The 288,358-nt window shown below is 45.9% G+C and overlaps 5 protein-coding genes across 11 annotated transcripts in view; 4 read left to right on the forward strand and 1 right to left on the reverse strand.

Moving 5' to 3' along the window:
* The first annotated feature begins 6,320 nt into the window (after window positions 1-6,320).
* On the forward strand, window positions 6,321-55,811 carry Rpp30 (ribonuclease P protein subunit Rpp30). 7 transcript variants are annotated; one of them, XM_075889734.1, is made up of 11 exons: window positions 6,321-7,009; window positions 8,859-8,991; window positions 11,482-11,546; window positions 13,682-13,810; window positions 16,179-16,247; window positions 20,736-20,825; window positions 22,749-22,865; window positions 33,588-33,617; window positions 40,454-40,491; window positions 50,545-50,624; window positions 52,160-52,746. In XM_075889734.1, the coding sequence occupies exons 2-11, from the start codon at window positions 8,907-8,909 to the stop codon at window positions 52,447-52,449; spliced, it is 993 nt and encodes a 330-aa protein (XP_075745849.1). In that variant the 5' UTR covers window positions 6,321-7,009; window positions 8,859-8,906; the 3' UTR covers window positions 52,450-52,746. The 7 variants fall into 7 exon arrangements, with proteins under 7 accessions (XP_075745849.1, XP_075745855.1, XP_075745865.1 ...); XM_037412519.2 differs by lacking the exons at window positions 6,321-7,009; window positions 52,160-52,746 and adding exons at window positions 8,333-8,470; window positions 55,564-55,811; XM_075889728.1 differs by lacking the exon at window positions 6,321-7,009 and adding an exon at window positions 8,333-8,470.
* A 28,143-nt stretch (window positions 55,812-83,954) lies between these two features.
* On the forward strand, window positions 83,955-144,873 carry LOC142766640 (microtubule-associated serine/threonine-protein kinase 3-like). Its single transcript, XM_075868010.1, has 12 exons — window positions 83,955-84,002; window positions 87,312-87,515; window positions 88,621-88,782; window positions 94,536-94,678; window positions 96,657-96,822; window positions 97,663-97,835; window positions 125,667-125,737; window positions 128,228-128,344; window positions 131,342-131,820; window positions 138,047-138,173; window positions 144,621-144,760; window positions 144,802-144,873. Exons 1-12 carry the CDS (start codon window positions 83,955-83,957, stop codon window positions 144,871-144,873), a joined length of 1,902 nt encoding a protein of 633 aa, XP_075724125.1.
* Window positions 144,874-146,493: 1,620 nt separating this feature from the next.
* LOC142769154 (uncharacterized) lies at window positions 146,494-148,838 on the forward strand. The gene is made up of 2 exons (XM_075872112.1): window positions 146,494-146,835; window positions 147,902-148,838. Exons 1-2 carry the CDS (start codon window positions 146,515-146,517, stop codon window positions 148,157-148,159), a joined length of 579 nt encoding a protein of 192 aa, XP_075728227.1. The 5' UTR covers window positions 146,494-146,514; the 3' UTR covers window positions 148,160-148,838.
* Window positions 148,839-157,099: 8,261 nt separating this feature from the next.
* Window positions 157,100-204,825, forward strand: LOC119167122 (uncharacterized). Its single transcript, XM_075868011.1, has 17 exons — window positions 157,100-157,325; window positions 162,106-162,312; window positions 162,538-162,653; window positions 167,639-167,868; window positions 170,046-170,162; window positions 174,364-174,498; window positions 175,459-175,531; window positions 179,111-179,241; window positions 179,643-179,755; window positions 180,948-181,001; window positions 182,453-182,587; window positions 187,314-187,523; window positions 194,591-194,706; window positions 196,111-196,343; window positions 202,269-202,385; window positions 204,378-204,506; window positions 204,715-204,825. Exons 1-17 carry the CDS (start codon window positions 157,200-157,202, stop codon window positions 204,798-204,800), a joined length of 2,328 nt encoding a protein of 775 aa, XP_075724126.1. The 5' UTR covers window positions 157,100-157,199; the 3' UTR covers window positions 204,801-204,825.
* A 30,816-nt stretch (window positions 204,826-235,641) lies between these two features.
* The window catches only part of nolo (ADAMTS-like no long nerve cord), a 285,907-nt gene continuing 233,190 nt past the window's right edge, over window positions 235,642-288,358 (reverse strand). Inside the window, exons 3-23 of the mRNA XM_075889771.1 lie at window positions 278,966-279,109; window positions 273,698-273,928; window positions 270,952-271,096; window positions 269,521-269,650; window positions 268,746-268,953; window positions 266,673-266,817; window positions 262,075-262,168; window positions 258,504-258,634; window positions 257,210-257,407; window positions 255,946-256,075; window positions 254,795-255,005; window positions 252,425-252,616; window positions 251,376-251,473; window positions 250,879-251,072; window positions 246,707-246,831; window positions 245,564-245,714; window positions 244,042-244,202; window positions 241,048-241,200; window positions 239,253-239,435; window positions 236,611-236,761; window positions 235,642-236,019 (exon numbers count right to left, since the gene is read on the reverse strand). Of these exons, the coding sequence (XP_075745886.1) occupies window positions 235,910-236,019; window positions 236,611-236,761; window positions 239,253-239,435; window positions 241,048-241,200; window positions 244,042-244,202; window positions 245,564-245,714; window positions 246,707-246,831; window positions 250,879-251,072; window positions 251,376-251,473; window positions 252,425-252,616; window positions 254,795-255,005; window positions 255,946-256,075; window positions 257,210-257,407; window positions 258,504-258,634; window positions 262,075-262,168; window positions 266,673-266,817; window positions 268,746-268,953; window positions 269,521-269,650; window positions 270,952-271,096; window positions 273,698-273,928; window positions 278,966-279,109 (3,285 nt within the window). The 3' untranslated portion in view covers window positions 235,642-235,909. The remainder of the gene's footprint in view (window positions 236,020-236,610; window positions 236,762-239,252; window positions 239,436-241,047; window positions 241,201-244,041; window positions 244,203-245,563; window positions 245,715-246,706; window positions 246,832-250,878; window positions 251,073-251,375; window positions 251,474-252,424; window positions 252,617-254,794; window positions 255,006-255,945; window positions 256,076-257,209; window positions 257,408-258,503; window positions 258,635-262,074; window positions 262,169-266,672; window positions 266,818-268,745; window positions 268,954-269,520; window positions 269,651-270,951; window positions 271,097-273,697; window positions 273,929-278,965; window positions 279,110-288,358) is intronic.

The following is a 288,358-nucleotide window of genomic DNA, read 5'->3' on the forward strand; positions in this document are numbered from 1 at the left end:
ACGCCAGACGGTCTATTTGAATTTAATGTTATGCCGTTCGGCTTGTGTAATGCTCCGGCAACATTTGAACGCTATATGGATACCGTCTTGAGAGGCCTTAAATGGGAAATTTGTTTATGTTACCTGGACGATGTGGTTATTTTTGGACGAACTTTTGAAGAACATAATCATCGCCTTGACGTTGTTCTAACATGTTTGGAGAAAGCCGCCTTGACACTGAACTCAAAAAAATGTCGTTTCGGTGAACGGCAAACACTGGTTTTAGGACACCTTGTGGACAAAGCTGGTGTTAGGCCGGACCCGCAGAAAGTGGACGCCGTCAGCAAGTTTAAGCAGCCACAGTCTATCCGCGAGCTACGAAGCTTTCTGGGCCTATGCTCTTATTTTCGCCGCTTTGTACCTAATTTTGCTGAAAAGGCCCAGCCACTGACTGACTTGCTGCGCAAGGACGTCCCTTTCCACTGGACACCAAATTGTGAGTCAGCGTTTAAGCAACTAAAGTTCGCTCTCACTTCCGGGCCAATACTATGCCACTTCGATCCCTCTGCTTCCACGGAAATCCACACCGATGCCAGTGGAGTTGGTCTCGGCGCGGTGCTTATTCAACGACACAACAATGCTGAACACGTCGTCGCCTATGCAAGCCGGTCCCTGAGCAAGGCAGAGCGTAATTATACGGTTACCGAATTGGAGTGCCTCGCCGTCGTTTTCGCCGTACACAAGTTTCGCCCCTACATCTACGGTCGTCGTTTCTCAGTCATCACCGATCATCACTCTCTTTGCTGGTTGGTGAGCCTACGTGATCCATCTGGTCGACTTGCGCGATGGGCCATACGGTTACAAGAATTTGACTTCACGGTCCGCTACAAGAGCGGTAATCGCCACGCAGACGCTGACTGCCTGTCACGGCTTCCTCTACCAACGACCGAGTGTGAAGCTGATAATTTTGACGATTTTATCACAGCTATTGACTCTCATTTTCCTGACATCGCGGCTTTCCGGACAGCACAGCACGAGGATCATTGCTTAGATCACCTGTTTGCCTCCGCGAATGACCCGGCCAGTTCAAGCTCTTTTGTAGTCCATGACGCCGTCCTTTACAAGAAGAATTATTCTGGCCAAGGCGCCCGTCTGCTTCTGGTAGTTCCACGCGCTCTACGTCCCCAAATTTTTCGGTTCTGCCATGACAACGCAACCAGTGGGCACATGGGCTTCGCCAGAACGTTTCATCGCATCCAGCAAAGGTTTTACTGGCCCAAGATGCGACGCGACACAGAAAAATACGTAGCGGGTTGCGAACAATGTCAACGTCACAAGCGTCCCACGACTACATCACCCGGACCTCTCCATCCCGTACCACCTCCTAGCTCTCCCTTCGAGATTGTTGGTGTCGACCTTCTAGGTCCGTTTCCGCGGTCAGCCAGTGCCAATCGATGGGTCATCGTGTGCGTCGACCACCTGACGCGCTACGCAGAAACTGCGGCTATACCTACTGCAACAGCCTTTCACGTGTCGCAGTTTATGCTTCGGCATATCATTCTCCGTCATGGCCCTCCACGAGTCGTCATTAGCGACCGGGGACGTCAGTTCGTCGCTGACGTCGTTGAAGAGATCCTACGCCTGTCTGCCAGCCAATTCCGCCACGCAACCCCGTATCACCCCCAGACGAATGGCCTCGTAGAGCGGACCAACAGGACGCTAACGAACATGTTGTCAATTTATGTTGATGCCAAGCACAAAAACTGGGACGAAGTACTGCCCTATATCACATACGCCTACAACACCGCGAAACACGAGACAACAGGGTACGCGCCCTTTTTCCTGCTCTACGCCCGCTCCCCTCGCAGTTGCCTCGACACCATTCTGCCTTTTACGTTAGATGTGGAAACATCGGTTGCCGAGTCACTATGCCGCGCTGAAGAAGCCCGTCGCGTCGCACGCCTTCGAACCATTGCATCTCAACAGCGCTCCAAGACCCGGTACGACGCCCACCATCACTCCGTTGCCTACACAAAGGGTGACCTGGTGTGGTTGTGGACACCTGTCCGCAAACGTGGTTTATGCCAAAAGTTTCTGGCCCACTACTCCGGACCATTTGTAGTCATTGACCGTCTCAGTGACGTCACATACGTCATCTCCGGCGTCACAAGCAATGGTCGGCGCTCTAGCAAGACACAGCTGACACACGTCGCGCGCCTCAAGCCATATCACCACCAACCTTCCTATTGACTCGCCCAGTGGGCATCGTCTGCGAACGGGGGAAATGACACACCTCGATGGGCGCATGAAGAGGAAGAGGTAGAAGCTGTCTGGCTCACGAGCAGCTCGGTCGCCGGTTTCTGGCTCTGAGCTGTACCGATCTCAACCATTTTCCTGTAAATAAACGCGTTCCTTCGTCACAATATATATATATATATATATATATATATTGCTGCTGTACCTTCACACACGCACGTCAATGTTTATTACGTGTCACCATTGGATGCTTTATTATGTATCTGTACTTCTGTTATGTTCAACTCAGTGTTAATGGACTGTCGCCTTTCTGTATTTCGAAATAGTTATCTCCCCCCTACACTAATGCCCCTCGCGGGCGCTGTAGGTACTGTAAATAAAATAAATAAATAAATAAATAAATACTATCATGTTTGGATATGTCACTTTTCTTCGTCGTCTACTCATGACACCTGATAGCAAATTTAATTTATGTGGAGCTAGTGAAACGGCTGCGAGCATGCTCTGAGCGTAGCATGTAATCATGTTTCACATGACACGCATATTAAGATTATCATGTTTGGACGTGTCACTTACCTTCGTCGTCCATTCTCGTCAGCTGATACCAAATTTGATATATGTGAAGCTAGTGAAACGGCCGCGAGCACGCTATGAGCGTAGCATGCAATCATGTTTCACATGACACGCATATCAAAGTATCATGTTTGGACATGTCATTTTATCTTCGTCCTCCATGCACGTCACGTAATGCCAAATTTCATGTATGTGGAGCAAGCGAAAAGGGCCACGAGCACGCTACGAGCGTAGCATGTAGTCATGTTGTTACATGTCACGCATCTCATGATTATCATGTTTGCACCAGTCACATACCTTCGTCTTCCATTCACGAACTGTAATACCAAATTTGGTATATGTGACGCTAGCGAAACGGCCGCGAGTGCATCATAAGCGTGGCATGTAGTCATGTTGTTACATGACACGCATCTCATGATTTTCATGTTAGGGTCTTTCCCTTGCGTTCGCCATGCAATCATGCCGTACCATACCAGTTTTGTAACATGCCATGTGAACGAAACCACCTCAAGAGCTGCAGGACCAAGAATGTAAAAATATAAATCATGACATTCATGACATACATATCATGGTTTTCATGTTATGACTGGTCAATTATGTTCTTCACACAGCCATGGTATGCCATACCAATTTTGGTATCGATGCAGTTATCGAGACGGCCAGGAGAGCTAAAAATTGTACGTGGCTAGATAGATAGATAGATAGATAGATAGATAGATAGATAGATAGATAGATAGATAGATAGATAGATAGATAGATAGATAGATAGATAGATAGATAGATAGATAGATAGATAGATAGATAGATAGATAGATAGATAGACAGACAGACAGATAGATAGATAGATACGTTCAATGTCGCCGAAGTTCACTACGAAATGCTTCACATTAAAAAAATTCCTTTGGAGGTCGGTGACGCCCTCCACTTTAGAGTTACTGCACTGGTTCTTTCTGCACCTCACGTCGAGGTGCACTATCTACTTCTAGGATCGGCCCACGGAACAGTAATGTAAATTAAGGACTGCACGAACTTCAATGACTTGTGACGTCACTATTACTACTGCTCGCTCAGAAAAAATCGCGTGTTTTTTTTTTCTTTTTTTAAATGTAGCCCGTGCGGACGCCGGATGTTCAAAGAGGAGGGTCATTCACAGCTCCACTGTAAAAATTCCGTCGATGCTAGGTGCTTATTATTATTGTCACACTTAGAATAAACAACACATACACACGCACACATACACGCACGCACACACGCACGCACACACACACGCACACGCTTGACAAAATTTAAAAACGAAACCAAACGTAATCCAGTCAGCGTCTTCTGCACCGAGCGGTGCAGCAGCCATCACCACACAGAAGTGGCTTCTGCGCCGCACGAAAGTGACGTCAATTTAAAAAATTATACCTAAAGCTAGTTAAAGGTGTAAATTATTCATGTGTAATGTGTTAAAACTACAAATATTTTACTAAACAGGTGTTTAACGAGTCAATCAACCTAGGTTTGTTAACTAAACACATATTACAAGTACTTTAAATACTGGGGGCGCCATGAGCGCTTCGGCTGCGAAAGAGCGGCTGTTAGGACATCACCCGGAGAGGAGTGCATGAGTACCTGGGAGGAATACCTCTGCCTCAAAAGAGAGATGCAGATCCTCGTACAAAGCAAAATAGCTCAGTACAATAGCAAACAATTGCGAGCTATTACAGAGGCAGGGCGTAACGGTGCAAACAAATTTTGGAAATATGTGTCTTCGTTAGATCGCCAAACTCCGGCACCTGAAATTCGACGCCACTCTAGCAACCTACCGGTCACCGACCTCGCAGCGTACCTCACGACCCACATGCAAGAGCTCTTCAATCTCATACATGACGAATCGACTTCAGCAGTAAACGGCGACCCGGATGAGCCTCACCAGCCAAGTGAAGAGGACCATTGGCAGATAACGAGGATCGCTCTTGAGCGTGCACTCCAGCGTATCAGTGCAAGCACTGCTACCGGACTGGACGGCATACCGGCGGGCCTTGTGAAATGCTTGGGGAAGTCTGCTCGAGAACACTTCGCGGAAATTTTCAATACCATCCTCAAGAACGGCCCAATCCCACCTGACTGGCAATGCGGCAGAGTAAGCCTCGTGTGCAAGAGAGGAGGCGACGCTGGACTGCTGGGCGACTATAGACCAATCACGGTGACGAGCGTCCTATATAGACTCTTCGCTCAAGTCTTGAAGGTGTGGATGAGCGGCTGGGCGGAGAAGAGGGGCATACTGTCGGAACTCCAGAATGGCTTCCGATGGAACCGACGCTTAGAAGACAATCTTTTCGTGTTCACTCAGACTATCGAGGTGGCACGGAGAGAAACCAGAGGTCTGCTTGGATGCTTTCTGGATGTCGCCAAGGCTTATGATAGTGTGCCACACGAGGAGTTTTTCCACCAGTTAGACCAATGACAAATGCCGAGCGTGTGGACAGACTTTCTCCGGCGGCTCTATGCAGATAGCTCGGTGGTAGCATGCTTCAGAGGCACCAGAACACAGCCTGTGAGAGTGACAAGAGGACTCAGGCAGGGCTGCCCTTTGTCTCCGCTGCTATACATGCTATATGTGGCGGGACTCGAGCAGGCACTCGTGGAATCGGGAGTTGGCTTCGCGTTCCGCCTCATGATTGGTGGGGTGGCGCAGACATGGACGCTGCCCGGCTTGGTGTTCGCGGATGATATAGTATTACTGGCTGAGCGCAGCAGTGACCTTCAGAGGTTGGTAACACTGGCGGCCGACCACCTGAAGAGTCTGGGCCTTCACTTCAATGCCAAAAAATCGGCCATATTGCAGTTTTCAGGCGTGGAGACCATTGATGTGCAGCTTCCCGACGGAGGAAGCATTCCGGTATCAAACCAGTACCGGTATCTCGGTGTCAACCTTTGCACCTCCGCAGATATCTATGACAAGCAAGAGGAGCACGTTCGACAGGCTTCTGAGAGGGCCGCCAACGTGCTGCGACGGCGGAGTCTGTGGGGGTGCAACCGGTTTGTACTGGTGCGCGAACTGTGAAAGGCAGTACATGTGCCAGTGCTGACATTCGCCAACGCCGTCATCTGCCTGTCTGCAGCAACACGCCAGTGGTTGGAAAGAGGTCAACGTGAGGTCGGGCGACTGGCGCTGGCGTGTCATGGACGTGTGGCCGTCGAAGCTATACAGGGCGACCTCGGATGGTCAAGTTACGAAGCACGCGAGGCAAGGAGCAAGGCGGCCTAAGAAGGACGTCTTCGCCTCATGAACGACCAGCGGTGGGCCTGTCGTGCATTTAGATACACAGCTATCAAGGGCATGAACACACCATGGCGCAGGCGTCTCCACAATCTGTGCCGCAAGTACTCCCTTTTTACTGACCCTGTCCAGGAGGACAGTGAGAGGAAATGGGCAGTAGGAGTACGGAATAGAGTGCAGGAAGCTGAGACGTCGATGTGGCAGGCGGCTATGGAGAAGAAACCCAGCCTGGCCCTATACAGAGTTCACAAGACCACCATCTCCGCCGAACGATTATACGACAATAATGTCGGCAGTGCGCTTCTGTTTGAGGCCCGTGCTGAAGCGCTCCGTACTTAGGTGTATCGCCGTCACTTCGACCCGTCGTTGGCCGACGGCACTGTGCAGTGCAGGACATGCGGGAAAGACGAGGAGAACATTGAACACCTGGTGCTTCATTGCGAACGCCTGTGTCCCCGTCAGACAGATGGCGCCACACTACCGGAGGCACTCGGCTTTGTGAAAGACTGTGGCGCACCGGGAGGCGACAGCCGCGATACCAACGTGCACCCCCTGGCAGCGACAGCAATAACCAAAGCAAGGCTTCTACAGTGGTGGTCAAGGAGACAGTGAACAATTGTGATGTTCATGGACCTGGTGTGATTTTTCTTTCTTTTTTCTTCTCGTTCCGGTCAGGACACTAAGAGGTGCCCCCCCGGTATAAAGGGGAAGACCACAGAGATCATCATCATCATTATCAAACATTGCGAGATGGTAGCTGACTGCGATGTGTGTAGGTGGTGAAAAACTCCGATGAAATCGTGGCCATAGCCTAGGCCGCCCCCAAGAAGGACCGGAGGCCCTGTGTCGTCGCTGCTTCATGAGATTGCTCGATGCCCAGTTGAACCTGGTGGTTGGAGCTAGCGCGGCCGTCCACCGCACCGCAGCTTCATCTGAGTATGTGCGCCATAAGTTTCTCAGTATGAAGTGCGGATTATAGTTGTTGGACGTACTGCATTTTCTAGATTGCAATGCAAAGCGTGGTGTTGTCAAAGGTGAAAGTGTTCTTGCTGTCGAGTTTTGCTTCTCGCGAAGGGCATGGTCGACAATGAAATAAATGCTTTCGCACAGTTCACGTGTGACTGACCGGACACACATGCATTAAACCCCAGTGCGTCGGCGAAGTGTTCATACGATGGATGGAAACAACTTTATTGTAGTGTTCTTACGAAGCCTGTGATCTCCGAAGGCCAGAGCTACTGCATTGCCGGCTGTTTTGTCAAGTGCGAACACGTACGGCCGTTCTCATCCGTTGCTACGTAAATGCTCCCATGCTGTCACATGCCGTGCATGTTATTCAGCAAGGCGGACAAGCTGTTTTGTAGTTAGATGGGCTAACGCCGTCGGCACTTGCCCTTGGGCGTTGTTTATCAAGTGCTGATCGCCTAGAACATTGCAGTGGCACGTCAGTATTTTGAAGCAACCTGCCGGTTACCTCGCCAGGTGATGGTACGCTGAGCGACATAAAAAAACGTTGCCCAAGTCTACGTTGCAGTGCACCTTTCTGTCATCAAAACTTTGATAAACCGTGTAAATCAACATTCCTGACACCTGTGGCGAAGAAACCAATGCAGCCAGCTGCATTTGCGTTTTTCGTGTCTTTTTGCGTCACGCCGATTAAGAGCACTAATTCGCAAAACACTTTATTATGCGAGAGTCATCAAAGAGCCAATATTAAAGAGTCTGTAGACAGGACCACCAGCAGCAGCAGCAGCAAGTCAGGCTGATGAGGAGGCACAAATCTTATAACAATACATGCGTGAACAAAAAGAGAGAGAGAGAGAAAGTAACGCGGACTGCAATGTAAGTTGAACCACCGACCTCACCAGCTTTTGATATGCTGCTTTAATCAACTACGCCACGGCTGTTAATTGATTTCAGGTAGCAAACAAGCCGGTTTTGTATTGTCACGCTGGACCTAACTAACATGTTTTGTTTCGTAAGTTTAACGACTTTTATCGTAACTTCTAGACGTACTGCTAGACACTCCCGACTATTCAAACGAAGCGCCCAACCGGAAAATGCATGGCGTCACTTTCGTGTGGCGCAGCAGTCGTTTTTGTGTGGGGGTGGCTCGTGCGCCGCGTGACGCAGCAGTTTTTGTCATAGTTTTATTATTTTTAGGTAATACTTTTAGCCTAAAAAGTAATGATCATTGTACGATAGTTGTTTTTTGATATTTTACATTTATTTTCTAAGTGTTGACAAGTCTCTTCAACTAGCACGTCTTTTAGCGTAAAATGGTGTAAAATTGTATTGCATTGGCAACATTGATGTCAACAAACGGCGTTTTTCTGCGGCGTGCTCGACCGGCACGTACAAAAGCATGTGCTTGGTGTGAAAGTACCGCTCTTAAAGGTATTTACTGTTTTGTTTGTTACTATACTCCTCCTAAAGCCGTGATTACTTCGCAGTCAAGGCCGTATGACTGACTCTTTTTTCAATTTCTTGCTGTACAACCTGTTGCTGACGTGAAGGAAGGGAAATGTAGCGATTCCTGTTCCCATTTTTCCAGCAGTACAAGCAGTCACTACTTCACGTCAGTCGCTGCAAGTGCACTCTGATTATCTGAGCGAGCAAAGTGTTAAAGTCACGTGAAAGGCTTTACCATCGCACTTTTCTGCGTAATCTTGGCGGCCTGATTCGTATGAGAAATGCTTGACGTGTATTTTTTTTAACCTATTGTGTATGTACGTGTTTTGCCAGACAAAAGGGCTTACTATGATACTGTTTCCATACTTTACAGTGCCCATAGTGCGCAAGTTACCAAACTCAAGGACAAGAAACAGTCAAGATGGACTTGAACCTTATCGTTCAGCGAGAATCGGAGAAATTGGATAAAGCGAATGTGATCAAAAAGATAAAAACAGCTTTTCAGCGTAAGTGTGCTGTGTTTCTTACCTAAGGGGAATTCCTGTCTTTAAAGCTGGTGCGCCAGCGAAAGCACAGTGCCTGTGTGCCCAGGCCGCTCTAGCTGTTTAGTAATGGAGAACGTGTGGCAAAATTTACCTTATGACGCCGTTTCCAGTAGTGGTGGATAGCTTCAGAGCGTTCGCTAAGACTTTACGTAACAGCCTATCGTCCTTACAGTGATTCACTACGTGAAAGTTCAACGAAAAAAGTAGTAAGCCCCACATCACTTTCATTCAACCAGGCTAGCTTTCTCCAGTTGTTTTTTGTTTTTCTAGTGTTTCCTCCAGTGCAAACGTGGAACTAGAAATTTTCGCGCACACTCTGTTAAACGATGTTCTTCTTTTTTCATTCAATTTTACAGCTACTATCACTGCACAAGTACTTTTTAGCTATCCTTTCTTGTGTTCAAAAAAATATATCTTAGCAGTCTATCTCACAGTGTGTGATAGTTTGCCAAATAAGCCTGTCATTTACTCAGGTTTGATGCACTAGGTAGCATGCGAAGGTTTGTTCGCCAGCTTATACAACATCATGTGCAGCATGATGTCACATGGTAAAAAGAAGAAAAAAAAATGCAGGGCCTGCGCAGGAGGCGCAGCACAGTGATAGGGAAACCTAGAAGAGTGGCCTTTCAGAGCTTTTCAAAACACTCAATGGGTAATGCAAACACAATTGCTTGATACCCACTGCAGCATTAATAAAGTTTTTTGGGTAGTAGGCTGGCATTCACTATGCTATTTTTCACCATTCTTCTGAGGAGTGTGGTATCTGCTAAACACTTGCAAGCAATTTTATACAGTGGCTGACGACAATGATGAAATATGGCTGAAAGGGATATGCACCACAGTTAATAGGACAACAAGAACAAGCTTTTGTAATAGGTTGGAGCATTGGACGACCCACTCGTTAGGCTATTCGCATCGTGGGACAACTAGTTGTTCTTTCGCTGTTTTGAAACGCTTTATATGTAGTAATAATACGCTTGCTTTCCCGACATAAAGCCTGCCTAAAGCAAGTTTGCCAACAAATCCTAAGCATCGGTGTGGCTTAGTGGTAGAATACTGGGCTGGTACCCAGCAGTTCGAGCACCACTGTGTCATTAGTGCTAGGTTTTTTTTTTTTTTTTTTTCCAATTTCGCGCGATGTGGTTACGGACAACGGTGGCGGCGGACAACTGCACGTGATTCGTGTTGTGATCTCGTAGCTTTCGCTGTAAAAATCACATTCACCTCCATGACTATGGCTTCTGCTGGCCAACACATACAGAAATTCCCATGAAAGTTGACAGTGGAAGATCAAATCCTGTAGCTCGGATTGTTAAGAGCATTGCACATGTAATGGAAATGTTGTAGGCCCGCTTTTCACGTGCTGCAAGCTGTTTTTTCATTTGCTTTAATATTCCTTTCTCTTGTTTTTGTAAGCATGACACTTAAGTAAAATATCACAAATAACTCTTCCCTTATGTGTTCTGTGATTACCTTGTATGTTGGCTTCAGGTGGCTGTGCCTCACAAAAAGGGAGGAGTTTACACCAGCTGCGTAAAGATCTTGTGTGTTTAACGTACTTGTCTTAGCTGATGCGGGGTCTTTCATTGGCTTAAACAGACCAGAGTTGAACTACAGAACTACAGCCTCTTACAAACCATGCGAGAGTGTCAGTGCAAAACTTGAGCAGCAGAAACTTATGTGAAAGCTTGACGGTGGCATTCCTAGTAGAAGTGTTAGTCTTTCGTAGCTTGTACTCGGCACGTGCCATGTCGAACAAACTTGACGTGGTGACGGCACGAACTGTCTCCAGTTGTGGGCATGGCTTCGTGGTGGCTGCTCCTTGGTGCATGCGCAGCGTTAAGCTGGGCTTCTGGGGTGTGCTGCTGTTGCTTGGTTGTTGATAAGCAACGGTGCAGAGGGTTTCCGCGGACACCTGGTATTTTCAACTCCAGTTTTTACAACTTCACTTTCAAGAAAGGAGCACCTCAATCTGTTCATGTTCTTAACATGGCACAGTTAAGGTGATTTGGGAAAAATAATTCGCAGTCAGTTGTGAGATTGCATGCTATATAGTGATGAAACTTCTCCTCTTAAAATTGCTTTTAGAGTATGTTGACTGAAAGTCCTGTTCAGGGTGCCTGGAACCACAAGCCAGCATGTAATTAAATAAACACCATATTGTATTTAGCTTAGAAACGCTATGCCGCACAGCATAGAAATGAAATAAGAAAAAGAAAAACTTGGAACTTTCATAGCCCTAATATTATCATCGGCTGTCAGGCCAAGTGATTACAGTGAAAGTAATATGTGTATTACGACCTAGTTGCTTCTATTTTTAGTACAGCAGTAGTACCTGTGTTTACTTATTTATGCTGTATTGTTTTTTGCATAGTGTATGCAAAAAGCAGGGGAAATTACTGCTGTACAACTGGACATTTTTGAACAGTTGCATTTCTTTTTCTTTATCAGTGGGATTTGACGTCGTTGCTCTCAATGTGGTCATAGGAGCAGAACATCTAGCGGCAAAAAACAAGGCAAGTGGCTGTATTGTCTCTGAATTCATTTATAAAAGGAAGTTGTAACTTGCATGTCGAGTTAAAGAGGGGGTAGTAAACAGTTACGGTGTTAGAGGGCAACAGAGCATTGTCTTTGCCCAAGCCGTGTGACTCTTACTCTAAAAAGCCATTGGCTGATGCCACCACCCATGCCTGGTCCACGTGACATCACTTATCCTTAGTGGTTTGTGCCATAACAGGCCAACAGGGGCGGTTGGGGGGGTTCAACCCCCTCCTGAAACTTTTCAATTTTGCTTGGTATATACACATTCACGCATACAAACACACGCACAATCATACATGAAGTATGATTGAACCCTTCTCTCCCGAAAACAATTCATTGCCTCCTACATTTTTTGATTGCCTGGAGCAGCTCTGAAGCTTCACCTTAATTTTTTATTTATTTTTTTTTTCAAAATGTGTGTTGTGTATAAACTGTTACAGATGAGTTTTAGTGCTGCCATATTCAGCTGCTTATTTTTGTGCTTAGCATCTTTACCAGCAAAACAAACAGCGTTGCAGCAGATGCATACATATGAAAATGGTTGCATTGTTGCGTACAATGCTTGATTGCCTTATTAGTTCACATCGCGACATACAAAACCAAGAAAACATGGGCCTAATTGCCCAAGTTGGTGGTGCCCATATGTCTCATGGAGGACAACATCTTGTGTCTGAGGGTGTTGATGCATAGCCAGATCAGCAAAAGTGTGAAAAGTTTTGGGAGGTGAGTTGTTGCATCACATTTCCGTACGCATATCTATTCCGAGAAGTGTAGTGGGTCCTCCCCTGCTTATTTTTACAGGTCTTAGTGAATATTGTCTTTCTGGTGGGCTGTGTTACGATACTACGCTATTGCTAGTGGTAATGTTCTTCATCTTTGTCTCAGGGAAAAAGAAAGAATTGAAATTAAAAAGTGTCTAGCATTCAGGACAGGTTGATTAAGCTCAAATATTTTAGAAATTTCTATCCTAAGGAAACTTCATAAAATATGAGCCTTTTAAGAAAGCTGCTGCCTTTACGAAAACAGGTGAGAACGTGGTGTATAGTTTGACGTCTTTAGTGCCAGTGGATGCTCGAATTGACAATGCCTTAGCCTACACGCGAGCTTAAATGGGGTAATAATAATAAAAAACGTTCATATCAGAGCATGGAGTGAAATAGGAGAGTCATGGGTACTGATTCTGATCAGGTAAACAGAACCAAAATGCTGCAAAGCTCCTTTTACATTATGCCATACCACAAAGTACCCTGAAAGGTTTCTGGACCACTTAGGCATAGTGAAAAATCTCGTATAGTAGAGAGCAGATGCTTTTGTGAACAGATCAGCCAAATCTTGCAGTAAAACATGGTAAAGAGAGTTCACTAGCGGAGCATGAAGTTTCTACTTCCTCATGCCTTCTCATCGTGCAGAGGCCCATCCTTCTCTGTGGAGCTGCTGGAACTTGCTGTATGTTGGGATACGGCAGATTTCTGCTATCGGCCGATAGCTGACATAAACCAAGAACGGTGTTTGAATCAGGCATGCTTCATCCCACCAGGTTGTGCCATGAACTGGCACCGTGCTCTATAATAGTATGCTAATATGACATAGTAGTCGCTCTAATGGTGGTCGCATGTCATGATGCAAAGGGCTTGATGCACAATGATGTAGCTTCTTTCCTCTTTTGTTGTCTACCTCTTTGCAGCTTCCAGGGCATGTGAAATCTCTGTAGCTCCGCTCGTTCTTGACAAACTCAAGAAGTTTTGCGGTCATCAATTCATGAGATAAGCTCTCATGCCGAAGTCATTTGGTCATTAATTACCTGAGTGGTTCAGGGCCCCTTTAATATAATGGCATCTTGTACAAATGTGTTTTGGAATGATTGCCACTTAATCGTTTCAGCAATTAGCATTTTCATTCTCCCCTGTCCTTATCATTACTGTCTTGGGTACTCACCTGTGAATTGAAAAACAGCTAATAGTACCGCAGTTATTTACTGCAGTGTTAAACTTGGTCTGCAAATGCCTTTAGACAACTTAAAAAAAAAAACATGCAAAGTCAGTCAGGAATGTAACAGCCACATGAAATGCTCACACTTTTCTATTTCAACTTATTCTTACTTCCATTGCAGATTCCAGAACCTCCACAGTACTCATTGGCGCACCCAGATCTTCAACCATTGACACCACGAAATCGGAGGCTTAAAATTCTCACGCGGTTGACTGCTAATTTGACGGACAGTGCCGAGTCACATAGGCTGGTGAGTGTTGTCTGTTGTAGATTCTGGCGTATATATTTCATTCTTCTGAATCACTGAAAGCATATACAGCCTCCACCAACCACCACAGTTCCATTTGATTGTCCTGGCAATGCTAGATAAACGTAGTCTAAGGCACATGCTTTAGTCAAATTGCAGTTATACATATATTGTGGCTTTGCTACGAGGGCACCAGTTTGATTATCATCCAGGGGAGCCACATTTTAATTGCAGCAGAATGTAACAACTGTGTAGTGTTACCTAGGTTCAGGTGCATAAGCCTCAGGTGATCAAAAGGAATCCAGAGTCTCCCAATATTGTATGCCTCATAATAGTTTTGTAGTTTCTTCACATAAAGCTTCAGCAGTTTATTTAAAGTTTCTTCTTTCAGCATTTAATAGCAGCTAAACTAGCAAGTAGGCAGTGGTGCCTTGGGTAGGTATGTGGCTTTGCAGTCTAATACGTAATTTTTTCTTGATGTATGAATCGCCCATTTTCGTATTCAGACTTGGAAACAGCAGCAATAACGTCCTTAATATTAAGATGGGCTGGCTGTTGTATAAGTTAACACACAGTGTGCATGTGAAACACTGGCATGCTTTACAACTACCTGCAGTAGAGAGCAAAATCCTGCAAAAACTGTAGCTTCATAATTATGCATGCTGAGTGGCCATTCGGTGTGTCATACTATTCTTTTCAAATCACTGGAAGTGCTTAGGGGGGCTATTGCAGAGTGATGCCTTATGCTGTGCTTTCTTATTGCCCACCACTGGCTGATCGCGTTGATAAGCCGGGACGAACCCTCGCTCTGACCACTGGCCAAGCGCGAAAAGCATTGACATCAGAAAATGAATCTTTCCACGATAGTACCCCAGCATTGGGTTCATTCAATGGTCCAAGTGTAAAAAACGTAATGAAAGTAGTGATTTGGGCAAGTTGGTTGAGCTTTATCATAAAACAGTGCACATGCACAAAGATGAGAAAAGGCAGAAATTAATTACTTGAGTGCTGGCTATCAACTCAATAGTCAGTATTCATATTGTCAGTTTTTTCTTTTGTTCTCTCTCTATGTGTGTGTGCACTGTTCTATGAAAGGGGAATACCTGCAACCTCTTGAAGCTCTGTCTGTCTGCTGGTGTGGCATAGTTGGCTCCAATTCGATTGGCGTGATCAGTACAGAGAATATAGCCTCGCCGCGGTGGTCTAGTGGCTAAGGTACTCGGCTGCTGACCCGCAGGGCGCGGGTTCGAATCCCGGCTGCGGCGGCTGCATTTCCGATGGAGGCGGAAATGTTGTAGGCCCGTGTACTCAGATTTGGATGCACGTAAAGAACCCCAGGTGGTCTAAATTTCCGGAGCCCTCCACTACAACGTCTCTCATAATCATATAGTGGTTTTGGGACGTTAAACCCCACATATCAATCAATCAATCAGTACAGAGACTATAGGTTTACTGCGTTACAGTAGACATCTTTGGGACAGGCATTCAGTAGCACTATAAAATTTTACAGCACAAAATGCATCCTTTTATTTTGTCTCTCCAGTGCTCTTTATTTTTATTTTTAACCCAGCGCTTGACTTCAATTTTCATGTTTAAATAATTTGTGCTTGTGATCACGGCAGAAGTGACCTCGTATGACAACTGTCATATAGGTATGGTAACTGCTCTGGGTAGACAAGTGCTGTGATGCTCTGTGATTGTTTCAATTGCTATTGCAAACAAATGGCGCAAACGATGTGTCTTAATAACCTTGTTCGCACATTGTAATGCGTGGTTCTAACCAAGCATAGAATGATTGCAAGTCATTTACTGGCAATAATGATAGAAACTACCAGTCGTGTAAGGTGTGGCAGTATTTCATGCGAGGACTTGATGAACACCGCACCAAAGCTCTGATTTGCGCACGAGTTCAACTGCTGAGCCAAGATCGCGTAGACTTCAGCCAAGCTGAAGCTTTTATAGTAAGGTGTTGATGACTTGAGCACTAATATATCGTAAGAGGGCCTTGTAATAAATGCACTAAAGGAGGACTAGGTGCATACAGACCCACCGACAGCAATCCCTATTTGTAACTCGTGTGCAGTTATTGCCAACACGGCAATGAGACGGAAGTGCTACTCAATGTTTTCACGAGGACGGGGAACAGTTGATCTCGTCCATCTTGTCTGGTAACTAGCTCAAGTTAACTAAAACAGCTTACAAAACTTAGTCAAGTTGTTCCTTTGCCATACCATTCAATGACATATGAAACTTGCAATAATTATCTGTTGCATCACTATTTTAGGTTTTAAGTATTTCATGTCGTGTATACAAATGCCTGTTAAGTAATGTTTGTGTTTCCTTGGCATTGCTAAGAAAAATACCTGTTCAGTTTCAGTCTCCTGTTGCCAAGAAGTATGACATCCTTGCCATCTCGGTTACCCAAGAAAAGATGTTCCAGGTGGGTTTCATGATCCTTAGAGCTGTACTTGTTCCAAAGGGCACCCTGCAACAGTTTTCCAAGTAGCCACAAAATGGATTGGCTAAGGGAGCTGATTGCCTCACGAGTTCATCATCGCAAGACTTTTTAAAATCCGTCTGGTACGAGCAGAGTTGCAAAGATTTGTTGCACTATGCTATTGAACTCTCCTTTCTCTCGTCTTAGCAAAAGCACTGGAAGCTGAGCAGGGAGGGATGGCACATGGAAAGAAGATGCGTCATGCACGCCTCGTGACCTTGAGCACTTGTTTTCTTCTTTTGTTTCTTTAAGTGCACATCTTTTCAGTGCAATCACGCATGCGACGTACCATACAAGTCGAAGGCTCTCACGGTTGCCCCAGTAACGACCGAGTGCATCATGCTCAAATTGGCCAATGGCCTATACAAGGCCTGGGAAGTGGTGATTTTCAGCTTGTAACGTCACTTTTCAAGAGAAGAAAAAGCGATATTTAGCTAACTTTGAAAATTTATTGTAAATTCCAGGCCCCCTGCTGCGCTATAATACTTGGCAAGCGCGTTTGCATGAGCCACGAGTACCAATTGACAGTGTTTTCTGACTACACCAAAAAAAGTTTGGGAGGGCCCCTTTAAAACTATTGTGGATTGAACTATAGAAGGTTTGTCATAGAAAAGCTGAATTCAAACAGTGCATTAAAGACCTCACATATGTTGAGACTTCGGTAAAGATGACTAAATGGTACATTCCTGGTTGTAGATGCAACAGTTCATACTGCTGTTTTTGCAAAGTGCTAGCAGCCAGACGTTATGAAGCACGCATGTAGATCCATGATTTCATGCAATTTGTTAGATGAGAGTGAAATAGTAAAACTAGATTGTGTGGATTACATGCGAGTTGAAATATATTTGAGCCTTCAATAACTTGAAGCATTCAAAGCTTAGCTTGTGGCACGAATTATCAATATAGAATGCCCAGTAGAATGGAGTCCAGACTAACGCCTTGGCAAGTACAATATATTTGTTTACCTTCTCAATACGGGTTTTTCCAATGTACGCACCATGTGTTTCAGGTACTATTGCTTGTTGTTTACAGATTAAAAAAACAATGCACATAGTTTTTTCATTTACATAGTCATAAAGTGCTTGATTTAAACTGTTCAGAAGTTATAATACAGCACTTGTTAACTTGGAACTCTGTAGCATGTTACTCACCTGTATATTTTTACATTTTTTTATTAATGTTGTTGGCCCAAAAATAGTTACAGAAGCGGTAGTGAGTACTGTATTAGACGAGCACCATATGAAAAGCAAGTAAGGAAAAGGATGAAAGCCTCTGCAGAACAGCATCTACACTCAAGATGGGATATGCTGAACCAACAATAAGTAGCAGCAGTCATGAAAAAGTTATATTTGGTAATTAGACAAACAGTTAAAACAATACATTGTCAACTATACCTGTTGCCAAAAGTCAATTTTCAAGGCAAGCATTTGGGTTACTTATCAGCAACCCATGCAATAAGCCCTTTTTGTTTAAGCATCACATATAGCTTAAAAGATTACAGAAGCTGGTTTTCAACTGAAGTCTTCATAATTTGGCAGGAACAGAAGGTGTAAATATTGAAGGAGTTAGATAGATCAGTCATGTAAATAAATAAATAAAAAAATGCCAGGCCTGCACGGAAGGCGCAGTACAGTCACAACGAAAACGAAAACCTTTCAGAGCCTGTTCTAAACACTCTCTGGGTAAATGCTAAAAGCACACTTGCCGGGTACCCACTGCGCCATAACCATTCATAATTTCTGTATAATAGGCCGGCATTCACTATGGTATTCTTCGTCATTCTTCGGGGAAGTGTGGTATCCGCTAGACACTTGTAACTAATTTTGTGTTTCATTCAGTGCGTGGCGACGATGAAGAATTATGCCTGAAGTGGGTATGTGCCACATTTAATCTGTGATGAAGAACAAGCTTTTGTAATGTGTTGGAAAATCGGACAATTTAATCATTATGCAATTTGCATTGTGTGACACCTGGCTGTTCCTTTGCTGTTATAAAACACTTCATTACTCATATTAACGCGATTCCTTTCCCGACATCAAGCCTGCCTAAGGCAAATTTGCAAACGAGTCTTAAGCACAGGCAAGGCTCAGCGGTAGAATTTTAGGCTTACACGCAGTGGATTTGGGTTTGAATATCACTATATCAGCACATGACCTTGGTGTCCTTGGTGTTTCTTATTTGAGTGTTTTTTATTTCATGCAATAGTGGTTGCAGACACCGGTGGCGGCGGCAGAAAACTGCGGCCCTGCGTGTGACCAGTGTTGTGATCTCGTAATAGCTTTCACAGTAATAAATGTCACAGAAAGAGGCAAAAAACGTTCTTGCCTATCTTTGTTACTTTGAATGCTGCTAAACAACAGATTATTTCGAATATGCCGAGTTACCTATTTCACTGTGTTTTCTCAAGACAGTGGCAGTTGTTGAGGCTCTCATGACTTTTAAACATCCTACAAGTTATCTTGCCATCAGAATTTTGTGTCAGTACATCCTTAACCCTTTCACTGTCACTGACATACCGATACGTTTTTGCATCCTCCCCACCCCACGCATTATCACTGATCTATAGCACATTCTCCATTGTGAGCGTCTCTCATAATCATATGGTGGTTTTGGGACGTTAAACCCCACATATCAATCAATCATTCTCCATTGTGAATTTTGATACTTACATTGAAACACAAGACCACTGTGTTTCGTCTAATTGCACAGTTTTTCAAATTTTTCTAGAAGCTCATATTTTCGCCGCAAGCTGAGTTGTTATGTACAGTGAAACCTCGCTAATACGTATCTGCTGGGGACAGCTGCATAACTATGCACTGAACGTACTACGCATTAACCACCAGCTACAAATCTGCATCTCCTGGCATGAGCCATCGCTGCCAACAAAGGAATAAATGCAATCCAACAGAAAATATTGCCTAAAGTATCCACCACAAAGCCATTTCTTTCTTTTTTCCGCAGTGTCGAAAAAATTTTGTCACTCCGACCCAACCATGCGATAGCACACAGTGACGATGCCAAAGTGCATCTCAAAACTACTGCGAGGTCCGGGATATGCAGCGTGGTACAGCGATGGAACAGACGTAATCGGCTGTCCACGATACGTGTTCCGTGATCTGCTTCTAACAGCTTTTTTTTTTTAATAAATTATGGCCGCAGAGAATCAAATCATTTGCTGGCTAGTTGCGTGCAGGGCTTCGCCTAGTCAGTGCACGCCGTGTCTACCGATCCGCTTGCTGTAAAAAAGACCCACTCCGTTTCACTGTGGCAGGTAGCCTGTATGGCCAGCGCGGTGTTGAGATGAGCAATGCTTTAGGAATCCTGACGGCGCATGAAGGTGCTTTTGGGCTGTCGCGTAACATAAATGTGCACTATAGCTAAAATGTACGTGCTTTATTGTCAATGCATCAAGGTTTCTCGGTGTGCGTGACCGGCAACGCTAAACTCTGCAACAGCGGAGTGTTTGCGTTGCATTTCTGCAAAGCATTGCGTGCTTGAACGTGGTCTCGCATAACGAGGCGGCAGCGATCAACGCGTTCAGGTAGCCACCTATTAAAAGCTCGCAGTAGGCTTAAATGTCACTACGCCACACGCGTTTCCTAGCAGATAGCTGGGGATGCTTACTGTGATAAGGATTTTTGTCGGTGATAAGTCATGCCGGCGCATTTGCCGTTGGTAGCCACCTTACCTTCTTTTCTTCCTCTATGATCTCCCACAAAGGCACTGCCGCAGTCGTGCGGAAGCCGCAATAGTTGATCCCCCGATCTTCGAACTTCTCTAAACGACGGAAAACCGCTTGCAGCACATTGTGGCGTCTGCAAGTTCAGCGGGGCTGTAAATTTTTATGGCGCAAAATGTTATCCTGGTACACAGTTATAGTTCGCCCTAACTGGCCAGCATAAGACGAACTACTCCAACTTAAGCGGTCTGCAAACGCATTGGTCTCTATAAGACTTGGTCAGGGATTCATCGCTACTATGTTTTGACCATTATTAGTATGTTTAAAGTGCCTACGTACTAACGATGTTTCAGTGTATATTGAAGAATACAAAGTGACTGTGTGGAAGTATGGTCGCTCTACGTCCAGTACTCTCATGCTGAGCAACCATGAAGCAAACGTGATTATGGGTACAAGAGGGCAGCTATGGACGTGCTGCTTCCTTTTGATTGGTCACGTTCTAAACTATTCACGTGTGCAGCTCTTTAACCGTTTGCATGAGAAGTTAATTATTTCAAGTTTCCTTAATATTCCTGAAACCAAGCTGACACTAGGGATGTGTCACAGCCAGCCTCACTCAACAGTGAAAGGTTTAATTAGTTGATGTGTTTCATATTTTGCTACATATTTTATTGCAGCCACTTTAAAAGGACACACTTATTACGTTTCGCTTGTGCCTGTGCTGTATCTATGTTGTCACTTCTTGCCTTCAGGGTTTGTGCAGCCAGGGAGAGTTTGACATAATCAGCCTCCCACTAGATAGCCGGCTCCCATTTGTGGTGAAGAGAACTCAGTACGGAGCTGTAAGTGATTATTTTTATCTGTCCCCTGAATGCATGCCACTGTCACTGTCATCAACTCACTTTCTTAGAAACCATAATTTTGTGAAATGTGAATAAATCAAGGATGGGATAAGCTGTCCGTATAAGTGAAAAAACTGCAACATCCTACTATTCTGCAAAAATCGTAATTTTCAGCACTTTGTTTATTTTCAGCACACATGTCACAAAGTTGCAGTCAAATATAAGTTACAAACAATTATTCCATTTAATGCCAAAACTGTTATTTCAGCCTTCAGTAGGAAGATACAAGGAAAAGGGGAGGGGGTTCACATCATGCCAGGGTTCGCATAATACTGCTCTGTAGGCCGTCGATTGCTGACCCTTGTTTTAAAACGTTTTCTGAGTAAAGAAGCCTGTATTTGAGCCTATATGGACGTTGTTAAGTAAGTGTACAACTTAAAGACAAATACTTTCAGTTGAAAATGTTTTCTGAGTAACTGCTCCAAGAAGTTGTGCTGCTCTAAGTGCAGGTTTTAGCTGCTCGAAAAACTGTCCAAAAGTGGCTTCAGTTGATCACATCTATGTTAAATAAACAACTGAGATGCTCAAGTGAAGCAATAGTTGGAGTGTAGCCTCCCCCTCCCATTCATTGAAAGGAGGCACCAATTCAGACCTATAGCGTCACTCAGAAAGACATATTTCATCATTGTTCTAATGTGTTTGGGCCATGGAAGTTTTTTGATTATAATTGGGACAGACGACCACTGATGTTACATCTCACAACTGTTTACTTTGCTCCTGTAACCCAGAAAAGCCTGGAACCAAGGACAGATTGTTGTGAGCGGCGCATCATCAACTTATTTTTATCTTTCAATGCATTGTGGAGTTGTTCTTTCGAATTAGACCAAAGCTAGGGTTGGCGAGAGTCGCTGCGTTTTTTATGCAACACGCGTAAAATTGCCCTGCCAATTTTTATGTGTGTTGGTAAACGGAACTCGACAACTTATTTAGTTCCAACAAATAGGAATGTATGGGAGACGCATTGTGGTGCATTGTGTTGTCCACTCCGTTACGGCCCTGTTTGTTAGCGCTCAATATATTTTTAAGCCTTCAGCCTCCCCGCCGCTAATGAAAACCCTGTACAAGCCTATAGCTGTGCTATAGTATTTACCATTTGCAATTCATTCCCACCTGTATGGTGCTTGCTGGCCACATCTGGCTTCTAAACAGTATGGTTAAAGCTTTGGCTGAGAACTTCAAACTTTTCTTGCTATTCATTCTTTACAGTTATATTACCACATATTGCAATAATATCTGCTGTCGGGCTACTGGTCCATAGCTGGGCAGGAAATTGTCGTCGTAGAACAAAAACTGAGGACGAAGAAGGGGAACGGACAAGGGCACACTCGCTACTGACTTTTATTATATAAACAATGCTTAGCTTGTGAAAGCCCCACGCATGCGTACACTTGCAAAACAAAAAAATGCACCATACCTATTGTCACAACCTATCAGCTAACAAAGTGAACTCATTTTGAAACAAAAACAAAGACAAGACGCTAATGCATTGTTGTCCAGCTCGCTTAGTAGTGGAGGCAATGTATATTAGGCGAACTGGAGGCCTTTGCATCAGCGTCCAGTCCTTGTCTCCATTTTAAAATCAGTTTCCTTGCTTAGCTGATAGGTTGTGCCAATAGGTCTAGGTGCACACATGTGTGAGGGTTTCGAAAGGTAGGCATCCTTCTAATCAAAGTCAGTTGCAAAGTGTGCAAGTGCGTGCTTGTCCCTGTCCCTTTTTCATTCTTCGTCTTCCTTCTGCGCCTATGATTTCCTTCCCAGTTACCACATATCTGATGCCGTGTGTAGTGTACAACACATTATCTGTAGCATTCAGACAAGTCCGCTGAGAACTTTAGAGATTTCTGGCTCTCTTTCTTTGTGCAGGCCACAGGTCGTGGGCTGTTCTTTGAAATTCAGTATGCTCCTTGTATCCGGGATGAGAACTCACTGCTGAACACAATTGCCAACTGCCAGACTCTCACGCATGCAGGAAAAGGCAAAGTAAGTTTTTTTTGTTTTCAGTTTAAATTTTAAAGAAACTTTTCACCCTTCACTGCCATATTAAGTTCGGAAAGATCTATTAAACTTGCAATTTTTTTATAGTAGTCATAAGTCCTTTCACGCAATTCGGATTCTGAAAATATATTGAGTCATCGATTTTTGTTTCGAATTAACACAGAAACGAAACAAGAAAAAAAACGGCTGTGGAGGGTGGCTTTCCCTCATTGCATGCTGTGGTAAAAAGTCGGAACGTATTGAAAGTCAAAGCATTTATTTGATGGTGTACACGGTAACACATTGAAAATTGGTGGCTTAAATGGTGGCGGGTTTTTAGTGTTCACGTGCGTGCACTTCTCACACACGTGCACTTCTCAGTGTGTCACAGTCATTGTCGTCATTACCGCCTTTCTCGTCGTTATCTCGACCAATATTCAGGGTATCGGACATAAATTTTATGTCAACAATAATGCAGCTTTCTGTACTGCTCTAAGAGCCACCTCTTTTTCTTGAAGCATCGCTGCCACTGGCATTCTTTGCACAATGCGGCATGATGAAGTGACTGTGGGCAGGCTCAAAACACCTGCGAAGAGCAATAAAAGCAATTTTTTTGTCACTTAGGGTTAAAAGTTGCAAGCAAAGCATTATGCGACAGTGATATGCCTGATGAGGTAGAAGGAGTGGAAAATTAGCCCAGCCGAGGGTGACTGATCGTTGGTTAAATTGGTACAAACTTGTGTGGCACGTACAGCTTCAGGATGCCAGTTAAAGGGTTGAAAGTGAGCAGTCTGAGCAAGCACTGGGGTGCGTCTGCTGGCTTGCGAGTGCATAGTAAAAAGCAACTGAAACAGGCACAGTTTATAATGCCTGACTACAGTCGAACTCCGCTACAAGGAATGCCGCTCGAACGAAATTTCCTCTACAACGAAAAATTCACAGTTTCCCGTCAGCAGTCCATAAGAGTCAATGCATAAATATTGTTGCCGCAACGAACACTTTTTCTTTGATCGTCGCGCTTCAACGAAATTTTGCGATGCGAGTCGAGGCTCAGATACTTATTGCTATGCAATAAACCGAATTTCTAACATTTCGATGCATTTTCAGAGCCTGAAAATGCATCAAGGAAGTCTAAAACACGCGTTAGCACCGCCAGAAACCACCGCACTTCAGCAAAACATGGGCACCGCCACCATTGCTCGATAGTGATGGCAATGAAACTGCCCTGGCCCTGCTTTTGCCGCTGGCTTGCTTTTGAGTCGCAGAACATCCGAAGCTGAAGCTCAGTCGCTTAGCAGTTGATGGTTTCCTTCACACAGCTGTCGGGTGCAACCGCGGAACAATGCCTTTCCCGATTCCGATGCTTATCATTATGTTCACGCTTGGCCAGTGTGGTAACTAATCAAAGCGGCTGTTCGTCTGTATTATCAACAAAATCAGCTAGCCGCGAGTGATGGATGATAAGAATCGCATAGAATAATGCAAAAGTCGCCGCTCCAGGATACCCTGCCTCCATGTCTGCGTTGTCAGATACTTTTGACGGCGGACAGCTGCTGGTGTTAACGTGTTAATGCAACTGTTTGGTTCGTTCACAAAGGTGGTTTTTGGCGTTGTTTCAGTGTGCTTTTCACCATGGCCTGGCTATGCGTGAGTGAAAATGTCGTGACGCTGCTGAGAAAGAATAGGAAGCAGCGGAAATTTTTTTAATTTTGAGAATAAACATTCCTTTGTTTTGCGAGCTCAGATCAGCTATATTTTTTCGATTTCACTGCAATGAAATGTTCGCTTCAACGAAATTTTTCCCGTGCCCTGTCAGTTTCGTTGTAGCGGGGTTCGACTGTTCTTAGCGGCGTCTAGAAAAAACTGCTCACGGAACAAGTGAACACAGTAGGGTACATACCACTGTACAACGAACATCTGGACATTTAATAAAGGAGTACTGACATCAAATTTCAAAATCGAGATGTGCCCTTCCTGTGATGGCTTGGTGTGCATAGGTCGTCTTGGCCAAATTTAAATGATATCCGTCGTGTGGAAGTTATTTTGTTTCGGCAGCAAATAGCGCTCAAGAGTTTAATGGAAATTGGAATGCCCTGCGACATCGACACTAGTGCTACGTGTTCGGTGTGATACATTCCACAAATACCATCCTGAGTGATGATATGCTTGTAGCGATGACGTGTACGATCCGAGTGTGATTATCGTGGCGCCGACTGGGGCTGAAGCCTGGAAATGCACTCACTCGTGCCGTCTGATCTTCGGTTCGGCACCGCTTTGACTGATTTCATGAAATTTATCACGATGAAAACCACCTTAAAAAAACGGTGAAAGAAAAGAGCATGATTAAACGTGTGCTTGTCGGTCAGCATGTCAAGAATCGTTGTGAGTTGCAGGTGAGTAGCAGTCATTTTATTCAAAGCCTGGAAAAAGCGCAATGAGGGTTTCTTTTCATATCATGTATGTGTTACTCGCCAACACGACCATAGGCTATCAAAGTGGAACAGTGTATAGTAAGATATCATCACTAACAAGTAACACGCAGGTATCGTTGAATTTTAGTTCATCGTAGACTTTGCGTTCGCGGAGTACCGTGTTACTACCGCCGCAACCGCAAGAGGCTGGATATGTGGGGTCATCTGGAGGGGCAAAGAAAAACCTGGCAAGCAGGGAACGTATTCTATTTCTCCGCTGATGTTCGTTCCCAATAGCGATATTCTATTGACCCATCTGCGTACAAATGAATGCTGTGCACACCAAAACACACCAATATAGCTAACTAGGACACACTAGCGAACACGGCTGAAGCGTGCATCCTCGGGCCCCTCTGCAGTGTCTTGGAACGGCGTTTATTTTAGAATAGCTGTACTGTAAAAGGTCGATCAAAACAAAAATAATTCGCAATGTCGCGAATCGCGGGGATTCTAAGCTCCAGACTATCTTATTCAAGCCGAGTCGACACTTTGTACAGCGAGGAGGGCAATGCAGGTGAGAAGGCATGACTGAATGTGTTCGCCAAGCAGACGAAATGTTTGCGGAGCAGCTGAGCCTGGTGTCACTCTTTTCTGTGGAGAAGTGGTCAGCTGTGGCGCGATCTGGAGGTGACCGCAAGGTACCGTCACTGCTGGGGCTCCCAGCGCTAAAAATGGCGGGATAGCCAGCCGTTTTGAATCGTGCTAGATACCAGTGATATTAATCAATAAAAGTGATAGTTATTCAACCCTCAGTTGTGTTTTAGATCGCGAATCACTGCTACAGTGTCTATAGCTACTCGCTGATGCAAAAATCTTGGCATAAGTAAATTTTATGTCAGTGCTCCTTTAACAGCTTTTACACAATGGCGAGCTCACCAGTTGAATCTAACAAATAACCAAAGTACAGTAGCTGACATATTTTTCGAACTCCCAAAAGTTCAGACTTGTTGGATATTTTAGACTTGACTAATGCACCATCAAGGTGCCCATAGCACTAATTCATTTTCGCGGCTAATTTTTCGAACGAATTCATGCCCTGAAGTTTGATTTTCTAGACTAAATTGCTCGTTTTCTGCTATGCTACTCTATTTTGAAAGCTGCCATGTTGAATTTTTCATGGTCTTAGTCTAGTTTTGTTTCTAATGGCTAGTTGTGTGGCCTCCGAGAATGGAAGCATGCACAATCTTCCAGTTTGTGTTGCAACAGTTGTAACAAGTTTGTTACAACTGTGTTCTTAGATTGTGTTCAGGATTCTCTCCAGAAAGAAAGATCCCCGTTAAACGCGATTGTCTTGTCAGGCAGAGCCTTATAGGACAGCGCTGTCTCATCAGCGTTAAAAATGTTGCACGGCTCGTACGTAGAAAGGCGTGCGGATAGTCCAGACCGCCAGTCCTGCACAACACTTTTGTCAACCGCACCTCTTTAACCACACACGTTGCGGAACACCAGCCCGTGTCGCTTCTTCAAGCAGTCGAACCAGCCTTCCTACGCACTGAAGGAGTCAATGTTAATGGTCTCCATGAACTCTGCTTGTGCGCAGATAAGGGGGCTGCTAAGGGCAAACGCGCATCGCGCGAAACGGTAATCCAGCGCTTCTAGCTTAAGATGCATAACTGTTCGAAGGCTCTTCCTTTGGTCGGCAAACATGTCCCCATCATACATAATCTGTTCTTCGTTCTTCACGTAAGTGCTCAGCGTACTTTACTTCACATTGAACTTTTCCATCACTTCTTTTGGAGATGCTCCCGCTTGCAATGCCTTCAATATTCTCACCTTCACAGCCAAATCCTTTGCTTCGTACTTCGCCTTCTTCGCTGCGGGAGTTGGGGCAGTTGGGGTCGCAGGAGACGGAGGGGAAGCCATCCCGGCATCACTCGCGCGGGGGTCACGCACGTGTGCTTCAAGTATACAACACAAGCACACACACACACACACACAACACACAACACACAACACACACACACAAAAATGCACGGTGATAAAAATGAAATGAAAACCGGCGAACTTTTCAAAAAACAGCACACAGTAGGACTGCAGATGGCACTGATCACGTACAGTTAAATAATTTAAACCAAACTAGAGATGAGCAATTCAACTCAACCTTCACGCAAACGTGTTCGACGCGCTAGAAATAAGGAAAGGCAAATCTGAGGGTTGCCCTTTGCTGATGACAGTAGCGATGCACTGCCTTCCACTTTGGTTGTTTGAACCACCATGTGTTTTTTTTTTTTTTTCTTTTTGGTGCCGCTGAGATGTACTACTCATGGCCATAGTTTTGAATCTCAGAGGCTGCAATCTTATCCCAAAGTTGTTTAGGTGCGCCGTCGATTTGGCCGACAGGATCCGCTGCTGCTTCCCCGTCATGACTCGACCGCAGTCGGGCGTTCGAATTAACCGAAGCAGGGCCGAATTTTTCCAAAATAATGAAAGTTTTCAGTCATAGAACAATGGGCAGTTTTGACGGGACCAGACGCCGTGGCCGAAACAACCGAAATTTCAAATTAACGGGGGTCCAATTAACGAGATTTTACTGTATGAGTCATTCTCGGTATGCTGCGTTATGTGCAACAGCAGCACTCCTGCAGTGTGGTCTCTTCGATTTGTTCCGGGAACAACACCTCATGGGCTAGTCACGGAGGCCGTGGTCGAAGATAAAAAAGAACACTTGCTCCGGGCCAGAGAAAATGAAGATGACGTCTGTTTTGTGGGGTCTCGAATTGGAAAGCGCCACCACGCTCTTGGAGTGAACGGAGACAGCAGACACGGTCGGAACAAACCAAACAACAAGATACATTTAACTTATTTTAGAACGTCGATATTGTCCGCCGAATTATTATAACATAAATCCTGATCAACACGCTAGGACATCCTTACAAACTATTACCATACACTCCAAAACATGACAAACACAATAACGTACCTAAGGCGGCGGCGCCAATGCTTGACTTACCGCGAGGGCCCCCCGACGCGCAACCCGTGGCACCGGGGACCCACGCTAGAGACAACCGTTCGCGGTAACCACCATGCGCAGAAGAGACCAGCTTATCTTTCGCTCGCCGCTACCAAGGCTTGTCGCCGCCGGCGCTATACCATGATGATGATAATAGTGCTGTAGTGTAGTAGTGATCACGATGGATAAATGGATTGATTGATATGGCTGTACCCTTTAAAATCGGGCGACGGCTAACACCACCTAGCCTTAATGCTTAGTTAACCAAAAACTAGATTTACCTTTTTTCTTTTTCTTTAAATAGTGAAGTTGAGGACTGGTACTTTGCAGTGAAGGGTTTAATTTTCACTCGTGCCTTGACTTTCGCCACTAGTTGGATAACCCCCTTCTAGTTAATTCTACCCGCTTAAAGTCTATTTTGCCCTCCTTGTCCCTAAACCCCAGTGCTTTGAAAAACTCTGCGCCATCATCCTGAACTATAGGGTGAAGCCCTTTACAGAACATTATCAAGTGTTCGACAGTTTCATCCTCCTCTCCACATGCACTGCATACCGTGTCTACCCCTTCGTATTTGACCTGATATGTCTTGATTCGCAATACTCCCGTCCTTGCCTCAAACAGTAGAGAACTACCCCGAGTATTATCATAGATCCTTTCCTTGGCAATTTCCTGCTTAAAAGATCGATAAATCTCTATTGCGGACTTCTTAATCGTGCCGATTCTCCACATATCGGTCTCCATTTCTTGCACCTTCTTCTTAACCGATAGCTTTTTGGTTTGGCCCCCTGCTGTTTTCTAAGTACTTACCCGTCAATTTTCTGGTTTGCTTCCTCCATTTTGTATCGACATTCTTCATGTACAAGTAGCTGAAAACCTTCCTAGCCCAACGCTCCTCCCCCATTTCTCTCATTCGCTTCTCAAATTTTATCTTGCTGCTAGCTTCCCTGGCCTCAAATGATGTCCATCCCATATCACCTTGTACTTCCTGATTTGGTGTATTCTCGTGTGCCCCTAAGGCAAACCTACCTATTCCACGTTGCTTAATTTCTAATCTTGCTTGAACCTCTGATCTCATGCACAAGACCACATCGCCGAACGTCAGACCAGGAATCATGACCCCTTTCCATATTCCTCTCACAACATCATACCTGTTGTAATTCCTTCCACAGTGCCCTATTTTTCATGGCTGCTGCATTCCTGTTACCTTTAGTCGTTACGTATGTTTCGTGTTCCCTTAAGTACTTGATCCCATTGCTTATCCATATGCCCAGATATTTGTATTTATCTGTTATCTCTAGCGTGACCTCCTGTATCCTAAGCTCACTACGTTCATTATCATTAAAAATAATGACTGCTGATTTTTCCTTACTGAATCTGAAATCTAACCTATCTCCCTCATTACCGCAAGTATCCATCAATTTCTGCAAATCTTCCTTGTTGTCAGCCATTAGCCCTATATCAACTGCGTACATCAATGCTGGTAGTGCCTGTTCAATGAGTTTTTCCTGTTTGACGAAAGAGAGCTTGAAGCCCAGTCCACTTCCCTCTGATTTGGCCCCTAATCCTTATAGGTACATCATGAATAACAAGGGTGACAGAGGACACCCCTACCTTAGCCCCCGTTATACCTCTGTGGGCTTGGATACTTGTTTTTCCCATTTTATAACTATCTTGTTACCTTTATAGGTATCCTTTAAAAGATTAGTGACTCCATCTTCCACACCTAGGTTGTCCAGTATTCCCCCCCAAGTCCTCTTGAACTACGCTATCGTGCGCTCCCTTGATATCCTAAAATGCTAGCCACAGGGGCCTGTGTTCCTATTCTGCTATTTCGATGAACTGCGTCAGTGAGAACAGATTGTCTTCCAACCTCCGAAACCCATTTTGCAGTTCCCCCAGCACCCCCTCATCCTCTATCCACGCCTGCAGTCTTTCCTTTATAATCTGCATCGCCAGCCTGTAGACCACAGATGTGACTGTTATAGGACGGTAGTTGATTATATCACCTTTGTCCCCCTTTCCTTTATAGATCATGCTTATCCTGCTAAGTTTCCATCCATCGGGAAATTCACCATCGCTTATTGTTTTGCTCACTGCCTCTCTCAAAGCGTGCTTAGACTTCCGACCTAATGTGTTTATCAGCATAATTGGAATGTAATCTTGGCGTGTTGATGTACTACTAGGAACCCTCTTCTCACCCCTTTCCCACTCTTGAACACCGCTTGCAAACACAACGCCACCTATCGCTCAATAGCCGTGACACCAAAATACGGCATCTGCGCGAGACACGTGCACCACGCGGCGCAAACAACTTCACAGGGGGTGTCAGCAGCCTCACATTCCCTCAACCTTAATTCAAACCATATCCCGAAAAACACAGTATTCAGGTGCATAAGCTCAAACAGAAATTACAACACATGTCCTTTCATAATGTCCGTACACCACGACACCATCGTTGGTCAACTCGGCTGCACTGTCCGGCTCGACTTCACCTCAATACCGGTCCCGCAACAGCAACGTTGTCGTCGACGTGACAAACCGTCACAAGCGCCGACACGTCTGCCGGTTGCGACGAGCACTCACGAGAGCGCCGGACTGCAGGCAGTTGCGCAGGTCCTAGGCATCTCCATCGCCCGACCTCACGACCGCATTGCTGGCCAGCGGCGCTGACGATGTGCGGAAGACAGCCAGCCGTGGGTTGCATCACTCCCGCTGCGTACATTCCAAACACTCAAAAGAACAATGCAGTAGGCCAAAGGGAAGGGAGCTTCGGGCTTCTCGTCCACGTGGTACAATGGTCAGTAATATGCTAATACATCGGCGGGGGCCAAGACGCCCAGCTAAACAATAAAACAAAGGTCACTTTTTCTAATTCGTGCATTGCAAGATAAAAAGCGAGGGAAGCAGAGTGTAACACCTCAACGCCACGATCCACCTAGTTGTGCCACGTGCGACAGGCGGCTGCGCAGAGCCTTAGGCCTGATGAGTCGCTCGACAACAACCGGCATCCACCCAGCACCCAGCCTAGGCGCAGAAGAGGCAGCCGCAAGAAGACATCCACCCTGTAAAGTGGCCCTATCGCTCGCCGTACACAGCAGCTTACCGAGAGATCGGCGTCCACCGCCCCGGATAGTGTCACGACGCCCCGTCGTAGAGCCGCAATAGCAGACAGCAACGATGCCCGACTCGCTGAGCCCAAGAGATTAAAAAAGCTATTTACAGAAAATCAGACCACCCACAAAGGTCCCGTACTCACTCCCTTCGGGCTTGGCCGACAATCTACGTACTCTAAGCCTTGCTCACCCCAGGATGCAGACCACATGGCTCTCATCCCAACTGAACAGCGTTCTTGAAAACAAAAACCACTTGCGAGCAGAGAAAAAATCAAAACTCAACCTGCCGACAAGTTCAAACATTTCACAAATACCGGTCTCCTCGCTCTCAACAAAGCACACAGCCAACGCTAGCAATGAGAAGTCCCCCCAGGCCTACTCTACCTCGGCTCTAACAAAAGATTGTACCGAACTGCGAAAACTGTCGTCCGGTGCTCTAAGAGCCCCACGTTAGGCGCCAGTGTGGGGTCTCAAATCGGCAAGTGCCACCACGCTCTTGGAGTGAAGGGAGACAGCATACACGGTCGGAACAAACCAAACAACAACATACATTTATTTAACTAATTTTAAAACGTCGATATTGTCCGCTGAATTAGTATAACATAAAACATGATCAACATGGTAGGACATCCTTACACAGTATTACCATACACTCGAAAACATGACAAACACAATAACACACCAAAGGTGGCGTCACCAACACTTGACTTACCATGAAGGCCCCCGACGTGCAACCCGTGGCTCCGGGGACCCACGCAAGGGACAACCGTTCGCGGCAACCACCACGCGCTGAAGAGACCAGCTTATCTTTCGCTCGCCGCTACCAAGGCTTGTCGCCGCTGGCGCTATACTATGATGATGATATATAATAGCGGTATGGTATAGTGGGGATCACTGCTCGCGAACACAACGCCACCTACCCCTCAATAGCCGTGACCCCGAAATACAGCTTGTGCGCAAGACACGTGCGCCGCGAGGCACAAACAACTTTACTGGGGGTGTTAGCACCTTCACAGTTTCTGTGCCCACAATTTCTGCTACAACCGTGAAAACAATTATGACATCGTCAACAACAATGTCAGTCCTTCCTAAACACGAACTTTGATTGAATTCTAAAATCCCTTCAGCTTCCCTTTAATGCAAGACAATAGGAGCTGGCACAATGTGTGAGGAGCTTCACATAAAGGCCAGCCGCCACACTGTATATAAAGCAAGAGCCAGAGTACAAGCCTGGTTAAGTAGGGCATGATCATAAGGAATCTGGTGTGGCTTTTTGGGAAGATGGCTGATTGTGAGCTACTGTACAAGTGCTATCGTAAATGAAGGATGCGGTTCATGATGAATCATAGTGTCACAATGTTGAAGGGCTGAAGTGGGCCACCACCGAGCAGTAAAGTAGCCGTTTGTTTCGTCACATGATGAAGGCAATGGGAAGTGTGTGTAAATATACATCTTTAGTAACTTGAAATTACGTACTTTACATCACTGTTATATGCTTTCAGTAAACTGTCAATTTTAATCCAATGCTCCTTTTGTGAGTTGTAACATTATCTAATTGTTTGAGGTACGTGCAACCGGTAGGTAGCTGGGTTGCCAGCGTCAGCAACAAGAAAAAAAAACAGCAATAGTGCCAAGGTGCTGCAATCTGTTTTTGTACCTTGTGCTCACTGTACTCAAGAGTGCAAATTCTTGGGCAAGTTGGTGGTCCATTATACTGACAACACAAGAAGGGACTAGGAAGAAACACAAACAAGCGCTCGTCCATGTTTCTTCGTAGTCCCTTGTCCCGTCTTGACTGTCGTCTCTATATCAGTGCACACATATGTTTGGTAGTTCTACGGTTGTGGTTTAGGGTATACAGCTGTCTCTTTACACCACTCTACTCCCAATAGCTATGATTATTTTCTTGCCTGCTGCGGTGGTCTAGTGGCTACGGTACTCGGCTGGTGACCCTTAGGTCGCGGGATCAAATCCCGGCTGCGACAACTGCATTTCTGATGGAGGCGGAAATGTTGTAGGCCCGTGTGCTCAGATTTGAGTGCACGTTAAAGAACCCCAGGTGGTCAAAATTTCCGGAGCCCTCCACTACGGCGTCTCTCATAATCATATGGTGGTTTTGAGACGTTAAACCCCACATATTAATCACTGATTATTTTCTTGATATGTAAACTCATAGCAACTCTTACTTCCACAGGGTGTCATCATAACAAGTGGAGCATGGATGGTAAGCATTCAGGGCTGCATCATGTGGACTGTGTGAACCCATTAGGTTTAGTGCAAGTGCCGACTTACCTTGTGTTGAGCTCAACATCAATGGTGAGATTAAAGGATTGTAAGTGCATGGACGACATCATTATTGTTATCAGCTACAGAACTTTCACGAGACTACCATGTATGTGCAAGTGACAGTTTTGTTTCTGAAGATAAATATAAAGTGTGGATGGAACGAATTGCAAACAGTGCAGCATCCTCATTCTCTGCTGTTTTGCACTCTTTTTCTTTGCTTAAGTGTTTGTTGCTGGATCGTGGTAATGAAAGGTGACTCACCTCATCTTGATACAGTCAGGAACCGCACTAGCACCTTTTTGTTGCTACTTTGGTTAGAGCGTGATGATAATGACATGCAGCACTGGTTGCATTTCTTTCCATCTGCCTGTACATTGCAACAAGTGCAATCAAATGAATGAATCTAAGCATTATTTAAACAATCAATGATTGGCCTGCTGTAGAAGCAGAATGCATTTCTTGGGGCCTGAGATAGTGCGTTTTGTATCAGATTTTCTCAAAGCTGATGTTCATGTACATAATGTCATTTTCTAAATAAAGTAAATATTTTAAAAGTTACAAAATATGCTACATGTGTTTTCATTTTGCATATCTCATTTTGAATTAAAAGTAATTAGAGAGTTTCTGTACACTGCAATTTTGCATGTTTTCTAAGCATGTGTGTCTGGCCACACTAGTATTATTAGTTATGAGTTGGCTAACTAGCTTTACCGTGAGACCTGTATCTAGTAGCCAGTAATCACATGGCTCTATTCATTTGTGATGCATTATTCTCACCATTATGGTTTATCCAAAGCCACCTTCAACACCCTGATGAGCAGGGTTGGTGACAGTATCTAATGCAGATCAGCAGGCTACGATTTGCTTAGTGGAGGAGCCCCTTTATGCTCTTTATTTGACTTTTATAAAGTTTTGCACTTTGTCTTTTCATTGCCTCATAAATTTGTGAATGGTAAAGCTTGCCAATTGTACGGTTTTGTACTTATAACTTTTTATTCACTACACATGCACTAGGACAAAAACACACTCTTACATTGTAAGAGTGCTTATTATATACCTGTGCTCTTGCCCTGCTTCACAAAGCACAAATTGGTACAGCTGCTGACACAGCCAATTATATATGTACTACCATATATTCTTTGTTTGCTCATTGTTTATGTTTTTGTTCCTGTCTGCTCCTGTGCAATATCATTGCTATCACACTTTGGCATATTTACGACAAAATATCGAAATACACTCAAACCTGATTATAACGAAGTTGCATCTTACATGAAAATAAGTTTGTTATATGCAAAAACTTGTTATAAAAGTACATTCCTGACACCCTATCTATTGCAAGATGATCCTTCATTTATTTTATTCTAACTGATTATTCAGTATATCCGAGTTCGTTATATCGAGATTCAAGCATCAATATGTGGCTGTAAATATTAGTATTATAAGATCCTGATTTAGTACATGTGTGCTATAACCGACTTAGTAGCCTTGGCAACATAGTTGGTGCAAATGTTGGCAATATGTATGTATGATACACAGAAATCTGTTTTTACAGAAATGTATGATGCGGCAGAAGCTTGCTCGTACGTGTTTAAAAAATGTTCAATTAATGTACTGTACAGGGAAACGTACCGTCTATTAATCACTAAATCATTGGCGCAGGAAAATTGTGCAGAACGAGAATGGGTAAGCGAGGTTCTATTGTATTCCTGCCAATCAGCCTGCTAAGGGGGGACGCGGCACTTCGGGACCGAAAATCAGCCAAAAAATCGAGTTTTCGCGGACCTTCTTTTCGCGTTCCCGACATCATTGCGCACCTATTTACAAAATTTCATAGCCGAATACCATCAACTTTTATCGTTATTCAACTTTAAAAAACCGAAAACGGGCGTCCTGCCCTTTAAATTGAGGGCGAATAGCGCAGGTTTCGGCTCTACGATACGCGGGAACTACGCGCTCGATCGGCGCCATTTTGGTCTTGTTTGAAAGAACGCGTTTTCAGCTGTTTTTTTTTTATTCAGTAAGCAACATTGAGCGTTTCCCCGGCTCGAAAAACGGGGCCTCAAAGATGAAGAGCCGCGCTCACTGCCATTGGCTAAACGGCGCACGTGACTGAAATGGCGCTTTCCGGTTGGCTGGAAGCTCGCGGCTTGCGCCTGCATACGCGACCCGACGCCATTTTGAAAGGGTTACCGCTGTGACGCCTCGAAATCGGCAGAGCACTCTGAAGCTTCTGATCGTATCGCCATGCCTGGAAACGCAAAAAAGTATCGGACCGTGCACGCATTTGGTCGCAGGAAACGCAAAGGTCGTGGGAGAAAGTCTACGAAGTCATCAGAGCCCTTGGTTGACTCCGACGAACGATGTGTCGACGCTCCGCGGCCGTTCAGCGATGGTGCGACCGAGCGCGTTGCCTCCGACGACGATGACGGTGAAGCGAACTCCGGACGACTACGAATCGACGCCAAGGTGGTGACAAACGCCGAAGTTGAAGAAAATCATGCCCGGGAGAAAGCGACGCTCGACCGGCTTTCATCGGCGCCAGCAACTGCACGGAAAATTGACTTTTTCACCGCGAGTTGTAGCGAGGCAACCGCACAGGACTCGGACCACGCTGCTCCTTATCTGCTTATGCATCTAGATATCCTAAACGCGATAATGGGTGCCTTGTGTTGCAAAGCCTGCCACGGACCGGCTACGATCGTCAGAGGGGATCGGGACTACGGACTTGCCGTGAAAGTGCTAGTGCAGTGTGAAAGGTGCGGCGAGATCGCGAATGAATGGACTTCGCCCCGCGCGAACGGCACGAAAACGTGCAATCCGTTTGAAGTAAATCTTCTCGCTTCGAGGGCGATGGTGGCTACCGGCAACGGCCAAACGAAAATGAACGATATTTTCGCAACAATGGGCATCTCACACCGCGGTATGCACCACAAGACGTTTCAGCGGCATTTGAAGAACACGCTGGCACCCGCTGCAACGCGAGCGGCTGAGTCCGCTATGAGCGAATGTGCGGAAAAGGTTAGAACAATTTATGATTACTTGTGCTTCGGCCACCGGGGCAATATTGCCGTTAGCTACGACGGCACGTGGAAGACGCGAGGCCATTCTTCCCACATCGGCGTGGGCACAGTTATCGAATTATTTAGTGGCTACGTGTTGGACTACGTCGTTCTTTCCAACTTTTGCCTAGGCTGCGAGGTGGGCCCAAAGCCTAGTAGTGAGGGCTATCAAGAATGGAAGGCTAACCACAAATGCCAAAAAAATACGAACAGCAAAGCGGGGCAAATGGAAGTGGAGGCGGCTCTAATTCTATTTCAGAGGTCGCTTGAACGCCATGGCCTGCGCTACACAACTATGCTGTCTGATGGAGACTCTAGGACATTTTGCGCCATACAAGACGCCAAGGTCTATGGTTACATTGACGTGCAGAAGGAAGACTGTATTAATCATGTACAGAAACGGATGGGCACCGCATTGAGAAACCTGGTGCAGAAACAAAAGTGCGATGGGAAAAGAGGCCTTGGTGGGAAAGGCAGGCTCACAGGTGAGCTGATCACCAGGCTGAGCACATATTATGGCCGGGCTCTGAAATCGCATGAAGGTGACGTGGGCGAGATGCAAAAGGCTGTGATGGCCACATACCGCCACGTCACCTCCACTGATGAATGCTCGGACCACAGTCTGTGCCCAGCTGGTGAAACTTCATGGTGTCGGCACAATGCCGCAAAAGCAAAGGGTGAGCCCGACCCCAGGCATGCCTACAATCTACCGAAAGACGTGGCAGAGGCATTACTACCGGTTTATACCCGGCTTTCGGAAAGAGCCCTGCTTCAGAGGTGCGAACGCGGCAAAACGCAGAACTCCAACGAGAGCCTACATTCGGTAATCTGGAGTTTGGCCCCCAAGGAGCACCATGCGTCCCTGTTCGCTGTTGAAGCAGCTGTTGCAGAAGCAGTGCTGCGCTTCAACACGGGCAATTCGAATTCTGCAACGGCAATCTTAGGTGAAATGGACATGAATGCGACAAGTACTGGTGCCAGGAGAGCGAGAGAAAAAGACCACCGTCGCAGCATTGTCTCCAACAAGAAAAGAACAGCCTCATTGGAACTCCGGAAGCTAGTGAAGAGGAGGCATGAGCACAGAATGCATTCAGACTATGCTTCTGGTGCGTTTTGAGGTTGTCTTGTTGCATCTTCTGCAATAAAAATGTGTGCCCACGTTTTTTCTCGATTTCTCAAAACGACAATTTTCATGTGCTTCCCATTATGCCGGAGCAATATCTCTTGTTCTATCTGGGTTATCATTACGATTTCTTTTTTGTTTCGAAGATAAATGCAGGGGATGTGTCGTAAAGTAAGTTTTATTGTAATAATTTTTGGAGAAAATTCTCTAAATGGATCTTTTGTTTCAAGTGTAGATGGGGAAATTTTTCATGTCATATTCAACATCCCACAACTTTGCTTCGAAATAGCCCAGAACAATGATTTATACTTTATTGCACACTGTGAACATACCGAATTGGTTCTATAGGTTGCACATCAATATCCAAGTTACAGTTAATTAGCTAATTAGGCCTTAATTGAAAAAGTCGCAGTTCATTATATCTTTAAAACTAATTGTCACAGCAAAAAAAGAATTAGATTTTTGAAATCAGCAGTAAAATCTACATAGGCTCTCCAAATTTGACTGAGGTACTTGCAAAAATAAAAGAGTTTTTGGAAGGTGTAGCATCCCCCCTTAATTAAACAGGTTTAGTCTATATGCCAGGTCAAGTGCAGACCTTACATTGAATAGAAACCATGGTATTCGGTTGGCCGCAAAAGCTTGTGGAATCTGCAGTGCATGGCGGAGTGATAAAAAACTGCAATGCTGCGTAACATGCAATGGTGTAGCGCAGTGCTTCTCGGCCATGAATGTGTCAGGGACCCCTTGGGGACAGGTGGAAGTGATGGAGGACCCCTTGCAGCGGAGCGTACGGCGGAGGTGGGGGGGGGGGGGGGGGGGTGCATAGGTAAATTAACACAACTGGAGCGTGAAACAGGTGCTTTTTATTAAGCTTGTGCGAATGGTGAATTTTAGGTTCGAAACGAATTTGAAGCGAATACTGATTTTGGTCTAATAATTTTGAATCAAATTTTAATAGTATATGTGACATACAATAAAATGGGCATATTTATCATGACCTAACTAACCAGCACAATATATTTTTATATTGAAATAAGGCCTTATGCAAATGCCATTTTTATTTTCGTTCACAGGAATTCGAAACAACTTTGAGTAGTAGCGGGATATCAGTTTCGGTAGGATGCGAGTGATAACCTGCAAAATAGGTAACATTTCAAATTTTATTATACTTAGAGCATATAAGTTGTCATAACAAGCTTTTAAGCTTAATAAATGGATGAATTGATTTGAGTTTAACATGTTCATTGAAAGGGGCCCTGAAACACTTTTTCAAGTAGCCATGGAGCCAGTAAAGAAGGTCGTTGCCTCGCAAATTTATCGGCGCAAAATTTTTAGAAACAGTCCAGTATGAGCGGCGGAGTTCTGAAAATTAGTCGCACCCTGCAGTTTAATTCTCTCTTTTCGTCCCATCGAAATAACTGGAAGCTAAGCAGGGAGGAATGGCACGGCGAAAGAAAATACGTCACATGCACCTCGTGACCTTGAGCACCTCTCTTTTTCTTTTTTCTTAAAATACGCGGCTTTTCAGTGTGATCGCGTCGGCATGCCTTCAAACGTCGCGGCCTCCCGCTGCGGCCCCAGTGACGACCGAGCACGCCATGTTAAATCAGCCAATGGGTGATGCAATAGCTGTGACAAGTGATTTTCGAGCTCATGGTGTTATTTGCCGAGAGAAGAGAGCAATTTTCAGCTGGCTTTGAGAATTTACTGTGAATCGCAGGTCGCGTGCTGCGCCATATATTTGGCTCGCATATTCTCGGAAACCTGGACTACCGATCGGGAGTGTTTTCTGACTATGCCAAAAAATTGTTGCAGGGCCCCTTTAAATTTGCAAGGGGGCTTCAAGGCATAGCGGATTTTTTTTTGATGGGTTCTTTCACGGCTTAGTACTCCAACACTGCAGCAAAAACACTTTTACAAGACGTTACATGCGGATTAATATACACCTATTCGTTCATTGCGAATACTTCAAAATTTTCAATAATTGAAATTTGAATTGAAGTGATATTCTACTATTTGTTTGAATATTATTATTTGAATATGCACACAAGGCTACCTTTTATTGCTACCAAAAAAACATCAAATAAACTTGCCACATCACTTCATTTTGGACAGTTCATCAATACGTGGCATAGTCACGCTTAAAGAAAAATGCGGGTGAGGGTTTCGCGTATCATAGAAATGGCTTCGTGGACTGCGGACCCCCATTTGAGAACCACTGACGTAGCGGGTGGTGAGGCTGTCAGTCTTAGTGATTGGTGACAACACGTTTCGACAATGCCCCTTGATCGGATCTAATCGCGGAGGCCACAGCCAATATCCTCAACACGCGCCATGCCACAGTAGGTGCCGCCGTGACAGTTTTTCTCCACTCCGCCATACGCTGCAGATCCTACAAACTTTTGCGGCCGACAATACGTAATAGGTAATCAAATAATTATGTTGTTGGTTTCACCAACATTGCAGTTTGTATGCATCTGTAGCAGCTGCGTGTATTTTTTGTACTTCATCTAGTAAGTTGTTTTGATCTCTGTTCTCACCTCGCTTGTTCCCATTCTTTTATTGTGTTGTCATATTTTTTTTCTTCAGCCTCAAGAATTGAGAGGACCAAAGGATGCAGCCAACCTGTATCCTTCTATCGCTTATTGGATGACGAACAAGCCTGTTGCTTGTCTCTTTTTACTGTCATGGTTCAGCTGTTTGCTAGACTTCATTCTGTTGTACTTTTGTTTATACATGGATACTGTTTGCACTCTCATGTTCAAAGAAACCGCACTGTCATAATGAGCACAGACAAAACAAGGCAGCTCGAGACATTTCCCACCAGAGTTAATAACTGGGCAACCTGGAACAGATTTGCTGCGATAGTCACTCACTCCTTCTGCTCTCTCTTTCTCTCTTGAAACTCGGGTACCTATTGCCATTTTTACTGTGGGACTTTGATAGTCACTCACTCCTTCTGCTCTCTCTTTCTCTCTTGAAACTCGGGTACCTATTGCCATTTTTACTGTGGGACTTTGTTCTAGCAATCTCAAGAGAAAACTTTTTAAGCTTTCGGCATCCTAATAGTTCCACTTTGGGATTGTTGTAATTGAACACCTGTTGTCCCCCTCCATAGCAGGGCAACAGCACCTACATTTAAGTGCCTTTAATCACCGCAGTCACGAAGGCCTGTTTTTATTTTTAAATAAATGCCTGTCTACTCCTTACTCTTGGGCTGTCAACAAACTTACTTCTAGCCTTTGCTAAACCGAGCTGCCACAAGATGCATTATGATTTCACGTAAAAACAACTGGTACAAAACAAAACATTTTGTGTCTACTTTTTCATTATCTCTATTGGTTTCACACTGAATTGTTTGCAGCACTTTCAGCCAGTAGCATCAGCGTGTAATGAATATCAACCCGTTCTTGGTATTGATTGTTGTACATAATGAAGATACGGTAAAGTCTATTGAAATGGAATGTAGAGGGACCAGGTACTGTGTATGTGTGAAATTTAATGGGACTTCTATTTGCTTGGAGAGAGATGTATAGGAGTGCAGCAGCGAAATACAGAACTAAGCAAATTCAACAGGCACATCTTAACACACATAGTGCACTCATATGCCATGTCTGTGCTTGTGATACACGTGTGGTCCCAATTAATCTGGAATTGTGTATGTGCTGCTAACTTTCTAATTAACACTTGTGCAATAATTTTTAGGTACCACAGTTGTTTCCTTTATAGCATTATGGTCTAAAATGTAGTTTCGAAGCGCAACTCTTTGGCGTCCACTCCTGCTTGCAGCAGTGTCGCCTTGTCTAGCTGATGTCGGCATAACTGTTAGAGCTAATGAAGATGAAAGAGAGCAAATGCAGAATCTGCCCGTGAGCTGCTCGCGCCTCTAACCTCATTTTATTCTTTCATCTGCCCGCTGACTCAACAGTCGGAGCTCATACGCACACATAGCCGGCACATGCACTTCGGCTGCCTTCTTATAATTGGGCTATCGGCATTTCATTTGAGTTACAACACCTTCAATGCACAAAGTTGTGTGCATAACACTCGAGTGCTTTTGGTGTTTCGCTTGGTTCACAATGTTTACAATGCACAGAGTGGTGTATGCAAGACTCTAATGCTGGAAGTTTCTGTGGCATTGTTACAACTACAGAAAGCCAAACTTTGAACACAGTCGGCATTGCCCCAACACGTAGCTGCACTCAGAATTAGCATTAGGCAGTATTGTAATACTAGACAGTTATTGCGATAGCAATTTTATGGACACACGCGACTGAATTTTGCCACCGGTGTCATTCACCGTATATGTATATGTATGTATATATATATATATTCTGCCCACGGCAAGTTATCTTTTCACCCACTTTTCTTTCTTCTTATTTACATTATAATTGGCCTAATAATTTCCCCTATACCTTCCTTGGCATTATTGTCTGTTAGGTCTCATTAATATTGTGTAAAAACACGAAAAACGAGCCCTTAAGTATACACTTGTTTCCCTTATATATATATATATATATATATATATATATATATATATATATATATATATATATATATATATATATATATATATATATATATAGGATATGGCAGAATGGGAGCGTTGTCAACAAGGATAAATATATTTATTTCCCAACAGTTTCGGGGGGGGTCCTCCCTTCATCAGGGGATGAGTTATACTGACATGAATTTCCAAACTTCGTTGCTGCCGCGTCCCTCTCGCCTTGAAACATGTTTGCGAGAGTGAGAGGGAACTAAAAGAAGAAAAAAAAAGGGGGGAGAAAAAGAAAAAGAAAGAAAAGAAAGAAAGTAAAAAAGAGAAAGAACCACCGTCAACACTGAGAACGAAACCAACTGTCCGTGTACGTCCACATATGTTTCTTATCACGTGCTGTTCAGTTCTCGACGTGTGTCGGGCCACCCAAGATTGTCGCCGCGGTGCCGGGAGGGTCCGTGACGGCGTGCGTAAAGAAAGGGTTTCCCCGTAATGGGTCGGTCGGCGTGCGGCGTGTGTAAAGGAAGGGTTTCCCGTTAATGGGTCGGTCGGCTCTTTTTACCTTTAATCTTCATCCGTTTCCCTTCAATGGTCATCAAGTGGTAGGCGAACGAAAACACTTTGTATGTGCATGTGGAAAAAAAGAAAAAAAGGAAGAAAAGAAAAAAGGAAGAAAAAAAAACGAAAAACAAAAATAAGAAAGGACAGTGTACACGTACGAGTCAGTCAGAAAAAAGCATGGTCTCCAGCTATCAATCTTTGTCACCAATTTCCTCCTGGCTTACTTCTCGGAGGCAGATGAATTTTCCGGGGTCCTCGTTGATGCCGGCTACTAATGTTCGAAATTTGAAAATAAAATATGCCTCACGCTGTTCGCGCTCGCGTCTGTTTGAGAAACCGGACTGCAAAAGAGTTACGCTGATATTTTCAAAACTGTGGTTTGGCAGGCGCAGATGTCTAGATAAAGGTAGCTTCGGCAGTGAAGTGGCGTGGTACCGGTGATTATTGAACCGCAGCCAAAATGCCGTGTCTGTTTGGCCGATATATTCTTGTCCGCAGATGTTGCAATGTAGCATGTATATTACGTTACTGGAGTCACAATTAAGGCTTTCAGTTATGCAGACTGAAATCCGAGAAGTTCGCTTTGGATTCACGTGTTGTGACCATCTGTGGGCATACCTTGCATCGAGCTTTTCCGCAGGGATAGCACCCTGATTGAAATTTGGGGGTGGTTGTTTTTGCTCTGACAAGAATGTCCTAAAGATTTTTATCCTGGCGGTACACCACGTGAGGTGGCTTCGCGAATATAGAAGTTTGTCGTTTGCTTTGCCTGATTATGTTGAAATGGCGGGACGGTATGTTGTTGATTCGTGGCGCTGATGATGAGTAAGTTAGTACAAGGTTCGTTTGGGAAGTCGTTTTAGATACTCTGTTTGGTCCCTTAATAATATCATTCCTGTTCACGTTGCGAGCACGTAGTATGGCATCGTCAATAATGTCTTCCGGATAATTTTGTTTCAATAAGGAATGCTTTAGGTGTTCCGCGTGTCTGTCAAATTCCCGCATATCGGTGCATATTCTTCGGTACCGGTAGGCCTGAGAATATGGAATACCCGTTTTGCAATGCTTTGGGTGGCTGCTGTTGAAATGTAGGTACATTTGTTGGTCTGTAGGCTTTTTGTAAAGGTTTGTTGACAAGCGGTCATTTTCGACCGTGACAGTGACATCCAAAAAGTTAATGCTAGTTTTGGAAATTTTGTGCGTGAATTTTATTGACGGGTGGCACTTGTTAAAATCCTTTATGAAGCGGAAAAGACTTCCCTCATCATGGTTCCGTATCATAAAAATATCGTCTAAGTATCTTCTGTAGTAGAAAGGTTTCAAGGTGCGTCCCTCAATGAATGGGATTTCAAGTGAAGCCATAAAGGTGCTCGCGAAGTTTGGGGCCATTTTCGTGCCCATTATATATATATATATATATATATATATATATATATATATATATATATATATATATATTGTGGGCATTTATTATACCAATCCTCTTCATCTGTACATTATCATCATTATCACGTGTTGTTCATGCATCCTCATCGTTGTCACGTAGCATCATCATCTTGGTTCGTTCATCTCAGCTGTCGGCTGCCGGTTCCTCGGGCCTAATAAAGGTCTTCCAAACCAAGACTTCATACGTGGTGGAGCGTGCAGTTAGTTCCCCCGTCATCCTCTCGACCACTCTACCCCCTGGAGCTACGTTCAGGTCGCCGCTTGGGCCAGGTGTCCGGAAATATGTCGCACCAAGAAGAGGTCGGTGCTGCAGCCGTTCCCACTCCGCCACCGCGTGCCGGGCCTTTTCACGTCATTAACAGCCTCCAGCGTGAGCTCCATCCCTTCGCTGGTATGCGCGGGGAAGATGTGGAGGAATGGCTGGACGATTTCGAACGTGTCGACGCTGCTAACCGGTGGGATAACACCTACAAACTCGCTCACGTGTCATTCTACCTCACGGGTGTCGCGAAGACGTGTTTCCTCAGCCACTTCATCGACATCCCCGACTGGTCAGCCTTCAAAGATCAGCTTCGCCATGTCTTTGGCACACCGGCTGTTCATTCAGCTCTCGCAAAGAACGCTCTCGCGTCTCGGAAACAGCACATCGGGGAGTCGTATACATCCTACATCGAGGATGTCCTTTCACTTTGCCTCCGGGTTGACACCCCAATGATAGAGTCAGACAAGGTACGCCAGCTTCTTAAGGGGATTGCACCCGTCGCATTCAATGCCCTTGCAATCCAGAATCCGGCTACCGTTGCTGACGTTGTGACAACCTGTCAGCGCCTCGAAGAACTTGAGTCTATGCGCCGACAACCGGACAGTGACGCGGCCCGTATTACGGCGGATCCAAACCTACGAGACACAATAAGGGTGATTATACGCGAAGAATTAGAATCAATGGGATTCACACTACCTTCAGTGTGTCCCATTCAGTCTTCTTCAACGTCATTGCGGGATGTCATCAGGAAGGAGCTCACGTCCATGACCCACATGGCCCACCTGCAGCCCACTGTCGCTCGTACTCTCCCATCGTTCTCGCATGCCGTCGCCGCACCATCATGCATCGTCAGCTCGATGTCGCCGCCACGAACGTACTCGTCGGTTGCTGCCGCACCTCGCAGAAGCTCTCCCATGAGCTTTCCATCACCACCGCCTGAGCCATCATCTGTCCCTCTCACTGCTCTCTCTCCTGGTGCATCTAACACAAGCTACTACTCTCCTTATCGATCGACTCGCCCTACGTGCTATTATTGCAGCTATCGTAGTCACATTTCACGCTTTTGCCGCAAGCGCCAGCAAGATGAGCGCCGAGGGTACGACATACGCGAACGAGACTATACCGCAGGAGCCTTGTACCAGGGCCGTCGTTATTCGTCACCGCCGCGTCGGTCTCCATCTCCGCCAGCATCCGGTGAACTGCGCAGTAGTCATCGATCAACCCGACGCCGTTCACCATAGCCCTACCGTCGCTCCTCTTCTCCTCTTCAGCCTGCTTCCCTCGCTTCTGATCGGCATCCAAAAAACTAAGCGATGCAGTTTTTGGAGGACAAACTGCATTCCAACACAGTACTCCAACTCCTCCAGCGCGCCCTTACAATATGACTGCAGTCACAGTTGAGGGAGTGGACGTTGATGCTTTGGTGGACACTGGGGCTGGGTTTTCTATTATTCGTGCTGATTTGTGTACCCGTCTTCGAAAAGTCACGACGCCTTATGATGGACCAACACTGGTTACAGCCCAGGGAACAATGATTCGCCCTTCCGCTCTCTGTACTGCCCGTGTGCTAATCGACGACATTCTTCATCATATACAATTCGCTGTGCTATCCCCGTGCTCCCACGAACTCATTTTAGGCTGGGACTTTCTTTCATCTGCTTCCGCGGCTATTTGTTGTGCACAACGTGTCGTCGATCTTACTGACACAGACCACTTGCTTAGTGACAAAACCTACAGGCCACTTCGACTCATCGCTAATGTAGACATCGAGTTACCCCCAAACGAACATCAATTAGTCACAGTTTTGTCCAACGACGTCGACTCTGGTGACATTTTGGTCACTCCATCGCCCCGTTGCCTTAATAAAGGCATAGCTCTCGCATCAGGTGTGGCTCGCTTCAACAATGGATCAGCTGTCCTCGCTGCTACGAACACCACACCAGATAAAATTTTACTGCCGCGGGGCACTACTGTCGCCTGCGTTGCCGATCTGGAGCCTGTGTGCGTCGTGCCTCTTACCCCTGCCTCCTCTAAAGGCCATCCTGGAGATCATGCTGCTTCCTCGGTCTTTACAGCAGCCATCAATAAGGACCTGACAGACTCGCAGAAGCAGCAGCTGCTTGATTTGTTGCAAAAGCATGCAAACTCTTTTGACGTTCATTCATCCAGCCTGGGTCAGACAACTGCTTCAGCACATCGTATTCAGACCGACGGAACATCCATTGTGCATCATCGTCCGTACCGCGTCTCCCTAGCCGAACGAAAAATCATTGAGGAAAACGTAGACGATATGCTGCAACGGGAGATAATCCGACCCTCAACCAGTCCTTGGTCGTCTCCAGTGGTTCTGGTGCGTAAAAAAGACGGTTCCGTACGATTTTGCGCCGATTACCGAGCACTCAATAAGATCACTAGGAAGCACGTATAGCCCATGCCACGTATCGACGACGCCCTCGATTCCTTACAAGGTGCTGAATTCTTTTCAAGCCTCGACTTGCGTTCCGGCTATTGGCAAATCCCCATGCACGAAGATGACAAAGAAAAAACTGCGTTTGCGACCCCGGATGGCCTATACGAATTCAATGTTATGCCGTTTGGTCTATGCAATGCACTTGGAACTTTTGAGCGCTTGATTGACACCGTGCTGCGTGGCCTGAAATGGAAGACTTGCCTATGTTACCTCGATGACATTGTTGTCGTTTCATCGACGTTTCTTCAACATCTGCAATGTTTGGACGAGGTCCTGACTTGCCTTGCGGGCGCTGGTCTTAAATTAACACCAAGAAGTGCCATTTCGCCAGCATATCTATCAAGGTCCTCGGTCATGTTGTGAGCAAGGACGGAATTCGTCCAGACCCTGAGAAAACTGCTGCGGTGCTTCGCTTCCCTCGCCCTGACAAGCCGAAAGATTTGCGAATTTTTTTTGGTCTCGCCTCTTCCTTTCGGCGATTCATACAAAACTTTGCCTTCATAGCCACACCACTCCATAAGCTACTTGCTTCTGGTACGCCCTTTCAGTTGTCTCAGGAATGTGAATCGGCTTTCGACAGGTTGAAGAGTGCCCACGACCGATCCTGTACTTTATCATTTTCACGATGGTGCACCGACCTTCCTCCATACAGACACTAGCGCCCACGGTTTAGGAGCCGTGCTTCTCCAGCGCGACAACTCTTCGCGAGAGCGAGTCATTGCGTACACCAGCCGCATCCTCTCCGCAGCCGAGAGGAACTACACGATCACCGAGAAGGAGTGCCTCGCCATCGTTTGGTCAATGCAGAAATTTCGTCCCTATCTTCACGGCCGCCATTTCATCATTGTGACCGACCACCACGCTTTATGTTGGCTTTCGACACTCAAGAACTTGTCGGAACGCCTCGGCCGCTGGATTCTACGCCTACAAGAGTATGATTTTGACATCGTATACAAGTGTGACAGAAAGCATAGGAACACCGATGCTCTTTCTCGCTGCCCACTACCAGCGGCTCCCCTCAGCGTTTCCGCAATCACTTTGCACAACACACCCTCGCAGTCCACGTCCACGGCGGTTTCCTCTCTCGCCTCTATGGACCAGCTGCCTTCGGACGACCGGCACGATTTTTCTTCTCGACAGCTGGCTGACCCATACTGTCGACATATTATAGGCTACCTCACTGGCAGTTCCCGTCCACCTAATGCGAGGCTCCGTCGCCAACTCTCGCAGTTTAAGCTAGACAACTCGGTGCTGTACCGCAAAATTTACCATCCTGACGGTCAGTGCTGGGTTCCCGTTCTACCCCGATCGCTTCGGTCCGAAGTCCTCAGAGCACTTCATGACCATCCGACGGCTGGTCACCTTGGTTACCACAAAACCTACGATCGCCTTCGAAGTCGGTTTTATTGGCCAGGTATTACCACTAGTGTAGCTCGGTACGTTGGGTCCTGCACTACCTGCCAATGTAGAAAACTACCCACATCTGCTCCAGCCGGTACACTACAGCCTCTCCCGTGCCCAGCCACACCATTCGAAGTTGTAGGCATCAATCTTTATGGCCCCCTTCCAGTCAGTGCTGCTGGAAACCGATGGATAGTAACAGCCGTTGACCATTTGACGCGCTACGCTGAGACAACATCTGTCACTACCGGTTCAGCTTCTGAAATTGCCGGTTTCATCCTCCGAGCCATTATACTGCGTCATGGTGCTCCACGTGTATTGCTCAGTGACCGTGGAAGGGCCTTCCTTTCACAACTAGTGAACGAACTTCTTCGCGCCTCTGGCACAACTCACAAGACTGCCTCAAGTTATCATCCCCAAACTAACGGCCTCACTGAGCGATTCCACCGCACTCTTGCTGACATGATCACCGCCTACATTCAACCAGACCACAAGAACTGGGATGTAGTTCTATCATTCTTCACTTTCGCCTACAATACGGCTATTCAGCGGACAACCGGCTACTCACCATTTTATCTAGTTTATGGATGCTCCCCTACTTCTTTCCTGGATGTCTCTTTCTTTACCTGCCAGTGGATTGATCTCCATCCTCTTCAGAGGAATGCGTTTTACGGCTCGCAGAGAGCAGCCAACGTGCTCGTATAAACACTGAAGCCCGACAGCAAGACAGAAAGCTGGTTTATGATGAATCGCATCGTGCTGTATTCCTTCAACCTGGAGACGAAGTGCTCCTTTTAACGCCTATTCGCACACCTGGTTTGTGCGACAAATTCCAGCCACGGTTTATCGGGCCGTACACAGTTCTTGAAGAAACTTCACCAGTGAATTATCGCGTGACGTCACTTGTAGCCCCAGCAGATCGCCGTTATCGAACTACTGAGGTCGTCCATGTCTCCCGTATGAAGCCCTTCATGCGACGTTCTTTGTCCCCTTAACTTGCCGCGGCCAGGCTGGCCGCTTTCACGTGGGGGGAATTAGTGTGGGCATTTAGTATACCAATCCTCTTCATCTGTACATTATCATCATTATCATGTGTTGCTCATACATCCTCATCGTTGTCACGTAGCATCATCATCTTGGTTCGTTCATCTCAGCTGTCGGCTGCGGTTCCTCGGGCCTAATAAAGGTCTTCCAAACCAAGACTTCATAATATATATGAAAATGCAAAAAAGAAAATTAGTTCAGAAAAATACCTCTTGCTTGTGAGTGCGTGGCATTAGCCACTGAGCCACAAAGGAGCACCTCCTTCAACATTGAAATGGCAAGCTATTTATATCTACCACTTACTGCTGGCGATGCCGATCTCAGGGGAACTATCGTGTTTTCAGCATTACCAGCAAGATGTTGCAATGAGCGCGTGTCCCCAGATCGCCATAACGTGGAGACACGCGCTCATGCATTTATTTCCCATGCTTGCTTTGCCCCACGGAGGGGAGGTGTGGTAGACATTCATGCGTGGTGCGCTTATTTCGGGGGGGGGGGGGGGGGATTCTTTTTTGTAGTCACTGGGTGCACACTGGACTCACTGCACATTCTCCATTTGCAAAAAGAGTCCACTTTTCAGACTCAGCAAAGTAAGAACTGAGACGCTTATTCCCGTTCATCTGTACCTGTGAGTACGTTTCGTGCGTCATTTGTTCGTGAACAATGCGGGGCACGTTTCGATCTGCTTGCCATTCTACGAGTGACATTCCAATTTGTTGCTATTGCATTCATTGCTTCGCCTTTGCAGCAAAGCTGTGATTTTTTTTTGCTTCTTATGCTCTAATCAAAACCTGCTTTGTCTTCTGAGAAATTCGAAAGTAGTAATAATGTCAATTATGGCTTATATATAGTCTCTTGCTCACAACCTTGCATTCAGTCGTCATGGCACCAATGACTATCATTATACACAAGTGTTCCACGTAATCTTGAATTTCTTAAGAGCAGTGGTTGCAGCTCTTGCTGTGGTTGCAGATGTCTGACCTTGACATTGTTCTCAGTGGTTTCCTGTTTGGACTTTCTGAATGCACAACACAAGAGGCTGTCTTTGGCAACTGCAAAGGCGTCATCAAACATGCAGGTAAATTATGTTGTAATTAACTCATTTAGCTTGTACTCTTTCATGTAGAATCACATGTCTACACCTGGAACCTTAGTCATAGAGTAATATAAAAGGCCAAGAGAGGATGCTTCCATAGGCCCCTGCAGCTGATTTGGGTTCGCAGCGCACCAAACGGGTGTGGTGAAACTTTGTTGCCTCAGAGATGGCAGACCGCAGAAAATACCGTCTCAAAGGCCATTTTGTAGTAACTAAGAGTTTTATACAGCCTACAAGACCACATCTACGTGCGTGCTCATCTCTGAGGCAATACTTTATTTTCTTTTAACGAGTCCTTTGCATGCATTGATGAGCTTTGTGTAAGCTGCACAGCTAGAGCGGCAAGCACACGATGTCAATGTGTGTCTATGCACACAATTTAATTAAAACATGAGAATCATTGGAGGAGCGAAAGGTTTTATTTTCAAGTGATATTCTTGGTAAACACACGCCCTCTTCGTTAATGTTTGATAAATGCAAGCACAAAGACAGGTTCATTGCACTGCGAAACACGAATATACAGCTGCCATATCATGATTATAAATTACACACAAAAAATAATATAGGTAACAATATAACAAGAACTGCAGCAGAATAAAACTGCAATAAACACACACAGCTAGACATACATTGCACAACGTGACACGGCAGTAGTTGCCTCAGCACTTGACTCCGGCATAAACCGAAAAAAAGAAAAAAAAAATGTTGCCTACGCTTTCTTTTCCATGTGCGCACTAATGTTCTGCTGCACACTTTAAATCACTTTTCGTGAAAAACAGCCTCAAGCAGTTGCCGCAGCAAAAACAAAGCAATTTTAGGTGTCATGCAAGCCGTCAACGAGGCAGGAGTGTTTGCTCAAAGATTACGTTCTAGCTTTAGCTAGCAAACATTTTTCTAGATTCACCACTTCTCTTATAGTGCTCGTTCGAGTGTCAACCGATTTGCGAACGGCACGGATGACGATACTGAGTATAGCTGCACTTTTCACAAAATTTCACTCATGCAGTGAATTTGAATACATGTGAATGAATGAAACCATGTTTATTCCACTTTGTTCGCGCCGAAGGCGCTGCGGTGGACAGTCAGGGCACTATAGCAGGGGGGGGGGGGTAGAGCTGCCTCCGTTTTATTACCGGACGTCATGGAGGCAGCTAAGTGGGGGCCGCTTGAATGGCTTGAATCTTGTGGCTGTCGCGGAGCCGGTCGCCAACCGGTGGCGCGGCCGGGTCCTGGAGGAACATGATGATGTAACAGCACAAAGAAAACCTAACAACGCGAGCGGCGACTCAATTTCTTAAGCCAAGAAAGAATTTTCTTGCAAACGTGCTGCGAAGCATTCCAGAGAGTTTTTTTTTTTTTTTTTCATGTGAAGTGATCTATGAAGACAGTATGCGAGGTAAAGAGCACAAAAAGGATTTCTGCCCCTAACAGCTTAATGCTGAACATGCTAGGTTAAGGCTTCAATCACAAATGCAATAAGCACTTAACATATCATTGTTGGCGTTTGTACCTACTAGCAGCCAGGCTGAGAGGCAGCCGAAACAAGCGAAGACCACGACGCATGCCAGGCATGTTATCGCACATCTTTCATTGCATCTCCCTGCGGCTACCCGTACTTTTTCATTGCCACAAATGCTCATCAACACGGACAGGGACAGCGTTGCCATCGTGTCGACGCCATGTGCACTTCTCTCGTGTCCAATTCATGCCTGATTCGACCCCGACGTCATCGCACCGCACAATCGCAGACGCAAAAGACGGATTCAGGCCACTACCAAGCCACTATCACATACGCATAAACACGTAGACGTATATTGCACTAGAAAAGGTACTGTAGTAAATAACTAATATGCATGTTTTCTTGAAGCAGTAAGTGATGTGTTGCCATCTTACGGCTGTGTAAAGCTGCGTAGCTCAGCCGGTTTTTGGCCCGAGTGACCAGTCATGTCATTTTTATGTTACTCTATGCCTTAGTTGTGGTGCAGTGTATTTACGTGTCATGTTATGAGATGTAGTTGGAATTTATATATACTCTCTTCATTCCTTAATTCCCAATTCTTAATGTATAAAATTATGTATGGTCAAAAAATATATATTTAAATCATGCATGTCTTTTGTAATCACCCATTTAAGGTAGAGTTGAACCAAAGAAGGAGAATGAATCAAGGGGTTTATTTGTTTTTTAGGCACAACCTAATGTAACCAAGCATAGGCCACATTTTTTGGTGTTAATTGAAGAAAAGTGATTATTACATGCATAAAATATAGTTTAAGTGGTTAAAAATGGAGCTCTCCACTTGTGGAAACTGAACTGACGAACTTAAAATTGCACGGATTATTGAGAAAATACAATGCTTTCATTCAGTTCCTTTCTTGTCTATTTTTATTGCCATGTGATCACGATTTGTCGTTGAATGTGGGAGGCCTCGTTTGAAATAAATTCATTGTATTGTCACCAAGTGTACTAGTTGGAAGTTATTTGTATCAATCGTATTACACTAGATAGGATTGTGGTGTCGTTGCCATACAAATTTTCATTTACGGCGACGTTAAAAAAAGAATGGTACAGTGGTTATTATGTCCTGAAATGAGGCCAGACCTCTGCCATCTTACTATTATAGGTGAGATGAAATGTTAGCTTACATGGAAGAAAAAGTTGCATTTTTCTTCCATGTTCTACAAGTTTAAGTTGGCCGATTGTTGCAGACAGATTCTTTTCAACATCTCCCTTTGTGCTATTGCTCTCCATAAGAAGCTTGAATGTCTTGGATAATTTCACGAGAGATCATGTCACAAACAACTGGATGTACTGCGTTTGTCATGAAAAAATATCTTACTGAATAATATCTTCTTTGATATACTGCACACTTTCCTCACAATGCGGAAGAAAGGTCTGTGTGAGCAGTGTCATACAAAAAAGATTCAGTTGGTGATTTCTGATAGCGCCCTACAACTGTGGAATCGTTATTTGTGTCTTCACTCAATGATTAGAAATATTTAAAATAGCATAATGAATTAGTTAATTATGTAAAAATAGAGCATAGTTTGAGTAACTGTAGGCTAGTGCAAGTAGTGTGGGCTCGGTTCAATTCACTTTCAATGTGCCTTCCAATTTTGAAGTTTTGACTGAAGTGATGGGGGACAGTCTGTATACACACACAAACATGTTTAGGTTGATTAACTTGGAAAAATCAGCATGAAAGGACCAGGATGGAGAAGCTGCAGAACACCGGATGAGATCTGAGGCCTTGGTTGACATGCGAGGCCCTCCCTGTAAAAAATGTCTGGCTATGTTATTAATGGCAATAGATAACTGTTTTAGTATGCATTGTGGCGTTGTTGAGGTTGTTTATGTGAAAATTGCATTTGATTGATATGGGGGGTTTAACGTCCCAAAACCACCATATGATTATGAGAGACGCCGTAGTGGAGGGCTCCGGAAATTTCGACCATCTGGGGTTCTCTAACGTGCACCCAAATCTGAGCACACGGGCCTACAACATTTCCCCCTCCATCGGAAATGCAGCCGCCGCAGCCGTGATTCGAACCTGCGACCTGCGGGTCAGCATCTGAGTACCTTAGCCTCCAGACCACCGCAGCGGGGCATGTGAAAATTGCATTGTACTGCTAATAAACTGAATGCTTAGAGGCCATGAGTTGATCTTCCGATGGCCTTTTAGCTTACTTGCACAGCAGGAGTGCATACAAATGAACTTGTGAAAGAAAATTTTATTTAATGTGTTGTGTAGCAAAGGCATCAATACATCTGAAGAATCTGTGATATTGTGCATCAGAGGCCGCACAGTAACATATTCCCCAAAAATGGTGGGTGCACATAGTTTTATTTGCATTGGTTTACTGTGTGAGTAAGGATATTCTAAGTGTGCAGCACTGCAGGTGTCTGGCCGCTCCCCCATCACAGTCTCGCATTGCATGGTCTTCTGGTGGTCAATATAACCTATAACAAGGCTAACGATGCTAAAGACCAGTTCAGCTATCAAGGTCTAAAATAAGTGCAGAAATAAGCTAGAGTTAATAACAATAACTTATGTGAAATTGTGAAAAATGCTTCTGAAACATGGGGCTTATGTCTGCACCGCTCATGAGAAGGCACCACTGCCTAAACATGCGTGCGATGCCCAATGCGGTGGCGAGGTCAGAGGTTGCCTGTGCTACACACTTTCTCAGGTTTCACGGCTGAGGAGCTGCATCAAAGGGACCCTGAAAGGTTTCTGGTGATTTTTACAAACACATTGGGCCGGTAGACCAAGTCATAAGGGTCGTTTATATACTGATTTCAGCTCTCTGCGTAAACTGTGTAATTTATTACAACACTCTAAAGCTGCGAATCGCTGCAGATAGCTGTGACTCGGCCAAATGCATTTACAACCACCCATTCACAAAACGACATGCTCTGTTAAAGTGATGTCATCCTGGCTGCTTATCTGATTAGCTGTGAAATACACGAAAGTAAGATGGGCTTGTAGGGTGGAGGCACCTGTCAGAGCAGGTATCAACCACGCGACGACCTTCGTCTCTGATGCCAGACTGGGCCTCTGAGATTCAGGGCAACCTGTTGGCATGCAATCTCGGAGATGTGGACTGGGCGAAGCTGAAATTGTCGAGTGAACTCATCATGAGAGCTTTGTGATCGCCAGCGTGCCTCACAAGTTGACCCAAAGCAGAGGCGAGAAGAAGGTTATGGTATAATTGTGTGTAGTGGCTTTTTTACGTGGTGTGTCGCTAAATATGTGATGCAAATGGTTTGATGATGCTCTAGCCTAAACGTTAAAAAACTTGAAAAAAACTTTTCAGAGTCCCTTCAAGTATGGGCTCTCAGACCTACACAATTAGTGCTGGATTAGAGCACAATTAGAGCTAAAGAAATTTTTAGTAACTTCCATTTTTGCTCATTGTACAGAAACCAGGCGAAAGGTGGATCGTGCCATCATATTCTCAAAGACTGAGGCTGAGTTGCCTGAGAAAGACAAGTGGCTCGTGGATGCCTGCAAGGCACCTGGTGTTGAAGAGGTAGCAAGCAAGCCTGCTGGCTCTGGTGATTCTCAGAAGGGAGAAGGGCCTCCACCAAAGAAGAAGAAAAAGAAGGGAAACTGTTGAACACTAATATTTTCATTAAAATAACAATGCATTTTTAAAGATGCACAGAAAGGCTCTGACTGTAATTCTTTTTGTGTGTGTGTGTGTGTGTTTTGTGTGAAAGAAAAAACGAAAAAGCAAACTAAAAAAGGACAAGGTACTGACAGCTCATGTAAGCCATTTGAAGACAAAAAGAAAATGAATAAAATTAAGCATGAACATATTGCCACGTGCGTTTCGTGTTTTCACTTTTCTTTCATTCGGTTTTCACCCACAAATCCTGGGTCAGGAATGCTCAGCGGAAACTGTGCGTCATTTTTCGAGAAGGTTCTCGATCATTGTAGACTGTTCTGTTAAAATTTTTCGCAAGACGCGAACACGCGAGATTATTTCAGAGCTTGTGCGAAGACCAGTGATAAGGCTGGGATATCCGACGGCACATCATATGTGTAAATTCCGCCACGCGTCGCCGCTTGTTGATCGACGACTAACGAACGCTCTGTTCGCCGCTGTCAGTGCCAGTGCTTTGCTGTAATCTGACTTTCCTTTTACATGGCCGCATGGTCGGCCTACTAAACAGTTTAATACCCTGACACACGGGCACCCTGAAGTCCTTTAGACAAGGGGACATCTTTCGGAAAGGCGTTTGGGCGCATTGACACACGACAAAGGAGTAACTTCTTTCCGGCAAAGATCCTTTTCGCAAAAGCAGATCCCGCATCTACTTTTCTGGCAGGAAGGGAGTACTCTCGCATACAGTGTGCATAATTTATCAATAGAAGAAAACGTGTTGCAACACTGCGGTGCCCTGTCAGTACTTTTTTGCGCTGAGAAAATGTTTTCATTTTCAGCAGCAGTGCGATTTGTTCAAAAGTGAAGGCATATAGTCTGCCCATACTCTCAAACGCCTGCATTACGTCACTAGCGCGTTCATGTTAGGGTTGGCAGCGGCGGTTGCTGTGTCGATGACGTAGTATCTTGTAACAGTGGAGTCGGCTCAGTCAGTGAAGAAAAAGCCGCGCGTCCAGTGGACTGAAAAGGAGACCTGGGCGCTGATAAAGCTATGGGAGGACCATTTGGACGCCTTGCAAGGGCAAAAGCACAGTGGTGGAGTGTACCAGGCGATTGCCGAGAGCCTCGCCGACGCCGGTATTCCCCGTACACGGGCGCAAATTCACAGCAAAATTGCCTTCGCAGCGTTTAGCTCATCTTCGATGGAGCCGAGGGCGACAAGAGTCAGGCCCTCCACAACTGTTGCTTTATCTCTGTCTCTGCGCTGAGACATCGCAGGACCACGATGAAACGCGGCACGCCGACACTGACCCAGCTGGACGCAGCCTTGTAAAAAGCACGACAATAAACAAAAACAGCAACACACCGACTGTTCATAGTTGCCAGACGAACTTAAGTTGCTGCTAAAACCGCAAAAAAGCGAAAGAAAATTACAGGTATGCGCATTACAAGCCACCAGACAATAAAAAAAATGGTTTTATGCTCCGGCGTCGCTGAATGTTATGTACATGCGCAGGTTTTTTTTAATATTTCTAATCTTGCTGCTTCCACAAACAGCGCCATTTTGTCTGCAGCGTTCTTCTGAGGCACCGCCTAAAGCAGTAGTCCGGTGCCGTGTGTCATCAGCGCCACTCCTTTCTGCAAATGGTCCCCTTAGGCGACAAAAGGGGTTTACTTCAAAGTACTTTACTTTTGCCCGTGTGTCACGAGTAAAGAATAACGCACCACAGGCACAGGTGTGGTGTGTTAGGGGCGCGTTTCAAACTTGAAAATTTTGTTCACTAAAAACTAAAGCCCACTAAAAAACAGACGGACAGAGGAGGCTGTTAAGCCAATTTACCATTTCGAGAGTTAACTTTACTTTTATTTATTTTTACTCATGAATACTGCCAATCTCGTGAGGGGTTATAGCAGGAAGGGCAAGAACAATGACAAAACAGCGAGTAAATAGATTACAAACCTATTCATATATATATATATATATATATATATATATATATATTAAGGAAAGAAGTGTATACTTAAGGGCTCGTTTTTCTGTGTTTTACACAATATTAATGAGATCTAACAGACAATAATGCCAAGGAAAGTATAAGGGAAGACATTAGACCGAATTGTAATGTAAATATGAAGAAAAGTGGGTGAAAAGATAACTTGCCGTGGGCAGGATCCTGCTCACGGCAAGTTATCTTTTCACCCACTTTTCTTCATTTTACGTTGCAATTCGGTCTAATGTCTTCCCCTATACTTTCCTTGACATTAATGTCTGTTAGATCTCATTAATATTGTGTATATATATATATATATATATATATATATATATATATATATATATATATATATAATTATATATATATATATATATATATATATATATATATATATATATATATATATATATATATATATATAATTATATATATGTTTATATATGAGAGGGAGAGTTAGTCCAAAATATAACTACAAAAGGTATGTACATGGTATGACATTCAAAATGTAGCCACTAGTTACAAATAACCTCTTTTCAAAACTTAAAGCTTGGTCACACGGGCATACGCTTTCAATCGCGATCAAGCCTGATGTGTTTGACTCCCTTACGCCAACTGCAGAAAAGTGCCAATCACTGTTGAGACACTCGATCGGAATTAATTGCGATCACCAGTGCACCGGGTGCAATGTATACACGTTCATTTGCATGCTGTGTGCATGCGTATTTAACTCGTTAATTTTGGATAGCACAAAACGCGTTGTTCTTAATCGCTTCTTGTACACAAGCTGCAATTGCGCGAAGATGTGCGCCTACGTTGTGCGTTTGTTGCTGCCGGCGCCTTCAACTATTCCTTTTAGGGGCAAAACCCTTTAAGCCGTGGGTCGTACGTCCCGTTTCGTCCCCATTGAAAAAATGTCCACCATCCACCATTTTGGTGGATTATGGTGCTGGAAGCGTTTGTGGCACATGGTGTATGGTGGAACAGGTGGTGGATGGCGCGCTCCAGCCGGCAAAGCTGGAGCGCGAAGCAGCGTCAGAACGACCGTGACGAGCTGCCAATAAAGTAATATTAAAAACAATTGTATAAAAACGATGTAGACAGCACCCGTAAAAAAATGAAAAAGGTACGACAGCACGAATTAAACCAGCCGCCTTCGGATTTCCTACTGAGTACACTAACTACTGCACCACGCCGACAGGTTAATAGAAACGGTGTCACAGCATATCAGTTAAGTTTTCCTTTTTTGTTCGTTGATCTCCTTGATGTGGATTGAAGTCCCGTCAAGGAGATGATCGGCGTCGATGAAGCAGGAGGCAGGTTGGAGGTAATGAAAACTTGAAGGTATATTACAGCGAAATATTTACAGTCATATGTACATCTTGCCGAAGCACACTTATGATAACACAGACATCAACAGCGTCTTACTCTTCTACTTAACTTTTCTTAAGTTAGAGCCTAGAACACTCTTACTACATACAACGTACTTAGTCTCACTGTTCGACCACCAAGTGGTTACGGCCCAGACAAAAGTTGCATCGTACGGAGTCGTACTGATCTATCAGTTAAGTGATTGCAGCCTCGACTGAAGAGAAACGGATTCCCTCCAGTCTTAAGCATCTTGCGGTAACAAAGAAAAAGGGGAGTGGGCCACTGCTGGTCCGCCTCAACATTCTCTCATCCAATCTGTTTCCACTAAGATTAAGTCACTCCCTACTGGGCTGACCTTACTCTCGACAGCAGCGCTTCTACAGTTTAAACAGGCGTTTTGGTACTCTTTCCCATCATGTCTCTCTCTCTCCACCTCCCACGCGCTCAGGAATTCTAACGCTCGGGAGATATCGGCATTGTAGACCCGGTACATTCATGCCCTTTCCCACACCCAGCGAGCCGAGACGAACCTCCAAAGCCGGAAATTGAATGATTGCGCGCGGAACGTAATAGACCGATCCCACAGGCCAGTTTCGCGACGCCACCGCTGCCGCGGCAGCCGCGGTGCATGCCGGTACTTGTAGTCGTCCGGGCGCACCAGCCAGCCGAAGTGCCTGAGCGTTCCTTCCCTTTTCGATAGATTTTTCGGTCGTGTGGAGCCGTCTTACGATGGGAGGATTTACGTGCTGTGTTCCTGGATGCTACAACAACAGCACAAGGGATAAAGGCTTGGGTTTCTACGTCTTTCCTAAAGAGCAAAAGCTTCGGGAGACGTGGATTCAGCGTATCAACAGGGCTGGACGGGGCGGCAGGTAAGACATCTTATTAAATGTATAGTGCCGCTTTGAAACTAAATAAGCGTATTGCGGTGGTTTTTTTTTATGTGAATGTTTAATCATGAAGCTTAGCATACCAAAGAATATGATCTTTGCTCACTCTGCCTGCGTATACTCTTACCGGATAGCTCAGCCGCGGTTCGCGGTTGTGCATGCCGGTCATTTTTTAGCGCATCTTCCTTATTCTAGCGTTTTTTGTTACCGCCGCGTACTAATATTATTATTATTACGAGTTGTAGTGCTGAGGTCTTTTAGTTTTCCATGTTGCGCAAGTGCAGCACCGCGTACGCGGCTTGCGTTTTTTTTTTTTTTTTTTTACAACGCAAGTGGCAAGCATGCAGGCATAAGGGGAAGGCAAGCTCATTGACGAGGCTCTCCTAATAGCTCTACCGTACATCGAGACCTTACTTTTTAGAAACGACGTAACGTACTTCACGGCACGCTTGCAACAACGTACCCAGAACTCGTTGTGCCAAACGGCGATTAGCTTTCGCGGATCACCCTCGATGCAAACGGTGCCTCTGTAATCTCGTCCTTTCCGTAAAATAGTTATCTGGTGCATGCACGCGGCCGATTTCGCTGCACCTATGCAGATGAGTGGCACAAACAGCTGTATAATTTACCTGTGTGTGGCGTTGTCGAGTGAGGCTGAAAATTAAAATTACATTTGTCATTTGCCCTTGACTGATATGGAACTTTTTGTACGTTAATCAAGAGAAAGTGATACTGTTGTCTTGCAGTGGTAGCATGCAGACTGGACATTTAAAAGGAACCTGAAAACGCAGTAGGTGATGTTCAGTGTCATATGAAATAATGCTGGAACTTTTTGTGCTCAGGTTCTCCATGTTTACGCCTACCACGGGACACCGAGTATGCGGTGCCCACTTCGAAGGAGGAAAAAAGACTTACATGAACAGAGTGCCCACAATCTTCCCGCTGAGACCGCAAAAGGTGGAAAGGAGGCGAATGACTGATGAATGCGTATCACAGCTGCTAATGGAGAGCGGCGCGTTTGCATATTCACGTGCGCGAAACATGGGACGCTACAATGTCAAGAGTTTTCAAAATATAGCGACCGCGTCGTTCGGTGGACTAAAATCAGAACGCCACCCAAATTAAGAATTTCAAATATTATTACTACCAAATGCTGTATGTTGAACGCGACACTCGTGCACGTAAGTGCCGTAAGACACGAAAGGTTCGGCGCCGCATATAAAGCCTGTCCCCAACAGCACGTCACTGTGCAAACAAACGTTGCAATCCCCGAGATGCACATGCGAAAAAAACAGTCGCGCAGAACAACCGCTTACATACATCACTCAAATGAAAACGGGACTCAACAGGCAATGAACAGGTGGCTGTCCTAAGTCCCGCCGAAACGAAGGAGTAGCAGGCACTTATGACCGAAATTCGCGCCGCCTGCTCCCATTAACAGACAATGTAGGTATTGAAAATACTCACATGACGACTTTTTCTTGCTGGTGAAATCGGAGAGACGTCCGCGAAGCTCCGGCGCAGTACTGAAAAAGCGGCGGCCACTGCGTAGTCGCTGTAGTCTGGTTGACCGATTGACTACAACTAAGATGGCGGCGGGGCAACTCCGGAAAACCGGCGCATGCGCTGATCGGCTGGTGGGATCGGTGTATTGCCCCCGCAGGTAGCAAGCGGCCTTTGACTTTCTCCGCTTACCTTGTGCTCGGGTCGTGCATCGCTGCGAATTTGAGCCGATCGCCAGAACAGAGCGTGTCGCCTACTCCCACTGAGCTCGCGCCCGGCAGCCGAGGCAGGACGGGGTCACTTAATCCCATTGTGCGTTTGCCCCCGGCAGCGGCGACTTGTCTCTAAACCACAAACATTCCAAGCCGGTTGGCAAAGCGGGTTCGTTTCACATTGTGTGTTTGTCCCCGGCAGCGGTGGAGACGGACGTAGTTTGCATTCCAGAGGATAAGTGGTGTATAGTTACACGGGCATACCGAGAGAGAGTCGAGAAAGAAGCCTTGTATAACGTAGCTTCCCGCGCTGTCGTCCCATGCTCACAGGAAGCAATTTGCGACCTTGCCGAGAGAGGTCCGAGAAAGAAGCTTTGAATAACGTAGCTTCTGGTGCTGTCCCATCCGCACGATCAACTTATAAGCGGCAAAACATAACAATATCCATGGAGTGAATGATAATGAGTGGGGCGAAGCATGTGTCAGTCCTTCCGTGCGTGGGTTCGTCGTTGCGTCCGTCTGTGCGTTCGTCCCTCCGTGCGTTTGTCTGTTCGTCCGTCCCCGCGTTCGTCCGTGCGTCTGTCCGTCCGTGTACCCGTTGTGTGCTTGTATGCGTCAGCCAGACTTTTTTTTTTTTTTTGCGCATGCCGGTGAACTCTAGTTATGAAAAAGATGACTCACAGTACCCGGTTGACATGATTTCCCAAGGAAAAATAGAGTGTCATTGAGATGCTGAAGATGAAATTGATTATGAAAAATAATTTTCATTAAAGCCTTGACTTCAATAAAGTGCTGCATTTTGCACCATATACGTGGATTTCTTGTGAAATGAATATCTTGAAGAAAACGGACTGTGGGCAGTGCATGGCTGCAATGAAAGGCTCGGCGAGCCATGAGCACGCATATTTAACTGCTCTGAAGGAGTATTATCGGAATGATGAGAACTTGTGTTATCCGAGCGGTGAGGTTATGAGCTCGCTCCTCATATCTTGTGAAGAGACCTTTAAAGGAATCACATCCTGGACAGACAACCTGTTCACCCCGAAGTCCCCTCTCATAGGTGTAACTGAATATTTAATCGAAAGGGCAAAGTTAAGCTTGCAGGGATACCAGCAACACAAGGGTTTTCTGGAAAAAATGTTCATATCAAGTTATGCGCGAGTAATGCTGCCCATACACCTGTGCCAGCTCAAAAAAACGAGAACAAGTTGAAGTGGAAGCAAGACACGCGCTGTTCTTGCAGTGAGTTATAGCGCTTGTTTTTGAAGTATATTAAAGTTATCGTCCAAATAAAGCTGTGGCATCCGAAATTGTCGCTTATTAAATGCAATTTGCTTGCCCATTGCTGTAAAGCTGTGTGGTCGCTTCATTTTAACGATATCAATGAGCTATTTATAAAAATTGCTAATTTACAATGTATTCCTATAGGAAGCAGGCCAAACCTGGTTTGATAGTCAATGTCTGCGTGCGAGCCATGATTGATTGCCATAAAAGCCACATGTAGATCACCAAATACTATGATATATTTTCAACATTTCTTTGCCAAACTGCTGTTTGCAGTAAGGTAAAAGAGATGAAAACAAAATACAATATACTGTGCGTGGCAGGGCGTGGTCTGTAAATGAAGTAGCTAATAAATAATTCAAAAACATGATATGAAAATGTGGTACGCAATCACAGTTTTAGAAGAGATGCTTTTGAAGCCGTGAGTTCATCCATATATGTCTGTTACCGGTTCCTAACGACCTAGTTGTATGACTCACTCAGCATGTGGTGCTAGTGTGACAGACAGACAAACGGATGAACAGGCAGATGCATGGACGGATGGATGGATGGAAGCGAGAACAAACAGACGGATGGAAGCACAGATGGACGTTCGCTTCGCCCCACTCATCATCATGAATGATGAGTGGGGGGAAGCGTTCGTCCGTCCGTGCTATACTGTGCTCCGTAGATGTACTGGACGGACGGATGCATGAATGGACGCACAGATGGACGGACGGATGGACGTACGGACAAACGAATGGAAGTATGGATGGACGAAAGCGTGGACGGATGCTTCACCCCCACATCATTCACTCCGCGGATATCCTGTGATTTTTCTCACGACAGCACGTTTCCCAGCCAGCTGGCAAATGGCAAACTATTTTTACGCTTTTGTGGAAAGCACACAACCCACAGACACATTGAAAGATCGCGTGTGACTTAGGTGCGTGTGTTTCACATCTTTAACCTATATAAATGAAGTCAACGAGTGTTGAAGATGGGGCGAGTTGGTTCGTCGTACTTGAACTGGTATAGCGCATTACGGGGAAGAAGAAACGGCCGAGCAGACCGACACAAGAGGACAGAGCGCTAACTTCCAACTGAGCTTTATTGTCAAACTGCATCAAATATGTAGACCGGCGCAAGCATACAAAACCACCCAACGCAACGACAAGATTACACACAACATCGCACCGTCACATATCACAGATTCATAGGTGGTTATGCTGATTAAGGAAGGCCACTTTATGTTCAGATAAAACCAAAGACGGGGCGCTAATACACGTGCTGCCAGCTCTTGCTATACAATGCGCTTCTATAATTTCCCGAGTTAATTGTGACGGGTGCTTTTTAACCACTTCACATTGATCAAACAAGGGGGAACATCCACAATCGCGACAGTGAATCCCAATGTGGCTCTGGATTGCTTTGTGAACATTATAATGGTGCTCTTTTAGCCTTTCATTAAGGCAGCACCCCGTTTGGCCGAAATACCACATACCACATGAGCATGGAATCGCGTAAACAACCCCCGCTACACACGGCACAAACCGAATATTGTGCTTGGTTGAGCAACCAGTGGCACGTGATTTGAGAGGATTTACTGCTTTGCAAAGCCGCTGTAACTTATCCGGCGCTGAAAACACCACTTTGACGCTGCATTTCTCCCCTATCTGTTTTATCCGGTGGGAAATGTCATGCACGTAGGGTAAAACTACGGGTCTTTTTCGGTCGTTAGATTCCGGCTGAGCCTCGGAGTTGCAGCCTTTCTTTATCTGTTTTAATAGCTTTTCAGCTATAAATGCCAGTAAGATAGCTGGGTACCGAGCATTCAAAAGCCTTTCAGCTTGAGCTGCAAAGCTGCGCTGCATGACATGATGACATGACTTCCTAAGAGGATTGATGAGACAAAGATTTGTGATGCTTCGCTTAACTAGCTTGGAATGGGAAGAGTCATAGGGTAAAAGAGGTTTTCCAGTTCAAGGTTCAAATATCCAGCACACATGGTCAGATGAAAGAATTAAATTCAAATCTAAAAAGCGTAAGCTGTTGTCAACTGGCATCTCATGAGTCAATAAAAGCGGTTTAAAACATTCTTTAAAACTCATTACAATACCGTTGGTTAAGTGCTGGCAGGCACTTAACCACTTGTCGTTGCGTTGGGTGGTTTTGTATGCTTGCGCCGGTCTACATATTTGATGCAGTTTGACAATAAAGCTCAGTTGGAAGTTAGCGCTCTGTCCTCTTGTGTCGGTCTGCTCGGCCGTTTCTTCTTCCCCGTAATGCGCTATACCAGTTCAAGTAACCTATATAAAGTTGCCGACTAGTCCAAAAAGATGCCAATAGAAGGTGTTAACGCGGCTGGAGTCAACTGTATTTTTCTGCTGCGAGCAACTGCAGCTGCTTATGTCGCTGTAAAAATGAAGACCATAGACTAGAAATCTAAGACCTTCCCACTCCCGATGCGAAAACTTTGTATTTCTCTCATGTTGTTTGAGTACCACACGTTTTGATGCAACAAACTCGGCATAGACGGTTTCGCCACAGCCTGCCGGTCTCTGGCAACATTGTACGTTCACCAGAAAACCACCCCAGAAAACATCCGGTTAAGCTTGTTCTTGCGCGTTTTTACCGTTTGTTGTTGGCCGCGGCTGCTTGTGTTCCGATGTTTTGTGTGGATAAAATTATTCTGATGAAGCGCTCGCAACTCGGGCACAGCTTTATCATGCCAGGATGCAGTCTGCAAGCCTGAACTAATTTTATATGCTAGTCAAAACGTTCTTTTTTGATCACGAGAGAAAACTGGATTTCCGTTAAGAGCGCGTAGGCTTGTTCTTCCCACTTCATCAAAGGCAATGTAAAACTCAGCACACGCTAATGGAACAGAGACGATACTCAGACTTTAGATTAGTCGAAGGTCCCGGTTACCGGGAACACATCAGTCGCTGTCGTATCCCACTCGTGGCTGATACGGATACTGACGCGTGCAATGAGCAACAAAACGTGATAGCGAACACTGAAAATGTATCGCAAAGGTGTTTCTCGTATAGTTTAAACGATAATAACGATGCGTACTGTTTGAATACACATCTGGCACAAAGTAGCCATGTTCTACATGAATCGCCGCACAGTGTACTTCTTGGCGTCCCCGTTTAGTTGTCGTTGCATTTGATTTTTTTTTTTGAAAGCGACGCCGGCGAGTGGGCACTCATCTGTGCGAGCAAATGACGCATCGCCTGCCTTTCTGCCCCTAGTTAATATCGCTGCATTCTAGCTCATTTAGCTTTCGGTGTGAACATGCTTAAATGGGTTCAACTTGAAAAATAGCTTACTCGTGAGTAAACCATAATAGTTCGCGTGACCAAGCCCCAGTGGATGTCATCACATAACCAGTACAATTTATATTTTCTCGGTCACATGCACGAATACTTCGGATCCCGAGAAATTCTAAATTCTGGATTTAACAGGAGGAAGATTTTTAGTTCTAGTCGAAAAGCTGAATTAACTCTTCACCTGCATGTCGACGATGTGGGTGCATCCACATCGACATGCAGAACCAACTGGCCCAATTAGGCCCGCTGACAAGCTTCTCTTGCAGGCGCGGCTACTGCCAGAGGTAACACAGAGGAGGAGGGGGCTGCGCTCATCGGAACACCATGGCGGATATTTTGTGCGGCGCCCGTCCGCCACACAAGCCATGTTACCTGCAGCAGTAGCCGCATCTGCACCAGCCGTGCACTTCATCGAGCCCCTTCTTGTGGCCACTAAACGTGGCACCAAATACATCCTATAGAATGCGCCAGAAATAATAGAGCAGCAAACACGAAAACACCGCCGGGACCATTGAAGAAGCATTACCGGAAGTGGCACACCAGAAGTCTGCTGGGGTACGCAGTTTCAACGTTTCTAGACTAGGTAAGTTGCAAAACTCCCCGCGTCAGACTACTCGTCACACGGCGCCGGGACAGCTTCCGGTTTGGTGGCACTGGCGGCGCAACAAGCTTCTGCTAGCAGACGAAAACGCGTAGTCATCGTGGCAAGACGCCGTGGCGGTCCTTCTGAAAGAGCTTTGCCAACAGTGTATTATCGAGATTTGTTGTGCAGCCTCAGAAACTTGATGCTGCGCAATATTTAGCGGCATAAGGCAAATACAGTATAATTATGGTTTTCTGAACTGCACACAATAAACAATGCTTGATATATATAGCATAACATACGAGTCTGTCGGTTAGTTGCTAGTTGGTGTACGTTCGCAATCAATTTTTAGATGCAAAAAACCCAATTACAATGTCTTGCATCCTCTTTTGTGGCTGTGTTTTTCGTGCTTGAAAATTAATTACAACTATGTGGCGCAATCTCGCGGCTTTTGTCTGGTTATGTAGTCATATTTTTTTTTTCATGTGAGTCACATTATTTAGCAACTTAGACCGTCGAAAAGCTGGGCGTGCGGCCATTTTCTTGAGCATGTCTTCCCTCTGCTTCTGCTGTAGTTCCTCTAACGAAACCTGTTAACACAGCTGCAGCCAAAGCTTCGAGCAGAGACCGCACTTTGGGGTATCGGTGAGCACTTCGTAGTCATTACTCACGAGTCTGCCTGCTGACGCACAGGGACAACATGAACACACTTTGAGCTTTTCTATGTCCTCCAGAAGTTTGGCTAATCGGATGATGGTATCTGCATTGCCGGGCGACTTGGCCAAGCGATGGTGACAGCTGCTAATGGTGACTGTCATGCCTTCTGCGACTAAACGCATTTCTCCTCAAATGACGCTCTTTGTTTTTTGAGCCCTAGAAACACCACAAGACGTCTTGTCTCGCCATTCTCAACAACTTTCCGCCAGCATGCAAACAAACGTTTTCTATGTCTTGAAGCAAAATGACGCCACTAGTTGACGGCATGTCGGGACTTATTTCACTGTCTTCGAGCTCAGTGCTCGGAGATAGTCTATTTTTTTCGCCGATGATATTCTGGAAAATACCCCACTCCCATAGGGCAGCTTTCGCTTTTTTGTCGTGGGCCCCGCGACAAAGGTAAGTGGGCAAATTCGGAAATATTCGTGGAACGCATCCTTCGACGAGGTTCCCACTTTCATCTTGAGATGTGTACCTTCTTACCATATGACGTGCGTGAAAGTCTTCAGGATGTCCTTCTGATGGAAGTGCATATCACACACACGTGAGGTGCGGGACAGTTTCTTATCCGTGCGAAGAATAGCGTGGTCCCATACCTCTCGCTGCTCAGGTACACGTGGGCACAAAAGAAATGTCGTGGCGTCTCTCATTTCCTGTAGCTACTCTACAGCCGGGAACGCAACATCTGGACATGATGGAAACACGCAACACATACAAAGCAGAGCAGGGCACGCTGAAGCACAAAACTGTTCATGCAGAAAGAAGCCTCCACAGATATCGACGCACTGCAACATGCACAGGCGATGGAGGTTACGGTAGTGACACGAGCGAGCATGCAGTGAGTGTATCCGGATGCGACAGCAGCGCCACATTTGTCTCTGGCAGCGGCGGCGCCGCGCAACATCGCTCAGTTTTGCAACTTACCTAGTTCTAGAAACGTTGGGCCGTTCTACGTGAGCCCGTTTGTTTACAAACACCGAAGCCGTCTATACAGCCGCGCAATACTCGTTGGCTAGTTATCGTGGCGAAAAAGGCATCGTAATGGCGGACTTCGTAGCAGACGACGTGGTTGTCTCCACCCTCCAAGGCGGTTGAAGGGGGTCCCCTCATCGAGGAACCCTAGCCCTCTGAAGACCGAAGCGCCACTAGGTGAGGAGGGGAACAACAGCCAAAACTAAAAATTCAATATAATTTTTTCATCAAATATTCGTAACTTTATGTATGTCAAGGTATAATTTAAACTCCCTTTTCGGTGTATCTCACACCCTGAATAATGGTTCATTGCCTCAACCTCTCGTCGAGTGCCATAAATGGGGAGGGCATATCTAGGCGATCTGCTATCAGAGCTTGCGTTTAGTTCGGCATGTTCTTTAGGTCAACGAAGCATCGCTCACTTTTCTCTGGTGGTTTCGTGCGCGGAATCGCTACCGCTTAAGATTGTGACGTCATAGTTTATATTTTATTTGGTGTTAGTTGTCCCCTCCTCACGTAGATGGCGACGTTGGCGATGAGCCGCCGACTACTTGATCCATGGACTTCTATGGAATTTACGCCAACAGTTTACATATGCCTTTTCAGGACCCCGATAGACCCCAGAAACTCAGAGGTAGTTTTGGTTTCAAAGAACATTCACGCTCGTAGCGGTTGGGCATCTTAAGATCCTAATAAACGGAGTGAGGTAGATGTGAATGTTCGCATTTATTGGCTTTCTTAACTTTTTACAACAAAAAAATTGATACCCCTTTAAAAAACTTCTCTCTTGTTTATATGTGTTTTTTACTACTTATCTTGTTTCGCGAATTTTATATCAGAGGAAGCGCGGGAAGTGATTCACTTGCGTTCGTAGCGCTTGCTTCTGCTCCTACTCGCCCTTCGCTGGGCGATATTAGAAATTGGATCGTGCTCAGTTATCTCGCTGCACTACGGCAAAGATAAAGACAGCAAGTTGTGGCACGCAGAGAACGGAAGCCTCATTGGGCTACGCCGAACAAATCAACCATGCATTTGTCGAAGATGACCTAATCAGTCAACACGTGTTTTCCGGGGCTCTGTGGTGTGCTAACCCGGGAATTCTTGGTTCCGTGAAGGTTTTTCAGCGTTTCCTATAAAGGCAATGGGTGAGCACAAGTATTTGGATCGATTATTTGAGCAGGTATTGAGTTTGCATGAGTAAATATGAGTGAACCCAGTTCTCTGCAAGCCTGACCACACTGACAGAAATGCAGTGTTGATTGGCTGACTGGTGAAAACGGATGCCAAGCTCCTGTCGGGAAAATGCGTTTATTGGAGGCTTGAATTGAAGTTGGCTCGGCTAGATAGTTTTAGTTTCTTTGACTTTGGGCGTGTGGTTCAAATGATGACAAGTAATTATAGGCTGCTTCCTGCTCACGAAAGTCTTGTGGCCCTGGTTTCGAAATTTGTGAGTCTTTACTTCTAATAGTGTCGATCAAATACACGTGATAAGCTAAATGCTTCTAAAACTATCACAGAGAATGTCGATGGGGCCAACGTTTTGACAAGTGAACTTTTCTTCGTCAAGGCAACACTGCTGCCCTAACGAAGACTAGTCAACTTGCCGAAACACTGTTTCCAGAGACGTTCTTTCTCGAAAAACTTCTCATCGCTTCAAGCCTCATCGTGCCTCTGAACTTTAGTCTCGTTTGGTACTCAAGGTCTCTTAAAAAAAAAAAACACGCACGCCGTCATAACAAACGTGATTGAGTCGAATACGACGTCTCCTACTCGGGTACTTGATTATTTTCGCATCACTTCGGATATTCTGGGTTCAACGTTTGGCAGGAGTGAAAGTGCTGCGCCGATTGCGCCGTGATGCGCTAATCTGGCCTGCTTCACCAAGCCACCCTTAAATGGTAAATTGAGCGTGCAACGCCAAATTCAGTCGAGAGCTTTATTATTGACCAAGCAACACGCGATGGCTGCACAAAGGACGCAATCGCGTCCATATAAAATTCCGCCTGCATATGAAACATTGCATTTCGGACCACGCAAGAAACTTGTACCACGTGAACACAAAGCATAGTTCTTGTTAAGTTGGTGTTTGTGCGCATACCTCATTATGTCACTCTTATGTATGGTTTAACACCAAAGCTATTAGGCAAATTATGAAGACGGCACTGCTGTTGCAAAAAACTTCATTGCCGAGTAACCGCCGAGCCCGTGCTGTGCTCAGCGGTTGCTCGGCAACGGTGCGGCGAGCTTTTGCGATAAATTAAAAGCAAATTAAGAATCTATGTCACCGGTGTAGCGATGACTGCGATAGCAACAACTTGTAATGTTGTAATGGTGATGCCGCAACGCGCTCTTTTCTTTCTATTTCTGTTACCTCACCATCACGCCTGTGACGCTGCCTTGCGTGAACCGCGCCCGAACGACTGGGGACTATCTGGATAATATTAGAACCCTCCGATGAGATTACGTGCACAACGCGTACAGTACAGTTTCTTCTGTAACTTAAGCGGCCGCTAGCGATAACGCTGGAATCTTCGGTAGCACATGCATAAATGCCACCGCACTTCGCTGCGTGACAGCTTATCGACGGCCGACGCTCAAGGCCTGCTGCTATCAATCTACACCGTGCATTGCTTGTAGAGTGACGTTTCGTTTTTAGGGCACTGTTTAGCCCAAAACAGCGACTGCTGCCTTTGTCGGCTTTATACGATCCCGAGACAATACGAAGGCTGACAGCTAACTATTGGAGCGGGGTCAGCCATTCGGCGGCACGCTCGGCAGAAACGCGCCTGTATGCTGCCGATCTTCTTGTTGGCATGTGTGACCACACGGTTTCGAAGGAAGGTTTTTTTTTGTTCGCGTTTGTTTAATATTATTCCATCGATGAAGGTGATATCAAATTGCTGAGAGGTTCCCGCAATGGGTAGAACGGGTTTTGTACTGAACTGCCGTTCTGGCTATCCGACTTGTGCAGAGCGCGTGCTTCTCTTCGAAGTGCCATCTGACCGTTGACATATATGTGTAACTTGTAGCCATGAACAACCGTATTACTTTAGTGTGTTGTTTATCATATACTTGCGTGGCTCAAATATTTATATCGTAGAACAAATTCATTGCTCTTGCGTGTTTGATATGGAAAAAAAAATGCGTGTTTCCAAAAATTTATATCGCGTTCACATGGAACAAATGCAACTATGATTCCACGAATTCTCGTGTAAATAGAGCATGCAGCGCTGACCTGACGAATGCAAAGCATATATGTTGAGGTCTCAGCAGGAATCGAACCCAAGCATTCTGCGTGGCAATCAGATATTCTACCACAGAGCCAGGCCAGTTCTCGGAATTTCTTAGGAAAAAGACCCCGTGCTGGTGGAATGTTGGGGAAACGTTAATGCTGGTTCCAACGCGGCCCATCTAATTTCCTAAACATGAAATACCTATTCCAACGATACAGGCGTCACATCAGCTTAGCCTCGATTGTAGTTAAGCGCAGCGCACTGAGGTTGGTCTCAGTGGCGTATAAACATGATGACCACAAGGGGGGGGGGGCACAGCTCTTGGAATGGTGGCTATTTTGTTTTTGCCCGTATGCTTATTTTAATAATGAATTTAAAATTCGAATAATAATAATAATAATAATAATAATAATAATAATAATAATAATAATAATAATAATAATAATAATAATAATAATAATAATAATAATAATAATAATAGGCATGAATATTGGCATTTTGTCAGAAGAAATAGTGCCGACTATCCAACAGCTTATGAGCCACATCACATTACCTCTATTTGTTTTATTTCTAATCCATCGTTTACAGATCTGTTCTTTGTTTAAACATGCCTATCTAAGTATTCCGGCTGCTAAAACAATTCGATCTCAAAATGAGGTCCGTTTTATGGCCGATCCCCCGTGGTGGGTCGCTCAAGGGCTCTGAGGAACAACCAACCAACCAACATCACATGCCGAAGTTGGTTTCTAATAGTAACTCATAGGCAGGCGCTAGCATTTTCGCAGCTGCATCATTCGGATTAAAGCATGCAAGAACAATCGAAGCATGCCCCGCCGCAGTGGTCTAGTGGCTAAGGTACTCGGCTGCTGACCCGCAGGTCGCGGGTTCGATTCCCGGCTGCGGCGGCTGCATTTCCGATGGAGGCGGAAATGTTGTAGGCCCGTGTGCTCAGATTTGGGTGCACGTTAAAGAACCCCAGGTGGTCGAAATTTCCGGAGCCCTCCACTACGGCGTCTCTCATTATCATATGGTGGTTTTAATTGGGACGTTAAACCCCACAGATCAATCAACAATCGAAGCACTTTTTGTGCTAATGCATAAAGATATCGCCCATTTTGTGTACCGGCTAGATGTAGAAGCACTTCGTTTCTGTTCAATGAAAGCACTTCAGATTTCCGGGTTTATGTTATGAAAAGTGCATTATCCTTTACTGTCGAGAAATTTGGGGGGGGGGGGGAGGTTCTGATTTTCACGACTCATGCCCCTGCTTGGCGGAAGTCTGATCTTTTTTTTTCAGGGCGGATTGAGCGGGAGCGACCCAATTTCATTCGTTGCTGCGTCGTTGATATGCGCTGCATCGCCCAGATATAGAGTGGGTGGCTCAAGGAAAGCAATGAAAGCAATATATACTGGTGGACCAGCCTTTGTCGAAGTCTGACAAAGTCTGGTCCATTAACGACCGAAACGTCAGCAAATATACCGTGCATACACTATTTTTTTATTATTCTACCCGGGCCAGCGTTACTTCCTTGCTCCTACATTATATATGTTTGAAATTTTCGATCTTTACTGTATTTATGAACACTTTACAAGGCATTAACGGTAATGCGGTAATGCGCAGCACTTCATTTGCATTTCAGACTGTCATGCATTTCTTTACGATATATGATTACGGAGGTGCCGGTGATTTATTATTGCGCCGGTCACACCAGTTTGAAGATAAGACTATAACTATTAAATATATATTTATAATAATGCTTACTTACTATAGCAAACGATTGGGGCTGAGCCATGTTTTCTTCGTCTTTTCTTTCTTCTTGGAGAATGTTGTGAGCATCTCGAGAACGATTAATCAATTGTTTGATTCTATTTGAGGTTGCTTTTTTATTTATTCATTTTTAATCAATTTATTTATTTATTTGTCTTGAAATGTCACTTGACAGTTTACCAGTCCGAAGGTTTGCCTGTTTATACCCGTTGTGGATACGTTGCGTATAACTTATAATGATATAATGATCACCTGAAGCAGCGGCATCCACGTGCGCAGGGAGTGTGGCTGTTCGCTCAAAGGAGAAGAAGATTGAGCTCATCTCGCGCCACCGCGTCGCGACACTGCTTCTAGAAACGACGGCGACTTCCCTGCATCGAGGCCAGAGTTCGTGTAGAACACGCCGTCGTCTCACCTGCTGCCACCACTTGCTCAAGGACCGTGAACGCGCAGAAGAAGCGACATGGCCAATGCTGCTCCGACAACCGACAAGCCTGGTAAATGTTCTATGTTATAGTGAAGCACGCTGAGAGACTAATTCCATGCAGTTAGTTAAATTGGTTCCAGATAATATAGCAGAGCTGAACCACGCCACGTAAGTGACTATAGTCGATTCAATTTTAAAAGTCCGTGGCATTTCCTTCTCAAAAGCTGATGCACCCGATGCCAGCACCAATGGGCGCACACACCAGATTGACGTCATGATCCGGACAGCCGGTGATTCCGCCTTCGGAGAACACTGCCGATCTAGTGCATGAGGGGGACTATTTCTTTAGTCGATGAGATGATGGACTGCCACGCATCAGTCGTCTGGGTAGGACCTTTCCAGGCTTACGTTGTAATAGACTATAGGAGCAGAGGGAGGAGCGCAGTTGGCAAGCATTCGCAAGTCATTGATCCTATCTTGACCCTATTCCTCAAGAGAAATATATTTAGCTGCTATGTATTCCTTGTACTTACGACGTAGAAACCCTGGAGGCTTACACACAATGTTCATCCTAAATTCAGGACTACACGTCGAACCATTTGATGTAAGGAATGGGTGTAATATTGAGGGACAATAGAAGAGAACACAACAAAAGGGGTGTTAAGAACGTATTACAGTTGAAATCGAGACTGAATGGGCATAGTCAGGTATACGTAGCACGTGTAGGCAAGATAACCGCTAGTCTTTGAAGGTGAGAGGCATGGATTCCAAGAGAAAGACAAGTACCCGAAGCTAGGGAAGGCAGAAAGTTTGGCAGGCAGATGGTACTGAACACTGCGCGGATATAACGTGGCTGCACTAAGCACAGGACGACGTCGATTGACGGAACATGCACGGGAAACGCTGGTGCCCTGCAGACCTTTACCATACAGTGGGCGCATTCAAGCTGGCGATAAACTGACGATGCTCTAAGGACGTGCGCGCAACACTTGCAGCGCCCGTGTTACGTGCTCCTTTTGTGTCTGGTCTTCGCGATAATCTTTTTTTTCCCCTTCAACTTGATTAACTTGCGACCAGTTTTATGCGCGTGTGGCTAGCGTTTCATCTCCCGTCGTGACATCGCCGATTCTTACACCAATTCTGCGCTCGCTATTGAAAATTATATAGTGTCACAAACAGAATAACTTGATTGATTGATAGATTGATTTATTGATTTGTGGGGTTTAACGTCCCAAAACCACGATATGATTATGAGAGACGCCGTAGTGGAGGGCTCCGAAAATTTCGACTAGCTGGGGTTCTTTAACGTGTACCCACATCTGAGTACACGGGCCTACAACATTTCCGCCTCCATCGGAAATGCAGCCGCCGCAGCCGGGATTTCATCCCGCGACCTGCGGGTCAGCAGCCGAGTATCTTAGCCACTAGACCACCGCGGCGGGGCACAAACAAAATAACTACTTAGTCCAATTGTAAGGAACAGCGGAACGAAGTATACGTCAACGGGGCTTTTACAAGGTGTGGACGTTCAAAAAAGTGGTGGCAATAATGATGTGGAAATAGGATATGAACCTGGCTTGAAAAAAAAAAAGCTGGAATTTCAGACTGTGCGCATATGTAGAAAAGCCATATTAGTGAAAAGCATTAGCGCAATGGTTGGGGAGATCTAAAATTGTTAGAAGCGAGGCAGTATGATGGTGCAAGCATTCTAGTTTATCTGAATAGAAAACCTTTGCTACTGGTGTGTGACACAGCTATACTCAGCGCGCTACAGCTTCTGCTATCCATGGTGTCCCATGCAGCTAACACAATCCAAAGTTTAAAAATATGCCAACACGATGACGACCTGAGCAAATTACGTTGTTATCACACGGATTTTGCGTGCGTGTGCGTACGTGTGCGTACGTTCTGCCTAACTGCTGCATCAGTGGAGGATAATTACCCAGCTTTTGAGTCAGAGAAGTGTTGCTGAAAGTTGCGATCAGAAAGTTGTAGATATGTTTAAAGAACTTCCGGTTAGACAGTTTTCAACTTTTCTTCTTGACACAAATGCCCTCAAAGTATTTTACCACGTCATATGCCAACTTGCTCGTTTGAGGTCCAGATGTTCGCAGTGATTGTTGTTTTGTCTCTTTATGTGGACAATACCACCTCTATATCTGAAGGTGATCACAACAGTAGTTACCACTTGACACCGTGGCATGAACGTAAATTAGACGGTGGGCTTAAGATATGACTCTAAGAAAGAAAAAATTGCCCGCAGCTTCCCTCGGGGGAACACTGAGGAGGATGCGGACCATATAATTGGTTAACGGGGTGTTAAAGTGCGACTTACTTGGGTCGATGGCTAAATTGGTTAACGTGGTTGTGAAATGGGGTGTTAAATTGCGACTTACTTGGGTCGATGGCTAAATTGGTTAACGTGGTTGTAGGAGGGGGTGTTAAATGAGTGAACACGCACACACGTATGCGAAAGGGCGGCGCTGGTCGAAGGGACGTCGATCATTGTGTTTGTGGATTCGTTGGAATTCATTTCACCGCGACCTTGGACGTCGACGCGCCGTACAGACCAACCGACGAGCGGCAACTGAGCGAGCGAGCGCCGACCTTGAGTATATATACAGCGCGACGGCGCATGCACTGTCAGCTGTCGAATGTTCGAGAAGGGAGAGAAGCGCAACGGCGCATGCGCGCGCGTCAGCTGCCGATGTTCTCGAAGCGTGACGGCGCATGCGCGCGCGTCAGCTGCCGATGTTCTCGAAGCGTGACGGCGCATGTGCGCTACATTATACAGCTAGCGAATGTTCGTGAAGAGGAGAAGCGCACGCGGTGTGTAGAGGAGGAAGGGTGCACAGATGGTGGAGGAGTGAAGCGCGCGCGGTGTGTAGAGGTGGAAGGGATGCACAGATGGTGGAAGAAGGAGGAGGAAGCTTGCGGACGGCGCCGCACTACAAGCCTCGAGTATTAGATGCTCCGCATCTAAAAGTGATAGTGAGTTCAGTATAGCTGTGAGAAGATGCACCGCTCTTTTACAGCGAAAGCTGTTTTGCGATGACAACACGGGGCGCGTGCGTGCCGTAGTTGTCCGCCGCCGCCACCGGTGTCCGTACCCAATATAACACAGAATAAGAAACCTTGTAAGTAGAAAAACAACACCAAGGGCACAACTGGACTCGAATCCGGGTACCTTGCGCGCGAACCCAGTATTCGAGCCGGTGCTTGGAAGTTTTTTTCTAAACCGGCCCTAGGCAAGGTTGATGTCGGGAACGGAATCGCGTTAATATGCGTAATAAATCGTTGGAGGACATCAAAGCAAACAACAAATGTAACATAATGTGAATTGCGCAACGAGTGCGTCGTCAAATGCTCCAGTTCTTTACAAAAACTTTATCTAGTTCACCTATTAACTATATATATTGTCACGTAAGAGTGAGGGTAGCCCGAAGACAGGAGACCGGGATGTTAGTAGAAATAGAAGGAGATCCGTTTATTTGGCGGACTTGCGCCCACACTAAAGGAAAACAGACACACCGGCTTCGCGGGTGGCGAACAGCGCGTTCGACGGCCGTCGGGGAACAGAAAGTCCCACTGGAACGCAAGGCGCGTTCACCATCCGAGATACAGTCGCCGTAGCGTATGGCGCTACGGCGACTCCTCGCGGCATTGCTCCCCTCCTCAACGTAAGCATCGACCCGGTGCCTTGTTTAAAATAAAACCAAAACAAAAGGACAGCCTGTTCGAAAGTAAATGGCAAATAAGCACGAATCACGCACACATAAACAAAACAAGAGATGCAAACAGGGAGCCTCCTTTAGCGCGCATGATAGGGCTTCAAACGGGCGACGTGTACCACTTCTTGTCGTGCGCGGCGTCGTTGGGATGAGCTAGCCCCATCAGGGACCACTTCATAGTCCACTTCACCCACTTGACGGATGACTTTGAATGCGCCGAAATAACGGCGCATGAGTTTTTCGCTTAATCCTCGGCGGCGAACGGGCGTCCAAACCCAGACTTTGTCACCTGGCCTGTATGTTAAATCGCGTCTCCGCAGGTTGTAGCGTCTTGCGTCGTTTCGCTGTTGGTCTTTTATGCGCAGACGAGCAAGCTGCTGGGCTTCTTCTGCGCGCTGAAGGTAGGCGGCCACGTCTAGGTTGTTTTCATCGGTGACATTAGGCAGCATGGCGTCCAGGGTAGTAACGGCATCCCTCCCATGGACGAGATTAAATGGTGTCATTTTAGTGGTCTCCTGCACCGCGGTGTTGTAGGCGAAGACCACGTAAGGCAGAATTAAGTCCCAGGTCTTGTGTTCTGTGTCCACGTACATAGCGAGCATATCGGCAATGGTCTTGTTCAAGCGTTCCGTGAGACCATTTGTCTGCGGATGGTACGCAGTTGTTCTTCGGTAATCTGTATGACTGTAATGTAAGATTGCCTGAGTAAGACCAGCCGTAAACGCCGTTCCCCTGTCTGTTATTAGTACCTCAGGTGCGCCATGACGGAGGAGAATTGATTCGACAAAAAATTTGGCAACTTCTACGGCTGTGCCGTTCGGAAGGGCCTTAGCTTCAGCGTATCGGGTAAGGTAATCAGTGGCCACTATGATCCACTTTTTACCGGATGTTGACGTGGGGAAAGGTCCAAGCAGGTCCATACCAATCTGTTGGAATGGTCTCGACGGGGGTTCAATTGGCTTGAGAAATCCAGCTGGTTTTATTGGAGGTCTTTTCCGGCGCTGACATTCACGGCAACTCTTGACGTACCACGCAACATCTGAGGAGAGGCGGGGCCAGTAGTATCGTTCTTGAATTCTGTGGAGTGTGCGTGTAAAACCGAGGTGGCCTGCAGTGGGTTCGTCACGTAACGCTTGTAAAATTTCTTCTCTGAGGCTGCTTGGGACGACAAGAAGGTAAGCTGCCTTATTCGGTGCGAAGTTCTTTTTAACTACCACCCCGTTTTGCACTCAGAAGGAGGATGTCCCACGCTTGAACAGTGCAGGCGGTAAGGAGGCCTTTCCTTCGATGTAGTTGATCAACTGTTGTAGGATCGGGTCTGAGCGCTGCTGTAATGCAAAGGTGCTGCTGCTGATAGGCCCAAGAAAGGCATCGTCGTCTTCATGGCTTGGTGGTGCGCCGACAGGGGCTCTTGAGAGGCAGTCTGCGTCGGAGTGCTTACGACCAGATGTGTAGACTACCTTCGCGTCAAACTCCTGAAGCCGTAGGCTCCATCGAGCGAGGCGGCCAGAAAGGTCTTTCAACTGGCCAACCAGCACAACGCATGATGGTCCGTTACGACCTTGAAGGGTCTGCCATACAAGTATGGGCGGAATTTCGAGGTGGCCCATACTATCGCAAGACACTCCTTCTCATACATGGAATAGTTCACTTCCGCTTTCGACAGTGAGCGGCTCGCATACGCGATGACGCGCTCGCAGCCCTTGTGCTTCTGAACGAGAACGGCACCTAAGCCGATGCTGCTGGCGTCTGTATGTATCTCAGTTTCGGCATTTTCATCAAAGTGACCCAGCACAGGCGGCGACTGTAAACGTTGTTGAAGTTATTTGAATGCCTCACGTTGCTCAGCTTTCCATTCGAAAGGGGCGCCCGACTTCGTGAGCTGTGTCAAAGGGTCAGCAACGTGTGAGAAGTTCTTGACGAAGCGCCGGTAATAGGCGCACAGTCCTAAGAATCGGCGCACTGCTCTCTTATCTTGCGGCTGAGGAAACTGTGCGATAGCGGCTGTCTTCTCGGGATCTGGTCTTACGCCATCTTTGCTTATAACATGGCCAAGGAACTGTAGTTCTTCATAGGCAAAATGGTATTTTTCTTGCTTCAGTGTCAGCCCTGATGACTTAATTGCGTCCAGTACCGTCCGGAGCCTTTTCAGGTGGTCGCTAAAGTTGGAGGCGAAGACTACCACATCGTCCAGGTATACGAGACATATTTGCCACTTGAGACCTGCCAGTATTGTGTCCATTAGACGCTGGAAGGTTGCTGGAGCGGAACAAAGTCCAAATGGCACCACTTTGAACTCATACAATCCATCCGGCGTGATGAAGGCGGTCTTTTCTCGGTCTCTTTCATCAACCTGAATTTGCCAATACCCTGTCTTCAGATCAATGGACGAGAAGTACCTTGCATCACTAAGACGATCTAGGGTATCGTCGATCCTTGGTAAAGGGTACACGTCTTTCTTGGTTACACTATTCGACTGTCGGTAATCGACGCAAAACCGAAGACTTTCGTCTTTCTTTTTGACAAGAACGACTGGTGCCGCCCATGGGCTTTTCGATGGCTGAATTACATCGTCGTGTAACATTTCCTCAACTTGCTCTCGGATGGCCTGACGTTCACGTGCCGACACACGATAAGGGCTTTGATGGAGAGGGCGGATGTCTTCTTGTGTTATGATTCGATGCTTTGCCAGAGAAGTGTGTCGGACCTGTGAAGAAGTGGCGAAACAGTCGTCATAACGTCGAAGGAGGTTCTGGAGCAGTTGCTGCTTGCATTGAGGCAAGGAAGGGTTAATGTCGAATGACAGCTGCGAGTTGTGGGTCTGTGGGGTGATGGTCGCTGGATTCGAAAGGGCGAGGGTGTCACTGACTTCCGCGATTTCATCGAGAAAGGCAATGGTCGTGCCTTTGGCCAGGTGACGGTGTTTTTGGCTGAAATTTGTTGGCAGCACTGGGCCCTGTCCATTCCAGAAGTCCGCAATGCCTCTTGCGATCGCGATATCACGGCCAAGCAAAAGCTGTATGTTACCTTCGACGACGCCATGAGCATTTTCGGCAGTACCAGTGGTTACGGAGATTAGGTTCGTTGATCGGGGTGGGACGCTCACGTCATTCTCGAGCACACGGAGGGCTGCGCGATTATGTGGTGCCGAGTATGACTTTATGGCTTCATCCGAGGAAAGTTTGATGGATCTGGACGCCAGGTCAATAACTGCGTGATGTTGAGTCAAGAAGTCCATGCCGAGAATGACGTCACGGGAGCACTGTGGGAGCACCAAGAAAGTGGCAAGGTATGTGTGACCATCGAATGTCACCCTTGCAGTACATCGCCCCGATGGTGTGAGGAGGTGGCCTCCCGCTGTGCGGATCTGCAGGCCGTCCCAAGCCGTCTTAACCTTCTTCAGTTGTGCTGTCAATGGTACGCTGATGACCGAGTAGTCAGCTCCTGTGTCAATCAAGGCAGTTACCGGGTGGCCGTCGATAGATGCTTCAAAATCGGTGGCGCGTGGGCTGGAGTTGCGCGTTGGTTTTGGGTTCGGGTCACGGCTTCGTCTTGTTGCTTCGTTTTGCTTCGTCTCGCGACTTGGGTTGTTGTGCGTTGTCGTCGTCGTAGATGATGTGCTCTCGTCATATATGGTCGTCGGTGGAGGGTCTTCGGCTTTTCCTCTTGAAGCAACCTCACCTCCAAAGGTTGCTGGTTTTAGTTTCCCCTACGGGGGCTTGGGGACCTTCTTCGTTCTTTGTTGCTGCGGTTTGGTGACGTGAAGCGTGGGGATGGCGGTGATGGAGAACGGCTGGACAAGTACTCTGTATGGCGCAAGTAGTCTTCGATTGCCGGAGGTCGTTTTCCAAGGCGTGGCCGTGGTGCCTGAGATGAGAAGCCATGCAGTCCCATCCGCCTGTAGGGGCAGTGTCGAAGAATGTGGCCGGCCTCACCGCAGTGAAAGCATAGGGGACGGTCGTCGGGAGTTCTCCAGGTGTCGTATTTGCTTTGGCTCGGGCGTCTCTCGTAAGTAGGATGGGCGGGTAAGGGCGGACGGCTACTTGGGGCTGCAGCGTACCGTCGAGGACTGGGCTCGTTTCGTCGGGGTGGCCTAGTGTTCACTGCAGCGGCGTAAGTCATTGCTTCGGCCTCTGTTCGAGTCGTCGCTGATGAAGAGCCAAGCGCCTGCTGGACTTCATCACGCACTATGTCCAAGAGAGATGCTCCTTGGGGGGGCTGGGGGGTAGGAGGTAGCAATCGGCGTAGTTTTTCTTTAACCACTTCTCGAATAGCTTCCCGCAGATCGTTGGTGGTTAGCCCACCTCGAATCAGTTCCGAGTAGAGCGAGCTGAGCTGAAACGGGCGGTTGTATTGCCGAGTCCGGGCGTCCAGGGTCCTTTCTATGGTGTGCGCTTCTTCAGTGAATTCGGCGACTGTTTTAGGAGGGTTCCTTATGAGACCGGCGAAAAGCGACTCCTTCACCCCTCGCATTAGGTATCCGACCTTTTTGTCTTCGGTCATGTCTTGGTCCGCTCGCCTAAAAAGACGTTTCATTTCTTCGACGTACACGTTTAGGGTTTCATTGGGCTGTTGGGTCCTCGCTTCATGATGCTGGTGAAGGTCCTGAGCAACTCATTCTCCAGAAATTCCCAGGTGGTCAGTGTGGTCTCATGGTTTTCATACCACGTTTTGGTGGGGCCGTCCAGGGAAAAGTAAACGTATCGCAGCTTCATTTCTTCATCCCACCTGTTTATGGTAGCCACGCGCTCGAATTGGTCGAGCCATTCTTCCGGGTCTTCAGCGGCATAACCATGGAAAGTTGGGGGCACCCGCGGCTGCTGCAGCATGACAGGGGTAGGTGATTGCGGGGTGCTCATGGTGGCTGTGGAAGCGTCCTTTCGTGGTCGCGTGGGGTCCGGTAGCGGTCCCAGCTCAGGTGGCAGGTTTCGGAGGCGGCGACTGCTTCGAGTATCTGTGTCTTCAGCGTCCTCGTTCTCTGCAGTGGCTGTTTTAAGGTCGTTTTTGTGCATACTCCGCACCTCCACCAGATGTCACGTAAGAGTGAGAGTAGCCCGAAGACAGGAGACCGGGAGGTTAGTAGAAATAGAAGGAGATACGTTTATTTGGCGGACTTGCGCCCACTAAAGGAAAACAGACACACCGGCTTAGCGGGTGGCGAACAGCGCGTTCGACGGCCGTCGGGGAACAGAATGTCCTACTGGAACGCAAGGAGCGTTCACCATCCGAGATACAGTCGCCGTAGCGTCTGGCGCTACGGCGACTCCTCGTGGCAATATATATGACGCATAGCCACTGTGGGGGATCGTGGGTATTATAAAAGATTCTGGCATAATTCTTCATCGTCGTCAGCCACAGCACAAGAAATTGCACAAAGTTACTTGCAAGCATGCAGTGGTTACCACGCTTCTCCGAATAATAATAAAGGATGACATAGTGAATGTCTGCTAACTCCACAATGGTGTAGTGGGAACACTGAAAGTGTGCTTGCAGCAGCTATTCAAAACAGTGCATGTAAAAAAAAGGAGGCACAGAAAGACCACTTTTTTAGTTTTCGCTGTGACAGCGCCGCATGTTTGGCGCAGGCCTGGCGTTTTTTTTCTTTCTGTCTACCACTGCTATAGAAAAACTAATATGTTGAAGTTCGCAATAAGAGAAGTATCTATAGGTGATGTTGACGGCATCTTTCTGTAATAGACACAATCCGTAACGTTATGGGCACGGCCCACATACTGTACGTTTTTGTTTTATATTGCAGTCCTAGACAAGCGAAAGGTGTCGGCGAAGATGCTTGTGACTCTCTACCCGAGGGTAAGGAACTTGGTTTTTAGCAACGCTATTACACTTATCGCGTACTCGTAGCTTGATCACTTCAACGACGACGGGATGAGCTGAAGCAACACATTCGGTACGTCACGGAGCAGGCAGCGCAGTTGCTTATGTGCGTGATTTCTCCGCAGTTTCATGTGAGCTCGAGTGCGTCAATTTGGTTGAATTTGCTTCACAAGATGAGCGAGCTTGTTCGTTTTCAAGTACGGTGCTCTAACACACTTAACACGACTTAACAAGTATGATTACCGCTGATGGTTGTGACAGGGCCCGGCCTGTCTACCTAGCTGCAGGGCCCGTCCTGCGTCGCTCATCGGCTCATCCATGCCTCAGAGAGTACGTGAAATAACTGCCAGAGCTGTATAGTTAGAAGAGTGCAAAATGGGAGGTGCTGCCTTTAGCAACTGTGTCGATGCAGCAACCTTATCTGTAAGCTTGATGTTTCGCGTTTCTTTTCAGTTGTAAATATAAAAATATATTTACGCTGTAGAGAAACAAGTCTGTTGATAACAGGCGTCGTACTCACACAACTTCTCTTTCGCAAGGGCTTTCTCCACATTGGTCAGCGGGCTTTGTTAATGATATGTTCTGTACCCGCCGGGGTGGAACAGTGGTTATGGTACTCCTTTGCTGACTCGAAGGACACGGGTTTGATTCCCGCTGCGGTGGTCAAATTTCGATAGAGGTGAAACGTTAAAAGTTCGTTTACTGGGCGATATCAGGCTCAGCTCGTTAAGGCGCCCACCAGATGGTCAAAATTTTCGGAGACGTCCGCTATATACGGCGTCTCTCATAATGTAGTGGCTCTGGGACATCTGTCATTACTCATTTGTTCCATTGAAATGTTCTGAACAAAAATTTTCGTATATATATATATATATATATATATATATATATATATATATATATATATATATATATATATATATATATATATATATATATATATATATATATATATATATATATATATATATTATACGGGCCACGATTTGTCTATAGACACTGTAAACAGAAATAAGCCGAGATGGGAGTAAATGACCTTGTCCTCTAGCGCACGCCCAGATGGGAGTTTTAAAAAACCGCCCGGAGGGAGTAAAAAATTTACTCCCCATCAGTAGGGGGTTTTTGCATGGTGCCAGGGGAGTTTTTATTTACATCCATTGGGGAACTTTTTCAGGTCAGTATGGGAGTAAATTTTTTGCATCGACAAAGAAAAAAAAATTACGTCAGCAGCCGTACCATGCGCAAGCTTAACTTTAATTACATAACATTTAATGCGCACAACAATGATTACAGTACAAACATTATCAGAACGTTTACGTTTATCACAACACTCGCACTCACCACAGCTTGCCACACGCAGTACACACCTACCATATTGTCACCGGGTATATATATGCACCACATTTTTACCTCCCATGTAGCCCTGGTGAAAGCCTTTTTTCGCTATTAATTAGGCAATAATTACGCACGGTGTAAGTATGAACTTGCTGTGGTCTAATCTAAGCACTTCAATACACATGCCTTTTATCCTAAGCCTGCCTAATATTAATTATTTTTTTACTATAGCGAAAAAGTTTCATCAGTTGACGCTCTGTCGTACGGGCTGAATTTGCATTAGCAGTACTGTTTGTGGACCCGTAAAATGCACGGAATCATACACAAAGTGCGCGCGGCCTTGAATGAACACATTAACGAGGCACATTTAGCAGCTCCAGCGATGAACCGAGGTAGACTGCCGCTACCGCGTTCGACGACTAGGCCTCACTCACGAGTACGGCACGGTGATTCGATGAATGACAGCTGGCGATCACAAAATGCTTGCTGATGTGCAGTTTACGTCTCGTTTTTCCCATGCACAGAAATAGGTGTCCGCTATCCACGCAGTTTAAGCTACGGAACGATAGACTTAAACGAATGGGACTGTTCGCAGTCGCTGTTCCCGTTGCTCGCATGCATTGCATGTATAGCTCGCAGAGCTCGCCACGGCGGCCGGTGCGCAGTGCGAGCTCGATACGATGCCGGCTTGATACCGACGCCATAGCGAGGCCTTCCTACCGCTTAGATGTTGCAGCCGGTGAAATACCGGTGACACTCCGAGAAGCTACTATCGGCGGAGACGGGGTGAGCGCGTCACCGGCGCAACTCTCGGACTGGTTGCCGGCCAGCCTGCCGTAGTCGAGCGAAGCCTACTTCGAACCGCTGCGAAGTTTTACGGTGCAATCGCTGACGATCGTACTCCGCCTCGTTCGGCGCTCGCCTTGTAGTTAGTCATTGACAGCTGCGGTCGCAAGGCGCAGAAGACTGTTACACGTCCCAGCAGCCTTCTTTTTTTGTGAAACACATTCTTTGCATCGCCGGTGGTCGGTGCTAGCTCGTAGCGCTTGCCGCGGTGGCCGGCGCGCAGTGCGAGTTCGATACGATGCCGGCTTGATACCGACGGCATAGCGAGGCCTTCTTACCACTCAGATGTTACAGCCGGTGAAATACCGGTGACACTGCGAGAAGACACTATCGGCGGAGACGGGGCGAGAGCGTCGCCGGCGCAACTCTCAGACCGGTTGCCGGCCAGCCTGCCGTAGTCGAGCGAAGCCTACTTCAGACCACTTTGAAGTTTCTGATGGTGAAACTCCAGGAGCAGCCGCTGACGATCGTAACAGCTTGCTTTTGCTACCATTAATTTATTCTTCGAAGTTTTTTGTTACTCGGCCCTTTGAAGCGCGGCATTCACGACGTTTCGTTGAGGAATCAGACCGATGTGCAGCGTGGTTTAACGGTGCGAAATATATTGAAATGTTCCCAGTAAATACCAACCAGTCGTTGCTATTCTTCGGTGCACTTATAATATCGTTGCCTGTTGACAGATGCTTACACGGTTAGCCGCACAAAGCACATGTGTTTCACACCGACGTGCAAACATATGCCCGTACACACACATACACACACAAACACACGCACACGCACACACACACACGTCACGCTCAAAGAGGGTTTTTAAAGCTCCTATAGGGAGTTTGTAACCACGTGACCTGAAACTCCCTGGGGAGTTTAACAAGGTCATGTCGTTCATAAACTCTGTGATTAAGGAGGGGGCGTTTTACGATGACATGTGCCGAGTTCACTCCCTACCAGGGAGTAAATAATTGAGGCAGGGGAGTTTTGTGGGCTTATGTGCTGGAGAAACTCCCATCTCGGCTAACTTTTGCTTACAGTGTACGGTGCGTCAAAAAAATAAAAAAATCAGGCGTACGCCCACATTACAAAATGTGACTGCGAGATTTTTTTCCCCCGCTGTTTGTGTCTCAGCTGAAATGGGCAGAGAAACACGAGTTTAATAATACTTGTTGAGGTTTTGCATCCCGAAATTCCGACGCAATTATGGGACACGAGACGTATTGAATAGCTCCGGAAGTTTCTACCACCCGAGGCTCTCTAAGGTGAGCCTAAATCTAAACACACGGGCTTTTTAGCTTTTCGCCTTCATCTAAATTCTGCCGTCGCCATACCGGTATTCGGTTGCACCATCTTCGGGTCAGTATTCGAGCTCATAGACCACCGCGTCGGGGCAGAAGCTCGATGGTGATATGACGTGCACTCAGCCTTCGGTATAATAGTTGAAGGCTTTATAATAGTACGGCCAGGAAGCGGCGCTAAATGACGTTTGTTGTAGCGACCTTTCAATAAGGAACTATCGGCTCATTATGGGTACGTGCTACAATCGTGTGCTGCTCCCAGATTCCAAAGACTGCCGCTGTGCTGCTGGACTTCTTCATCAAGCGCGAGAGCAAGGTGTCGCTGATGCGCGAGCCGCTGTCGCACTTCTGCCAGGAAGAGGTCGTCCTGCACGCGCAGGAGTGCCTCCTCAAGCTCAACAAGCAGGTCATCACGTACCAGGACGTCCGCGACATGGTCGAGAATCTGGTTGGTCTGCACAACATGGTAACCGTCCCCCGCATCTCCGCACCACTTCATATCGTATAACGATGAACGACATTTTTGAGGAAGTGTACTTTTTCTTTTTGTATCACACGCACGATGGAAGGGAACCATTTATTGCTTGCTTCTTTATTTTAATACAAGCTTAATAAAACACAACACATAATGAAGCCATGGAAAGTATAGGAGATGTTAGTTTTACGGCTTTAAATGTATTGCTATAATTGTGGTCTGGATTTGAAGAAAGTTTCGTAGACGAAAAGCCAACCTGCCGCTGGTAGGGACCGAAGCTGCGACTCTCATAACCGAAAGCCACAGGTGCGGACTTACACGGTGTTAGCTACCATGCTACATTAATTCAGTGCTCTCGGCTCTTGGTTAATACCCGGCTATATATAATGCAACAGGGAGATAACATTGTAGCTATTCATTCATTTGTTAATTTGATGACTTGATGACCGAAAGCTCCCGGCTGGACGACCAATGAGAGGGAAGAGATTGAACTTACCACCGGTGTGCCATATTTCTTGCAGCCAATTTAACTACACTATTCTCATCGTCAGGGTTGGCACTGGTGGCTGCTTTGTGCCGAATTGGCTACTTTTTGATCCGTATGGGGACGAAAATTTTCACTTGGTGCCATGACTACTTATGGGTAACTTTTACATTGGTGGTTTTGCTTATCTAAAATGGTTTTAATTATTCATTATTGGTAAACACTCTGTTCATAATGCCGCTCCTGTTCTGTTTGGCGATAATATTAAATATCACGGCTGCTTTGACTACACATGGTTTGAGTTCTGTCGCATTTTCAATTCCGCCCTACGGCAACACTACTACACTTCGTGCAGGCGCAATTGCCGTGATTGTCAAGGTGTATTTTTCATATAGGTGTTGAACAAGTTGATGGACGTATTGCGAGTGAATTTTAGGATATTTTTAAAATTTAAATTGCGCTGAGGACTTCGATATCAGTGTGTGTAGTCTGCCTCAACTCTGCCATTTTGTCCAGCACAGTTTAAGTGTTAAAATGATGTCTTACCAACTTGCTGCCCAACACGGGCTCCACGAATATTTTCAACAATCTTAGACGTAATTTCTTACGCAGTGTATAAAGAAAAACACGGAAGTTGCGAAAGAACTCGGCGTCACCGTGCGCAAGCTGACTATCATCGTGGGCGAGGTGGCGACCTCGTTGGAGAAGATTGCCGAGGTGCCCGTCACAGACTGGATGGCCATCGGTGAAGCTATTGTCAACAAGCTCGAACGGGTAAGCATAGTACTCTATTCGGATCTTCATTAGCATTGTTTCGCTGGGTTTGTAAGGAATGTTTTGGTAGAAGCATCTCAAGTGGGGCGTAGGAAGAATACGATGAAATTCAGGGTTTTGTGGAATCTCGTCTGCATGCCCAGGGGGACGCAGTACGAAAGAAGAAGAAACGGGGACCGCAATAAAACACTTTAAAACAAAACAAGACATTTCGGCTTCCCCACGGAAGCTTTGATCACGATGGAGTTCAAAAGTATGACAAACCTGATGCCTTGATTTATTTTAGCTGGCGTCGATCTTTTCTTTTTTTTTTTTTTTGCAGAAAGGATGAGCTCGGAAAACTTTAACCTAGCACGAGCACTCTTTCAAGTGTTCGATGATGTCATTCTGAGTACTCCAGTTATAGGTGTATCATCGAAGCTCATTTGACTTGACCGGTACGTGATAAGAAAACTCAGAAAACTGCCAGAGCTGGTGGCTGCCCAAATGGAGTGAGAGCTTTCGCGAAGCCTTACCGACAAACGCGAAAGCAGCATTTGTGCTCCATTTATCTCGGAGCAATCAACTATGAAACACTTGAAGACCAAAAACTTTTTCTATGTTAACGTAAGCGCTAGGTTGATTGTGCAATAAAAGATCGTTGCTCTTGATAAAAGTAGGCTATAGGATTGAGTGTCAAAAACATAGTTTAAAATACGATTTGAAAGGACTTTAAGGATTATTAAGAAAAAAACTAGTGACACAAAGACCCATTTTGAGCAGTATGGCTTGAAAAAAAAAACTGTTTGTTGCTCCGACACGACCACGCAATATTCTCATCAATCGCTTCAGGTAGGCCACCAAGGAGCCGTTTCGAGTGACTGTGTGCACTGATTATTTCCAAGGGACGGCTTTATGCTCTCCCATAGTAGAGTACCTAGTGCTCTAAGTCGTTAACAACTTTTAGATGCGGAGCATCTAATACTCGAGGCTTGTAGTGCGGCGCCGTCCGCAAGCTTCTTCCTCCTCCTTCCACCATCTGTGCATCCCTTCCTCCTCTACACACCGCGCGCGCTTCACTCCTCCACCATCTGTGCACCCTTCCTCCTCTACACACCGCGTGCGCTTCTCCTCTTCACGAACATTCGCTAGCTGTATAATGTAGCGCGCATGCGCCGTCACGCTTCGAGAACATCGGCAGCTGACGCGCGCGCATGCGCCGTCACGCTTCGAGAACATTGGCAGCTGACGCGCGCGCATGCGCCGTTGCGCTTCTCCCCCTTCTCGAACATTCGACAGCTGACAGTGCATGCGCCGTCGCGCTGTATATATACTCAAGGTCGGTGCTCGCTCGCTCAGTTGCCGCTCGTCGGTTGGTTTGTACGGCGCGTCGACGTCCGAGGTCGCAATGATCGACGTCCCTTCGACCAGCGCCGGCCAAAGTGTTGGCGGAACCGCAACCAAGTCGTCGTCCGAAGACAAGGCAGCGCGGAGAAGAGCTCGCGACGCCGAACGTAAACGTCGGCGTCGAGCGGAAGATTCTCAACTTAGAGAACGTGAAGCCGCTGAGAGACGTCAGCGTCGAGCAGCAGCACCGGATTCGGCCGCTTTGAAACGTAAGCGTCGACAAGAGGACCCGGACTTTCGAAAACGGGAAGCCGAGTGCAAGCGTCGGCGACGAGAGGCCGATCCCGATGCTGCCCGCGAGCGCAAGCGCGCCGAGGTAGCGGCGTGGCGCGCCAAGCAGTATGCCACCCCCAACGCTCGCTTCAAGCGCGACTTCCTCGACCGAAGCTTCGGCCACACCTGCAAGGTGTGTGATCGTCTTTGGTTCGATAACAACTTAACTCGGATCGGCAACATTCAGAACAACTCCAAAGCGTTGTCGGTTCTTTGCGATACGTTTGGAAAGGGCACCGACTATGCCGACTACGTCGTGTGTGCTACGTGCAAGCAGTCGTTGATTGCCGGTCGAGTTCCCTCGGCTAGCGTGAGTTACGGCTACCGCTACCCGCCCCGACCCGGACATCTACCCGAGTTGAACGCGGTTGAAGAACGACTCATCGCTCCTCGACTCCCGTTCGTGAGTATACGACGCTTGACTCACGGCAACGGACAGTACGGAATCAAGGGCCAGATCGTGAACGTTCCCATCCAAGTTCCCACTGTCGTTTGGTGCTTGCCAATTATATGCTCCGCATCCTCCTCAGTGTTCCCCCGAGGGAAGCTGAGGAGGATGCGGAGCGCCCATGTACATTAAACACACATGTACATTAGCAAGGGACGGCGCACTGCTCTCCCACAGTGTCGCTTTCTAGTACGATTTCGAGTATGAAGTACGCGAAGTTGTTGAACACTTTTTCTAAATACATGTGCTTTAGCAATCATCTCGCTGTGATGTAAATTCACTGTACTTACGGGACGTCTTTATGCCCTCCCATAGTAGAGTAAGAAGTACTCAATATCGTTAACCACATACCACATTTTAAATGCGAAGCATTTCTTAACGAACTTCGGCTACTTTGAGCGTTCTATCTATCTATCTATCTATCTATCTATCTATCTATCTATCTATCTATCTATCTATCTATCTATCTATCTATCTATCTATCTATCTATGTATGTATGTATGTATGTATGTATGTATGTATGTATGTATGTATGTATGTATGTATGTATGTATGTATGTATGTATGTATGTATGTATGTATGTATGTATGTATGTATGTATGTATGTATGTATGTATGTATGTATGTATCTATCTATCTATCTATGTATGTATGTATGTATGTATGTATGTATGTATGTATGTATGTATGTATGTATGTATGTATGTATGTATGTATGTATGTATGTATGTATGTATGTATGTATGTATGTATGTATGTATGTATGTATGCATCTATCTATCTATCTATCTATCTATCTATCTATCTATCTATCTATCTAATCTGGCCGTTTCGATAATGGTATCGATGCCAAACTTAGTGTGGCCTAACATGCCTGTATGAAGAACATATTTGACTAGTCATACCATTAAAATCATGACATGTATGTCATCAATATCATGGTTTACATTTCACGGTCCTGCAGCTCTTGCGGTGGTTTCGTTCACAAGGCATATTGCAAAGCTGGTATGGTATGGCATGATTACATGGCGAGTACAAGTGACAGACCCTAGCATGAAAATCAGGACTTACGTGTCAAGTAACAACATGACTACATGCCGTGCTCATGATGCGCTCGTGGCCGTTTCGCTAGCGTCACATATAAGAAATTAGGTATTACGGTACCTGAATTGATGACGAAGGCATGTGAGTGGTGCGAACATGATAATCATGAGATGTGTGTCATGTAAAGACATGACTATATGCCACGCTCATGATGTGCTGGCGGCCGTTTCGCTAGCTTCACTTATACCAAATTCGGTGTTACGGGACGTGAATGGACGACGATGGTATGATACTGGTGCAAACATGATAAACATGATATGCGTGTCATGTAACAACATGACTACATGCTACGCTCATGATGCGCTCGCGTCCGTTTCGCTTGCTTCACATGTACCAAACTCGGTATTACGTGACGCCAATGGATGACGAAGGTATGTGACTGGTGCAAACACGATAATCATGAGATTTGTGTCATGTGAGAACATGACTACATGCCACAGTCAAGGCGCCAATACATTCGACGTTACGCGGTGCGCATGCTCGCCGGCGTTCATTCCGCCGCGTCACGCCGGCGTTGCCATGCCAGGCGCCGGTCCTTCCATATACTCGCAGGCGCGCGTCCACACCGCGTTGCTTTGACGCATGCGCATTTCAGCGCGTCTGGCGTCCCTCCGTTACGAAAAAAGGGAGACGCAGCGTTGTCTGCGTAACGCATCGGCGCGAAATGCAGCATGTCACATTTCGCGCCGGTTGCCGTCGGGCCGCGCCGACGGACGCTAGTCGCGCCTGGCGTCAGACTATAGAGTGCTGGCGTTTTGCTAACGTTGCGTCGCTGTCCCCAGCGTGCGCGCGCGTCAACGCTACATTGGAGTATATTGGGCCCTTCATAATGCGCTCGCGGCCGTCTTGCTAGCTCCACATATACCAAATTTGGTGTTGCGTGACGTCGTTAGATGTCGAAATATATGACTGGTGGAAACATAATAATCTTAGCACGCGTGTCATGTAAGAACATGACAACATACCACGCTCACAGCGTGCTCGCGGCTGTTTCGCTAGCTCCAGATATACTAAAGTTGCTATCACATGACGTGAATAGATGACGAAGGTAAACGACACATCCAAACATGATAATCATGACACCGAAATCATGTACGGCATCATCTACCTCCACCTCGTAACGTTGTGCTGATTTTAAAGTGACATCAACATTTCTCATTCGCGCCTCGCATATCATCGATTCCCACTGTAGGTGGGATCTGCCAATTTAATCTAAACACACATTATCGCGCTGTGGCGTAAATTCACGATACTTATGGGGGGGGGGGGGCTTTATGCCTTTTCATTGTGGAGTGCCAAGTACTGACAATCGTTAACTACTATTGTTAAACACATTATTTCTCTGTTGCGGAAATTCAACATACTCACTGGGCGGCTTTATGCCTTCCCATAGTATAGAGTACTAAGTACTCGATATCGTCAACCACGTTTTCTAAACACGTATTATCTCGCTGTAGCGTAAATTGACTATACTTACGGGACGGCTTTATGCTCCCCCCCCTCCATAGTATACCAAGTACTCAATATTGTTAACCACTTTTTCTAAATACACATTATCTCGCTGTAGCATCAATTCACTATACTCAGGGGGCGGCTTTACGCGCTCCCATAGTAGAGTACTAAGTACTCAGAATCGTTAACCACTTTTTCTAAACGATGTATGTTGGTGGGATGACTGGTTACCAGCCCTCCCGTAGTCAAGTAGATATGATATTTTAAATTATTTATGTTCTTAACCCAAGACAATGAATATCTAATGATTTTTTGAGCTGCATAGTACTTCGCTGAAATTCTATGGCAGAAGTTCCTTTGAGAAATGGGACAGTGATGTGTGGAAACGTTGGTCAGTCCTTTTATCTATACCTGGGCTCTTATGGCGTGACCTAACGTTACAGGCCATGTAAGCATTACACTATATGTCAACTCGTTTAACTTTTTGCCGCGCTTGCTGAAGGATGCGATACCAAAGTAAATGAATGAGTTATTGACTCCGGAATAGCGCATCTATTCCGAGCATCACTTGCTTCAATTTGTTGCTAGCTACCTTTGTAGTTCTGCGTAAGGCTCTGTGCCACCGTTATTTTGGTTAGACAAATACATGTGTGAATGAAATAGATACAACAGGGAGAGCTGTTACGACACATTCGCGCCTATTAGATGCAATTTAATGGAATGAGGTACGAACGGCGCAACGTTACACTCTAAAAAAGTTCCTTGTCTCCCTTATTTTCGCGACTTCTCACTTGCCACATTGATGACATTCTTTAAAGACATATACGCTAATGTTCTTCTGGAAAGTCGTGCGTCCCGCTACTTTTCGAACAGAGTATATTGATCTCCTAAGGAGAGTTAACGGGTTCATTTAAAGCGAGCTATACAGACGGCATATCAGGACTCGCAAAACACAAGTAACAGGACAGTCACCCCCCCTCCCCCTTTTTTTTTCTAGTGTAACACATAACTACCACATCGCTGCAACCTTACTTCAACTTAGCATTCGCGTTGTGTGGACTTTTTTTTTCTGTTTGCTTATTTCGCAGATGAATCCACCTAAACCACTTCCGTTCTCTACGTATATTCCACGGATGCGGGACTTCAAGAACATGAAGATGCTCGGGGCTGGTGGATTTGGGTGCGTTAACACGATATGCTATTGCGATTCCAACAGCAGCACGCGAGCACTGTATGCAATAAGCAACTGTGCGACCGTGATTAATCTAGAGAAGTCACTGTAGCGCGAAAGGACACAGACAGAGGAGGGACCTGCAGCACAGAGGGAGGGCCCAATTTTGTTTTTCGTGTAGCGGCTGTGGAAGGACTGTCATCGTTCTTTGGTGGAAGAAATGTTTTCTTTAAGTGTAAATCTTCTAGCCCACGAAATTTACAATGCTTAATAGGGTGTATGTGCCATAACGGACCTTAAAACTCTATCTTGGCATCGTTATACGGCAAAGGATTTAGAAACGGTTATAAATATCCGCAATAAATATCAATAATAAGCAAGCTTACTGGTAATATATTGTCCATGGTTTTGAATCTTCGGCCAAGTAACCCGTATTTCAGCTTCATATTGAACTTGTTTGCATACGCATATGAATACAGATGCGTATATGTGTGGTACGATGATGCATATATAGAAGTGAAAAAATTCATACGTCTGTCGCAGTTAACAGTAAGTGCGCGCCCCGCCGCGGTGGTCTAGTCGCTAAGGTACTCGGCTGCTGACCCGCAGGGCGCGGGTTCGAATCCCGGCTGCGGCGGCTGCATTTCCGATGGAGGCGGAAATGTTGTAGGCCCGTGTGCTCAGATTTGGGTGCACGTGAAAGAACCGCAGGTGCTCTAAATTTCCGGAGCCCTCCACTACGGCGTCTCTCATAATCATATAGTGGTTTTGGGACGTTAAACCCCACATATCAATCAATCAATCAATCAATCAATCAATCAATCAACAGTAAGTGCGCGATCGCTTTTGTGTTTCTCACGTGTATATTGTGTGTGGGCTGCGGAGAATGGGCGTCGCGAACATAAACGTTCCTGTGACCATTCCTAGTTTTCGGTATACTGCAGTGCTCGTTATTTGTAGGTACGAAAACAAAGCAAATAGACCGCATTTTTCACTCGCCCGGTCCAAGCGTCGAGCGTGAATACAGCCAGCGCAACTATTTCTACTGGTGAAAACTGTCCAGGTAACAACTGATATGTTCAAGACTGGGATGAAAAGTCGAAGCGCTCATGTTCTCCTGTTTGCCGCTTAGTAGGTGGAGCGAATTTGCTGAATGCATGATTAAGAGGTTTGAGTTCTAGGGCAGCATAATTCACGAGTAGCGGCGTCTTTTTTGTAACACAAGTAGTTTTGTCGCGTTATGCGCCTTATCTCAAAACTGCGCAAAACATGCGATTTGTTTTCGCGCACTTGCACAAATGGTTGTTGTGAAGAAGAATAAGGCACGACATTTTACGTTATGCTGATTCTCATTCTAAGAGGACGGGGCGAGGCACAATATCACTAGAAATTGCTAGCATTTACGGTAAAGCTCGCACTCCTGCTAATATCACTTAGCTTTTAGATGCGAAGCATTTCATGCTGGGAGCTGTATTCCTCATCACGAAGCGTCCCCCCCTCCCCCTCACTGTGGATCCCCTTCCTCTCTCTTCTCTTACGCTCCCCTATTCTCTTGCCTCGCACTGCCGACGCAGGCAACGTCTGCTAGCGAGTTTCTTGATTGAAAAAACCGAATGCTCGCGCTGCACAACCGTTCACTGGCCACGCTGTATTTATAGGCACTGGATCTTCACCTGCAAGGTAATGGCTGTGGAAGATTTCTCCTGTGCGTTGTTGAACAATAAAAATTGGCAGCGTAAGCGTTGAGTAAAAGCGGACTGAAGGTCTCTGTGTCCGATCGGAGTTCTCTGTCTCAGATTGCCCATTAGCAGTGATTGACATGTTCCAGTAGAAAACACAGATCTACCACTGCGTGCCTTGCGCCTTTCCAGGTTTCTCTCCTGCGCAACGCGGCGATGAGTGACAGCGTCATGGCCGCTTGCAGTGTATAAGTGTTAGCGCCCGCTGCTTCGCATCCACACATAATCCCCTCTCGGTAGATAATCTATTGTAGAGCGTGGAGGCTGATAAGCTTGCAATCCGGATTCGCGCTCTGCAGAGCCGTGTATCTGGCCAACTACCGCCCTGCCAACTTCGTGGCGACGGTGAAGCTTGTGAACATGGACCGGTTCAGCCGTCACAAGCAGGCCGCCATGGACAAGGTTGTCGCGTCGGTCATCAGAAACCCGTTTCTCGTCAAGTACTACTGCTGTTTCTGTGTCAAGGTGAATTCTACGTGCTCTGCTGCATGACTCGTCAGTAAGCGACCCAGGAAAACAACAGCAGCAAAACCTAATGTGACTATAACGCGCGGTTAAGGGTGTTGGAGTGGCGGCCACTCGCACTTGAGAGACGATATGGAGACAACACGCCAGATATTAAAGTTGCTTTAGCGTATCGAGCTCTATGTAATATGTTTCTGAAGTATAAATGCTGTTTTTACTAGTGATGTGACTCCACACCTTAGTGTCTGCTGTATGACATACAAGTCTCAGCTTAACCCATTTCACCCCTTTAGAAAACGTTTTACCTCGAAGCTGTTCGTCATGTTCAGGATTCGTGGTGATGCTTGTGAGCATCATGATGCTTGTGAGCATCGCTACAGACATTGCTTAAATTCAACTATTCACTACTGGTCCACTAAAAACGAAGAAGGTAACAGCTAGCCCAACAAACAGATGCGTACCACAGAAATATGTGTGGCCTATCAGAGAACTATCACAAAGACGGGTGTGTGTCACAAAAACTGGGTAAATCTCACTCTCCAACAGGGTGGCCTGGAAGACAGTGATGCACGTCATTCGGTGCCCGTACAACCAAAAAAGTCCCGCACCATGTCTACGTTCTCTGTAACACTTAACAGTGTAAACCTGCTGAACACTTGACAATGCATTAAAATATACACTCAGGTGCCAGACTTCTTTCGAGAACCCGCAGTGTGGAAAACACGCATGAAATTACCTTGACGTTCTCAGTCTGTGGCATTAGGAGTCTCCATGTAACGCAGAACTTTTGTCCCGTTTAGTCGGGCTTAACTAAAACTGGAGCCCCCTGCTTCGTGGCAGGAGGCGTACGTGACCATCATGGAGTACATAGCCGGCTTGGACCTGATGCGCGTCGTAACCAAGGAGGAGTACTTGGAGATCGACTCGGTGCGCATCGTCATGGCGCAACTGATCCTTGCACTAGAGCACATGCACTTGCGCGGGTTCCTCCACAGAGATATCAAGGTGTCTAAGTGAGTGCTTTCTCGTTTCTTTCTTTTTGAAGGCCAGCGAATTTTATGTTCCATGCACACTAGAAAGTGTAGCTCCACAATGAACAAAGAACCCGTATGGTTTGTTTTCGCTCTGCAGCCGACACAGCATCGCTGTTTATTTGGTCGAAAGCAGTCGCCTGACCAAAATAAAATTTTAATTTCAGAATGATGGGTGCGACGTGATCTCGATCAATGCTTCCGTCTGCCCTGCTAACGCTATTTGATGTCGCCTATGTCAGTAGAGACTCGAGCAAGGTGGCAGTCACGTCTCTCTCTTCAATTGTGGTGGCAGCGTCGTTTCGACAGATATAGCGATGACTCCAGTGCAATCTAATTTGACTTAGCCTTTCTGCTCATTCAATCTCCGAGGGCACTTTCCCGTTTTGCAAATGTAAGAAAACTTGAAGCATATCCAAAAGACCCTTACTGAGACCTCTAAGAGCTTATCTTTTGCGCAATCCTTCTCGCTTACAATCTAGCTGCGGGATGAAATGAAACGCATCAGGAACGCGCAAGTCCTAATTCGATATTTTTCGGACATGTGCTTTACATTACTAGGCACATAAGGAAATTAGGCCCGGTTTTGATATGGTCGATTGCTCATAATAAACATTGCTGGGTTTTTAACGTGCGAAAGCCACACTTAGACTGCGACGTGCTCGATAGTGGAGGACCACCTCATTATCTTTAACGTGCGCTGACATCACACAGTGTATGGGCCTCGATCATTTCGCCTCCGTTGCATTGCGACCACTGCGAAGGGGATCGAACCCACTGCCATCGAATCGGTCATCTCGGTAGGCGAAAACTCTACTGTTCACTAGTGGAGAATTCAGCATATATATATATATATATATATATATATATATATATATATATATATATATATATATATATATATATATATATATATATATATATATATATATATATATATATATATATATATATATATATATATATATATATATATATATATATATATATATATATATATATATATATATATCAACACGCGGATTTTTTTTAATCCGGTTGGGAACTGCGCGGCACCGGGATTCGAACCACGGACCTCTTGCATGCGAGGCGGAGTAAAATCTTCACATCACCCTGAATTTGTAAGCACCAAAACAAGTTAAGAGTCAACTCCTTCTCACTGAAGAAGTCCATAACAATGTTTTGAACTTTTATGCATTCACTGCCTGAACAAAAAAACGCTTCGAAAAAATAAAACTGGTTACCTCAGTCATGCTGCTGCCGCTTAAGGCGCGTCCACACTTGTAGGGTTTCCACACAATATGTGGCTGAAAATTCAAAAACTTCTCAAAGATTTCAAAGATGCTAACGCAAGTCTTAACGTAATTTTATTTTTCCTCCAAAATGCGATCCACTGACTCCAACAAGCACTTTAAGATTATTCTTTTTTAAGCTTTCTCTTCTTCTTTTGCATGCTCTGAGCTCGAGCTTGAGTTTTCTTTTCAAGGTTACCTGCTGTGCCACAGCTTGCTTCTTCTCTTCCTCCATGTGTGTGTAACACATACCGTATTTACTCGATTCTACCGCGCCCTCGATTGTAACGCGCACCCGATTTCCACCGCGAAAAAAAAAAAAAAAAACGTAAGACATCGATTGCAACGCGCACCCATTTTTTTCGCTGGCCCGCACGATCACACCACTCGAAAAAACGATTCCTTTCGGGAGCGTCTTCCATTTAAACATGACGTACGGGCGAAGCTTGTGCCCATCTGACGTGTAACAGAGCATTGCCGTCACTGTAGTTTTACCGTGGACCGATGTCAGCACGGGAACTTGCTTCGCCACCTTCATCTCGACGGTTGTGGTGCCAGGCATGTCGAAGTAAAGAAGCGTCTGATCGGCATTCCCGATTTGCCCAAGCAGGTAGCCGTTGTTACGCCGCAAGTTTAGGACGAACCTCTGAAAACTGTAAAGCTTTTCATCGTACTTCTCCGCAAAAGTTTTCGCATATGCATGTTCCCCTTCGGAGGGAAGATTCTTTCCTCTTCATGTAGTTAATTAGCCAGCACCTTCTCGCTTTAAACTGGCTCCGCATTAGACCTTTTTCTAGACCTTTTTCTAAGACTAAGAGGCCTGGGGTGCGGCCTCACCGGTAACCACCGCCGGGAACGCACTCCCTCACCAGAGAAGGATTGGCCACCCTGGTGCAGTATCTGGCCACTACCTCCCACATGCATACGTCAAATAACTCCCGGCCCTCAGTCCCCAGCAGCTGCGAAGCAACTGACCACGGCGGTGGTCAGATCTGCAACGCAGCAGAGGGTGCTAGGAATCTCTGGATCCGGACAGGCCGCCATTGTAACCTGAACTTGGCAACGTTTAACGCTAGAACCTTATCTAGTGAGGAGAGTCTAGCTGTACTATTCGAGGAGCTAGAGGGTGTTAAATGGGATATAATAGGGCTCAGTGAGGTTAGGAGGACAGATGAGGCCTATACGGTGCTACAGAATGGGCACGTCCTTTGCTATCGGGGCTTGGCAGACAGAAGAGAACTGGGAGTGGGGTTCCTAATTCACAGAAACATAGCTGGAAACATAGAGGAATACTATAGCATTAATGAAAGCGTGGTAGGTATCGTAATTAAACTGAACAAAAGATACAAAATGAAGGTAATACAGGCTTACGCGCCTACATCCAGCCATGATGACGCTTCAGTTGAAAGCTTCTATGAAGACGTGGAATCGGCAATGAGTAAGGTAAAAACACAGTATACTATAGTGATGGGCGACTTTAATGCAAAGATAGGAAAGAAGCAGGCTGGAGAACAGGCAGTAGTAGATTACGGCATCGGTACTAGAAACGCCAGAGGAGAGCTACTAGTAGAATTCGCAGAACGCAATAATTTACGGATTTTGAATACCTTCTACCGAAAACGAGAAAACCGCAAGTGGACATGGAGGAGTCCTAATGGCGAAAATAAGAACGAAATAGACTTTATAATGAGTGCACACCCAGGAATCGTGCAGGATGTGGAAGTGGTTGGCAAGGTACGATGCAGTGACCATAGAATGGTACGGTCTCGAATTCGTCTAGACTTGAAGAAGGAACGACAGAAACTGATACGCAAGAAGCCAATCAATGAGCTAGCACAGAGAGGGAAAGTACAGGAATTCACAGTGTCGCTGCAGAACAGGTATTCGGCTCTTGGTGAGGAAACCAACCTTAGCGTAGATACAATGAATAATAATCTGACGAGTATCATTAAGGAGTGTGCATTGGAAGTTGGAGGCAGGGTAGTTAGACAGGACACTGGCAAGCTTTCCCAGGAAACGAAGAACCTAATTAAGAAGCGTCAAATCATGAAAGTGTCAAGTACAACAGACAAAATAGAACTGGCAGAGCTTTCGAAGTTGATTAATAGACGTAAGGTATGCGATGTAAGAAGGTATAACATGGAGAGAATTGAACATGCTCTGAAAAACGGAGGAAGCGTCAAAGCAGTGATGAGGAAACTTGGGATAGGCAAAAGTCGGATGTATGCACTAAGGAACAAAGAGGGCAAAATAACTACCAATATGGATAGGATAGTTAAAATAGCGGAGGAGTTTTACAGAGATCTGTACAGTAGCCGAGACAACCACGACCTTAATACTATAAGAACTAGCAGTAACCCAGATGACACCCCACCAGTAATGATAGAAGAAGTCAGAAAAGCGTTGGAGAGCATGCAAAGAGGCAAAGCTGCTGGTGAGGATCAGGTAACATCAGATCTGCTGAAAGATGGAGGACAGATTGTGTTAGAAAAACTAGCCACCCTGTTTGCGAGGTGTCTCCTGACGGGAAGAGTACCAGAGTCTTGGAATTACAGGCCGATCAGCTTGCTCTCTGTAGTATACAAGCTATTTACAAAGGTAATTGCTAACAGAGTAAAGAAAACATTAGAATTCAATCAACCAAAGGAACAAGCAGGATTTCGAACAGGCTACTCAACAATTGACCACATTCATACTATCAATCAGGTAATAGAGAAATGCTCAGAGTATAACCAACCACTATACATAGCCTTCATAGATTACGAGAAGGCGTTTGATTCAGTAGAAATATCAGCCGTCATGCAGACACTGCGGAATCAGGGCGTAGATGAAGTATATATAAACATCCTGGAAGAAATCTACAGGGGATCAACTGCTACTATAGTGCTTTTTAAAGAAAGCAACAGAATACCAATCAAGAAGGGTGTAACGCAGGGGGACACAATCTCCCCAATGCTATTTACCGCGTGCTTACAGGAGGTTTTCAGAAGCCTAGAATGGGAACAGTTAGGGATAAGAGTTAATAGAGAATACCTTAGTAACCTGCGCTTCGCCGATGACATTGCATTGCTGAGTAACTCAGGAGACGAATTGCAACTCATGATTACGGAGTTAGACAAGGAGAGCAGAAAGGTGGGTCTTAAAATTAATCTGCAGAAAACGAAAGTAATGTACAACAACCTCGGAAAGGAGCAGCGCTTCGAGATAGGTAATAGTGCACTTGAAGTTGTAAAAGACTATGTCTACTCAGGGCAGGTAATAACCGCAGAGCCGAACCACGAGATTGAAGTAACTAGAAGAATAAGAATGGGGTGGAGAACATTCGGCAAGCACTCTCAAATTATGACTGGTAGATTGCCACTATCCCTCAAGAGGAAGGTATATAACAGCTGTAACTTGCCGGTACTTAGCTACGGAGCAGAAACCTGGAGACTTACAAAGAGGGTTCAGCTTAAATTGAGGACGACGCAGCGAGCAATGGAAAGAAAAATGGTAGGTGTAACCTTAAGAGACAAGAAGAGAGCAGAGTGGATTAGGGAACAAACGGGGGTTAAAGATATCATAGCTGAAATAAGGAAGAGCAAATGGACATAGGCCGGGCATGTAGCGTGTAGACAGGATAACCGCTGGTCATTAAGGGTAACTAACTGGATTCCCAGAGAAGGGAAGCGGGTTAGGGGGAGACAGAAGGTTAGGTAGGCAGATGAGATTAAGAAGTTTGTGGGTATAAATTGGCAGCAGCAAGCACTGGACCGGGTTAACTGGCGGAACATGGGAGAGGCCTTTGTCCTGCAGTTGACGTAGTCAGGCTGATGTTGATGATATATATATATATATATATATATATATATATATATATATATATATGTATATATATATATATATATATATATATATATATATATATATATATATATATATATATATATATATATATATATATATATATATATATATATATATATATAGTCAAGCGCATGTTTACTACACATAAAATTGCTCCTAAAAATGCTAGCCTTGCTTCGTAAAACATTCGAATATGTTGCTATCGCATTAATTGCTTTCGCCCTTTTGGCGAAACTGTGACTTTATTAACGGCGCCGTATTCGCAATTCTTCGGGTGTTGAACGGCCGGGCACTCATAAAGATGGCAAAACAACATTGCGGATAGTAATCTCAGGTTGATAGAAATCTTAAGGTTAGTTTCCTTCACGGGAAGTGCATGTGCGCCAGTGTGATGCCATGTCATGTGCAAAGCGCGCCAAAATATTTAAGGATGCCGGATATTGTGCATCCATGTTTGTGCTGCAACAAATCAAGAGTCGAAGTAGAACACAACAGGCGGATAGAGTCGTTGTCATTGCTTCACTTTTTGTTGAGCAGAATTGCTGGTTTTTGAAGGCAATGTCTTATTTGGCATTCTTTGCTTATATTCCTTAGGGAGGAACGATCCCGTATACGTAAGATGGTTTTTAATAGGGTGTCTCACTCAGTGGCGAATCTTTAAATACCATCTTTGCTTGCCTAGCACCAGCACTATTTAGCAGTTAAAAACCTAATGACTTGTGTTGTACTAATTGTGGGCTTTGTTGGGGAATGATGGCTAACTGTGGCTAAGTCACCGCTACTGTTGGCTTGAATGCTGAATATCCGCTATAACAATGCCAACATTTCCTTGTGCAGTAGTCGAGATGCTTAACAGATACAGAAAGACAGACAGTGACCTTTATTTAGGCCTTGAGGGGCGACTAGAAAAAGTCCTTTATGAGGAGAAACCGCCGTGGGCAGCTCCCCCGTCGGAAGGGGCAGACACTGGTGCAGGAAACAGGCGTTGCACGACGTGGCGCTCAGGCACCACCTGCTTAACCTATGATTCTTTTATGCATGGTGGTGGAGGTAGCAGTGTAGTTCAGCTACTTAAAAAAAGTAGATTAACTGGAAAATCACAGCCAGTGATCAACCTAATACTTTACGGACTAGCTGAGACAAAGGGCGAAAATTCTAAAACTTTGGAAATGACTGTTAACAAAGTCATTTTTCAGAGTATTCTTTAACTAGACAACGTTCCTATGAAACGAATTCATAGATTAGTCAAACCGACAACGAACAAAAACCGCCCTGTTATTGTAAGGCTTTTGAACTCGAGAGAAAAGTTCGTTATTTTAATAAATTGAAGAACACTAATATTTCGACCCGTGAAGATCTTTCTGGGAACATTCGAGACATCAGACGAAAACTGTGGGCAAGTGCGAAGACAAACGGGGTAAAATACGAGAAAGTTATTGTTACAAGCTGCCACTCTAGCGTCGCCAGCGCGAAGTCGGCGACGGGAATGACAGCAGGTTGGTTCGTTCCGTACGCAAGCAGAGACAGTGAAGAGGTCAGAGACGAGGGAAAACAAAACAAACTTTACTCTAGTGATATTGCAGCAACACGGGATCTAATACAACACTTCAATACAACTAACAAAATACATCGACACTTGATACAATTAAAGAAATATATAACAGAAACAATAAATCAGCTTACGAGAGAGAACTATTACAGACTACACAAACTAACAAGAATAGAACTACGGAGTAGAAAGTTCGAAGATATAAACAGGTGAAGGCATACGTGTGATGACCGGCAGCGTTGTGTCCCCAACGAACGGATGCGAGAAGTCGAAGAGAGTTCTGGCACGACTGCGATGTCGGCGGTGTTGCAACGCTGGTGGCTCCGGGAGGCTAGTGCTTGCAGGTGACTTCGAGCAGGTTGAGCTAACTCGAGGCGAAGTCCCGATGTCTACGTTGCAGACGTTAATATCGCGTCACAACTAGACGAACGGCTAAGTTTAGGTGGCCAGCCGATACAGAGCCACACTAAAAACTTCTAGAAGAGATGCTTGTTGATCTGTTTCTACACCATCTTGGTCAGCGACTAGTCTGCCTAGCAGGGCAAAATCCTGCGCTTAAATCCCCCTCGTGTCTCCTCGCTCTCTTCCTTGGGGACAAGAGATTTCAACCTGGGTCCAATCATGCGCGTTTAATTGAGGGGAAACTCCGCCCCAAAAATATTTTGACCCCACCCCTTTTTAATAGGGAGAGGGCCCGCAACTAGCGAGAGTGACAACCTGTCGGGTTGTTGTCATACGGCTTGGCCACCAGAGCGTTTCCCCCGCTTTTCTCCGTGGGAACGGTCAACCACTTAGCTCTCAGCCGGGCGTCTTGTAGTCTAATCCTTGTACGGGGTATACCGCGGCCTTCTACGACCTTGCAGACGTCGCCACGGTTACAAAAGGATTAACTGTCGGCGGCGACGTTCTAAGGAGAGCACCCCCATTTTGCACTTATCGGTTCCCTTTCATGTGCCGCCGTTTCTCATGGTCAGTCGGGGAGTACGGCGCCCGTTAATTGCCGTGACGCGGTGTCGCCGAAAATAGCCGTCCGTGACATTGCCCCCCACTTTCAGAATGTTATTCATAACATTTGCTCGCACGGAGGGGAATTTTTCCGACAACAAGGAACAAAACACCACCAACAAGGGAGGCATGAGGACTGTCCCTCTCATACACAACATAAATAGGCAGAGTGCATCAAAGTAACAACAAAAGAAAAAACAAACAAACAAATTGTTAGAGTACCAGCTTCAGTTACACGCAACAATATCAAGGCGCAATACAAACAAGAAGAGGAAATAGCCGTGTACGGCAGCCATCAATACAGAATACACTGCACGAATGTATACTACGAAATAAAACGGAACAGGTGCGCTCCTCAACTGTAGTGCAATCCTTCAATGTGCATTACAGCAAGTAAACAACCAATGCACCAAGCAAAAAGAAAATAACTCAAAATACACTTCTTGTACAATGAAATACGTGCATACAACAGAAAACAACCGACGGAAGGGAGAAAAAAAAAAAAAAACATGCTCATAGACCTCAAGTCTCAATGCGCGCAACGACAACTGTACCGGGTCACGCCAATCTTAATCAATTTACGAAATCATTCGGTTTATGCTAACATCTTCCTCCTTAAATGCCAATTCACGCCATATCCACATGACAGTGAAGGCATGCGACATAACACTAAACTTATGAACACTAGAAAAATAACACATTTTCTTGGTTTTTACCTTTATGCAAATTTTCGCACAATGATTGAATTACTTCGATGCTATTTTTCAGCCTTTGGTTCGGCGATTTCCCTTTTAAAAAAATTACACCGCATCACGTAACTTCCAAAATTTAAAAGACTTGAATACACATCTTGGCGTACAACTGAGTAACAATATTTAACACGCCTGTGCAAAAGTTACTAGAACTGACCGTTCCCCCTTTCTCAACTAGATTCTTTTGAATCGCACACGATGAGGTCGTGGTGCGGGCAGTTTTCGAGCACGCAAGAAGCTACAAAATGCACAAACTCCAAGCAGTGCACTGCCGTCATACCTCATTTTACACTTGGGCCTGTTCCCCTCAGGAATTTGAAAGTGACGCCAGTAGCTCGGAGGGAGCCTGTGCCATTTTTCTTTTGTGTTCTCCCCTATGCGGTATTTAGCCACTCTGCCCTTTCGACTCTGACCCTTCGGCAAAGGCCGCTTTCCCGAAGTTGTCGAACTCAACCGCACGCTGCGTTGGGGTGGCGTACCTCGTTTCCTCCCTCTACACCTGGCTCGCCGCTTGTGCTTCCCTGAACGCCACCATTGACGTTCCTTGAAACGGACTAATGGCCTACCCTCTCGTCTTTCTTGCGACTGAGTGGGGCCTGACCTAGGCTTGCGCAGCGCAGTGCGCTTCCGCTTCTTTCGTTTTCGGCGATGTTTGCTTGCCCCCTTTCTCTCGATGCCATCATCAAGTCGCGTCGGGAACTGAGAAGTCGGGAAGCTCGTTGGAGCTTGTGTTACATTTTGCCCCACGCTCAAACATTTTGAACTCGGTGTCACGACGGACTGCCGGGCCAAATTACCCTTGTTAATGCTGATGAAACCATTAACTGGGCCCTCTCCGATGGCATCGCTGCACTCCTGAAGCGTCGCGTTCTCGCTGTGTTTAGCCACTGTGCTAACCCTATCTGCATGTGACGATCTCGAGACGTCCTCTCGAGGCATGAGGATGGTTTCCAGCTTCTTACTGAGTCCATTAGGGCTGCTGGCACACACCTCATCCTCGCTAGGACCGTTTTTTGATACTGTCTCTACTTCGAGACCGGCCAAGGCCTCGTTCTCTACATCATTTATATGGATGTATTCGAGAATATGCGGGCCCTTTTCTAGCGCGATTTCTGGTTCTGGCGTTTCATGACGCGCTTCAATGTCCAACGCTTTCCGACGCGCCTTGCTTTCAGACTCTTGTCTGAGCTGCTCTTCTTTTGTCCAGACAGAAGTTCCGAACATCCGGAGCATATCTGCCTTAACTACCTCGTTGTTCGCGTTCTGCTGACTGAGTCGCGCAACAGCTTCATTTGCCTCGCAAGGCAGAACCGTGAGTAGCCCTTGACACCATGTGTCTCGCTGAAATGACAGTTTCTCGCCGGCATCGCCGTGCTCACTGCTGGATCGGCTCACCCTCCTACCCTCACTGAGGCGAATCTTTAATTGCAGTAACTGCACTTCCCGTTCTCCGGCTTCCCTTGCCGCTTCTCGTTCTTTCGCCCTTTCTTTGCGCTTTCTCTCCTTTTTTTTTTCCTCCCGGGCCAGTGCCCGCTCTTCTCTGGCTAACGCCTGTTCCTGCTGCTCCTTAACCCATTGTCTCAGTCCGGCGCCCTCGAGGCCTAACTGTTTACCTTGCGTGATCCACTTACCAAAATACATACACTGCATACTGCAACTGTCACTATAATGCCACTATAAAACCAGCGCAATCTTATGCAGGATGCAACCGCTTCAACTGTGCGGCTCTATCACAACGCTGTCCGCACGGTTCTCGTTCACCCCTCACTGTCTTACTCTTGTACGGAACGTCCTGTCTCGCGGACGCCAGTTTTGTTACAAGCTGCCACTCTAGCGTCGCCAGCGCGAAGTCGGCGACGGGAATGACAGCAGGTTGGTTCGTTCCGTACGCAAGCAGAGACAGTGAAGAGGTCAGAGACGTGGGAAAACAAAACAAACTTTACTCTAGTGATATTGCAGCAACACGGGATCTAATACAACACTTCAATACAACTAACAAAATACATCGACACTTGATACAATTAAAGAAATATATAACAGAAACAATAAATCAGCTTACGAGAGAGAACTATTACAGACTACACAAACTAACAAGAATAGAACTACGGAGTAGAAAGTTCGAAGATATAAACAGGTGAAGGCATACGTGTGATGACCGGCAGCGTTGTGTCCCCAACGATCGGATGCGAGAAGTCGAAGAGAGTTCTGGCACGACTGCGATGTCGGCGGTGTTGCAACGCTGGTGGCTCCGGGAGGCTAGTGCTTGCAGGTGACTTCGAGCAGGTTGAGCTAACTCGAGGCGAAGTCCCGATGTCTACGTTGCAGACGTTAATATCGCGTCACAACTAGACGAACGGCTAAGTTTAGATGGCCAGCCGATACAGAGCCACACTAAAAACTTCTAGAAGAGATGCTTGTTGATCTGTTTCTACACCATCTTGGTCAGTGACTAGTCTGCCTAGCAGGGCAAAATCCTGCGCTTAAATCCCCCTCGTGTCTCCTCGCTCTCTTCCTTGGGGACAAGAGATTTCAACCTGGGTCCAATCATGCGCGTTTAATTGAGGGGAAACTCCGCCCCAAAAATATTTTGACCCCACCCCTTTTTAATAGGGAGAGGGCCCGCAACTAGCGAGAGTGACAACCTGTCGGGTTGTTGTCATACGGCTAGGCCACCAGAGCGTTTCCCACGCTTTTCTCCGTGGGAACGGTCAACCGCTTAGCTCTCAGCCGGGCGTCTTGTAGTCTAATCCTTGTACGGGGTATACCGCGGCCTTCTACGACCTTGCAGACGTCGCCACGGTTACAAAAGGATTAACTGTCGGCGGCGACGTTCTAAGGAGAGCACCCCCATTTTGCACTTATCGGTTCCCTTTCATGTGCCGCCGTTCCTCATGGTCAGTCGGGGAGTACGGCGCCCGTTAATTGCCGTGACGCGGTGTTGCCGAAAATAGCCGTCCGTGACAGTTATCTTATCGTTTGACAAGTTGACGGGGTGACTTATGTCTGGGATGAGGAAAAAAAATGGTCGAGTACCCATTAAAAAAACGAGGCCGGAAGACAAAATTTCCCAGTAACAAGAAGTCACCCGCTAATGGAGACTTCGGTGGGAAAGACAACACAAGCAGCGCAAGAAGTTCCCCTTTCACAGATAAGGTCAGTAGTTTTGCTCTCGAGGGTTCACAACAAAGAAAGCAGTTGCGTTTCGCCAACATAAACACCCGCAGTGTTATCAATAAGGCAGATTCACTGGAATTTCAGTTGCTCATACACGACGCTCATGTTGTTATCATAACGGAGACTTGGTTGCATTGTCAGGTAACAGATGACCTAGTATTTCCACCACTTTATAAAGTTTTTCGTAGAGACAGAGCGCACAGGGGTGGACGTGTGGCTGTTCTTACTAGGGAGCCGTTAGAAGCAACTCTTATTGATGAAAAGGGTGACATAGACAACCTATGCATTCAGTTGTCCTGTTGGGGGCATTCGTCTGTATTATTCTCATGTTATAGACCACCAAATTCTAAACCCGATTATACGATAAAGTATAAAGAATACACGCCCCCTTTTCAGCACAAAAACTTTTTTTCTGGTAGGTCATTTCAATCTGCCTAGTATTAACTGGGGACGACTTCAGGCAGGCTTACGGAACGATGTTCGATGATATGCCAGAACACGATTTATTTCAAACAGTTGTTGAATCTACTCGTGTACAAGGTTCCTCGAGTACTATTCTTGAACTGCTATTTGTAAATCTGGACTTTTCGGAATACCTCGTCATGGTATCATTTAACCATATGGTGTAGTAGCGCAAATTTGACGGGGACGAAGAGGACAAGAAAACACGACACTCGCTAGTAGCGAGTGTCGTGTTTTCTTGTCCTCTTCGTCCCCGTCAAATTTGCGCTACTACACCATATGGTTAAATGATGTCTCACCAACTAGCCCAGCTCTCAACCCTACTCGTCATGGTAGATGGTCTCTCAGACCACAACCTTGTAACTGTCTCATTACCTATACTTGTGCCTGTTATCACTAAACGCACAATGAAACATTGCTTTAAAACTATTCTATAGTCGATGATGCAAGAATAATAGAATACATGGAAACGTGTCTTGGTGACTTCACTGATACTAAGGACGACGTATTTGCGCTCTGGGAAATGCTCCTGAAAATGTGTCGTCACTGCATAAATACTTTTGTGCTGAACAAAACAAAGAAAGTCAGCAAACAAATGCCGTGGATAACGCGTAAAGTATATCTGAAGCAGAAACTAAAAAGAAGAAAAGAAAAGGGTGCTTCGCCCCAGCTTATCAGTGCAATAAAAATCAAACTGTCAACTGCAGTCCGAAGTTCAAAGGATTACTACTTTAGGACGTTACTACCCGGCTTGATTAAAAACGCAGCAGAAATATTTTGGGGTTATTTAAGTGAAATTAAAAGACCTGTCAATGAAATAATGGCTGACGAAGCCAGTGCAAAATACGTGAATAAAATCACCGAACATATTAACGATTACTCCCACAGTGTTTTTTCTCAGTCGCATATAGGTAACTTGTTTCATTCTACTGTTTTTGAGGCGCACGAAATGGACTTCATTTTATACACTGGTATTGTCTCAATGCTCTTAAATCTGAATACAACGAAATCATGGGGCCCAGATGGTACCACAAATATGTTTCTTAAGCGCTATGCGGAAGTGATTGGTAGATTTTTATTTATACTGTTCAGGGCTTTTGTGTTGTCCTCTCAGGTGTGCCATTACTGGCAAACAGCTCGGGTGGTGCCAAATTTTAAAAAGGGCAATCGTTTATCTGTAGAAAACTATCGACCAATATCCCTGACTTTGTCTTGCTGCATACTAATCGAGCATATTATTACCAACCACATCACAAAACTTTCAGGAGAAATTTAGTACTAACGAATGGCCAGCATGGCTTCAGAAAAGGCTACTCCACTATAACACAACTGTTAAATGTAATTCATAGTTTTGCGAAAACATTTTGGATAATAATGGTCAAACTGACGCTATTTTTTTAGATTTCAGCAAAGCATTTGACAAAGTAATTCATCATAAACTTATTCAAAAACTCAGATTACAATCTTCCTAGCATAATAGTTTGTCGGATAGCAGCTTATCTTTCGGATCATCTGCAGTTTCTCTCGCCCCGCCATGGTGGTCTAGTGGCTAAGGTACTCGGCTGCTCACCCGCAGGTCGCGGGTGCGAATCCCGGCTGCGGCGGCTGCATTTTCCATGGAGGCGGAAATGTTGTAGGCCTGTGTGCTCAGATATGGGTGCACGTTAAAGAACTCCAGGTGGTCGAAATTTCCGGAGCCCTCCACTACGGCATCTCTCATAATCATATGGTGGTTTTGGGACGTTAAACCCCACATATCAATCATGCAGTCTTTCTCTATTCAAGGCGACAAACAACTCGAGCAGTATTCCAGTGACATCCGGTGTATCCAAAGGTAGCGTCCTGGGGCCATAGTTGTTTTTGGTTTACATCAATGACATCGTCACCACTGTCACACCTGGTCCTTAAATCAGATTTTTTGCCGACGATTGCGTTTTATTTCGGCAAAGAACAACAGTACCAGACCAAACCAACCTTGAGATAATCTTGCAAAACGTACCAGCGTGGCGGAACAGATCAGGCATGGCTGTAAACAAAGACAAATCAGTCTCTCTTCGTATAACAAGGAAGAAAAGCCCGTTAAATATACACCTACACACTAGCAGCTTCCCCGCTAAAGGCAGTTGAAAATTATATATATCTAGGCGTAATTTTCTCAAGCAATCTTTCGTGGAGTTTACATATCAGTAATTTTTGTTCTTCTGCTTTCTGTAAACCCTGTTTCTTAAAACACAAGCTTAAAAACTCACCTGCCAGCATTAAATTTCTAAGTTACGTTACTTTTCTTAGGCCGAATTCAGAGTATGCTTGCATTACAAGGGACTCCTACACTAAACACAACATTAAAATAAAAGAGGGAATCCAGAGAAAAGCTGTTCGCTTGATTTACGCTTCAAACGCACCGGTTCCAGCTAATGATAACAAATGGCATTCCCCTTTTTGGAACTCGTCGGCAGATGGTCCACTTAAATTTCCTACAATCACTAATTATTCGTGAATTACCTATACACTTTGTGTTATACGTAACACCTCTGTCCACAAGGCATCACGATCACATATATTGCATTAACCACTTATTTCGCATGAACAGACACTTACAAATATTCATTTTTTCCAAGGACGGTGTCGGAGTGGAATTCTAGGCATGTAGTGAACGAACTTTTTAAAACTACTACGCTACCCGCATTCAGTGTTGTGCTTTAAGTTCGTATAATATTCTGACCAATCTTGTTGAAGTTACGACACTGTGTTTATTTCTATGTACGTCGTATGTATGCCTTCCTGAGTTGCGAGGGAAAGTTCGCGCCTTCTTTGTTCTAACTGTATTATATTCTGGTATTGCATTTTCTTTTCGCGCGTAATAAGAGTGCCTTTCCTGCATGGGCCGAATGCTGGTCTGAAGTATGTTATAAAAAGTAAATAAACAAACAAATAAATAAACATTTACTAAAAACAGAGTTTGCCGGGGAAATTAGCTCCTAGTGTGTCAGCTTCCCTACAGTACTACGTGGAGTCCCTGCTTAGGCTGTGGGACATTCCCCTATTTGTAGTAGTAGTGGTATTTAGCCACGTCTAGTTGATGAGTTGCTCAATAGATGAAGTTGTGTGTATATGTCCTTGGGAACAATATAACTTGGGGGCGTTAGTGGTTTCCACAGCATATATCCACGAAGTGAATGAGGAGTGGGACGCAGCTTCCATCTGTCCGTGCGTCCGTACATTCGCCAATCCGTTCATTTACTCTTGCTTCTATCCGTCCGCCCGTTCGTGCGTCCGTCCGTCCGTGTGGCCATCCGTCCGTCTTTCTGTCTGTCCGTGTTTCCGTCGCTCCATCTGTACGTACGTCCATACGTCCGTCTGTCGATCCGTACGTCCGTTTATCTGTGCATCCATCCGTCCGTGCTTCTATCCGTCTGTCCGTGAATCTGTTCCTACGTCTGTCCGTCCGTGCTCCCATCCGCGCGTCCGGACAAACGGACAAGCAAGGACGGACGCATGGACGGATGGACTCACGGGTGGGTAGTTGCTTTGCCTCACTTATGATCATTCACCTTGTGGATATGCTGCCATTTTTTTCTTAACCGCATATCGGTAAGCTCGGGTTCCACTGCTGCTGTAAACTTGTACGCTATTTGCGTTTCTTTTAAGTGAAATAAGTTATTTTTGTGACATCCCGATTAAAGGCTTGTTACATATAGTGTCGGGAAATTCTTACAGACAGTATTACAATGTTGTTTCTCTCAGTAGCCGTAAATACTTTGATAATATGGAGGTTTCATACCATATGAGTGCTGTCCGTGTTCAGAACTTTAATATGCCTGGTGGCAAATTTGTGCTGTACAATATATTAACAATGCACGTGGCGGGTACAGGCTCTATAAACAGTCCTAAATTGGCCTGGAATGCCACGGGACGGCTTTAAGCTCTCCCATAGCAGAGTAACTAGTACTCTAAATCATTACCCCCTTTTTCTAAACACGCAGGTACCTCTTGTATTTTTGTCGCCACGGCCTGTTCAAGCGTGAGGCCCACGGGACGACGTTATGCTACCTTGTACTCTAAATCGTTAACAACTCGATCTAAACACACAGCTTCAACTTTTCGTTCGTTAGCACACGTTCGACTGCGTCGGAGTTATCGTTTTAAACCGCAGTCTTCTGTGCGATCATCATAACACCTTCGATGCATTCGGACGCGTGCTGGCGTTTGACTGCCCTTTTTTTTGCATTGTGCTTCATATTGGTGGGTGCCTATGTCCCGGCGGTGTCCGCAAAGTTAGCCACTTTTTAAAATGCGAATGCATTTCTTAGTCGGGGCATGTCAGGCGTCTGTCCGCGCGCCGGCAGGTGTTATCTCTCCGCTCTGACGCCCTCTCTCATAGCAACAGCTATGGAGTGAGTGGAGAGGAGGAGTGTTCTCGGGCTTGTGAGGGCGCTCCCGCGTTGTGAGGGCGCTCACTACGCGAGAACACAAAGAAGTGCTTTACGCACCACAATAGACAAGGATGAATCAAGTGGCGCAATGGCTCTATTTTCACAACAAGAGTGTGAAAGGGCTGAGAAGAGGGTTCCTAGTAATACACCAACAGGGCCAGATGGCATTCCAATCATACTGATAAACACATTAGGTCCGAAGTCTAAGCACGCTTTGAGAGAGGCCGTGAGCAAAATAATAATCCATGGTGAAGTCCCCGATGGATGGAAACTTAGCACAATGAGCATGATATATAAAGGAAAGGGGGACAAAGCTGACATAAACAACTACCGTCCTATAACAGTGACATCAGTGGTCTACAGGCTGGTGATGCAGATTATAAAGGAAAAACTGCAGGCATGGATAGAGGATGAGGGGGTGCTGGGGGAACTGCAGAATGGGTTTCGGAAACACAGGAGGTAGGAAGACAATCTGTTCTCACTGACACAGTGCATCGAAATAGCAGAAAAGGAACACAGGCCTCTGTGGCTAGCATTTTTGGATATCAAGGGAGCGTACGATAGCGTGGTTCAAGGGAACTGGTGGGGAATACTGGACACACTAGGTGTGGAAGATGGAGTCACTAATCTTTTAAAGGATATCTATAAAGGTAACAAGGCAGTTATAAAGTGGGAAAAATAGGTATCAAAGCCTGCAGAGGTAAAACGGGGGCTTAGGCAGGGGTGTCCTCTGTCAACCTTGTTATTCATAATGTATCTAGAAGGATTAGAGGTCAAATTAGAGGGAAGTGGACTGGGCTTCAACCTCTCTTTCGTCAAAGAAGGAAAACTCATTGAACAGACACTACCACCATTGATGTACGCAGATCATATAGTGCTAATGGCTGGCAACAAGGAAGATTTGCAGAGATTGATGGACATCTGCGGTAATGAGGGAGATCGGTTAGATTTCAGATTCAGTAAGGAAAAATCATCAGTCATGATTTTTAACGATAACGAAGGTAGTGAGCTTAGAATACAGAAGGTCACGCTAGAAATAACAGATAAATACAAATATCTGGGCGTATGGATAAACAATGGAACCGAGTACCTAAGGGAACACGAAATATACGTAACGACTAAAGGTAACAGGAATGCAGCGGTGATGAAAAACAGGGCACTGTGGAATTACTATAGGTAAGATGTGAGAGGAATATGGAAAGGGGTCATGGTTCTGGTTCTGACGTTCGGCAATGTGGTCTTGTGCATGAGATGAGAAGTTCAAGCAAGATTAGAAATTAAGCAACGTGGAATAGGTAGGCTTGCTTTAGAAGCTCACGGTAATACACCAAATCAGGGAGTACAAAGTGATATGGGATGGACATCATATGAGAGCAGGGAACCTAGCAGCAAGATAAAATTTGAGAAGCGATCGAGAAATGGGGAAGGAGCGTTGGGCTAGGAAGGTTTTCAGCTACTTGTACATGAAGAATGTCGATACAAAATGGAGGAAGCGAACCAGAAAATTTACGGGTAAATACTTAGAAAACAGCAGGGGGCCAAACCAAAAAGAACTTTCCTTCACCTTCTTAAGAAGAAGGTGAAGGAAACAGAGACTGACATGGGGAGAATCGCCATGATTAAGAAGTCCGCAGTAGAGATCTTTTAAGCCCCGCCGTGGTGGTCTAGTGGCTAAGGTACTCGGCTGCTGACCCGCAGGTCGCGGGTTCGAATCCCGGCTGCGGCGGCTGCATTTCCGATGGAGGCGGAAATGTTGTAGGCCCGTGTGCTCAGATTTGGGTGCACGTTAAAGAACCCCAGGTGGTCAAAATTTCCGGAGTCCTCCACTACGGCGTCTCTCATAATCATATGGTGGTTTTGGGACGTTAAACCCCACATATCAATCAGAGATCTTTTAAGCAGAAAATTGCCAAGGAAAGGATCTATGATAATATTCGGGGCAGTTTTCTACTGTTTGAGGCCAGGACAGAAGTATTGCGAACCAAGAAATATCGGGCCAAATACGAAGGGGTAGAGACGGTATGCTGTGCATGCGGAGAAGAGAAAAATGCCGAACACTTGATAATGTTCTGGAAAGGGCTTCACCCTATAGTTCAGGATGATGGCACAGAGTTTTTCAAAGCTTTGGGGTTTAGGGGCAGGGAGGGCAAAATAGACTTTAGGCGGGTAGAATTAACTAGAAGGAGGTTATCTGATTGGTGGCCAAAGTCAAGGCACGAGTGAAAATAAACCCTTCACTGCAAAGTACGAGTCCTCAACCTCACTATTTAACGGAAAAAATGAATAAATCTAGTTTTTGGTGTTCTAAGTATTACGGCTTGGTGGCTTTAGCCACCGCCCGTTCTAAAGGGTATAGACATATCAATTCATTCAATCCATCCATCTCGGCGGAGCTTGCGCATGTGTGGACAACTATAGGAGGTGTTGGTGTGGAAATAGTGCAGGAAAGGGCAGGTGCAGTTCTTCGCCCTTCATTCTCTCGCCGTTTGCTCTCTCTCTCCTTGTTGTGCTCCTTCTTCCGTCTGCTCGCTCGTTACGTATGTATAAATAGAGTAAAGCGCATGCCTCACTCTTGACTGTTCGCTGGCTGATGAATGGGTAAATAAATTGTTATGGTACAATCTCTCGTCTTGTAATTAATCTGCGCCATTGAATAAACTATGTCATGTAGATATCGGCGCAAGAAATGCATTCGAATTTTCTTACGATTCTATTCGGGGAGGTAGGGGCAATTTTCTTTTCGCTTCCTTGACACTTACCTTTTAAATTCTCGACATTTGGCACTATTATGAGATTTGAACTGCGTCTTAGACTTCCACGTGACGTCCGAGGTCCAGGTCGTGACCAGTCTGACTGTAACGCCAAAGAACTTGAGCGTCTTTTGCAACAGTTCTCCCTGACGGATGTATATAACCATCCGTATGGGGGAAGGTATGTTTATACCTGGCGCCGCCATCGAGCAGTCGGCTCGATCGAGCATATGTATTCCCGGCCTCATGGCCTTCGTACGAACTGTCGAGGTGCTGTCGCTACCTCCTACGTCCGTGTTAATAAGTGACCACCACCCGGTTGCGCTGACCCTACGCCTGCCTGCAAGGATGTCGATGGTTCAGAGGCCATGGCCTCTGAAATTGTCGCGTCCTTCATGACTCTCAGACGGCCAATTGCGTGTTTGTGCGGAGCAATGGAGGCATCACTTATTGCCGCAGATCTCAATGACTGGGATTATCTTAAAGAACAATGTCATCACCATTGTAGTGCATCGGGTAAGGCACTTCGCGCTCGAGTCACACAAGACGCTTCTGCTTTAGTGCGAGAAATCTGCATCGCCCGCCGAGACCCTTGCTCCTCGCTGGTCATGCGTGCCTGGCAAGTAGAACTAGGGGACAGGTACCAGCGTGTCATGCGCGCCTCTTCACTCCCAGTGGCAGCTTGGCGCTGTAGACGCGCGCCATGTGCGCACCCTGAGGTCTTCCGGTATGCACACCGGGCGCTCATATTTCCTTGTGGCTCAACTGCACACACTCCCTGTGGCTCCTGCTGCTACTGGTTCGCGTGACTTCCAGGCTTTTTCGCGCGAACTTATGACCCAGTCAGCTACTGGCGTCAGTTCTGCCGCAGGGGTTCTGGGCACCCCCTTCTACAAAAGTTACCCCGTTACTGCAACGCAGAATTTGATATTCTTTTATCGCCGCTATCCGACTCCGAAATTAAAGACGCTTTAGATGCAATGAAAAAGGGTTCAGCCCCTTGTCTAATGGCCTCCCCGCTGAGTTCTTCATGATGTCTTGGCCCATTATTGGCCGACTTCTGTAGCGTGTCTTTCTCTCCCGCATTCTTTCAGTAGAGCCCGTATCACACTGACACCCAAGAGAGACACCCAATCCACGTGACCCGAAGATTGGCACCCATCACAATTCTGAATGTTGAATATAAACTGCTTGCTAACATTCTGGTATGCCGCATTAGTCCGTGTTTTCCATCACTCGTAGCTACTCACCCAGTCTGCTCCACTCCGGGTCTTGACGTTCATTGTCACATTTGGCTCTAACGTGCCATAATACAGTATACTACTGGCCCAGGGGTTACTGGTTTCCTTAGATCAGGAAAAGTCTTTTGACTTCATTGAACATGGCTATTTATTCAACGGCTTACAAGCATTCGGTTCTCCTGACAAGTTCATCCGCCTTATTCAGGCTATATATGCTAACTGCGAGAGTAATCTCTTTCTAGAGGCGCCCATTCCAGGTATATAGAGGACTCCGTCAAGGTTGCCCTCTCTCCCCCATCCTATTCATCCTAGCCTTAGAACGATTTTTAAGGGCTATCGAACGAGATCCACCAATTCCTGGCTTACCCCTCCCTGGTTGCTGTGAAGTTAAAGAAAGTGCCTATGCGGATGATATTAATCTGTGCATACACAACGAACAGTCATAGCAGCACGTCCTGAATGCCTTTTACAGTTACGGTGTTATTTCTGGCGCTCGTTTGAACTTGTCGAAAAGTCAGTATTGTTTCATTGGAAACCTTGTTGGACGTCTTAACATCGCGTTACCTTTGCAGTGGTCACCTACCATGGAGATACTAGGTGTCACTTAAAATTCTTTCGGTGTACAGGAAAATATCTGGGCATCTGTTATACAAGCTATAGGACAAATATTGATGTGGCTAAGCACTTTGATTTCCCCCCTTTTTTCCCCTTTTGAGCTGGTAGATGTGGCACTTGGTCGAGCTCCTCAAATTTTTGTACTTGTGCCACACTGTCAAACCTACCCTCCCCCTGCGCGTATCGCAGAAAGTTCAGTTTAATCCACTCGATTTTTTTCTGGTGGTACAAAATCATTATCGCGCCCCATGTTAGCGCAACCGCGCAACTGAGAAGGCTTCGCGTTCCCCGACGTGGCCGTCACGGCTTCTACCTAGTCCTATCATACTTTATTACAAGCTTTAAATAACGATGTTAAACCTGTGCGGACACTCGCACATTACCACCTGGGTCCATCTCTACGTGTCTTAGTGCTCGATAGTCCTATCAACTTTGGTTCGTAGTCCCACCATTTACCGGCGGTGCATCGTACCCTGCTGGCCCTCCATAACCGTCTACAGACTACATGTCCTGGAATCAATGTAGCTGGAGCGAAAGTGGTGGACACATTGGCCGCCCTTGTGGAGTTTTTGGTACCCCGTCACCGCCATGCCGTCAAGAGTCATCCGCGGAAGCACATGATCACAGAGGCGTTGTCAGGTCATGTTCGTTTCTTTTCTTTTTTAAGGACGTTAGTCTTTCTTGGGAACCTTCGACGCAAAATTTTTGATTTGTCTGTCTGTCTGTTTGTCTATCTATCTATCTATCTATCTATCTATCTATCTATCTATCTATATATCTATCTATCTATCTATCTATCTATCTATCTATCTATCTATCTATCTATCTATCTATCTATCTATCTATCTATCTATCTATCTATCTATCTATCTATCTATCTATCTATCTATCTATCTATCTATCTATCTATCTATCTATCTATCTATCTATCTATCTATCTATCTGTCTGTCTGTCTGTCTGTCTGTCTGTCTGTCTGTCTGTCTGTCTGTCTGTCTGTCTGTCTGTCTGTCTGTATGTATGTCTGTCTGTCTGTATGTATGTCTGTGTGTACATTTGACTGTTTGTTCACTCTTAACGGCATCGGGTACTTGAAGCGGCCGACCCCATCCGCAGCGCCCACCAATGTTGCTCAATATTGAGCGTTCATGCTTGTGCAATCGTCAATTAAAAATCAATTATTGCGCATGTCTGGGGCACCGTAACAACACGCATGTATTCTGCATGTGCGTCTTTTACTAGAAAATGCATACATAAGTAGTTTTAGGGACCGTAGCGCTTATCACGCTGCGCTGACCATGCAACGCTTGCACGGAACGGGGAGCGTTTCCAACGCTTTGCTAAGACGAGATGGTGGTGGCACCTACCGTCGCCTTGCGTTCTACACCTTATCACCTCTGAGATGGGTGCGCACACCCGTCTCAGAGCCACGCGCTTTGTTTTCTAAGAAAGCTGCCAGATGGCGCTCATGTCTCTTGTGTGACGGGTCGTGATGCGCACGTTCGCCTCCGCTGCACGCTCGAGGCACTCTAACGCCGCGCCTCCCACCGGTTTTCCCTCGCAGAACATCAAATAAATGTCTTGTTCACTCTCTCCACATGCAAAACTATTGTCTTTCGGCGACATTTGCAGAAACATGCACATACGGGGCCCATTCTTTTTGGAAGATCATGACGGGGCTTGCTCTCCATCGCGATCGGCTACAACGATGACAGGTGGTACGCGTGTCCAGTTGCCCTAACTGCGTAATGGTTGAGACCAGGTTAGCGACAATCGGCATGTGGCGATCGAATGGGTGGTCACCCGCATTTTTTTGCATGTGGTTTATGTTCGTTGTCGTGGACAGCTTGTTCGGGAGTTCGTGTCCGGTGGCTGGTTCCCCCGAGGGTGTTTCGCGGCACTCTAAGCATATAGTTACCGGCCTGTTCAGCCTTTGGCGTAAGCGCTGCAAAGCCGTCGCTGGGAATGGCTGTCGACGTGCCTTATGGCGAATATTGGGACGCATAAGACGTAAGATGCTCGCGTTATTCTCTGATGAGCTCATCTTCTTGGGAGAGGGCGAGTTTCAGCGCTATTGGTCATGACCTTTTTTTTTTAAGTGTGAATACACTTTATAAGCGACCCCAAACCATCCACCGCCGTCGGCGGCGTCCGCAGTCTTCTCTCTATCTTTAAAAGAAAGAGGACTTGGCGGGCTGCAGCGCGACGCTCTACCGAATAAGCCAAGGACGCGACGCTGATATCGGTGTCAGTAACGCGCCTTATACCCCCTCCCCCTTCGCTCGCTCCTCCGCTCTCCTCGCTCGCTGCAGCTACGCGTGCACCCCTCTCTCTCGCGCACCCGCCTTCTCTCTGTCTCCCGTCGAGAGCGGGTCGTGAGGGGGAGTAAAGTTAAAATCCGTTGGCATTCGCCAGTGAGTTAACGTAAACTCCCCCGTGTGATCAAATTGCGATTCCCAGGAACCATTACACCATAAATGCACCATAGTGTGATTAATAAATATAATAGTGCGAATTAATAAATACCCCTCATAGCATCACCCCGTGTATTCGCACTTAACCATGTTCACCCTCGGGGAAATGCTTGGGAGTTTTTCTTGACGGCGAGTGTGAACCGGTTCAATTTATGTTTCGGCCGACTTTGTTTTGTCGCAGCACAGAAAGGAGTTTTGTTTAACACTGAAACTTTCTGCGTCGATGTACAATTTTACAAAGCGTAAAAGGAAGCTTCGGCCGCTAAACTTGACAGGCAGACTACAAAACGAGCGTTCTCTCTGCCACTTTATGTCATGTGTTTCTATCTCCGTTTGGTTGTGCCGTCAAAGTGAATGGACTTTTATTTTAGAATATAATACGTGTGAACTAGATCCGCGTATAAAAGTTTTCTTTTAGAAAAGCTTTCTTTTGTGGTCGTATCTGCTTTTGATCTGAGGCCTCGCTCAACACCAGCCAACACTAACTTCGCAGGCACGTGTACGGTGTACCGTCGTTCTCATAGCGCTCCAACGAAACCCCTTATGAAATTCGCGTAGACGGTAGCACCAGATATCCCTCTAGGTATTTTTGTGAGGTATTGTACGGTTGAGGTATCCTAAGACAGATTATCGTCTTTAAAATAAAAAACTGGCAGATCCCACGTACAGTGGGAATCGATGACATGCGAAGCACGAATGAGACAAGTTGATATACCACTTTGAAATCAGCACAACGTTACGAGGTGGAGGTAAATGATGTCGCACATGACTTCCGTGTCATGATTATTATGTTTGGACGTGTCGGTGACCTTCGTAATCTATTCCAAACTTAGTTTACGTGCTTAGATACCAAACTTAGTTTACGTGCAACTAGCGAAACGGCCGCGAGTACGCTATGAGCGTCGTATGTTGAATGTTCTTACATGACACGCGTGTCAGGATTATCATGTTTGCACCAGACATGTATTTTGTCATCCATTGACGTCACGTAACACCAAAGTTGGTATATGTGGAGCTAGCGAAACGGCCGCGAGCGCATCGCGAATGGCCCATTATACTCCAAGGTAGCGTTGACGCGCGCGCACGATGGGCACAGCGACGCTACGTTAGCAAAACACGAACACTCTAATAGTCTGACACGAGGTGCGACCAGCGTCCGTCGGCGCTGCCCGGCGGTAACGGGCGCGAAATGCGTCATGCTGCATTTCGCGCCGATGCGTTACCCAGACAACACTTCGCCTCCCTGTTTTCGCGACGGAGGGATGCCGGACGCGCTGAAAAACGCATGCGTCAAAGCAACGCAGTGCGGGGTGTGCCTGCGAGTGTATGGCAAGGCCGGCGCCTGTCGTGGCGACGCCGGCGTGACGCCACGAAATGAACGCCGGCGAGCACGCGCACCGGGTCACGTCGAAATATATTGGCGCCTTGACTTTGACATATAGTCATGTTTTCGCATGACACGCATCTCATGATTATCAAGTTTGCACCAGTCACGTACCTTCGTCCTTCATTGGCGTCACGTAATACCGAATTTGGCGCATGTGAAGCTAGCGAAACAGCCGCGAGCACATCATCAGTGTGGCATGTAGTCATGCTGTTACATGTATGACACCTATGTCTTGATCATCATGTTTGGATGTGTCATTTACCTATGTAGTCTGTTCGCGTCACGTAATACCAAGTTTGGTACAAGCGAAGCTAGTGAAATGGGCGCGAGCGCACCATAAGTGTAGTATACATGTAGTCATGTTTTTAAATGACACGCATGTAATGTTTATCACGTTTGCACCAGTGTTATACCTTCGTCATTCCCTCACGTCCCGTAATACCAAATTTGGTACAAGAGAAGCTAGCGAATCGGCCGCCAGCGCATCATTAGCATGGCATGTAGTCATGTTGTTACATGACACTTATCTCATGATTATCTTGTTTACATCAGTCACGTACCTTCGTCATCCATTCATGTACTGTAATACCAAATTTGTTATATATGGCGCTAGCAAAACGGCCGTGAGCGCATCATGAGCGTGGCACGCAGTCATGTTGTTACATGACACACGTGTCATTATTTTCATGTTAGGGTCTGTCGCTTGTGTTCGCCATGCAGTCATGCCATACCATACCGGTGTTGCAACATGCCACGTGAACGAAACCACCGCAAGAGCTGCAGGATCAGGAAATGTAAATCATGGCATTCATGACATACATGTCATGAATGTTATGACTAGTCAAATATGTTCATCATTCAGTAATGTTATGCCATACCAAGTTTGGTATCGATACTATTATCGAAACGGTCAGGAGAGCTAAAAGTCATAGGCGGATAGATAGATAGATAGATAGATAGATAGATAGATAGATAGATAGATAGATAGATAGATAGATACGCTCGAAGTCCCCGAAGTTCGCTAAAAATGCTTCGCATTAAAAAAAATTGCCCGCAGCTTCCCTCGGGGGAACACTGAGGAGGATGCGGGCCATATAATTGGTTAACGGGGTGTTAAAGTGTGACTTACTTGGGTCGATGGCTAAATTGGTTAACGTGGTTGTGAAATGGGGTGTTAAATTGCGACTTACTTGGGTCGATGGCTAAATTGGTTAACGTGGTTGTAGGAGGGGGTGTTAAATGAGTGAACACGTACACACGTATGCGAAAGGGCGGCGCTGGTCGAAGGGACGTCGATCATTGTGTTTGTGGATTCGTTGGAATTCATTTCACCGCGACCTTGGACGTCGACGCGCCGTACAAACCAACCGACGAGCGGCAACTGAGCGAGCGAGCGCCGACCTTGAGTATATATACAGCACGACGGCGCATGCACTGTCAGCTGTTGAATGTTCTCGAAGCGCGACGCCACATGCGCGTCCACTGGAGAATCAGGAGAATTGTAGATGTCGAACGCGGTGTGTAGAGGAGGAAGGGTGCACAGATGGTGGAGGAGTGAAGCGCGCGCGGTGTGTAGAGGAGGAAGGGATGCACAGATGGTGGAAGAGTGGGCGACGGCGCGACGGCGCATGCGCGCGCGTCAGCTGTCGAATGTTCGAGAAGCGGTGCGGACGGCGCGGACGGCGCACTACAAGGCGCGAGTATAAGATGCTCCGCATCTAAAAGACAATACGGCGTTTGCGCGCTGCATAATGTACACGGTTAATTGGTCATGGCTGCGCGGCCTTCGCTTTCAAGTTGTCATAAGAGAAATCATAGAATCCATTGGAGTACTTTTTTTTTCATCATGTACGAGATAAACCTCAGGAAATTTTGGACAGAGCTTGCTGCTCCCCCATGGTAAATTATGCAACACTATGTCTCACATCTTTGGTTCTTAGCACACATGTCTAGCGCCGACATAAATATGCTAAGATTGCTTGCGAAGTACGTACGGTGAAATCGCGCACTTAAGTTGCAGGTAATGCTGTACTTAAGAGAAGGCACTGGTATAGGTGCCCCAAGGCATATACGGGGCTATGTATTTTCCGGGTATCCCTAATTTGCGAATATGTTGATGATTTATGTGTTGCAAACTGTCCCGTTTTTAGTGACACCAGTGCACTGAGTGTATAAGTTCGCTTTTTTAACGCCCATATAAGTGAACAGGAAATGAAACCTAGGATAGCGTATGAGGTGTTTGGAAGTGCTGCACATTTCGCTGATTATTTCCAGTTAACTCTTCGGATATTTTCTTCGAAATGGTTAGTTCTTCCGTGTCCTCAGCGATTAGCTCCGGTAATGCGCCACTGGTGGTTGCAGTTAATCGCGAAGGTTCCAAACTCTGACCGCTTCAATGAATTTAGCCCATCCCCCTCCTATATGCACACGCACAAAAGTCGTTTCTCATAAACGCCAAACTCTGACCGCTTCAAGGAATTTAGCCCCTCCCCCTCCTATATGCACACACACACAAAAGTCGTTTCTCATAAACGCCAAAATGTCATTCGCGTAAGCTCTAACTTTGGCTTTATTTTGGATCTGGAAATCCTTCTAAAGCGGGAGCGCATCAGCATTATTCTGATAAGAGACTTTCAACAGGATGAATTGAGCAGACTAATTGCGATTGTTTAGCCGGCCAGGGCGAAACAGTTCTGAGCGTCGCTTTTGCCGTTTAGTTTCTCCGCGAAAATTCATCGCAGCCACTGCAATATTTTCGCCATTTTGATATGAGTAAGAAAGTTACATATATTTAAGAGAACCGCTGAAAGTGTGAGCCTCATTGCCTTTTTACAGCATGCTCATTCTGCCTGGCGGGCGTGTGAAAGTCATCGACTTCGACACAACCAAGGTTTGCAATGGTCACTGTGAGTGCAACCTATCTTATGTTTTATTCTCGAGCCGGCTCTTAAAGAGCACTCCGGTGGGGAAGCGTCCGTTTATTCCTCATTTATTTTGCTCTCATAACAGAAACATTGACGAAGTGTTTATCTAACCAACCAGATATTTCCGTCTATGACTTAGCCAGTCGTATATGGTTTGCGAGGACGCCCGAACGTAATGTTTAGCAAACGATTCCAGGCATTCGCACCTTACTTAAACTATTATGCAGCACTGGTATTTCAGGCAATTATCTGTCGGTGTATATTTCATGTAATTTTGTACTTCGGTAACGCATAGTCCTAAACACTGCTGCTGCTACGCCCAGCGCTCACAAGACTTGACGATAGTTATAGCGCGAGAACAGAACGACGACAAAGAGACGAGAAGGACACGAAGGACATCTTGTTTCTTTGTCGCCGTTCTCTTCTCGCGCTATAACTATCGTCATGTCATACCAACTAGCCCAAGGTGTCACGCTCACAAGACCACGTGAAGAAGCTAATCACGTCCTCTTGACTTGACCGAGGACAGAGTCTGGTTACAGGACTACTTGGTACTATAGAGTACCAAGTAGCCCTGTAAGGAGCTGTAGTAGTAGTAGTAGTAGTAGTAGTTTGTAGCCACCCCTAGTTTATGAGTTACTCAATAGATGGCGTTATGTGTATATGTCCTCGGGACTAATTTAATTAGATAGCGTTAGTGGTTTTCACAACATATTCAAGGAGTGAATGATGATGAGGGGGCGAAAAGTTTGTCCGTCCGTCTGTCCGTTCATGCTTCCGCCCAGCCGTGCTTTCGTGCTGTCCGTGCGTCCGTTCGTGCGCCCGCCTGTGCTCCCACTTGTCTGTCCGTCCATCCGTGAGTCCGCCCGTGCATCCGTCCATCTGTCCATCCATCTGTCCGTTCTTCTGCCTGTGCCTCTGTCCGTCCGGACGCACGGACAGATGGACACACGAACAGACGCTTCGCCCCACTCATCAGCATTCACTTCGTGGATATGCTGTGATTTTTTCTAAACACACAGGTTCATGAGTGTATTATACTGGCGCAACTTGCGACAGCTTCTTTCTCCCCCATATTAAAGTACACCGCACTCTACATTGTCGAACATTTTTTTTTCTAAACACATTTCCCTTCACTGGGCAGATCGCTCATTCCGTGGGATGACGACAGTTTTTGTACTGGGACAGCTTCTTGCTCTCCTATAGTAGAAGACATCGTGCTCTAAATCGTCCAACATATTTAAAACACATTTCCCTTTGCTAAACTGTTGCACAGATTGTCCATTCCGCATCACGGCAGTTTCTGAAATGGAACAGCTTATTGCTCTCCCATAGTAGAGTACATCGTGCTCTGTATCGTAAAAAAATTATTTTAAACACACATAATGCACTACTTTTAATCATTCATTGTTTGTTGTAAACGCAGTACACACTTCAAACATTCTGCAAAATCAATCCCAAATTTCTTTCCACATGCCGGAGCAGTGTGTGCCAGTACTAGGAAAGCTTTAGAGAACTTCGTACTCTAAACTGTCAAACATTTGTTCTAAACGCATAAACCGGCTAGCCCAATGGCAAGTACTTATGTGCGTGTGTGAGTGATCCTAAATGAAATGAAGTGAAAAGTGAGCCTCGTAACTGTCTCTTATGAGGAGAACACCTCAACAGTAGCTCACGAGGAGTGGGGGTAAAGGAGTGATCAAATAAATGGGATTAAAAGGTAAAGAGATAGATAGAGAGAGGAAGGAGAGAGCGAGGCGCAGGAACAGCGGACGACAAAAAATGACGGAAGTAAAGAGGAGATAGGAAAGATGGACACGGTTGCAGGAGTCCGAGGACGGGGCACCACTCGGCGAGAGCTCTTGTCGGCGTCAGGCGATGGCGTAGGGCGAGCCCAGTCGGCCAGAGCTGCGCTGTCGTCGGAGATCGCGGGGCACAACCTGTCGGCACGAAATTCGGAGAGCGAGTACTTATGTGAAGGACTACCCACTGAGACTACAGCCCGTCATAGCGTGCACTTTAACGAACAGTTTCTCTTGCCATTGGTGTCCCAGGGAGGCACGCGAAGCGTTGGTTTACATGCATTATTGCGAACAAAGTAATTCACAGGCATGAAACACGGCAAAAAATGTCAGTTTACTTTTTATCTGTTCGTAGCTACCATGGAAAATTGTAGAAGCAGCGTGGCGTTTTTGTATTCTTCAACGCACTTAGCACCATCATATGAAAGAAGGTTTCCAAAATTTTTCGCTTGATGCTTGTAACGTATGTAGTGGAGCGTATGTTGCACTCGTCGTAAATTTTCCCTCTCTTGAGCAGCGAATAGTCGAGGGGGGGGGGGAGGACATTTTCACTACCTCGCTTATAAGGCCAGAGCCATTCCTAATTCAGTTTTTCAATTGAGAAAAGTGACTTGGCGAGCTGTGCATAGCGGATTCCTCTACCATGACTAACGGGCGTGCGCTCACGCAGTCACCAAGCGCTTCCTGAGGGGCTACTTTCGAAGAACTCCTTTCGAATTCCACGACGGCGAGTCTGCTGGCACCATACCGTACATGGCTCCAGAAATTCTCAAAAGACGACCGTACGGTACGTCAGATACGTTTCGAATCTCGACCAGATAATGAAGGCAATTTCGAAACATAGTATTTATGCTCACCTCTTCCCTACGGCACAGAATGTGTGCACCTTGCTTCGCATTAGTTTGTTTTCCTTTTTTTCGCGAGGTTCCCGAAGCCACGATTTCGGGGGCTTCGCTTCTCTGACTACGTATGTCAGCAAATGGCATACGCTAACACTGTAACTCGTTCGACGGGATATTTCACATGGTGCTTGATTGATTCATATGCAGGACCGTTTGCGCAAAAAAAAATGAGAAAAAGTTCGTTGAGTTGGTATGAAAGCAGGTGCATGTGCACAGAGATAAAAAAAGAGGAAGTGGTAACAACGGATTAGCGTTTGTAAACAGATAAATAAACGTAAATATTTTTTTGATGTGCTAGTTTGTCGTGAAGTCCGATGTGCGTATATCACCGAGGTGCGTGGCCCGCACATGGTAGTGCTGTTCTAATAGCTTCGCGTTTCTTGGTGCGTACACACCACCAGTCCCTAGTAAACCGGTGTGACTCAACTCGGTGCTGTTGAATTTATTTCAGCATTAAAGAGAGGCAGTATAGCTGACCGAAGGGGCTCTGTGGGCTGAAAGAAGAAATCACATTAAAGAGGCTCTGCATCACTATTCAACCTTATTTTTTTTTAATCGCTAGTTGCGCAGACTGAAGCACGCACATATTATTGCAGCAAGGGCACCACTGATAGTGGCGCGCAGTTCGTAGTTATCCGGTCTCAGAAATTCATCACATGAAAAAAAGAAAACGAAAAAACGCCAGGCCTGCGCAGGAGGCACGCAGCAGTCACAGTGAAAGCTAGAAGAGCGGCCTTTCAGAGCCTTTTCCAAACACTCATTGGGTAACTGCTGCAAGCACCCTTGCTTGATACCCACTACGGAATTATTAATAAAAAATTGAATAGTATAGGCCGGCATTCGCCAAGGTATTTTTCGTCATTTTTCTGAGAAACGTGGTATCCGCTGAAGCACTTGTAAGGAATTCTGTGCCAATTGTTCGTGCAGTGACCGACTACGATGAGAAATTATGCATGAAGTGGGTATGCGCCACAGTTAATTGTAGAACAAGAACAAGCTTTTGTAATGGGCTGGAGCATTGGACGACCCACTCGTTACGCTATTCGCATTGAGCAACGACTGGTTGCTCTTTCGCTCTTTTCAAACGCTTTATAATTCGTATCAACGTGATTGCTTTCTTGACATCAAGCCTGCCTATGGCAAGTTCACCAACTAGTCCCTAGCACCGGTGTGACTTAGTGGTAGAATACTGGGCTGGCACCTAGTGGACACGGGTTCTAGCACCACTTTGTCATTGATACTTGATTTTCTTATTTCGTGTGACAGTGGTTACGGACGCCGGTGGTGGTGGCGGAAAACTACGGCGCTGCGCGAGGCACAAATTGTGATCTCATAACAGCTTTCGCTGTACAAAAAGTGCAAGCCATCAACTCGACTTTTGCGGGGTCACATGACCTTTTGACTCACCGGTGACGAGGAAGCGTTGATTGAAATGTGGGGTTTTACGTCACAAAACCACCATATTATTATGAGAGACGCCGTAGTGGAGGGCTCCGGAAGTTTCGACCGCCTAGGGTTCTTTAACGTGCACCCAAATCTGAGCTCACGGGCCTACAGCATTCTCGCCTCATTCGAAAATGCAGCCGCCACAGCCGGGATTTGATCCCGCGACCGGCGCGTCAGCAGCCGAGTACCTTAGCCACTAGAATACAGAGGCGGGGCGACGGGAAATCGTTTCGCCAATGAATCTAGCTGAAAGTTCCCACTTCTAGGAAACCTTGTCCACCATTGTTGCTTGTCTCGACAAACGTAATGCTGACGCCGTTACCATAGAAACAAAGGTGGTTCCATGAAAGATCAGTTTCCAAAATTTTAGTACTTTGAAGCGAGGCTCTTCCTGCTGTTTCTTACAACGAGATTGCATGTCACTCCCTTTTCTCATTCAAAAAAAAAGAAAATTTTAAGAACGACAAGGCCGGTAAAGAGGGTTGCCTGCACTTCCCGTACGCGGATTGTCCGGCGAGTCGCCTGACGGTCTACAAAGATGCAGTGATATAACTTCAACGCAAGGGATTACTTGCACTGCTTCAACAACGATCGGGAGTGCACCACACGTGCGGGAAGAGGCAGCTCGCAAAAGTACAGAAGCATGGGGAGCGTAGAGAGAGAGAAGTCTTTGATATGGACATCCGACCCGCGCAAGCCAAAATCCAGAGGCGAAATGGCAGCCAGCGCCTCTGTCGTTGTAGTAATCTATTTTTTTTTGAAGGCATCTATTTAGGGATCAATGAAACAACACAGGAAAAAACTAACGAAACTTGATATCAATTGGAATTTGTATGCCGTGCCACGATCACTTCCGAGGTTGCATAGCTAGTGCGTTTCTCCGTAATTTCCGTCCACGATAATTCTGGCGAGCACTATACTACGCGCTGATGTGGTCGGCAGCAGTAACGTAACTTAATTGCGGGAATAAATACTAAATCACTTGATATCACTGCTTAAACCTATGCTAAAATTGTCTCCAGCTATCAGTCTGCCCAAATCGAAATGCTTTAAGATTGTTGGAGGGCCGCTTTAAAGCTTTCACGCAATTACTCCACCAACTGAGCTACAGGGGCGTTTGCTTCCCCGTCCACTTTATCGGGAATTTATGCTTGTGTATTCCTGAAAGTGGTAGCCAGCACCACTCGCAGCCATGACGGCTAGTCCGGAACAGTCTTTTGATACCAACAGGCGTGTCGTGGCACGTGCGTTACTGCGAGCTGGAAGCCCACCACTGATGGTATTGTTCCGACAGACTCGATGTCTTTATACAAGCGACTATGCGCGGTTTCATTTTGTGTTTCTTTTGGCTTCATTTGGCTATTTCTCTCAAAAGTAAACTATCCCCTCCACTTTTTCTATCGTTCACAGAGTTGGCGTTTTTACACTTTTCGCAGGTCGCGCTGCCGACTGGTGGTCGGCGGGTATCGTCTTCTACAAGCTGATGACGGGCCGGGTGCCTTTCCGGGGCAAGTCGAAGCAGCTTCTTCGCGAACGCATCATCACGTCGCCGCTGAAATGGCCGCGCGCCGACGAACACCCGCACTCGGCGACAACGCCGGCCAAGGACATGACGTACCGGATGCTCAAGAAGAACCCCGTGGAACGGCTCGCCTCGCGCAACTACAGCGACCTGAAGACGCACCCGTTTTTCGACCAGTTCAACTGGAAGATGCTGTTCGTCAAGACCGAGCTGTGCGACATACCGAGCATCGCCGAACTCATGAACAGCGACGCCGAGAAAGAGCGCAAGACTGGAGACCCCGAGGACAAGCGCAAGCACCAGCAGATCGACGAGATGACCGACGTAAGCGCCGAAAGCCAGAAACCGCTGCTCTGCTACGCCTCGCCTAGTTTCAAGAAACTCATGCTCAAAGTACGTGTGTCATACATTCTTATTAGCCGTCACGAGTAAGCGTCAATAGGTCCGAGTATTTCTGAGCCACTCCCCGATATCATCGTCAAGTTCGTTTGCCCGTGTGTATACTATGTTCACGTAAGTGAGTCAGTGGTTATCGTCAAGTTCAAGCAGCCCTCGTAGAAACATAGCCCTCATCCTCAGATGCTCCCCACCTCAGTAATGGGACACTGACTGCTTGGGGAGGCCTTGTCACGGATTCTGGAACGCGTCTTCCCATGGTTCTTTCACTGAGGCCTTCCTTAACGCTCCCTTGAGTAAAGGTAGCGCCAGGGCACTCTTCATGTCTCCTAACCTCGCTCCTCCCACCGAAAGGGTGCTCCTCTGCAGCACTTTGTCATCGACGTCGTGCCACGCTTTCTCCTGTACCTCTTCATAAGCTCTGTCATGAAAACCTTGTTGTCGTCGCTGAAAAATTGTTCGCCAGTAGCCAGGCATGTTTTTGAGCGTGTGGTTGAACGTCTGTCATAGGTTTTTTCGTTCAGATGCTGCTGCTTGAGGGCAGAGTACACACAGGCTTTAAAGACGGAATGCTAATTGGTGTTCATCGGTTAAACATGAGGACACGGGCTCGGGTTCAATTCCCACTCGCAGTAGCCATGCTTCGTTAGAAACGAAATGCAAAATCATCCATGTACTTCATTTCACTACATGTCGAAAAGACCCCGGTGGTCAAAATTCATCTGGGGTCCCTTGGATGGCGTGCTTCTTAATCATCCTCTGGTTTTGGCACGTATCTCGACGAATGTGGGAGTCAGTAAGTGAATTGGCCCTCAGTGCATGTTCACGGGCCTTCTGTGGTTAGGAAAAGTGTATAATGATTGAGAGCAAATACTTTTCTCAATTAAGGAACGGAGACAGTAAGTAATAATGATAAAATATGTGTAGGTTAACGCCCCAAATTCACCATATGGTTATGATAGACGCCGTAAAGAAGGGCTCCGGGGATTGGCATCTCTTGATGCTCTTGAACGTTCAGCTAAATATGAGTATGTGGACCTCAAGCATTTTCGCCTTCATTGGAAATGCATCCGTGGCAGATTTGATTCGATCACGTGACTTGGCGACTTGCAGGTGAGCAGTGGAGCGCTAAAGTCACTAGACCGCCGTGATGGATCAGAGAGTAGCAGCAGTTGTTGGTTGAGGAAATTATGCTTATTTATGAAACCCAATGGGGAGCACGGGACATAGTCATAGCCAAGGGAAGGGGAAAATAAAGAGGGTAGCAGAAGAGAGAGTGAAAAAGATAGCGTTTCGTCTATTCATGGGGAGAGGGGGCGATGGTTAAGGAAGGCCAGCATGTCACGGGTGCTCAACGGAAGATGGGGATTATCGTCACCTACATATCACTCCAAGAGCCCTTGGATAGCCCGTAGGTTGGAATGATATGGGAACAACATTTCATTTGCGGTCGTCGCAAGGAGCTCCTGCTTTCTGTAGGCGGTTGTGAGCCTTGAGCGTTCCTGTGCCAGCGCTGGGCAAGAACAGAGAAGGTGCTCAAGGGTCTGGGGGTTGGCAGTTAGTGGTTTTGAAGAAGTGCGTAACGATTAAGAGTACTTGGTACTCTACTATGGGATAGCTGAAAGCTGTTTTTTGGGTCTTTGCAGCGCAAGCCCAATCAGTGCTTTATGCGGAGCATGGTTCGCACCGCCTGTACTACTATGTATTCTCACCGTCAGCGAAACCAACAATGAGAAAGAGCCCACCCAGCTAACGTGATCTTGAATATCCTCGTTGATGCATCTGGTTATATGGCAGAGTTGTACTGCATGCCTAAATAACTTTAATCTTAATCTGCACAATAAATACCAGCGGAAAGTTTAAAGCTACATTTAAATTTTTTTCCTTTAAACAAACGACTCCAAATCATGAAAATGCCTGCTGCGAGTTCCTCATTAAGCAAGAGCGTGTTATTTCAACAGCAACAACAACAACAAAAATAAACTGAGGCTATCATGAGTCGAACGCGATAGCGACATCTTGACCCTATAGGGCGTATTAAGTTCGAAGTGGCTTGTATCAGTGAAGCTTTCGCATACGGCGGCATTCTGTGAAATGGGTAGCATGCTTTAAACCGTGGACAGTTGTGCGTGTGAAATATATTCAAACTTTCTGTGCACCCACTACGTGACCTTATGAGAAAAGGCGCAGTAATGTGTGTGCCTTTTGTAGTGGGTGACCCGCTTTAATACCATGAAGTCATGATAAGCATATGTTCTGACGCCCGATCCCAATGTAAGCACGCATTATAGGTGTGATATTACATGTTGCCTGGTGAAGAATGTTCACAGGATGCGTGTGTTTGTAAAATGTGCAAATTGCGTTTACTGCATTTACGAGCAGATTCCAGCCTCTATAATCGAGCAGCTGCTTGCCGCGCGAACGACTCAGGTTCGGTCCTTACTCAGGCTTATAATTTTCTGTTACTTCTTTTATCTACACCTTTATTGATTTCTCGGCCACGTGCAAAGTGATGATTTTTTGTTCACAACCAATGACGCTACCTCCAATGCCAACACCGGAATTTCAACGAAACGAGCTCTTTAACGCTATCGTGTTAAAATCAGCACTGATGGCCATAGCAAAGACTGAATGAATGAATTAGTGAATGTAAATGAATGAATGAATAGATGTCATGTGCAGTGGTGGCACGGGCAGACCAAATAAGCCTAAACAATGCTTCGGTGACAGGCGGATTGGATGTCGCACGTTTGCAGCGTCGTAAGCTTAGTGCAGTTAAGAGCAAACCTCATAAGCGTGAAAATGCACGTGACAGCGACGAGCGATGCTATGAGCGACGAAACAGGGCGTTCGCGCGGCGGGTCGCGTGCTCGTTTTCGCGTGATCGCTCGGTTCTCCAGATTTGAAAACCGTTGCTCATCACCCGGAAGTGCTGGGCTCAAGCAGCCAATAGCGAAAAACCGGAAAAGACAGACTACATAGGTGCACGTGACCCTGCCCGAGTCACGTATGCGCAACAAGAAATAACGCAATGTTTACGTATGTGCATATAAAAAAAAATGGCAGCATATCCACGGAGTGAATGATGGAGAGTGGGGCGAAGCATTCGTCCGTCCATGCGTCCGTCTGTGTGACCGTCCATGCGTCTGTTCGTGCGCCCGTCCTTGCGTTCGTTCATGCATCCACCCCTGCGTCCGTTCATGCGTCCATCCATGCATCTGTCTGTGTGTCCGTTCATCCATCTATTCAACACTCCAAGTCCCACCATCTCGCATCTTTCTATCATATATTCCCCATATAGAAGCACCGCCATTCAGTGGACATTCGAATGACTAAACGAGAGGTGGCACACGCACACTTTCTTACGGCTTGCGCTTCGGGTCTACTTCCCACCTTCAATCACCTTGAGTTCATGGTATATACTAATTCACTGTATTCATGGCACTGCGGCCCATGCTCGCTAAACCTTTCTAAAACCAAGGAGGTTACGCCCAGCGAGTATAACGTAGCAACCTTTTCCTGTCAGATAGTGCTTAATGTACATGCCAGTGGCTGCTAATGGGGATCGCAGCATGCGCGTTGACTAAAAGCCGAATGCTCCTGTCTCTCATTCCCCATTAGCATGTACATTGAGCACTATTTTTTACTGGTAAACAACGCACAGAAAAAATCTCTCACCGGCACCACCTTGGAGGTCAAATGTTATACCTATTTCGGGTATGTGCCAGTGGTGGTTACGTACTACGAGGGACGCACAAGCCACGCCATAAGAAGCTTCACCCCTAAAAAGTGCTGCAAGGCATTCATAAGCACTTTCCGTTTCATTAAACAACAATATATCTTATTTTTAAATTGCACACCGCTCACTACGCGGTTTTCTTGGTGCGAGTAGACGGCCTAATGCCAGCAACAGTGAAGTTCGCTCGCCGAAGCCGTCGCGTGAATGAGGTTTGCCTGCACTCGAGACTGATCGCGCGAAGACGATCTACGTCGCGTCGCTCGTCGCTGTCGCGTGCATTTTCGCGCTTATGAGGTTTGGCCCTTATACGCGCACCACTCACCATTGGGATCGCCCATGGCAACCTATGTATTCGACCTCTTCAAGTGCGCTGCACTATAGACCAATTCTATGTTTGTAAACACAGGTAAGCCGATGTCGACATTATGGGTAAAATTATAGCGACGTCCTCACGTAATTTCTGCCATAAGCGCTCAGGGCTGCGATGTGCGCCAACAAACAAAACTAAGTTTTGAGACGCGATTCACATGCAACCGCGGCGCAGTTCGTCAGCAAACCGGTTTTTTTTTTCTCGTTGCTTCACTGAGAACACCACATGCACCATTAAAAACCCAGCAGAAGCTGCAGTAGGCACAGCGTCTTTTGCCTACCTGTACAGCACCACCGCATTTTCGTGACGCAAGTCCGGTGGAATTTGTCTATAGGGACACGGCTTACCATTCATCCGTTCACCTCATGTGGAGTAATCAGGCTGACAGTAAAGCGCTCAGTACAAGTCATAACAAAGCTAGCATTGCTCAAGCCTATAGGTAAAAACAAACGAAGAAGGTCTGAGATGTAATAATTTGTAGAATAAAGCACGCGCATGACTCCCGTGCCCGCACAACACATGGCACCACCGCCTCGCCGTGAGCACGATAGTTTTTCTCACGTGCACTTCACCGGCGCTTGGTCACTTGATACGGAGGGGAAAAACGTGACACAACTTGATGCAGACGACACGTATCTCAAATGCCGTATAAGAAGCAGAAAGTCGATATAAACCGTACCAAAGAGCAGTGCGCAGGTTGCACACTGAATTCGCGAATTTCTCTAAGATGATACTATGCTCGTGCCATGGAAACCCTACATGCTCACCTCAAATATTAATGTAATTGTCGGTATATAAACAGAGCAGTCGAAACACCACCAACGAGAATCGCCACATAATCATAGTATACGCCCTTCAGGTTTGTCACAGAAGTGAAGCTGCAATCGGTTTCTTAACTGGCAGAGTCTTATAGTCGCCTTTAGGGGACATCCCGCCGCTTTTAACATCCACGACAATTGCCACAGAGTGAAAAGGTAAAAAAAAATCACGCCATCTCCACGAAGCGAAGGCCCAAGTGTGTACGGAGCGAAGCTCCATCTAAGCTCATCGGTAAAACCGTCAAACAGTCGCCCACGCATAGACAGTCCCCCTGCTGCAGCGCCTTCGGGCTAAGCGGGGTAATCATTGAATAAAGAATAATTAAAGAAAGACTGGACACGTTATTATGGGGGTGATTATATGTACACGATGGCCCCGCCGTGGTGGTCTAGTGAATAAGGTACTCGGCTGCGGACCCGCAGTTTGCGGGATTGAATCCCGGCTTCGGCAACTGCATTTCTGTTGGAGGCGGAAATGTTGTAGACCCGTGTGCTCAGATTTGGGTGCACGTTAAAGAACCCCAGGTCGTCGAAATTTCCGGAGCCCTCCACTACAGCGTCTCTCATAATCATATAGTGGCTTTGGGACGTTAAACCTCGTATATCAATCGATCAATCAATCAATCAATCAATCAATCAATCAATCAATGAATATGTACACGATTTTTGTTACTTACATGCTGATTCAATAATATACACCTATATACACACAAGATGTTTAGGGCACTCCCAGCGTGAGCCAGAACACCATTTCGTGCTTAGAAATGACTGGTGGACGATTTAGAAAGACATTCTTCTGCAAGTACTACGCCATAATTGCTTGCACGACAGAGGAGGGTGATGCCACCTACTCAGATACCGATGCCGTCTCACATAAAAGAAATTTGTACAGATGTTCTCTCTAATTGTGCGCTCTAATTTTTGGAACATCAAGCATTTATGCGATAATATAGTTGGATTTTGTCGTACAGAATACAGGTTTATGTCACTGGTTTTGACGAAAACGTGTGGCCTTTGACGATCGTCTTACATCCCGACTCTGCGAGAAATAATATTTGTCTGAAACGAGCAGCCTTTATTTTATCACGTGTGTGCAGTATTTACATTTGCATAGAGAAATCGACGCCGTTTGGAGTGAAAACTTGCTGGTGTAACGCTCCGGCAGATATGGACAGATGAAACGCGCTTACGAGGGTTAAGGTTCTCTTTGTTCTTCCGCTTTAGCCAACTGTACAAAACTAACCGCTGTCCCGGCCAACCGAGACGTTACAGTGATTTTAATTCTGCCACTCGCAGCTAAAGGCGTCCAAGAACTCATTCAAGGTGTCGGATTCTTTCATGGAGACGAGCGGCCAGAGCAGCTCGGCTGTCGACTACCAGGGGAACTCTCCGGTATCAGTGAGCAGAAGCGCGGCTCTCAGCAGTAAGTGGTGCAAACGAGGCGCGTACTTGCGCCTGTCCCTGTGGATAGTTCTTGTGTTTTATTTCGGTCGTTTGTTGTTCGTATATATTAACCGTCAAATATGACGTATGCACGCACCGGCATTATTGGTTTCTCACTCACGTATTCAACTACACGGATAAAAGAGTCGTCTGACTATTTTTTCTGTGCGTTCCTGCCCACGTGTTGGACTATCTTTAAAGAAACGGCGAACTTTTTTAGGAAATTATTACACGCTCTTCGTGGAATCGTGAATCGCAAGAAGAGAGTTTGTGTCCTATTAAAGAGAGTCATACATTTCAAGTGAGGACGCTGAGAAGAGTGACACATATTTTTTTTTCTAAGAGTTCAGAATATATTCTAGTGGTCTATTTACAATTGACAATTTATGCTACTAGACGGAGCTAATTTCATTCAAACAAAAAGGATTAATGTCATAACTGGAAGACATGACAAATTAAGCGGCATTACAGCAATACCCGTTTCGATAGTGCGTATTCTGTAGATCATCGGCCTATAGCTAAACGTATGCGTTATTGCATGTTGACTAAAGGGGTAATTTATAGTTGCTTGACTGACTGCAAAAAAACTTTGGTGGCGTAGCAGCCATGCTGTTGCGGCGCTGATCCCGAGGACGTGGGTTTGATTCACGATCGCAGCGGCCACATTTCGATGGGGGCGGAATGCATAAACACCAGTGTACGTATGCATATATATTGCCACCTACTTTTAGTAGTGGGTCGTATGCCAAGGTGAAGGCTCACACCACGAAGAAGAAAGAAGTGCGCGTGGACCCCCGCTCTAGCAAACAAACCCAACCGACGCGCTTGGTTAGAGCCCTGTTGCTCGGACATCAATAGACCTTGTCGACATCCCCTGGAGCGACGTGACAATTGGTGGAGGTGCGGGGTAGCCCCTCACGGATGTTTCAGACCCCTCCTGGAAGCAGCACCACAAGCCCAGTGCGAGTCCACACTCCCGTTCATCGGACAAGCCGCAGGATCAGGGGATTGCCACCCGAAGCTGACCCTACAGTTCACACCAGTATGATGAGCACGTCCGTTCAAACCACTTTAACAGGAACGGGAAACCCCCCGGTGACTCGGTACACCCTCGAAAGTCCACAGGTTCCGACTCCGTTTCATGGCACCGAGCTCGAAGACGTCGAGGACTGGTTGGTCGACTTCGAACGCGTGGCTGCTTTGAACGACTGGAACGACGCGGCCAAACTACGGCGTGTGTACTTCTATTTGGAGGATGGAGCACGTACCTGGTACATGAATCACGAGGAACAGATGACGTCGTGGCGCGAATTCCGCCGCCGGCTGTTGGACACTTACAAAAGTGCTGATCGCCACGAACGAGCGGAGCGAGCGATCCAGGCCCGCATCCAGATGCCCAACGAAACTGTCATGACCTATGTGGAAGATATGACGCGCCTGTTCCGACGGGCTGATCCAGGTATGACAGAAGAAAAGAAGTTGCGTCACCTGATGCGGGGAGTTAAGGAGCAGCTTTTCGCTGGCCTTGTACGGAGCCCTCCGAGCACGGTCACCGAGTTTTTGTCTGAAGCAGTCACGATGGAAAAGATGCTTCAGCATCGATCCACCCTGTATGACCGGCAAGTGAGCACGTCCACTGCTCAAGTTCTAACGACTTTTGGGAACAACACCGAGTGTCTGCGTGACCTTATCCGCTCTATAGTACGCGAGGAGCTGCAAAAGGCTGCCACACCACCACTACCTACGGTGAGTTCTATTGCAACTATCGTCAAGGACGAGCTGCATCATGCCCTGCGTGACCCTGTGAGTCTGGATAACGCCACACCGGCCCCGGCTGACTACCACCGTGCGACTTATGCGGAAGCCTTGAAGCGCCCAGCTTCCTCTTCCCCGCTGTTTGTTCAGGCACCTCCTACAGTTTCACTTCAGTCGGCGCAGCCTCTACGGTACTACGAGAACACACGCGCGCCCCCACCCCTCGTTTACGCCAACCCTGTGCATCTTGCGGAACAACCAGCGCACTACCTTGACGACAGACGTGCTTCGCCTCGGAAATATGATGTTTGGCGCACTCCTGATCGCCGGCCTTTGCGCTTCCACTGCGGTGAAGCGGACCATTTGTACCGCCAGTGTCCATACCGGCGCCTCGGGCTGCGCGGCTTTTCAGTATATTCAGCGCCTCCTCGGTATGGGCAGTGACCCCGGGACATTGAGGATTACCTGGCTCAACAGCGCATGCCACCGCCTTCTGGACGGCAGCCGCGCTCACCGTCGCCGAGGCGCTTTTCATCTTCGCCACAGCGCCATGCTGGCGCACGGTCCCCCAGTCCCCGCCGGGAAAACTAACGCAAGCGACCCTTGGAGGTGAGGTCGCTGGCAGTCGACGTGCTGAAGACCTCCGATCAACGCTAACAGTAAAGGGTGTGGATTCGACTGAGCGATATGTGTGGCTTTCTCATGATATACCGGTGCTGATAGACGGCTATGCAGTAGGTGCTTTAGTTGATACCGGGGCTGACTATTCTATACTAAGCGGGAAAATGACCAGACTACTAAAGAAGGTAATCACGCCCTGGCATGGCTCTGTGATTCGAACGGCTGGTGGCCACACCGTCTCTCCGCTTGGAACCTGCACGAGCAGAGTTCGGGTCTGCGGCTATACTTTTGTAGCAAGTTTCCTTGTGCTCCGTGAATGTTCTCGCGACGTTATTCTTGGTGTTGACTTCCTGCAGGAGTATGGAGCTGTCATTGACCTTCAAGAGAATCGCATCGCCTTCTCAGCCGACCGAGCAATCGACAAGCAGGACGACCAACAACGTGCCGACATTCTTCGTGTTTATGCTGAAAGTATAACGCTTCCTCCAAGAGCCAGTGTTATTGTCGACGTCACACGCTGTGGATTGCAAAATGGTGAAGCGATTGCAGAAAGTAATTTTGAACACCTGCTGACTCAAGGTGTTTGTGTGGCTAGGAGTATCATACAGCTACGTGATGGCCGATCTCAACTGCTCGTTACAAACTTCAGCAACGAACACCGACACCTTTTCCGTAGCACTTCGTTAGCGTTTGCAGATGAATTAGGTACCGTTCCCATCTGCTTCTCGTCGGACGCAGTGGAGGCCGCCGATACGTCTTTAAGCAATATCGATATTAATTCTAACCTCACACCAGAAAACCAGACAGCACTGCGAAAACTCTTGCTTGAATTCAAGTCATGCTTCGCTGCTTCCTCTAAGGTGCGCCAGACTTCGATCACTAGGCACAGAATCATCACTTACGACGACGCCCGCCCAGTACACCAACAGCCTTACCGTGTGTCAGCGAAGGAACGAGAAGCCATTCGTACGCAAGTTCGAGAAATGCTTGACGATGGCATCATCGAGCCTTCCAACAGTGCGTGGTCCTCTCCGGTCGTCCTAGTCAAGAAGAAAGACGGAACGCTACGTTTTTGCGTCGATTACCGGAAGCTGAACAGCGTGACTAAAAAGGACGTGTACCCGCTGCCACGCATCGACGACTCGTTAGACAGATTACGCCACGCCCACTATTTTTCCTCTTTGGATTTAAAAAGCGGGTACTGGCAGATCGAGGTTGACGAGCGAGATGCGAGAAAACGGCCTTTGTTACCCCTGATGGCCTGTATAAATTTCGAGTCCTTCCCTTTGGTTTGTGCTCAGCGCCCGCAACCTTCCAGCGAATGATGGACACGGTGCTTACTGGTCTGAAGTGGCAAACTTGTCTCGTATACCTTGATGATGTTGTCGTTTTTTCTGAAACCTTCCAGCAACATCTTCATCGCCTCAGGAGTGTGCTACAGGCTATTCAATCAGCAGATCTTACACTCAAACCGCAGAAGTGTCACTTTGGTTATGAAGAGCTCAAATTCCTTGGCCATGTAGTCAATGCGAAAGGAGTCCGACCCGACCCCGACAAACTTGCCGCTGTAGCCGCGTTTCCGCATCCTACAGACAAAAAGACTGTTCGGCGCTTTCTGGGCTTGTGCGCCTACTATCGACGATTTATTAGAGGGTTTTCGAAGATAGCGGAACCCTTGACTCGCCTTACACGCGACGACACACCGTTTGTATGGGCTACCGAACAACAGGCTGCTTTTGCCGAGCTACGACAGCGGATGCAGCCAGCCCCTGTTCTTGCGCATTTTGACGATGATGCTGACACAGAGGTGCACACTGACGCCAGTAACATCGGCCTCGGCGCAGTGCTCGTCCAGCATCAGCACGGCAAAGAACGAGTCATTGCCTATGCCAGCCGCTCACTGTCCCGTACCGAGGTGAATTACACGACCACAGAGAAAGAGTGTCTCGCAGTTGTGTGGGCGATCACCAAGTTTCGCCCGTACCTCTATGGTCGTCCATTTAAAGTGGTGACGGACCACCATGCCCTCTGCTGGTTGGTAAACATTCGTGATCCCTCTGGACGACTGGCCCGATGGAGCTTGCGTCTACAGGAATTTGATGTTACCATCGTATATAAGTCTGGACGGAAGCATGAAGACGCTGATACGCTGTCGCGTGCACCCATACCTTTAGTCAATCAAGAAGAACACGACGATGACGGTTTCCTGGGCGCCCTTAGCTCATCCGACTTGACCAGACGCCAGCGAGAGGATGAAGAGATTCGACCGCTCATCGACTATCTGGAGGGTCATAGCGCCGTTATACCTCGTCATCTATTTCGTGTCATGACGTCTTTCTGCCTCCGAGGTAATGTCCTGTACAAAAAAAAATGCCCGTTCTACGAGCCGCGCTTACCTCCTCGTCGTTCCGAAGGACATGCGGGACGAAGTCCTCTCCGCGTGCCATGATGAGCCCACATCTGGTCATCTAGGTTACTCGCGAACGCTCGCCAGAGTAAGTGAGGCGTACTACTGGCCCGGACTTTCAGCAAGCGTGAAACAGTACGTTAAAAGCTGTCGTGAATGCCAGCGTCGAAAGTCGCCACCAAGCAAGCCGGCTGGATTACTTCAGCCAATTGATCCACCCCACAAGCCATTTGACCAAGTCGGCATGGACATTCTCGGCCCATTTCCTTTATCGTCCGACGGCAACAAATGGGTCATTGTTGCAACTGACTATTTGACCCGCTATGCTGAGACACAGGCGATACCACGAGCCACGGCTTCTGAGGTAGCACAGTTCTTCATGTGCCACATTGTTCTGCGCCACGGTGCTCCATCTACAGTGATAACCGACAGAGGAACAGCGTTCACTGCACAGCTTATTGATGAAGTTTTTCGGCTAAGTAACACTAGGCATCGAACGACGACTGCTTACCATCCGCAGAGCAACGGCTTAACCGAGCGACTAAATAAGACAGTCACAAACATGATCTCCATGTACACTGACGTCCAACACAAAACATGGGATCGCATTTTGCCTTATGTGACGTTCGCTTATAACAACGCCGTTCAAGAAACAACCCGATTTACACCGTTTCGCCTTCTCTACGGCCGCGAAGTTCAGACGATGCTGGATGCGATGCTTCCATATGAAGGCGCTGATCGATTAACAACTGACGCAGATGAATTTGCAGAGCGTGCCGAGGAAACTCGCCAGCTCGCCCGGCTACACATTGGTCAGCAGCAACAGGTCGATGCACGACGTTACAATATGCGTCACAATGACGTATCTTACAGTCCGGGAGACCAAGTTTGGGTTTGGACCCCTGTTCGACGCCGTGGCCTCTCCGAAAAGTTGCTCAGCAGATACTTCGGTCCGTATACAGTAATACGCCGCGTGAGCGACGTAAACTACGAAGTGGTTCCGGACGCTACGTCGTCACGATGGGCACAACGAAAACAACCGACCTCTGACATAGTTCACGTGGTGCGCATGAAGCCCTATTTTGCGCGTTCCTAAAAGACCACTTTTCCTGTGTTTTTTTTTATTTGTGCTCTGACAATTGCCTCATCATTGGTGAACTTATCGCCTCTAACATTTGATTATTGGTGCCCTTTTTCATTGTTTAACCTACTTTGTTTTGGTTTTTTTTTCAATAGCTTTACAGCATCGGGACGATGCTCTTTCTTTTTTTGTTGAGGAGGAATATTGCCACCTACTTCTAGTAGTGAGTCGTATGCCAAGGTGAAGGCTCACACCACGAAGAAGAAAGAAGTGCGCGTGGACCCCCGCTCTAGCAAACAAGCCCAACCGACGCGCTTGGTTAGAGCCCTGTTGCTCGGACATCAATAGACCTTGTCGACATCCCCTGGAGCGACGTGACAATATAGATACACATTTAGGAAAATAATTATTGGCAAGTCACCTGCAGCGTTGTGCTTTTATAATTGTACCGCAGCGTTGCTTTGCGATGAGACGAGAATTTATTGTTTTAATTACGATAGTAAGCGTAAAACGGGCTTGGTAATAACGGTAACCGTAAGCCGGCGCTGCCTTGTTGCGTGCAGGTGTGGACGTCAAAGACAGCACGACCTCCGAGAAGGTGGATCTCATGCTTTACCGCAGGAAGCAATACTTCAAGTTTTGGGGTTTCGGTTTCTCGCTGCGACGAGTTCAGGGAGAGGAAGCGAGCTTCACCTACGTCGACGTGAGTCACCCGTATCTGCTTATTGTCGGACGCAATTCTAGGAGTCGGCGGTATTTCCTCCTCCTAAGCGGGTGCACACAATCCTGAGTCAATCGGTCTACAGTGCACACTGACGTCATGAGTAGGTCGGCCGATGGCCGCGACTTCTAAGAACGATGCCGGGTGTATACTGGGTGCATGAGCAGGAAGTCGCGCAAACGATGTGCTACTGCGCTTCCATATAGTCTGAAGGAGGCCTCTATGAACTTCTTAGCTGGTATTCGATATTAATTGCTTCCTTTTGAACATGGCATGAAACGAAAGAGCAGGACGAGCTGCCGTCCTCACGTTGTTAATGAAATATTGTTATCTGGCGTGCCAGTTTGCATATAGGTTGTCAAAAGCGCACAGGTGCAGGTGCTCTGCACATCCTGACACAGAATTCACCAACCTGTCTTTTTTTGTTTTTAAATGTTTTCTGCTATTGGTCGGATACCTTCGCTAATGTTCTGACGGGTTGGTTAGATCCTTCTTTTGCGATAAGTCGTCGGATATTTGTCTTGGTAACGTGGACAACCAATGACTAATGGTAAAAAGTTGTTTACTTGCTACTTGGGCATCGTTTGTGCATAGAAATTTATGAGCACTTGTCTTGGGCCTCATCCTCTCACTTCAAAGCGCGAAAATTCTTGTTGCAGGCAGCTAGTTCTGCGACTATAGAAATAAACATCTTTCCCCCCTTATTTGCTATAGATGAGTAATTTTCGCATGCCTAGATATGATTAACATTCTTAATGAATTCATCTTGTTAAATATTGATAAAACTTTCTGAAGTGTACAAGAGAATCTCGAAATTAAAGAAAAGGCACTTCAACTTCTCTAGTGTTATTCACAAGACTATATGTATAATAAAAGGACTTGAAATAATAACTAAACAAGTTTTAACACACATTCAAATATAAGTTATTGCTCCTGGGCCAACTTTTTACAATGAAAGCCGTTATGAGATCCCAGCAACAGCATTTTTTCCTCGCCGCCTTAGTTGTCCGCCACCACCTGTGCCCGTAACTGCTATCCTGTGAAATGAGAAAATTAAAAGATAAAACGAATCTGTGAGCAGATGGAATTTGATCCCGAGCCCATGTGGGCTCGTATTATTGTTCCAAGAGAGTAAACAACGAGCTCTAGGCCACTCTTCCAGCTTTCACTGTGACAATATTATGCTGCATCATCCAAACAGGCATGTCGCTTTTTTGTAGTTTGATTCTATAAGGGAGTTTATTATACGGTAATAATTATACGTTACTAATTATACGTTACTCAGGTAAACAAACTTTCTTAACTGCGCTTCGAACTATAATGAACTATAAAGCGTGAGTGCTGGAGCAGTTAAGACACTATGATTAGATGTTATTAGATGCCACATCGGTGTGCTATCTTCGCTACAACAATCACGATGACCTCTGGATGATTGGTTCAAGTGCATTTGCAGTCAGGACAGTGGTCCGATGACGCAATGACAAATGTTCATCGCAGTTGGTTGACATCGGCTAATGTAGGCTGTTCGCTGTTCTGACAGCAGTCTCATCTAGAGTTTACGTCTCTCCAATAATTATTAGCTTTACCCATATTTATTATACAGAATGCATTAAAAATCACCGAATGACTTCACCATGTGATGCTTTCGTCTCGCAATGACTGACAAGAAACCGTTGCCACTGGCTCCGTGCTATTGGCTGCACCCACAGGCCGTGACAAAAGGCTCGCCCGCCGACATGTCCAGAGTACTGCCGCTGGACTTCGTTTTGAACGTGAACGGCTTCACGGTGACGGACGCGCCGCTTCCACGCGTCAAGAAGATGATCAGCAGTTCCGGCGACCAGTTGGTGCTGTCGGTGATGTCCTCCAGTCCGTACCGACTACTTACGAGCCGTCGGGACATGCTGAGTCTCATGCGAGGCATACCTTTGGAGTCCGCGATCGTTAAGGCCACCGCGCTTACATGCATCGGTGCTAAGCCGTACGGAGTCGACTTCCTCGATGTTGACGTGGCCGACGACAAACTGAAGCAGTCGGCCAAGTGCTTCGTTCTTCTGGTAAGGTCCAGGGGTTGTGTACTGGACATTGGCGTATCCAGGGAGGGGGGGGGGGGTGTTGTTTGATAATGCCCCCCCCTCTCCTCAACCTATAGTGTTCCTATCTGGCATGTGCACACGCGCACACACAGAAAAGCACTCACAAGTGCACTTAAAAGCTGGTGAAACACCCTCTCTACTCGAAAATTCTTTGGCTACGTCCCTAGTCCGACGCATCGTATGACTCTGGAACACTGCACGACATGTAACGTTCGAGTAACGAATGATGGCAAAAATGGCTGAAGCTGATGGCGCAAAAGAATGAAGGATACACTTCCGTATTTCTATTGTGACCTGCTATCGCCTACTTTTTCAACACCTAACAATGTGCGGACTACCTTCGGGCTCAATTGTCACACATTCCTTTACAGAGGTAGAAGAGGCAGCTATCGCGATTGCTCTCATCTCTGCACCCGCCACCACAATCATTAGCGACTCGAAATCAGCTACACTTTTACATTTCAGAAGCCACCTCTTGTTGGCTTTCGCGCTGCCGGAACAGTCGTGGAATATCATTGGTAGCGTGGTTCCACACGATGTTAAAGCAACGCTTTAGAACTGTGTACGTAGAAAATAACAGGATAAAGCGCAAATGACCACTCAAGCGAGCGCTCCATGATTTAGGAAAGACGTGGTAACTGTGTGAGCGGTCTTAAAAAAGCTGCTAAAGAAAAAAAAACTAATGCGGGTTATAATCTTCGAGAATCTGTGTTTTATATTGTGGTGTCAGAGTGGATGAAAATGTGAATACCAGTTATTATAGTCAGGAATATCGCACTCGGTGTCTGCAACGGCCCGTGCGTTTGATATGGGACAACAGACGTCACCAGTTCATCGATCGATGGATGGATTAATCAATCGATAAGTCAGTTCATTATTAGGTGTCTCTAACGGCCCTCGGTGAATCGATGATCCGGTAAACTCAACCTTCTAAACATGATGTCTTGGTGGCATCTTGCAGGTTCTGTCTCGATAACGATTCAAGCTTGCAAGCGTGCATGAGTCTTACTCTTCATTCACCTTGCAGTCCGCAGACGTGGTCACTTCTAACAACAAGGTGCTTTTTCCGGGCGACCTGCTGGCCCAAATAGACGGCACGCCGGTGGACGGCATGTCGCGCCAACAGGTTGACCACCTCCTGAGCTGCGGCAAGCCCGAAGTCACGCTCTCTGTGATTCCTCTGTCGCCGATGCGCAAGAAGCGGCTCCTCCTCTCCAGGCTGCGCGAGACGAACCTGACCGACATCAACGTTCCATCGAAATCTACAGCCGCCGATATAGACTGATCGTTCAATTAACGCACCTACGCGTGTTACTGTTGCGCGCGCGTATATATCTCTATACACGGACGACCGTATTATTGTTTTTGTCGAAAATCGCGTATATGCTCGGAAAGAGGCGAGACACGGGCTTTTCACTCGTGCATTCATGACGCGTCGGCTTGTTTTAGTTGGCAGCGCGTAGCCGACGTATACCTTTGTGTTACGTTGAGGCACGTTTATAGTCTCTTTTGCGATTACTTAATTATTTGAGCGGCACGCACATTCAGCGAACTTTGTTGACGTAGATGGCTGTCGACAGGATGGTTGTCGTCGTTGATAATATAGGGCGTATTTATATATTAAACTGCGATCTTGCAGGCCAGCCTGTGCCTCGTTATTTCCGCTTAGTTATTGAAAGAAAAAAGAAACTGCGTACGTCCACAAACTCAGAATTAGTGAATAAGCAGGAGTGCGAACTCTGTGCTACGACATGCTTGATGTTGATGACTGTGCTAAACGATGCCTACGTACACTGTTGCGACCGTGCGTCTTTCGCAGAATACCGAAATGTGACGATGCCAGCGGTAATCTCGTGCTTACCAACTTACCTCTTCGCTCTTTTTAGTTTTCTGTATTTAAAGGACGTTCAGATGTATATGACTTTGATACCGTGTACGTCAGATACGTTCGCGGTACGTTGAAGATCACATGACATGTGGGAGAAAGGGTCCTATTTTTATTATTTTTTTGGCAATCAGAAGTAGGTTTCTCGACTTTGGTACTAATGTGCAGCAAATGAATGTATCAACAGCGTATGGAATATCTCTTGCTATTCTACATGCCGCGGCGAAGGCGTAAGGCTTCCTTTTGGGTAACTAGTTGTTATAGAGTTCATCAGTGGCAACTTGCCGAACTATTAGCAAGGTATAGTGCATTTTTGCAATTGACATGTGTGAGCAGTGAACTTCGCTCGCTTTCGTTTCAACTTTGATGCACCTCTGACGTCGTTTGCGTTGTAACAACACTAGTTCTGCCAATAGATTAAAAAAAAAGCTTGTAGTGCAGAAAAGCGTATACTCGCAAAACGCGCAGAATAAAGTGGGACGAAATTCTCTGTACACCAAAACAAAATTTTCACAAGCGTATGCCACGTGATTTGTCAATAGTTGTAGACTGTTATGACACTATGTGCGAGCTTATGATTGCGTTGACCTACAGTATTTTAATCAATGTGATGCACGTGGAAGTAAGTTGACACTGTGCAATAGAGTGAACTTGGACACTCGTTCTCTGGATTTCGTGCTGACCGGTTCAGCCCGCGCGATCTCCGACGACAGCGCAGCTATGGCTGACTGGGCTCGCCCTACGCAATCTCCTGACGCCGACAAGAGCTCTCGCCGAGTGGTGCCCCGTCCTCGGACTCCTGCGACCGTGTCATATTCCCTATCTCTTCTCTTCTTCCGTCGTTTTCTGTCGTTGTACCTGCCCCTCGCTCTCTCCTTCCTCTTTCTATCTCTTTAACTTTTAATCCTATCCTTTTAATTCCTCCTCAACACCCGTTCCTAGTGAGCTATTGTTGAGGTGTCGCACTCTGCTGCAGACAGTTACTTGGCTCGTTTTTTTCTTCTTTTCTCTTTAAGAATCGCATAGGAAAGAACATGGTACGTGTGGCTTAATTTCACTTCTATACGCAAGAACTTTAGTAGAGCTGTTGATCTGTACGTCTGCTCCAAGAAAAGCTCGTGACGGAGCGACATAGATATAGTAAAGAATCCTTTACGGCGCACGAAAGACAAATGGGTGGGTTAAATGGAAGACAGGTTATTCAGGACTAAGCCTGACGACGCTGCACTGGGAAGGAGGAACAGGAAAAAAGAGGGGTTAGTTTGGTTTGTATTGCAATAATTGTCTAAGCAATAAGCGTGTTATAGTTCGTCACCTGGGCGTGGGATGGAACGATGGCACACTCCGTGAACTGTCACAATGAATTCTGGTTTAGCGCTACCGTATGCAGCGAATATCCCCCGCCTTTTGCGGCTCTGCCTCTTTGGCTGCTCGAATGCTAAAAACTGACTGACTACGAAATAACCAGGCACAATTATGCGCGTTGCAATAGTTACAAACATCAGGACAAACATCAGTCGCCGTGTTTGTTTAAATATCATTGTCGCTGGACGATGAGGTTTCGAAATCAACAAAGCTTCAACTAATGATGCGTTGTTTTCCCATTTTCATTGCTCAATAACGCAGAAGCACCGTATAGGAGATAACAAATGTGAGGGGAGAAATGTGTATCGGTGTTTTATATCACAGAAGAGATGTCACAGAACAGGCTGACCAGAAAATTTATTTCCCTTAATCTTGTATGAAAAATTTAAATATGTGGGGTTTCACGTCCCAAAACCAGAATAAATTTAAATGCTGTCCAGGGAGTAAGGCAACACAATGGCACAAGCATATACGACCACTCCAAGCCAATCATGGTGTTTCAGTCGTGGCTGTTTGTATTCGCCTGCCGCTTTAGCAATGTCGTATTTTCATGCCATGTTGCGCATGCCCAGTGGTCCAAGCTCTCTGTTCGGGAAGCTACGAAGTCTTGCAACTGCTTAGACAACAGCGCCCAGCACCGGAAAACTGGATAGCAAAGTTGGCGGCGAACTTCGCAGCTTAGCTATTGTGTATTTAGGCTAAAGGCTTAAGTGACTCGTCTTACGCTAGCCTTGAGGAACGTTGTGTGCGGCGAAAAAGAAGAAACTCTCAAGCTTGAGCTTATGCCAATGGTCATAGCATGCTCAATGCGCCGGCTTTTGTCCGATCGTCGAAGCTAAGCAGCATTGGGCTCGTTCTGTACTTGGCAGGGAGACCACCTGGGAACACCGAGTGCTGATTGCATCATGTTTTGCCCCGCCGAGGTGGTTTAGTGACTAAGGTACCCGACTGCTGACCCGCGGGTCCCGGAATCGAAGTCCGTCTGCGGCGGCTGCGTTTTTGATGGAGGCGAAAATGCTGTAGGCACGTGTGCTCAAATTTCGGTGCACGTGTACCACAGAAGCACAGGTGGTCGAAATTTCCGGAGCCCTCCGCTACGGCGTGGCTCGTAATCACATGGTGGGTTTCGGACGTTAAACGCCACATACCAATCAATATCGAGCATCAATCAAGCTTTAGACTTATGAAACTGGGTTCGAGCTGCAATCGAACGTAAGCATTTTACACAGCAGTAATGCGTGATACTCGCTTGCACTGTGTGAATTGTATTTCCATTAAAATACTCCGATGCGGCCGAAAGGCCGAGAAGGACAAGGCAGTGGCTGGAGTGGCCCTGTGGTTATGCGAGGGCAGCTCTTCTGGCGTTGGAATAAGGAACATGAGCGGACGTCCTGCCTAGCAAAGCGGTATATACATTCCGCGTCAGTAATATCGAATCCCTAGGCGAGCATACCTCTTCACAACACCTGCGTGGGCGTATTGCGGATCCGCGTGGAAGGAGGCACAGACGTCAGAACGTAGGTGGCGAGGGATTTCCAGCAACTATTTGCGGCCATCAGATAGGTAGTTTCGCCGGTACAGAAGACCACCACGGATGGTAAAATGGCGAGCAGTTCGTCAAAGTAAACTGTTGTCGGTACATGGAGACGTCTGAGACAGGTACTCTAAGAGAGACGCTATCCATAGATCCTGGCGTTGCTCAGCGGACATGTCGGCATGTTCAAGTGAGGAACATTCGCAGCTGCAAATAGACGCTGTAACATAATCGTGGGGAAGTGGCGAGCGAGGAAGAGCGTCAGCGTCCGAATGCTTGCGGCCTGACCGATAGATTACATGAATCTTGGAGACGTAGTGCCCAGTGAGCTAGGCGAGCAGATGGGTCTTTTAATGACGACAACCAACACAATGCGTGGTGATCAGTCACGACGTCAAATGAGCGGCCATATACGTAAGGTCGGAATTTCATGATTGCCCAAACAGTGGCAAGACATTCTTTCTCGGTGACATATTAGTTCTTTTCCACTCTAGTGAGGGTGCGACTAGCGTAGAATACAACATACTCATCGAAGCCAGATTTACGCTGAGCAATAGTAGCGCCGAGGCCTACTCCCCTAGCGTCCGTATGGATTTCGGTTGGAGCGTCTAGATCAAAGTGGCGTAGGATAGGTGGTGATGTCAGAAGATGGCGTAAAGAGGCGGATGCTTCGTCGCATACTGGGGATCATGCAGAGACGTCTTGGTTGTCGGCAAGTAGCTGCGTCAGGGGTGCGATTATGGTGGCGAAATTGCGCACAAAACGGCGAAAATATAAGCAGAGGCCGATGAAGCCGTGGAGTTCTTTTAGTGTAGCAGGCCTGGGAAAGCCGGCGACAGCGCGAAGCTTGGCTGGATCAAGACGGACACCATGCTTGCTAACAACATGCCCTAAGAGGGTAAGCTGGCGGGCAGCGAAGTGGCATTACTTCAAATTCAGCTGCAGTCCAGCGTCCTAAAGACAAATCAGGACGGTTGCAAGGTGGCTGAGGGGGAAGTCGAAGTCCTTCGAAAAAACGACGACGTAATCCAATAGCACAGGCATGTGTTCCATTTAAAGCCTCTAAGGACGTTGTCCATGAGACGCTCGAAGGTGGCAGGCGCATTACAGAGGCCGAATTGCATCACGTTAAACTCGTACAATCCATCAGGCGTTACAAACGCTGTCTTGGAGTGGTCGGCTTCATTCACAGGGACCTGCCAGTAGCCGGATAAGTGGTCTAAAGAAGAAAAGCACCTCCACCAAATGTAAGAATACTATTAGATGCCACGCTGAGGTGAGGCAATCGTTTAATGAGCCGAACAGCAGTGAGACAGCAGCCAGCGGTTGCCGCTGCAGCAGCACGAGCCTCCGCCAGAACAAACTTCTTCGTCGTTTCTATAGCAGAGCCCGTATTTGCCATTACATCATCATAATTAATAATAATAATAATAATAATAATAATAATAATAATAATAATAATAATAATAATAATAATAATAATAATAATAATAATAATAATAATAATAATAATAATAATAATAATAATAATAATAATAATATTATTATTATTATTATTATTATTATTAAAGTATGCCATTGAGGTATGCATCGTCATTCTGCTATGTCAAAACAGAGAAGTACAAGCTAATGAACCATAGACAAGTGTTCCACACGTTTTAGTAGATGATTAAAACAGGCCTACAAAATAACAGCAAACTAACATGATCGGTGGATCGAAATTAACCACGTGATAAAAATTAATTCGGTGTCCCTCACTACGGCGTGCATCATCATATCGTGGTATGGCATATAAGACCCCTGGAAACGGTTATTATCTTTTAACTGTCAAAGCTTTAGCACAGTGGACAATTAAAATGCTCTCAGTTTGTGTTGGCGAGTTCGGTACCTTGTTTTGGCCGCTGTACAGAATGTTTTCTTGTGAAGCTTTCATAATAAATTGATTTCATAATAAATTGACATTTTTTTTAAATATGGCCGAATTAGAGTCTTGTGCTACGTCCCCAGACACGCGCAATGAGGTAGTAAGATATTGTGCTCTCGATTTATATTTTTTATATTTCATCCTGAAACAGAAGTTCCCACTGGTACCATACATGTATACGAAAAAAAGGGGCTATAAATTTCCTGGAAGTCGCATACTTAGTACTGTGCAGTGTATAGTAGTATGGTAGTATTAGTTACCCCATAGTAGAGTACCAAGTACTCTAAATCGTTACCCACTTTTCTAACCCCCCCCCCCCCCCCCAGTCACTATTTCTTCTTACAACTTTATAAGTTACTATTTATGGTTAGTAACGGCTAGGGTATTAACATTTAATAAATGCTGTGTAGTAAATGTTGCCACCCTCGCCGTTACTAACTGCAGTTACTAGCAGTACCGGTAATAATCGTGACAAGCCATTCGTATTCCGAAGTAAGCAAGTTCTGCTTCCTTTTTTTAATGATAAAAATTTAATAATTTTTAATAATCATATTTTAAAAATAAGAGTGTACTTTTTTGATATTGAAATATTTTTTTGAATACTTTTTTGTTTTATACACCATAGTCTGCACTAGAGAACTAACTTCTGGTACAGAACTTATAAAAAATAGTTCATTTATGGTCATAAAATATCCTAAAACAACCCTTAGTAGAACGATGGGTCCTCTAGTGAAATTGGTGTCTCACAAATAAAGGTCAATCAATGTTTTCTTTTCAAAAAAAGGAAAATAATGTTTTCTATGAAAATAATAACCTATACACTATTTCGATAGAAAACTTTGCCTGTAACAGCTATTTTGTGGTATCCGTCTGAGTGAAGCCCACAGTGCGCGATTTCAGACATGCGTACTTCAAACAGGGGTTCACGTAATAGGGTCTGTCTAAAGTGCACGTGAAGAAAGCTTGTGGAGCTAGTGACATCTTAAGATGAAGAATATCATGCCGTTTCACACCATTTCATTTGGAAATCAAGAGGGTCCGCTTAACTCGAGTGACTTCATTCACATCGCGAAAATGCTCGGCCAATTAACGCAATTATTTTTGTAGTGGGCTGTTTTACGATAGGGTACGCAAAGCTCTGCGTTAGTGTTCGTCGTGACTGTGCACGCCTCATACGCTATTCTATCGGGTACTCACGTTAAGTTACCAAAGTAGTGCGTCATACCGAACAAACGCTAGCGCTAAGAATCCTATTATAAAGCTGTCTAGTGCAGTATGCTCCCACTCAGTGACGTCCGCTGCCGCTAGAACAATCAGTAAAGGTACTAAATCGCCCGGATTTACGTAACAACTACACACGTAGCAAAAGCCAGTGTTACCAGTACCACTTATATTAGGTGAATTGGGGATTTTTTTTTTGCCAAACCACTCGTAAAAGTCTGCAGTCGCTTATCTCGTTTATTGAGATTATTTGAGTTTTTCCAGCTAACATTTCCCATTTAGTGACAAACGCTCTATTTTCAACGTGATGACGTTCACGAATGGTGCGTTTGGGATTCACTAATAGCGTGTTTGTGAATGACATTGTGTAGTTGAGTGTCGAAGTCAAATGTATACATTGGGAGAATCAGAACGTAACGTTACTCATGCACTGGGAAATGTGCATTCAACCAAATGCGGACTAACCCTACAGACAACGTTAAGAAGTAAATATGTGATGTCTTCCATACACTGAGTCCACATATTTTCGCCATACCAAATATTTACATTGATTTCTTGAACTCCTCTTTGCATATCTTTTTATTGTAATTAAACTATTTTCAAGAATAAAAAAATCATTAAATTTTCGCTTCCATCGGGCTTCATCGCAAAAGTCGTGCCGATTTTTTTCCCGTCTTGTTGTGTTATCATTATTTGCTGGTTCAGTAGCATCAGGCAATTCTGGCAAGCGCCCACCTAGATCTCATACCGTAGAGTTTCCTATCAACACATTAAGGGAGGGGGCTCTTGTACTAGTGTCTTTGGGAGCTGCAACGCAGAGCGCCCCTTCAGCATGGCAGTGATGGGTAGTACACAAATTTCTCTTATCTTCGTGCTCTCGGCTACGTTTGGCTTCGCGTGGCGTGGAGCTGCTCTGTCACGCAACGACAATCGGCTAGTATTCAGCAGTTGCACTTCGCCATTTTAATCATTTAGGCCCACCAATCGAAAAGCGGTCCCGAAGTTCACAATGATCCATTTTTTTTATTCTAAAGAAAACCAAACACAGCAATAAACGAAATCACAGGTGTGTTCAAGGTCCTCGAGCGCGAAGACTAGGCAAGTCCGCGTAGGCAAATCTACCATTCCCACTGTGCATGAACGATCGCAGCGCTGATGTCCTCAATATAGTTAAATCTACCATTCCCACTGTGGCTGACCGATCACAGTGCCAGTGTCCCCTATATATATTTCTGGTTCAATCTACCATTCCTACTGTGGCTGAACGATCACAGCGCCAGTGTCCCCTATATATATTTGCAGTTCAATCTACCATTCCCACTGTGGCTGAACGATCACAGCGCCAGTGTCCTCTATATAGTTCAATCTACCAGTCCCACTGTGGCTGAACGATCACAGCGCCAGTGTCCTATATACAGTTAAATCTACAATTCCCACTGTGGCTGAACGATCACAGCGCCAGTGTCCCCTATATATATTTGTGCTTCAATCTACCATTCCAACTGTGGCTGAACGATCGCAGCGCCAGTGTCTTCTATATAGTTAATTTTAGGAAACTCTATGTCCCATACGAGCGTATTGATTTAGCATGTCTTACAGCAAAGGAAGAATTAGCGGCTAGACGCGAACCCCCAGGTGCTCGTGGTGTCGGAATCTTGTTACATTTCTCTACAACGAATGAACAGTGGCGTCAATCGGGAGAGCTAGCAGTGTTCCGCTGATTTCATTGACTGCGGCGAAACAGAGTACATAAGCGTCTCGTCCGTCTGCTGACAGGCGTATTTCAGACGACCTCAATCATCCATCCTGTCAAGCCTGCCGCGAGAAACGCTGGCTTGGAAAACGTGCCACTGGAAGTCTCGTTGAGCGCTGACTTAGAAAAGGGCACGTGCAGACAAGCTAGATGCACACACAATGTTCTTAGCGTTTAAGCCTGCATGAAATTGCAAGGATAGAGCAAAAGCTTTAGTGCACGCATGCGTGTCTTGTTGTTTCTTTATTTGTGTGCAAAGTAAACGGCAATAGGATGTATGAGAATATCGATATGAAAGCAGACAGCTACGTGAAACGCTTACCTGACTACTGGCTTCTGCTAGAGATGAACATAAAATCAAATTGTGCGCAGAAAAAAAAACAAACTCCTCGGAAGTGTGTAGAGGAAAGCTTGTTAATCAAAGCCATGACCGTCGCTGCAGGACTTAAAAAAACAAAAACAGTTCACGAAACGCGTTTACATTACGCGCTTTCGCATTAACGCTGATTCAACTACCAGCAACTAGTATAAAATAGTCAACACCTTACAAACTGACCCACAGAGCTTCAGAGTGCACGTTGCATAGGGAACGTGTACGCATTGGTTCTAGAATAGATAGGCCGCTGAATTAACGTGGGCAGCCATGATTAGGGTGTTGTTGGCGATCGCATTGGTAGCCACAGTGAGCGGTGCCACAACACCGTATTCTTTGAATCCATTCTCGGATGAAATCATCGACTTCATCAACGAGCTCAACACCACGTGGAAGGTGAGTATGAGGCATTGAAAAAAAATTAATCAACTGGCTACTCGTTTAAAAATTGAATTGTTGCACTTGCAGGTTTCCGAAATACTATTGTTAATACTATTACAATTTTTTGCTGAACTGGGGTGTTTTGTTTAAGTGTAAAGATGTTTTCTCCTCTTTTGCTGAACAATGGAGATGCGGGAACCTCGCGCCAAGTGGCAAGAGAGCATAAACTAGGTCGCCGGGAAAGTTTTAAGTTCGAATAGATCTTCGAAATATTTGTACGGCCGTATCAGTGAAACCATGCAAGTTGTTCCTAAAAAACTTTAGCATTTTAGACTAAGTATGATAAATGAGCTAATTAAAAAAGTCTGCCGGTGAAATTTCATGTTTGTAGGTCTCGAAGTTTCGTTAACGCCCAGAAAAATATTGACAGGTGGTTGTTTTCTGCAAGTCTGAGAACATTCTGTACAACTCACTAAATATTCAAACGTTCGACCCCGAACCAAGGTAACTGATTTCCTTTTTAGGTACAAAGCACGTTAGGGTTGAGCCTTGTCCCTCAGGTGTCCGTTGTCCTGGCCAACACGTGCTGGGAGCGCCAGCCGCCAGCGCGCCGATTGCAGGTAGAAGAGGAACACGATGATCGTGCGTACGCTCGTGGCACACTGTCTTGCTGCGGCGGGCCAAGAGCTATAAAACGGGCTTGCCCCCGGCTCTCTCTCTAATGGTCATGAAGTGCACTTGCTATGGGGCAAATGATCCCCTGGTGCTTCGCCTATTCGTGGATATTCTGCGACATTTTGTTTCGGTTCTTTTGTGATTCTTATGTGATTCTTAAAAAGAAAAGAAGAGAAGAGTGAGTGTCACAACTGTCTGCATCACAGTGCGACATCTCAACAGTAACTCACGAGGAATGGGGGTAAGGAGGGATTAAAAGAATATGATTAAAGGTATAGAGATAGAGACAGCAGGAAGGAGAGAGCATGGCGCAGGGGCAGCGACATACGGAAGTAAGGAGAAGATAGGAAAGATGGACACGGTCGCAGGAGTCTGCGGACGGGGCACCACTCGGCGAGAGCTCTTGTCGGCGTCAGGAGATGGCATATAGGGCGAGCCAGTTGGCCAGAGCTGCGCTGTCGTCGGAGATCGCGGGGGCACAACCGGTTGACATGAAATCCAGCGAGCAAGTCCCCATTTTGGTTTAGTGCATGATATGTCCTCTTTTCGCGAATACTTTACCCTTTATCTAGATAATGATTACAGAACAGATAACAGCACATACATCCGTGCCTTCTTGCTCATGTACTAACTGCACGTATAGGCTGATGAAGAAAGCGACGGTTTCTGACGACCATCTACGAGAATCACACGGCGTTCTGGGAATAGTTTTTTACACTGTCCCACATGAGGACGCTGGGAAATTTATGAAGTTTGATTTGATGTCGAAGATGAGGTAAAACACAAATGTAGAAAGCATCAGCAAGTGCTATACTTGAAGGGACGCGAAAGAGAAACGATGACTTGGTTTAGATTGGCAAACTGTGCTTTGATAACTATATTAGCGTATGTTTCACTATCATAACTTCACTATTAGCGGAGAAAATCAAAGTTGAAGTTTCATTTTTTCAATATCGCGCTGAAACTTCCGCGCGTGAGTAAGAAATTCAAAATGTATTTTTCGTATTTTCGCAACAATATATAGCTCGATTAAATTTTCGGAAACTTCGTATTCTAAGTGTATGGCACCCGCAGATGGCAATGTACTTCACTCATATCAATTAGAAGCTATGTAGGACCCATTAGATGCTTTCAAAATCTGTGAGGTCATGGTGTTTGGTGCGTTAATCTCAAGGTGGCGTCTTCACCTGCATTTTCTTTTCGATCGTTTTCTCACTAAGCGTCGTGTTGCGGTAAAAGTGGTGTTTGTAAGATTGTGAAATTCTACTTCACTACAATAATACTCGAAAAATCGTGCACGCAGATTTGGGCGCAAGTTGAAAAAAACAGGTATTCAAAATTTCTGGAGCTCTCAACTACGGCGTCTCTAATAATCTTATGGTGGTTATGGGACGTTAAATCCCACATATAAATCAATCAATAAATAAAAAATTGTTCTGTTCTTTAGTGTTCCGGTAATTCAGCTTATATTCGCCATCAAACAAATCATGATAGCCGAGAATCCCGTCACAAAAACTATTTTTCGAAAGCTTGGCAACGCCCTGGACACATAAAACAAACAAACATCTTGGCTGTATCGCAGCCACATTAAAAAAACATTAGGAACGTTTCACATCGTTAAAAGTGGCAACACAATGTGAGCTGAACAATAAAAACAAACAAAACAGCAGTAAAAGATGGCAATATAACTCCTTGATTTGGTGTTGCTGATACGAAATGAATTGAAGAAGGATGCGAAATAATGTACAATAATGTAATGTAAAACAAATTACAGGGCATGGCTGACATGCCATAAAATATAATGTAAAAATATTAAGTTAATATTGTAATCAAACTCTACAGATTCCATTTATGTAGGTTTATTTATGTAGGTGAAGCATCTTGGTAAAGAAAATGTTCAAAAAACTGCTTTTTTAACAGCGTTGATGAAACAGAAGGGCGGAAATTTGTATATTGCACAGTCTTAAGAATAATAAGTGTCTTTCTTTACTGCGGTGTTGTTTAACCTCTAAATTGGGTCTTGCAGAGTGAATTAAACACTGTCACTGTAGTTGGCGTCTACTTTACTACTATGCCGGCGCGTGCTCTCTTTGTCCTGTTGTTCACATTGTTAAGAAATTGATAATTAAGGGCCAGGGTTAGTTGAGCCTTGTTAATTAAAGCCACAAAAGTTAAACTGTTCAAAATCAAACGTGTTATAATTAGGATAATTCAAGGACCTTACTAATCAGTACCCTGACAATAAAAACTTGCTAATTATTCAAAGTAATTAGGACCGCTGAATAATGCATTGCTACTTAAGAACGAGCAAGTCATAAACATATTAATTAATTATTCACTTCACGACGACACTTCACGAAGTAATATATTTTTGTGCACTACATAGCCAAGCTTGCAATGCCTAGCCAAACCTAGCAACGAATTAGTCCAGCTGGGTTGGGCATAAGCTCCACTGTTGGTTGCACTCTGCACACATTTTTTCATCGGTCTTATGGTTTTATACTTGGCGCACATAGAATAGAGGAGACCTTTCTATTTGGTGAATAATCTGATGTCAAACTTGATATAAAAAGACCAGATTTTGCTCACCTGATTGAATTCTTTTGGTAACACATGGCACTCGTAAGTAATGGTTTAGCACGTCAGACGGTAGTGGTTTTGCATCTTCGCCAACAAGTTACACGTGTCCTATGGCGAGCTCAACCAGTGATTTTTCTCATGTTTTGCTTGCTATAAGACGCATATCTTCAGACTTTTCAATTGTGACAAACATGTACACAACAAACATGGTTTACAACAAATAAACATGGTTTGCTTATATGGCACACAAATGTGTGCCATATAATCAACTGTCATAACGGGAAATTAGCACATTGTCTCTGTCACCTAATCCCAACTTTACCAGAAAAAAAGGCAGTAGCATTCGGAGCATTGCAAATACCCAAGTTTACGTATTCAACTGCACCGAATATCTCATATTTGGAACCCGCTCGCTGTATTTCGGGCCGACTGGTTGTGCCCCCGCGATCTCCGATGACAGCGCAGCTCTGGATGACTGGCTCGCCCTACGCCATCTTCTGACGCCGACGAGAGCTCTCGCTGAGTGGTGCCCCGTCCTCGAACTTCTGCGACCGTGTCCATCTTTCCTATCTTCTCCTTACTTCTGTACGTGGCTGTCCCTTCCCTTCTCTCTATCTCTATACCTTTAAATCCCCCCTATCTTTTTTTAATCCCTCCTCACCCCCATCCACTGCGCAGAACTGTGGAGGTGCCCTTCATTGAGAGAGGCAGTAATGAAACAGCGCTTATTTCTTCCTTTTTCCCTTTCAAAAGTCGCTTATTATATCTCATATTCTGCGTGCAGTGTAATGTCTCAGACATCTTATGCCAACACTTGGTGCCATATATAGGGTTCCCAACCGTCCTGGATTTCGCGGAACAGTCCCGACTTTTCATGCAATGTACTGAGTCCCACATCGTCCCTGTGTGGAACGCTACATGTCCCGAAATAGTTCCATCCTGTCCAGTTGAATATATTCATGTCATCCCACGCACGTCCTATAACCCGCTTCACGCTTCCGAACAGGAATTTTGCATGAATCTCACGCACGAAGCAATGTTTCGGCGGCTAGCGGTGGCTGTGGCAGAGTTTAGTTATCACATCAGCTAAATTTTGCGTGAAATACGGCAACTTTTGTGAGTGCGTTCTCTTGCAAGAGCAAGTGCAAGAGTAAGCTGCACGTAACTAGCTGAAGTATACATGAGGCTCCAAATATACAGAAGCAATGTATTTGTCTACAAGAAACCGCAGTAAAAAAAAAGGGACCTTACTGGCACCGAATGATAGCACACGACCTCCTTCCCCACACTCATTCCGTCTTTCTTTCACCGAAGAGTTATACTAACCCTAACCGCAGACAACCCAATACCACCGAAAGAGCCAAACTATCAGACCCTGATTTGAAGACTCGGTGCAGTTTGATGTTACAAGCATGTTACATGGCCTTGGCACTTGGCTACACAAACCGAAGAGGCCGCCCATCTAGGGTGTGCACTTCGCTTGCTGAGAATAGCTCAGAACAGTAGTTTACCCTCCTCTTGCTCTCTCCGTGTTGCGCAGGCTGGCAGAAACTTCCACAAGAACATTACAATTCCGTACTTCGAGGCTCTTCTCGGGCTACTTTACGAGGCGGAGAACGACACGATGCTCGTCAAGACACACGACCTTTCTCTGGAGCTGCCGGAGTTCTTCGACGCTCGGAAGCACTGGCCCACCTGTACGACGATTGGTCTCATTCGCGACCAGAGTGTATGTGGATCGTGTTGGGTACGTGCTATTTACTTTCGTTATCTCTCACTACCCCGAAAGCATAACGAAGTCAGGCACCTATCACCACTTCGGTATTCATAGTAAGTAAACAGAGCATCTTATAAATATTTATTATGCGCTGCAGAAGTCAAGAAACAGTGACAAAAGGGCAACAAAATAGAGCGCTGATTGTGCAGAGGAGCATACCATGGCTTTAATCACGCTACTCTTTTGCATGTAAAGGCATTCGGAGCAGTGGAACCCATCTCCGATCGCATATGCATACACAGCGAGGGCCAAGTCAAGGTGAACATATCAGCGCTGGACCTCCTGTCATGCTGCAAGAACTGTGGCTACGGGTGAGCTTTTCTTGCATGCTGCAATGATATGGGAGCCGTGTTTGGGTGGCGCCAGTATTGTGCCGCTCGAATGGCACAACCACAGGTGTCTTGCTCCGATTAAAAGACGACAAAGTCGTTCCTTTCTCGACGTCAACGCCCTTTTTACAAGTACTATCTTCTCCTCGTCACCTATGTGTTCATAAATCACGTGATCAATGCGAACGATAAGCGTCGAGCTTATCAGGACTTCGCGCATTTCGGCTTGACGCGCTTGCGCAACCGAAAACGCTTTTAAAAATCAGTTGCTCACGCGTGATAGCCATGCGATGTAAGATTAAACTTGTGTGTGACTGCACCCAAATTGAAGCAGGGTATAGGAGACAATTCACAACTGATATTTCTTGTATGTGAACCAATTGAGAGCTTAAATCTTCGTGGCGTTACGTCGCAAACTGCGTCATGAATTCTTCCGAATAGTGGGGAAACATCGAAAGGGAATAAGGTGTTCATTGTATAACTATCAGTTAAAGCGCACGAAAAACAGACAGAAAGAGAGGACAAGTCTGTTTTTCGTGCGCTTTAACTGATAGTTATACCATGCATATCCAACTAGCCCAACTTTCCATTCTGTTGTAAGGTGTTCATTATTTGTAGTCTTAGATGTCGTTTAAAGGAAAGAAGGGGGAGGGGACAAAGATGACAGGCGCGTTCCTCAATAATTTAGCTGCATGCCCAGGTTTCTGGCAACCTGGGGAGGTAAAACTCTGTGGCAGGTCCTCGGCATAACTCTCGGCGTACTTATAGCGGGAACGATTGAGCGTTTTTCAGCTGTCCGCGCGTATGTGAGACCACATTATTCGATATGCTGCCAATTGGTGGCCCGGTCATGGTCGTGCATGGCGCAATGGAGAGACTCTGCCTCTCGGTACCTTCCCGGGCTTGCTGGATCGTCTAAGGTTGGCTTTGAAGACCTGAACTTGTTACTGCGGCTCTCCGCCGTGCCCTTGTTCATCCGGGGGGAGCTGTTTTTTCTTACGACCCGTTTCGCAATGTCACAGTGTATGTGCTGTAGGGCGCCTGCTATATCGTCACATAAGTTACATTTGCACTCAAGGTACAATTCCGGAAACAGGTTGTTTAGATGTACCCGGTTGATGTGCGTTCTGTTCGTGTGAATGCATTGGTTATTCCTCTGGCGCGTCTCTCGGTGGTCTACTGCGGACAGTATGATGAATTTCGTCCGTCGACGCGGCTACACCTAATGAATCCTTCTGCGTCGCATTTCCATTACAACGTACGTCGTGTGTAAATTTCTGTATTTCGTTATAGAAACACTTGCCTCAGATTGTTGACCAGATTTGCGAATGTATGTATTTGTCCCTGAACAACAAAGCACGACTCTTAGTATTATGGTATCGTGCGGACTTTCCCTACATAATTGCTATTTTGCCGTATTCGCGATAAAGATGAAAATGATGATGACGATGATGGTTGTACTTTTTATTGCCATAATACTGAAAGAAGGCCGCTTCAATAGCCTGTTACAATTACGTGTAGTTTAATTTTTCGTAGTCTAATATCATGACTCTCAGCTTCTCTTATTTTTTATGTGTGAATGTGCCTATTTGAGCAAGCTTTTATGTATTTTTCCGTACGTACGAAGTGAGAGCAGTGCGATCACTCTTTTCGTTGCTTTTTTTTTTCTTACCAATAATATATAAACGCCTATAGCTTACCTCAGCACCTGAACAGCCGATACTGACATCCGAATTAAAACCGGTGTCTCTGAAATGTAGATGTCTTCTGCGGATCGTTGATTCATCGGCACTCAGTGTCTTGGCACTCTTCGACAAGATTTAACCCTCGCGCCACCAAAAACTGCCATCATCAACACCATATGACTATAATGCGTTTCATTCATTTATTTCTTAGAAAACTTGGTTCGTGTTTATCCTTACAATAACTACCAATATAATGTGAGGTATGGCTATAAACGTAACGTATTATTTGTTAGTATATTCATCACAAACACACACACGCGCGCGCACACAAACACACATACACACACAGCTTGAAAAAAATTGAATAATCACCCCCCAAGCACTCCGCTCAGGGGATCAACCACAGAAGCTAACACCTATAGGTCTCGTTGTTTATCGATAGGTCAGTACCGATGGTTAGCTAAAGTTTTTCTCAATTATTGGTTATGTCAGTCCCAAAACCTTAAATGATGTTGGCTGGCCGCTCGTTTCCTTCTTCATTTTAGGACGAAAGCCTGTAATGTCTCATACTGTCTCAGACATGCCTCAGACATGAAGCGCAGGCCGCAAGAGAGTGGGCAGGTGCCACTCCTCCAGTCCGGCTGGGCCACCTCTCGTTTAGTCCTTGGAATGTCCGCCCGATGGCGGTACTTCTATATGTATAATATTTGATGAAAAGATGCGACATGGCGATACTTGGAGTGCTCACTAGATGGACGGATGGACGGCCAGACAGATGCACTGGCGGACGCACGGATGGATGGACGGACGAATGAATGCATGGATGGACGGATGCGCGGAGGGGCGCATGGACGGACGCACAGACGGACGGTCGCATGGACGGATGCATGGATGGACGAAGAGATGGATGGACGGATGGACGGCCGCACGAACGGACGGACAGAAGCGCGGACGAACTGACGAACGCTTCGCCCCACTCATCACCATGTACTCCGTAACTATGCTTGCTTTTTTTTTTCTAAACAGTGTAAAAGCGTGATCAACGTGTACAGCTGCGCAGTGCCCGTGTCGCTTATATGGACGCGTAGTAAGTATATATACTTCGCCAATTTGCGAAAGAAAGAAATGTGGCGTATAGTAACTGTGCAAGTGTTCTTGGAGTGGTCTTATAGATAGCTGGAAACGGCGAATGTTACGCGCATTGTATTTCGTTTGCTTGCGGCACGGTTGAGAAGTGAGGCCAGGCTACCGATTGAGAAAGCGTTGCGACCAGGGTCACAATACGCTTTCGTGCTCTACTCTTGAGGCAGAGCTCAAGTGTCCACTGATTTTTTCTGGCATGACGCGTTTTGTGGGCAATACAAAGAAGAATTTAATAGCCGAACGCTTTGTGTGGACACTGAGCTGTAATATTTTAGAATGATAGAATAAACTCCCTCTATATATGACAATTTGTAATATCGACGTTGAGCATTGCACTTATAAAACAAATTCCAATGTTGAAAAAACTTAATTTCGAACAGGCGTTTCTATGATTGTCAAATGGTCCTTTCGTCAGACTTCTTCCAGACGCTGACAATAAAACAAACAAACAAACACAAAAAAGAGATGACCAATGCCTTGCTAATGCCGCTCGTAAAATAAAATACTATGCTTACGCATCACTTTGACAACTCCCTAACGGTATGCCGCGTAAGCTTTTCTGTCTGAACCCGTTATTATACGGAACAACTTACCGGTTTCACATAGCAGAATATATACCGCTCTTTATTGTCTTCATTTTTTCTTAACCACAGTGACATTAGACAATATTCTTTGTGTTTTCAATATACCGGGATCGCTACTTTTACCGGAGCATCTTTCCTTTACTATAGTGTACAAAGTATAGTCAACCAGATATGAACTCATTTTATTGGGTACGTGCACGTTTTATCGGTACTCATAATGTTTAGCTTTATTGTTTGCTGGCTTCATGTACGGAACAAGAGAGAGAGAGAGATGAAGATGCAAGGAAAGGCAGGGAGGTTAACCAGACGCACATCCTGTTTGCTATCCTGCACTGGGGAAGAGATGAAGAAGAGAAAAGAAGTTGCAGAGAGATAAGAAGGTACACACAATCACGAGCACACTCGGGGGAGCACACACAGTCTACAGGCGGTCGCTCAGGTTTGTTGACTTTAAGTAAAATAGGAAAGCTTTAGTCGCTTTCTGCGCAACTGAGGCAGATGCCCAAGGTCCTAGAATCTTCTGCACACAAATTGGTCTGGAGTCAAGTTGATTCAAAACCATCCGGAGCTGGCATCGCTGTGTGTCGTGGCAAGCGCAGCTGCACTGGACGTGTTCAATGGTCTCTTCAGCTCCGCAGGAGTCGCATGTAGAGGTGTCTGCCATACCAATGAGAATGGAGTACACCTTTGTGAATGCAACACCCAACCAAAGGCGGCATAACAGTGTCGCATCGGAGCGGGAAAGTTGTGATGGTAGCTGTATCTTGAGCGAAGGATGGAAGCTGGTAGACGACCAGAACGTGCGTGTAAGATCTCAAGCCAGCAGGTAAAATTGTCTTGCTGCATCACTCCTTGATAGAGGAATCGGGACCACATGGGTTCCTTCATGGGCTGAGCAGGCTGCATCATCGGCTAATTGATTTCTGGTAATACCTATATGTCCAGGCAGCCATTGATATATAATATCATGCGATCGTGCTAGAGCTTCATGATGGCAATGTCTTATTTCAAGTATCAATTGTTCATGATTCCTCCTACGCATGGCAGACTGCAAACTCAGAAGCGCTGCCTTCGAATCACAGAATATTACCTTTTTTCCTGGATGCTCTTGAACGAGATATTGTAAAGCAGCCCTTATAGCAGCAAGCTCTGATGCCGTAGATGTAGTCACATGCGACAACTTAAATTTTATTGTCATTGCTGCAGCCGGAATTACAGTGGTACCTGATGAGCTGCTGGACGAGACAGACCCATCAGTGTATATCTACGTTCGGTCCAAGTAGAACTCATGTAATAATAGCAGTGTTGCTTGCTTCAATGCTACTATGGATTGATTGCTTTTCTTTTTGATACCCGTAATTTCTAGATGTACTTGCGGCTGGAACTGAACAACAACAAAATGATTCCTATGGTTATACTCGCTAATAATATACAACCTAGCTAATTTTGTGAAAAAGCTTCGCCGCTTCTTTAAGCATTGTTGAGAGAGAAACATGCGTTTGAATATTGATGCATTTTGGAATGGGCACCGCCGATGTTCTGCTTTGTGCTTCAGGTGTCATGGTGGGTACTTGAACTTCGCGTGGCAGTACTACCAAGATAACGGCATCGTGACCGGTGGGCTGTACGGAACTGACGACGGTTGCAAGCCGTACCCTTTCAAGCGCTGCGAGCACAGCGAGCCGGGACCGCGGCCCGAGTGTCCGATGGACCCGCCGACGCCCCAGTGCGTGTATCGCTGTCGATCAGGGTACGAGCGCGACTACGCAGACGACAAGTACTACGGTGAGTACTGGTGGAAAACAGAAATACGCCATCTCCCACTGAAAGGAAACATGTGTATATGCGAAGCAGCGGGCGCTGACACTTAGCTTATACTGGCGGTGACGCGGACGCTCATCGCGGCGTTTCGCAGGAAAGAAACCTTGGGAGCTGCAATGCACGCAGCGATGGACCCGTGTTTCCTACTGGAACATGTCAATCGCTGCTAACGTCCAATGAAAGAGAGACGACTCCCATTAGACGCAGATACCCGCAGTCCGCTTTTAGTTAACGCGCACACTGCGAATGCCTATTGTTCGACAACGCGCAGGAGAAATCTCCCTCCGGCACTACCTTGGAGGTCAAGATTTAGTGCCTATATATACGAAGTGGCCACCAAACGGTTGTGCAGCGTGAGAAGTAGGTTTTTATTTAATAAAGAAACACGCTAGTAGACGCTGCCTGCTTCGGCATCGCACGACGAGAATGGTGGAAACGTAGGAGAGGAGTGAAAAAAAAAAGCACATGCTCAGTAACGGTGGTCACGCCGCACACCAGATTGAGCTCGACCCTAGGCTGCTTCGCATCTAAAGGTCTACGTAGTTCCACGCCCCTTTCATTCGGTTTCTTCAAGTCTCTTCTTTCGTTGTGCACCGTACCTTCTGTCACTTCTTTGTTGTTGCTTTATGTAAGCCCGGTCACGCCAGTTTACCTTCTTCCATTTCAGGGGAAACGGCTCCCCTGCAGTCCACTGTTCCAATCGCCCACCTCACTTATAAGCTTCGTGGCGTTACTGCTCTTTCAGTACCACGCAGTTCTTACCCGTTCACCCTTCGTAAGCTGCATGACGTGACCTCTTTTTCCTTTCTCGTCAAACGCCTTCTCTCCACCGTGGTCACATGACCTTCCTTAGCGTGACCACGCCAACAACTTCGAATTCACTGGGTCCGCATAAGCAGCATACATGGGCGTAGCCAATGGAGAGGGGGGGGGGGTTGAAACATTCCCCAAAATTTTTGAATTTCGCTTGCGTATATATACACGCACACATACAAACACACGCACGACCGCCATAAAGTATAATTGAACCCTGCCCCACCCCCCCAAAAAATTTCGGCTACACTACTGGCAGCGTAGCTGTAAAAAAAGCATGTACTAAGAGGTAGCTGGCTGTCATTCCTAGTACTATACCAATGAAAACTTTCGGCTGGTTACAACTTACGGGACGAAAACTTGGAGGAGAGAAAACAAATAAAAACTCGTCAAGGAGTTCAAAATGAACAGGGCTGCCGATAATCTACTAGATGTTAAGAAAATTCTGGCGGTGATCTTAATTCCTGACTTAGTTGTCTGGTAGTGGCAGTCCCACCTCGGCATTCGATCGAGTGCAAGGGTGTCTTAAGGATAAGCTTGTGTTTCGTCGGCTGCCGAAGCGAACCTTGGAAGTCACGTAAAAAGAAGCATGTGGTTGAGGCATGCTTAGTCAGGTGTCGCAACAAACCCAGCTGCTCACAAAAAAAAAACGTAAGCTGTTTCAGTATACTGTTATATTGATTGTCATTACTTATACTGAGATTCTTACGGGTCACAGGCTTGAACGAAAGGTGTTAAATAGTGCAGTGCTTGTGAGTGGTTGTATGTGTTATGTGACTGTTATGCGTGTATGTAACTGTATGTGTTGTGTGTTTATCATTCTATATATAATTGTGATCACCCGGCACCTGGAGTAGCCTGTCAGGTGAAAAACCAGGCAAACCTCTCCAGCTCCCCACTAAAATAATTCTCTCTTTCTCTCATTAATTATCTTGGCAGTTAATTGTCCTTATATGTAAATAAACATATATTCCGTTGTCACACGTACCCAATTAAACTGGTAGCTTGAGCGAGAGCCATCAATTTTCAACTACCTTTATTTTTAAAACACATTTCCGGAATATTTGGGACCGGAAAGAAGTGTTCGACCGGAAGTGCTTCTAAGCTAAACAAGAGTGTCAAACGCCGCTTGAGCCGATATTTCACCAAACGCTAATAGATAGCCAGCGCCATTAATGACGTAAGTGAAACATCGATTGGTCACCCATAGTTCTTTTTTTTTATCTACGTTCGGCGATCACTTCTTGTGCACAAGCTTTTTCACCAGCCCGCATCCTCGCCTCGAAGTGTTAAATATACTTCCCTCACACACATGGAAACCGTTGCAGCGGAGACTGTCTACCACGTCCAAAAGGACGAAGGTCATATCAAGGCCGAGATCTTCAAGCATGGACCCGTCTCGGCAGGCATGGATGTTTACACCGATTTCTTCCACTATAAAAATGGTCAGTTTTTTTTCCTTGGCAATGTGCTAAAGCGGTTTGACTGCTGCTTGCTGAAAAAAAAGAAAGGAATAGTGTGCGAAAGATTAGACTCATAGCGTAGGAAACTGACTCATTACTGACTATCTGTCTTTAATTCCTATCAAGACACGAGGAGGAGCAAGCACTCCACCACAAATTCTTGGCATATCGCTGCTGTTTAAAGCAAGTAGGCTTTAAAATTCATTTTAAGCTTCCTTGGCTTAAAGAGACTGTTGCTACTTTGTCTTCTACATTATACGTCCCGTCTTTCGCGCCCTTAGATCCCCTATCAATGAGTTCTGTGCAGTTCCGCAATGTGGGAGGAGAGATATCAAAATAATGTTAGACATCCACATGTTTGTAGCGCGAAGCCACAAGAAAGTCCCCACGGATTTCTCAGAGAGGAAAGCGTCCTATTTGAACAAAAAGGTACACGCATTACGGACTCAATGTTGATGATGGGACGAAGCAGTGTGCAGCAGATGATGAATCGTGGTCTTCTGTTTGGTTCTGGTTAACAGCCTTGTTTTGTTCATGTTAACATTTTGTTCTGTCATACGCTCTGATTTATGGTTGGTTAAATGTCGGTGCTTTTCCGTCGTTGTGGCCTTGTATTCTGCCTGTTCTGGTTTACACCTTTTTGATAGCCTTTTTGTTGTTCACAGATATTTCAGTTTCTACAACTGCTGTAGGCGCGAGATGGCTGTTTATTGATGGAGGGACAATGTGCGGTCATATAAGGTGCTTCGCCCCTAAGATCTGTCCTGGTCCGTAGATTGAACACTATAGACCAACGCCTTTGCGGGCATACGCTGCACCAAATGAGCTAATCGGGAGGCTAGCAAATGTCCACGTGAGGGCGAACCAGTCAACAAGTCGAATCACGAGGTTAAAGAATATTACCGATGACTTCTTTGGAATCCCGCGAGGTTCAATCCCCGGACCAGGGTGAACTGTTGGTGAACAAGCTTTGCTTTCTGACAAATTCGTTGTATTAATTGTTTTGAGTCTTGGTGCTATAAACAGGTTGGAAGTTAAAAGTGTGAAGTTATTTGCAGGTTTGACAAGACATGAAACACGCATGGTCATGGTGCCAGAATAAAAGGCATGTTAATACACGTCTGACTAAGCTCTTGGCACCACGAGGTGTTCGATTATCTATTGCTTCGATTACTTCTCCCACTTTTAAGGCAATGCCTTTGTAATTGCAACAGCAACATATTTTTAACGACACACTGTCGGGACGGAGTTTACCGTTGAAACGCTTTTATTTGAAGGCACCATTCTGCGGATTGTCGAGCCAAATATATTTTATAATGGTTTCCGTATTAGTTCAGCAGGATTGGTTCAGTTCCTGTTAAACATTGAAGTGAAGGAATGACGATTCTGACTGGTTTGCAATAGCTTGTATAACCTCAAGATAATTGCCGGAGGGCAGCGTCTTTCATTTTTTGCAAAAACGAAATGATATCGCAAAAGCAAAGACAAGAAAAAGTTATGCATTCTGTTCTGCGGGTCGCAAGAAATCACGCACACACATTCGCACGAATGTAGAAACGCCTTCGAATTACACTGCGCAACTTTATGCGTTGTTTACTTACGAGGTAACATTCTGAGCTTACACTAACCGTTCTGAGAAGCCCAAACTTAGAGCCATTAATTTACTTCCCCCTATCTCCCTCTGTTTAACGTATGAATAATTTCTCCGCAATATTTCTCCCACGCAATTATTGTGCTCCTCCAACGTTATATATGTGTTCCGCCACAAGAAAGTACGGTCATTATCTCAGTGTGTACGGTAAAAAATACACAACAGATGATAACCCTAGCTACAAATTCGTTTGAAGTAACTATATAACCGTAACCATGCAAGCTCTTTTTCTTTTTTTCCCCCCTCTGCATTCGGCACGCCATTTTTTTCGTACCAAGTTACTGCGTTTCACTTATTGTGGTACTGCGATGGTCGACATTCAGACTTCTCGTTATGGGCATCAGTTAATAATAACGTAAACATTGTCGTGAGAGTTTCGTGGAAGGATGGTTACTGTCATCATTAGTTCGGATAAGTCGGTCGGTAGTAACATCGCTGCTTCCAGTCACAAGTATGCCCCCGGCAACCCATACCTCGCGTTCATCGTCACGCACTACTCTCTGCTTATTATTGAGCGACGCATTTTATTGCCGCAGGTGCGCGATTCTGAACTGCCGGACGTACGTTTCAGGCATCGAACCGCGTTTACTGATACGTGGGGAGCTATCGTTTTGTAAACTTCTAATTGAAGTATTGATTTCTCTAGAGGCTTACTTTTATACGTGTATATTTATTTAACGCCACTATCTTTTACGCCGTTTTATGTTTTTGCTGCGTGGGAAACAGAAATGGCATAGCCGCGGTGTTCGTTGTCTCCATCTCTGCATAACTGGGCAGAAAAAATATATTTCTCGTGAATCAGGCGTCAGGGAGGAGGAAGAACAGAAAGAGAGAATGCAGTGAGAACACCGCCATCCAGCGCATCCAGCGCATCTTGCTGGATGCGTCATCCAGCGCATCCAGTAAGAGAGAACACCGCCATCCAGCGGACATTCCAAGGACTAAACGAGAGGTGGCACACGCACACTTTCTAACAGCTTGCGCTTCGGGTCTACTTCCCACCTTTAACCACCTCGAGTTCATGGTATATACTAGTTCACTGTATTCATGGCACTGCGGCCCAACACTCGCTAAACCTTTCTAAAACCAAGGAGGTTACGCCCAGCGAGTATAACGTAGCAACCTTTTCCTGGCAGATAGAGCTCAATGTACATGCCAATGGCTGCATGGGAAATGAGAGACAGGAGAATTCGGCTTTTACTTTCTTACGGCTTGCACTTCGTACCTACTTCCCACATTTAACTACCTCGAGTTCATTTATGGTATATACTAGTTCATTGTATTCATGGCACTGCTGCTCAACGCTCGCTAAACCTTTCTAAGACTAAGGTGGTTACACCCAGCGGGTATAACGTAGCAACCCTTTCCCTTCAGATAGTGCTCAATGTACATGCAATGGCTGCTAATGGGTATCGCAGCGTGCACGTTAACTAAAAAACGAATGTTCCTGTCTCTCATACCCCATTATCAGCTATTGGCATGTACATTGAGCACTATTTTTTGTTGTTCAACAACGCACAGAAGGAATCTCTCACCGACACCACCTTGGAGGTCAAAATGTTTGCAGGTCAAAGCGTAAGACTGGTTACATACTACGCGGGACGAACGGGTGCCGCTATAAGGACCACCGACCCGCTTGATTGATTGATTGATTTGTGGGGTTTAACGTCCCAAAACCACCATATGATTATGAGAGACGCCATAGTGGAGGGCTCCGGAAATTTCGACCACCTGGGGTTCTTTAACGTGCACCCAAATCTCAGCACACGGGCCTACAACATTTCCGCCTCCATCGGAAATGCAGCAGCCGCAGCCGGGATTCGAACCCGCGACATGTGGGTCAGCAGCCGAGTACCTTGGCCACTAGACCACCGCGGCGGGGCTAAGAATAATACTAACACGAACATTCCCCATAATGGATTTCTGATCCAAACAAACTTATTTGTGTCTCTTTACTGTGTTTTTGGTGTTGTTGAGTAAACTTTATTTATAATAATGATCAGAGTTTAACGTCGCGACACCACCATATGATTATGAGAGACGCCTTAGTGGAGGGCTCTGGAAAGTTCGATCATTTGGGTTCTTTAACGTGCGCCTAAATTTAAGCACATGGACCTCAAGCATTATCGCCTCTGTGAAAAATGTGGCCGGCGCGGCCGGGTTTCGGACCTGCGAGTCAGTAGCCGAGTCTTAGCCACTAGACCACCGGGTTGGTGAGTAAACTTTATTCAGTTGTGAGTAAAAACTTTTACCCCCCTCCCCCCACCAATAGTTTTTTTTCTCTTTTTTAATGAAAAACGCTCACTAGATTTCGCGGACCACGTTGCTTGTAGCTCCTTTCCGGAATCTTTGTTGCGGCGTAACGTGGCTCAAATCCACGTGAGGTGACGTGTGAGACGCACTGTCCACAAAGGCAGCCTCCGGTCTCTGTGTACTCGTCGTTGCAGTGTTTATTGGCGCTACGCCTAATGTACTCATTACACCCATTCAAAAGGCTTAAACACACTGCCGCGTACACATCACACGCCGCAGGTGTTTACCAGCACGCAGTCTCCGGTGCCAGCAAGGTTGGAATGCACGCCGTGAAAATTCTGGGCTGGGGTTCCGAAGGTGGTGTTCCCTACTGGCTTGTGGCCAACTCTTGGAACACCGACTGGGGCGACAATGGTGAGTGGAAACTGAACGCGCGAAGCTGGTTTAGCTGGTTTGGCTGAACGCTCTGGCAACTGCAACATACGTTATGCTGAGCGTTGGCCATATTAGGTCGCGAGGTGAACCCGCGAGTAACTGCAGTTTATTTTACAGGCGGGTTGCAGTGCTGCCATATCTGGCCAGTAATACTTGTGTTTTGCATCTTTAACAGCAAAACGAACCGTGTTACAGTGGACGCATACGCATTAAAATGGCAGGGTTGGTGCATACGATGTTTCTTGGCCGTAGTAATCTACGTCGTGGTATACGAAAACCAGCAAACGTCTGCCCAACAGCTAAAGGTGGCGGAACCCATGTGTGTTAGGATGAATAGTCTATAGACCAAGTTATTTTTACCGTAGAGTTTCCTAAATATACTCTACGGGGAACTCTAGCGCTAATGTCTAAGGGAGCTGCCACGCATAGAACTTCAGCGATCATGGGAATTAAGGGTATGACATGGATTTGCCTGGTCTTCATACTCTAAGTTCGCTCTGGCTTCGCGTGGCCTAAAGCTGATTTGTCACAAAACAACAGTCGGCAAATCTTCGGCAGCTACGCTTCACCACCTTAATCTTCTTGGCTTACGACTTCGAATCAGGTCATGAAGTGAAAAACGGTTTGTTCTTTCCTTCAAAACAAAAGCAAAACACAGCGATAAACGAAGTCACAAGCGAGTTTGCCGCCCGCAAGTACAAAGGCTAGGTAAATCTATGCCATACAGTTCCCATGGCTGCTCAACGATCGCAGCGCCAGTGTCCCCTCTAGTTAACTTTAGGAAACTCTATGATTTTTACTCTGGCACCCAGGTGATCGTATTCTCGTAGTGATCGAAGTACGTTCAGTCTTATTAGGGCAGAAGACATTGCGTGACGTTGCGTTCTCCTTGCGTTTCTCACTTGCGTCGTGGTCTCTTCGTTGTGTTTTTCTTCGCAGGCTTCTTCAAGATTCTTCGTGGAAGCAGTGAATGTGGCATTGAAGAGATGGTCTTCGCCGGAATCCCCAAGTCGTAAGCCGCGCACTTGCAGAACGAAATAAAAAGATAAGAAAACTTTGGAAAATTCGTGGGTTTTCCTACGATTTATACCTCTGTCGGCGTACATTGAAGTGGAAGGCCACTGAGCATGGTACAAGGTCCCTCATGATACAAGATAGATGATACGACATACAATATTCTCATGGTTCACCATTATTTGCCTACATTCAGGGTCATTTCCAGTTTGGGGCTTTCATAAAACAGTATCTCAAGGCAAATTAGCAGACTTGCTTTGGTATTAATTTAGGTTACGCCCTTATAGTACTTAAATTGTCTTGAAGGGCTACTCACCACCCCATGTTTAAAGACAAAAGGGTGATTTTCTCCTCTCCTCTATACACACGATGCGCCCTCCTCGTCCTTTTTATCTTGAATCCGCGGGAACATTATCAGCACTAAGCGCTAGAGCCCATAGATTTCGCGCTTCTCGGCCACACGCTGTTATCATCGCTTGCGCAGTCGTAAACACAAAAAATGAAGTTTAATCGGTTGATTGTGTGCGATATTCATGCGAGACAAAGTCGAACGGATGGGTGGCTGCATGGCGAAGCAGTGCAGGAGACAAATCACATGTGATATTTCGCGTATATCAACGAATCGAGAGCATGTACGCTGCAGACGTCACAGAAACTACTGTCTGCGTCACAGTAGTGCGCAAAGAAGGACGAGAAATATCAGGAAAAAATATATTGCGCTCTTTTTTTTTTGCATTTTGGGAGCCTGGTGAGTGGCTTTTTAATTTAGTATTTGCAAGTTTTAGTTACAGTATTATCGTGTTTGATGCTGGCTTCCTCTTGATTGTTATACTTCTTAGCATTCGCAGTATAATGCCGTGCTTGAAGAAGCAAAATTAAAAAAAAAGTGAGACCACACTTAGCGTGGGGTTAGGTAACACACATGCGTTGTTAATTGTTGTACATTTGCACGACGCACCTATACTAGCCAACCCATGCAGCTCATATTCTGATACCGATCGTGCTCAGCTAAGAAATTCATTTAAAAAAGAATTGCAGACAAGTTTATACGAGTTATGGTAGGTGACAGGGACCATAAATGGACCTTATGGAATTGTTGCCTTAATAGAAACTGACAGAAAAGCCACTTACTGCCGACCAGTTGCGGTTCTCATATCATTAGGTTACACCGCGGATAGCGAATGGTGAAGTAGCTTATAAAATGCCCATGGAAAGACCAGAAACTAACTGGATTTCTTATATCGACTGGCCAGATTTCTGCTTTCGGTGCTATATCGCAGGAGCGAAATTTTGTTCGCTTTTATTGCTGTAGAAAAACTTTCCAAACTTTGGCATCGACCGTCGTCGAAAACACTGTTTATCAACGAAACGGCCGTCAACGGTATACCGGAAACTGTAACTTCCCTTCAGGAACAAAGAATATTGACAACACCTTTGTTCTCTGTTTTTATTTTTCTCTGTAGTGTGTGAACGCATAGCTTGGATCACAACATAGCGCGAAGAAATTTCAGCGCACAAAGTCGAAGGCCACTCGATCATACGCTTATGTTTTTTGTTTACTTCACGCTATATTGAAACCTTGCCCGAGCGGCTGACGGGTGAATTTTCAAGTAGCGTGCTTGGACCTCTCACGTACATTTTCGTTGTCACTAGTGGCTCTCACTTATTTTATTGAAAATAAAGCCTATAAACATATAGGCTACTTTGTAGTTGGCATTATGTTATGAACTATCGATCCAGTGATTCCGAAAACAAATATTTTAAAGCTGTGATAGGCGTGCACTTGGTGGAGGGTACTCACAGGCGTAGTGAACGGGGAGAAGTGCATTGAGGAAGATTGATAACGGCTGTGTAACGGAATGCTGACTGATGGGAAGTCGGAGTAATCTCGAACTGAGGGATTTTGTTAAAATGAATTTAGTGAGGGGACCATTACAGCAGTGACAATGTTAAGTCTGTCAATGCTGGGTCACATTGTTAGAAGGTACTGCAGAAAGAAGTATGCTTAACTGTAGTCTGTTCTAAGAAGTAGCAGTCCATACCACCTGGAAGGTGAAAGTCATGTTTTTGCTTAATTTGTATTGACCAACTTAGCATTGGCTTGTTCGCTTCATTTTTTTTTCTTTCAATATATGTCAATATCTTCTTTATTAGCAGCTTTTCTTGTGCCATAAAAACATCTAACAAATATATCGAGGTCACCATTATGTAAAAAATTCTACAAAAGACGTAGCGGACTCATCGTCTCTGCAACACTGTCGATGTTTGCCTGATGCCTTTGGAGTAGGACATGTATTACAAAAAAATGGTGAAGCATAAAAACAAACTTGTTAAAGAGCGGGGTGTTTTCGACAGCACTTGCTCTAGGGAACAGATCTGCTGCAGTGCCAGCTTCTCTGTATCCGTCATAGCTGACCTTCCATGTATGTGCTCGGAAGCGTGGTCAACGGCTACTTCTCTGTAGCGCTTGCAGCGAAAAGTATGTCACTACGTGATGGACAAACGTCCGTGCACGTGGTTGCTATGTGTTCCTTCACACGAAAAAACGTGGGCGTCGTTTGGTATGCCGTTGCCCCAACTTGAGAAGAGAGGAAGTTTGGGCGGGCTGGTATAGTTCATCGTACTTCGGAAAGGATAGCGTACTAACGGACACCGAGCCAAGATGAAGACAGAACAAGCACCTTTCCTGTCTTCATCTCGACTCGTGTTTGTTTGTGTGCTGTGCTTTGTGAAGTATACGATGCCTTCAATCAACCGACGGCTTTCTGCTCAGCTCTCCGCCTAGGTGGGGGCAGTGCCCACTGCTTTCCCTTCATTGTTCCTTGATGTCGCCGTTTGTTCGTTTGACCATCACTGGTGCTCTTTCATAAGAAATTGCTCGCTTAGTGTACGGCCGAGCTATAGATTGGGCTGATTGGTTCAGAGGTAAACTTTCGTGTACCACTGCTTATGCCAACGACGTACTGCCCGAATTTCAACTTGCATGTTCATTATTTGCAGCGCTATTGTGACTTCACCCATTTGTATATTTCATAGCGCTCTTAGAGATTTTCTCTCAAGTAACCCTGCTTCTTGGTTGCTGAGTGAGAACGGGAGGTGAAAGTCCGCTAAAGACGCAAAATGAGGACTTTGTTAAAATAACCGGGCTTTCAGAAAATAAAATTCAGCCCAAGTTCAAAGAAGGTGTTTGAAGTACATCAACATTACCTTCTTCTGTGGATCAGGAGGTGAATTCGTTGGTATCAAGCAAGTTACCTCGTGAATTCATTCTCAAAATATTATTCTTAACACACTGTCAAGTATCCGGGACGCAGCTAGCTTGACTTCGGGAGTGTTGAACGCACTAGCAAGAAATATAGTAAACAATATTGACATTTGTAGGTGGTGGGTGGGGAGCTTTCCTTGTCATGAAATGAAAGGACTGAAATAAAGTGAGAATGAAAATTAGCCCATTGGAGTGGCCTCCACTTTCATGGCAACTAGCTTTTTTCACTGCATCAGCTTTCTCGCAACCCACGTAAACGAAAGCGTACTGGTTAGCGAGAGCTCGTATTTTGTGACCTGCATTTCTGCGCAGAAGAGCGGCACCGAAATCGCTCAAGCACAGGGGGCCAAAGCAATGCAAGTGGACACACGAGACGCTTCTCTTTTTTGGCAGCAGGCCACAGTCCAGGTTGTTGCGTAACAAAATGCTCACCGAAGAGGTTTGTGGGTACGGTAGGGTTCTTTCCAGTGCTTGCTGGGGAGGTGCCAGGGACGCCAGCAGATTCTGCCCGTATTGTTGCGATAATAGCGCAAGGCAAGTGCGAGCTTCCTCGAGTCACAAAATGGTGCATCTTGGCGCTATCTGGCCTCCCATTCTGTTTTATCTCCATGCTCCGGAAGAGAAATAATGTCTGTGGAAGGAATTGGGAAAGTAGCGCATCTCTGAAGTTGAGTCATCAACAGGCCTACCCCTTGACAAGCTTTGTAAAGTGTTAGCCCATCACGTTGCTACAGCAGCGTACAATGCTTCTTGGTTATTCTGTTGCTGTTTTTTTCCACAACAAAGAGTTCCTGAGTGTGGCAGCGGTTTTTGTCTGATCTGTTGTATTTCCTTACGTTATGAGCAGAAGGGGCAAGAAGCAACACGTTGACTTCGGAGGCTCAAACACACTTTTCCGCAACGGGAAACTCGACAATCTGTCGTAACAACGTGGAGCCTCGCATACCGCCAGTATCTGTAAGTGGAATAGAGGTTTACCTTATCGTGGGGGCGTATTATGCGTTCAGCGGCTGCGTTTGCATGTTCTAGCAGGCAGTCAAGACGTTTTGTTGCAACAACAAAACACATCACATGTACCAGCATTCACGAACAGAGTCGCCAGCTTGACGAAGTCGTCATGAGGGTCACCTTCCTTTCGAACGAAGCCACGCAGTGTGTGACAAAAGATGTAAAATAAATACTAGCACTGATACCAGTAGCTTTACAACTAGTACTGCCTCTCCGGGCTGAAATTTATCTACGCCTATATGTGTATGAGTGGTCGGGCCTCTCAATTAATCCATCTGAATTTGCGAAGAGACAACAAAATGCCAACTTCGCGACATAGATCTGCGGAAGAAAAAAAAAAAAACAGAATTGATAGACTGGTAGTAAGAGTTGGATGCACCTAACTGGGAGCTGAAAAGATTAAAGAAACCGTAGCAAGGAGACTATAGAATAGAAAATAGATAACTGCAAAACAAATGAGAAAATCCAAGGAAAACATTGGCTGCATATTTGCATGTTTCGCTGCAAACGACGTCGAAAGATAATATTTTGCCTGGAGGTGCTGTGCCAGATACGGTGCCATATGGGTGTAATGCGAAGAAAGGAGTTTTTTTTTTTTTTTAGAACGCAGAGCCACCGGTAGGTGGCAGCACCAGGTTGTTTTAGCAAAACGCAGGAAATACCCACCTTTTCGTTCGTAGAGTCGCAATGTCAGCGCAGCGTAATAAACACTGCGTTCTTTAGAATTACGTGTCTATGTATTTTTTTTATGAAGAAACACAGTACCTAGCTCTCACGTATTGATGTAGCGCATCAAATGTGAGTAATATTTCCTTTTTGATTGACAACATTCACAAGTATGAACACAGCCACCAGATAAATAAAGGTGGGCATTGAGCGACGGCTTATCATTTCGCCGGGTGGTTGAATTGTTGCACATGAGGACCAACCGACAGACGAACAGACAGACCGAAATTTTTGCGTTGAAGTATCTCAAGCAAAACTGAGAAATGGCTTTTATCACACAATCAGATGAAAAGAACAAAAACAAAGAGCTGATAAACTCCAAGTAAGCAATGGCGAATCGATGTATCGCAGTTCGTACAGCTTTCACGTGTGGTGGAACAGGCCTAGAATTTTTGCTTTCGTTTGTGTCATGCAGAACGTGACTGGGTCAAGTTCCGCAGGCCAGTCAAGTTCCGCAGGACAAAATAAGGTTATTTTTCTTTCTTTTTTCCTTGGATTGTTGCAGTCGTGGCGTAGTACATATGTAGCTTTACCTACACTCCCAAAGCTCTTATACGGCACCCTTCCAGATATGGCACAGGTTGGTTGGAAGGATCGTCCTTGTTCGGCATGTGCGAGCACATGCCGTATCTCAGGAGCTAGCTCGTATGGCTAATCTTAGGTCAAATCATTTTCGCAATGTAAAAGTGGGTTGATGCACGTGTGTTAATTGAAGCAAACAGTGTGTCTACTCAGCGTTCTGTGTGTCTACTATTTTTTCGTCCTCGTTCCATGGACTGTGAAACGTTGAAGCTGCATGAATTAGCCCGACGCTCAATCTGATGGTCAGTTACACTGACTATAAACTTGAGAACCAGTGTTCTTTAAAGCTTATACACAACTTGAATGTCCCACATAGGCACGCCCGAGGAAAGAGCTGGAGCTTCCTGTACCTTTTACCACGCCCTGACTTGCCCTCTTTTCTGTATTTTTATCTCTTCACATGCGTTAAGAAGACGTTTGAAGAACAATATCCTTCCTTTAACAAGGTTTTGACGACCGTGCACTCACGTGTCTCAAATGTTTGTTCAGAGATAAGGGTATTGAGGTTGTTTAGTGCGCTATGAGCACAAGGGGACACCAAACGTAAATGATAACGACGATAACTGTTCTCTTCATTCTCGCGTATAAGAAGACGAATGCAGGGCACAACATCTTCCACTGGCCCCACCAGCGGAATCTCAGGTAAGCAAATAGACAGGTTTCTGCTGCCTTGCAAACATTGAGAAAAGTATAAAGTTCAAATCTGTCTTCAAGGAATCATTAACAGAAGACCATTTTAAAACCCGTATCTTAAGGATCGAGGTATCCTGAACCATGAAATATTAGCATATGCCACCAGGTGACTGGGTTGTTTCTGTGATGGAACATCTTTATGCAGTTTAAAATAAAAGTATAAGGCGCGGAAGGTTTCAGATTACGGAAACACATTTTTTTATTGGTGTGCCACAGTAGTTAACAGCTCTAGGGGAAAAAATCATGAACGCTCGATGGGCTGTACGGACGCGTATTCACTAAAGAAATGAATGGACAAATGAGTGTGCATTATAGTCGATTGACCACTCATCGTCCAAAGGATGTTTTGATCACTCAGATCCACTTTTTTTTCATGCACAAATACCCTAATGATTCTTACCTCAAGGGTTATGGGTTTAGTAGCTCCCGCTGAGGTAGCGTTTTGATAGATGCGAAATTTTAGAAAGCCCTGGTCGATGTCACACAATCCCTGTTAAAGAACACCAAATGGTAATAATATCCAGCGCCTTCCACATCGCCTTCCCTTGTAATCGTGTCGTTTTAGCTCGTAAAACCCATCCATTGTTATTATGATCATTATTTCTTCGGTGAATGAATGAATGAATGAATCGTCTTCCATTTCAGAGTATGTGGAAGCCTATGCTTGCGTGCGTAGTGCTTGTGGCTGCCGTCCACGGTCGCCGTTTCTATCCAGTCAATTTCAGGCCTGTGTCTGACGGCATGGTGTCCTTCATCAACAAGCTCAACACCACGTGGAAGGTGAGCCATGCTATTGATCAGTAGTGCAGCGTTTTAAATGAAGATATAATAAGTGAGAAAAGAACAGATGGAAATATGGAGAAGAAGCAAAGACACATCGGTTAACCCGAGGATGTGTCCGGGTTTTCACTCTGCACATTGGAAGAGGAGAGAGAGTGTAAAAGAATGAAATAGAAGAAGTAACGTCTGCAGCGACGTAACAAGGTCATGACACAATATCATCGCAGTACTACTAGGCAACTTTGTCTCTGAATGGTAACTATTTGTCATTTCACGCAGTTTCTGAAAAAAAAAAAACTGCCACAACTCCCTCAGAGCGGCTCGCGTTGAAGGAATTAAGATGTGTAAACATCAGTGCCCGTTGATTGCAAAGGTCCAGCGCGAGCCTCCCACTGGCCCTGCTTAGCGACTGGTGGACACGCGTCTTCGCTATTTCTACTGGTTATTGTTACGAGGTGCTGGGCTGTATACTGCCACGCGGGGGTATACCGTGACGTTACGCCTACTGTAATGCCTCTAATCGGCCACGGTATATGGCAAGCGGAAATTTTTGGCAGGACAAGCGCTGGATTAAGTATTGCCTGAGCTCCGTGATCAGCTAGCTTTCATAAGACATCTAGCAGATAATTAATTCTAAATAATAAGTTATTCGATAAAATGTGCAGTAGTTTTTATGATCTCGAAGCGGTTGTGATGCGTTGAATGTTTTTGCGCACTAAGCAAGGCGAAGATTAAAATAAGGAGAGAGGGGATTGCTGCAGGCAGAGCTGGGGTTATAAAGATAACCACCAATTTTTCCACCCGACCGTCACCAATAGTTGCGCGTAACCCAAACTTAGTCTACCCCCGCATTTTGTCATTCACACCGCAATCTGATATCACGGAGCGACTTGAAGTGTTGCGGAAGGCTCTTCTTTTCTGAAGATATTTTGTTCACGTGTAAGCCTACCTGTGAAGTGCAAAATAGTTGACTACTTACCCTTAGTAGCTCTGAATATTTCAACAATGCAATCATCAGAGCTTTGGGACCTGTTTATTTTTATTTTGCGACATGCAAGTTACACAAAAAAAAAATCATTCCATAAAAACTGACAGCTTCCCACTAGTGGTGCCTTGCCTGCGGCCTTCCTCGATTTCTATTTTTTTTTTCATTCAGCTCTTTCTATTTTTTGTCTTTTTTAATCTTTTGATTTCCCATTTTTATTCTTGACTTTTTTTCTCTGACTTATTCTATCTTATTCTTTGTATTTTATTCCTTTTTTCTTGCTTTTTCTTATTATCTCTCTCTGCTTCTTTTTGTCTGTATTTTGTTTTTATTTATTTATATCTCTATTTTTCTGTCTTTCTTGCCCTCTGTTTTCTGCCCTCTGTTTTATGTCTGTCACCATATTTTCACGCTTCTATTTCTTTATTTATCCTTATTTGTCACTCTCTTTCATTAATTATTTTATTTCTCTTTCTTCTTATGTTTCTTTCTTTTTTTTCTTTTTCTATCTTTCACGTGTCTCATGTAACGCATACAAGGCTGAGCAGTTTTGCCCGAGTAAATACAACTTACCGAAAGCTTAAACAGCACCGCAGTGTAAAAAAAAAAATCGGAATACAAATGCTTGCAGTTAGCGTGTCAAACATTCCCCATCGGGGTCGCCATTTCACCGGAATATGCAAGCCGAAAATTTTACATTCATCGCATTCGACCGGTGCGAACACATGGCGCAGACGCCTGGAGCGAAACAAGTACGCTGAAAAGCAGTGACATGAAATATGGTAGCCCTAAAATTAAGAAACAATAAATCCGAGTGACTCAGCGAGCATACGGGGTCAGCTAATATATTCGACGCTAGGAAGAAGAAATTCATTTTCTCGCAGTTAATATGAGGCGCAGGGCTCACCCACCCTCACAGTTCATCAGGCGTATAGAAGGTGGGTGAGCCCTGCGCCTCATAAGAACTGCGTGAGCACCGGAATAACGGGTACATGCCTTTCAGCGGTGGTGGCTAGGTTTGTGCACGCAACTTATTTACGCCAGATGTGTCAACTTGTAGCCAGGCAAAAATCAAGATACATTGCTCAATAGACGAATTGAATAATATGAATTGTCGGTAAGTCTTGACAGAACCTCACGTACGCCATTTGTGACTGTAGCCGACCACTTTAGCGAAGGCAATGCGAAGCTGTACGGCTAGTTCGACGTGCCCCTCTCTTGAATCAACCTCAGAAGGATTACCACTCTGGTATTAGTTTTCTTTTCTTGAAGAGAAATAAACTAAGATCTGATGGCACGCACATTTGAAGCCAAATTTTTTAATCGTTTTGTACCGAAAGGGAACTTGACTGACTGCAGAATAATGAAGTAATAATGTATATTTTAATTTTAAACACTTTCTCAAATGCACAATAGCCAGGCAATTTTCTCTTTTTTTCAAACGTAATAGTGAGCACATTGAAATTATGGTAGGGAAATTTGACACATTTGTAGACAGTGCATCGTAATTTGGGGATAATATGCTGCCGCGCATATTGGCATTCTCGTCATGATTGTGGTTGCAGCGTCCTTTTCCATCAATGCATGGCAACGACAATGCACCCGTCGCAGCTAGCCTGTGAAATTACAATAGCGAAAAAAATACCCAACTATGCGACTGTTGCGTAAGCACCCCATCCGTCACATTGTCACAGCTGGTGCGTTATTGCCTGGCCACGTTGCAGGGCAATCTCGGACACGTGCTCAAAGTGATTAAAATTAGAAAATGCGTATCCACTTAATGAAAGCGTACGCGTTAGAGGATGCGTGGTAAAGTTCAGGAGACGTGAATGAGGCAACTCGCAGGTCTGTGTAAAAATCAGGCCATCAGCCGGCAAGCGTTGACAGTTGGGCTAGTCTCTTCTTGTGAATATGGTGAAGCATTTTACTGGAGAGCAAAGAGATGACGGGATAGGAAGACACACTACCAGACTTCAACTCTTGTGTTGCGAGTGTGGCGATGCACGTCTTCCTATCCTGTTGGCGTTTGTGCTCACAAGTAGAATTTTTCACGAGAAAGAAGGCATAGAGGAGAGGTAGGTTGGCTAACTAGACTATACTACGTAAAGTTTGCCAATGTACACATGCGAACGGTAATACGGATGTAAAAGAAAGATAGAAAGAGAGGCACATTTCATAGCAAACAATGCAGGGTTTCACAGGTGGTTGCTCAATGCTGTCGCCTTCATGTACTGAAGAAGGCCCTTGTGGCTTTCTATAGGCTGATGTGCTGTGAGACCAGGCTCTTAAGATCTTTCCTTCAGTAAAGAGCCGAACATCGAGTCTCCTCAAGGCCCACTGGAGAGTTCGGTGATCTTGTTCAATTCGGAGACAGCGGTGCATGAGACGGGACGCTGCAATGCTGTGGTAGTTGTGGTAAAATGTGGGATTGATTAGTTCGTATTCCACTATTAAAATGCTCAGCGCAAAAAAAAACTTAGACAACGAACAAAATAGACGAGAACCAGCGCAGACTTCTGACTGATTTATTACTAAGAAGTCGCGCACAGATATAGTTTACAAAAAAAAGATAAAATCACATGCTTATACAAGAACACTGGTAAAAAAACCAACGAAAACAAAGAGGCCGCAATAAACCACGTGACCACTTTGGAACACAAAGCACCGAAGTATTGAAATACGCCAATTGTTTTTCTGATAATGATTTTAACGCTTTACTGACGCAGCTGTCTCGGGCGATTGTTGCCGCTTCAATTATCTTTCTTTAGGGTGGGACGCGAGAAGCGTTGTTTTTTCAAACAAAATCTGGCACCCACATTCAGAACAATGAGAGGCCAAAAAATTGTCCCCGTATCTGCATCTTAATCTGCAGATGTCGTCGAAAGACGAAGTCTCGCGTGCGGAGGGAATGAACAATTTATTTGATGTTCTGCGCAAGAAAATTTGTGAATGGTATCCTGGTGGTGCTGCGTTAGAGTGCCCCGAGCCCAGCTCGATCGTGCAGCAGAGGCAAACGAGCGCATCAGGTCACGTCACACGTGAGACTTGAGTGCCATCTGGCAGTTTTCTTGGAAAACGAAGCGCGTAGTTCTGAGACTGGTGTGCGCGCCCGTCTCAGAGGTGATAAGGTGAAGAACGCAAGGCGACTGGTAGGTGCCACCACCATCTCGTCTAAGGAAAGCGTTGGAAACACTCGCCTTTCCAAGCAAGCGTTGCATGGTCAGCGCAGCGTGATACGTGCTACGGTCCTTAAAACTACTTATGTATGCCTTTTCTAGTAAAAGATGCACATGTAGAATACATACGTATTGTTGTGGTGCCCCAGACATGCGCAATACTTGCTTATTAATTGACAATTGCACAAGTATGAATACTAAACCTTGAGCGACATTGGTGGGCGCTGCGGATGGGGACGGCCGTTTCAAGTACCCGGTGCCGTTAAAAGTAGACAAACAGATACACAGACAGAGAGACAGATCAAAGTTTTTGCATCGAATGTCCCCAAGAAAGACTATCGTCTTTAAAAACCATCCCATTCTACACTTCTTATTTATGGCCGATCCACAACATAGTTGGGGGTGACCATGGGCTTTTACCAACTCATTCAACTGTCGCATTGATGTGGCAGATTCATGTTTCAATGTCTTGATCCAGCAGTAGGTATTACAAAAGGCAGAAGATTCAAAAGTTGTTCTAAACTTCCATGCACGACCTGTGAGTGTTGTCGTGTACCGTCAACAGGCTGGAAGAAACTTCAACAGGAACGTCTCGCCGATGTTCCTGCGAGGCCTCCTGGGTGTCCATCCCGACAACCGGCTTCACAGGCTGCCTGCTTTTCACCACGCTGAGATTCCAGAGGACCTGCCGGAATCCTTCGACGCTCGCGAAAAATGGCCGAAGTGCACAAGCATAGGACTCATTCGGGATCAGTCAAGTTGCGGATCTTGCTGGGTAAGCTACATTCTCTGTAGTCTGCTTACCGTGACCCCCCCCCCCCCCCCACACGCAGACACACACACACACACGCATATATATATATATATATGAGATATGGCACAACGGGAGCGTTGTCAACAAGGATAAATATATTTATTTCCCAACAGTTTCGGGAGGGGTCCTCCCTTCAACAGGGGATGAGTTATACTGACATGAGCTTCCAAACTTCGTTGCTGCCGCGTCCCTCTCACCTTGAAAAATGTTTGCGAGAGTGAGAGGGAACTAGAAAAAGGAAGAAAAAAAAGGAAAAAAAAGGGGGGGGAGAAAAAAGACGAGAAAGAAAAAGAAAGAAAAGAAAGAAAGTAAAAAAGAGGAAGAACCACTGTCAACACTGAGAACGAAGCCAACTGTCCGTCTACATCCACATACGGTTCATATCACGTGCTGTTCAGTTCTTGACGTGTGTCGGGCCACCCAAGATTGTCGCCGCGGTGCCGGGAGGGTCCGTGACGGCGTGCATAAAGAAAGGGGTTTCCCCGTAATGAGTTGGTCGGCGGGCGGCATGCGTAAAGGAAGGAATTCCCGTTAATGGGTCGGTCGGCTATTTACCTTTAATCTTCGTCCGTTTCCCTTCAATGGTCATCAAGTGGTAGGCGAAGGTAAGCACTTTGTCTGTGCATGTGGGAAAAAAAAAAGAAAGGTCGGTGTACACGTACGAGTCAGTCAGGAAAAAGCGTGGTCTCCAGCTATCAATCTTTGTCACCAATTTTCTCCTGGCTTACTTCTCGGAGGCAGTTGAGTTTTCCGGGGTCCTCGTTGATGCCGGCTACTACTGTACGAAATTTGAAAATAAAATACGCCTCACGCTGTTCGCGCTCGCGTCTGTTTGGGAAACCGGACTGCAAAAGAGTTACGCTGATATTTTCAAAACTGTGGTTTGGCAGGCGCAGATGTCTAGATAAAGGTAGCTTCGGCAGTGAAGTGGCGTGGTACCCGTGATTATTGAACCGCAGCCGAAATGGCATGTCTGTTTGGCCGATATATTCTTGTCCACAGTTGTTGCAATGTAGCATGTATATTACGTTACTGGAGTCACAATTAAGGCTTTCAGTTATGCAGAATTTGAAATCCGAGAAGTTCGCTTTGGATTCACGTGTTGTGACCATCTGTGGGCATACCTTGCATCGAGCTTTTCCGCAGGGATGGCACCCTGATTGAAATTTGGGGGTGTTTGTTTTTGCTCTGACAAGAATGTCCTTCAGATTTTTATCCCGGCGGTACACCACGTGAGGTGGCTTCGCGAAAATAGAAGTTAGTCGTTTGCTTTGCCTGATTATGTTGAAATGGCGGGAAAGTATGTTGTTGATTCGTGGCGCTGATGAGGAGTAAGTTAGTACAAGGTTCGTTTGGGAAGTCGTTTTAGATACTCTGTTTGGTCCCTTAACTATATCATTCCTGTTCACGTTGCGAGCACGTAGTATGGCATCGTCAATAATGTCTTCCGGATAATTTTGTTTCAATAAGAAATGCTTTAGGTGTTCCGCGTGTCTGTCAAATTCCCGCATATCGGTGCATATTCTTCGGTACCGGTAGGCCTGAGAATATGGAATACCCGTTTTGCAATGCTTTGGGTAGCTGCTGTTGAAATGTAGGTACATTTGACGGTCTGTAGGCTTTTTGTAAAGGGTTGTTGACAAGCGGTCATTTTCGACCGTGACAGTGACATCCAAAAAGTTAATGCTAGTTTTGGAAATTTTGTGCGTCAATTTTATTGACGGGTGGCATTTGTTAAAATCATCTATGAAGCGGAAAAGACTTCCCTCATCATGGTTCCATATCATAAAAATATCGTCTAAGTATCTTCTGTAGTAGAAAGGTTTCAAGGTGCGTCCCTCAATGAATGGGATTTCAAGTGAAGCCATAAAGGTGCTCGCGAAGTTTGGGGCCATTTTCGTGCCCATTGCAGTGCCACTGACCTGAAGGAAATGCTTGCCGTTGAACTCAAATTGGTTATAATTTAGTACAAGTTCAAGAACTGTAAACAGTACCTCGCCACTTACACTAGTTGATGAGTCAGATTTTACATATTCAGAAACCATAGCCGCTATTCCGTCATGGTGGGGTATGTTGGTGTACAGTGAGCAGACGTCCATGGTCACCAGAAAACTGCTGCCTGGGATGTCGAGACTTGAAGTTTCGCAGATGAAGTGGTTTGTGTCCTTTAGGTAATAGGGAAAATTTGGGGGGATGTTTTTTATTAAGGAATTGATGAATTCTGATATATTTTCTGTTGATGTGCTGTTACTGGATACTATCGGACGTCCCGGATTACCTGCCTTGTGTATTTTGGTGAGCAAATAGAATCGACCGGGAACAGAATGGGCCGGTAACATTGCTTTTAACATTTTGCCGGTAATTTTCTCGTCCCGGCGGAGATTGTTTAGAGTTACTTTTATATCCCTTTCAAATTCGGGAGTCGGGTCCGTTGGAAGTTCTTTGTAGAATTTTGTGTCTGATAGCTGTCGTTCCCCTTCTTTTAAGTAGTCCGACGTGTTTAGAATTACTATGCAGCCCCCTTTATCAGCCGGTTTGATAGTAATTCCAGTGTTTTTTCGTAGTTTATCGAGTGCCCTTCGTTCTGACTTTGATATGTTGTTTCGAAATGGCCGATTTTTTTCATACGCTATGATGATATCTTTTTGAACTGCTGATATATACATATCGAGGTGTTTGTCCCTCTGCTCACTCGGACACCATGATTTGTCACCACCAATCACTCTATTCTCGTCCGTACAGTCCCCGCGATCATGAAAGTATTCACGGAGGCGGAGATTACGCGCAAAGTTATCGAGGTCTTGGTACAGTTCAAATTCATTGAATCTACCGGATGATGGACAAAAGGTCAAGCCTCTCAACAAAAGTTGAAGCTGAGCGGGTGTGAGTGTTGTGTTTGACAGATTGAGGACATTTTTCTCATAAGTTTTCGGCTGCTCTTGGCTATCACGTGGCACGGGAGTGTCAGCGTCATATTCGAGAGTGAGGATGTTTTGATTAGGATCGCGCTGTAGTTTTGAGTTTCCATTTTTCTCCTCAAAGTTAGGTTGTGGTACGGGTGGTCCCTGGCGTTCTTGTACGGCCTCATTCCTATTTTCCTGTTGCACAGCAGTGGAGCTGCTGCAGTCCCGCTTGAATTTTCTATCTTTCACTACTGAAATTTCGCCTCTCTTCTTTAGTTCATATCGTTCCAGTTCTCTTGCCTCATGCTCTCCGAGATTAGATACCAATTTCTGCGTGGCCTCCGTGACACTGTATTCGGCGGCCTTACGATCACTATGGTCCGCAATGACCCGAGTCAGTTGCAAGGACGCTTCTAGTAATATTTTTTTCTACTTCCCCTTTTCTGCTTCACTTAGTGTAGACATTGAGGAGTTGCAGGCTAGGCGGAGGCCCTTAGGTGCAATTTCGTGAGATAGATATTTGGTTAGTTGTTCCGCGTGTTTTTCGTATTGCACCCGCTTTTCAATGATTTTCCTAATCGATAGAAATGAGTGGGACCATGCGTGTTTAAGACTGCCCGTACCTTTTGTTTCCCCGTGTCATTTGGAAGCCGCCGTTTTGGTCTTCGCCGCATTCGTCCGCCTGGTGTTGTAAGGCCTCGTTGGTGGGAGTGGCGACGTCGTCACTGCTGGGACCCTGGATCGTTCTTTGTGTCCCTCGGCTCCTGGTGGGACCCGCTGGCTCGCTGGTGGTAGTGGCGACATCGTCACTGTTGGTGCCCTGGATGGCTCTGTGTGTCGCTCGGCTCCTTGTTGTTGAGGGGGCTTGGCACTGGAGTTGTCCGTGCAAGCGATTGCCGCCGATCTCCATGCCGCCGACGTCCATCGCAGCTGCACCCTCGTGTGCTGTGCCAGCAGCGCGACTCCCTCGAAGCTTGCATGTAAGCCGTCAGCAGCCAGGAAGCGGCGCAGCGGGAGTGTTGAGAAACCATGTTCGACGTAATAGACGGCTGCTCCCAACAACCCGTAGTGGCAGAGACGGCGGGCCTCTCTGCTGAATCGCTGTACCTCCATATTAAACCGATTCATTGATCGCCAGTTCGAGTCCCGCCGTCGGCGATTGGTGCGCGAGGTAGTGGCAGACTAAGATGCAGTGTCTTGATGTTCGGGCGCATCTGCCTCATTCGCTTCAATGCCTCCCTCAACGAATCCAGTGATCTTGAAGAGCTCGTCTTCAGGATGTCCGTGGTGCCCACATGCAGAAACAACGTGTCCACCCGGTAAGGTAGGTACTCAAGTAGCGCCGGAATGTCCGAAAACATAGCACCACCATAGGAGATGAAGCACGGCGTCGATGAGTCGTTCGGGCTGAAGTGCGTGTGGACGTACCGCATGATTGAGTCCCCGATGACGGCACACTTCGTAGGGTAATTTGGATATCTCCGCGACAAACGCTCCGTTGATGATGTACTGGCAGCCATGGTTCAGGTCAGTGGGAGTAATAATTCAATGGGCCAGTTAGTCTTCGTGAAGGTATGAGATATGGCAGAACGGGAGCGTTGTCAACAAGGATAAATATATTTATTTCCCAACAGTTTCGGGAGGGGTGCTCCCTTCATCAGGGGATGAGTTATACTGACATGAGCTTCCAAACTTCGTATATATATATATATATATATATATATATATATATATATATATATATATATATATATATATATATATATATATATATATATATATATATATATATATATATATATATATATATATATATATATATATATATATACATATATATATATATATATATATATATATATATATATATATATATATATATATATATATATATATATATATATATATATATATATATATATATATATATATATATATATAGGAACCATTCAAAAGGCACAACTAAAACAATGCCGTTTTGTGACGATTGAAACATTACGTTGCGTCATTCTGGGAGGAAGCGTGTGGTTAATTTCCACACAAATAACCTTGCAAAACTTCACTGGAAGAAAGTTAACGACGCGTGTGGGATTTGCGACAAACCGACAGTTCGTTTTTATATATGCACGTACGTGCTCTTGCGTGAATATTGACGTCTTTTCTTTTTAAACCATCGTTGTAAAGCATTTCTATTAAACCACGTTGCGCAATGTTCAATCAGAAATGCTTCACTCTAAACCGTGGGACTCAAATGTTTTATAATAAAGCTTGAGACCTACTCATTAACTCTACGCACCCTAAATCGGCTAGTGGCTGTGCTCTTGTTGGAAATCATTTTTCTTCCTTTTGCCATCACGCGCTGCACGTTCAATTCAAGCTTCGAAAGAAATACAGCGGTTGTGTGCCCCTGTCATGTCATCCAATTTTATCGCTAAGGCGATTGTGCGGATTAGCGAAAAGGGAACATGCGGCTTTCACCGTGGCTTTGTCATGTCATTGGCCATGTCGTGAGATCCACCGAGTGCACTTAGTGTAATCCCGAAAGGTCGCAAGCAACATCGGCGTTCTAATGAGTACAACAATGGTCGATTTTCAGTGACTCAAGGGCTGCCCTCTCATCTGTGCTCTCAGCACTGCGTTGCGGGCCGTACGAATAGCTTGTTTTCGAAATTCGATGCCTTCTCCACACTTCACATGAGAAAGGGCATCACGTGACGTTTCAGTGGCTGCCAAGTCACTTCGGCGTCATAGGGAACGAACATGCCGATACTGCCGCGCGGGCAGCCCTTGAAGGAACACGAGAAGAAGCCATACCACTTTCGCGAACCGATGCTGCCAGTAATCTTCGACGACTTGCGCGTGAAATCACGTTTTCACTATGGTGCCCACCAAGCAACGAATCGAATCGTCAACACCACCTGTCCTCTTTGATGGCTCTCCGCATGCCCACTGGGCTCGATCGAAGAGAAGCCACACTTTTTCATCGCTTATGGGTAGGAGTGAAATTTACAAAATGTTATTCCTTTGTCATAGGAATGGCCGATAACGCTCTCTGCGATGCCTGTCATTGCGAACAGACGGTACACCCCATCCCGTGCGACTGTCCGTTGTATGACATCCAGAGACAGTCACTGGCGTCCGTTTTCGCGCGCATCGACAACAGCTGAATGTCTGTGGACACTATTCTGTCAAGTGCCCGAAAAAAGACATTGCAACAGAAGGCGACGAAAGCTCTGTTGAAATTCCTACGCGACACGGACTTGAACAAGTGGCTTTAACAGCAATGTCACACGCCGCGAAAAACAAGACTGGACTGAGACCGAGTGTGCGCGCGTGTGCTGCCGAATGTGCTGTGTTTATCTCTCTTCCTTCTCTGCTCTCTATCTTTTATCTCCCCCATCCCCCTCCCATGCGCAGAGTAGCAAACCGGCTGCCTATAGACTGGTTAAACTCCCTGCCGTTCTTTTCCTTCCTTCCTTCCTTCCTTTCTTCCTTCCTTCCTTCCTTCCTTCCTTCCTTCCTTCCTTCCTTCCTTCCTTCCTTCCTTCCTTCCTTCCTTCCTTCCTTCCTTCCTTCCTTCCTAATGAGTACAAAAAAGATTTGAATTCTAAATAAGCGTAATGAATTGTAGTGCGTTTTTTACCAAATCAAGGTCATCTTTCAGCATAAATGCTGCAGTAATTATATAAAAATAGTTTGGTCTTCTTTAAATACTTTTTCTGACACGATAAAAAAAAATAGTCGCCTGAAACAAGCCCTTCATGCAAGGCCATACAAATAGAGTTTTGTACTCCATGGCCAGAAAAGTGGGGACGGATTTTGCATACGTGTTCGCTATTAGCGAACTAGAACCCTGCAGGAAGTTGAAACAAACTACGCTAGTGCAAGAGAATGAGAATAGAGTGACAACTCGTCAATTCGTAGGTTCATCACTAATATTTAAGAACAATGCAACGTTAAATATTGTTACCATCACAACTATGAAGCCACCATGTGTGTTCGGCAACGTGACAATGACCAATAATAACGTGATTTCGGATCTTATAGCCATTGAGAATCTGAGCCGTAGTGTTCCAATGAAGGAAAGGAAGAAAACACGCTTGATAATCGATACGCCTTGCACAGGCATTTGGAGCCGTTGAAGCCATATCTGACCGCATCTGTATCCACAGCCAGGGAAAGGTGCAAGTGAACATCTCTGCCCAGGACATCCTGACGTGTTGCCCCAGTTGCGGTCGTGGGTGAGTTCAACGAGTTCTGAGTTCGTAGACGAGTTGCTCAGCAGGTCTTGCAGAACGATGCAGCATTACAGTAGTTATGGAAAGTCGTAGTAAATCTGCGAATCGAACCAAACCCAAGTAAATACAACTGGTGAGTTTCGCTAAGGCAAAAAATGTGCGGAAGGCACAAGAAATTGCCAGTTTAAGTGACAGTTTATCCCGTAATTGTTCGTTGAAGATTGCTGTTGGCCTAGGAGGTAACTGTGTTGCAGGTATATGGTGCAGGTGATGGAACGAGAGGAGGGCACGTGTTAACTGGCTCACGATGAAACAAGGTGCAGATACGAACATGACAACAAAAAAATCAGGCCAACACAAACGCTGACTATCAACTGTTAAGATACACTGTGGTGTAAAAGGAAGCAGGCACAAAAACATATCTGCGTGTGCCTAGATAAATCATTGCAACTGCTTGCTTTTCACCGCGGACATTTGTAGGCTCAGATAGAAAATATTTATTGCATATAGCAAGTAATGCAGCTCCGCGCAGGGAGGGCATTGGGGAAGAAACTTTTCATATCAGCTCATAAATGAACCAATTAGGAGAAATAAAGAGGCCATGTTACAGTGCATATGGTATATGCGGGGTTCCCGGTGAAAGGAGACGTGCTCTTTCTTGGCGTCGAGTACCATCCGCAAGGACTGCGTACATCCGACTGTGTGTCCTTCGCGATTAGCTCCGGCAGTACGGGCCTCGATTTTTCTCTCTTTCTTTTTTACATCGCTTCAGGGCGTAGCATTGTGGGCAAACACCCGACTTCACAGGCCGTGGTCGGTGGAGATACGATAAGTTCATGTTACATTGACACGTGCCGCTTTATCAGCTCTCTCTCTCTCATCGAGTATTCCTTCGGATATCAGCTATACAGCCTTTTGTTTCCGGCTTCGACGGTTTTCGTACCACCCAGGCGCGCTATTTTTAGCAGACGCATTCGCATAAGCTGTGACCCCATACTACAGCCCTTAACAATGTTATCAAATTGTGACAGCAGCAAGTGCATTTTTGTTCCAGGTGAAAATGCTTGAGGCCCGTGCACTCAGATTTGGCTGCCCGTCAAAGAACATGAGGTGGTCGAAATTTCCGAAGCCCTCCACTACGACGTCTCTCATAATCATGCCATTATTTTGGGATGTTAAATCTAGGAGTATACTAATATTTCTGGCAATTTTTGGAGAAGCGTTGGGGCCCTTAGCAGAAACTTTGTCATGCTACAGTTGCATACATCCAGTTCATTCTTCATTCACCAATTTTATTCATTCCAATGCCGCACTTGCGACGTCACAACGCGGACCAGGCTTCAGAACCTTCTTTTAATGGCGCGTGGAATACTTTCTTACCGATTGAATCTCTGCGCTGTTTTACAGCTGCCTAGGAGGTTTTCCTTCATCGGCATGGCAGTTCTACAGGGACCGGGGTATCGTCACAGGAGGCCTGCACGACACCGATGATGGGTGCTTGCCGTACCACTTCCCGCCTTGTGAGCATCACACCGTCGGACCGCTGCCCAACTGCAGCGAAGACATCTCACCGACGCCTCGCTGTGTGCACGCCTGCCGCGAGGGATACGATACGGACTACAGCAATGACAAGTACAAGGGTATTATAGCGCTTATTTCCTTTACTTCCCGTAAGCAGGGCTTATGAATGGCGTAATGCTCGTAAAAGTAAATTGGTACAGAGAAGAAGCTGGCTCATAGGAAGATGGTACGACTAAGATAAACTGGACTAATTACTTGTTTATGCCCTGTATTTTAGCGTCTTTGTGTTCTTGTATAATTTGACGGTGCAGTCACAAAATATTGCCGCTTTGTTGTCCTATAGCTGTCTTAGGAACGTAAAGAGTGAAATAAATTCAAAAAGGAGAGAGTGGGAGAGAAAGAGAGGGAACTGGATATATATTGTGGTATGACGCATAGTGGCTTATGGACGCAATGTTTCGAGCATCGTACTGTACAGAATATAGGTAAGTAAATTTGTTGCAGCAAGGCATAAACGCAGAAAAACGGATCGAGAAAAAGGATGAAGATATTCGTGTGCTCCTTTTTGTACCACTACTCCGCAAGACCAGTTGGTGTTGGCTGCAGTGTTGTAATGGTTACGATACACGGCTGCTTACCCGAAGGTCACAGGTTCGATCCCTGCCATGGTGCCATCATTTTGATGGAGACAAAATTCTAAGGGCCTGTGAACTCTGTAATGTCAGTGCACGTTAAATACCGCCATACTGTGTAAACTTCCGGAACATTCCAATGCAGCATGCTTCATAGTGGTATCGTAGTTTTGGCGTGTAAAACAAAAAAAAATGTAAATAAGACTAACTGTGTGCAATGAAGCAGTGTTGGGAAATTCAGAAATTCCGTAAAACGCCTATCACGCTCTGGAGAGATTGCGTAATTTATAAAGTGTCTGTGATTGCTAATTAGCACAACCTACAGGAAGGGACGGAAGAGAGAACAGACAGGGCTGAACTTTTTACCATTTATTTTTTGAAAGCGTTTGCTTTCTGTGTGGTTCCACTCTGTTGCAATAGCGATGCGCGGAACACAGTGCTACCTCAAGAATTAATCCGGTGGACAAGCCTAAGTACACCTTTATGAGTGAGCGAGACGGAGGGGGTACTGACAATATTTCTAAAGAAGTAATTAATCTAATTCCCTGCGATGGTTTTGCGTGTGGTGTGACCGCTGCATTTTACGACATTACCACAATCAGGATATTTCAGTAATGGGAAAAGAACCACCCTTGCCTTGACCGATCAGTCTCGTACAGATGTTCCCGTAACCTCTCATTTAAACAATCACCCACTTGTCCAACGTCATATTTTTCTATGACAAAATCAGCTGGTAAACTACATTAAAAGCACAATCTGTAAATTGATTTTCTTGGGTGGTGGAACACCCACGATTTGGTGCGGACGCTGGAACATAACTTTTGCAGAAACTGCTCAATATTTGTGAGGCCGAGAAAAGCGCGGTCACAATCACTTGCTGCGCTACTGTGTTGACATTATGCGCTATCTTGTGCATATATGAAAGTACCTCATAATATTGTGTTTCTGTGCCAGGCTGGACCACGTTAATATTCTCACTTTACTAATGATCACGCAACACTCATTGGGTGGTAGAAACTTGTAGGGGCATGGTCAATGTGACCGGCAGAGCTTGAGGCATGAAACGTCGGACTCCATTCTTACTGTTGTTGATGGGCCCCACCGTGGTGATCTAGCAGCTGAGCTACTCGGCTCTTCAGCCGCAGGTAGCGGGATCGAATCCGGGCTGTGGCGGCTGCATTTTCGAGGAAGGCAAAAATGCTGTAGGCCCGTGTGCTCAGATTTGGGTGCACGTTGAAAAACACCAGGTGGTCGAAATTTCCCGAGCTTTCCACTGTGGCATCTGTTATAATCAAATGGTGGTTTTGGGATGTCTAAGCCTACATATAAATCAGTTACTGCTGTTGATGGTCCACGAGTAACTTTCGGCTTCATTTTGATCATAGTGAGATTCTATTTTAATCTGACGCCGTTATTGAGGACCTGTTGCCCCTATCTTACATATCTATATTAGTTTGGTTACACGAAAGAAAAGTCGATAAATTTGATCGTACACATAAGACATTGAGGCATTTTTTAAGGAAGTCAGGTTTGCGATAGAATTGTAAGAAAATGAAATTGCAACGAGATGAATGTCTGAGTTAAAAAAGTGTTCGCCATATGGCGCCTGAAACTGGCTTGTGATCCCTCAAACAGCATTACATATTTTCAGCCTATTGACTGTCCATGTGCCAAGTTGTCTTGAAAATCGATAGAACGCCCGCTTCAGAACTGAGTTGACCTGTTTGTGATTGTACGTAATTCGCATTTATTTATCAGGTTTTTGACGTAGTGTATATGAGTATCGCATCAGGTGGTGGTCGCTGCTCTCTAACGAAAAAGTGATAATACTGTCCAAGTACGACGCGCGGTTTTGTTTGATAACAACGATCATCGCTCCCGTAGTACCATACATTTTCACGCGCACACGCTCGTGCGGGCAGTAACATAACTTCGATCGATAAGTAAACGACGGAAAAAGAAAGAAACATTTGACGGCTTCTTCACGTTGTCTCTGGTACCACGGAGAAGACTACTTTAAACGCGTTCGTTTTTAAATTGACGAGGCTCGCATGTGTCGTGCTATGATCGGTCGCATGAACAGAAAATGATGGCATGATAGGTGGAATGAGAAAAAAAACACAAAATCTTATTACACTTTTAATGGCTTGGAAGGTCCCGATATTTTTTTTCTTCTGGACTTCCGACTGTGCAGTTATATGTCTATCTTGTACTTTCTTTCAAATACATTAATTTCTATTTCAACAAGCACGAGCTCATTGTTTTTAGTTAAGCATACGAGGTGCCACTCTACTACGCTCGAGGGCGTGGGTTCGATTACCTGTCACGGGGGCTGTATGTCGATGGTAGGCGAAGTACAGAAACACGCGTGCATTTGCTTTCATAGGTGCATGTCAGAAACAAAAATCACAGGAGGTTGAAGTTTATGTAGAGTCTAGCACAGCTCAATGCCTATTAGCCATACGGTAGTATTGACACGTGATATTTCACAGATTTGTTCACATAGTTGTGAAATAATGAATTATGTTAGAGTCTAAAAATTCTATGAACTGTGATGTTATTCCGCTTATATATTTTTTGAATGTGTCTCGCTTGTTGGTTTAATGAAATGAGCACAAAAAGTGGACTTTTGTTGACAAAAAGAAGAAACTTGGTTCATGGAAGTGCGAAACAGTCTTCGCCACTCGATTCTTAAACGTCGCAGAGGTGCAATTTGAATGGGTTGTTTGAGTAATTACTGTAATGCCCCCCCCCCCCCCTATTCGTAAGAGCGGAGCGACGTGCTTGAAAAGAGGTGATTATTTTTAAGTGGCGAAGCTCCTAAAGACGCGGATTCGTCCATATCTTGTATGTATGCACGTGACCGCTTGTACTTCCACCTTTGCTAACTGCCCACTACTTCGTCCTTGCAAAGATCCCTCTACGCCCCATCAGCAATCCACCACTTCACCGATCATAAAGCAAATACTGTTGAGAAGAAGCCAATATGAAATGCAAGATGGTCGCGTACTTGTATCCAGGTGCGCGTTAAAGAACCATAGATTGCCCCACTATGGTCATCCCTTGTTTGTACGTGACCGCCTATAGTTCCACCTTTGCAAACTGCCCACTACTTCGTCCTTTCAAACATTTCACTACGCCCCATCCACCACTCACTGATCCACCACATCACCGACTATAAAGCCGTTATAACGAAGAGGGAACGGAAGTGACGTATAGCTACCACTTACGAATAAATAAAATTTCTCGTGTGAATACATTCAGTGTTCGTCACGTCTTTGATGATGTAGTGGGCGATATCCGCGGATGGTTCATGGTTTAGCGATGAAACCGTCCAGCGCTTCGCCCCGCTCATCATCATTCACTCCGTGCATATACTGAGATTTCTTCAATTACTCGTCTTTCTGTGACATGACATCTTTTATCATAGCTGAAATGAGTTATAATATAAATATTTCGAGGTGAACCTAGATCAGGGAAAGGAAGCCCACAACACGAGTGAAATAGAGTTGGAGTTTATTGACCAGTGGTAGCAACTCGTGCACGAAGAAAAAAATATGCAGCTCGTATTAACAAGAATGACTTACCCTGAAATTTCCGTAAGATAAATTTTCAACCAACCGCGATGTGCGATGTGTCGTTAAAGAAGCCGTTTGACCGATTTGCAAATGCACTTATGAAAAATAAGTTTTGTGAATCGGGCCTCAGATCCATCGTCCTGCAGAAATCAATGCTACTTTCACCCTTCCACGACCAACTGTAATGCATATAATCGTTCGTTGTTTTGGCGCTGGGATTAACTCCCTTATTCAGAAACGTCCCTTGACTTGAACTTCACTTGCCACCGCTTTGAATGCAGCGCACTTTCAACGTGTTTTTGCGTTTTGGCTGCCGTGGCACCATCAAGAGCAGCACGCCTGAAACCCGTGTGGGCTGCACTGAAGGTGGTGGCAAGTCAAGTTCAAATCAAATAGCGTTTCTGATTACGGGGGTAAGAATGCCTGATAATATAGATTCTATACGATGGTCGCAGCGTGTCGCAAAGCGCCAGGTTTCACGGTTCCAAAAGCCTTGTGTTGTCATGCAGTCTATCTGAGCACCAACAGTCATGTTCCACCAATAGCATGCAGCGAAATAGAAAGAGGAGTTTTGTGAGATCGCTGGAGCGTCCTGGGTTGGGTGCTGGTTTATGACCACGAATTGTATTCTTTGAAAGTCATTACGTGAACCTTTAGTATCAGCATGCTGCCTGGTTAACGATCGACAGCGGTCTTTACGGTTAGTTCTCTTACGCCGGCTCTCGAGCTTCATCCGAATAGAGCGTGCTGAAATAGACTCTAGTTTGTGCACTTTTACATAATACCCCTCCGGGGCGCCACCTACGCCGCAGCCGCACAACACGCTTTCCTGAACAGATGTAGCTGGTGCCGGAAGTCGACTGTTTCCGATTTCGAAAGTCACTCGTTGCTACGCGACGTGACGCATGCGAAGCGCCGTTGGCAATTATAAATCCGAGCTTATTCCATTCTTACGTGACCTAACGGGGACTGATTCACACGTGTGCACGTGTCCTCGCCGCTTTTCTGAGTTAAGTCGTCGCCAGGTGACGTGGCGTACGCGCCGATGCTTTCCAAGCAGTGCTTGGTATGATAGAATTTAAGCGCAGATATATGCGGCTTAATGAGCACCAGGGCACGTGTTTATTGATTTGTCGGATCTCGGTTGACGCGTCACCACCTAACGCATGTCTGTTTTTATTGATAAGTAGAGAAATGGAGATTCAAAATATTTTACTACTACCTATCGTAATGCGCCTGGTACAATACAAACACCTACATTTAGTAATAATCAATTTCTACCTGTGTAGCATGTGCAGTGTTCAGGACAACAAAAACGGGTGGACTGAAAGTATATGTAAGGCCCGAGAAGCGAGAGAAAGAACGTAAAATGATCGATGCTAAGTTAGCTCTTGGAGAACAATTGTTGCTCTAGATGGAAAGCAGAAGCAGTTGATCACACTCAACCCAATGATTGATTGATTGATTGATTGATTGATTGATTGATTGATTGATTGATTAAACTTAGCGCTTGAATTAAAAAACCAGACCACATTTTTGGCACCGCAGTGGAGTGTTATTAAGTTGAGGTGATGGTTCTCGTGCTTGCGGCACGATAGTAAGAGCACACTGCTTTCGTAGATCTTCCATTTTCATTTTTCCTGGGAACGAACTAAATATTTGTCACCCCGTGTGATTTGAGGACCCGCCGACTTTTTCCTTTAAACTGCTTCGTAGTGGGCTACAGCAGCTGTGACGGCTTTTCGTTGGGAAGTTATACTTACATTCTTAGCGTCTTTTCTTAGCGTCTATACTTTTGTTAGCGTCTATTCTTAGCGTCTTTTTTTCATTGCAGGTGAGAAGGTGTACTCAATAGAGGCAGACGAGACGCAAATCAAGACCGAGATATTCAAGAACGGTCCTGTAGAAGCAGACTTCGATGTCTATTCCGACTTCTTCTCTTACAGGAGTGGTAAGAGGCAATTTTGATAGATCGATGAAAAACAGGGGATGGATTGTTTCTCACTCTCGCTTGTCTTTACAATTTGCGCTGATCTAAGCAAATATTGCTGACGTACACACACGCTGTAAATAAGTTAATATTTGCTTTCATATCCACATAACCTGTAAATTTAAACTGTCAGATCCGTGCATTGATGGAGCCTGTTTTTTCCTGATGTTGTTGCGGTGGAAGTTCTCTCATTTTCTACTGTACGGAGCTAGAAGATCTTGCGTGTCGCATATGTTCTCGTTAACTCTTTGCCATTTGTGCTCGAGACAATCGAGGCTGTTGAAAAAGAGGAGGGGTGGAGTGAGTTAGTGAGAAGTAGGTTGGGGGCATTGAAGGACTTATTGCACGCAGAGTAGAATTGTGTTTCCTGCTTTTCTTTCTCCACAGATAATTGCTCATACTTTTACAGAATAACGATAGGTCCCAAAAGAACGGAAACGTATATTGAGTCACTTGTGGGCTCACGCTTATAGTCTCCGCTGGCTCGTTATTCAATCATCAATGCATACCGAGGTAATGCTGATAGAAACAGTTCGATCAGTCTAATTGAGCGATATAGAGTTATCTAAATCTATAAAGCATTCCTGTACTAATAGAAGCACTGCGCAGCTGCACGTGTTCCGATGACAATGCAAACGTATGGTAAGGATATTTAGAAAACGCAAAGAACACGCTAGCATGCTTGGGAAGTAAAGACAGCGCAAAAATAGACAAGGACACAGGAAGCGCGGTGTCGTCTCTTCCTGTGTCATTGTCTATATTTTTGCGCTGTTATTACTTACCAAGTATGAGCCACCAACTAGCCCAACTTTCGCTATTATCACACTAGCATGATTGAGATCCAAGGTCTAGGCTCCAAAATAGAGCAGTGCTGCAAAACTGGTAAACCCAAGACAGCCCGTAAAATGGGCATTCAGAAAATCCAGGTTCTTCTAAAGCAGTCGCGAGGCCGTTGTAGAGCTGGAACGAGATTAGTAATTAATATGCGATGGACCTCAGAGCTCTAACCACTTTTGTAGATTGAATACCATCGGTAAGAAAAAAATGGGGAGAGGGGGTATATACAAAGGGGAGGGCACGCGTGATACAGGAAAGAGACAAATACTACGACAAAATCGAAACTACCTCTACAAAAGTAAACCTACCTATAAAAGCTTCCATATAGATGGAAAGAAAGATGATAAATAGGGTAAGGCGAAACTAAAACAACAAATTCCCATCTAGGGACTACAACCGAAACCCCTTCTCATATATAATCAGTTGCAAGGTGTCTGGTAAATATTTTTGATGCACCTCAAGAGAGGCTAATTCAATACTAAAACACGAAAAGATTGGGGGTGTTGAAAGTAACAACTGACGCAAGACTAAGATGGCGTAACGTGTTAACTCTCAGAGATCTTGATAGCGCCACTCTACAAACAAACGGACACAGTCACACCGTATGGGGTAGTGAGGGCCAGGTCAATGAGTAACCTTTTTTTCATAAAGGTGAGTTCGCAAGTAGTCCCTAACAAATAACTGAAGTAAAATAAAAAAGAAACATTAGAAAGATAATGAAACATACCCCGACAACATAACGCCAAGATGTACCGCGAAGTCGGGGTCGTCGACGTTAGACTCACCACGGGGTCCATGAGACCGAGCCGTGCAATCGCGCCCGAATCGTACCCGAGAATCGTACCCAAGACATTGTACCCGAGAGCCAGCCGTTGCCGATGACGCCAAGCCTCAGAAGAGCTCCCGAGTGATCATTCCTATGCCCGCACGTAACCTTACTCTAGTGAGGCAGCGCCACCGCGCTAGCACAGGGTCAACTCTCGCTACCCGGTGTTTAAGCCAACTACGATGCGCGGGCGCCATAAGGTGGAAACGACATTATAGGGGTATGAGCACCAACACTACTTGATGAGGTGTGGATAGTAAGTAAATAAACGTTACTAATCTGTCTTGTAGGTGTTTATCAGAGACTCAGCAGCGAGTATCTGAGCGGACATGCAGTCAAAATCATAGGCTGGGGCACAGAAAATGGCGTACCCTACTGGCTCGCAGCAAACTCATGGAATCCCAACTGGGGCGACAAAGGTAAGCTCAAAGCAAATAAGTTGATTGAAATATTCATGGGTTGATCGAGTGAGTGAGTGGGCGAGTGAGTGAGTGAGTGAGTGATTGATTGAGTGATTGATTGAGTGATTGATTGAGTGAGTGAGTGATTCAGTGAGTGAGTGATTGAGTGAGTGCCACTTGTCTGCGATGGTTTCTGCCACTAATGTTCTTCTATTTATTTCCACAGGATACTTCAAAATTCTTCGTGGGACCAATGAATGCGGCATAGAGAACGACATCAATGCTGGAATCCCCAAGCTAGACTTCGAATGACTGATAAATTTTAAACAGAAAGTGATTGTTTTGTTGCCATTGTTTCTTGATCCTCGTCCTCTCCTTAGAGGGTCCTGACAGGCGTGATTCATGAAAAAAGAGTTAACGCATAGTTTGAGAAGTCTTATCAAAAAGAGGAACACGTACTATCTCTATTTATTATTTCTTTAGATTGCAGCGCTTGTTCCAGCTACTAGCGCTCTCCACACCATCACCGCCTATTAAGTTGTCTCATAAAGAAAAGTAAAGAAATTGCGTCCTTGTGTAGCGTAGCGACCAGTGCAGTTCTAAATCCTGCGGTAAATGAAGCTCCACTTTTACGAAACCTTAGGAAGTGTGTAAGCACGGGTCCACCCAGCGATTGCCGTTCGTGTAGTTCCCACTTCTCCGTTTATGAAACCATCAATGACGTCAACGTTTGAGGTAAGCATGCGGGCGCGAACAGAATCTAGCATTGCAGATTTACAATCTCGATGATCGACATGCACGCTACTCCTTCCTACTCTTTATTGAGTTCCTATCTGTTACGGCAATTGTGATCTATGTCGTCTGCCACGAGTTCCGTCAGGTAGTTTCCCCCTTCAGATGTATCGTAATCAATGCTCTAGCAAGAACAGAAGATGAAGACAAGTAGACAAATGGAGGACGAGCGCTCGTTTGTGTCTTTGTCATCGCCTTCAATGAACGCTGTAACACTCGTCGAGGCATGCCAAGTAGACCAAGTCGCTTGTCTCCTCAGATGAATCGTCGAAGGTGCCGGAGGAGCGCCGATAGGAGAAGCAGTCGCGTGCTTGGCGAGGTCGTGGCGTCCTCTTTTGCGTGGCGCTGGTGTTAGCCACGAGTTGTCGAAGCGTCTACATAGCGATATGAAGTCCATCATTGCGATTACATTCAGATTATTTGTGTTTTATACTATTTTAGACCTTGTTTGTTTATTTTAACCCGGTTGTGAGGAAGTTGTTTCAGACGTGTATGGAACATTTGATATTGAGCGTGAGCATGCCGCATCACATCTACGGATGGACGGCAAGGCGGACCCACAAAGTACCGCGAACGTAATATTGGGCAAAGCTACACGCACTAATGATGCCAAGACTGACAAACCAGTGAAGCTAGCTTCCTCACTTCCTTCGCCACTTGCTATAATTTACGATACAAAACTAATGCTATGCTTTCTCATCTCTCCTTCTTTTCCTCGCCCTTACCATTTGAGATTTCAGGTTTTGTCTACGTTAACCTAATTGGTGTTTTGTGTAAGAAGGCTCAAGAACAAGCTGAGAATAAAATATACCATTTACGGGGAAGGTACTTGTATGTGAAGCTGAAATATATGCAGTTTGACTAGCACCGCCACCCCAACACAACGGCAGCCTCACTTCCTTTCCCCACCCCTTGCTATAATATTGTTATAGCAATTATAGAGACACTCCCGGCTGGTTTTGCCGTTGCCACCACTGTGGTCATTCCTTTACATGTATATGTATGTATCTATATACGGGGAAGGATTCCCCAGCTTCCTCCTTCTGGGGAGCGAGCATCGCTTTTCCGGCCGGGGTCGTCTGCGCTCGCGCTTATCTCGTGAGCGAGCGAGTGAGGAGGGGGGTGCTTATGATTGCTGCGCTATCGCGGCAACAATCAGCGTGGGCCTTGAGCCCCCACAGCAGGCGGGAGCTACTACATTCTGTGCTCTGAACCCAAATTAACGGCGCCAAAAATGTACCTTAACCGGCCGTGTTCTCTCACACCCGCGTTTTTTCGAGTTACGTGAGATCGGATTTAAATTAAATGACTGCCAGCCTCACTTTGTATATCAACGCTGCCACCACTACGCACGAGCCTTCTTGTAGTCATCCACTATGGCTGCGCCACAGGAAACTTTGCTACTTGGCAAGCGCATGTTTACTACAGTTCATATTGCTGCTAAAAATTCTAGCCTTGCTTCGTAACACATTCCAGTATGTTGCTATCGCATTCATTGATTCGCCCTTTTGGCGAAACTGTACCTTTTTTGTACTCCACGTGGCTACGCTCGCTCCCTATTTTTTGTGTGTCTGTTTGTTTCTATCTCATCTATGCACTCGTTCTCTCTGCCCTTTGTTTCTCTCCATTTCTTCCTTTCTCGCTCTAGCCCTCTCTTCCTTTTTCTACCTCTCTCCGAGCGCACTTGTCCTCTTGCCCGTCAGAGTTATTGCATCCTACGCCGGACAAATATGCGCACGCGTCCTAGGAGCGAAAGATGACAAGTGGAGTGGGCGCCGGCTCACGATGATGGTAACCTTCAGGTGACGCTACGTGGCATAATGACAAGCTTTTACCATCTCTAAAAAAATGGAATAAAAGGTGATAAGCGGTACATAAGTCTCATCTCGTATTCTACCCATGCCATCCTCACAAGCTATACTACACTATGCTATGAAAGGAGCGGTTTGGCGCATACTTCTTCCGACCTGTGCGATATGGTTATGCTAGGATTACCTTCTCCCGTCCTCCTTCAGCTTCTCTGTGCGCCATCATCAGTTCTCCTCACGCTCACCGCTGTTTTCCCTACCCTCGCTACACTATACCATAAAGGTGTAGGCAAAAATTTGCCCCGTCCTCTCCCTCTTTCATCATTACACTTCACCCTCACACTACTGCCCCTTACCCACGGTTTCCTTTGCCACGCCTTGGCTACGCTGTTACGTAAGTTGTCACAGCCGTTATACTTCCAACGGGCGTATCGTGTCAGACATGGGCGCGCCTGGCACGATGCAATATCTCAGTCGACCCTAACCTGGGTAAGCGACGTAAGAGCTGTCGCTCGATGGTTGCAACTCTGAACCCCGGAGCGGCTCGTGGCAGTGTTATTGAGCGATCACTTCCCCCAAAACCGTCATATTCGCGAGGTTCTGCAAGATGCGGGTGCGCGCTGGCCTACACTGTTCCCGTCCGTCCACCTTGGCCCGGTTGCCAAGCTGCTGAGAACCGCACCGCATATGGCCGAAAGCTTCAGGCCAGTCTCGTAAGTGCCCATCAAATTCACACCGTCGAGCAAAGAAAAAGGTCTCTGAATGCGGCCCAAGTTCTGACTCGATGGCGTGCGCTAAGACGTTGCTTTAAATGTCTTAAATTATTGCCATGATGCTGCGCACAAGCGTGATGAATAAGTGACGTCAAAATTCTTTTAATGTGGTTCTGAAGCGCGTGTCATCACGTTGCAAAGACAGCAGCGCGTCGTTCCCCTAAAAGAAGTGGTCGACGGGCGAAAGACAACGACGTGGATATCGTGACACTGGCGGAATGTGACCGATACTGTGGTAGTCTGTTCGAGACATTTCGCTCGCAACGGCTTCTTTCTCTCCGGTGAGTAGACGATGACTTTGTACGTGTGGTATATTTTACGATCACTTCGATTTCTCGAAGAGCTGAGCGCATATTTCGCATAGGCAAGCGCTCTGACAACTATGCGAAGTGTCGTCATTTTCATTTTCTGCGCTAGCTTTGATGCTATACGGATGCACACATCGGGCGGCAGTCTTTTCCCGCAGGCGTACCTTTCTTCCGCAGGCAACATGTATACTAGTTAAGCCTTAAGTATACTCATGATAGACGTAGGGGTATACGTACGAACTTTAAATACCGGGTGTTCAAAATTAAGCTTTATGATTTTTTTAAAATTAGGCGCTCGAAGGCACGTGAGAACCACTTGTGCAAATAAGTTAAGCGGCCAGGGGGACAGAAAGTTAGATGATAATTATCGCTGTCAGCAGCCCAATTAACTAAAATTTAATAATTAACTTTTTACTGGCTGCGGTAAGTTGGCATGTTTATATTGAAAAAATGTAGGCAGTGGTGTTTGTACACAGTTTCAGTTGGAAGATTTTTTCTAGCACGCCTGTGTTCCGAGATATCCGGCTCCAAAGTTTAATTGTCTTTCGCACGATTACGCATGCAAGAGGGTGAGGGTCCGCGCAAAGCTCCTCCCTAAAGTGACGCATCTGTTGCGTGTGGTGTTTAGTGTGTGAAGAGGGTGGAAGCGTAGGCATAGGTGATAGCAATTACCCTTGCCCTCTTCGGCCGTCGAAATCAAAAATCGAAGAACGCTTGCAACCAGTGTCGTAACACGCAACTGCAGAGCCTCTAACGATAGTGGCAGATACCATGCCGAGATAATGGTGCGAGCGGAGAATCTGGATGCCAGTGCGCGTGCGTAATAATCACTAGAGAAGCATGCGTGGTCGTTGCCTGGGCTACGCGAATAGCGTGACTGCTGATGTCCGAGTACTGTAACTTTTATTGAAACAAGAGCAACAACTCCACCAATAATAACTGAAACAGTTTTATCCTTGCTAACGCATATTTCCTGCTGCTACATAAGCATATTTCGGTCATGCACAAATCTCATCGAAACTCTTCACCTCTCAAGACGTCAATGCCCCAAAAAGTGTTCAAAATGCCTGCCTTCGGCAGCAACGCAAAGCATGAACCGCTGTCGCGTCGACTCGATGACTCGGCGCAGTACTTCTGCAGGAATACTCGCACAGGCAGATGTTATCCTGTCCTTCATGTCATTAACATCGCTGGGCTCTGTTACGTAAACTCGATCTTTAACGTAGCCCCAAAGGAAAAAGTCGAGCGGAGAAAGGTCAGGTGATCTTGGTGGCCAAAACATCGCTCCTGCGCGCCCAATCCACTGTTGTGGAAAACGTCTGTCCAACCAGTTCTTCGCCCTGGTAGAAAAATGTGGTGGTGCTCCATCGTGCTGAAACCATACTTGGCGCAGGTCATTCAGGGAAAGACTGCAGACAAGATCATCAATGACAACACCTAATATTTCTTCTGTGTACATCTTTCCGTTCAAGTTGTCCTCAAAAAAGTGAGGTCCGATGATCCTGTCCCCGAGTATGCCGCACCACACATTCACACTCCAGCGAACTTGATGCTTGTGCTGCCTCAGCCAGTGTGGGTTTTCTTGTGCCCAATAATGGGCGTTGTGAAGATTAACACTTCCATTTCGGCAAAACCGAGCTTCATCAGTCCAAATTATTCTGTGCAAAAAGTCATTTTCTTGATCAGTTTTGATGAGGCCCCAATTGCAGAAGTCAACTCGCCTTTCAAAGTCCGCCTCATTTAGGTCCTGATGAAGGTAAACGTGATATGGATGGAACTTGTGCTTTCTTAAAACATTTGTGACTGTTCCGATGCTGCGACCGCACTGATCGGCAATCTGTCGGATGCTGAGCTCTGGCATCGAGGTTACGCACGCGACAACGTCGATTTCAAAGTCTTCATCGACGATTGCCTTCCTGGTCCGTCTCGGAAGGTGGACAGAGCCTGTTGTGCAGAAGCGTCGAAACAGGTTTGTGAAAGTGGGCCTTGTTGGAAGGGGACGGTGTGGGTGGCGAGACGCGTAAAGCTCCATTGCTAACGAAGCGTTGCCATTCATTTCAGCCATTGCAAGCACCACGTCTACTTTTACTTTGGTAGAATACCTCACGCCAGAAGCAGCCATATTAGCTCGAAAGGACTCCACGTGGATTTCCTTGGTAGACCTTCAATGCAGAGACGCTGTGCTCTAACCGGAGGCACCCTAGTGCAGGACGGTCCTGCTAACGCGTTCACAAGAAGATGTCTCAGTGTGATCTAAAGTCACGAAAAAACGTCGCGAAAAATGGTCTCCTGTTATCGCGTTCATCAGGATCATGCGTAAGGCTCATGGCGCACCGCGCTGTCACATTTTGATTTCGCCGGCCGAAGAGGGCAAGGGTAATTGCTATCACCTATGCCTACGCTTCCACCTTCTTCACACACTAAACACCACACGCAACAGATGCGTCACTTTAGGGAGGAGCTTTGCGCGGACCCTCACCCTCTTGCATGCGTAATCGTGCGAAAGACAATTAAACTTTGGAGCCGGATATCTCGGAACACAGGCGTGCTAGAAAAAATCTTCCAACTGAAACTGTGTACAAACACCACTGCCTACATTTTTTCAATATAAACATGCCAACTTACCGCAGCCAGTAAAAAGTTAATTATTAAATTTTAGTTAATTGGGCTGCTGACAGCGATAATTATCATCTAACTTTCTGTCCCCCTGGCCGCTTAACTTATTTGCACAAGTGGTTCTCACGTGCCTTCGAGCGCCTAATTTTAAAAAAATCATAAAGCTTAATTTTGAACACCCGGTATATTAGACACTTTTAGTTGGGCGTACGTAACGAGCCCACGTACGCAGCACTGCCACGGGAGAGAACTGCGCATGTGCAGTACGTAACGTATCTATTTCAGAGATGCGCACGTAGGCCCTAAAAAAAAAAACGTGGCTTGCGTAAACGTGACGAGGCGAAGCGTACGCGGCGTGATGCTCTCACGATATCTCGAATGAAATAAGAACCAGATAGCAAAACGGCAGCGATGGCGTCGAACACAGAGAGCAACAAAGCCGGCCCAAATCGAGTATATTTTACTTTGAGGGACGATGTTGCGCTGCTATCGGAAGTACAAAGCAGTGATCTGTTTAGACATCCGGAACAAACTGACGTAAACCATTCTAGTCACTGTAACCATGGATCCAAAATGATTCGCCTTGGCTTGGATGCTAGTGGCCATTACGGCCGCTACCACACGAGTGCGCTAAAAAACACGCAAAGCTGTTTTATTTCTATAACATATACGTCTACTTGAACCAAACGTATCTCCGTATGGTCAATAGGGTGAACTAAACATGCTTTGAGCTTTTCGCATGCAGCGTACGCAACGTAATGTGCCGCGTAGGTATACGCTCGTTACGTACGCCCAACTAAAAGTGTCTATTGTGTATGCGAAAAATGTTGCATTATCACTCAACTCGGCACGCCGACAGTTCGCATGATGACAAGAAATTTAAAAGTGGCTGCGAATAGCAATGATTAGTCCGCCTAGGTGAAGAGAATTGGGTACGAAGCTCGACTGCTGCCCCAAAATTGACGGGCGCGATCCCGGTCGCAGCGGTTGCATTTTTAATAGAGGCGAAATGCTATAGATGCTCGCGTATTGGATGAAGTATGGCCGCGATGAAAAACACCAGATAGTCGGAATATCCCGAACCCTCTACTTTGAGGTGTGCCTCATAATCAAGTTCTCATAGGCAACTTCGCAACTTATTGTCCTTTCGCTATTCACGAAACAGCGTGATCCAACGACACAATCCCGACATTTTCACAAAGCCCTAAAGTGCCACTTCCATGACTCTGGATATTGCAGCGATCATTTCTAATTTATTTCAGTTGTCTTTCTAGCACAATGAGCAGATTCTATTAATTGCGAATATAAAATGATGACCGTTCGCAATTGTGGGTGTTGGCGGCCTCCGTATCTTATATGGTCACATAGAAAGTGCGGTTTTCAGCTGTTTTTGGTCAGTTTCTCGTTTTGTCACGGTTCTGTGGTTTAGAATAGCAAGGTGAGGGCCTTTACTTTTCTTGGCCACAGTACATATGCCGCTAGGTTGAGTTGTGCTCATTTCCGGTTCTGTGCGCAGTAGTCCCGCTTCTGACACGTCAACCACCGTAGCGTGTCATCTATAGCTGCAAATTGTCGTTTGAAGGGTGTGAAGAAAAGCTTATGTAATATACTTGTCGCGTTTCATTACCCCGGGTAGAATGATAAATTTTTCGGAACTGGCATTATCAGCTGCCAGTAGTATAGTGAGAAAAAACGGTCAAACATACCAAGAAATTGACGAGCGTGAAAACAACGTGGCGCGTCACTACCGCTTTCGAAACAACTGGCTCAAGCTGATCCCCTTAATCTGAAACAATTCTCGATTCATAGTTGACACAGTGTAGCACAACGCCTCTGCTTTGCCGAAAATGACTCAGAGTCTCTCAAGAATTGCTTCTGATACGTGTGCTGATACATTCGTACGTTGTGGTCATCGCTTTGACCGGGGATTCACCATGTCATTGAAAACGGTGACACTGTCATCGACTCGAGACGAGGCAAGTTTTCAGAATTAAGGACTCATCAAGCAAGTTCTGTGGCTCGAAAGAATTGGCAGATGCCACGCATTGACAGAATCGATGTCATGCGAAGCAGTCACCGAGTGGCAGCCCAAACCCGACTTAAGGGCTTGTCCGTGCTCCCAGTGATGATGACGAAGACCAAGGTATCCACTATACGGCATGACGATGAAAGTAAGTGCTTTCCACACCACACAATTTGTCTCTGCCATGTATGAAAACAAACTTGAACGCGAAAGGCACCGCCGACGCAGACAAGCTTCCCCGGAGACGAGAGCCCGCGAAGCAGCAGCAACGCCAACGACAGGTACATGCGCGAGTAGCTAATCTGACAGGTGATTGACGGTAAGAACGATCCCTAGTGCTTCGCCTAATCCTGTTGATTCACTTCGTGGAGATTTGTGAATTTTCTCTCTACTTTGAGTCAAACTTTACCAGGTAAACTGACGTCATTGGGTGGCCTTATTATGCAGGCACGCCGACCACACTTACGTGCAAAGGGTAGCTATTGACCCGGAACTCACTGTGTGGGTTCGTGAGTCTGAAGGTATCGAATAATAAAGAAATACATGGGAAAGTAGGAAATGACTGTACTGATTCCTATCGTGACATATAAATGGTCCTGTGCGTGGTGCACCTGTGCCAAAACAAGAAGCCGTAAAAGGAAAGTGTGTTTAATAGTGATTCTTCTTCTCAAAATTTGTGCAACTTTGATTATTATCTCATGGTGTTATATACGATTGAAATATCTAAAATTTCACATGATTAGAATGCTGGTATTCACAAGATATATTGCTTTTTTGTTGAATTTTGTTAGATTAAAATAGTTGCTGTTTAGTTTGAAATGCGATGTTATTCTGTTTTTCTCCGATTTTCAAGTTGTACAGCGAGAAAACGTTTACAATCGCTTGTAAATAAGTTTTCCGATCTCGCGTGTTTTTCGGGTATTCATAAGCAGCTCTTGTAATCTTGTGTATTGTCAACTAGAGATATACAAAGCCCACAACCCTCATTTTCACACCTCGTTCCAACGCAGCCGTACAGAGCTCGCTAAGAGTATATTTAACAACAAATATTGGAACAGAACGAGTCACCAACCGTAGAATGTTTACTTTGAGGAGAATATCGCATGCATAGTTGAGAGAATATATAAGCAAAAACTGCCCCAGCATGTTTCATATTTTCAAACGAACACAAGAACGTGTATTTATTCTATGAAAACATAACTTCAATTACGAAAACATTGTTCTGAAACGTTAGATGCTTTGGGAATAGGTAACAAAACTTTTATCAGGAGTTCTATCGCTACAGGTGCGGACGCCGTTGTATCCTATAATGCACGATCGTCACCATCATTTTATATTGTTGACAAGAGTACAGTTAAATGTTTCGGCGAATTCTCCAGTGTTTCGGAGGGCCACCCTCCACTTCTCACCATCAGCCGAGGACCTTGCTTTACGAGGTCTCCCGCCAACTTCACAGTATTGAAGCATCAGGCTCGCAAAGAACATTTGCTCGGAAGTGAACACTCGAACTCCTTGGCGCTTGACGGTGAAATGTACGACGTCGCTACCGGCGATGACCTTCTCGAAGACCCTGAAGGCGGTGCGCGTCGCCAGCACGTCGCGCAAATGGCCGAAGCGCAGGTCGACCAATTGCTGCTTGAAAGACGATTCGGCAGTGACGAGATTCCGCCAGGTGCTTTCGGTCAGCCAGCGCTGCTCTTTCTTCGAGTCAGATCCCTCCAGGAGCATGTCGAAGAGGCAGCGTACCAGTCGCGGTGCCATTCGCGAAAGCTGCAGGGCGTCCACGTCGCTCATGTTGAGGGCCTGTGTCGCGTTGAAAGCGAGGAGAGGAACGTAGACAGTCCACGGACTCGACTCGTACCAGCAGTCGTCGCTGAACGCTGAACCACTCCAGCGCATTTTCGCGCCGCGTTCCAAGGAATACGCCAGCGTTCGCCGATGGTACTCGATGTAGGTACTGAGGGCCGACTCGTTTACCTTGATGGCGGGTAAGGTATCGAGGTAAGTTAGTGCTAACACCGGGTTCTTGGTCCAGCCTGGCCCAAATACTTGGAAATCAGTATTCGCCAATGCTCGCCTTATGGCCTCCTTGGAGCTGTTGTCAAAAAGTGGCGACTCGTCGACCACCTCGCTGAACTCTTCGACGACAAGGTGGACGAAATTGACTAACGTGGGCTCGAACGTCTTCAGTTTTGTCTCGGTAAGTAAGTGGATATATACGGCAGGAAACAGTGCTCTCTCGGCAGCCCGCAGACACAGCCGTGAACGAGGAGCTCTGGTGGTGCGCTTACCATAGACCAGGGCACCATTAACGTCGTGCAGCCCTGAATAGGGTAAGAATGGTGCCACCTGGATAACTAGGCGTAGGACTAGGTAATTGATGACGATGTGCGTTTCTGTGCGTTCGACCAAGTTCACAATGTCGTCGACGACGTCGGGCGATCGGATAAGGATTGCCGGTGTAGCTAGGGAGAAAAAGCTCACTTGAAGCCCACTTAGAACGTCACTAACAAACTTCAGCAAAGTCGATCGAGTGTCGAGGTTTTCGACCTTAGTAGTACTTTCTTTCGTTCCGAGGTGAGCAAATCGTTCAACGTTGCCCGCAAACTTTTGCGTAGCGGCGGCAAGCGACGTCGGAAACAATCGGCCTTCCGAGAGATGGGTCACCCAGAAAATGACCGTGGCGTACAGATCAACGGCCTCTTCGAACCTAACGCTTTTTCTTGCGATTAGCTGAGGTGGTCCAATCGAGACTATATCTATGGCCGCGAAGACAGGGTGGAAGGCGACGCCGATGCTCAGGAGTGCCACGGTGCCGGTTTCACGAACTAACTCGGCTGCTATTTGCCAGGCCGAGAGGTTGCTTGCTGTTCGGGATGTGAGTGGGAACTCTGACAAAGAGAGATCGGAGAGCAGATTCCGAAATGGGGCCCACCCAGATTCTTCAATGACTGCGTAGTTATTGCATTTGTCGTAGAGGTCCTTGAGCGGCCGTACCGTCTTGGAATTCCACGCGTTCTCCTGAAGCGTTTTATGGATTCTCTGCTCCAGAAACGCTACAAAGTCGTCGTTAGCCGAAACCGAATTTTCAAAAGGCGAGAAAAATGAGTTCATCCAACGAAGGCAGACGAAGGAGTGAAAATCGTTACAAGGCTTCTCACGATCCCAGGAGACAAGCGCGTTCAGATATAAGGCGTTTTGCAGACAAGCCATGGAACTGCAGGTTACACTGGACCGCCCCTTCGGAGCTCTTGCTTTGATTTCGTGCCAGAAACTTGGCACGTATTCAGGAAACAACAGGAGTGTGACGACCGTGACGAGAATAAACGCTAGGCACACTGACACAGGGTAAAGGAGGTACTCTTTGACCACGCTCATGGGTGTGTAGACATTAACGGGCACATCGTTTGCAGTGGCAGGTACTTGCGCTTGGCGGGGTGTTTGAGCAGCAGTTCTACTCGCCTGTCGAATAAGACTGCCCTCGCTAGTCTGCTGCAAGCTTTTTCGCTTCGCCAGCCTCTCATCGTTCTCTGAAGAGGTGTCGCCACTACGTTCAAAACTGAGGTTTGATTCTTTGTGCTCACGGGAAGCAACGCGCTGAGAATTAGGAAGGCGCACTTCAGAAGGTCGGTACGTCGTGCGTTGTTGTGACGCGGTAGTGTGTGAGGATAACTCGGTGCTTTCCGACAGGTCACCTCGTGAGACATTTTTGTTCTCCCCAAACACCGCTTTCTTCTGCCACAGCACCGATTCTCGTGGCCTCGATGTTCGCGTTTCGCTGCTGCGCACTCCTTCCGCGCCAATGGCTTCTGTTGAAACGTAGTTTTCCAGCCGAAATTTGTCCCTATTATCTTTCGGCTCAAGTACTTGGCCGCTGACTGGTTTTGCAGGGGCTGCCGCACTTTTTAATGACACACCAGCGGAGCCTCCCAGGGAGCTGCCGTGCCACGTTGTAGCTGTCTTCAGAGGAGCTCTGGTATCCTTTTCGCAGTTCCTATAAATCTTGAATGTATGGCTCGAACCTGGCTCTTCGAAAGTCAGAGATTCTCCTAGTGGTACTTCCTCTTGTTCTCGGCTGTCGTTCTGGAAAATACCAGGGCTTGGCACTGCTGTTACACCGCTGGACTCTAAATGCATAAGTGGTCGCGGACTTGAGGCAACGATGGCCGATGATCGAACGAAGTCCGAGCGTTCAATGTTCGGCGCTGCTTCGTGCCCACTGGAAGCTTTTGTGCATTGTTCTTCGGCTGGAACTTGTGACACGCTTTTCTGGCTTCTCTCTGCGTGGGCATAGTCCTTGGAAAGTCTTTTCGCAAAGTACTTGAGGAAGACTGGCTTGTCCGCGGTAACCCCCGGCGATGACCTCGACGTTTGGTTTTGATAAATTAGTGGCCTTTGTGCGACAGTTTCACGGTGGTCTTTGCTGGCGTCTGGGTGCGCAAATCTCACCTCGTGAGTGGTCGACGTCAGGTTGTGATACGAACGCGTGGCCGGCACGGGCAAATTAGGGGAGATGCGAGGAACTAGTTCGCTTGACGACGTGTCTCTTTCAAGAAGCCCCTTCGTTTGAGGTCCGAGTGTCTCGCCCAAGGGTGAGTACTTGGACGCTGAAGCTGGGAGGCCCTGCGGAGTGTCTAGCAAGGAGCTCAGGCGCCTGGTTGAGACCACGTCAGTCTTGGGTCCCCGGTTCTTGAGCATTTCCTCGAAGGACGACGACTCGTGGCTACCGGTGCGTCTCATGGTGACAGGTAGTCCAGTTTGCTTGGTTGTTCCTTGGATCTGGTTCTCTCTTCGTCTTCTTCGTTGCGAGCCTGGACCGCGTCATGTTTTGAAGTCACGTGAGGTGAAAATCTTTTCGCCCGGTCACTAATTTTATGTGTTTGTTTGTCGCCTAAAAGATGTTGTATATGATGATGTTATATGACTGTTCTAAAGTGCAAAGAAGAAGACATGACAGTTCTACAAACACTGCTGATGCTACCGGCCACGGAAAACTTTTCTTTCCAATATTTTACTCGTTTTTCGAAAATAATTTTAAATATTTAGCATCGCGCTTCTTCCTTCTCATTGTTTTTGATGCTGCCTAAAGGGGTGACACAAAAAAGCTTTGGCCTTACGTTTTTCCGCTGCAATGTGTTGCGGGGGGGGGGGTGTTATTCATGACACGACACATCGTTTGTTGCAGCATGCGACAGATAGTTAGTTACAGGCCCCCCATTATCGATCTGTTTCAGTTTCGGTTTGAGAGAGCTCCAAAAACTGGACGCTGCTGTCTCCACCTAGCGTGTGCAGCTCTTGACCACGTCAGCACTCAGAATTGGACACACTTCCGCAAAGTTCGCATCAAGAATTACACTCGAATAGGAAACGGGGCCGCAATGTCACCAAACACACAAAACTTTCGAAGCGTGCGCCACGGCCACGCACTCGCAACCAGGCACCGAGAAATACAGACTGCGGGAACAAACGCGGCAAAAGAAAAATGATGGCTATGACGCCATCATAACATCTTTTGGTGACTGAAGTGTGGAGACGTGAAGAAAGTAAGAGGCCCCCAAAGTGTCCCCTTCGAGGGTGTCAATGGCACGATGGAGTTGAGGGCTCATGCAAAGTTCAAAATTATTTTAAAATACCTTCTAAGCTATATTTGTTTTTGATATTTTGCAGGTGGCAGACGTATGTTCCTGAGAATTCACCCCGAATGCTCTCTCGGCCGCGGAAATTTGTGTCAGCGCCCCTTTAACATTTAGTATTACTTCATTTTTTCACTACCATTTCTTTACAATTGATTGTGGGGCCAACCCAACATAACAAAACAAACAACAAGAACAAAACAAAACTATTGGTTTTTTTTTTACAGCGAAAGCTGTTATGAGATCACAACTCCGGTCACGCGCGGCGCCGTAGTTGTCTGCCACTGCCGGTTTCCGTAACCACTTCGCAAGAAAAGAAACCTAGTACCAAGGACACAGTGGGGCTCTACTCCGGGTCCGCTGCGTGCCAGCCCAGTATTCTACCACTGAGCCACGCTGGTGCTTGGGACTTGTTCGAAAACTTGCCTTAGGCAGGCTTGATGTCGGGGAAGGAATTACGTTATTATGCGTAATGAAGCGTTTTAGAACAGCAAAAAAAGAAAAAAAAAACAACCAGGCGTCACGCAATGCGATTTGCGTAACGAATGGGTCGTCCAACGCTCCAACCCTTTACAGACAGACAGACAGACAGGCGGACGGACGGACGGACGGACGGACAGACAGACAGACAGACGGACGGACGGACGGACGGACGGACGGACAACTTTATTGGTTCCTGAGAAACGCATGCTCCTTAGAGCAACGTCGCTGGCCGCTCCCACGTAAGAATGCGGAGACCTAGCCGCACCAGCAAATCGTGGGCTCTCTGGACAGCCCGTAGTTGTGGTAGCAACTCTAAACTTCGTAAGGCAGAGTCCCAATCTTCTTCTGTGAGCCGACTTGGGCCCCGTAACGAGGGGCACTGCCAGATCATATGTGCTCAATCACTAACATTAACACAATCTGAAAAGGTAGAGTCAAAAGCCTCTGAGAAGACTATGCTGAGGAAAAATAAAAGCTTTTTCTTGATCACTTATTAACTCTGGCTCACACCGACTTCTGGTATGATTCCTCATCGTCGTCAGCCACTGCATGAACAATTGTCATAAAATTCCTTGCAATTGTGTAGTGGATAACACACTTCTCAGAAGAATGACGAAGAATAGCATAGCGTATGCCTATCTAGTATCCATAAATCATTATTATTAATGCCGTAGTGGGTACGCAGTAAGCATGCTGGTAACAATTAACCAATGAGTGTTTAGAAGATGCTCTGAGAGGCTGCTCTTTTAGCTTTCGCTGTGACTGTGCGGCGCCTTGCGTGCGGCCTGGCGTTGTTTTTTTTTTCGTATTGTGGTCACGCTTACGCGCTTCTCTAGTGACATTTGTGCGAGTAGTTTATAACTTGCGAATGTGTGACCACAGATATTCACGCCTGGAAGAATTTAATTTGTATTTCTGGACATTTAAAAACTGAATTGAAAGGCATCCTTACCAGCCCTAGCTACCACACTATTTCCCAGCATACATTGCACTGGCCTCTAGAAGGCTATGTAAATGAGCTCGTTACTAACAACCTGGTAAATAACGAGCTTCACACAAATCGAATGCACGAGTTAAAATCTTTATCTTTCTGCAATAATCTTACTCCATGCACCTTCCCATTTTAACAACAATTATATTATCCTTACAAAACTTGCTGCTAACCTTACTATACAAAACATTGCAAGTTGTTGCGGTCGCATTCCCTGTTTCGCCCTTACGAAGAAACCGTGATATGGTATACAAAGTTTTGCTGTTTCTTTGTTTTTATGGGTGCGCTCTGTAATGCATGACCCTTTAATTAAACTCTTTTTGCTCTGTTTACGTGGTGCAAAGCCCTATTCAACGCTAAGCGTCCACCCCACGATTTCCAACCATTATAGAGACATGACAACTGCAGAGGGCTCTCTATCAGGCCGCAGTTTCAAGCACTTGTGTGGCTCTAGGGTAGAATACCAGATTGCTACACAAAATTCCTCTCTTGAATCTCGGCTCGATTCTTTTGATTTTATAGCTTGCATTCATCGTGAATTTCGCTCGACGACAAGCAATCCCAAAGTTTCTGTGACACAACTTATTTGATGCTATCACGTTGATATAGGGGCCGGAATCGCATGGCGAGACATGAACACTAATTTCCCCAGTGGCTTAGTTGGCCTACATATATATTCATAAATGAGAAAACGACGAAAGCCGATTCGAGAGAAAAGGTAAGAGGTGTCATTGCGGTTAAGGTCCAGATACAAGCGACAGAACATCCACGATGATGAAATTATTTTGAGAGGTTGGCGTTATTTAACCAGCACTTGAGCGGAAATTTTTCACGGCCGTTAAATCAAGATTACACAACCTTATTCATTGTATCGCCATAGTAAACATCACATTCGAGTTTATTTTTTTAAATACGAAGAACTTCTTGTCGAACGAAAGGTACCATCCATCCATCCATCCATCCATCCGTCCGCATGTCCGGTACACGACGATGTCGGTTGCTTTTTCCCGGTCAGCCCGGCCACGGTGGTCTAGTGGATAAGGTGCTCGGCTGCTGACCTGCAAGTCGCGGTATCGAATCCCGGCTGCGGCGGCTGCATTTCCGATGGAGGCGGAAATGTTGTAGGCCAGTGTGCTCAGATTTAGGGGCACGTTAATGAACCCCAGGTGGTCGACATTTCCGGAGCACTCCACAACGGCGTCTCTCATAATCATATGGTGGTTTTGGGACGTTAAACTCCAGATATCAATCAATCAATCGTTTTCCCGGTCATGCATCATCACGTGTAACCTACAGCGTATGATTACCTCTGCAGAGGTTTGAGTGTGCCCTGCAACATGGCGTGGTCAAGGTCGCTTTCAAATAATCGTGATTCTCGGATTTTACGGCATACTAGCACTTATTCTGTCACGGGTCTAAAGTAAATATATCTTTGTCCGTTCAAGAGAATCTAGCAGTCAAACATGTGTGAGCCTGCTATGACTGCTTTTGAGCTCCCGCACATAGGGCTGCTACTCGATAGCATGTAGGTTGAGGACAACAGTGTTGTGGCTTAGTTATCTGCGCTTTGCAGAAATGTGTGGAATCCTCAAACGTAATAACGCTTTGCGTATTTAAATGAACAATAAAATTATTAGAATTCAGTTGTGCTCACTCTCACTTAACATACGAACGAACACTGGAAGTTTGATAAGCGTGCGTGCTTTTGTGTGTGTGTGTGCGTGCGTATGTGCGTGTGGGTGTGTTGTGTGTGTGGGGGGGGGTGTGGGGTTAGGGGTGGTGGGTGTGGGTGTGTGGGGTGTGTGTGGGGGGGGGGTGGTGTGGGTGTGTGTGTGGGTGGATGTGTGCGTGTGTGTGTGTGTGTGTGTGTGTGTGTGTTTGTGTGTGTGTGTGTGTGTGTGTGTATGCGTGCGTGTGTGTGTTTGAGAGAGAGAGAGATACTTTATGCCGTCCTGCACATGTTTCTTGTGTTCTTTTCGCTTCATTGCTGCAGTTCAACGAAGCATTGCGCAGTTGAGTTTGATTTTTTTTAAGTTACCCTTGAGGTATATCAGCGCCTTCGCCGTGTTTTCCACGATCCAGTGAGGCATGCACGAATACAAATTTTTACAACTATGAGGGCTGGGAAAGAAGGTTGGCCTGAGCTGGAGCTCTTATGTCTGATACTCTGTACAGTGAAATATAAGAAGTAGTGATGAAAGAGGATGGTATGGAGAAGTACAAATCTATTGAGATAGGTGGAACAGGGCAGTGGGTCTGTGGCATTTACTTTATGTTAGCGCTAGATATCCTAATGAAGACTAAAATGTCACTTAACCACGTAGTCAAAAAATAATGTTACGGCGAATTCGTAATGTCATTCCTTTGAGGCTTGTACGCGTGCAATAAAACAATATGATCTCCTTTATTTGCATGGGTAAGACCAATATCAGAGAATAACCGCCGAGAATGCTCGTCCTGCGTTAATCTTGACGCCTCGGCTTTTCATATAGCTGGAATCTTAGCAGCTGATTCGGCATTTCCTTGTAGTTGTGAACACGTAACTGCAGAAAATAGCGTAGGAACGAAGTGTGGAACAGCAGAGTGCGGGTATCTGCGTATTTTAGACACACGTACCGCAATTTTGCGTGCACTTTTGTCAGAACAAAGACACCGCAGTTTTCCCTAGTTCATAATTTATTGGCACTACGAGATCATAAATAACATGTCACACATACGCACACACGCACTAAAAAGAAACAACTTATTGCTCTTGTAGTAAACTTCATACACACTTCGGGGAAATAGCTCTCTGCGACGCCTTTTCAACAGGCGTCTGTTTGCATGCTTCTCAAGTGAACACACGCGTGAATTTTATGTTACAGAGCACTGTGCAGCTGATAATGCGACAGCTGTGGCACATTGAGAGTGATACGATATATATCTCTAGTGAGGACAGTTCATTTCGCCTAGCAACACGATAGTGGCAAGTCAAAGCGCGCAGTCGAGCATCGCTTCTGTTCGAGATTTCGCTACAGCGTAGCTGCTGAAACAAACGTGATAGTGATCGAGGGGAGCGGATGCCACAATTACAATCTGCAACGGCGTTACTGCAAGTGAAAAAGCCACAGCTTACGTACACACAAAAAAAGTTAAGGACAATGTCTTCGGAAAGTGAAAAGCTCGAATAGAAAAGGGTAGGCAACACTTCGTGACAAGGCCGAGTAAAGAGACCTCGCGCATAATTTGGCAAGGGAGGCGTATGAAAACACGAACACGCAACCAGTATAAGTGGCAACAGAACCGGCCCGTCAAACAGAATCTATCTCTCAAGGAGGTTCTATCGGAAGTAGTAAGTCTTCATAGCGTGCCAGAAATTAAGTATAAAACGAAACGAAGGCTGAGGCAACGGAGCTTCTCTTGCGCCTTTTTGCTGTACGCTTCCCTTTTTAGAGCCACGTTCTTGTACGTAATGTCAATCTGTTTGCTACGTTGTCTACATGCTGCAAAGAAAAAAAATATTAATATGAAATGAGTGCGTTTGCGACAACTTTTGTTGTGACTCTTCGTGCTTAAAAAAATGAATGTGTAGATAAGAAAACAAATTGCACAGGCGTAAGTGTAAGTGAAAGCATATTCTTAGATCCCCTTTTCACGTATTTCATCTTCCTGCTATGTGGTACAGAAAGATTGACTGGTTTAGAGCAAAGTCAGCATTGGCGAAAGCTTAAGTTCGGGTGTGCGTTTACGCAGTACGTTTCGGTTTCCTAGCAACGGCTCACTGCTCCCCGTAGTAGAGTACATAATGTACCATAATTCGTCAACCATTTTTGCATACATACGTTTGTGTACATCTGGGTATTGAAAGATAGATCAGTGTTTCAATGTTCATTTAAGAAACTTGTATGTTGTTCTTCACTTGTTTCGTGCGTTTATGTGCAAGTTGCGTGTATAGGATAAAAGTTCCCCTGATGACAGCAAACTAGAAGTAAAGGCTACGAAAATTCGTAGCTTAATTCTAACAAAAGCATCACAACGCACTCGTACCATATGTTGTGTTGTTTGTGTTAATTTATACGCAATTGTTAATAATGCTGTGTACATCTACTTCGCGTTATACGGCAGCACACACGGATGTTTCCACTCAGCAGGAGTATGCAAATACAAGTATTATAAGATTGCTGGCTCATTGCTCAATTTAGAAAGTGGCTGTAGTGTAATTACGAAATTAATCCGTTATAAACAACCTTCAAAACACAGGTGCGCATAAGCAAAGAATTCATGAATGAATATCACTCATACGAATTTCTGTGTGTCTTTTTCTAATCGTTCTCGCAACATTACACAAGTTACCGTGTCACAGAAACATTCATACTCGTGTGATGTGGTGTCAGTATACTTGAGGGACACGCTAATATCGGGGGCGACCAACCATACAAAGCTCACTCTTAAATGTCCCGTTAAAAACAGTCTACTTCACCTTCACTCTTCGGCATAGTAAGCGACGTTCCGGGCTAACGACCACAGGTATATACTTTACGATGCGTAGTTAGTCGAAGTATCTTTGAAGCATTCCAACAAGCGATTTCATTCATTCCTTGTCGTCCGAATTTCCACTAAGTAACATTCAGGACAACCAACAGTCACAACACGTTGAATGGCACGATGACCATACTGTTTGCAGAGTAAGCTGCAGAGACCACGCAATGAAAATTAGATCTAATAATCGTTCTATAATAGCTACCACACCTACAGTCACCCCCACACGCCAGAAATTAAAACAAAATTTACAGTTAATTTTGATCAAGTTGTCAACATTCATTTTTTCGGGCTCGCCATCCTCAGCACACTTAGTGCAAACCGGCTGATGCGTGACCGAGTTTTCGGGACAATCCACAATATTTTCGCGTCTACAATTATGTATGTAAATTCTGCAACGCATTTCAAAGAGCGGGGAACAAATAACACTGATACAAGTGCACGAATAATGCCGAAAAAACAAATCGTAGCTAAAGCTTCGCTGAGCGGTCGAGAGCACCGGTGTTACCTTCGCGCTAAAATAGGTGCCCGTAACGCGAAAATGATATGTGTACCCTGTCTCACTTCGCAGGTGCCTCGAACGGGCCACACCCTGCACGTCTAACCTGCAGTTTACTAGAGTCAAATACAAATAAAATATTAACATGTTTTAATATCGAACAGACACCGTAAAAAGTATATCCTCGTGGTCAAGACGCACTCAGCTGCGCAGTGAACATCAAAACGGAATGTTTTTATCGCCGCCTTACTCCATTTCCTAAAAATTTTTTCTTGCTTATTGCAAATAAATGTTACGTAACTATAGTTTTTTAAGGGATATAGAAGCTGCTCGTTTCCCTAGGTATGGGCATCGGTTAATTTCAAAGATCATCTTATATATGATCATCATACATGCGATAATCTTCAAAATGCTGAGGCACCACCATTGCTGCTTATCATCTACCACTTTTCTTCGTTCCACGCAAGTATCACGACTCAGTATGACAGACTGAACTTGAAGATAAGTGCTCCCATTCCAGTGAAGTTACGTAAGCCATATGCAGAACGACAAGCGAATACAGGCCAGTACTACTCGGAGTGTACTAGCACAAGATATTTACTTCTTTTATTGAAGACGACGTCACACTGGTCACATACTACATCGGTCGCACACTTTGTCATCCTTCATATTTTAGCAAACGCACCTTTTTTGCTGCATATGGTGGCGTCAAAACTTGCGAGTGTCCCGCACGTTTCTCGCCCCGCTGTTCCACGCTCCTCCGCCACACTGTTTATGAACAAACTAGCCCACTTACACGTTTAAGAACCCCAGGTGGCCAAAACTTCCGGAGCCCTCCACTACGGCGTCTTTCATAATCATATGGGAGTTTTCGAACGTTAAACCACATATATCTATCAAACTAGCCCACTTAAGGAACATTGAACAAGTATTCGAGTGCGTCTCGGTAGCTTTTTCTACACCATGCACGCCCACCTACACAAACATTCTTGTTCGTTTTGTTTTCCTAATGAAACGCCATTGGGTAAGTTCTTCTCTCTTTTTGCCCCGTGAGGCCATAATTTGAATGGCTTTCTACTGATGAAATGTAGTCATGAAGTCAAACAAAAGCCCTCCTTTCAATTCATTTGTATGTCCACTTGAACGCGAGATCAGAGTTCATCACTTAGCGCATTTATCCGTAACATGACACAAGGCTTGGTGACCGTAGGTTTAATCAACGCAAAGTGAATTGACGGAGCAATGTAATGTGTGTTCATATCAAGAGGTGTTATATTACTATGCTGTAGCTCTTTCAGAAGTGTGTTAAATGCCAAATTATTTACATGTAAGAAATTAAACGATTATCGCACATCACCAAAAAAAGAAGCGCAGGAATGAGACTCTACAAACGCAAGGTGAGACAGCTTTTATAAGTTAACCGGATCAGCGCATATAAGGCGAAGCAGCCGTGTTAAAGCAAAGAAGTATTAACCACTGAACAAACGCGATTGATTACTCGAAGCATCTATCATTGTTTTGATAATATTGTCACCAATCTTGTCTCACTCAAGGAAACCTTCCGCAGAACTGCTCGTCAAGCTAGGACAAAAAGAAAAACTGCTCCAACCCAACCTCTTCGTCCTCTTCCACACGAAAACCACGCGAATTCATGCGGCATTAAAAAGCGGCTCAATCCCAACCTCTTCGTCCTCTTCCACACGAAAACCACGCGAATTGATGCGGCATTAGTCCCCCCTTTTAAAAAGCATCGACTCGATGCTTCTAAATAAAAAGAAGAAGAGAAAAAAAAAACCCATAATTAGAACACGCGTTGACGCAGAGAATGACAAAGTGAGTGCCAGGGAAAACAAAGAGGGCGCACAAGCACTTGGACCATGCGCGAACACAACAGCACCAGTGGAAGAGTCAAGAAAAAAAAAACACCACATGAGATCACTGTCACGTTTGCGAAGTAACTCGCAAGCACAGAGACTATTGTGTGTAGTACGGCTTGAGTCGTACGACATGCACAGTTTCGGGCCGATGTTGTCGACGTGACGACACTGTGCCGTCCGGAAGTACTTCGTATGTAAGGTCACTCACACGTCGGATAACCTTGTATGGTCCGAAATAACGGCTCAGAAGCTTTTCAGACAAGCCTGGTCGTCGGACAGGAGTCCACACCCACACTCGTTCACCCGGGTGGTATGCGACGTTTCGACGGCGAAGGTTGTAACGTCGTGCATCTGCGTCTTGTTGGTGACCGATGTTCACGCGAGCCAGTTGACGAGCCTCTTCGGCGTACTGCGTGTATTGCTCGGCTTCTGGAGAAAGAGCATCGCTATTATCGTACGGCAGCATAGCGTCAAGCATCGTTTGTACGTTGCGTCCATAAACAAGGTGGAAAGGTGAAAATCGGGTTGTTTCCTGCATTGCCGTATTGTATGCGAACGTGACGTATGGGAGGATATCGTCCCAGGTTTTGTGCTGCACGTCCACGTACATTGACAGCATGTCCGCTATGGTCTTGTTGAGCCTTTCCGTCAGTCCATTACTTTGTGGGTGGTAAGCCGTTGTTTTTCGGTGACTCGTGCAGCTCAGTCTGAAAATGTCCTCTAGCATTTGTGCCGTAAATGATGTTCCTCTATCCGTAATCACACATGACGGCGCGCCGTGCCGGAGGACGATGTGCTGCACGAAGAACTTCGCCACTTCAGACGCCGTGCCGCGGGGTAATGCCTTTGTCTCAGCATACCGGGTCAAGTAATCGGTTGCCACTATAATCCATTTGTTACCAGTGGCCGACAAAGGGAAGGGTCCTAGAAGGTCCATTCCCACGAGGTCGAAAGGTGTCCGTGGTGGTGTAATAGGGTGGAGAAGGCCCGCAGGTTTCACGGGTGGCGTCTTGCGACGCTGGCACTCGCGGCAGCCTTGCACGTAGCGGTGTACACTGGTCGAAAGTCGTGGCCAATAGTACTGCTGGCGCACTCTGGCGAGAGTCCGCGAGTAGCCCAAGTGTCCCGACGTGGGCTCGTCATGGCACGCGAGGAGGATGTCATCCCGCATGTCGGCTGGTACAACGAGGAGGAAGGCTTTGTTGCTACCTCGAGCATTTTTCTTGTAAAGAATGCCCCTCCTTAGACAAAAGGATGACAATTCGCGAGCGATGCGCCGAGGAGTGTGAGAATTTCGGCCTTCTAAGGAATCAATAATAGGGCGCAATTCCTGATCGGCTCTCTGTCTAGACATAAAGTCAGAATCACTGAGGGCTCCGAGAAAACCATCAGCATATTCCGAGTCCATATCAGGATGTCCCACGGGTGCTCGAGAAAGTGCGTCGGCATCTTCGTGCTTGCGCCCAGACCTATACACAATCATGATGTCAAACTCTTGCAAGCGCAAACTCCACCGAGCGAGACGACCAGACGGGTCACGGAGATTGGCCAGCCAACACAGCGAATGGTGATCGGTCACCACCTTGAAGGGACGGCCGTAGAGGTAAGGTCGAAACTTTGCCGTTGCCCACACGACTGCGAGGCATTCCTTCTCTGAAGTGGAGTAGTTGGCCTCGGCTCGAGAGAGAGTACGACTGGCGTAAGCTATGACATGTTCTACGCCGTTGTGCCGTTGTACAAGGACAGCGCCAAGTCCGACGTTGCTTGCATCCGTGTGAACTTCGGTATCAGCGTCCTCATCAAAATGCGCAAGAACAGGTGCCTCTTGCATTCGCTGCCGTAACTCTGTGAAAGCTGCTTCTTGCTCTGTAGTCCAGGCAAACGGTACATCATCTCGGGTGAGTCGCGTGAGCGGTTCGGCTATCGTCGAGAAGTTGGTAATGAATCGGCGATAATAAGCACACAAGCCGAGAAAACGCCGTACCGCTTTTTTGTCTGACGGCACAGGAAAGGTGGCGACTGCTGCAGTTTTTTCTGGGTCAGGCCGCACTCCATCCGCACTCACAACATGTCCCAGAAATTTCAGCTCATCGTAGCCGAAATGGCACTTCTGGGGTTTTAGCGTGAGTTCGGCCGAACGAATAGCTTCCAGAACCATTCTTAGACGCTTCAGATGTTCTTCGAAACTCTCGGCAAAGATGACCACATCATCAAGGTATACAAGGCAGCTTTGCCACTTCAAGCCAGCGAGGACGGTATCCATCATTCGCTGGAATGTTGCGGGAGCTGAACAGAGGCCGAAAGGAAGAACTCTGAATTCATAAAGCCCATCGGGAGTTACAAACGCTGTCTTCTCTCTGTCTCGCTCATCAACCTCTATCTGCCAATAGCCGCTCTTCAAATCTATCGATGAAAAATACTTCGCGTGTCGTAGCCTGTCGAGAGAATCATCAACCCGTGGAAGCGGGTAGACGTCTTTTTTGGTGACGCTATTGAGTTTCCTGTAGTCAACACAGAATCGCAGCGTTCCGTCTTTCTTCTTTATTAGAACGACTGGCGAGGACCACGGGCTGCTCGACGGTTGTATCACCCCGTCGTCAAGCATCTCCTTTACCTGCGTCTGTATAGTCTCGCGTTCTTTAGCCGAAACACGGTAAGGTTGCTGGCGGATTGGGCGAACATCATCGTCGGTAATAATTCGGTGCTTTATGAGGGGTGTTTGACCGACTCTAGATGAAGAGGCGAAGCAAGATTTAAATTCCTTCAGCAGGGTATGCAGTGCGGCCTTCTTCTCGTCCGAAAGCTTCGAACTGACGTCGATGTGGTCCAGAAACTTATCTCCATCAACCATTTCCTCGGATGCGAAGCACTCGGTGACATCCGCTACACGGTCTCCGAAGGCCACGGTGGTGCCGCGGAAAAGATGTCGGTGCTCGAAGTTAAAATTTGTGACGAGTATCTGCGACCGTCCGTCACGCACACGCAGAATGCTTCGCACTGCACACACACCTTGAAGCAGTAAAAGGGATACGTTGCTCTCGGCGACCACGTCACCGTCTTGGAGGTCTTCACAGGTGACTTCTACGAAAGCAGTCGCTCGGGGAGGCAACGTCACGCTTTCGTCGGCAACACGCAGCGCAGGTCTACGACAGCTATCAGCGCCTCGATCGGTTGCAAGTTGCGTCGAGAAAGTCACCATTCGCTCGCGGAGATTTATGATCGCGCCATTCTCTCGAAGGAAGTCCATTCCAAGGATGAGCTGACGAGAACAGTCGCGTAGTACGAGGCAGGTTACCACAAACGTTGACTCGCGTATTTCCACTCTTGCGGTACAGCGACCCAATGGAGTAATAACGTGGCCTCCAGCAGTGCGAATACGCGTCCCATTCCAAGGTGTCATCACTTTCTTAAGACTGGTTGCCAATTTTCCGCTCATAATAGAATAATCTGCACCTGTGTCCACCAATGCGCTGACCTGAAGACCGTCTATCAGCACGGGAATGTCGAGTGAGACTCGGCCACTGGGTTCAGACGCACAATCCGGCATTTCTCTCGCACTGCACTCAGACGTCAATTCAATGTCTGCAGCGTTTTGTGGAAGCGTCGATAGGAGGTCTTCCGCACTTTTAGTCCCAGCGACCTCGCCCCCGAAGGTCGCTGCCTTCAGTTTTCCCGACGAGGGCTTGGGGAACGTCCCCGTGCCATCGTACTGAGACGTGGTCCAATAGCTGCGGGTCGTCGTGGAGATGGAGACCGCGATTGACGCCGTGGGAAAGGCAGACGTTGCTGCGCGAGGTAGTCCTCAATTTCTCTTGGCCTCTGACCAACTAGGGGACGAGGCGAATGAATAGAGAAACCGCGCAGTCCAAGTTGTCGGTATGGACATTCCCGGTAGATGTGACCGGCTTCACCGCAATGGAAGCAGAGGGGTCTTCTATCCGACGTACGCCAAATATCGGACTTCCGCGGAGGGGCACGGCGACCGTCGATGTCCAAACCAGCATGCGCAGATTGAATTGAAACTGGCGGCATCGTCTGGATTGGGACTGCAGGGCTTGAGACCGGCATGGAAGTGCGCAGAGCTTCGGCATATGTGCGGTTCCCAACATCAGTGGACGCAGGAGGTGGTTCTAGATTTGTAACCGTTGGTTGAGGGCGACGGCTGTGAAGCACCTGCTGGACCTCGTCCCGAATAATATTGGTGATGCTGCTTACCTCCGGCTGTCTCGCCCCGTGTAGTTTCGCGATTTCCTCGCGGACGACGGAGCGGACGATTTCGCGAATCCACTCAATGCTGTTGCTCCCGAAGCTGGCGGAAAATTCAGTAGGTGATGCAGAATTCACTTGCCGGTTGAGTAGGGCTGACCGCTGATGAAGTACCCTCTCCATCGTAGTGGCTTCGGTCAGGAATTCTGCTACACTCTTCGGAGGACTCCGCACTAGACCAGCAAAAAGCTGCTCCTTCACGCCTCGCATCAGATAGCGTAGCTTTTTTTCTTCTGGCATTGCCGGATCCGCTCGCCTGAAAAGCTGCGTCATGTCCTCCACGTACATGGTGACGGTCTCATTAGGCATCTGGATGCGTGAATGCAATGCACGTTCAGCACGATCGCGGCGGTCGGGGCTCCGGTAGGTCTCCAAGAGGCGATGCTGGAACTCGCGCCAGGATGTCAAGACATCACTTCTGTTCATGAACCACGTTCGGGCGCCGTCTTTCAAACACGCGTAGACGTTGCGGAGTTTGGCGGCTTCGTCCCAGTAGTTGATCGCTGCGACGTGTTCGAACTCGCTCAGCCAGTCGTCCACATCCTCAAACAGCTCTCCGTGAAAGGGACTAGGCATCAGCGGGTTCTGGACAGTGCAATAAATTGGTGCCGACGACGTAGGAGTTTCCATGACGCCTTGAGGCGAAGTCATAGTCGCTCTATGGATAAGCTGTGCCGGTGTCTCTGGTGGTAGGCCTCGTTGGCGGCGGCTTGTTCTGTGAACTGGCGTGTCCACGGGCACAGGGCTTGTGTTCCGGCTCCTGGATGGGCTCTTGTGCATGGGGTGCGTCGTCAGTTGTCGTACCCAGCAGCTCCACCAATCTTGTCACCAATCTTGTCTCACTCAAGGAAACCTTCCGCAGAACTGCTCGTCAAGCTAGGACAAAAAGAAAAACTGCTCCAACCCAACCTCTTCGTCCTCTTCCACACGAAAACCACGCGAATTCATGCGGCAATATGCATACGCCTTTCCATTTTAATAGACACGCCACTCGGCGTGCCGTGGTTTTTCTCACGTATTAGTTTTTGTACGGAGAATACCAGTCCGAAAGAAAGTATTTTGTGCTTTGAACTTCATCATTTTCACAGTGAACAGCACAGGCGACCCCAGTGAACGAAAACACAAACAAGTGGGCTTACGATGTGACGTAGTTGTTAACTTAGCATCTGCGAAAACACATGCAAATGTGCTTATTTATGCAAGAGCCAGCTTTATATATTCGCGGAGCTCGCATTCCCTAAAAACTGACACAACCTTGTGAGGCACCTTAATCTATGGCGATCGAAAGTTATGTATAAAGAGATAGGCTACAACATGAACGCACAACTGGCGCACGCAGATGGGCACCGCACAGATTTGTTCTCAGTAAGTGTGTATTTTTTGTGCGGGAGAATAAATTCTATGAGCCAACTAAGCGTTCACCCGCAGAGGTGTTCTCGCAATATCAGTGGATTTTTTTTCGCCCCTACGTTTCTTCAAGATCGTTACAAGGGTGCCTGGCCCGGGAAGAAAACAATAGAGCCATTTTATGCTGAATTAATTCTTGAATTGAAACACGCGTTAGTGGGTACGGAGAACATTCGTTCGGGCGAAATAACTGTGGCAGAGCGTCAGTGTTGTAACCATTTGCTCAGTTTTAGACTGACTGCGTAGTTCAGAGTCCGAGAAATACCCTCGAGGCCAGTAACTACCACGTAGTCCCCGTGCACATCGCATTTTACAGTTATTTGAAGTGCGAACCATGCACGTGATGTTCAAAAACGTCTTAAGTTGCGAGGAAAACAACTGTCGACGTATGCGATCAAGAAACAAAACGTTGGAAAAGCGCTTAAAAGGTATCCAACAAAGTAATTTACGTAAACAATGAAGATATGTCTTAACTGCTATGAAAAAAAAATACATGTGCGGTATTGCAATGAAGAAAATATATTTTAACTGGGCGAATATAAATATAGAGAAGTATTTTGATCGTAAGTCAATGGAGTAAGGCGAGTTAGTGGGCAAGTAAAATACTTCACCAGCGTTAAAATTATTTAATTTTAATGCCATAATTTACAGGATGCGTTTGAACTGATGAATACTGCAAAGTCAGCCAGGTTAACTTCAACGCATTTGTACTTTTTTTAATGCGAAAATAAAAAAAATGCATTTATCTTTGCGAGAGCTTCACCTTGTCTGTGCGTACGAAGAAAAAAAAAGAAAATGACGAGATCAAAGCAGAATGCAGAGAGAACGTCAGAATGATCAAAACAGGATGCATGGTATCAACACACAAAAATGCACTGAAGCGAACACAACAACTCGAAATGTCTTCATGTCGTATGAACCCGTTTTCATCTCGAGGAGTATATACTGCCACCTCAGACGGCCGCAACATTCAACAAACGTACAAGTATGCAAAATTGAACACTAGTTTTTTGAACAGGAGTAGCGACTTTCTTTTGAAAGTGGTGCTATACGCTATAGTACAATATATGACACGCGCTATTCGAGAACATATAGAAATAATCTAAAATCACTTTATACAGAACAAAACAAGTTAATATTGCAATGCAGGGTTTGTTTTCAGTGTGTGCGATTGCATTGCGCCATGTTTAGTTTGGACGCACTAGCATAAATAAAACATAGTTAGCTCTGAAGCGACAACTTTTTCAAGTGTTGAGTGACATGTTTCAGGAAATGCATGCGATCTAACTTGTGCAGAATCATGTTCACCAGGGTTTCCAAGCTAAAACGCTGTTAAGCTAGGCGCTCATCAAGAACACACAAAAACGTTGTCCTGACATAACATTTTCACCTGTAGGATAAACACCTGCAAACGATGAAAACCAAAGGCAACGACCAGTGATCGGAATGTTAGCGTGTCATCAGATTTCAGATTATAGTTTCATTAAGTGACTTGAATGCACTCTTGTCCAGGGAATGTTATGACAGTGGATATATATGAACAAAAATATATAACTTCTTTTCACGTAGGTTGTGTGATACAGCAATGATTTGTACATAAAACACAATACAGGTTTGCCTATGGCACAAACACATGCAGCACTGACAACTTCTATTAACATGTGAATGCGATTAGTCGTCACTCAAAGTTTTGTAGGCGATCCCACACATCCACTTTTTTTTATCGTGGATAATAAAGTGACGAGGACTTAGCGAGCGTATAATTCTTGCAATTCGCGCGCAAGTTGCACCAAAATGATTAAACTATTACGTGTCATTAGAATGACCTGAGCGACGTGAAGTAAAACACCACCAACAATTTTTTTCAGATTTTGCTTCATCCTCAAGTAATTTCAGCAAGCTATCTCATGAGGTGGGCATGAATTTCTGTTTTTCCGGCCGTCTATCTAACAAATAGGGGGTAGAAGTTTGAAGAAATAAAGAAAACAAAAAGAATTTGGCATTGCACTGTTACTTCAGGTTTAAAGAATAGCACGCACTGTGCCATTCCAGATGATAACCATAGGTGTGGTAGTACACACTACGACCAGACCGAGTATTCCTTCCATATTTCGTCATCTTGTTTTCTTTAGATCTCAGACTACTTTAGATGGTTTAATGATTGACTTCTGAACAGAAAGTAGTGAAGGTAAACTGAAAATACGTTTTCAGAGTGCTTTTCTTGAAGACAATACACGTGTCACAGTTTCGCCGCATTGATATTACGTGGCAAAATATAAACCGGCACCACAAAGCAAGGCTAAGGTCGACTGCACACATGAGTTTTTAAACACGTCGTTTTAATGATACTCCGAAGTTTGTAACGTTAGTCACTTGCCCCTTACAACCTTTTCAACTCAAACATATGACCAGGAAGCAGGAATGCCGACATTTAGACAATATTGAAAGTATGCTCTCGATCGAAATAAAAAAAAAATTCAGCTGATGTAGTTCTGTTAACCCGGTAAACACGCCTAGCTGGTTCGGGACATCTTACGAATTGCGCGTATCATTTTGTATAGGCTGCTGACTATAACTAAACGAAACAACTTTTGATCTCAATGTGTGTAAGATGTCCAGTTATAAGAAAGCCTTGGGACCGGATTTTTCCTGGAGATGTCTTACAGAATATGCCCGAATTACCTGAGTATGTCAACGTTCTGGTTCTATCAAGTACTTGAAAAATTTTTTTTACTCGCTTTTGACAACACTTTTTTTTTTTCAGCTTGTGACACTAACATTGCTACAAGGTGAACAACGGTATACTCATTCGGTGCGAAACGTGTTAATGTCTACAGCACGGTGCAGCAAAAGTGGCACACTGCGCCGTAGAATCTCTCCTTCAGCTCAATCATGGCGAGACGGTGTAGGGTGCACAGAGGGGAGTGAAGGCCCATGTGTCGATCATAATTTCGGGCATTGCGTCATTACGACGTCATCCGCACGTGAAGGCCAGAAAAACAGCGACACGAGATCCTTCGCCCCAGGCAACAGTTTATACTGCGCGTTTCATCGCTGTCTCGTACCGCTGGCTGCATAAACCGCGTTCTGAAACTTGTACACTGACTGTGACACATCCTACACAACTTATCGCAGGAAAAACACACTGGAAAAACCCTTCCACGAAACATCGCCTCACCAACGCAACATACACCTCAGCTGGTTTCATCATCATCTGCCGGTGATCAGCTCGACCAACGAAACAAAATCAAACATACGCGACGAAGACATTGCCGCATCTGTTGGTCTCGGTGGTTGACCAAGCGGTGTCTAGCGGCGACGTTTTGGACAACTGCTCCTTCGTCTGGACCAGGGTCGCTGGCGCAGTGGGTCAGCCATCGATGCGTGGCAGTCGTCCAGAGATGGGGACCGGCAGAAGGAGAAGCTTCTAGCTGCGCTCACAGGTGGCGCAACAAAGATCGTGGTAGTTCTTCATGTGACACATGCGAAACTGGCGGATCATTTGGCAGTTGCGCGAGTGATCTTCGCAGTTTTGTCCTGCTTGTGAAGGGTGGGAGGAAGAACACGGGAGGAAAAGGGAAGAACAGTTAAGTCAGAGGCCAGCGGTACACGATCACAAGCGCACTCTCGAGAGAAAGGGACCATTGACAGCTTATTCTTGCGAGAGGCATCGCTAGTTCCAAATGTATATTGCTCCATTTTCGAACGCTCACAAAGGCTCCTAACGCATTCGACAAGCCTTCCATCATGTGACACACCAAATCAGTGCCCGGACTAAGGAACAACAAGGCAACAAGGTGATGAGACGATTTAGCCTATTTGCATTTAAGGTTTGAAAAATATATGCGGCTACGTGCATTTGCATCGACAAGTGATACTCGCTACGCCAAATATGAAAGAAAAAAAGGCTTTGTCACTTTCCTTTTTTTTATCCATCGTATGACAGTGAAATAACGACAATATAACACTAAAAGATGCTTCATTAATGGCGTGAAATGAGGTATTTCTTTTAAGTATCCTTTAAAAGGAGTAACTGTTTCAGAATGTCCGCTACTCTTTTGCTCCCTTTACGCAACTCTCGATACATGGTACGGTGGCTCGGCCGGCGAAGTGATGTGTTTCACTCACTGGCTGCGTCACACGGTGGAGCCTCGCAGCCTTGGAGCACCTCTGGTCGGTCGTGATTGCGACACGAATCCCCGGCGGGCTTGTCGGTGCCGTACCACACGCAGCGCAGAATACGCGTTCGAAAGCCGCTCTCCCCGCAAGTCGCTGTGCACTGGAAAAAAACAAGGCGGTGATAAGGCTGACGGAGAGATGTAGAACGGTAGCTTAGGAAATATTGTATCGACACGTACACTCGCCGCAAGTCGAACGATGACGAATGGATGGACGCAACACAAGCGCTAGTCGAATTCAACATACCACGACGCATAATGTGAAGTGTAGTCAGGGCCGTAGCCAGGGGGTGGCACACCGGGCCCATGTCCCCCCGTCCCCAAAATGTTTTAGATGCGGAGCATCTAATACTCGAGGCTTGTAGTGCGGCGCCGTCCGCAAGCTTCCTCCTCCTTCTTCCACCATCTGTGCATCCCTTCCTCCTCTACACACCGCGCGCGCTTCACTCCTCCACCATCTGTGCACCCTTCCTCCTCTACACACCGCGTGCGCTTCTCCTCTTCACGAACATTCGCTAGCTGTATAATGTAGCGCGCATGCGCCGTCACGCTTCGAGAACATCGGCAGCTGACGCGCGCGCATGCGCCGTCACGCTTCGAGAACATCGGCAGCTGACGCGCGCGCATGCGCCGTTGCGCTTCTCCCCCTTCTCGAACATTCGACAGCTGACAGTGCATGCGCCGTCGCGCTGTATATATACTCAAGGTCGGCGCTCGCTCGCTCAGTTGCCGCTCGTCGGTTGGTTTGTACGGCGCGTCGACGTCGAAGGTCGCGGTGAAATGAATTCCAACGAATCCACAAACACAGGTCGCGGTGAAATGAATTCCAACGAATCCACAAACACAATGATCGACGTCCCTTCGACCAGCGCTGCCCTTTCGCATACGTGTGTACGTGTTCACTCATTTAACACCCCCTCCTACAACCACGTTAACCAATTTAGCCATCGACCCAAGTAAGTCGCAATTTAACACCCCATTTCACAACCACGTTAACCAATTTAGCCATCGACCCAAGTAAGTCGCACTTTAACACCCCGGTAATCAATTATATGCTCCGCATCCTCCTCAGTGTTCCCCCGAGGGAAGCTGCGGGCAATTTTTTTACCATAGCATGGAGAGCGAAAAATGGCCATTTCAAGGGGGTTCCTCTCCCTAAATTAAAGAGGTGCCCTGGTGCCCCCCCCCAAAAAAAATTACAGCATATCCACGAGGTGAATGATCACGAGTGGGGCGAAACGTACGGACTCACGGACGCATGGACGGACACACGGAAGCACGGACAGACTGATGGACGCTTCGCCCCACTCATCATTATTCACTCCGTGGATATGCTGCGACACCGTTTTTATTGACATGCAATATACAACTGGCTACTCCGACGGCTACGATGACACGGGACATATGACCTACGGCGTGAGGGGCTTCGCCCGTAAAAACTTTTCTGGCTACACCCCTCCTCGGAATACAGAATAGATTACACTGAGTGCGTCTAACTTGTGCACGGTTGAAGAAAGGCAATGCAGCTCTCAGCAATAAAAGAAGGCTTCTTACACTGAGTGCGTTTAACTTGGGCACGGCTGAAGAAAGGCAACGCAGCTCTCAGCAATAAAAGAAGGCTTCTTACACTGAGTGCGTCTAACTTGTGCACGGTTGAAGAAAGGCAATGCAGCTCTCAGCAATAAAAGAAGGCTTCTTACAATGAGTGCGTCTAACTTGGGCACGGCTGAAGAAAGGCAACGCAGCTCTCAGCAATAAAAGAAGGCTACAAGGTGTTGTCTTCATCTACGTTGACTTGAGCCGCGATGGCCTTATTACGATGTCATCTCATTTGTGCAAATATGGCATTCATGTACAGTACTCTCCGATTCAAATGGGACGTATAAATTTTATTGCAAGGGCTGGTATTTCTCAAGATAACCCTGTGAAGCTGCGGCGAAACTGGTATGTAAGAAAATGTTGGCACTAACCTACGCGTTCCAGACGAGATTACGCTTATACAACTCGAACTGAAGACGGCAGATACAAAACCACGTGCGTTACTTCGCCCTCAATTGTTCTATTTCAATCTGTGTGCATACCATACGTTAGAGTATGTCATTGTGTTGAGCTATATTCGTTGATTTTTTTTTGCGTACTGCTGTTTTTCAAAAACTACAACTCATTTTCCGCATGTCAGCAGTTTAAGTTAGCATCCAGAGGTCCTTCTTTCAACGAAAGAACGGTAAGCGTCCACTTTTTTTTTTTGCTAGCACCCCGAAGGCAGTAATAAAGCCGCCAGTAATGATAATAAGCACCAATATGTGCGCCGCGTTTGAGATTCTATTTAAACTGTGAGGAAATCATGTGCAGGCACGTCACATAGAAAAAACTTATCATACGAGCTCTGTGCTTAAATCTTCCAAATTCTTTCACAAAGTATTAGGGTCGATGATTTTTGTCACCTGCGTCAATCGCGGATGATAACTAATCTAGGACGAGTTGGAGTTGGTCGAAAGTCTCCTTATCGAAACGGCGGCTGTCTACGGAAATATCTCTCGTTTCTGCACTGTTACCCGCTTAAAGATCGACGTTGCTGAAGAGCTTGTTTACCTCGGACCACTCGCCGACCTTCCATACTCCTCTGCAGAGGTCACTGAAGCACTCTTGCTGATCCTGAGGCCTAATTGTGAAATCACAGTGATCGTCGTCGACGATGGTGCCGTTGGCCAGTCGACAATTCACCGGCCGCTCCTGAACTGCGCGGCTGAGGCCCAGGCAGTGTCCTTTTGTGCACTGCACGCCAAACAAAACATTACCTCCTTGCTCTAGTACAAGGATCCCGGTAACATTTAGCTCTGGAAGTACAATTCAGTCACATCGACAAAAAAAAAAAGTTAAAAAGAACCACGTGGCCCCTGATGCTTTCGTTCAAGTCGGCTCAAAGGTGAAAGCCATGCTGTTCTTTTTTTTTATTTGACGGTAATGATTCCGCTCATGCTTGCTGCACCCTACGTGGTCCTGCCCTGCCTCCGAGATCGCAGCCGCTGCAAGCGTTCAGAACTTTATGCGGCTTTGCAGTGCTTCCGGGATCAGGCGACTTTTTAAGCTAGCGACAATGTCACGTGATGACGGCATTAGGTGAGGTCACCTTGTGTGACTTTCTAGTGACATAATCATGACGTCACAATAACAAAACAAGTTTCGATTGCCTATGACATCATGCTGGCGTCTTCACATGATGAGTATTTGTGAATCACTTCATGATGACGCCACCGACGGGGACTTTTCGTATTTCATGAAACCTTTTAGGATTTCGTCCTGAATTATTTCACCTTGACAAAAGGGCAATTTGCGACACTATACGCGGCGAGATTGGGCTATAGGTGGCAGAACCGTCCCGCGCAAGTTTGGATAGGCCGTTGGCGTCGCGTGTACAAATATATGTAGCAGCGCTTCGTTGTGTATGGTGTGAGCCGATTGTCGGCGAATAAAATGCATTGACTACAGTTTACCGGTAATGTCTACGCTCTTTTCTACTGAAACGGTGCACGAAGCCTATGCAACGTTACCATCACCCGCGAGTAAAGCGCATTCTGTCATTCATAGGGATGCTTGCCGTGGGTGACCCTGTTCACGCTTTCGCACTAAATCAAGCCTTTGCTGTGTTGTTTGTACGTGGTTAGCTTGTGTTCCGGCTGCTACACACTGCTGTAGCGTGACTGAACTACTTATTTACATCTTTGCCACCTGGATAGTAGAAACAAGACAGAAAGAAAGATCGTAGAATGCCCGCATACCTGTGTGATTAGTTCAGTACCACCGTTCGCACCTTATAGGCATGTGATTTTTTTTTCTCTCATTCAGTTGACCAAAAATGTGGGACAGTCGATAAGTCTAACCAGGAAAGCTTAGTGGCTGACTACGCCTTGCGCTACACTTCGTTTACCACGTGTACGTACATGTTCATGCACCAGTAAAAATATAAAAATCTTATATAAGAGTTCAACAGAAATCTTTCATCAATGGATCACGTACGTCGTTTCAGGCAAACGTAAAAACAGTCACACTCGCGCTTACATGACCGAGCAAAGCACACTTTGAGAACGTGCCTGACGTACGTGCACATAGAAACACGACATGGCTCGCAGACGACTCAAGGAGCAATCCACACTTCACCGTTTTGGCCATTTGCCGCCAGGTGGCGACTCTGCTCGATCTCGCGATTGATATTCTAAGATATGTCATGCTAGCAACGTTAAGCCTGCTTTGGCTCTCCTTTTATGCCACCACCTAGCTACAGCTCTTACTGAAACCAGGTTCTGCGAAGGTTGTCGTGTTCAGTAGAAAACAAATTAAAAACACACTGAGTGGTTAGTCATGGTAGCTGTTTCATCGTGAAACTCACCTCCGTCCAGAGACCCGCCACCCAACGTGGACAGCTGTCTGTTCCGCAGCTCTGAATTATCAGCGGTGCATCCATGCCAGCATCGACGCATAGCGTGTTGTCCACGGTCTTTGATACGTTGTGCAGGCGGACCATGCACTGTGCCACACGCACCTGTGGCGGAACGTATGAACCAGCTGACATACAGATATCCAATTTGCGGCCTCTGTACCCGCTTTTCATTCACAACAATACCAAGATAATTTCTAATATTGTTCATCGCAGTGGTAAACTTGTCACCGTGCACGGGTCCGGACTGAAAGTTCACGGGTTCGATTTCGGTCGGGGCGGTCTCATTTCAATTGAGGCAAAACGCTAGAAACCCGTGTACTGTGCTAAATACGCAGTACGAGGTCCTCAAGCATTTCATGCTGTTTGGTGCCGAAATTTCAGGGGTTATCAAATAAGGTGTGCTTCATAATCAGATCATGGCTTCGGCCCGTAAAACCTCTGCAATTGCCACCGTAAACCATAATAAGTCTGGAAAAAAAAAAGCAGTCCACATCTTGCTACGAGGGGAACTCGAGTAAATGCGTCGCAGAGTGGTGGGGCATCGCGTGAACGATGCGTGATTGGGTATGCTTTGGGAATGCTTAATGGTTATTTCGCCTTTATTATTCTTATTTAGTGAACGAAGACGAAGTGTTGCCTTCAACGAGTGGTGGGACGCCGATGTTGGGTTGTGTCCCACTACTGGTTGAAGGTACTGTTGCTTCCATCGCATCTACTCGAGTCAAGCAAAGCGTCGATCAAGCGAAAGCCAAGTAGAGACGCCCTTCCGAACGTGCAAACCACCGCTTATATACACACCGCCCACGTTCGAGAAAGTGGAATACGATTCGCTCGGAGGATTTCAAGCTGGACGGTTGTGCCCTCGCGATCTCCGACTTCAGCGTAGCTCCCGCCGACTGGTTCGCCCTCCGCGGTCTCCTGATGCCGTGCAGCTCTCGCATTGTGGCACCCCGCCCTTGGACTGCTTCGACCGGATCCCCACTTTCCTATCTCCTTCTTTTTTCCTCTCGTTGGCTGGCGGCTTCTTCTCCGTCTATTTTCCTTCTATTCTTTTTATCCCTCCTTCCTTCTCCCTATATCTTTTATTCCCCATATCCCATTCCTCTGCTGACCTGTTGAGGTGTCCTCGTAAGGAGAGACAGTTACGGGTCGGCACCTTTCCTTTTCTTTTCTTCTGATATAACCACTTATATAAGTGGAATATGGGGGGGTGGTCTGACCCTCCCCTGCGCATGCTCTGCTTGCTGAACGCCCGGTGGTGTCTTATCTTATGATGGCTCCTGGAGCGACAGATTTGCGGGTGTCTTCCTAGGCCGGCACGAGATGCGAAACGCGAGGATCCGGGGGGGGGGGGGGGGGGCGGACAGCGCCTCCATCGCCGAAGTGTGACATTGTGCTACTAATAAATGCTCAGCATTTAAAATGATGCGTGGCGTAACGGCATTGACAACATACCTCATTGTGAAATTCCACATCCACGATACTAGCCTCAGCAAACAGATATCACACTAATCTTTGAAGGATTTGTTGCAGCGGCTTAGCGTGATGGAGAAGTTCCCAAGACAGTTTGAAGCCTAGATATATATGTATATTTCAGATGCGAAGCAGCTCTTTGACTAGCCTGTGTAATGCTGTCCCTCCATGCGACCGTACGAACGCGCATCAACGCGCTCCCCTCGCTGCATGTGTTGGAGCGGTTCCAAGTATGCAACGCCGCATCTGCGTGTTGACATCACGCTCCCCTCTCAGTGCACGCTGACGTCATTCTTTCCATTGCCTGTCGCACGCTCGCCGCAGCGGCCGCAGCTGCCGCTTCGTCCGTTCGCCCACAACATATGTTACTACCGCGACCGCCGCTCACTACACCGCCGACTCGTCGGTTCACGCGCAATAATCCTGGCGCGTGCCTATATAACGTACGCGTTGAAACATGTCTTATGGGTCACCTTTCTCTCGCTGCGCCTTCTCCACCACTCGCAACGCTCGAGCGCACATCGAGTGGTAACTCTTTCGGCTCGTTTATCTGCGGTGAAGATGACGCTGGAAGACGACGCTGCTTCGCCCACCGAAACATCCGCTGAAGTGATTAGGCCTAACCCAGCCGTCGCTCTAAAGAAACGAGAAGACCTACGCCAGCCATCGCTTCAAACGAATCTTCGCAACACCCGCGTTAGCGCGATTCAACCCGTGACGCCAGCCATGCACAACACTGCTGCTTCGCATCCCATGAGGGTTCCCATTCAAAAGATGGTGCGAATTTTTGGTCTTATAACTTTGCTTGCTTATTTTGATTAACAACTAGTTGATATATACAGGGGGAACTCGACAGGCAATCTTGCCTCGAAGTTGCTGCGTCGAACAAGACAGAACCACTTGTTTAAACGTTGACTCTAATGAATTCCGCTGTTGAGGGACTGTTCATCTCCTCAAGCTGCTACCTTTTCCTGAACTTCTTTCCCATTATGTTCATATCTAGCCAACGATACAGCCATGGCTCGGCTACCAAGCTTTTTGACATTCATTTATACACAAATAACTGTTTTATTCCAAAAAGTTATTGCTTCATCGATACGGAGTAATTCGACCCAATATTACTGCATCTGTAGCACAGTATTGACATACCTCCTCTATTTCTTCCCATCTCTGCGCAATGACAAATGTTGTAATGCTTCACAGCTAAGTTATGCCTATTGTGGCAAAGCATGCTTGCTGTGGCCACTTGGGGGTGTTCGCTGTTAGTAGCTGAATAGGTATGACGGGCAATTTTTAGTAAATCTCACTGTATTCGCAGCGAGGTACATCTATTGTGCGCCAGCTGGACGAACTGCTAGGTGTTGATATAAAAAAGATACCCGAAGTTTAATTTAGCTACTACTCACGTTACGGTCACTACTCTCTAGCAACAACGATGAGGTAGCGTCTCCGTACGTGCCCACAATTTACCTGCAATCCGCCACCTCCGCAAGTCTGCGAGCAGAGAGACCAAGGCGTCGTCTCCCACTCGAACAGCAAGCTGTCCGCATTGCCTCGGCCAAGGACGTAGCTGTTGTGCATTAGAGCGTCGTCGTCATCCTCAGATGCGAGGGTCTCTGGCTTCACTTGGTCTGCAAGTTTCAAATAGTGTAAAACGAGATGATGTGACAATAAGGTTACAGTTCACGTTATAGGTATTTACATTTGTCTACAAACGAGCTCCATTGGATCGGACGTATTAAGTGCGCATGGCTCAGTGAATTATAAAAGATACCACCATAGGTTTTGACTGTTCATTATTGGCAGTACTCTATACAATGAAAAGAACAAAACAAAACGGCGACCTTCATCAAGTCCGTTTCGATAACTCCTTAAAATGTGTATTGAGCCTTGTCTCTCGCTATCTGAAAATCTAGTCATTTGGGCAACTTAATTTTCACCGCCAGAAAAAAAAAAACATTGAATATTATAGAAAGAAATAAAATTGTTACATGAGCAACACTAGCAGCTAACACTTTTTATCATCTAACATGACGTACGTTAACAAAACTGCGGCGTAGGGATGCGCGAACACAACGAAGTGCCGGTCGTGCTGTCTATCACTTTGAAAAGACTGATTGGTGTGAGCCCAGCAGGTCTGAGCTTTCTGCTGATCCCTCTCAGCGTAGGGTGCACGCATCCCGTCCCTCCATGTAGGTAATTTCTGCAGCAGCCGTGTGAACCCCCCCCCCCCCTCCTCCCAACCCTTGCGACATCGCTCCAGTGCTGGACCAACGTAGTAACGTTGCGTTGGACGTCCGCGCTACGGAAGACTTCCGGTGTGTTTTCTATTCGCTTAATCTACGGTCGTCGGCTGCCCTCGTACACTTTCACTCGAATATGAGAAACACGACATGCGGGGTGATGTTATCGTACTTGGGCTTCAAACGGAACATCGCGTTGACGGCAACGGTAAAAGTGTGCCTGGAGTATTCATATAATAAGTTACCAAGAAATGTCTGATGTGCCATTCATACGTTTTTTTTTTTTAATAATGCGTGCGATGCTTTTCTATAAAAGATGTCATGCCATTATACGCTCGCAATTCATGACGTGAGAATGAGCAACGTATGACGAAATATAGGGAAACGTATGCAAGGTAGATAGTTATTATTATTTTGAAAGGTATGCAGTCACTGTAGTATCTATAGGTGTGCGAACAATGTTTGCCGTAATAGCCACAAGGACAATATACACACAATATACCTTGCCATTTTTTCTGTTTGCTTTGCATTGTTCACGGCACATAATTATGATTAGATTTTTGTTAATTCGTATATGAATGCGTGCATTTACCAATAGCGGTAAAAGAAAAATAATAGTGACTGTTTATCAGTGCTTTTAGAATACTTAGAACCCATAGAAAGAGCACTAAGTACCAAACTGTAAGGCATAATCACACGGCAGGATTGTTCCTGGCAGAGCAACATTAATAGCCGATTTCCCCGCTTACTGGTTCCTCCACCGAGTCTTTTGTGGAAGTCAGAGAGCAGCGTTTGGATGCTCGGGATGGGGGAGCCGCCATGGTGGCTCGCCGCTCCCGACCGAGCCGTTGGGTCCTCCAGCGTACCTTTGACCTCGTGGATCGCCTGGCCCTCGCGGACCTGCAAATCATTGGGCCAAGTCATTTCAGCCAAAAAAAAAAAGAAAGAAATGTTCGCTCTTTAGCTGCCCATAAATTGTTCTTGCATCAGTATACCGAATTCCCCTCGCGAGTACTTGCGCGAACGAAGCTTTGTGAGGTTCCTCGCGCTCAAGTAAAAGAAAAAAATTCACAAATCGCCGCAGTGCAAAACCAACAAAAAGACACTTATATTTCTTTGCACATTCTTCGCATCGCAAGCCTGACAGCCGAATCATTATCAATAGCATGCAAATGTAATGCGTTGTGGAGTCGACGATGGTCGACTCACCGCGCCAGGGGCAGCCGGCGAGTAGAGTTCGTTCCTGCTAGAAACATAAACCTATGCCGTTCGCGTGTCTCGTCTCACAAACGGAGGCGTATGCGCGGGCACAGGAAGGAACCAGCTGGGGATCGTCCCAGTGGGGCTCCCCTATCGTAAGCGCAAGAGTCAACCGCACGTGACCCACTCCAAGGTCCATGAGAGAGTCGTTGCTCTCTATCACTGCCTTGAAGAGTGCACACAGCAAACTCGTTAGTACCTCACTGGTGGTTAGAAGTATTTGAGGTGGTTAACACATGGGCGAGGGCAAGACTGTGTATATGAGGCCTTACAATGGTGGGTATTAGCTCATGTACGCGAGCATCTATGACGGTCTCCAAGTTTGCTTATTTCGTATTCTGCGTTGTCCTTTACTTTCTTCTATTTGCCTGTGCAGATGGTATTATGTCACTAGTAGTTGTAACATTAAATATTTGCTTCGGGTTTCTATAGCTATCTTCATTTTTTCTCGGTACACTACGATCGCTTCGAGAGAACATGGCGTTCCTGACCCGAGCATTGAGTGTTCGAAGTTGAAAATGCGCTTTTCGACTTTGAAATGGAATGAATGGTCAGGCACGGAAACAAATATATCAGCTAGCACATTGCACAAGCGAGATTACACGCATCACGGCAATAAAGGAAATACCTACCTTGGATCCCTTCTTGTTCTTGGTGTCATCGACACCATTAATGTAGGTGGGTAAATCAACTCCTTTGGGGCGTTTCCCGCCAATTCCTCGCAGGTCTTTTGTACTGAACGTCTCTTGATCCACACCTATTTAAATGGAAAGCCACACCTATTTAAATAGTCATGCATAATATTATTACGCCTACACTGGCAAAACTATTAGCAGCGTTCACGCTAGCAGACAAATACGACGTCATTACTGCATTACAAACCACACTTTTACCCTGTAATGCTCAATGCATCATATATGCTACTTTATTGCGATACCTGTAAATTGAGATTTACGCACGCGACACAAAAGCGCTACCTTTAATGCAACCCTGTTGATGAGCTGGAGAGGGTTTCATTTTCAGATACCTCAACAAACGTACTACTAATTAATTATTTGTTGTAATATTAAAATCGTGACTAAAATTTATTTCTTTGTTTTCTCGGCAAATATGCTCACTCACTAATAATAAAAGTGCGCAAGACATTGATTTATTCAATCAATCATGATTTATTTCAGCTTCAAAGACATTCAGTGGAGCTTGGTGGGTACGGACAAAAAGCCATAGATGAGGCTTGACAGGGTCCGTACCCCCGGGCTTGGCAAACGTGGCGTACAGAGTGGCGTACAATCGTGGCGTACAAAGGCAAAAACGGGCACATAACAGTTATCTTCATTGCAACAACATAAGCGAGCTAGTGGAACTGAAAAAGGCACTGGTACAGTATACAGAGATGCACTCGTTCAAAATGAAGGGGGAGAGAGAGATTCACAGGTACATTTTATCATCATACACATGCGAATTGAGTACGCGGAAGTGTTACTTATGTTTTTCGGATATGTTAAGTAGTAGCGGTAGCTGATATTTCAACATCTGTGTTGCGTAATTGGTTCGTGGTCTTGGTAATCTCCAGACTTCACGAGTCCTCAAAATTCGCACATGTTCAGCGCGAGTTAGCGCCGACAATTCTGTGAAAAATGTGTCGTTATTTTTTATAGCCGACTTATAGCGATTGTTTAAAATTGTGTGATATAGCTCATGTACTGGGAATAAGTGCAGAGCCTTGAAAATCGGTTCCGTGTGGGCATCGTATGCGGCACTAACGATGTTACGAATGGCTTTCTTTTGAAGTTTGTGTAATTTCTGAACGTTGGTTTTGGTGGTCGTGCCCCAGACTAAGTGACAATAAGATAAGTTAGACAAAAATAGTGATTTATAAATTAACAATTTTATGTTTTGAGGCAGGACGTAACGAAACTTTGACAATATACCTACAGTTTTTGAAAGTTTATTTAAGGTGGCATTCACTTGATCTGTCCACGTCATATGCTCTTCAAAAATGACTCCCAGGCTTTTAGCAACGCGTGATAATTCTATAGTTGATGTACCTAACTTTAGACTGTTTGTGATGCCCAGTGTTTTGTTTTGAGGCCGAAATATAACAGCTTTCGTTTTAGCCGCGTTTAGGTTCAAAGAGTTGGCGATACTCCAAGTGTGAATTTTATTTAGGACGACGTTGCCTTTTTCAATGAGGTTTGAAGGGTCACGTCCTGTAATAAAAGCACTTGTATCATCTGCGTAAATGATAAATTTAGTATTAGCACAAATATTTACTATATCATTCACATATAAATTAAAGAGCAATGGGCCCAAAATGCTACCCTGAGGTACACCAGCCTTAATTGGTTTGAATTCGGATACAAAACCATTAATAGTGACTTGCTGGTGGCGATGTTTAAAGTAAGAAATTATAAGTTTTAAGAAAGTGCCTCTAAAGCCATAATGCTGCAGTTTCTCAAACAAGGAATCGTGGTTAATTGAGTCAAATGCTTTTGAGTAGTCAATGAATATGCCTAGTGTACAGAGATGATCTTCGAAAGATTGTAAGATAAGCTCCTTTTGGCGTAATAGAGCCATCTCAGTGGAGCATCCCTTCCGGAAGCCAAACTGGCAAGGCGTAATAATGCTATGCTTCGTTGAAAAACTGGACATGCGTTTATATATCAATTTCTCAATGCATTTAGAAAAGACTGGAATAATTGAAATTGGCCTGTAATTGGAGAAATTATTGATGTCACCACCCTTGAATATTACAGTTACCTTTGACATCTGTAGTTGTTTGGGAAATGTGCCAACAGAAAACATGAGGTTAATAACATGTTCCAGAATTGGTGCGATAATATCGATTACAAATTTTATAGGTCTGATTTGGAAGTCATGAACATCCGTACACATACTGTTTTTTAGTGACAAAACAGATGTTATAATTTCATGCACAGTAGTCGGACACAAGAATGCGCTTTTCTGTATCGGTGCTGTTAAATATTGAATGCAATTCGGATCGTGCTTACTATTCACAAGTGATGTGAAAAAGTCGTTGAAGGAATTCGCCAAGCGTGCATTCGTTAATTCTTCGCCGTTACTATTAATTGATAAAGTGGATTGTTCTTGGGGGTCACCGTGTAGCACAGTGTTCAATCGTTTCCACATAAGGTGTGGCTTGTAATTGTTCTTCATGTCACGGACCAGATACTATGGGCGAGTAAAAATAATGATTCTGGCTAAGCAGTAAATGCATTATGAGTGCATCGATGCACAATATGCACAGACTTCTACTATCGCCATCACTCATTTGCCACTTGATTTCTCTCACATCGTAGCTGGCAAACACTCATACTGTATGTATTCTTTTGTACAGCTCCCTGGCGTCCACAAATATGTATTAAGTTATCACGGTCATAAGCTTTAGAGTGAACTTAAGCAGCCAGTGCACCTATAGCGTAACTACTTATGCCTCTTATTTTTTCTGAGCGTGCACAAAGTGGCTTTGTTTATGTGAAAAATGGCTCTTTGGAGGCTTCATTATGCTGTACCACTGCCGTCCTAGGTATTTTACGCATAGAGTTGTACTAAAGTAACACTTCTAACAAAGATGTGATACGCAATCATTTCAAGGCAATCTACATGTTTCCACACCAAGTATGTGTAATTCATGAACTTTCTCGTGAACAAGCGACGCTGTTGTACCGCATAAGAACCCGCTCCGCATACACCCTGGCCTGGTCATTCAAGACTGGGAGATACGCTTTCCCGTTTTGTGCCTTCTGCGGTGACATCGGGGATATTGAACATTTCATTTGGCTTTGCCCACAGTTTGATGTGCAAAGAGCAGTGATGATCCGCACCTTGCGAAAGGCTGTCATAGGCACCGGACAGTTGGTGACGTCATTTTTTCTGAAGGACCCGCGGCAACTACTAGGAGGAACGTGCAACGAATTTTGTTGGTCTTCCTGCGAGATACTGGGCTGTCTGACGCGGGGTGACGATTTCTAAATTCAGGAGATGCTCAGGCAGAACAATTGCCAGCCATGCAGGCCAGGCTAACCCCGCATGCTGCAACACCACCACCACCACCACCATACGTGAAATTTTTCATTTCTTAAATTTATGCTTGTATATGACCAACATAACAGTTGAACTAGACGTTCCCACTGCAAGAATCTTTATCATTTAGTGCATTTCAAGAAAGCAGACACGTGTCTCAAAAAAAAAAACGATTAGACGCAGATAAGCGTTTCTCGCTATCACTCTTGTGGAAACGTTTGCCACTGCGGTAACCACCATAGTGTTTTTTTTTTTGTATTGCAGACATATATTTCAGTGAATACATCCGGAGTTATGATGCGTAATCTAGCCAAGAAGGAACTACTTCTTAGAGTAATTTAAAGTGAAGATTCATTTTCTATAGAGAAAATATTGAAAAACTTAGTCTAAATTATTAAAAAGATGGACCTGAGCCGGGCAAGAAGAGAGAATACCAGACAGCTAAAGGTTTGAGGCTGGATTCCAATAGAAGGCAAGCTCATGAGGGGTAGGCTGGAAATTAAGGGGGAAGATGAGATTAAGAAGGAAGGAAGAGATAACATGGTCGTAGCAAGCACAAGACAGGGCTATACTTGGAGTAATAAGGGAAAGGCCTCATACAGTAGTAGTTAGGATGATGATGATGATGATGATGATGATGAGTGCTTTCAATAAGCTCTTGAAGCACGCACTGTGTGTGCGCTGGTGTGTCCTTGCAGCGCCTGCTATACAACGTTGAAGACATTTTGGGTGTGCATATTCGTTACCGACATGCAAGTACCTTTGGCCGGAGACTCCGAGGCGAGCGGCTTGACGGAGAGTATGAGTTGCCCCGTCGAGGCCCCCGTCGAGCAGACGTAGACGCCCGAGTCATCGAAGTCCATCTTGCGGATCCGCAGCGCCCCCTTTCTCGAGACGGCGATGCGACGCGAGGATGCCTTCACGGGCGCGCCGTCCTTCAGCCACTTCACTCGGCTGCGCAAGGCGTGAGGTGAAGGAACGAAACAAGAAGACAGCGTGTTTATTGAGGCTAGCTGGTACAGCTTAAGAAAATTACAAAACAGAGCTACACTTGGCAACTCACGCACTGTTAGATATGTACGGAGGGGGTCAAAAGTTTCTGGGCCACTATCCCACGTATTCCTATGGAAGCGGGGCTTGGGAACATTTGACAGCCCCTCTACATGCGACGTTTAGAGCTAACATACAATACTTTGCGAAAAAACTGGATATTTCGAGAAAAACTGTCTTTATAAGCCTGTAAAGTTAGGTACTTGCCTGACATCGGTAGTAGCATTGACGACGACACCTGGACAACGCATCTTGAGCGTCGTTCCCCTATACACGGACGCTGCTCCTTCAGCAGTCAGGGATACCTGTTACCAGTAACGGACCAATTACGATAGAAGATTTAGAAAATTGCTGAAGAGACGTGATTCAAACCTAATAGAATAAACGGCAATTTTTCGCGCCATTTGGAAGAGAGATAGTAGCATACAAAGCCCTACTTTTTCTACGGGGCCCACAGTGTCCAAACACCCGCGTCGTCTTCGACGAAGGGCCCAGTATCCAAGTACCAGTGTCTAAAAATGCGGGCTGTCACGGGTGAAGACCACAAAAAAGCTTCCTTTTTCTTCAGCCAGAAATCTGTAGTGTTAACGCACCGTCGCGATGCCCTTTTTGACCTCATTCATACCCTCCCGCTCTTTTCTTCTCTTTCCCACATTGACTGATTGATTGGCATGTGCAGTTTAACGTCCCGAAACCCCCATATGATTATTAGAGATGCCGTAATGGAGGGCTCCGGAAATTTCGACCACCTGGGGTTCTTTAACGTGCACCCAAATCTGAGCACACGGGTCTACAGCATTGTCGCCTCCATCGAAAATGCAGCCGCTGAAGCCGGGATTTGATCCCGCGACCTACGGGTCAGCAGCCGAGTACCTTAGCCACTAGGTCACCGTGGCGGGGCCTTTTTCCCACCTTACCAGTGCTTTCTGAGGATGGTCTTGTACTGGTATCGCTGGTACTACTATTTTACGGTAGTACAAATTTCCCCGTGGCGCTACCGGTATCGATATAAGATTGTAAGGTATCAGTGGAAGCTCTGGTGCGTGATTTATTGATGCGATATCGACGCCTATCTTTAAGCTTAACTCACACTTTGAGGATTGGCCCCATGATGCAATAAAGTGGGAGTAATTCACTATCAAACACATTCTCACAGCGAGAAATATCTGACATTTTCTTTATGTAAAACTACAGTTTCAAACACAAAGGCAACAATAGGTAGCCAAACCGGCGTGTTCGTATACACAAACGCCCACCTTCCTCTCGGGTCCTCCCTGAACGGAACCTTTGACTCCACGACAGGGCTTGGAGTTGCAGGGTTTGACGGCACGGGGCTTGCGCCTCGATGCGCACTTGGAGGGTGGCAGTTCGGCAACGCTGCCGTACGCCAGCTCCCTCTGGCAGCGAATCTTGCGAGTCTTCACTCCGCCATCGCAACTCTTGGAACACTGTGTGAACGGTCGCAGCACTTAGTGTCAGTAGATACAGACAGAGATATAGATTGAGAAAATGACAGAGAGAATAAGCGAACTTTGTCAAGCTTGCTACCCATGTGAGAAGGCGAATGCACAGCACAACGCTGATTCACCAACGTGAGAGTGCGAGCCTACTACACGTCGATTACTTAACCAGATTTTTAATAACCTAAAATGTTGGCTCCACACAAGCATAGCACCACTAATGCTACAAGTAGTGGTTAATTTTTACGAGTACGTTCGACGCGGAGTAAGGATTCCTGATTATATTTTCGGTGGCTCGAACAAGCGTAACTTGAAACAAAAAATAAGGATTTAGGAAAGGTGCATTGAAGAGTTGATTACCTCTTATCATGGCGTAGAAAATAAATATTTGCTTAATTTCTCGATAACTTTTGTAACACTCGCTTTTCTCGATAACTTTTGTAACTTTTGTAACACTAAGAGAATTACGGAGGGATTTCTTTTTACTTGTGGATGTCGCTGCACATAAGCATAAACGATGATGTTAAGTTTCGCCTAGGATTAACCTGGCATCATCAAGTGCGAGGTCCACGGGACGTCGTTATTGGCTTTATGCTCTCCCATAGGACCCCGTGCATTAAATTGTTATCAACTTTTTTCTAAACACACGTGTAACTAATTGGAGGCATCGTCATTTGGTATCTTGAGTCTGTTCATTAACGTTTTCAGTGTTTCCTGACAGAAAAATCAAACAGAAGTGGCGTGGACGAAGCTTTGCACACATGGTCGAAGGCCGGACCGGCGTAATGTGGAAGACCCCATTATGACATAATTAAAGAATTGGCACGGTGCTGGTGTGGTCGCGGTCGTTCGGCGTAGGGAATCCCTCAGATTACTTTCAGCAGTGATGTTGAAAGAAAACATCATGACGACGACGATTTTTTTCTGGACGTGGAAGGTTGTCAACGCACTGAGAGTGACAGCGGCGACGAACGATTAGCTGTGAACCCACGAATAGTAAACTGCCCTTCACGTCTCTTCGTGCGTTACTGTTTTTTCCACGCTCGTGAGTCACTTTGATCGTATTTAATGTATAATTACCTTCACCTAGGTCAAAATAAAAGCATATTTTTTCTTATGCATTGCATGCAGCCCAATTACAGTGGGTATATTAAGGAACGCCGCATGACGCCAACACGCTCGAGCTCGAGCAGCGAAGCGAAATGGTTTTTAGAGCGATCAAACATGCAGTTACGACTACAATCTACGCCTCTCTGCTTTCCCTGTACTTCACAAGTATACCTTGCGAACAATGTTCTGAGGAATTTCAGCAACTTCGATGTTTCGAAAAGCATACGTGCGTATTATTTTCGATATTCTCGTTTAGATCGCGCTGATGGAAACTGCAGCAATGGAGTGCAGTGCATTGCACACGCTTAGAGTCTGAGCGTGATTATGACAGAAGCGCTACTTAATGGGAAGTTAAATGCTCACGTTTCTTTGAAGAAGCAACTCCATGTTGCTGACAGCTCAGGTAATAACTACAGCGTGATGTGTTTGCAAACCATCGCCACGTTAAACATTCGGTGCAGTGCAGGCACGATTGGGCGCTGCTCCGTAGCTGCCTACTACTGTGGAAAATCCGTCACGCAGGCTCCGTACTATAGTTACCTCGGAATGCCGTTTAGTTCATACGTCAATTTTAGCTCGCGCACTTCTCTGTAGCCCGCACAGGATTACGCAAGACATCGCTGACGCGCGGTCAATCAGAGGACGCCCCCACCCTTCACACTACGGCAAAAAAAAAAAGGTGGCAGCGAACAATTAGCACTCCCTATCGTTTGGGAAAGTACTGTGGTCCGATATATGTTTATTTGAAGAATAAGAGTTCATCCGGCGAAAGCGGCATGGGGCGTACGTCCGTGCGTGCTATCTTTACCTACGCAAGTTCACGGGTTGACCATCCACCTACAGCCATCTTCAATTGCAGGGCGCGCCACCTATAGTCTGTGCGCATTGCGCATACTTTATTTAAACGCACACTAAAAACAAGGAAATAAGACAGACTGCACACAAAAGAGAACCGTTTGCCTTTCTTCCGCCTTTGTATAGCGTGCGCTATCATTCATTATTGTGTAACAACAAGCCCACATTGAGAGTTTCATCCCTAGCAGCGAGGAATGATACCTTGGTCCACTTGTCCGGCTTCCATCGAGCCACGCAGTCGACCAGGTTGCACATTCGTCGTTCCAGAGGCCTGGGATCCGGGCAGTGGCTGTCGTGGACGACGAGTGTGTTCCCCACGCCTCTGGTGACTTCGTGCACGCACTGCACGCTGCGCCACTGCGAACCACCGCCGCAGGGCTTGGTGCAAGGCGTGAAGTCGGACATGTTCCACCTGTTGCCAAGGTAGTGAACGCCGTCGCATTCGTCATCGTTGTTGCCGCTATTTAATACTAACATTTCACACTTGAAAGCGGCTGTACAGCTATGAAGTGGCGACTAATTCCTTCGTGGGGAAACGGGGTATCTTGCTGGAAAGGGATGAAGAGGGCTACGTATTGAAATTGGTGCGCTCTTAGACGCCTACTAATGGCACAACACAAAATTCACATATTTTATTAGTACCTCAGTTACCCTATAAGCTTAGCAGATAGGGAGACCATGTGTACACGCCACATGTGCGTCTTAATTGTTAAACTGTTTTTTTTCTCTTTTTCAAGTGAGGAGGAGAAGAGAAAAAAAATGTTATTGACTTGAGACCAGCACTACGCTCTCGTCACTCTCGTGATAGCTGACGAAGTCCAGATTTTGTCTCCTCTTGGCACGAAGTGCCGCTCAAAGGTGAACTTCATTTGTCTTCTGGATGAAACTATCGCGTAGCTTCGTCTTTTGCAACGAAAATGAGGAAGAATGCGAGATATGGCTACCTCTTGAACGGCTACTCTGGAGGCCACGTTACCATTGTTGCCACAATAAAATACATATTGTTTTTCCAAGATCAGGTTGTTTTAACGTTACCCGGAACCGCGCAACTGATTATGGAAATGCACAAACGCACATAAAGTGCCTCTAGGTAGTTCATTAAGATTTTTTTTTTTGCCGTGTAATGTGCACTAGAAACGAGATAGATGGCGGCAAGCCATTGTCAGTTTCTGCGGAGGTCTGTGAAATGAAGCAGCAAGCAGTGCCAGCGAAGCAAGCGAGCAGACGATGTCAAGTTAGCCTTTCATGAGTCATTTCACAGAGCGGTGGCAGGTTGGTTGCTGACCTATCGGGATACCTAACTCTTTGAGAATGAGTTGTTGGTTAGGATAAGTTGGAAGGAGAGAACATACCTTGGAGGGCACGGCATGTTGTTACACGTCTCTGTGATGGTCTCCGGTTTTTCTTTTATGTCACACAGGACGTAGCTCACCGGTTGGCCATCCGCGTTGCGAACGCATTCTACCAAGGACTCTCGAATCCCTGCGCCGAAACAAGTGTTGAAACTCATAACCATGCAAACCAGGCAACAAACATATCTCTCAGGCATGATAGAAAATGGGCGATACCATATTAAGGCTGAACGTTGTAACAAGGTCCATGGCCTCTGAATTCAGAGAAAGAAGTGCCACGAAAAGTTACACGAAGCATGCAGCTAAAGACATGATGTAAAATAGGTTGATAGTAAATAATCTGTTTGCTTGGTTTTGTTCATACATTGTAATTCCACCATTCACAAAAAGCCGATCGGGACTGACGCCTCTCAGGCCGTGCTCGTAGCACGGAACAGAACATCATCAGAATCGAGCAGTCGTACATCACGGTGGCCATTATTATGGAAAATTGAACTCATTGTACATAGGCGGGAAACTTAAGTCGCCAAAGAGTTTCCTTCAGGACAATTATACAAATTTTACTTTTGTACTTAGTTCTACCTGAGCATAAAGATCAGAAACAAAAACACGTAAAAGATGATTCATTTACCCCGTCATTGGGTTTAAAGAAAAAAATCTTCTTTTAGCTAATTGCAGTCATTGATAGCTGTGACATTTGGGATGCCTGAAAGTTAGACTAACATAAATTCATGCATTGGCATGGACATCGTTTCCAACATAAAACATTTTTATATCGACAATTCTTATCGGGCTTCGCATGGTGCTTCGTTTTTATGTTTACATCAATCAAAAATATAGGATTAGCATTGGATGGTTAACATTAGTTCCAAAAGATTATCGATATAACCCACGCCTTACGTTGAGGTGCCTTTAAGTATCCACTTTAGGACGACCGTGATAATCTAATGCAGACATGTCTACGCGTAGTACGCATAAAGTCACCTTCGTTCTCATATTAACTCGCCACGGTGGCCCAGCGGTTATGATACTCGACTGCTGCTCTCAATGTAGTGGGACCGCACCGGCCGCATTGTGAGTAAGCCGAAATGCTGGAGACCAGTGCACTTTAGGCGCACGTGAACGGACCCCAGCTTCGGCGCCTCTCATACTACGGCGCCTCTCATAGTCATATCGTGGTCTGAGGATGTCAGATCCGTACGGGTGTTATAATTCGCCCGAGATTAAAATTCAATTGGAAAGACGATGTCGTATCTGCGCTTACCTCCCAAACAGGAGGCAGAGCACGGCGTGTACCCCGCCGAGCGCCACGAGTAGGGCGCTTCCGGCTTGGTTTCGATGCCGCCGCCATCGGCTCCGTCCCCTTCTTCGTCGGCCTCCTCGTCCTCTTCGGACTCGCCACGATTTTGGTCCAGGGCACAGGGACGCATCGTGCAGCGCTGCATCTCTGCTGGACGGATGCCTGCGCCACACGAGGATTATGTTCACACATGTCTGCTCCCCCCCTTTTTTTTTTATCTCGCGGTGAGGCACGTTCCAATGTTGGTATTCGACACCCATCAGGTACTCTATCGTTTTTCGCACGTTTTAAGATCTAGTTAACGTCCTTGCCTCCTGCCATTGTTCTTACTCTCCTTCAATAGCTATAGTCGAAGCGTGCGGTGGCTAGGGGATCACGTATCGTACGAATGTGTGCGTACGTACGTATGCATGCATGCATATATGTATGTATGTATGTATGTATGTATGTATGTATGTATGTATGTATGTATGTATGTATGTATGTATGTATGTATGTATGTATGTATGTATGTATGTATGTATGTATGTATGTATGTATGTATGTATGCATGCATGCATGCATGCACATGTATGTATGTATGTATGTATGTATGTATGTATGTATGTATGTATGTATGTATGTATGTATGTATGTATGTAATGCAATCAACTTTCTCATTTTGCATTGCGGGTCGAAGAAAAGCTGCAACGCGACCTCCTCGAATAATGAAAGGGTGTTGCGATCGGAGCCTGAGCTGGTCGTTATGTCTGCATGGTGAACTGCACAAAACACGAACGTCGAGTATAAGTGAGAACCACACCATCATATCTTCAAGCGGCGTCTGTTCCTCCAGGTAGCGATCCCCTCGCTTCACCTTATATTTTTCGCAAAGAGAAGCGGCTGTCGCGAAATCCGTATGAGTGATTACGCCTCCGTATTTTAGAGCAGGGTTGTATACAAAAATATCTTTTTTCAGTGGGAGGTGGCACTTTTTTGTTCTGAAGTGTGGGCTGGACAGGTGAATAGTCATTTGCGCTATGTATGCGTGGTGAAAAAACAATCAGAGAATGGGGGGGGGGGGAATGGGCCCACTGTGTCACTCCTGCCTACGCCACTGTTTTAGAGTAAATAAACAAGTGAGTGCCAGAGAATACATGGGGACACAGCCTGGGTGTCTTCTTTTACATCGCATTCATTTTTGTTTGCTTTGAAAATTGAAATGTGCAGTACCACTATAGCCCAAAAGATGGTTTTATTAAACTTTAGTTTCACCCACCAGTGCACTCCTTGTCGGGCAACTTCGCCATCGTGCGGGAGAACTCGAGAAAGATCTTGCACTCCACAGATCGCTTCTGGACGCCATCGCCGCATGTGACGCTGCAGGATCCCCAGTCTCCGACGATGAAGCTGCGCAAGGCAAAAATTGTCGAGTTGACGTTAAACAGGCTTAAAAAGAATTGGCGTATCCACGAAGTGAACGATGATGAGCGGGCTAAGCAATGAGATCGTTCGGTGTTACCGCGATTCACCCAGGACATTGACCACTCACGTATGTAAATGAGTGACAAAGCGGTTAACAGTTAGATACAAGGCTTATCGGTCATAAAGGGTATGTCATGTTGAGTCGTGAATTTCGTCCTGCCTTCATTAATACTGATTTGTGGTGTGTGATCTAGCCTGATGTTGGCAAAAACAAGGTGTGTACACGCTTCTCTGGTGTTGTTGTTGGTTGTTTCCAGTAATACTCTGTGTCGTATAGAGCTTATCGAGACGTAATATGCTGCCAGTCGTTGTCCGTGATCATCATCGTCATCACGGCTTCGGCACCCTCTAAAGGACAAGCATCGCCCTTAATAAAAATCACACCAAAATACCAGTGCACCACAAACCTGTATAGGCTATATGAAAATACTCCTTGAAGTGACGCTGGGAACGTTTCATGAATGCTGCTGTGTGGCTTACAGACACCAGTTAGATTGGCTAAGTTGGTTGGTGGGTTCCTTGTGGTTCGGTTCTCCCCATTACTGGTCGGTGTCGTGCTCTGACTCAACTCACTACGGTTGTTTCGCCATAAGTCAGGCAGCAATAGAAATGTAGAAAAGTTTAAAAAAAAACTACAAACAAAGTGATTACAACAAAACCTTCAACAAATTGGCGTTTTCCAGTCAAGATATTACTAGGCCAAAACCTCGAATATAAAACAAGTTGATTTTTATATTTATTTCATCTATTATAATAATCTACTTATTTTTTTTTATTTTCAATGTTCGCCCTACCACCCCGCCGTGGTGGTCTAGTGGCTAAGGTACTCGCCTGCTGACCCGCAGGTCGCGGGATCGAATCCCTGCTGCGGTGGCTGCATTTCCGATGGAGGCAGAAATGTTGTAGGCCCATGTGCTCAGATTTGGGTACACGATAAAGAACACCAGGCGGTCAAAATTTCCGGAGCCCTCCACTTTGGCGTCTCTCATAATCATATGGCGGTTTAGGGACGTCAAATCCCACATATCAATGTTCGCCCTACCAAGACGTTATTAGAATCGTGGTCTGTTTAAATGCAGTGGTGATAATAAACGAGTTTAATTTTCTATAGTTGCCTTCTTGTGTAGTTTAAGGGATACATAAAAACAGGAGAGAGAGAGAAACAGCTTTATGGAAGCGGCAAGCTTTAGAGGAATTATATCCTGTCCCCTAGATAGCAGCTAAGAGCCCTTGGGCTCAAGCGGCATCGGCGGCTTGGCTTCTAATATTTTTCTCGTAATGCAAACTAACGGAACGTGCCATTATATTGAGAATCGTCATCATCATCATGTCTTCATTAGCTGTGATGAAGCTGCGACTAATATATCTGGTGACACAGCAAACCCACACAAAGTGCATGAGACTCCAAACGCCGTTTTTTTTTCCTAACCGATAGTTCACGAGGAAGGCAGACTTACAATACTCCATTTCTGTTGAATAGCCCTTAGAAACATGTTTTACACAATTATCTGCCTCGCTGCATATTTATCTAGATCCGAAACTTCTTGGCCCGAAGAATGCCGACGCCGTCCTTTCTAATTCACTCCTTGCCTCTCGTCGGTGAAGCGTGTGCCCTCATCGGACTTGGACTGATGCCTTCGAACGATCGTGTTTCTCAGCGCACGTGTACTCGAGGCTAATAGCTTACGGTCGTGCTTAAATTGGCTTTCTAGCTGCGCACACTAGGACCCAAGAAAAAAACTTAATGAATAACGGCCTCTCTCCAGCAGCCTTAATTACGCACACAGGTCTCGACAATGCTCATTAGTTTATTGTGTCTATGGCGGAAGATTAGCCTCGCTAGCGTATATTAGTTGTTCCGGTACTGAAGCTATGTTTTGTGTGGTGTTTATAGCTATATGTTTTGCTACGTTAAAGTACACGAGTCCGCGTTCATTCTAGTGACGCCTGCCGTTAGTTTGTTACGGATATCAATGCTGTAAGATCGCTTTCTTCCGCTTATTAGCGCACTGCAAAGAGAGAAGATCCTCCGTGTAAGAACGATATTAGGGGCGAAGCTCCTCAAAGGTCGTCCTCTCTTCCGTACGTAGTATGTACCCATCTCTAGATTATGACTTGCTCAATAGATGGCGTAGCATGTATATGTCCTTGGGAATAATATATCAAGATGGCGTTAGTGGTTTTCCCAGCATGTCGACGGATCGAATTCTGATGAGCGGGGCGAAGCGTCCATCTGTCCATCCATGTGTCGAACCATCCGTTCGTTTCCCTGTCCGTTCATCCGTTCGCCCGTCCACTCATCCGTCCGTGCTTTCGTCCATCCGTCCGTCCATGCGTCCATTAATGCTTCCGTCTATCCGTAGCTCTGTCCGTCCGTGTTGTCCATTCGTCCGTGCGTCCATCCATGCGTCCATCCATGCGTCCGTGCCTTTGTCCGTGTATTTATCGGATGGACAGAGAAACGAACACACGCATCCCTACTGAAACTTTCCGTATGCGATGTCCAATAATTCCGTATGTTTTCGTAAGAATTTTACGGAAATATGTGGAAAATATATGGGAAACATATGCATTCTTTATGAAAACTTATGGAATTATTGGACTCGCATACGGAACGTTTCAGTGGGAATGGACGAATGAACGGACGCTTGAATGGACGCATGGGTGGACGGATGGACGAATGGAAGTAAGAATTAACGGACAGACGTAAGCATGCACGGATGGACAAATGGATTCAAGGACTGACGAACAAACGCTCCGCCCCACTCATCATCATTTACCCCATGGATATGCTGTGATTTTTTTAACGTTAACAAAATGTTGTGCTACGTAAGTTGTTCTTCGCTTTTTCTTTGTCGACTTTCATGTTTTGAAATTTATTGGGGATGATTCCGGGTGACGCTATTGACGTTCAATGCAATAATTAAACACTATTACTTGAACACGAGAATTTATCCTCCACCACACAACGCTGTCCAAGTCTAGCACAAGCGTTCACATTACGAATGCCTTAGACTGAGTACAGAAAGAGATCTTTGTCATAACGAAGACTCCGCAACCATGACTATATCCGTGAACTTTCAGAATACGGTAGGGATAAAAACAGTAGAAAAAAAGTGTTAAAATTCACTTACTGTCTTGTAGTAATCTCTAAATATTTTATTAGTTTTAATTATTCCCAAGCATTTTCGTACTTCTATATAATCGCGAAGTCCCTTTTTCTCTTCGTCTGTATATAATAAAATTCTGCATTGGTATTGAGCTATTATATTCTCGGTTGCATTCGTCAAATATGATTTCTATTATTTTGCCAAGTTTAGACCGATTATAGACCTGGAAATGCAGTGCGTTTCGCAGGTTCACACCTTGGTTCCGGTGACTGGTGGTGTGATTTGGAGTGTGCATTGAAGGGTGCAAAGCCTTGAGGAGGGGCGTCCTCTTGAGATCCAAATTCTTTTCCTGTGAACAAGAACAAATACGTGTCTAAGAAAGAAAATAGAAAAAAGTGTGGAATTCCGGCGCATAAAACACTGCCTTTGTGGTTTCCTTTACTACTTTTATACGTCCTCAGCAGACACAAAATTAACAGCACGTTGTTAGGAATTCGCATTTCAAGCAACTTCCACCAACTCGCCCAACTCTGAATCCTTTTGAATTACAGTTTTGCTTGACTGATCTTTCTCCGGTCAGCAGCCAATCTTAAAAGCTACAGGTTAGAAAGTGTGACCTTTTACCGGATTGTGAGAATGTAGAGCGGCAACTTTCACTCGAATCCGCAGGGCAGCCTTGTATACAACTTGACGCGCTCGTATAGGTACCAACCTTGTGGAGAATGCGAAACGCTCCATGTCAAACAGCACGGAGACGCGCAAACACACCGCGGCTCATCTACAGAACTTCCTGTCGCATTGCATTAGGCACAGCGCTGTCCACCTCAGACTCCGTGAACTAGCCCAAGGTAATTTTAGGGGCGAAGCTCCTTATGGCGTGGCTTGGGCGTTTCTCGTAGTACGTAACCACCAGTGGCACATACCCGAAATAGGTATAACATTTGATCTCCAAGATGGTGCCGGTGAGAGATTTCTTCTGTGCGTTGTTTAACAATAAAAAATAGTGCTCAATGTACATGCCAATGGCTGCTAATGGGGAATGAGAGTCAGGAGCATTCGGCTTTTAGTCAACGCGCACGCTGCGATCCCCATTAGCAGCCATTGGCATGTACATTGAGCACTATCGGACAAGAAAGGTTTGCTACATTATACTCGCTGGGTGTAACCTCCTTAGTTTTAGAAAGGTTTAGCAAGCGTTGAGCCGCAGGGCCATGAATACAATGAACTAGTATATACCATCAATGAATTCGAGGTGGTTAATGGGGGGAAGCAGATACGAAGCGCAATCCGTAAGAAATTAAAAGCTGAATCCTCCTGTCTCTCATTTCACATTAGCAGCCACTGGCATGTACATTGAGCACTATCTGACAGGAAAAGGTTGCTACGTTATACTCGCTGGGCGTAACCTCCTTGGTTTTAGAAAGGTTTAGCGAGCATTGGGCCGCAGTGCCATGAATACAGTGAACTAGTATATACCATGAACTCAAGGTGGTTGAAGGTGGGAAGTAGACCCGAAGCGCAAGCCGTAAGAAAGTGTGCGTGCGCCACCTCTCGTTTAGTCCCTGGAATGTCTACTGAATGGCGGTGCTTCTATATGGGGAATATATGATAAAAAGATGCGAGATGGTGGGACTTGGAGTGTTGAATAGATGGACGAATGGACACACAGACAGATGCATGGATGGACGCATGAACGGACGCAGGGGCGGATGCATGAACGAACGCAGGGACGGGCGCACGAACAGACGCATGGACGGTCACACAGACGGACGCATGGATGGACGAATGCTTCGCCCCACTCTCCATCATTCACTCCGTGGATATGCTGCCATTTTTTTCTCTTTCGCAGTCATGTAAAAAAAAGGGGGTGGGGGTATTCGGTGGTTGGCTTGACTGGGAGTACCTGATTTCCTTTACACTTTTACGCGACCAGAGCCCTCGTAAAGTTTTAATACTCCCTTGCTTCTACTGTCAAGATGTCACGCTAAGTACCGTTCAGTGGAGAGGACGGAAATAAATCGAGGCCGCGAAATGTTCTCTAATCGCATGTCGAAACGATCGTACGCAACTAGAACCTGCATGCGACCTGTACGACGCTGCGCTTTTCTTGCAGCGATCGAAGGTTGTTGCTAGCTCGAATGTCCCTCTCAAGTTTCCCAATGGCGGTATTGCTTGTTGCTTTTAACTTCAAAGTACACGTTACCCACCCCCGCACTTAAGTATATACGTCAGATAGAGTGCCTGTAGGGGTTGCTCGCCGATGCACTTTAGTAGGCATGTGGTGTAACACGGCCTGACGTTTCGCTGGCTTAGAGCTTGCCTGTATTGCGTTGCATAACAGCGGCCGACAATGAATAGTTTCCTTTCTACCTGTGCTGCTCGCTAATATCAAGACGATCCATTTATGTCCATGTGGCTTTTTTGTTCTTTTTTTACAATTAAGAGTTAAAACACTTACTACATGACCACTGTTATAGAGGTATATACTTGATTTAGTACCCCTGAAACCTACATTGCGAAAATAGTGGTTCTTGACTTTTCATCCCATAAAATTACGTAATAGTTGTTCATCTGATCAGAAAGGGGTCTTTCTGCATTACGTTCGTTTGAATGTATACATAGTGTTGGTCGATAAGGCGCTACGAAAAGGAGAGAACGGTTACAAGACGAGAAAAGGTGAACTTCCTGGCGTAGAAATATCAGATGAGGTGTTGAGATGAGCCAGTGCCATGGTATATACAGACTGAATATTATGTTACGAGGGCAGAGTTAAGGGTCGATATCAGGAGGACAGCCTCTGCCACGCAACGAAGTCAAACTAAATACCATGAGCTTCGTGACTGCCTTCTTCTCAAGGGCAGTTGGTCGACCGGATGCTAAACATGAAGAGGTATGGTGGACTGCAGCCTATATGTCAGGTTTTTGTAGGCGAATTCAGGACGTATTTATGGCAGGGACACGGCGGCTAAGAGTGTGGCCGTAACACGATTTTAGTGAGCAGCGATAAATAAGAGAAGCTATTACGAACTTCACCTGCCACCAGTGATAATAAGGCTTTACGGAGTCGTTTGATCGATTAGCGTAGATGAGCCTTTTGAGTGATGTATGACATGGAACATAAAAAATCACGTTCAGGTCATTATTAGCAGTTCCACACGCACACATACTTGAACGGATGATTTCAAAATGTGCATCCGCAAATTTTTCTGAAAAGCAGGCCCTTGGCAATTTCAGCAGAGAGATGAGACCAGACCAGGTTCGCCTTCGAAAGTTGAACCAAAAGGCGCGAGAGCACGAGTAACGTGTTCTTCTTATCCACCGCACTAAATCGGTGGTGACGCTTATCGTCTCGTTACCCGAATATCGATATCAGTTGCCGCTAAAGACAACCAGATGATCTAATCCAAGTTTCCGTAGCCCCTCCACTATACAACGTTCCTCGTAATCGCGTCGTGATTTAGGGACGTGAAGCTCCCAAAATTGTTTTTATTGTTCGTATGAATTGGATGTGTGACGCCCAGAATACACTAGTGTTGTCAAATTTACTGTCCGTCGACTTCGCTTCCTGTGTTTGCGTGTTGCGCTTGGGATTATAGCATGCACTACACACGTGCGTTCACGAATTCACAAGAACTTATGAACATCACTGCGATCATTGCTGTGAACAGCGACGTCATTTTAGTGTTCTGCTCGTTGCTCCCATCTGTAATTCAGTATTGGTTTCACTGGTAAACTTGGTATAACTTCATTTTATGGCTAGAATTGCTGTAAATCGAACAACAATTGATGAGTGTACATTAACAATGGGTTAAGTCAAGCATCATTGCGGCACCATGTGCTTGTGTCTTGTTTGTGTGAGAGATAGAGAGATATCGTATGAAGAAAGGCAGGGAGGTTAAGCGGAAAGCAAGTATCTGATTTGCTACCCTGCACTGGGGAAGGGGAGGAAGAAAAAACAAGAAAGAGAGAACGCTAGAGAGAGAGGGAGGAAAGCCAAAGCACACACACACTATAATGTCATAATAGTTCGACGAAGTGGTACTTTGTCTTTGTGAATAAACAAAAAAGGTAATTTCTGAAGTGACAGATACCATAAGCATAGATTGATTGATTGATATGTGGGGTTTAACGTCCCAAAACTACTATATGATTAACCATAAGCATAGTGTAATATTAAAAAAAAAACACCATAAGCACCATAACACCATAAGCATAGTGTAATATTAAAAAAAACAGAGCAACTCACTACCTCAACCATAGAGTTGAAAATATGTTGGTGATCAGGCATGTGACTTCAAAGAAAGCATTTTTTTCTTCTTTAGCCGCCCCTGATGAGTATCATGCCAATGTGCAGAGCATGCTAACAGACACGCTACTTATATTTAGTGAAACCATACATAACGCACACACGGCGACTCGAGCAGGTATTCCACACGTTATATTCCTAGCGAACGCTTACGTGGGAGGGAAAACTAGGTCCATATTCTTCTAGAGTATATCGCAAATCAATGGAAGCACTGCAACTTTTTTTTTTCGCAGACACAAACATTGGGGATTAGTACTGAGCAGATTATGTAAGTTGACAGTGAGCGTGGCGGCTATGTGTCTGTTCTGCCCGAATGAGAACTTCTAGACTCACCGATGTAGGACTATATATATGAATATATATGCTACACTGTTGTTTAAATGTTTTAACACAACAATGAAGTGTAAAGCTGTAGCGATCACTAAGTAATGGTGATAACAACTCCTTCGTTTATTTTTTTTTATTTAAAAGAAAGCGCTCCTTGCAGCCTTGTTTTGGCAATGCTATCAAGAGCCCATAACAGAGTGACGGTGTGTCCAGCTCTCACCCTTGAAGAGGCACGGGTTTCCCGACGAGCACTGCTGCTTGGACCGTGGCCGTCTCTTCGGGTCGCACAGGTGACTCTTACGGCCTCGAATGTCACGGCACTCCACCGCCCGTGTCTGCGTGCCCACGCCACACGTAGCCGAGCACTGCGTGACAAGCACGGCGCCCGCAAAATACTAGAATGTTCCAAAAGCTGGGGGATATCAAGAATAAAAACATGCACTCCAATTTAAAGCAACAAAATATAACAAGAAAAAAACTACGCAGACGTTTCACCACGTATAGTATCCTCAGAATGCACTGGCACCAAATGAGCGGAAGTTACCCAGTCCACTACTATAGTCTCGTATGTCTCTCTGTATACACACTCGGGAGGGGGCCGCGGTTGCTTTTGCACGCCGACTTGTCGCGACGAATGAAGCACGATTCGAGAGGCTTTCTCTTCCCCCACCTTTGTTCACGAGCCAGCGTCGGCGCCAAGCTGAAGGGGCAAAATCTCGAAGTTTTTTTTGTTATATTTTGTTTTGTATGTTGTAACGATTACATATGTTGTACCGATACACGTGCATCGGTACAACGAGTGTAAGCGTGTCGTAGGAGTATTTTATCTCCAGACATACTCTTCGCTGGGTGAATGCGTATTGCAACAAGATGGCGAGATGGTTAGGCGCAGATAAAATGAAGATGGAAGAACTAAACATTTTGCAGGACAGTGCCTATCTCAGAAATGGTTTTTATTGAACAGAATTATATTCGTAAGGTCTTCGGTCCTCACTTATGATGCGACTACAAAACTTTTTGGTGACGCTACTATGACGACAGCTGCATGAGTGTTACGGTCGCAAGTGTGGAGGTTGTCAGCCAAGCAGTTCAATCTTTGTAAGCGTAAACAGGTTCGCGCAGCACTCCATGTCATCGTTGCTATAGTAATTTTAATATTGTCACTTTGCGATCGTAAAGAATTGAGCAGCCAGAGGCAGCATAAGTTAAAAACAATAATTTTAGAAAGCTGCATTTTTCGCAGCAAAAGCTGCTGTGAGATTACAACTCAGGTCACGTGCAGCTGTCCACCGCCGCCGGTGTCCGTAACCACATCACGCGAAATTAAAAGAAAAAAAACTAGCACCAAGGACACAGTGGGGCTCGAAACTCGGGTCTGCTGAGTGCCAGCCCAGTATTCTACCACTGAGCTACGCTGGTGCTTGTGACTTGTTGGCAAACTTGCCTTAGGCAGGCTTAATGTCGGGAAAGCAGTCGCGTTATTACGACTTGTAAAGTGTTTTAAAATATTAAAAAAACAACCAGTCGTCGCACAATGCGATTAGCGTAACGAGTGGGCCGTCCAATTCTCACACCCATTACAAGAGCTTGTTCTTGTTCGCCCATTTACAGTGGTGCATACCTACTTCAGTCATGATCCCTCACCGTCATCAGCCACTGCATGAACAATTGGTGCGGAATTCCTTGCAAGCGCTTAGTGGGTACCACGCATCTCAGAAGAATGACAAAAAATAGTGTAGCGAATGCCGGCCAACTACCCAAAAGTTTATTATTACTGCCCTAGTGGGTATCAAGTACAGGTGCTAGCAGTAGTTACCCAATCAGTGTTTTCAAAAGGTTCTGAAAGGCCGCTCTTCTAGCTTTCGCTGTGACTGTGCTGCGCCTTCTGCGCCAGCCTGGCGTTTTTTTTTCTTTGAGAGAGTTTTGTGGGAGCGTCAATTTCTATGCATAGCCCAGAAATTTTTATTTGGTTAAGTATTAAGCAATCACAGGCTCTAAGCAATACTGAAAGCATGCATGAGCTAGTTTTTGTCAACTACCGTTAATTAAGTAGCAAGCTATCTGTGTGACTGGCTATAACGAATGAACTGACTATACATTTACCCGCCTTTCAAGTTTTCTTCAAAAAAATTTATTTGCCAGTTCAACGATTCAATATTCACCGCGGCAAGAACCAGTTAACTTGCTTATTGTTTTATCAAATTTGTCACCGGTTGTTTAGCTGTACATCATCGCGCAAGAGAATCAAGGACAGCAATCTTTCATCTATGAGACCCGGTGCTATAGACGTCACCTGTGACCACTGGCCCTCGGTCCAACGCGAGCAGGGGTGCGCATTGCAGGGCCTCGTGTCTACCGGCCTCTGTCCGGGGCAGAAGTGGTCGGCCACAGCCGCCGTGGCCGAGACCACAGTCGCTGAGGGCCGCACACAAGACACGTTGCGCGCCTGCCTGCCGCCGCCGCAAGACGCGCTGCACTCGCTCCATTCGCCCATAGCCCACCTGCGAACGAAGCAGTAGTTGGGAGAATCTCCGGATGCACGATGAGCATATGATGGTGAATGCTCCGGAGTATAGTTATTTGCTCGTAGAATAACGAATCCATTACGCCATTCTTTTTCATATTACAGCAATACGAGCTGGTTCGTCTCTAATGCCTTAAATTCCGCGCTTTTGAATTGTAGCGAGCTTCACTTCCTCGTTTTGCGTAATTACACAATAACAACTATGGAAACGTGACACGAACGACATTACAACGACCACATAGCTATGTCGTGCAGCAGAACGTGATCACTCTCGCTAACTCTTTATTACCTTGTACACTCATCAGGTTTGCGAAATTGTCTACCCTAAATGCATAAATGATCTGTGATTCGTATTACGCTCAGTAGAAACAAACAGGCAACTTTGTCGACCACATCAAAAGTTTACAATGCTACGCTACAGCGACCGCACATTAGGCATCTTCGAACAATCAGTGCGCTTTTTTTCAATCGAATTAGAGGGGCTACCAACGCAATCTGACGCAATTAATGACTGCTTTACGAGGACTGCTTAACGTACGCGTACCCGGGTGGGCAGGGGTTGCTTCCGCAGGCACGGACCCTGGAGTCTGGCCGGGAGTCCACGTCGCAGAGCCGGTCATCCACTTCGGCGCCCGTGTCTGACGACGTGCACACTGGGTGGCTCTCCTGGTAGCCTGCGCAATCACATGAACGACACAGGCGCCTTGCTCATGCTCCGGATTTCTCAATGCTGCTGGTTTATCGCAAATAGTTTTCATCGTCAACAAGAAATGGCATTTGCCTCCTGGATTGTTATCTGATAGTTGCATTCTTTACAAGTACGCACTTAATCTGGGGAACAGATAAGAGTCCGGACGCCCTGCCCCCCCCCCTTCCCCCCCCCCCATTCCTCATTATGGAATCTTTATTCTCAGAAAAATGAATAGAAGTAAGCTGATTCGTAAGCTGATTCTCTCCTTCCCATAAACTAACTTCTCTATCCCGCACCCCATATAATATTCTTCATCTACCCTTCGAGTTATGTGCAAGATATGACAAGACGTTCTCACATTGGACCATCTCTGGAACTTCAGCCCAACGCTATAGCATACCTTCATAGGAAACACTTATATCAAGTTTTCCCCCGAAAGGCCTACCCAATTTAAACAACATTCAGTTTGTGACGTCAACAGAAAATCTTTCTTCAGTATCAAACTTACGCTGCAGAGTTTTAAATATTTTGTTGTGTTTAAAAATATTTTGTACCTTTGTAAAGAGCCCGGATTTCTTTAAGTGCTGCTTATTGAATTATACTCTGGTAGGTTCCGCAAGTTCCGCAATTACTCCAATGTGTGCCGAAGGAAGAACGTACAAAATTCCTGGACATGCTTGAACTGATAAAGAGAGGACGAGTAAGTGAAGCCTCATCATAGAAGCGTAGTGTTTCAACATAAAGCTACGTCATCTCGTAAAGATCCCCATACTAGTCGGCGTATCAATCCTTCCCGGTGTCTAGGCGGAGGCTTCCCACCATATCCGAACATTCTTTGTGAGTTATCTTTTTCGTTGAAAAACATGCAATAAAGAGCCAAATTTTCTCTACACTGTGAATTAGTAGGACGGGCACTGCATAGGTGTGAGAGCTGACGTTTGTTTGTTTTTTCACCTCTTTTTACAGGCCAGGGACTGAATTCCCAGTTTTACATTTTGTGTCAATGTTCTTGTTGCCATTGGGCGGCTCCCTGTCTGTTGTTATACTAATCATAAGGATTCGCTGAACATCTTCCTTATTATACTTTCACGTCATAGGAACCCTCGATGAGTAGGGCCCCAAGGGTCTGCCTTCACCGAATGTGAGTCCTCTGCGTGTTGTTATTTGAATTTGGCCGAGAGAGGAAGACTGTCGAAACGTTTCGCACTACTTGCAATCAGAATTCAAGAAGATCTTACACTTTTCTTTTGAGCAACATGGCAATAAAAGGTCTGTGAGGCTCACCTCCACCGCAGGTTGCCGAGCAAGGCGAGAATGGTGCCTCCGCCCAAGAGAAGATGGGTGCCTTGCAGGTTGTTCCGTTGCCGCCGCATATGCCGCACTCGTCGACCTCAGCCAGTGAGCCCAGCTCCAGGTCGCAGCCCACGGGCTTCCGCAAAACACAGAAGAACGCGCACGCACCAGCGCACAGGTGTACACGTGTGCTCACACCACGCAACGCACGACACATTAAGCAAGCCAAAGATGAAACAATAATACTAAAGTGAACATTGATGAAATGCTCACTCTCAAATGACGTGTACCTGGTGAACCTCCCTGTCTTTTCTCTTGTCGTTGTCCTTCTTTAAAAGACGACTAAATACAAATTGCCACGTTTATGGCATGCTACTCTAATAGATCTCGCCCAATTAACAATCGCCCGATTGCAAGTTCTACGATGTCTTCGAGACTCGGCGTCATGGAAGTGTAGACTAGGCACTCCCAACAATCGTTGCAACTGAAGAACATTCATAGGCAATGCTGTTCATTTCAAGACCTGCTGAATGGCTAACTAAGGGGAACTAGATATGGTAGGGGGCTATAGGGTCTTCGGCTTACTGGAATTAACTGGCCATGGACCCACATTGAGCGAGAACAATGACCTTGCATGAAAAACTAAGCTTTACCTTCATCCCCACGAGTATTTGTCACGAAGCATGAAGGATGAAGCCAGGTGAAGGGACCGTTGTTGGGATTGCATCCTGCCCTGCAAAACTTTTGCCACAGCCAATTGCTAAACTTTTCAAATGGGTCCGACCTTAACATGGTCTTCATTAAACTCTGATGAGTAGGGTTGGACTGCAGTAAATAATTACTGATGACGAGTACATAATAAAACTGTACTTATGCATAAAAATGGCTTCATTGCGGTAGTACAGGCAATCAAAATTTGTAGCTGTAGCCGTTCGTTTCAAACACTCAGGAGCGCTTGCATCGGCATCGCTACAGTATTAAAAGAGAGATAGTTCAGACAATGTGATTTCCGCTCAATCGCTTTGATTCTCGTTGGCGTTTACCTTGCTTTAGAGATGCCTACGTGCACTATAAAAAATAGCAAGTATAGGTCTAAGCGTCTGTATCGTTTTGTCGTGGGGTAGCAGTGATCCTGATATGGACATGCAATGATCATAAATGTGGAAGTGCCCACGATATGCTGCACATGCCCATTGCCACCATAAAGCAAATAACTAAAGAAGCAGCTTTAGATTGCTAATTAACGCAAGAGCCCCCGGCTTTAAAAATGTCAAAACATTTGCAAATAATAAAGGCCAGGTTGCTTCAAGTATTCAGCAAAAGCTTTCACGCCGTCAAATGGGCTTTTTGCTTTGCTAGTTGGTGTGAAGCATGAGCTTTTTTTCCTGACTGCGCGAAAACGGACACCTAGTCCACACAGAACACTCTTGTGTGCCGTGTTGAGTGTGCGTGTGTGTTCTTTGCTAGGTTTGATGACGTTTAGCATATCATAAGGTGACCGCATGAACATAGCGGTATTATCTGGTCATAGATGACTCAGGCATTCGTTTACCGTATATTCCTTATAGTTGCGATATGCGCTAGCGTATATCAAAGCCACCGATTTGTTCCCCTCCAACTTCTTTTTGTTGTTTGTATGTAGCCGCAAATAGCCTCATATTTGGAAAATGAACTGGGAGATGTATCACTTATCCGCTACGTTTGCGTCTGTGCTGTGCTGTCATCTTCTCTTACCGCTTCTCGCTTTGCAACAAATGTACAGCCTCCATTATTTTCAACTGTATTACATGACTGCCGACTGCACGCAGTATCAGTGCCTTACAACAGCCATATATGCGGGGCTGGGAGCATATAGAACGCACAGGCGCACAAAGCAACGCTAGCGTGAGCGTCGTCTGCCAAGCTGTCCCTTTCAAGACGATGCATGCCCAGTCATTATTGTATTAGTCTCCTGAATTTAAAAAAAAGAAGGGAGGGGGAAAAGAAGGAAAACGAAAGCCGTGTAAAAAAAAAACATGTTTGTGCCCAAGAAGGATATGCCGATGTACGTGCGTTTCATGTTTCCTGTTCCTGCGGCCAAAGGAACTGCCCAATGTTTATGCGCAAGGAAATTTCGCGACGTTTGTATCTGCAACTGTACATTGTCGTTTATTATAAAAGGGAACACGTGAGCACGTGGCCCACGCTTTGTGGCAGATGCCTACAGCCCCATGATCCGGCAGATAAAGGACGCTCGTCGGCTTCAGGCGCAATCTATTGGCAAGCAAAATGCCGAGTCATGGCCGTTAAACAAGCGCTGTTATAGATAACGCTCCCATTACCGTCACAAAATGCATGGTGTTGCCAAAAGCAGATGCACTTTCTTTAGCTATTGGTTGATGGTGCTGTAAGCATTCGCCGCAGAGAGCATACCACGTGCTCGCGTGTTCCCTTTCATAAAGAGCGACGTACACATCATAGCACCTTTATCAAAGAAAGGGACGGTATCGTCTTGAAAGAAAATGCATGGCAGATGGCACTTGCGCTAGCTAGCACTGCCTTGTGCGCCTGCGCGTGCTGCTGACGGTCTCGCAGATCATCGTGATTGTAAGGCGTAGATACAGCGTGTGTGAGACACTCGTGCTATGCTGGAAGCTGCAAGCAATAGTCGTGAACGGCCAGCAGGGAAGAGCAGGTAGGGGCGAAGACCAAGAACAAACGAGAGAGCGAGAGGGGAGGAGAGAGAATGGCAGCTTACGAGGCACTTTCCCTGGACGCACATGTCGAGCGCTCCCTCGCGGCATCGCGTGCCGTCCTGCGCTCTGGGCGCCAGTTTGGCCATGAACTTGAACTGGCGCGCCTGGCACGTCAGGCTGCACGGGTCGCTGGGGTCCTGCACGGGCGTCCATTCGTACAGGCGGCCTCGGTACGGGACCCGGTCGAAGGCCGCGCACTGCGCCGCCCGGAAGTCCACGGGCTCCGGACACGCCTGCGTGCACCATGACGGTAGGTCGCCTGGATTACTCTGGATGCCTATTCCATCAACTCGTTGATGTGCCGACAGCAGTCACTGATGAAGCTTGTTGCTATAGTCGGCTACGACCTGCCCCGCCGCGGTGGTCTAGTGGCTAAGGTACTCGGCTGCTGACCCGCAGGTCGTGGGATGGAATCCCGGCTGCGGCGGCTGCATTTCGGATGGAGGCAGAGGTGCTGTAGGCCTGTGTGCTCAGATTTGGTGCACGTTAAGGAACCCCAGGTGGTCGAAATTTCCGGACCCCTCCACTACGGCGTCTTTTATGATCATATGGTGCTTTTGGGACGTTAAACCCCACATATCAATCAATCGATAGTCATGGAGTTACTTTTTTATTATCAAAACGGTACATAGAAGAGATTGGTACCATCATCCCAGCTACTCCTTTTCGCTTCGTATGCAAAATTAAGCCATACAAAAAAACAGGTGTGGTCCACAGTATCCCACCAGATGTATACCAAACTATGAAACGAGAGTAAGAGAAACAAAAAGTTTCGGACTTGGTTCTGTACAAGGTAAACATTTACATAGCTACATAATAATAATAATAATAATAATAATACCTTTTATTTCTTCAAATAAAACAGTACATGTGACTAGGCCTGCCAAAGCCAATTGGTTCTCGCTGGGTGATGAACCAAGTTCACAGGTAATTACGCAAAACGTAAAGAACATGATTAAAATTTCTATGTAAATCGTAAATGCGTTATGCTATGATCATCGCATGATCATAACACAAGACGTAATTTTATTCAAATGGTAGCGATATTCATGTGAATAAATCAACTTTCCTGTCACCCTTGATCGTTCCGTAAGATGTTTGTAACGTCTCTTTTTGGTTTAAGGCACCAGCGTTTTTGTGTGAAGTTCTTAACTTAACAAGCCAAGGTGCGTGTGCGTGTGTTTTTTTAAAGCTTAGTAGCAATGCCATTCGCGCACGAGTGCAAAAGCGTGAGCTCGTGTAAATGGCGTACTGAGCCTTACAACGCGAAAAACGTGGTAATGGTCATAACAAAAAACTCGAAGCACCATCTGTGACCGTCTAGGTCTGTTAGTTGTAGGCTTTCTCCAAAGTTTAGCCCTCTCACCGATCACTGATCCAACCTAATCGATCTCTCGGGATCAACGTATCCGCTCTGTGTTTTTGCAAGTCTATGCATCCCGTGCTGTCCAAGTTCTCAGACTGCTCGCAGGACACCGCTAACAGAATAATGTCAGTCAAAAGTATCACCTGGAAAAGAAACGTTTTTTAAATGAGAGCCCAATATCTTTTTTTTTTTTCTGTTTGGTTCCAAGCCACCCTGCGGCTCCATGATTGCATATACAGTCAGTCGCTTCATCGAGCGTCCATAGGACTCGTCTCCTGCGGATATAAAGCGCGGTGCATTCCGGTAACCTCGTTTCGCACTCACTTGGCGCCCCGAAATGAGAACCAAAGCACGCTATTCAGTCGCGGGGCCGCGCTGTCCCTCCCCGATCAACACCTTCTCGGCTTTGTTCTTTTCCGTAATTCTGCGGCGTCTCCGCCGGCTGTCAATTAAGCGGCGCAGAGGCGTTTCCGACGTGGGCCGTGATCCGATTAGCAGTGACGGAAACCTGTGCACGCTCGCACAGTTGGCTGACGTCGAATGTGGGGAAGGGGGATGGAGGGGGGGGGGGTGGCTAGGCCTTATGCTACCGCACGTGCACAGATTGCGGACTTATGTACCCCCAGCAACAGCCTTTCTATGTTCTTTCTTTTTCCTTCAGTCAGTATAGATCATCGTGGAAATGCGCCGTCTGGGACACTAAAACGGCCCTCCGCTCGGCGCCTCATATTGTTCTTATAATAATTTCTCGGGTTTTACGCCGTGATAGCTGTGATGTGGTATGAGAGACGATGTACGACTCTGGAAGTTTCGACCAGCGGGGGTTCCATCCCGTGCATCTCAGTCAAACTCCGGAGGCGTTGTCCTTAAAAGAAGCATTGGGTGCGCATAATGCAGCGACCACTTTTTATGCCCTGAATTGCTCTTCCCCTCAAAACCCATTGCACCAAGGGGACTGTTGACGATGGAGATTATGGCAAAGGTGCGAATTCCCAAAGCGTTTTCTTTGTGCTGTTGCAACAACAGTTATATCGATACCCTGAATGGGCTCCAGCCGTCATCGTCATTTTTCGTGTAAAGTCGAAGTCGACAACATCATGAACCCCACGAATCCTAAATGTTCTACCCGCGAGTAAAAACGCAGGATCGTGGTCGACGAACGTGGCTGAAACAGAGCTGAAGGGACAACAAGATCAGGAGTTTCACGTCCCAAAACCACAATATGATCGTCAAAGACGCCGTATTGGAATCCTCCAGTCATTTGGCCATCTATAGTGTTCTTTAGCGTGCACTGACAATGCACAGCACTCGGGCCTCTACCATTTCGCCTCCATCAAAATGCTAACGTCACTGCAGGAATCGAACCCACAACCTTCTGGTTAGCAGCCAAAAGCACCGTAGCCACTGTTCCACCAAGGCGGACAGCTGGAAGGATTCGACCATCCACGTCGCATGGAGAAAGCATGAAATCACACATGCCCCACCCGGTCTTTCGTCAGCTGAAGGAACATGAACGGAGCCAAGGAAAGAGGGAGGGGGGGGGGGGGCGTGGCTTCAACTGATTTTGGCGCTTTTTGATCATATAAGCGCATTCGCTAGCGTGCATGCGCTATCTCGAGAGACATCAGCAAACTGCCCACTTATTTCACGTTGAGACGGCAGAGATCCCTGAAATCACCTCGCTCCCTGGGGAAGTCTCATTCCCTTACACCAGCGTTTTGTAGAGTGACGAGAAATTGGATCTAAAAGGCTTAGCTGCTATAGCTTTACTTCGTATAAAGTAACAATTTGTCTCGATCACTTTCATTCTACTTTAGCCTTGCGAGCAAAACTAGGATTTTTTTTTTCAAATAAAAGAACTGTTTTTTTTTTATTTGCTTGCGGCTGATACACTCGATACTATCCTCAACTTGTACCGTGGTGTGATCCGAGACGTTATATCACCAACTTTTCAGAATCAGTCTCAAGAATCAGTGGCACGTCTGATAGCATACATATAACGAGACTGTGTGTAGTGGGCAAGTTTCAGGCGAATTAGAAGTCAACCCTTCAATTGGTGAAATTATGGGATGTCTAATGTGACTGTGATGATAGATGCTCGCAGCCATTCGCTCTTTTTTATTTGTTTCATGCGATGCTGGGTTTTTTTTAGAATAATTGCTTACGAATCCCATTGAATTGTGAGAAATGAGGAATAAACCATGCGCATAATGGAGCTTGAAGTTTAGGTAAGATCAATCAAAACTTTTTCAAGAGTGCTCGAAGAGTTTGACAGGTGTACATGAGTCACACTCTTGCGCCAAAATGAGTTCGGACACTGAAATTAGCTATTATATGCCACAGCGATTACACGCAGTTGTCCACCGCAATAGTACTCATCACGCTAAATGCTTAAGCGAAAAGCAATCTGGCAATTCGGCACGGCACATTCATATCAGTAGACTACTAGTAATAATAACGAACTTGGCGTTCTAGCTCATACCACTCACGACAGTTCAGACTGCCAAAGCTTCCAACGCAAGTGTCTGTTTGTAAGACGAGGTGGCAAGAATTAAACCAGTAGAAGCCTCAAGTGAAACTGATGCTGATTAAGTTTATAAGTGCCAGAGCTGTCGTTCCCTTCCAAGAGTTTATGCGGTAAACTCATACAGAAAACCGGTGTTATCTTCGACTCGATCTGTGGCAGCACTAATCGCGGCTGCTGCAATAATTAAAGCCCATCAGGCCACAACGTCCTCAGCGTCAATTAATTTGTGGCCAGAAAGAACATTGCCGTCCTAGAAGAAACTTTATACTACACTCAGCTTATCCTCCGAAATTCTTTTGCTTCCCAACCTCAATGGAATTATCAGCAGAATTTCTTTCTAACAGGAAAATAAATCGAAACGCCGGTGAAACTGCTGAACAACTTGGCATAATCCTTCTAGCGATGCCTGCAGACGTGCGCGAGACGAATGAACAAGCGCTTTAATTTGAAGGGAATTCACATCGCGTCGTTTCTTGTTGGGAAGAGAAATAAATAACTGCTGACGTCAGGCTTTCCGCACCAACATCGTACGCAGAAACTCTGTTCCGAGTGCTGATTCGAAGGTGAATACCCGAAATGCCGGTCGCACACAGTTGCTGTTTGTCATTGAATTGGCACTTTGGTGGTTGTCGTGTTCGTGTGTTTTGACAGCACGTACTTTTCAAGTTTTTTTTTTTTGAACGTCTCTTAGGGAAGGTCAACGTTGCGAAGGTATTCGTCGTAAAAAGCAGCTGAAACCTCTTCAGAATCATGTCCTAAAGAAAACGTGTTCCTAAACATTACCTGTGACGATAACTGTGATGTGCCGTGAAACATGCGGCTTACCATTCCTTTCACCCCTGCACGAAATTTCATTCAAGCAACTAATCAACTAATCAATTACTCAATCAGTCTACCAACCGGTCAGTCAATTAGCCAATCAATCAAAGAAATTTATTTCTGCACGAGAAACTTGAGGAGGACTAAACAAGACAGAAAGCTGCAAAAGCTGACAACGCTTCGGTCTCTTAACCACACAAGCAAGGTACAAAATGTTATTGCGAAAGAAATTACAAATGATACATAAACGTGTGTCTTATAAATTAGTGAGTAAAACTATAAAAAACTAGTTAAGAGTAGTTTGAATTGTTCAAATGTATAGGAACTATAGCAGGAACGGTTCATGTATCATTATGCAAAAAGCTTCGAACGAAACATTTGTAACGAAAAGAATATTGCAATAAAGACAAAAATTTATACGCTTGCACCAAGAAAAAATTTGCAAAGTAATAAAAGTACATACGAAAAATGCGGTGGCTGCACATGTCACTTTTGCATAGCATATGTCTCAACGCTGCCACCGTTTCTCTGATATATTCCCCACGGAAGATCACCAACCTGCATATTGCAGATCCGCGTTCTGGTGGATTCACCCACACAGCCGCCGCGGACTAGGCATCGCCGGGATCGACTGCTCACGCCTCCATCGCACGTCCTCGAGCAGGAGCTCCAGCTGCCCCAGGGTCCCCAGCCATCGACGTCCTGTGAGTGATAAGAGAGTGGCTGGCAGTCAGCATCTCGTTTTCTGTTTATGGTAATATTCAATTAAATCGTACTTCAATGCAAACTGTAACGTAACTACTTTTAACGGTGACGCGCTGTTTAGCCAATCATTCCTTCTCTGGAGGGGGGGGGGGAGCAAGAAAAGGGAGAAACGCAGGTAGGTGAACCAGAAAGACAACCGGTTGGCTACCCTATATATATACACGGGGGATACGGAAAGAGCACAAGGAAGATGAATAAGAGGGAAGAGAAGTAAAAGAAGTAGGGGAGAGACAGACACTAAATACACTGCAGCGTGCAGAACTACACCGCAAATCAGAGGTGTCGCCACAAACCCGTGAAAAGCAAAAAAAAAAAAGAAACTATAATCGTCATAAACGCACATTTGCGACAGAAATTGGGTAAACCACGCTTCTCACCACTGGCCCACTAGAAATGAAAAGGGCGAGAGTTAGTCCACCGACAAATGGCTATATCGATGGTGGCAAACCGAAGACCGCCAGTGCATACAAGAAGGGAACATTAAGAAACGGGAAAGGCAACGGCCGGTGCGAGGAAACCGCAAAGAGAGCGAAGGCCTACGTCCACGATGGCATGTCCATAGGTCTGTGAGAGGCACGAACACTCGGATTCCGCACGAGTTTCTGTCTCTGAAGTATTGACATCCGTGTCGTGTCTGTTTGCTATTGAACTGAAGCCTCTCTGTGCTAAGAATCAACGTAGAAAAAAAATAGTCTAGCATCACCTGTAGCTAAGGCCTAACAACAACCGATAGAATCAACCGGACTAGTCTTTAAAATCGTCTTTCGCTATTTCAAGCAGTGCGCGGCTTAGTGCAATCTTTGTAATTTTTTTGAAGTGCCTTCTGAAAATGCAGGTTAATCGAGCAAGGCCACAGCGATAGCAATTGATGGCTAAGCTGGTCAATGGCTAATAATTAGTAGATTAAAATAGTTATTCGATCATTCCTACTGGCTTCGAGATAAACCTGAGTTGCCGCCTGGTGGCTACTGGTTGAAGTATTACCAGAGGGCATGGCCTCCCGCGGCACGCCATCTCGGAGGCCATGATTGTGGATGGCTCCCTTCGTCGTCTGCTAGCAACGGTGGGTTTGTATGAGTGTGAAAGTTATTGACATAATGATGTGCCGAGTTCCCGTATAGGGGGAGGGAGGTGTATTGTAGTGGCCTTCCCTTCTTAGGTGCCTCATGAGAATAGGCTCATCGGAAGAGCAGAAAATTAAATGCCACGAAAGTGACAAGCTCGAGTTACCGGACACTGTTTGCACTTGGAGTGAAATTAAACAGCCTTGTACGTTGATTTAGGTTCGCAATAAAGAACTATGTAGATCAGTATTAATCTGGTTCACGTGCATTGCCGTAATGCTAAGGTATTGTCATGTCAAACCTTTGAATTACCATGAGCGTCTGCGCGGTGTTCTTATAGATTGATATAATTAACAGACACTCTTCTTTCTTGAAGAAAAAAAACACGCAGCCCCACAATATAACTGCACCTTCGATGCATCACTGTCCTGCAGGTAATCAATCAAAAAAAAAAGCTGTGTGCTTAACTGCTACCCTATTTCCTACAGTTTCTGGAATAAAAGCAAGCGTCTACGGGTGAAACGTCATCCCAGTACTAAAAGCACCGACAGCCACGTAGCTTTGTTTCACTACATTTCTTATCAACTGCCTTACGTCTCACAGAGAATTGAATAAGTAAAACATTCGGAATGCGTATTTGTGGCCATAGTGCACCGTGCTGCTCGGCAAACAGATGAGCAACCAGTAAGTACTTCAATAATTAACGTTGAGCAGCGGCAGTGCGTGGTAGGCGGAACACAAGCTGAACACTTACAAATGAGACAACGAAATACTTCTTATGCTGTGAAAATTCAAGCTGCTGTCAAGTTCGAGCATCACGTTTATTTTGCACGCTGCGCATCTCGCACAAGTAGTAGTCACGTTCGGCAGGCGTCATGTATTAATTCGGCAAACTTAAACTGTGACTGAGTGCTGCGAAAGCACCACCTAATTCAAAAAGAAACGTCTCGCGCTCGAGCGAATGAGCTTTGCAGCCTTGATAAGTGGGTCGTTAGTTACCTACTGAAATAGAAAAACAATTGAACGACCTGCCTAAAGGGAATCGGGAAGAAATGTGAATGGATTTCTTGTACCGGGAGCACATGGCGTAGTAATTTTAATGTCGTAAATTAACGACGAGATGAGGATTTGTACCGTAACTATTTATTCACACATTCATCAGCCAGTTCACGGTTGAGAGTGAGGTGCGTGCTTCACTCAATTTATATGTACGCACGAGGGAGCGTATGGGAGAGTGCGGTGCAGAAAGGAGGAAGAGCGATCGGCGAAAGAAGGAGCGGCGAAGCACTGCACCTATTCTCTCTTACACTGCCTCCACAGAAGCGGGGGCTCCACCCATAGAGTTTCTTAAAATTAACTAGGGGGGACTCTAGCACTGCGATCGTTCAGCGACCATGGAAATGATGGGTAGGACATGGATTAGCCTATAGTGTTTGTACTTGCAGGCAGCAAATCGCACTTGTGGCTTCAATTGTGGCTGTCTCTCGGTTTTGATTTGAAGGAAAGAACGAACCCTTTTGAGCTTCGTCACCCGATTCTAAATGGTACGGCTAAAATATTATGGCGGTGAAGCGCAACAGCTGAACATTTGCTGATTTTTGTTTCGTAGCAAAAGAGCTCCAAGCCACGCGAACACAAACGAAGTCAGAAGTACGAAGATTAGACAAACCCACTTACTACCCATCATTCCCATGCTCGCTGAAGCATCGGGCGTGGCAGCTCCCATAGACACTAGCGCCAGACTACCCTCTAGTGTATTATTAGAAAACTCTATGGATCCGCCAAGCTCCCGCCATGCGAACGCCCTCACGCGCCAGAGCATGCTTCTCCGCTTTACTCACACCCTGCTACTTCACCCACACCACCTCGCTCGAGACACGGTTATCGTGCGCACTACACCTCATTTCTTTACTTTTTTACCTTCTCCCCCTAAAGAATCCCCCCCCCCCCTTTGCTGTGATTGCTTGGAGCGAGGATAGGTGCACGTGACCACAGATGTTGCTATAGAAGAGAGAGTGAGAGCGGGGAGATAACACCTTCTGCAGAAAACTAGTAAAGACAAGTTTGAATTGTTTCAATGGAGAGATTGATTGATTGATATGTGGGGTTTAACGTCCCAAAACCACTATATGATTATGAGAGACGCCGTAGTGGAGGGCTCCGGAAATTTAGACCACCTGGGGTTCTTTAACGTGCACCCAAATCTGAGCACACGGGCCTACAACATTTCAATGGAGAGAAACTACTTTGCATGGTTCATATATCAATATGCACAAGCTTTACACGAAACATTTTGTAATGAAAATACTATTGTGATAACGACAAAAAAATTACGCGCTTGCGAGAAGAAAAAAAAATTGTAAAGACAAGAAAGTTCATACGAGAAAGTGTAATGGCTGCACTTGTCACTTTTACAAACCACATGTCTCTACGCTGCCACCGTTTCTCTGCTATATTCACACCGACGATGTCAGGCGTCCGGTGGCGGCACGGACGCCGACGGACGCCTGACATATCCCGACTACATATGCATCTTAGCTGAGTTGCGGCACTGATCGGCGCTGATCGCCATTCAAAATTCCCATGTAACACCACTATAAAATAAGTACTGATGGCAATAGCAGTTCATAAATGAATGAAAAAATTGCGCACATCATCCCGCAAAAGAACCCAGAGTAGTATGCGAAGCAGCCATGAGTCGACGTAAATTTTTTGTAAAAAGATGCTCTCTATACATCACTGTAGACATGATGGTTGCGCACACGTGGTTCATGGTTGCGCACACAGCCACTTTGCCAATCGTCGCTTCCGCCACACTAATGCACCTGTCTTCATTCATAGTACTAAGCTGAGAGAGGGGGAGTAAGGGTTTTTATTTTGCAGAGCTGCAGCGCCGCTAGCGCTCTCCACTCATACCGAAGCACGTGCTGGAGTGGAGCTATTACTCTACCGCAGCGCCATCTACTGACTCTCCGGGTGCACCGTGAACTAGCGTGGCTACGACATCAGACAAGGAACAAGCCCCGATCGTAGGCTGGTTCGCATCTCAAAATCCAAACATCAGCTCACTCTTTTAGTAAGTGTGGCCGGCGCAGCCAGCGCTGGGATATTCGAGCTTTCTATAGCTTCGATGCAAACTGCACCATGAGAGCAAAGCATGCACAAAGCCATTAGCCACCAAGGGATAATAAGCTCGAGAGCACAGGCGATCATGTCACTTAAGTAAAAGTACTGATGCTCTCCGGCTCACGACAAAACACCACGCGACGGTGCCGTTGCAAGCGCACCCTTCGACCCTTTTCACCATCTCGCGGAAAATAGTAAAGAGCTTCTGGCACGTGGAAGCACCTCAGATAGGTGCACTGTAAAAAATATCGAATAAAGGGTGTCACTTTTTGTCCTACAAAAAAAATAAAAATATCGTCATCCGCCTCGCCTAAGCTTCCTTTTCTTCAAAACTACCTAACCACTTTCCTACCAAGAAAGCTATGTCACGCTGAAAACGCGCTTGTCGTTCGTGAACTGAAAGTGCCGGGCGCGCGGCGATAGTGCAAAGAAATGAACACATGATAGATGACGATTTGGTTTTGGGACAAAAAGGCACCCTCTTAAATATTTTCTGAGTGTGCAGGCTGTATAACAGCGGTAAATTATGTATACGGGGTTTGTCAGGAAAGTAGTAGGACTGAGCTTCTTTTTTAATAAAAAGAAGTATTGAGAGTTTAAGCAAACCATCTGAGTAGCTTTCAAAATATGCCAATTCTGAATCAACACAGCGTTTTCAGCGACTTAGTCAATCACTTACGGTTCTCTGGGACGCAGAAACTGGAATGCTCGTCACCTCCCTCGTTATGACCTCCTGAATGGTCTGGACCGAGCCACGCTACCGTCCTTTGGTGAATATTTTTTTTTTTTACGTCAGGGTAAGAGGAAGAAGTTTGAACTAGCGACGTCCGATCTGAAGGGTCGCTTGCTGGGAGAGCTGTGTTAACCTATCTTTGGTCGGGAATTCAATTAGAGTCAAGCTGACGTGGCTCGGCGCATTGTCGTGACTTTTTATTGCTGAAGAAATTATAAGGACAGTCTCAGCTGGTTTCTTGCCATCGCCGCTGCTGCTGCCGCGGTCATTCACGTATATGTATATGTATGCATACATATATATATATATATATATATATATATATATATATATATATATATATATATATATATATATATATATATATATATATATATATATATATATATATATATATATATATATATATATATTTATATAGAAAAGGATGCGCTAGCCTCCTCTTTCTGCGGAGCTAACATCGCTTTTTAGCCCGAGGTCGTCTGCGCGCGCGCTTATCTCGTGAGCGAACAAGGGGGAGGGAGCTCTCATGGTTGCCGCGCCATCGCAGCAACGATCAGCGCGCGCTTTGTGCCCTCACACCAGGCGGGAGCTTCTACGGGATACTATATCAACACGAAAAAACGCTTCCAAGAGGGTACCTGGAGCGGCCGTGTTCTCTTACACCAGTGTTTTGTAGAGTTATGTGAGATCGAATTTCAATGAGTTGACTGCCTGCCTCGCTTCGTACATCAACGCCGTCACTATGCACGAACCTTGTTGTGGTGACCTGACCACGTCGCAGGAAACTTGGTTACCTAGCAAGCGCATCTTCACTACAATTAATATTGCTCCTAAAAATGCCAGCCATGCTTCGTATAACATTCCAATATGTTGCTATCGCATTGTTTGATTCGCTCTTCTAGCAAAGCTGTGATTTTTTACGTTTAAAAGGTGGCCTGACCATTGCTCATGTTTAAGTTTCTTTCATCCCGAAGTAATTTGTTCCACTCAGACTTTGTTGACCCATGTCATCACTGCCATAAGCTATCTTGATAAAGTCCTAGGTATCACTCATCGTTTCACCCCGTTCGACGCACCATCCTACCGCGAAACGCTGCCACACGATACGTTGCAATGGTGACAAGACACTACAAAAGAGGTTCACCAGAAGACGACTAGCAAATGGTGCGCTGGTAGCTAAAACCCTCAACCACACAACCAGATCAGTAACATGCCCTCCTCCGCATTTCTGCGGGGAGGAAAATGAATCCTACTACTTTTCAGACACACCGTGCATAAAATGTTACCGTTTTTATGTAAGACGATGTGCATGTGGTGTCCGAGTGACTTGACGTATCGTGCAGCGAGTGAGAGGTCACGCGCTGAGATTAATTTTCCACTGATCTGTTTACACCTACACATATACATCACTGCAGCATGGCGGCGCCGACGGCAAGAAGCCGCTGGGTGTGTCTGCATAATTTCTACCACAGTAATAAAAGAAGAGGACAAAACAATAGTTGGAAAAAATATTGCGTGAAGCAACGCTCATGTTGACGTATTACAGGCGAAAATGTAATATTCGCGCTTCTGCTATACAGACATCTGCATGTGGTCGTTCCTCCTGCGGGAATGTTTGCGGACATTTGCACTGCATTTTTTTGGTCTTCTCTCTCTCTTTTTTTTTCTTCAATGCGGACAAGGGTTTCCCGCAAAGCTCAACGGCTATTTTGGAAGATGGTTACACTGACACTTTCATTCACCATCATTATAAAGCGTGGCTGGGCTTTCGTGTCCCGACTAATATTTTGCAGCATATACGCACAATTACGCCACTTTTACTGTTCCTCAAAAATACGACGTGGCCCGATTTAAGTACCTATAATATGTTTCAGTATCTGCAACCTCTTTACCTAGCTTGAAACAACCCTTTAGGCACCTTCCACAAGGAACAGAGAAACCACTCGTTTATAGGTATATGGATACGAGTACTAAATTCTGCCTAAGATACCAAGCTACATTTCAAGGTGTTCAAATCCACTATTTCACGGTGAGTACACGAGAACTTTATTTTAGATTGTATTAGAGCGCGTGGCTTCGTGGTTAAGCAACCTTGAGTAACTGTGCCCGGAAGGCACGTTTGCTTGTCTTGATAAGCCTGGCCTGCAAGTCAGAGTTAGCTCTGCACCCCGCCGTGGTGGTCTAGGGGCTTATGTACTCGGCTGCTGACCTGTAGGTCGCGGGATCAAATCCCGGCTGCGGCGGCTGCATTCCGATGGAGGTGGAAATGTTGTAGGCCCGTGTGCTCAGATTTGGGTGCACGTCAAAGATCCCGCAGGTGGTCGAAATTTCCGGGGCCCTCCATTACAGCGTCTCATTTTCATATGGTGGATTTGGGACGTTAAACCCCACGTATCAATCAGAGTTGCCTCAACGCAGTGCCACCTCCCATTGCTCAACAACATTTTGAGATATACGTGTAAGCTTGACGCCTGCCACATCACGCCGTTATCGAAGTTAGCCGTCTTGATTGTTAAGTCCCTTTATTTCGAGGTCAACCGGCGCCTCCATAGTGCATTGATGCCGACCCCCGCACTCGTTTTCTTCACTAGGAAAAAAAAAAACAAGCTACCGAGAGATGCACTCGACTATCAAAAGGTACCTACAGGTGGCAACAAGTGCGTGCTTCAGCGAGTGAGTGTATGTATGAGAGGGAGAGAGTGGCAGACATTATTGTTGCTCCCGTTGACCCGAATTACAGGCCTGCCGGTGGCCCGTACTCTATCCATCATCGAAGCCCGATTTGAGCCGCTCATTTGGGTCAGGTCAATATATCGCACTCGGTGTGCTCGCGTGCGCACCACGTGTGAGCGAGGCAGGCGTGGGCATTTTTCTGCACAATACTTTTTTCTTCACAGTATTTTTCTCCACGCGCATTTTTCTCCCCAGTACTTGTCGAGCCAAGAATTCTATATCGACTGCACGACAGTTTTAGATCAAAGATGAAGAATTGACCTCTCAAACTTGACGCGAGCGTGGATTACTCATTGATACGGCGAAATGGGAAGGCTGTGCGTTAATTTGCGACAACAATAACGATGCGCGCCGCCTTAATAAGTCTAAATTGGTATGCGCGTGTTCGTATGTATGTATGTATGTATGTATGTATGTATGTATGTATGTATGTATGTATGTATGTATGTATGTATGTATGTATCTGTGTGTACGTATGTACGTATGTATGTATGTATGTATGTATGTATGTATGTATGTATGTATGTATGTATGTATGTATGTATGTATGTATGTATGTATGTATGTATGTATGTATGAAAAAGAAAATCGTGATAATACAGTTACTCTGCTCGGCTGCTGATGCGAAGGTTGCGGGTTCGATCCCGAAAGTAGACCTTATAATTCTATGCAGGCGATATGCTACAGACCCGGATACTGCTGTACTGTAAGATGTCAGTAGACGTTAAAGAGACTGTCTACCACTCGGGAAAAAAAAATAAGATTCTGTTTGTGGTGCAAATTAAAAGATCGCTCATCACATCAGCGGCAACGAGTATGCTTTCATGGCAGAAAAGAGGAATTATAATATTAACTTGATGTCCAAAGTTGATAAAAAGTGCCCACTAGCGACATTCATTATTGAATGCGGTCATTCTTGACGGTCTATTGGTAGCAGAAGAAATTCTCGCAGGAAGATTTAGTTTGCTTAAAAACAAACACGTATAACTTTAAATTGTATTTTATGCCCTTGAGGCTGCTTCATGTTGCTCCAGAGTCTAACTATTGCTTTTTTTTTCCTTTCTCACGCGTTCAAAAGCCGCCCGGTGGCGCTTCCGGTGGTGTATTCGCTTGCCTATATATCTGCCTGCGAACTGCGGAGAAACGCGAGCACGGAATCTGCTGCCGCTCATGACAACAACAACAACAAAAAAAAACGTGTGCACCTGCTTAGAACGACCACTCAGGTATATTTGTTTTACTAACAAACAAAACTTGATGAAGCCTGCAAAAAGCACGCGCGGTTTCAGTTCTCGACTTCCACCGGCAAAGACCAATGTTGTGGTCATCCTCCCGATGGAAGAAGACAGAATGTGGACAGAAAAAAAATCTCTTAAAAAATTCTACTCACATTCCAGAGAAACCGCTTCAAGGTTAGACACTTGAAATGGTACGCTTTTTATTGCGACACAAAAGAGTAGAGCAATGAAGGACGGTAGACAGTCCCTTTAAAGAACACCAGGTAGTCGAAGTTCCCGGTGCCCTCAA

This window comes from Rhipicephalus microplus, chromosome 1 (genome assembly GCF_043290135.1).
Source record: "Rhipicephalus microplus isolate Deutch F79 chromosome 1, USDA_Rmic, whole genome shotgun sequence".
NCBI lineage: Eukaryota > Metazoa > Arthropoda > Arachnida > Ixodida > Ixodidae > Rhipicephalus > Rhipicephalus microplus.

What these genes read in the sequence shown, in the direction of transcription:
- Rpp30 (XM_075889734.1), top strand. Translation starts at nt 8,907, where the DNA reads ATGGACTTGAACCTTATCGTTCAGCGAGAATCGGAGAAATTGGATAAA. An exon ending in CGCATGCAGGAAAAGGCAAA is followed by an intron (nt 22,866 to 33,587) that starts GTAAGTTTTTTT and finishes TTACTTCCACAG; the next exon opens with GGTGTCATCATAACAAGTGG. An exon ending in AGGCGTCATCAAACATGCAG is followed by an intron (nt 50,625 to 52,159) that starts GTAAATTATGTT and finishes TGTACCTACTAG; the next exon opens with CAGCCAGGCTGAGAGGCAGC.
- LOC142766640 (XM_075868010.1), top strand. Translation starts at nt 83,955, where the DNA reads ATGGGAGGTGCTGCCTTTAGCAACTGTGTCGATGCAGCAACCTTATCT. An exon ending in TCGATGCAGCAACCTTATCT is followed by an intron (nt 84,003 to 87,311) that starts GTAAGCTTGATG and finishes TGCTGCTCCCAG; the next exon opens with ATTCCAAAGACTGCCGCTGT. An exon ending in CAAGGTTTGCAATGGTCACT is followed by an intron (nt 125,738 to 128,227) that starts GTGAGTGCAACC and finishes GCGCTCACGCAG; the next exon opens with TCACCAAGCGCTTCCTGAGG.
- LOC142769154 (XM_075872112.1), top strand. Translation starts at nt 146,515, where the DNA reads ATGTCCAGAGTACTGCCGCTGGACTTCGTTTTGAACGTGAACGGCTTC. An exon ending in CCAAGTGCTTCGTTCTTCTG is followed by an intron (nt 146,836 to 147,901) that starts GTAAGGTCCAGG and finishes TTCACCTTGCAG; the next exon opens with TCCGCAGACGTGGTCACTTC.
- LOC119167122 (XM_075868011.1), top strand. Translation starts at nt 157,200, where the DNA reads ATGATTAGGGTGTTGTTGGCGATCGCATTGGTAGCCACAGTGAGCGGT. An exon ending in TGCAAGAACTGTGGCTACGG is followed by an intron (nt 162,654 to 167,638) that starts GTGAGCTTTTCT and finishes TTTGTGCTTCAG; the next exon opens with GTGTCATGGTGGGTACTTGA. An exon ending in TGCCCCAGTTGCGGTCGTGG is followed by an intron (nt 194,707 to 196,110) that starts GTGAGTTCAACG and finishes GCTGTTTTACAG; the next exon opens with CTGCCTAGGAGGTTTTCCTT.